Raw genomic sequence first — 288,358 nt, forward strand, 5'->3', positions numbered from 1 at the left:
TAGGTCAAGTTGTTCCCATTTTCCTCATTGTCAGGATGTCATATTAGAGCTGGCACTTGTTGGTGACCTCGCAGTATTAAGGCTGTCCCGGATGGGATTTGTTTCCTGTACAGTTGTGAAGAACTGTGCTGTTTCTATGTCTGGGATCCAGGGTTCAAGGCTGGGCGGATGGTATCTAATTACCTGAGGTCTAAGTTGATTCCACATGACATATTTTCAAGGTAGGAGATATCCCTGTATTGTAAACAACTACGAGTTCCTATCTCTAGTAGATAAGAGCTCTTTTTTTTATATGTAAGAATTCCCCCTTTTTAGTGTGCCTTTGCAGGGGGAAATGGTGCTACATTATATTGTCGGTGCATTTGGGGGTGGTCAAAGGGGAAAACAGAAACAGGTTACATACCCAAAAAAGATAAAAAAAGAAAAAAAAAGAAAAAAAATCGGGAATAAAAATGTATGTGCTTACATATGTATATGTAGGCCAGACTTTTTTTTTTTTTTTAATGAGGTAGCAAAGTATTTAAAGGACCAAAGTGATGCAAAAGACTATCTTACATTTGGGGAAAAGCAGGTAAAGAGGTGGTGTGATACAGGTCTTATGCTTATGTTGGAAGTACAGGTTTTCCCATTGTCTTTTGGGTTTTTCTTGTGGTGTGTGGATTCCCAGGCGTCTTTCCATCCCATCCCCTGATCTTCTTCAGATTGGCAAAAGATTTGTGGCAGGGAGGTCCTGGAAGAGTTCTTGCATTGAGGATACTTTTAGACCTAAGTCCGGTTTCAAGTAACAGTCCACGTTAGGGGGAGTTGGTAGGGAGAGTTCTTTCTTTTTTTAAAAGCAAATGCCTGGGTCTCTGTTTCTCATTATAGTTGTATGTGACCTTAGGTAAATCTCTTCAGATTATTATTAGTTTCCTCTCATCACTTACAATATTACTAGTAATAGTTAACATGTAAATTTAATTTCTAATTTATTTTCCAGGCATTGAGCCTATGTAACAGAGTATGAGACATGTGTAATAAGGACTTATCTGGAGCCAACATCTAGCTTTTTGTCCAACACCCACTAACTGCACACTCCCACCTGCCCTCTGTCTCTAAGCCCAGCACACTGTTTCATTTGGCCAGCCTACCTTTGCTCAGTCCCTGCAAAACCATTTGAAGTCATGGCATTCTGATTTAACTTCAGACTGATTTATAAGACTTCAGACAAATCATTGTTTCTTTTCAAAAACACTTAAAACGGTTAGAAGACAATATTAAAAAATGGGATTGTTCACTTGTTTTTTTTTTGTTTGTTTGTTTGTTTGTTTTTTTGGTTTTTGGGTCACACTGGGCGGTGCTCAGGGGTTACTCCTGGCTGTCTGCTCAGAAATAGCTCCTGGCAGGCACGGGACCATATAGGACACCAGGATTCGAACCAACCACCTTTAGTCCTGGATTGGCTGCTTGCAAGGCAAACGCCACTGTGCTATCAAACTATCATATTTTTTTTTTTTTGGTTTTTGGGTCACACCCGGCAGTGCTCAGGGGTTATTCCTGGCTCCAGGCTCAGAAATTGCTCCTGGCAGGCACGGGGGACCATATGGGACGCCGGGATTCAAACCGATGACCTCCTGCATGAAAGGCAAACACCTTACCTCCATGCTATCTCTCCGGCCCCTGTTCACTTGTTTTATATGTTGGAAATAGTGCTATTTCAGGTATGGATGGGAGGATAATTATTCTGTAAAGCATAAAAATAAGTGTTTAAAACATATGTAATAAATATGTTTAAGATTGTTTCCTATCTGAAAATGAAATATATCTTGATGCACTTATGGAGAACAGTACTGCAGGACATTTATTAGCTCCTTGAATTATAAGAGACATTTATTTGTCTTTAGTTATTTTTTGCTACGCTTCACCTTTTGTTTTTCTTTCTTCCTTCCTTCCTTTCTTTCTTCCTTCCTTCCTTCCTTCCTTCCTTCCTTCCTTTCTTTCTTTCTTTCTTTCTTTCTTTCTTTCTTTCTTTCTTTCTTTCTTTCTTTCTTTCTTTCTTTCTTTCTTTCTTTCTTTCTTTCTTTCTTTCTTTCTTTCTTTCTTTCTTTCTTTCTTTCTTTCTTTCTTTTCTTTTTTTTTTTGGTCAGTGCTCAGGGGTTACTCCTGGCTCTACGCTTAGAAATCGCCCCTGGCAGGCACGGAAGACCATATGGGATGCCGGGATTCGAACCACCGTCCTTCTGCATGGAAGGCAAACTCCTTACCTCCAGGCTATCTCTCTGGCCCCCAGCTTCACCTTTTTCAATCAGACAGGCAGCTCCTAGTTTAGAGGAGGGCAAGGGAATCAGAACTGCTCATTTTGAAAAAGCGACAAAGTGACTGGTAGTTTTTATGTCTTCTGTCTGCTGGTAGCAGAGACCAGAGAGAATTGTGATATAGAGGAGGCCAAAATGATTATTTTTTAAAATTTCATCAGAAAATAATTTTATGAGTTTATGAGAGGATTATTCTTTTGAAAGCACTCTATAATATCCCAATTGTTTCATTATCCCATTTGTCTGGGAACTAAGTGGCTACCACCTTTCAGAGGACCTAAAAATAGTCCTGGTTAATTCTCATAAATAATGCAACAGAATGGGGATGAAAAGGATCAGATGTTCCAGGAAACTTGAGTTGGCTGACAGAACAAATTGGGATGAGGACATTCTAGATTCATCTACCCAAACCAAGGGGCACAAGAAAGAGGACTGCAGTGATGCTCCCAGGGAAAAATTATAAATAGAGCCAAAAGCTCAGGTGTTGTAGTGGCCTACATACCTGACACTAAGTGAACAGTGTCAAGCACATAAGGGGTGTCATGAGGGTGAAGAGGAAACTTTAATTTCCCCCTTGCTGACTACTGCAAACAGCTCCATTTTAGCTAACTCCTTTCTGCTCCAGTAAGTTCCTGAGCTCTTTCTGAAACTTCCTCGATCTCAAGATTAAGAGATAATGAAGAAAAGCTGTACTAGGAATAGTAGAAGAAAACTAGAATCCCAAGATCTTACCTTTTACAACCATTCTATTAACAGATTTTGAGTATTAGTTTGGGAAAACGTATACAAAATAATTTGATAGAGACAAAGCTATGCATTTGCTTACATCACTCCCTGACATTCATACTTTCTTTATGGCTATATTTTAATTTTGGGAATCCATTGCAAAACTACTTTTGTTGTGTACTTACTTTAATCAATATGGAAAACCTCCCATCACTCTTTAAGGAGTTTCTCTCTCTCCCTCCCCTCATCTCCCAAATAAGCTTATTTTCTTAACTATTTGTCTCCTGACATTCTTCTGTAAGGGAAGGCAATGTTCCTAAAATGATTTGGAATTGATTTTCCACCTTACAAAGAGTAATTCCTTGGTCCAGCCTGAAGTCTAGGACTCCACTAAGAAAGAGATTATTTCTCACATCAGGCAGAACTAATAGAACCAGATATGGTTTGACAGTTGCTTTATGGGGCTATGATACATAAGGTCTGTATTGGGCAGATGCACTTATCAAGACTTAAGCTTCCTCAGTTACTTTTCTAGGAGACTAATGGGGAAGCCATAATTCTTTTTCATTTTTGGAGAGGGGTGTTTGCTTGCTGTTTTGTTTGGCTTTTTTTTCTTTGGGGTCATACTTTCTCAGAGCTTACTCGAGGCTTATTTTTGGCATGAATGGGGGACCAATTATATGCATTCTTGAGAATAAGTTCAGATTGGCTGCATGCAGGACAAGTGCCAATAAGGTACTGTGTCTCAGGTCCCATACACTCATTTTTTAAGGATGCCCTGCCTGTCCTCCCAACTTGGGATACCTTAATTCTTCCAGTGGGAATGACTTCTCCTACCCACAATATCTATATGCAGAGCATTATCTGAGATTAGAGATCATGACAAAGTAAATCAACATTTTAGAAATGTCTTTCTCCTCTTTCATGTTATCATGTCCCCATTCCTATTAATAACTGTTCTTTCTGTTGTTGTCAAACTGACAACCTGTTTGGAGAACTGCACTGAAAAGAAAAGTACCATATTGGGAAGGCTTGCCTTATTCATGTACTTTCAAGACTGCCACTTTTGCTTACTAATCAAAGTTCAGGGATGACATTCCTAGTAGGTAGAAGTGGTGTAAAATGCCCTTTTGCCTCAGAATTGGAGAGAAAGGTAATTGCTTAGACCCCCATATTGATACCCAAAATATAACGGTAATTTTGCATTGTATTTCCATAGAAATTCCTAGCCTGGCTCTATGCTCATAAATTGCTCCTGGCAGGCTCGAGGGACCATATGAGATGCTGGGATTCAAGCCACCATACTTCTGCATGCAAGGCAAACACCTCACCTCCATGCTATCTCTCCGACCCCAGCAGCAAAACTATTCTTAGTAGTAGACCCTAGGAAACCTAAAATACCATTCAGAAAAGTCCTTTATATTCTTATGATTTTTGCAGCACAATTTACAATAGCCTGAATCTGGACTCAACTCAATGTCCTATAACAGAGGAGTAGCTAAACAAACTGTGGTATATATACAGAATGGAATACTGTGCAGCCAGTAGGAAAATGAAGTCATGATATCTGCTTATACATTTATGTATATGAAGATTATATATTGTGCTGAGTGAAATGAGTCAGAGAGAGATAGACATAGAATAATTTCACTCATCTATAAATGATATAAAAATATGAGAAAAATAAAAGGTAGTATGGTAATGATATCTAGAAACAAAAGAGTTGAGGGCCAGGAGGACCAATCAATGGCAGGAAGCTTGCAACAAAAAGCGAGATTGCAGTTAGGGTAGAGAAGGGTCTTCTTTAAAATTGAGAGTTGGAAATTATCACTCTGGATACAAAAATAGGGTTGTGAAAGGGGATAAAGTAATATATGTGACACTCCTTCATTACCAATTGTGCAAACGACAGTGTCAAAAGGAGGGGGGAAGACCTATCTAATCACCTAACGGTAAGATTAAATCAGAAGACACGTCATCCTTTGGTCTGTGCAAAAACCAAGATCACTAACTACATAAGACTAACCTTGGGGCCGGGCGGTGGCGCTAAAGGTAAGGTGCCTGCCTTGCCTGTGCTAGCCTTGGACGGACCACGGTTCGATCCCCCAGTGTCCCATATGGTCCCCCAAGCCAGGAGCAACTTCTGAGGACGTAGCCAGGAGTAACCCCTGAGCGTTACCGGGTGTGGCCCAAAAACCAAAAAAAAAAAAAAAAAAAAAAAAAAAAAAGACTAACCTTGACAACCATGACTGGGCAGAATTTATCCTGGGACCAATAAGAAAGACCCTTGCCTAGGCTTCGGCCTAGGATTTGCACAATAACCAAGGTCTCTAATTTCAGAAGTCCGACTTCAACAACTGCAACAGAGCAGATCTCTGGAAACACAATGAAGGACTCTGTCCTAGGCTCATCCTAGGATCTGTGCAAAAATCTAGACCACCAATTACAGAAGACTGATTACAACAGTGATAGAACTGCTAGAACAGTAAAGAAAGGCACTTCCTAGGCTTCATCCTATGACTTGTGCAAATACCAAGATCTCTAGTTAGAGGCCTGATACTTTAAGCCACAACTGAGTGGAACGTTTCATGACACCAAAAATATTTCTTGGAGTGTGAAAAGTAGCATGTATGGAGCCTGTAGTTATTCCCATGAATGCTTCAAGGGATGAGAAACTCTGGATCTCTGGATCTTTTTTTTTTTTTTTTTTTGGTTTTAAGGCCACACCCGGCATTGCTCAGGGATTACTCCTGGCTGTCTGCTCAGAAAGAGCTCCTGGCAGGCACGGGGACCATATGGGACACCGGGATTCAAATCAACCACCTTTGGTCCTGGATTGGCTGCTTGCAAGGCAAACACCGCTGTGCTATCTCTCTGGGCCCGAAACTCTGAATCTTTTAAGGCAAGGAATTTCCCTTTCTAATTTCCCCAATATTTACTATGCCTATACAAAAAAAAAAAAAAACTTTTTTTCTTTTCTTTCTTTCCTTTTTTTTCCTTTCTTTTGGTCTTGTGGTTATTGTTTGGTTGTATTTGTTGCTATGGTGGGTTTTTGCAGTTGCTGGTTTTGGTCTTTTGTTTGATTTTTGCTTCTTTTTGTGTTTTATTTTGTTTGTTTTTTGAGTGTTTTTTGTTTTGGGGAGGTCACACCCAACAGCGCTCAGGGGTTATTATTCTTGGCTCTACACTCAGAAATAGCTCCTGGCAGGCTAGGGGGACCATATGGGATGCCAGGATTTGAACTGCTGTCCTTCTGCATGCAAGGCAAATGCCTTACCTCCAGACTATTTTGTGTTTTATCTATTTGGTGGTTGTTGTTGATTTTTATTTATTTTTCTGTGTTTTTTGGATTTTTTTTCTATTTTTGTTGTTATGATTTTCTTTCTTTTTTCCGTTTCCTCTTTTTAAATCGATATTTATAACCTCTAGACAGACTCCTCCAGGCTTTTTGTTTGTTGGTTTTGTTTTTTATATTTTTGTTTTTGTTTTCTTCTTTTTCATCTTCTTTTCTTTTTTTTTCCAAACAGAATCACATAACTTGAATCATATTGTTCTACCTCAGAAATTGAGGGGAAAATAAACAGTCATATGAACATTGAGTAGAAATAAAAAATGATCAGACTTAAACACCAAACCCAAAGTCAACGACAACAGAATTGATAGCCAATCTTCAAAAAGCTATATATAGCAGGGACCAGTTATTCCAACGGTCTGGGGGCAAAGGAGGGGTATGCTGGGGAACAGGGTTGGAGGGAGGACAACAATGGTGGTGAGAATACCCCTGATTCAATGTCATTACGTACTTTAAATTTAAATATTACTATGAAAAACTTGTAATTAACGTTGATCACAACAAAATTATTTTAAAAAAGTTAAAAATGGTTTGACATAGCATTATGAAATAAGAAAAATGAAAATTATTGCTCAATTTAATTTTATGTCTCTATTTTTCTTTCCTTGTGCTATCAATCAATGACCTTTATGTAAAGGAGAATTTTTAGAAATTAGTAAGACCTTTATTGTTTATTTATCAAAGACTTCTGAGTACATTACTCCTTGGATTTTTTTCAAATAATAGTGAATAGAGAAAGAGTAAACAGCAACGTGCAAAGTCTAAATGGCAGTTCTTCCTTTGTTACTCAAGAGTTTATTTAAATAATCTTATTAAATACTTTCCTCTAAAGATAGGTTTTATAGTGCACCCTGGTTTGTTCAAAGAAGAATAATATTATATCCTCATGGAAATTGTTAATAAACAAAAAAATAGAGAATAATTTTTTAAACTTTAAAAAAAGGGGAGGGGAGAGAGAGAGAAAATGAGAGACAGAAGTGAAATGTCTGCCCTGAAGTAGGAGGTGTGGGGGTGGGATATTCATAATGGTAATGGGAAATTTTCCCTGAAGGGAGGTGTATATTTTTGACAAAAACCCAACCATGAACAATTATGTAACCATAGTGCTTAAATAAAGTAATTATTATTTAAAATGTAAAATAAAATAAAATTGAAAACATCCATGATGTCAGTTAAAGGACTTGGAGAAAATTTGTTGCATCTATTCTAAACCTTATTTTTTCACCCTAATAGAACTGCACCTGCAACTGGTGCCTTAGGATTAAGCTGTATGTTAATAAATTAGAGAAAAGTCAGCCCCTTTTTGTTTGAAGGCACCTTAATACTATCCAACATGAAAACAGTTATTAACTAATATCCAAAAGAATGATGGGCAGTTGACTCTTCCCAGGTGAGACTAGTCTATGGACTGAAAACTCTTGGGTTTTTTTTGGAATAGAGAAAGGTAGACTCCCCCATAACAATCACCCTCCAGTACCATAAAATCTGTCATTATGCCAGCAGAGAAAAAGCCCAGCTCCACAGCTAATTCTGATGCTAAAGAATCTTTCTATGTAAAGTGGTCTGGGTTTACAATTCTAGGGCTTTCTCAGGATCAAGGTAAGCAGATTCCTCTTTCTGCCTGAAAGCACATAGTCTGAAAATATTATGCTTAATGGAGACTAAAAGCCTTTCCTCTAAAACAGGGGTCTCAAACTCAATTTACCTGGGGGCCGCAGGAGACAAAGTCTGGGTGAGGCAGGGCCGCATAAGGGATTTTGCTTACCGAATATTCGCAATAAAAAATCGCATTAGTAAGAAAAATATCGCAAAAAAAAATCACATTAAACATTTGCATACCCCAAACAGAACTGCTCAGGGTATGTGAATGTTTAATGCGATTTTTTTTCTTATTAATGCGATTTTTATTGCGATTATTCGGTAAGAGAATAATCGCGAATACTGCGATATTTGAAGGCCGGCTGCAGGCCACAAAATGTTGTACGGAGGGCCGCAAATGGCCCGCGGGCTGCGAGTTTGAGACCCCTGCTCTAAAATCTTGTAGAAGACATGGCTTCCCTCTCTCACCACTTCTACTCAACATAGTGCTGGAAGTTCTTGCCATAGCAATTGGGCAAGGGCATCCAGATAGGAAAGAAAGAATTCAAGCTCTCTCTGTTTGCAGATGACATGATACTATATTTAGAAAACCATAAAGATCCCCAGCACCCCTCTACCTCCTTCCTCCGGAACTCCAGGGCTTTTCCTGGCCACATGGCCGGGCAAGCCGGTGAGGTGGGTCCCTTGGAGGAGCTTATTGGTTTCCCTAAGCTTTCCCCATTTCCCTCCTGGCTCCAAAGGGAGGGTCTGGGGTGGGGGCTCTGACCTTCTGGCCTTCTAGGTTGGAAGGATCTCCTTCCTTCCTGGGAGCCGGGAGGTTTTGCCAGCATGAGGTTTGGCAGCCCTCCACCATGCCAAAGGCCTCTTTAACCAGGCCTAGGAGGGGGTGCGGGACATGGACCACCCCAGCACCCCTCTACCTCCTTCCTCCAGAACTCCAGGGCTTTTCCTGGCCACATGGCCGGGCAAGCCAGCGAGGTGGGTCCCTTGGAGGGAATATTTGTCTTACATTAGAAAATATCTTATAGATACTACTCAAGTGTCTACTTTAAAAACAAATTTGTTTTACATTAGAAAATATTATCTTATAGATACTACTCAAGTGTCTACTTTAAAAACAAATTTGTTTTACATTAGAAAATATCTTATAGATACTACTCAAGTGTCTACTTTAATAACAAATTTTAATAAAATATATAGATATAAGTAATCATACATATACCAATTAATATGAATGAGATATTAATTCATTATATAAAATATACAAAAATTCCTTAGCAAAGTAGGAAGCACACTTTTCTTAATATAGTAGAAGGCAACTATATGTGCCATTAGAGTGTTCCATACTCAATATCACATGTTGAGAAGTTTTTCTTCCCTTTAAGGAAGCTCTTTAATGATTTTTGCAAAACTTATTTCAAAGCTATGAATTCTCTAAGTTGTTGCCTTTTCATGAAACTCTGCATTCCTTAAAATTTAAATGATAACTTGGCTTGATAGAGTAGAGTATACTTGTTGAGATATTCATTTTATTGAGTTTTTGTACTACATCTTTCCTTTCTCTTCTGGTTTATAAAGTCTCATTTGGTAAATTTTCTATAAATCTTCTGGGCTTTCCTTTGTAAGTAATTTCCTTCTTTGATACAGTATTCTGTCTATATCTTTGGATTTTATCATTGAGTACAATGTGTCTTTGAGTTTTTCTGGTTTAATCTATTATCTTTGAAAATATTCAGGTCTCTTGAATGTTGGTGCCCATATTTCTCAGTCATGGAAAATTCTTTTGATCATTCTTATTTTTTTCTTGATTGAATTTGCTTTTCTCCTTTGGGGATTCTGATAAGTCATAGATTGTTCTTCTTGATCTCAATCCATAACTTTCTAGTATACTGTTCATTTCTTTTCAAACTATGTTCCACCTTCTGCTTTTTCCTAATGACGTCTTCCTTCTTATCATGGAGATCTTTGATATTTTGCTCAGCTGCTCATATTATGATATACAGAGCTTTAATTGGGTTTTAAAAATATTACCAACCATGATTTTTTTTTTTTGGTTTTTGGGCCACACCCGATAATGCTCAGGGGTTACTCCTGGCTATGTGCTCAGAAGTTGCTCCTGGCTTGGGGGACCATATGGGACACCGGGGGATCGAACCGCGGTCCGTCCAAGGTTAGCGCAGGCAAGGCAGGCACCTTACCTTTAGCGCCACCGCCCGGCCCCCCCCAACCATGATTTTTATTTATGTCATCTATGATTGTAGTAATTTTCTCATTTTGACATACTTGTGATTTGATCACTACTTGTGCCATCATTGCTTTAAGCTCATTGAACATATTCATTATGGTGTCACAATATCAGAAGACTTGTTTGCTGTCAGTGTGACCCAAAATCCAATAAATAAATAAATAAGGGACAAAGATGGACATTTTGTAATAATCAAGGTTTATGTAAAACAGGAAGAAATCACACCACCCCTAAACATAAACATACCCAATGATGGACCAGTAAAATATTTAATGCAATTGTTAACAAATATGAAAAAAGACATCAATATCAACACAACAGCAGTAGAAGACTTCAACACAGCCTGTCACCCCTTGAAAGGTTGCACAGGCGGAAACCCAACAAGAATATACTAACTCTGAAAAAACAAATGGAAGAAAGTAGACTAATAGATATATATAGGGCACTCGATCCCCAGATAATTTGATGCACATTCTTCTCCAGTGCACATGAGTCATTCACCAGGATAGACTACATGCTGCTGCATAAAACACACCTCCATAAAATTAAGAAGATAGAAATTGTACAGACTACCTTCTCATATTACAATGCACTGTAATTAGAAGTGAACTTCAAGGGACACAGAAGAAAAACTTTAACACCTGTAAATTAAACAGCTCACTAATGAACAAACAGTGGGTCAAAAATAAAATTAAGGGCAAGAAAGGCTTCACCTGGGCCCGGAGAGATAGCACAGTGGCGTTTGCCTTGCAAGCAGCCGATTCAGCACCAAAGGTGGTTGGTTCGAATCCCGGTGTCCCATATGGTCCCCCGGGCCTGCCAGGAGCTATTTCTGAGCAGACAGCCAGGAGTAACCCCTGAGCATCGCCAGGTGTGGCCCAAAAACCAAAAAAAAAAAAAAAAAAAAAAAAAGAATAAATAAATTAAATTAAATTAAATTAAATTAATTTTAAAAAATGAAATAAGGGGCCAGAGAGATAGCATGGAGGTAAGGTCTTTCATGCGGAAGGTCATTGGTTCGAATTCCGGTATCCCATATGGTCCCCTGAGCCTGCCAGGAGCGATTTCTGAGCATAGAGCCAGGTGACCCAAAAACCAAAAAAAAAAAAAAAAAAAAAAATCAAAAGATTCCTGGAAACAAATACAAATGAAGACACAATTTATTAGAATTTGTGGGATACAGCAAAAAGCAGCACTAAGAAGAAAACTTATAGCTTTGCAAGAGCACATCAGGAAGAAAGAATAAGCCTATATAAATAGCTAATGACACAGCTTATAAAGTAGAAAATGATCAACAAAAAGAACCAAAAATAGATAAGCAGAAGGAAATAACAAAGCTTAGAGCAGAAATCAGTGAAGTGGATATCTAAAAGAATTAATATTCAAAAGACCAGCAAAAGTAAAAGTTTGTTCTTTGAGAAAATAAACAAGAATTATAAACCACTAGGAAAACTCAAGAAGAAAGGGAGAGAGAGGAACTTAATAATTCAAATTAGAAATGAAAAGGGGGACATTTTTTATTTCTGAAAATGAAAGACTTAAAGGTTAATCACAGACTATTTTGAAAAACTCTATGCCACAAATCATATGAATATGGAAGTAATGGATAAAGTCTTGGACTCATAATCTTCCATGGTTGAATCAGGATGATCTAGCATATCACTACTGAGAAAATTAAAATGGTAATCAAAAGTCTTTGCAAAAACAAAAGCCCAGGCTCACATTGGATTCTCTAATGTACTAATGCTAAAAATCTTTCGAGAGGGGGCCGGGCGGTGGCGCTAAAGGTAAGGTGTCTGCCTTGCCTGCGCTAGCCTTGGACGGACCGCGGTTCGATCCCCCGGTGTCCCATATGGTCCCCCAAGCCAGGAGCAACTTCTGAGCACATAGCCAGGAGTAACCCCTGAGCATTACCGGGTGTGGCCCAAAAACAACAACAACAAAAAAAAATCTTTCAAGAGGAATTACTATAAATCCTTTTCAGGCTCTTTCATGAAATTGAAGAAACAGAAACACTCCCAAGTAGTTTTAATGAAGCTAACATCACCTTCATATCAAAACTAGACAGAGATGCTGCAAAAAAAAAAAAAAAGAAAGAAAACTATAGACCAATATATCTGATGAATACAGATGCAAAGATCCTTAACAAAATACTGACAATAGTATCCAATGCTCATCAAAAAAGTCATACACCATGACCAAGTAGCTTTCATTCCAGGAATGCAAGGTTGGATGGTTTAACATACATAAATCAATCAGCATAATACACAATATCAACAAAAGTGAAAATTAAAACTATATGCTCATATCAATAGATGCGGAGAAAGCATTTGATAAGGTCCAACACCCATTCATCATAAAAACTCTCAACAAAATAGGAATGGAGGGAACTTTTTCAATATAGTCAAGGTCATCTACCACACAAGCCAATAGCAAATACTATTCTCATTGGGATAAACTAAAAGCCTTTCCTCTAAAATCTGGTACAAGAAAAGGCTGCCCTCTCTCACTACTCCTATTCAACATAGTACTGGAAGTACTATAGCAATTAAGCAATTAAAAGATATCAAGGACATTCAGATAGGAAAGTAAGAACTCAAGTTTTCACTGTTTGCAGATGACATGATACTATATTTAGAAAACTCTAAAACTTCTAGAAATAATAGATTTATATACAATAATGGCAGTCTACAAAATTAACACACAAAAATCAATGGCCTTCTTATAAACAAATAATAATAAAGAAGATATGTACATTTTTAAAAAATTCCATTTACATTAATGCCACACAAATTCAAATAACTTGGAGTCAACTAAAGAGGTGAAGGACCCATACAAAGAAAACTACAAAACACTGCTTCAAGAAATAAGAGAGGACACAAGGAAATGGAGACACATACCGTGGTCATGGATTGGGTGGATTAGTATAATTAAAATGGCAATACTCCCCAAAGCATTGTATAGATTTAATGTAATTTCTCTAAGGATACCCATGACAATCTTCAAAGAAGTGGATCAAACACTCCTGAAATTCTCTTGGAATAATAGCCACCATGAATATCTAAAGCAACCCTTAAAAAAATAAAGATGGGCATCACTTTTTCTAACTTTAAATTGTACTAAAAAGCAATAGTCATAAAACAGCATGGTACTGCAATAAAGATAGACCCTCAAATCAAAGGAATAGACTTCAGTATTGAGAGAATGTTCCCTAGACATCAATCAAATCATTTTGATAAAGGTGCAATAAACGCAAAATGGAGCAGGAAATCCTCATCTTTAATAAGGACAACTGCTCAGTCACATGCAAAAATGTAATCTTGGTCCTCTATCTAACACCATGCACAAAGGTCAAATCTAAATGGATTAAGCCCTTGCTATCAGACCCACAACCTTAAAGTATTTAGAAGAATACATAGATTAAATACTCCATGACATTGAGAACAAAGTCATCTTCAAGGAGGAAATAGAACTGTATAAACCAATGGAAGCAGAAAACAGATGGGACTATATTAAACTGAGAAGCTTTTGCACCTCAAAGGAAATAGTGACTAGAATACAAAGGCAACACACAGAATGGAGAACTTTTCAACAAATTCCTATCAGATAAGGGGCTAATATCTAAAATATACAAGGTACTGACAAAACTTAACAAGAAAAAGAATCTAACCTCAATCAAAAAACATGGAGAAGATGAGCAGGAGGGATGTGGGGTGAAAGGAACTCTCCTTCACTGCTAGTGGGAATGCCATCTAGTCTAGACTTTATTAAAAACAATATGGGGATTCCTCAAAAAACTGGAAATTGAGCTCCTATATCATCTAGCTATACCACTTTTAGGGAAATACCTTGGAGCACAAAACCACAATACAAAAAATGCCTACTGCACACCTATATTCATTGTAGTGCTATTTACAATAGCCAAAATATGGAAACAACCCAGATGTCTGACAATAGATGAGTGGCTAAAGAAACTGGTACATATACACAATGGAATACCAAGCAGCCATCAGAAAAAATGAAGTCATGAAATTTTCCTATACATGGATGGACATGGAAACTATTATGCTGAGTGAAGTAAGTCAGAGAGAGAAAGATAGACACTCAATAGTTTCACTCATCTGTGGTATTTAAGAAAAATAAAACATTGTTGTAATAATACACAGATACAATAGAGATGATGGCTGGAAGGAATGGCCTATGATATGAAGCTTACCCAAAGAGTGGTGAGTTCAGTTAGAGATATAACTACACTCTTAACTATGATGGCAATGGTAGTGAGTGAGAGATATAGAATGCTCATCTTGAATATAGGTTGGGGTTGGGGAGAAGGGAGACGGGGGCATTGGTTGTGGGAATGTTGCACTGGTGAAGGGAGGTTTTCTTTTTTATAACTGAAACCCAACTATAAACATGTTTGTAATAGTTATGCTTACATAAATATATTATTTAAAAATTAAGAAATTTATTTAGAGAAATGGAGAGGAGAGGAGAGAAAGAGAGAGAGAGGAGAGGAGAGAGAGAGAGAGAGAGAGAGAGAGAGAGAGAGAGAGAGAGAGAAAATGTAAGATAATTTTTCCAAAGAAGATGAGCTCCTCCAAGGAGAAAAAGCTAAGAGTATTTCTCGGTTCGTAAGAAGGTAATTTAACCTAATGGAAAATGAGCCCATCATGCCTTTACAAAATTGGATTTTTGTTGTTATTTTTGTTGTAGCTGCTGCTTTTTGTTGTCACTTAACAATGCCCAAGGCTTACTCTTCTTAGGAATGATTCCTGTCAGTGTTTAAGGGACCATATGCAAAACCAGGGTTTAAACAAGGGACTACCACATACAAGTCAAGTACCTTAAATCTGTAATATTACTGCAATTCCAATAAAGTTAGTTTTACAGTAGTTAATTTTACAAACGTAAATTCTCTGCACAATGAAATGGTGCATTATAGAGGAAATAAGTCCAGGACTAGGGCTGAAGGGAGTCAGTGGCAGTGTGCTTGCCTTGTATGTACTTGCAGCTCACCTTGATTCAATCCATGATATCTATGGAATTCTGAGCCCTGCCAGGATTGATTTCTATGTGCAGAGCCAATAATAAATCTCTAAGCATTGCTATGTGTGGGCCCAAAACACCGCCATCAATAAAAGAGCCTTGGACTCTAGGTGGTTCTTTTATATTTGTATTATGACATTTGGATTCTCTTGAAGCTATTCTTTTTCTGTGGTACCCTTTCTTCTCTGAGTGGTAACTTGGTTTCTGTATTTAGCTGATGGTTCATTTTCTGTCTCCAAAGATTTCCCAGGGTTTTTAAATTGCAAAGATAACTTAGATCTTTAAATAACTCAAGAAGTCCTCATACTTTTGGGCTACTTCAGGGCTGGGGACTAAGCATCTTCTCCCCAAAGTTCATTACCAGGACCCCTATCTATCTGCCTTCAACATTGCATACCTAAATATTTCATCCCCTAAAATATATAAAGGTGAATATATTATGGAAGAAAGTTTGTTATCTATAGATACCTCCTGCTGGAAAAGGGTAAACTTACCTATATAAGGATGTGAAATCTCACACTTAATATTAATGGGACCTGATCAATAGTTTATTGAGTTTCCAAGTTGCCAGAGTCTGAATGAGAAATTATATAGATTATTCTATAATTTAAAAAATTCTCCTGGAGCAAAAACATAGCTTTCTCTGGACCAGAGAAACAGAGTATCTAAGGATACAGTAAAAGGCAGCCAAAGAGTAAATTTGTTGTTGTTGTTGTTGTTGTTGCATTCTGATGAGTTTTCTGTTAAAAATGTGCTTCAACTGTTTTCTATTACCTTCTGTAAAAGAGACATTTTCAGGTAAAAATTTATATTACTTAGCTTTTAGAAGCATTAAGTCTAATTTTTCTTTTAAAAGTTTTTTTTAAGTTCAAAATCAGTTTACTAGAATGAATAGTGTGATTTTATTCAATCAGAATCTTGTCAGTGTTTGAGGAATATTGAACTGCTTTTAGAAGGATGACTCCAATTAGAAATCCCACTTCAATCATTTAGGTGCTCAAGATATCTCAGTAAGTTCCACTTGGATTGTATGTGATCCAAAAACATGAATAAATAAAAAGATTCCCCTTTCCAGATTCTTATTTAAGACCTAAATATCATGCTGAATTTTATTTAGAAATATTTTTTCTTTTTGACAAGGCAAACAATGTTTGCCTAGATTACTTGTCCTAAATTAATAAATTGGTTAATTTAAAATTTTTGAATCAAATAAGGAATCTGTGATTAAAATTAAGTTTAACCTTTGGAACTATCATATGGTTTATAAACAAAAGTGAGAACCATGAGGTTTCTTGATATAATTCCATAATACTCTTTTTAGGGTATGATTTAATTTCTCCACCTTTTCTGAGGATTGGGGTGCTAGACTGTGACCTGGATGATTTTAGAAGTTAAAGAAGTTCCATTGTCATTCTGTATTGACCTGGGTAACCTAAATTTAGTGTTTTTCCCCCTCTAGAAACACTTGAGGCACTTCTATGGCTATCTTAGTATGAACAGAGATTTCCAGTGAAGATGCATAAGAACAAATAAATATCTGTACCCTGAGAATTTAGGCATTTTTGAGACATCAAACTGGTATCCCTTCCTTCCATGGATAGATTCAGCAGTGGTTCCAAAAGGAGGCCTAGGATTTCTACTAGGTTCATCAACAGCACACAAATAAGTAGTTTCCCTTGTTTAATAAATCATCGTAATTTTTCTATGGAAATCTTGTTGATCTTCTTCCAGAAAGTATTTTATTTTATTTTATTTTATTTATTTTTGGTTTGGGGGCCACACCCGTTGATGCTCAGGGGTTACTCCTGGCTATGCACTCAAAAATTGCTCCTGGCTTGGGGCACCATATGGGATGCTGGGGGAATCGAACCTTGGTCCATCCTAGGCTAGCATGCGCAACGCAGACACTTTACTGATTGCACCACCGCTGCAGCCCCCTGAGAATATTTTGGCTTAATAAATAAAATATTCTCTGGATGGAGTTTAGGACCCCATGATTTAACAAGGATGCAAGAAAAGTAGTCATTCTAGTTTCTCATGATGAGAAATTTTATTTTCTGATAGCTGAAAGTGCTGAGCAAATAGAAGAATCGATGGTGTTATCATAGCTTGATCCCATGCTAAACTTTTTACTAGGAACCCAAGAGGTAGAGATCTAAATGCAAATTTCACAAAGAAGAGACCTGGATTCAATCCATGGCACTTCATACTTTCCTGAAGCCAGTTGAGTATAGTCGAAAAATTCAAAAAAACAAACAATAAAATAAATAAAATGGTTATAATTCCTAGGGCATGTCTGGCTATCCACATCCTTTACCATACTAGGCCACTGTAATGTGAACTCTTCTCCCAATTTACTTTTTCCCTAACTTCTTTGAAATGTAAAAACCCACCTGGATTACAGGACCTTCCCTCACCTTTGTGGATTTGGTTCTGGAGAATAAAGAGGAACAGGACTTTGGGGGTCGCAGAGGCAGCACATGGCAGATGGAGCACATGGCAGAGAGGCCATGAAGGAAAAAGCAGGCTAACTCGAGTTAATCTTTTCCTCATTGATTGGTGTATTATTTCTCTGTAGCTACTCTGCTTCATCAGACCAGTTGGCCTAACGCAGGGGTTCTCAAACTTTTTAAACAGGGGGCCAGTTCACTGTCCTTCAGACTGTTGGAGGACCAGATTATAGTAAAAACAAAAATTATGAACGAATTTCTTTATATATATATATATGTAATCAAGGTGTTTAAATTATATATATATATAATTTAAACACCTTGATTACATACATGATTGTGTTTTGGTTTCAGTCATGTAAAGAACACCACCCATCACCAGTGCAACATTCCCATCACCAATGTCCCAAATCTCCCTCCTCCCCTATGAACGAATTTCTATGCACACTGCATATATCTTATTTAGAAGTGAAGAAACAAAATGGAAATAAATACAATACGTGGCCCGCGGGCCGTAGTTTGAAGACCCCTGGAGGGTTAGAAACAAGGTGCCTGGGGTGAGCTCACCTACTCGTGGATTTTTTTTTTTATTTTATAGGCCACAAGCCTTTTTATTACCATTTGAAGAAGAAAAATAAATCAGGTTTTTGTGTGAAACAAAATATGGTAGAAACAAAAGGTAAAATAAGGTAAATTTGAAAAGAAAATTAAAAGGTAAATTTAAATTTTAAATAAGGAAAAATTGAATAAGGTAAAATAAAAGCCCTCTGCAGGTTTACTACTTAAACCAGGCAGATTAAAAAGTAGCTACTTGGATCTATTTGAAACAACTTCTTTCTCTTTCTCTTTCTTTCTTCTTTCTTTCTTTCTTTCTTTCTTTCTCTTCTCTTCTTTCTTTCTTTTCTTTCTTCTTTCATTTTTCTTTCTCTTTCTTTCTTTCTTTCTTTCTTTCTTTCTTCGTTTCTTTCTTCTTTCATTTTTCTTTCTCTTTCTTTCTTTCTTTCTTTCTTTCTTTCTTCTTTCTTTCTTTCTTTCTTTCTTTCTTCTTTCTCTTCTTTCTTTCTTCTTCTCTTTTTCTTTCTCTTTCTTTCTTCTTTTTCTTTCTTTCTTTCTTTCTTTCTTTCTTTTTCTTCTTTTTCTTTCTTTCTTCTTTTCTTTCTTTTCTTTTCTTTCTTTCTTTCTTCTTTCTTTCTTTCTTCTTCTTCTTCTCTTTCTTTCTTTCTTTCTCTTTCTTTCTTTCTTTCTTCTTTCTTTCTTTCTTTCTTTCTTTTCTTCTTTCTTTCTTTCTTTCTTTCTTTCTCTCTTTCTTTCTTTCTTTCTTTGTTTCTTTGTTTCTTTGTTTCTTTTTTTCTTTGTTTCTTTGTTTCTTTCTTTCTTTCTTTCTTTCTTTCTTTCTTTCTTTCTTTCTTTCTTTCATTCTTTCTACCTTTCTTTCTTCTTTTTTTTTTTTTAATCACACCCAGCAGTACTCAGGGGTTACTCCTGGCTCTACGCTCAGAAATTGCTCCTTGCAGGGGGACCATATGGGATGCCGGGATTTGAACCAATGACCTGCATGAAAGGCCTTACCTCCTTGCTATCTCTCTGGCCCCTGTTCTTTCCTTCCTTCCTTCCTTTTTTCCTTCCCTCCTTCCCTCCTTCTTTCCTTCCTTCCTTCCTTCCTTTTTCCTTCCCTCCTTCCCTCCTTCTTTCCTTCCTTCCTTCCTTTTTTCCTTCCCTCCTTCCCTCCTTCTTTCCTTCCTTCCTTCCTTCCTTCCTTCCTTCCTTCCTTCCTTCCTTCCTTCCTTCCTTCCTTCCTTCCTTCCTTCCTTTTTGTGTTTTGTTTGTTTGTTTTTTGGGCCACAGCCAGTTACACTAAAATCAGGGGTTACTTCTGGCTCTGTGCTCAGAAGTGCTCCCAGCTTGGGGGACCATATGGGACACTGGGGGATCAACCTGTTCGTCCTAGGTTAGCTGCTTGCAAGGCAAACACCCTACTGCTGTGTTGTTGCTCTGGCCCCTAAAACAATTTCTTAAGAAGTATAATATGACAGAGGCTCTGATTAGCTCAGAAAAAAACATGAACATTGTGAGAAAAACATGAACATTGAAAACTTTCAGAAAATACAGGAGCTGTAAGATTCTGAATAAATGAGTTGTAAGATTCTGAACTTTAAAAAAGGCAATATTTTAACTTATTTTAAAGTTTATGTATGTAACAGAATAATCAAGTACTCTATTACAGTGTATTTAATAGAGTAACCAAGTGTCTGTAAATAATTATAGGTTTTTAATACAAATAATTTAAAATTATTTAAAAAGGAATATATTTTGTCACAATTTAAATAAAATTTTTCATCTTTTTTATTGTATATGCTAAACAAGGGCATATCATGCCACATAGAATTATTCAGATAAGTCCCATTATATAAATGCATCAACAAAACATAAAGAATCAATTTATTTAGGACTCCTTGGGAAGACAAAACAGTTCAATATCAGTCTAAAATGATTTAATTATGTCACCAAGATGTTTTCAAATGACTCAAACTTTAAAATATATCAGTAAATATTGGTCATGTAATTATCTTCACGGATAATTTTACTTATAAAATTTATTGTATTTTTGTTGGTCAATACAGCAGATAGGATGCTTACTTTGCACATGGCCTAATCTGATTAGATCACCAGCATCCCATATGGTCACCTGAACACTGTCAGGAGTAATTCATGAGTGCAGAGCCAGGATCAACCCCTGAGTATTAATGGGTGTAATCCAAAATAAAAAAAATAGTTGTATCAAATTGTAATGGTAGCATGCAGCAGGAAGATACCAGTCAATAGGGAAAGCTATTTTTAGTTGTTGTTTTTTTAATTTCAACTGTTCTCTTACCTTTTCTCCTCCCTCAGTTAGAAGTGGTCTGCCTTTAAATGTGAAACTATTTTTACTTTTGTCAACTAAAAACAGTTCATGAACACAGTAAAATGTCAAACACTTTTTTCTAATCTGAATTATCAGGCAGTTTTTATTGACAAGTTTTTAAGGTAACCATTATATTTCTAGTTTTTTTTAATGATCATAGAACCCTCTTCCAAATGTTGCATGTTGTGTGAGCCATAAATACCGGTATTTGTGAATCTGGGAAGTCCCAAAGTCACAGAGTTTCCTTGGGATTCCACCATAAAAATAAAATCTAGAGACAGTGAAAAACTGTCCATTCTTTAAAATTTTTGTTCTGTTCTATGCTTCTATGGGTACCAAAACCATTATTTGTAAAACACACACTGATCTTCACTACAAACTCAAGTCATAAATTAGTTGTAAAAGTTATATAGTTATGTTTTGTTATAGAGCTATCTGGGGGGAAGTTTTATTCGGATCATAAACATTCTTAATTACTGAAATTGAACTTGAAGTACAGAGTCTTATTTTGCTAATTATATTTTCAATTTATATTCTGGTGTGACTCTAGATAAGTCTGAATACCCATGTTTCCTCTCAAAATCTCTGGCTGATTAGTAAAATATAAATACAATGGGAATCAGCCCTTTTTGGTAGCATATTTCTTCCAAGGGACTAAAAATACTTTGCAGACAAAATTTTCATTTGTCTGAAAATCCAAATAATGCTATGTGGATTCTTTTATTTTAATATATTGTTTTTAGAGTAACATGAATTCATACTTGTACAAAGACCCTAGCTCTGCAAGAGAAAATACAGAGATTGGAGAGAAAAGAGCAAGAGTTAGTTGTTGATAGCATTAACTTCATGTGGTGGTAGAATACCTTCAGCATCTCTTATTTTCTGCAAACTTGGACATAGCAACGTGTTTTTTTATTTTGTGCAAGTATCTAGTCATATCTAGTAGGATTCGTAAGCCTTCCACATTTCTATGAGTTTAATGTTAGAGGGAAAGTAATTTTCCTCTAAACTGGTCATAACCCAGTTATCAATTTGACTGCTAGATTCTGACTTATTTTTTGTCCAAAACAAAGATCATCCCTGGTCTCTTTGTATCTGTTTGTTTAAAACTTGGTTTCCCCCAAAACAAAGATTGTCTTATATGTAAACCTGGGCGGGACAGGTTCAGGATAGCCTGAGCATTCGCCCTTACTCTGTTTTTACTCTCCCACCTGGGTGGTCTCTGTACTCAATAAAAACAGTTCTAGAAGTCAGCTTGCTCGATTTATGAGATAGATCATTGCTAGACTATACGTGTTTCATCCTCAGCCTGGTCTGGATTATTTCATGCGTGACTCTGCTTTAGACTTGTTTACCTGGGGGTTGGAGATACGGTGCGTAGGGTGATTTTACAGTTTGACTTACTGCACCGTTAGTAAATGGAAGAAGGGAGCAAGAAGACAAGATAGACTGATCATATGCATTGTCCCCAGCAGATGTCTACGGTACACACCTATCCAAGGATGTGACTGGTTTGAAGTTTTCTCTTATATTCACAAACTGAAGCCTGGGTAGTGATGCTACATTTTTCTAGTATAAGTTTACCAAATATCTAACTGGAAGAAGATTCGAAATAGTTGTATTGGAATAATTTTCGAGGCGATGCATATTTTGAATGCAAAAGATATCAAGACGTCTAGATCCACATCTCCCAAACCTCCTGATGTGGCCTTCCTTAAATAGTGCAGTGAGACTGAGTTAACAAACAGAAATGAATCGGCAAAACCTCCTCGCAGTTAGGGCAAGAAGACTCCCGCAAGCCAGATGGCCCTGTATTTATAGACGCAAGCAGGGGGGAAGGCAGCAGAAGCAAGCAGTCGCTTGAGAATTGGGACTCTGGGTTGGCTTGCCGGCTTGCCTGGATGGTTTCCGTAGAAACCAATTGACACTCGAAGCAAATCTGGAGGTTTCAGAACCACAACAGCGGACAGCTCCCGGGTACTGGGAGACGAGGAAGCGAGCAAAAAAAAAAAAAAAAAGAGGCGAGGGGCGGTCCCAGCGCCGGCCACGCCCACCCACCCACCGCGGTTCTGCTTGCTCATTGGCCGGCGGGCTGGCGGTGCGAGGGGGCGGAGCCCGCCGGGGCGGCTGGCGCGGGCCGGTTACCTCAGGGGAAGGGCGCGCCTGAGGGAGCCGCAGAGGCGGGAGCGGCGGCGGTGCGGTGCGGAGCGGAGCCTCCGGAACCAGCCGGGCAGCCGGCGCAGCCTCTCGCCGCGGCCCTCAGCCGACGGCGCCCGAGCGCTCAGTCGCTTCCCGGGCGGTGGGCCCGAGGCGGCCAAGACGGCAGGCCGGCCGTGCGCGGGGCCGCGGGCGCTGTGCTGCGGGCTGCCCTGGTGGGGAGCGGCGGGCCGCGGCGCGGGCCTGGGGCCCGGCGCTTGCGGCTGGGCGGCCCTGTGGGGGCCGGGCGCGGGGGCCATGGCCGAGGGCGGCGGCGCGCGGCGGAGGGCGCCGGCGCTGCTCGAGGCGGCGCTCGCTCGCTACGAAAGCCTGCACATCTCGGACGACGTGTTCGGGGAGTCGGGCCCGGACAGCGGCGGCGGGAACCCCTTCTACAGCACCTCGGCCGCGTCGCGCTCCTCGTCGGCCGCCTCCTCCGAGGACGAGCGCGAGCGCCCAGGCGAGCGCTCCTGCCCGCCCCGGCCCGAGGCCGCCCAGCCCCAGCCGCGCGCCCACGACGCCCCCGGGCTCGCCGAGGACGAAGCCCGGGCGGGCTGGAGCGCCCAGCTGTGGGACCGCCCGTCCCCGCTCTTCCAGGACACCGGAGGTAAAGCACACCCCGGCCGGCCAGCCAGTCGGGCTTGCTTGCTCGGGAGGGAGGGAGGGAGCGGCGCTGGGACCCGCACCACCCTGTGACCATGACCACCATCATCATGGTCACCCGCCTGACCTCTCCAGGGGCTCCTGGAACTGACTGGTGTTTTCCCGGGACTGTGCCTTGGGAGGGAGCAGTGCGTTTCAGGATACCAAAGAGGCTGAGGCGGTTGTCACCTACAAGGGGGAAACCCGCCTGAGAGCCTCCAGGGGCCCCGATGTCCTCGCTGAGGCTGATCTGATGTCAGATGGCAAGGACGTGGGGGCAGGCCTGCCCTCCCTTCTTGGGAGTTGCCAGCCAGCCGCCTCCTCCAGTGACATTATACCTGTGGGAGTCCACCTTCTGTTAGTACGACTTGCCTCTATGAGGCGATGATGCAAGACCAGCACACTTGGGTCTGGGGTGTCATTGCCAGCGTGCAGTGGTGGCAGGTGCCAGTGGTAGGGACAGTTAGCAGTTCTGGAGATAGGTCCTTTCAGAGGCCACTCTTTTTTTTTTCCTTCCTAGGTTCTAGTTTTGTCCAGTTAATCTGAGAAACTTTCTTTTCCATGCTATTCATGATCTCTTAATAAGAACAGAGTTTGCAGTATTGAACCAGAAGGCACTTTAATGTGTGTTTTGAATTGCTGGAATACTATCCACTGTGGCTATTTGAAGTCCTTTTTTTTTTTTTTTTTTTTTTTTTTTAATTTTCGATCCCATTGATGGAAATTGGGTTTGAAAATACCACTACTTACCCTGCAAAAACTCATTGTTTCTGACCTGAATGGTGGACCCTTTAAGCAGTTCTCTGATGTTTTTCTTTTTTGCCTTCTGTGGCAGACTCATATACCAGCACACTATTTTCATTTGTAGAAGAGCACGTAACCAATGTTAGTGAAACAGGGGTAACCATGCTATGCATGATGCAGCCTTTTCTAGGGCTCTCCCTGATAATTGTTTAAACCAGTCAGGTTCCTTAGTGGGATGACCTAGACTAATTAGTGCTTGGACATGGAATGGGATATCATGTAGTTCGTAGGGTTGATTGGCCATTCAGCAAGGAGGATGTTGTGTAAGACTATAGAATTCAGGCTACAATGTGAATTTCCTGAACTTCAAATCACCACTGTTAGGAGATCCAGATTGACTCTGCAGTGCTTTTGTATGGGCACATTTTAAAACATGTTCTTATTCAGGAATTTTCAAGTCACATGTCTTTGTATACCTATACAGATTTTCTAGAATGCCTGGGACATCTACGTATTTGTTCTTTTTTGTTTGTTTGGGGGTCACAAGGAGAAGTGCTCAGGAATTACTTCTGGTACTACTACTGGTGGTATTAGGGGGACTTATAGGCTTCCAGATATCAAACCCAGGTAGGCCATATGCAAGGCAAACACCCTAACTACTGTACATAATCTCTTTGACCTCATCTATTGGTTCTTAAGAATTGCACTTGCTCAGAGTCCTGGTTTGGAAGATTTTATGACTGATTGTCAACCAGTTTTTGATCTTGGAATATTGAGATGCATGTCCATCTGACAAGATGCAGCAAGTTTTCCAATATTTGAGGGGTAAAAGGAAATTATACTAGGTTAAGATGCAATGTATATATGTGCTTTAATTATATTGGTGTGATAAAAATAACTTGAAGCAAAATTATAAAATTATATTTCTATTTAACCTGTAAATAGGAGTTTAACCCAGCTGTTGTGGCACTTAAATAGCTGTTTGATGTGAGGTTAAAATTATGCAACTTTATATTCTTCTTCTTTGCTGTCCAATTTATATCTTACCTGAGAGTGACAGTGTTTAGACTTTATTTGATGGTATTTATACCCAATTGTTTCCTTCTTTTGTGTGGTGCCTGCTTTTCAAATCCAGACTAAATGAAAAATTTTCTTCTTTCAATTTCCTCCCCTAGAGAAAGTTAGGGTGGAGGTGGAGTTATGAGGTTGATGGCTTATTAAACACGAGTTTTGAATCCATGAACAGCTAAATGTGATATATGCGGGAGGGAGGAGAGAAATGTGGAAGAAATGAAGAAATGCGCTGCTGGTCAAAGAATGTCCATGGCATGGGAAAAGATAGATATGTTTATTAATAGCCCTGCCTGCATGTGCCCAGCATCCCTAGGAGCAGAAAGGTCCAGTCTTCCAAGTACATTCAAATAATCAGCGAGGATGTTTGCTAAACTTTCAATGCTGGTATTTTTTCTACCTCTTTTCCCCCAATTTAAACAATCTCACTGGATGAGTGGGGACACACAAGCAAGAAGATGGCATTTTGATCAGCCCTCATTGTAGAAAATTCAGAATAGAAATGGCTATTGCTGCTAGAATAAGATAACCAAAGCATTCTAATTAATAGCTTTGTTTGCCTTTTACTGTAAATACACAATCACACACTATTGTGAAATTTACTTTATTTAAGTAGGCATATAAATATGTATGTAGCTTTTTTCTTAATATTGAGCACTTGCATTGCTGGTTTGGGCCAAAATAGGGTTTACCATAGACAGATACTATATTGCTGTTTGGAAACTCACTGATAGCCAAGAACCTTTTTTCAAGAACCTATGAGTAATGAAAGTGTAGACATGGGCCCGGAGAGATAGCACAGCGGCGTTTGCCTTGCAAGCAGCCGATCCAGGACCAAAGGTGGTTGGTTCGAATCCCGGTGTCCCATATGGTCCCCCGTGCCTGCCAGGAGCTATTTCTGAGCAGATAGCCAGGAGTAACCCCTGAGCACCGCCGGGTGTGGCCCAAAAACCAAAAAAAAAAAAAAAGTGTAGACATTTTTTTATTGTACTTTCATCAGCCGTTAGAATCTCTTTTGGTCCATTGGTGGAAGTGCACATAATAGACACACTTTGGTTCTTGCTGAGAGGAAAGGGAGACATTCCTGTGTAGTACATGTTGAGACTCCTGACCCTTCTTCATGATGGCTTTTTCTTCTCAGACTCTTCTTCCTTCCTTCAGTTCTTTGTATCTAGCTTTGTATTGTGTTTAGCTTCTGTATTAGATATGGTCTGCAGAAGTATGTTCAACAATTACAGCAGGGGTATGGTAAGGAAAGGAGTGTGAGGGGAAGGGCCCTTTATTTCATCATTCTTTATCTTCTCTCTTTCTTCACACCACATACTGTGGCTCGTCTTGGAATGATTTCAACAGTTACTTGCAGTTCTGGGTGACAGGTCGTTAATTCCTGTGTAGATAGATGTAGGAATAGTCATCCTGAGAACTGTAAATATTTACTGGAATTGCAAGGTCTGAAATATTTTCTTAGCCAAATTTTAGCAAATCTCTTCATAATAGTCCCCTTTAAGCAAACTTATCTGTTCCCATGCAATTAACAACACAGCATGTGAGCCCAGTTTTGGAAAAAGCCTGAAATTCAGGCCACTCTGATTTCTTGGGGCATCTATCCTTTTAGTTTCATCTTATACTGTCTTTTTTCTCTAACTTTAAACAAAAATTATTTAAACACGATGGGTACAAGGTTGTTAATATGGTTAGTTTTTTTTAAACAATTGCAAAGTTGTTCATGATTGAGTTTTAGTCATACAATGATGTATAGTCTACAAGTCTCCAGTGTACACTTCTCACCAGTGTCCCCAGTTTCCTTCCCACTGCCTGCCTTTGGAGCAGGCATTCCCCCCCCACACACACACATGCTTTCTTTTTTCTTTTAGACACTGGTTTACAATATTCCTGCTGAAAGGGTATCATGCATATAACTTTTATCTCCTTTCAGCACTCAGTTCTTATCCACTGATCATTCCAATTATTATTGTCATTGAAGTTTCTTCTCTGCCCTAACTGAACTCCCCTTCTATTTGTGGCAAGCTTCCTACATGGACAGGTCCTTCTGGCCCTTATCTCTATTGTCTTTGGGCATTAATACCATGCTATCTTTATATATATATGATATATATTTATATTTAATATAGTATATATTTAATTATAAATATAATAAACAATATACAAATATGTATGTTTAATATATTATATTAAATTTTATATATTGAATATTCACATTATAGTTATGTGAATATATAATAAATACAATATTTATATAAATATATGTTTTTATATTTAAGATATATCTCTCATAAATGAGTGCTATTAATCTATGTCTATCCTTCTTCTGATTCATTTATCTAAGCATAATATTCCATATTTGTTGCTTAGTGAATATGCCGGGTGTGGCCCAAAAACCAAAAATAAAAAAGAAGAAGAAGAAGGAGGAGGAGGAGGAGGAATGGAAAGGACAGTTCATGATGAGATAAATTCTTTACCAGAAAAGTTTTGAAGCCAAGTGTTAGATGAGATTTATAGAGACTTTTGTCTTGGACTTTTGTCTGATAAACTCTCCAACCCACTGACTTATACAACTTGCCTACTTTCAAGAATCTAGACACCTCCAAGAAAAAATATACTAGGAATTTGCAGGGATCCAGCATAAAATGGATTTTTTCCTATTACCTAAGATTGCTTTTTATATCTTCTTTTTTCCAATTCTATTTAACTGTTTTTTTTTTGGCCACACCTGGTGACAATGCTCAGGGGTTACTTCTGGCTATGCGCTCAGAAATCGCTCCTGGCTTGGAGGACCATATGGGATGTCCTAGGTCAGCCGCTTGCAAGGCAAATGCCCTACCGCTGTACCACCGCTTGACTCCTATTTAACATTTTTAAGTGAAAACACTGTGATTTACAGTTATTCATAGTTAAGTTTTAGACATTCAATGTTCCAGCACCAATTCCATCACCAGTGTTAACCTCCTTCCACTAGTGTTCCTGTAGTTTATCCTGTAGCTCTCCTACCACCACCACCCCAGTCTGCCATCTTAACAGGCACCTTTTTAAGTTTGGTTATTAACATTTGGGTCTCATAATTCTGTGCTATTGGCTCTGTGGTTTGGTTTAGTTTTGTCCTTCCTTGTCTTTGTTAACATAGTATCTTACATTTTCCTCCATCATATTCATTCTCTCTCTCTCTCTCTCTCTCTCTCTCTCTCTCCTTCCTTAGCAATGCCGGCTTAAAATTTGTTTTCCACGTCATTTATATGGTTCACCCTTTGAGATTTTGCCACTGTGTTCTTTAGCACCTTCATTTCTATTTGTATAGTTTCTCTCATCCTCTCAAAAGTTTCTTGACCTCATCAATTGATATCCTAATTTTGCTGGCTAGTGTTTCTATAATTGAAAGTTGATTTTAGGATCACACAAACCAGGCTCACCTGTATGGACTTGCAGACTTGCCTAGGTTTCTCTTCCTACCCATGACTGCAGTTGAGCTCCTTAGTTTTCCCCATTGTTCTTTGAATTTTGTGAGTATTAATAGTGGAATTTTAGATTCCCAGTTACTTGAGAAATGATGTATTGAATTATTTCTATCAATGGCAACTAATAATATGTCTGCTTTCAAGTTATTTTCTTTATCATGTAGAATTATTTGAATATGCTGAGAAAGTTATCATCTAGCTATTTCCATGAGCTGAGTTTTTTAAAATTTTTTTCGGCCACACCTGGTGATGTTTAGGGGTTACTCCTAGCTATGCACTCAGAAATCGCTCCTGGCTTGGGGGACCATATGGGACACCGGGGGATCGAACCACTGCCCATCCTAGGCTAGCTCTGGCAAGGCAGACGCCTTACCACTTGCACTATCACTCCGGCCTCATCCATGAGTTTTGAGGCTGTATACTATCTGAGAAATAGGAGTACCTCATCTCACCTGCCAACAATAGGAGATCTATTTTGCAATGTTTTTGCATGGACATGTTAGTGTCTACACACTCTTGGGTTTAGAGAATAGATGGCTGCTAGATTTGACCAATTTTTGGTCAAGAGGTAGGATGGGGTAGCATACAAATGGGGGTCTGTGTGCCATAGTTTGCTATGTATGGCTAGAGCACATGGCTTCATTTTGGGAAGAGTTGGTTCTTCTCCCCACCGTGACACACTTGGGTTCAGAAAGAAGACATGTCAGATGTGGCCAGTTTCAGATGTGGCTGAATGGTGGGGTTAGATGACACACAAATGGGAGCTGGGGTCCACAGTTTGCTGGTTATGCCTGGTGCATACAGCTTCTATTAGGAGCGGGCTGGCCCATCCCATACCATAATGCACTTGGGTTCAGAAAACAGATGGACATTAGATCTGGCCAATGGATGTGATGGAATGATGCACAAATGGTAGTTGGGGTCCCCAATTTTTGAGTGTAACTATATCTTTTTAAGTGACATAATTTTCAAGAAATTGGTTAGGTAAGCTGGCCTGGTGTTTTTGGATAATTTTGGAATGGAGTAGATCTTTTAAAATCTCTTTTTTTAATCTCTTCTGATTCATTATTTGCCTATTGTAATGTGACAGATTTTTAGTATTGACTTTGTAGTTGGTTACATTTATGTATTGCTTTATTGTTTCTTGGAGCCTCTTAAGGGTTTTGAGTAGCAATAAACCAATAATAAAATTAGTGGACTCTTTAGAGTTTGTTAACAGGTCATCTAAAAGTAGTTATAGTTTTTGACTTCTTCCTTTCCAGTTTATATTCCTTTGATTTTTTTTATGTTGTTGCTAGGATTTCTAACTACGTTGAACAAAATTGTGTACCATAGTTTCTTTAGCCACTCATCTGCTGTTGGGAACCTGGTTGGTTCCAGATTCTGGTTGTTGTAAATAAAACTGCAATAGACATAAGTGTGCAGAGGGTGTTTTGTACTGTGTTTTTGTGTTATTAGGATATATCCCTAGTAATGGTATTGCTGGATCATAAGGGAGTTCAGTTTCCAGTTTTTTGAGGAGTATCCATATTGTTTTCCAGAAAGGCTGGACTAAATAGAATTCCTACCAGCAGTGAATGAGAGTTCCTTTCTCCCCACATCCATCCCAGCACTGGTTGTTCTTGTTTGCGATGTGTGCCAGTCTCTGTAACATGAAATGATACCTCACTGTTGTTTTGATTTTGATCTCCTTGATGATTAGTGATATGGAACATTTTTTCATTTGCCTTTTGGCTATCTATATTTCTTTTTTGAGGAAATATAATTAATTTCTTCTCCCCATTTTTGATGGAGTTAGATGCTTTTATTCTTGTTCTGTCAGTTCCTTGTATATATTAGATATTAACCCCTTATCTAATGGGTTGTGGCTGAGTAGTTTTTCCTATTCTGTGGGTGGCCTTTGTATCTTAGTCACTATTTTCTTTGAGGTGCAGCAGTTTTTCAGTTTAAAGTAGTCCCATTTATTTATCTCTGCTTCCACTTGCTTGCACAGCAGTGTTTCCTCCTTGAATATGCCTTTAGTCTCAGTAACATGAGTGTTTTTTCTATGTTTTCTTCTATATAGCTTATAGTTTTGAGTCCTTAATTTATTTGATTTTACCTTTGTGCATGGTGGTAGATAGAGGTCTGAGTTTGCTTTTTTTTGCTTGTGGCTTATTAGTTGTCCCAACACCACTTGATGAAGAGGCTTTCCCTGCTCCATTTTCTGTTCTTGGCCTTTTATCAAAGAGTAATTGATTATATATCTGGGAAACATTCTATAAATACTCAAGTCTATTCTATTAATCTAAGGGTCTGTCTTTATTCCAATACCATGCTGTTTTAATGACTATTGTTTTGTAATACAATTTATTGTTGGGGAAAGAGATGCTTTCCATATTCTTTTTCCTAAGAGTTTCTTTAGGTTTTCATGGGCATTTATTGTTCCAAATGAATTTCAGAAATGTTCGATCTGCTTCTTTGAAGAATGTCATTAGTGTCCTTAGAGGGATTGCATCAAATCTTTTCAGTGCTTTGGGGAATATTGCCATATTAATGATGTTAATCTTCCCAGTCCTTGAAAAGGATATATGTCTCCATTTCCTTGTGTTTTATTATTTGAAGCACTGTTTTGCAGTTTTCTTTGTATGGGTCTTTTACTTCTTTAGTCAAGGTGGCTCCAAGATATTTGAGTTTCTGTAGTGTTATTCTAAATGGGATGTTTTAATATCTTTTCTTTAATATAGTTTTTGTATATAAGAAGGCCATTGGTTTTTGTGTGTTAATTTTGTAGGCTGCCACTTTGCTATATGAATCTATTGTTTCTAGAAACATTTTGTAGTTTTTAGGTTTTTCTCAATATGTATCATGTCATCTGTAAACAGTGAGAGTTTGACTTTTTCCTTTTCTATCTGGATGCCCTAGATATCTTTATCTTGCTTAATTGCTATGGTAAGTACTTCCAGTACAATATGGAATAGGAATGGTGAGAGGGGGCAGCTTTGTCTTATACCAGATTTTAGAAGACAGGGCTTTAGTTTATCTTCAATGAGTATATTATTTGCCAGAGCCTTGAGGTAAGCCGTGACTATATTGAGAAAAGTTCTTTCCATTTTCATCTTGTTGTGATCTTTTATTATAAATGGGCAGTGAACTTAATCCAACAATTTCTCTTATCTATTGATATGATCATATGGTTCTGTTTTTCCTTTTGTTGATTGACTTGTGTATGTTAAAACATCCTAGCATATCTGGAATGAAACCTACTTGGTCATAGAGTATGACTTTCTGGATAAGGTGTTAGCTCCTATATAATAGAATTTTGTTAAGGATCTTCGCATGATCTTTGTTCATAAGAAATATTGGTCTGTAATTCTATTTTGTGGCATATCTCTGCTTTTGGTATCTGAGTGAAAATAGCTTTGTAAAAACTATTTGGGAGTGTTTCTGTTTTTTTTTTTTTCTCTTCAATTTCCTGGAAGAGCCTGATAGGGATTGGTAATTGGTCCTTTTGAAAGGGTTGAAAGAATTCATTAGTGAATCTACTTAGGTCTGGACTCTTATTTTTGGGAAGACTCTGTATTACCATTTTAATTTCCTTAATATTGATGGTCTATTCAGATTTGCTAGACCATCTTGGTTCAGCCTTGGGAAGTTATGAGAGTCTTAGAATTTATTAATTTCTTCCAGGTTTTCTTGTTTTGTGGAATAGAGTTTCTCAAAGTAGTCTCTGATTACCCTTTGAATTTCTGTAATAACTGTAATAATTCTCCCTTTTCATTTTGAGTTCAGTTTTTTAAATTTCTCTCCTTTACTTTGTGAGAAATTCTAATGGTTTATCAATTGTATTTAGCTTTTTTAAAGAACCAACTCTTGATTTTATTGATCTTTTGGATTTTTTTATTTCTCATTCATTGATTTCTACTCTAGACTTTATTATTTCCTCTGTTTACCTATTTTTGTTTATTTAGTTTATCAGTTTACACTTTAATAGATCTTCCATTAAGTTATTTAGGTAGGTCCATCATTCCTGATGAGTGCTTGCAAAGCTATAGATTTTCCTGTTAGTACTGCTTTTGCTGTGTACCACACATTCTGATAATTCATGCCTTCATTATAATTTGTTTCCAAGAATCTTTTCACAGGTTGTTCATTGATGAGATGTTTAATATACAGATGTTAAAGATTTTCCTTATCACTTATAATTTCAGTGCATTATGTTCTGAGAAGGTTGTTCATACAATTTCTATACTCTTGATTTTATGTGGGTATGTTTTATGGGCCAGCAAGTAATCTGTTCTCAAGATTGACCCATGTCATTGGAGAAGAATGTGTATTTAATTCTGTGAGTCAAGAACCATACACACACATACATACATACACTAAACTCAACTATTTCTCCCATTAGACCTGTATATTCCTTTTTGGTTTTAGCATGGAACACCTATAAAGGGATGACAGGGTGGTGTTGAAGTCTCCACTATTACTGTGTTGCTGTTGATATAGTCTGTCAAATTTGTCAGTAATTGTTTTTACATATTTTGCTGGTACTCATTGTGTGCATTTATATTTTGTAGTGTGCTTTCTTCCAGTTGTACATGTTTGTTGACTATTAAGAAAAGTCCATCTCATCAGGATTGTGGTTCGATCCCTGGCGTCCCATATGGTCCCCCCAAGTCAGGGGCAATTTCTGAGCACTTAGCCAGGAGTAATCCCTGAGCATCAAACGGTGTGGCCAAAAACCAAAAAAAGGGGCCAGGCGGTGGTGCTAGAGGTAAGGTGCCTGCCTTGCCTGCGCTAGCCTTGGACCCAAAAACGAAACAAACAAAAAAAAAAAAAAGAAAAAAGAAAAAGAAAGAAAAGTCCATCTCTGTCCTTTATAATTTCTTTAAGTCTAAAGTCTGTGTTATCTGATAATAGTATCACTACTACAGCCTTTTAAAGGGACTTGTTAGCTTTTTAGACCTTGACTATATTTGTTCTGACTATTCAGATGTGTTTCTTGTAGTGAGAAAAATGTTGGATAAAACTTTTTGATCCATTTTGCTACTATATGTCTCTTAACTGGTGAATTTAGTCTATTAACATTGAGAGAGATAATTGTCATGAGATGTACTGTCATTGTTTTGTAAGAGTTTGGTATGTCTATTGGTTTACCTTGTCTGAAATTAGACCTCATCTTTTTTTTAGTTTCTAAAATTAACAATTAAATTTTATTTTTCTAATAATATCTATATTTAAGCACCATGATTACAAATATGTTTGTAGTTGGGTTTCAGTCATAAAAACGAAAACCCGGGGCCGGAGAGATAGCATGGAGGTAAGGTGTTTGCCTTTCATGCAGAAGGACGGTGGTTTGAATCCCGGCATCCCATATGGTCCCCTGTGCCTGCCAGGGGTGATTTCTGAGCACAGAGCCAGGAGTAATCCCTGAGTGCTGCCGGGTATGACCCAAAAAAAACAAAAAAACAAACAAAACTGAAAACCCACTTTCACCAGTGCAAAGTTCCCACCATCAGTGTCCCCCATCCCTTTTCTCCCCACTTCCCCTACCTATATACAAGACCAGCATTCTATTTCTCTTACACATTACCATTGTCATGATAGTTATTAGTGTATTTCTCTAACTGCACTCACCACTCATTGTGGTAAGCTTCATATCATGGATTGGTCCTTCCAGCCCTCATCTCTTTTGCCTCTGCATATATTACAATAAAGTCTGCTGCCATCTTCTGACTTTTCCCCCTCAGCATAATAGATTCCATGTACATCCATGTATAGGAAAATTTTATGACTTTATCTCTCCTGACAGCTGCATAATATTCCATTGTGTATATGTACCACAGTTTCTGTAATGATTCAATTGTTGAAGGGCATCTTGGTTGTTTCCAGAGTCTGGCTATTATAAATAGCACTCAATGAACATAGATGTGAGGAAGGGATTTTTGTATTGTGATTTTGAGTTTCTAGGGTATATTCCTAAAAGTGGTATAGTTGAATACTATGGGAGCTCAATTTCCAGTTTTTTGAGGAATCTCATCAAGACAGGAATGGAAGGAACTATTCTCAATATAATTAAGGCCATCTACCATAAGCCAATGGCAAATATTATTCTCAATGGAGATAAACTAAAATCCTTTCCTCTAAAATAAGACACAAGACAAGGTGCCCTCTCTCATCACTCCTGTTCAACATAGTGCTAGAAGTTCTTGCCATAGCAATTAGGCAAGTAAAAGATATCAAGGGCATTGAGATAGGAAAGTAAGAAGTCAAGCTCTCACTCTTTGCAGATGACATGATACTATATTTAGAAAACCCTAAATATTCTACTAAATAGCTTCTAGAAACAATAGATTCATATAGCAAATGGCAGGCTACATGCAAAAATCAATGGCCTTCTTATACACCAATAATGATAGAGAAGAAATAGACATCAAAAAAATCCCATTCACATTAGTGTCCCACAAACTCAAGTATCTTGGAGTCAACTTAACTAAAGATCTGAAGGAACTATACAAAGAAAACTACAAAATTCTGCTTCAATAAATAAAAGAGGACATAAGGAAATGGAAACACATGCCCTGCTCATGGATTGGGAGGATTAACATCATTAAAATGGCAATACTTCACAAGGCACTGTATAGATTTAATGCAATCTCTTAAGAAATACCCATGAAATTCTTTAAATAAGTGGATCAGACACTTCTGAAATTCATCTGGAACAATAAATACCTGCGAATACCTAGAGTAACCCTTGGGAAAAGGAATATGGGAGGCATCATTTTCCCCAACTTTAAACTGTATTACAAAGCTATAGTCATTAAAACAGCATGGTATTGGAATAAAGACAGAACCTCAGATTAGTGGAATAGACTAGTATACAGAGAATGTTCCCCAGATATATAATTAATTAATCTTTGATAAAGGGGCAAGAAATGCAGAATGGAGCAAGGAAAGCCTCTTCAACAAGTGGTGCTGGAACAATTAGTCAGCCATTTGCAAAAAAAAAAAAATGAATTCAGATCTCCATCTAATACCCTGCACAAAGGTCAAATGCAAATGGATTAAAGACCTTGATATCAGACCCGTAGGTAAAATACTACAAGACATTGAGACTAAAGGCACCTGCAAGGATTAAGCAGCACCCTCCAAACAAGTCGAAGCAGAGGTAAACAGATGGGAATAATGGGAAAATATTAAGCTGAGAAGCTTCTGTACCTCAAAGGAAATAATGCCTAGGATACAAAATCCACCCACAGAATGGGAGAAGCTATTCACCCAATACCGATCAGATAACAGATAATACCAAAGTTATACATGGTACTGACAGAACTTTACAAGAAAAAAAACATCTAACTCCTTAAAAAACTGGGGGTAACAAATGAACAATATCTCAAAGAAGAAATATAAATTGCCAAAAGGCACATAAAAATGCTCCATATCACTAATCATCAGGGAGATGCAAATCAAAACAACAATAAGGTACCATGTCATGCCACAGACACTGGTACATATCACACACACACACACACACACACACACACACACACACACACACACACACACACACCAAGAACACTCAGTGCTAGCACGGAAATGTGGAGAAAGGACTTTTATTCACTGCTGGTGGGAATAAAGTCCCAGCCCTTAGGGATTACTTTAAATCTGTACAATACTTTGGGAGTACTGATAAGGTCTTCTTTCTGCTTATTAGCTATAACATACCTTCAGAGAGTGCACAATCTCAAGTCATAGCTTTTGGCATAGCCATATAGCCATGTTTTTGGAGGATATTTAAAAAAACCAATACCCCAAAATAAAGCTGTTTGTATGGTGGTAACATCTTTATATCATTGTCCTTAGGAATGAATTTGATAAAGATTTTTAAGTTCCTTCTATTGCTTAGATTTAATTTTCTTTAAATTTCTTTAAATTTGATGGCTGGAGAAATAGAACAGTGGGTAGAGCTCTTCCATGGCATGTAGCCAACCTAAATTCAGTCCTCAATACCCTATATAGGTACCTCAGATCTGCCTGGAATAATCCCTGAGTGTGGAACCCAAAAACCAAAACCAATTATTTTATTCCCTTATTAAAATGTCACTTATAAAGAGTTAGTCTAGCACTTGGCCAACTCCAGATTTGATTCTTTTTTTTTTTTTTTTTGGTTTTTGGTTTTTGGGCCACACCCCGCGGTGCTCAGGGGTTACTCCTGGCTGTCTGCTCAGAAATAGCTCCTGGCAGGCACGGGGGACCATATGGGACACCGGGATTCGAACCAACCACCCTTGGTCCTGGATCGGCTGCTTGCAAGGCAAACGCCGCTGTGCTGTCTCTCCGGGCCCGACCAGATTTGATTCTTAGCACCCCATATTGTTCCTGAGTTCCACCAGATTTGATCTCTGAATGCAGAGTCAGAAGTAGTCACTGAGCACAGCTGGGTGTTTCCCCAAAACTAACAAATTGCCTATAATGTTGGAAACTAAGAATTTGAAGGAGTAGAGCTAAACTTACATTTACATATTTTTATGCTTTAATACTTAAAATGTTGACACTTTTATTTTTTTCCTTGAGTGTTATAGGGGAATTTTGACTTCCGATTACATGGTTAGAGAAACAGTCTCCAATTGTCAATGTGAACTGCTGAGGTTTGCAAAATCTAATCAGTAGTAGTTTTACCTAACAAATCAGACTCCCCCACCTGTACAGGATTCCTGAGGTGAGACACTGTGGAAATTTTATCCCCAGTGGCTAGATGAATGTTTCTATGAGTATCCAAAAAATGCTTTTTCAAAAATCTGTGTGTACTTGTCTATACACCTCACTTTAGTTTAATCCTGTTTCTTTAAAAAGAACCTGGGGACTGTTTGTCCACAGTAAAAAGAAGAAAAATGATCCTTATCTGAAATTGATTCACAAAGAGCTGAAGTTTGACATTAGCCCAAATGAAACTGCTACCCCTAGGTGCATGGGGAGGAGGGCGGGCAGATATCTGGCCTCCGGTTTTCTCTTTGATTCTGGAGACCGGCTCTTGCCAGGTATGGGGTTTGGGGAGGCCCCATACCGGAGCCCTTCTCCCTGACCTGGGGAGTGCTGGGAGGCTTGGCAGGCCCCCAGCCGTCCTTGTCTTTTTCCCCTGACTCCAGGCCTTCCCTGGGTGCCAGCTCAGATGGCCAGAAGTGGGTTCAGGTGGACTCTTAGTGGTCCTCAGGCTTCCCCCCTACCTCTCCCTACACTAATGGAAATGTGCTTTGGGAGGAGGGCGGGCCGTTTTAGTACTGGTTTATGTTGGGACAGTCACTGGAATTTTTTTCTCCTTGTTTTCCTATTGATAGTATTGTATGCATATTATTTATATATCCATAACATTCATCTTGTATTGTGACCTTGATACTGCCCTACAAATCTCATTTCTAATATTTTACTGCCTCAGTCCCAACCCTTGTTTCCCCCCATCTTCCCATGTAGGTGCAGCTCATGACATGAAGCTCACCACATAGAGTGATAAGTGCAGTTAGAGAAATAACTACACTGAAAACTATCATAACAATGTGAATGAATGAGGGAAAAAGAAAGCCTGTCTCGAGTACAGATGTGGGTGGGGTGGGGAGTAGATAGATCTGGGAAATTGGTGGTGGGAATCCTGCACTGGTGAAGGGGGGTGTTCTTTACATGACTGTAATCATACAAATACAATTATATTTGTAATCACGGTGTTTAAATAAAGATAATTTATAAAAAAAAAAAAAGAAACTGCTACCCCTGTGACACTAGTGTGCTCAGCTATCTCTGCCCCCACATTCCTCAACTTTATTCATAGTAGGCAGCCTATGACTCTCAAGCCCTAGAACTGGCCTAAAGTGTGTGAAGTTTTAAGCTTACTTGCAAATATACTTAGCTCAGATTCATCAACTACCTTTTACATGAATCATTTTACCCTCCAGCAGTCCCTGAGTAGGTTCTCTTCTGGTTTAAAGGATGGAGCCATCTATAATGTGTTGGTGACTGTGATAACATTTGGGTTTTGCAATCCTGAGGCCCAGAGTTATATTCCTCCTGTATATTGTCCTCAGCATTCATCTTGGAGGATTGTGGAAGGTTTCTAGCTCAAGCTAAGTAGAGGAGAGTGGTCTGATACATGCCTTGGTTATGAAGTCACAGCACCTATTTCAGAACAGCACCTATTTCAGAAAAAGTCTTGCAAGCCCCTGAACGTAACACCTGATGAGGTTAGGAGCATGGAGAGTAAAGAACTTGTAGAGAGAAGCAGAGATGGATGTAGAGCAATATAATGAGGAACAACCAGGACTTTGTGGGGTTATTTATATGTATGAGATATCTAGCTTGATATTTTTTTTTTGGTTTTTCGGGCCACACCTGTTTGATGCTCAGGGGTTATTCCTGGCTACGTGCTCAGAAATTGCCCCTGGCTTGGGGGGACCATATAGGACACCGGGGGATCGAACCATGGTCCTTTCCTTGGCTAGCTCTTGCAAGGCAAACACCTTACCTCTAGCGCCACCTCACCGGCCCCTCTAGCTTGATTATTATGTAATTGTAGTCAGGAACAAAAACTACTGAGTGCCTTTTAGGCTCCTTGGCACATGAAGTGCTATGTGGACCCACTTTAATGGTGAACCATGACCTTTGGAACATTTACAGTAAGCTCTGAAGAACCTATTTTTAGGGAGCTTTCAAAGTAGGATTAACCAAAACATAAAAAAAAAAAAACAGAATCAAAGTTTGAAAGCGATTGCCTTCCAGGCCTCCTGTGAGTAAGTGAACGACACCACCCTAGATGCTCTTTAACTGAGCTTTGGAAGGAGAAAGAGCACCCTGGAATTTAATGACATTTGAGGCTTTCATATTGGTTCAGATGCCTGCCTATTATCAAAGCCATCTGTCTTTATAGTCTGACTTCAGTCTTTGCCAGACTTCTACTCCCTCTTAGAGGCACTAACTGCCAAACCCTCTCACCCAGAAACCCCATCTGGAACAGAGGCAGGACATAGATATTCTGTGAAAATGATAACATCACTGGGGACTTTATCCTCGGTGTTGACACAGCCCCTTAATGACGCTCAGCTCTCTGCACATCTCCTCGTTCAAGTATAGTGTATAGAGGGCCAGGAAGCACTGAGGCCAACTGGATAGAGTTCCCGAAATGAAGGCTAAAGTCTTTTCTCATTTCTTAGTTATGTCTTGCAACTATCATCAACTATTTGTAGACTTTTCTTGGGTGTTGATCTTAAGTGTTATAAATAGTAATTAACTTCTCTCTGCTCAAGCTTTTAGACAGCATGAGAGAGTAGGCAGGATGCAAAAGCGATTTCCTTTCTGTTGGAAGTAGTTATCAGTTGAACACCATGTGTTCTTAGGGTGAGAGAACAGGTGGGAAATGCTTACAGTTTAGGTGCTACTGAGAGGAAGAGAAGCTAGTAGTGACCTGGAGTTGCAGGTTGAACATTCATTGAAGAGAAGAAAGTTTTTATACTAAAGATGAAAGTGCAGGTCCAGAAAGATGAAGTTTTCAGTGCAGAATCTGATGTCATTGAACAGCTCTCTTCAGAGGCTAACCATAGTGTTCAGAATACCACTCAGAGGAGTAAGAGAAAGACTGTTTCAAGTACCCATTTTCAAGCCACTACTGGTCTACAGTGATGTTGACATTTGTCTACAGTGACAGAAAGACTATAAGGGTTTGGGGAGGGGTAGCTTCTTAACTATCTTTGATTAAGATTAAATTGTTTCTACTTAAAATATTTTTTATTTGGAGGGTGGTCTGGGCCTCATAAAAGCAAAACATGTACTCTGCCACTGAGCTATATACCCAGACCTAGCTTTTTAAAAATGTTAAAATGATTAAAAGTATGATTGAGGTTTGTGTGTGTGTGTGTGTGTGTATGCGCGTGTGTGTGTGCGCGTGTGTATGTGTGTGTGGGGCTGAAGAGGCCTATGAAACAGTAAACTTTATAATCCTCTGTATTCCTTTATTGATGTATAAAACTGAAATGCCAGTGGTGAACATGTACATCATTCACAGCCTCTTTCCTCCCAGTGATTAGGAAAGTTCTTCTCATTTGGCAAGAATCAGAAATTATCTCCCTTACACGTTTTCTAGTCTGCTGGCACCTCTGGGCTTTTATTCCAGACAAGATTTGTGCTGAGGCCTGGAGAGCAACAGCTCTTTTCTATGAAGCCCATGGAAGTTCATTATGGCACTTTAAGAGAGGAAAAAAAAAGGGAAGCTAGACTGTCATTGGGTTTGATATACAGATACTGAAACTTCACAGGCTTGGTAAGCATCAATTCTGCCATTGCCTGCAAAACAAACAAAACTCTTTTATCTCTTTTTTTTTTTATCATCATTAAATGAGAAAATTCCCAAAAGGAAGATTGTCTTTCACTCTCTGTAACACCTTCCCCCTTTCTCTGGGACAGAGTGTAAGATATGCCTGTAATTTATAGCTTCATTGCTGTATGTTGCCTCTTCAAAGATTAGTGCCAAGCATGTGGGAGATCCTTAATAGTTGTAAAGCCTATTTTATTTAATTATGGTTAGAAATAGTAAAGATGGAGTTTATTTCTCTCAGAAGAAAAGCAGTCTCCTAATTGTATTAAAAAAATTCTACAGGAGCCATCTTTGTTGATTAACAGATACCATTCTAAGTTTTCACAGCATCACACAGATAGTGGAAATTTCTAGTCCAAGGAGACTTGTCAAAGTTGTAATATAGCCCATAAGGTATTGATAAAGCCCATAAGAAAAGGAGAGGGCTATATTTGCATGGAATATTATGCTGTTCCTTGATAGAAAACCATACATGAGTTGTTACCGTAGTGTGGCATGTGTGTGTGTCTGTGTGTGTGTGTATGTGTGTGTGTGTGGTGGTATGCAACTTTCATAATCATGCTATTTGAGGATTTCTCTGTAAGGTTCCCATTATATCCATGTGAGAAAGAAGAGAGAAATTTATTTTTAACTAAAAGAGAAAATTAGGTAGACAACCTTTGAAAGAAATCCAACCATATGCAATTTCCAAATGTGTGATGGCTGTGTAAGAGAGTGACTCAGGGCTCTGCTGAGCTGCTATAATCAACCTCTCTTTGCTTTCTCCTGTTAGTTTTTTTGACATACTGCCAATTGCTCACATCTAACTCAGCTTTCTCATATACAGGCAAATTATTGGCCAAGTCCTTGACCAAGTACCCAGGTGCTGTACACTGTGACCAGTCAGTATGAAATGGAGATAGACAAACTGGCACGGATCTCCTCAACCCACACTTGATTACTCAGCTTCTTTCTGAGCTGCAGGGAAAAATAGAACTCTTTGAAGTTGGCAAGAGCAGTTTGGAAATACCCCCATTGATTTGAATACTGTGTCTGCAATCTGAGTAATCATCCAAACTTAGACATGTTGTTTGCTCTCACCCTTATTGAAGCCCACCAGCAAATACAACTGAGTAATTGAGCAGAGTAGTTTTGGGTTTTTGTTTTTTTTTTTTTTTTTTTTTTGTCTTTGGGCCCACCTGGTGGACTCAGGGTTTACTCCTGGCTCTGCATTTAGAAATCACTCCTGGCAGACTCGGGGGACCATGCATTCAGAAATTACTCCTGCCAGGCTCTGGGGACTATTTGAGATGCTGGGATAGAACCCGGGCTCATTCCAGGTCGGCAGCTTGCAAGGCAAACACCCTACAGTTGTGCTATCCCCAGCAGACTAGTTCTTAAATCTGGGTTGATTTCACTTATCACTCATGGTAAATAGAGCAAATACTAGAACTGTGGATGAGTTGATAAGAGGGGTTCAAGAGGAGCACAGTACAAGGTTTGGAGAAGCAAAGTTCAACTTTGTGTTGAGTGATGTTCATACCTGTTATAATATCATGGTCTTTTGTTTTGATTTGTTTTGTTTTGAGGTCACACCTGGTGATGCTCAGGAGTTATTCCTGGCTATGCACTTAGGAATTGCACCTGGGATACTGAGGATAAAAACTGGGTCAGCTGTGTACAAGGCAAGCACCTTATCCACTGTACAATTGCTCTGGAGCCATTTTTTGGTCATTTTTATTGGAAAGTGGAGGATCAGTGTGGCACAGACTTTGGCAGCTATAGGTATAAGCAGTAGTTTTCTCATGAGGTCAGTGGTGCAAGTAATGTTTGGTTAATCTTTTAATTTTTGGGGGGGTCAAGCTCAGTGATGCTCAGGGTTACCTCAAGCTCTTTGCTCAGGTGTCACTCCTTGTAGTGCTTGGGGGACCACAGGGGATGCCAGGCATTGAACCTGACTGGCCACATGTAAGTCAAGAGCCCTATGCACTATACTATTGCTCTGGTCCTATGTTGGTTAGTCTTAAACTATTATCTCAACTTCTTGCAGAGTATTTTTTCACTATTCAAATTACATATGAATTCTCAGTATACAGGAATTGAATTGCTATTGACCAGTTAGCAGAAAGCTAAATTTTATAGGTTAAATAAGCATCTACTAGATTTTTCTCAGTATTCTTTTTGTATTATGGTGTCAGTATGGCATTTTTTAAGACTTGAATATTTTCAATTCTTTTTTTTTTTTAAATATGGAACGCTTCATGAATTTGCGTGTCATCCTTGTGCAGGGGCCATGCTAATCTTCTCTGTATCGTTCCAATTTTAGTATATGTGCTGCCGAAGCGAGCACGAATATTTTCAATTCTTGAAGTTTCACTTCGAGTGTTAGAACTGTAATGCTCAGGGAATAAGAAGCCCAGCTTCTATAACTGCAGAGGTATTGAACACCAGAAGTTCTCAGGAGTCCCCAGGAGTCCCAGAGATAAGGGCTGTGGAGTGTGTGTGTGTGTGTGTGTGTGTGTGTGTGTGTGTGTGTGTGTGTGTGTGTGTGTGTGTGTGTGTGTGTGTTTGATTTTGGGATCACAACCGGCAGTGCTCAGTGGTTACTCCTGGCTCTATGCTTAGAAATTGCTCCTGGTGGGGCCGGGCGGTGGCGCTGGAGGTAAGGTGCCTGCCTTGCCTGCGCTAGCCTAGGACGGACCGCGGTTCGATCCCCCGGCGTCCCATATGGTCCCCCAAGAAGCCAGGAGCAACTTCTGAGCGCATAGCCAGGAGTAACCCCTGAGCGTTACCGGGTGTGGCCCAAAAACCAAAAAAAAAAAAAAAAAAAAAAAAAGAAATTGCTCCTGGCAGAAATTGCTCAGGGGACCATAAGGGATGCCAGGATTTGAATCATGATGGTATGCTTCAAGGATGGAGAAACCCTGAATCTCGCCATGGGAATTCTCTTTCTTCCCCAATGCTTACTGTGCCTATGCAAAAGAAAAAAAAAAAGTGGGGGGAACGCCAAACCCTACCACTCCAGCACAAATACTTTTTCTTGTTTTGTTTTGATTTGTTAGTTTTTTACTTTATTTTTCTTATTTTTTTCCACTTTTCTCTTTCTTTTTCACTCTTGTGGTTATTATTTAGAGATTCCACTTTTCTCTTTCTTTTTCATTCTTGTGGTTATTATTTAGAGATTTTTTTTTTTGCCGGGTCCATTTTTTTTTCTTTTATTTTTCTTTCCTTTTTTTCTCTCTCTTCCTTCTTTTTTGGTAGTTGTCACCAAATTTTTTTCTCCCCTTTTTCTTATCCTTTTTATCTCCAATGACGATGGAATAGATGCTCAATCTACAACAAGCTGTAAAGTGGAGACCAGTTGCACTAGCATACTGGGGGTAGAGAAGGGAGATGTGGGATGCATACTGGGAACAGGGGTGGAGGGAGGACAGCACTGGTGGTGGGAATGCACCTCATTCATTGTCACTATGTACCATAAATGATGCAGTGAAAGATTTGTAATGCACTTTGGTCACAATAAAAAAAAAAAAAAAAAACAAGTGGAAGCAGAGTTAAACAGATGGGACTATGTTAAGCTGAGAAGCTTCTGCACCTCAAAGGAGATAGTGCTCAGAATACCAAAGCCACCCACTGGGGGGGGGGGGAGAAATATACAAGGTACTGACAGAACTTTACAAGAAAAAAAATCATCTAATCCCATCAAAAAATGGGGAGAAGAAGTGAACAGACACTTTGTAAAAGAAATGCAAATGGCCAAAAGGCACATGAAAAGATGCTCCATATCACTAATCTGCAGGAGGTGCAAATCAAAACAACTATGAGATACCATCTCACACCACTGAAATTGGCACACATAACAAAGAAGGAAAACAAGCAGTGCTGTGGGGGGTGTGGATGGAGAGAAAGGAACTCTCTTTCACTGCTCGTGGGAATGCTGTCTAGTCCAACCTTTATGGAAAGCGATATGGAGATTCCTCCAAAAACTGGAAATTGAGCTCCCATATGATCCAATTATACCACTCCTAGGAATATAACCTAGGAACACAAAAATTCAATACAAAAATCCCTTCCTTACATCTATATTCATTGCAGCACTATTTACCATAGCAAGACACTGGAAACAACCAAGATGCCCTTCAAGAAAAAAATTTTAATAACAAAGTTATCATGCCCAGGTGTGTTAATACTACTGATGTTTCTCTTTGTTGGGAATTTTGAGGTACTTAATTTTTAATTGCATACCCAAAGGGCTAGAAGTCTTAATGTTGTAATTCTGATAATTTCACTAGAGCTGTTTTTTCATAGTAGTAGAAATAGAAGGTATGCATCATATGTAACTTGGAGTTGTGAAACCTGGAGCAGAAAGGTCTCCATTTTGTCAACCTAAAGTTAAGTTTCCATTTAAGGCTAATAAGGCTAAGTTCTATGTAAGAGCTAATCTATCCCAATAATAATGACGCAGACCCAAAACCCTATAAACCACAATATACCATCCTAAATATCTAGCCCTAAAAGGACATGATGAAACACCCTAGAAACACCCAAGACAATAGTCAATCAACTTAAAGGTCAAGACTTACTGTTTCTAGCCCTTCCTATTTCATAACCTCGATTGTGACCCTGGTTGGGGTCACCTCCTTTGGGAGGTGCCCCTGTTCAGTCAGTTTGTAGCTTTTTGATTGATGGAATAAAGCTTTTCTTTGCTTTTTTTTCAATGGTGTGGCCGCATCCTTCAACTCTGGACAATCATATCACAGCTGTGGACATTTGGACAGGACTGAACAGGCCATTCTGATGATGGCAAGTGGCCTTTTGTAATAAAGGTTCTCCAAATTCATGGGATTGATTTATTAACTCATTGCCTGGTTCCACAATCTATGTTTGAATATGGTAAGAATTTCCAGAGACTCCAGACTTTAAAGTGCTGGGGTTGTTAGAATTTGGAATTTTGGAGAGGTACATAATTGCTCATTTATACATACTTGTGAATGTATTCATAAGAATGCATACTTGCTCATTGTAGGCAAAATACTTTTGAGTACAATGAAATCTTTAATATTCTTTTGTTTTATAGAGAGAATGTTTTTTATTTCTTTGGGGAAATGCTTTTTGGGAATTGGGTGGGAAAACAGATGACAACTGGGAAAAATTAGAGCACATATTATAACCATTCAATGAGTGGGGCCTGTAATAAATATAATAATATACAAACATTATTATTGAATATGATGTTGGAACTCTTGATAAAATATTATAGCTTTGCATTGGGTTTGTGAAAATGTAAGTTTTGACTGTGAACTAGTTAGTGGTGGAGGGAGAGTTTTCAGTCATGTGTGTTTTGGAAACTTGAGCCAGCATAGTGTACGGAATAAGATAGACTTTGTATTTTATCACACCTCTAGCACATAAGTTGGGGTCCCAGGCAAATTATAATCCCTCTTATTTCTGCCTCTAGAAAATTGTTATATGTGCCCTCAATTCAATTTCATATATATGGGGAGTAGTCTTATTGTCACATTTTACAAATGAACAGTTACTGAGTGGGTAGAGGTGATTTATCACAGGTTACACAGGTGATAAAGGCAGAGTATTTGTCTCTTTCATAATACATAATTCTCTTTTTATCCCAGTTTCCTTCTCTATAACATGACTGTTCTTATGATTATAGAAGTAATGCCTTTAAATTTTTAACACAGTTATCTGTACCCAGAAGTGCTAGGTTAAATATCAGTTTCTTTTTTCACCTCCCGTTTTCTTCTAGTGCTTGACCATTGCTCTAAATAGCAGTTTCTGGAAATAGTTTTGTTGGTGCAGTGCCTGCTGTCCCAGGTGTCACGGCTTTCACTTCTCTGGGCTACATCAAGGAGCCTGGTTAAAGGGCTATTATTGAGCAACTATATTTTTAGTCATCTAAGTCAGTGATGCTCTTTGCAAAATGGCAGTGAAAATTGTTTTTATTTTTTCCCCATTGACCTTGTGTATCATATTAGAGTAACTTGCTTGCTTGCTTCACATCCCCTTTTATTTTGTTTTATTAGAGATCTCAGTCTTAGACTTCAGTTTCTGTCTACTGCACAGCACATATTTCAGGATTGGGTTGGAGATTCTTCCATAGTTCACTCTGTTCTTTTTTTTGCTGAATCACAGTATCTTCTGGCTATGGGATTTTGACTTTGAATTGAGAAACAGATGTTTGGAAATTACAGGATTTCTTCCTACAGGGACTGGAAATTGCCAGTCCTTTTAAGGAAGAATTTTGAACAATGATTTAAAGAACCAGGCCTACACATATTATGTGACTGGAAAAAATTAAATTAATCCTTACTTATTATTATTTTTACTTCCCTGCCTGATGCAAAGAAATTTTTTACAAGTTCTGACTAAGATTCCATTTAATAACATTTAACAACAATGTTAAATGTTAAACTATATATATTTTTTCAATTATTACATCCTCATTCTTACTGTTCAAAGTAATTTACAATGGGGCCAGAGAGATTGTACAGGTTGAAGCACTTGCCTTGCATACAGCTGATTTGGTTTCAGCTCTTCCATCCCTGGAACCACATATAGTCCATTTTCTCAAGACTGCTAGGACCCCAGGAAAGTCTCAAAACTAAAGTAAATGAGAGAAAAGAAAAGGAAAGAAAAAATAAATGAAAATAAAGTAATAGCATCAAAGATCTGTTCATTTTGGACCATTTGTATGGGATATAATTGTTGAAGAGGAAATCTTCATAATATCTGATATAAGTTACCAAATATTACTCCATAAAAAGTGTGAGTGCCTGTCTTTTATATTTACTTTTGTAAAAAAAAAAGGTAGTTGGATAAAGTAGACGATCCCTCTCTAGGGGGACTCTCTAGGACTAATAATGTGTTTTTGAAGGCACCTATGTTTTGAAATGACCTTATTTATAATTTAATTGCCAGAATTCATTTTCTGAGAGAGGAGTAAGTTAGCCTTTCTGAACTAAAGTACATTTTTCTCTTGACCTTGATTCAATTACTTATTAAGGAACCAGTTTGGTTTAGATTCAGAATTAGAATAAAGGACAAGACAGAATACAACATGTTCTCCAATGGTCTCTGATCCCTAGGGAAGACCTTTTAACCTCAGCTCATCTCACTGACTGCCAGTGTGTGCATGCCCAACTGCTGCTCTGCTGCAGGTCAGATGATGAAGTGGGATTGTGAGGGGAAAGAGGATCAAATTTTTAGTAGAAAGGAAGCTGACTGCTAAGCAGTTTTTCCTGCCTGTAGAAACACATAGAGTCTGGGGTCTAGATGTCCTTTTGGCATTTTTAAATCTGAGAGTAATTCTGCAGGATAATGCACTGAATGACCACAAGCATTTCTGAATCATGTACAGCAAAGTAAAGTAGAGGAAGAATTCTGCAGCACAGCAGTTAATGCTCTTAAAAAGTAATGATAGACCACCAAAACTAAGTCAGTGAGAAAGATACAGAGTGCTTGAGAACCCAGAGGAAGTAGTGATTTAAAAAAAAAAGATAAAAACATTAAGAGAATTTTATTTAAAAAAAAAAACTACTGCTACAGTAGGCTTTGTAGACATTAGAAAAAGAATGTGCTCTCATTGCTTAAGTTATATAGGGAAATTCTCACTTCACTTGGGTGCCAGGCTTAGTGGACCAGGAAAAGAAGAGAAAGTCCTTGAAGTGACATTGGGTGTTCTAAGTTTGAAGGGTAGCTGGAATTTAGAGTTGCACAAAAGGACTGCTGTGGTCACATAACAAGGAATTTGTTAATAGTGAAGGTATTGCTAATCTGGTGTGAGTGTGGTGCCCCTCCTGCATTATGCTCAGCTAATACTTTACAGCAGAGTCCATCTGCAGGCAGTGTGCTAGGGCTGCCAAGCTCTGCTCAGATTTGAGTGCAAAGCTATGGCAGGAGTTTAGTGCTCATCTCAGCACAGATGCTGAGATTGAACATACCGGAGACATGGCAACCCACTGCAAATGTGGTACATCCTCACCAGTACCAGAAGAGATTAGAACTGCATTGCTTAAATGATGCCAGTCACAGGAATAGTTGTACTTCTTCCAAGAATACCCAAAGGGGAAGCGGGTGAGATCTGCCAAGGAATGAACTCTACTAGCCCTGTGTGTACTGTGAGCACTGTGATTGAGTGTGCACAAGTAACCAGTTGAGAACACATACTGCATCTCAGAACAGGAAGTTTGGTGTTATTTTTGGTTCTAATTTTATGAAGGTTAAGTGAATTTTGCATTTGTATTCTTTATCTATAGCAGGCAAGGTATTTGATATTTCAGTGGTTCATTGTGAGGATAAGATACAGTGATAGTGTAATGTATAAATTGTGATTCTATTCAAGAAGGTGCATGATGGCTGTAAATTTACTCTAGATACCCAGCCATTTGGGATGTCACTTTTTAGAGTATGAATTTGGCCTAGTTATTGCCCTGGGACTGCAGCACAGAAAGATAGTTTTGTCCCTCTTCTTATGACACTGATTTGGTATCTGGATTAGGAAATTGCAGCAGAATTCATTTCTCTATGTAATTAAGTAAAGGAAAATGGCATGAAGGTGCTGGTTATTTCTTTCACATGGCATGTTCCCACTCAGAGCTTTGTTTTTCATCCCCCTTTATAAGGGAAGATTAATCTAATTACTTGGACAGCATTGAGCACACCCAACCATCTGGTGCTGGCCTTCTGTCTGTTCTAGGATATTAAGTGGCACTCCTGAGTGACATTTGTGTATTGTGGGTTACAATATGAATAGCATGGGAGAAGGTGGAAGGAATTTCTCAGTGACATACAATGCCTATTTTGTAAACATAAGTCTCTGAATTTGAGTCCCAATGCCACAGAGAAGGACTTGAGAATTCTACTTTTATGCCTAGTAGTTCCCAGCTAGACCACAACTTAAAAGGGGTACATTCCTGGAAAGTACTTCAACTAAAAATTGTGCAAACACCATTGCCAGGAACTATAGCCCTTGTGCACATGCATTGTGTACACCACTGTAACCTCTAGTGAGCACCACTATCAAAATATGTGTCAACACCTCAACTAAAGCAATGTGACCCTTAGTGAGCATAACAGCTAAGTTTGCAAGTACCACAAGTAGTTCTTGTGACTCCTAGTCATTGAGGCAGCAATGGCAATGAAGAAAAGGAGGAAAAATGGTAACAGAAGAAAATTATTTATATATATAGAGGCAGACCAACCCATGACCTCTGCTTTGCAAAAGGGTCCAGCCCTGAACATCAGATGAACATGAAATTGGTAATTACAATAACTCTATTGATAATAACCATATTTTCTGAGTGCAAGTTATTTCACCTTATTTCAGTTTCCTTCACTACAAATGCAGACAATAAATAGATCTTCCTGGGTAGGGTGAAAATTAAGATAAGCTAAAATCAAAAAAAAAAAGAAGAAGAAAAGAAAAAGCTGCGGTAGGGTGTTTGCCTTGCACACATGGCTGACCCAGGATAGACCGATGTTCAATCCCCTGACATCCCATATGGTCCCCCGAGCTGGGAGCAATTTCTGAATGCATAGCCAGGAGTAACCCCTGAGCGACACTGAGTGTGGCCCCAAAACCAAAAATCAAAAAAAAAAAGATGAGCTAAAATATAAGCTAATGCTTAGAACTACTAGACATGAAAGGGTTCCTTTACTATAGAATGGTCCTATTTGGCATGATTTAGTTGATTAGTTTTTGGATCTGATGGAGGGGAGTTGTATTTAATTTTATAATTGTTCTATTCAACCCTATAGCCATCACCACTGTACCCATCTCACTCCCCCAAGGACTTCAATGCCCCTTTCTTTCAGCCACACCCTCATTCCAACTCTATTTTGTGGATCAGTTCTTCTGTTATGTGCCTTTGGACCTTTGTTGCTACCTTGCTGTGTATCTTTCAGTCCCCCATATGTGAGAGATTATTCTATATTCATCTCTTTTCTGACTCACTTCACTCAGCAAGATAACTCAGCAAGATAACCTCTAGTTCAGGGGTCTCAAACTCGCGGCCCGCGGGCCACAAATGGCCCTTCATACAACATTTTGTGGCCCTGCCCTAGAGGAATCTTTTTTTGTTTTGTTTTGTTTTAGTTGTTTGGGTCACACCCCCCAATGTCCAAGGCTTACTACTGACTTTGCACTCAAGGATCACCCCGACTTTGCCTCCTCAGATTGAGTTTGAGACCCCTGCTCTAGTTCCTCAGTATCAAGGCAAATTGCTTGATTTTATTCTTCCTGAGAGTTGCATAAGTATTGCATTGTGTATATATTTTCGATTCATAATTGGGAATTTGAGTGGTTTACTTACCTTGTATGATGATAAACATTGGTATGCATATATCTTTTTAAGTTAATATTTTTGTATTTTGGGATAGATTCCAAGAAGTTAGTATTGCTGGGTCTTTTGGTAGTTTGATTCCTACTTTGAGTATGGATCTTCATTTTGTTTTCCTTAGAGGTTGAACTAGACAACTTTCCCACCAACAGTGGATGAAGGGTATATTTTTCATCATAACTCTATCAGCAATGGAAGAGAGTTTCTTTTTCATCATAACTCTACTTACCTTTTCCAGATTTTTTATATGTGCCATTCTTTATAGGCATGAGATGTTACTTTACTATTGTTCTAATTTTCATTTCCCTAATCATGGAAGACAGTTGTCCCTAAAGAGTTTTTGTAGAACAAATGAGAAACAAGTGGATGATTTAATTGAAGGTGAAGAGAGATAAGCACCATCACATAAAAATGGTATACAATCAAATGTCCCAGATCTCCTAAGTCCAAGCTATAAACTTCCTCCTGCCATTTCTTTCTATACTCTTAAAGCATATTTGGGGTGGTGCTATGTTAGTATATATAAACAAGTTACTTGATTTTAGATAATGGAGAAAATGTTGATTGCTAAAGAAAAATGGTGGTGAGTAAGACCATGGAGTATGGGAGATGGGTGAATTGACACTGCTCTTCTCTGTACTCTTCCTATTAGGAAACCCATTAACTCAGTTATTCTAATTATACTCCATATCTATGATCTCTTCGATTTACTAGTAATGACTTTTTTTTTTGTTTTATTTTTGGGCCACATCTGGCAGTACTCAGAGTTTACTCCTGGCTTTATGCTCAGAAATTACTATTGGCAGGTGGGGGTGGAGGAGGAGGGAGCATATAGAATGTTGGGGATTAAACCCGAGTTGGCCACATGCAAGACAAACATACCTGCTGTGCTATCACTCTGGCCTTTAGAAATGAATTTTTAGATCAACAGTGGTAAAAGCATTTTAATGTAAGCTTGCCTTCCAGAAAGGTTAATCTCTCAGGCTGCCTCAACAGTATAGAAGAGTGACCATTTTCTCAACCTTCTTCCACTTTTGGCACATTTTCCATCTTTGATGGTATGGTATCTGAAACACAGAAAATCATGCTAATGAAAAAAAAAACACTTGACCACTTTATTATAAGCTTTGCGAAGGAGACATTGTGATTCTTTAGTGTTATGCTAGGTTGTCTCTGCAGAGAGGTAATGGAAGGTGGATACAGAAACAGTAAAATAGCATTTCCATTATGGTGGTTTAAAATTGCAGTCAGAAACAGAAGGCACATGAACATATCCCCAAAATAATAATTCCAAAAATGGAAGTGTATTTCATATTTCTGTTAGCTGAGATGTGTTGTTTTTCTGAGCAACCAGTACTCCCTAAACTTGGATTTGAGTATAGCCAAAAAGTCTTCATTTTTTGTTAGACTCTATGAACAAAGCCTTCTTCCTTCTCAGAATTAGAACCAAGCTAACTGCATCCTGATTTGATCTTCCTGATCTTTTGGAAAGAACTTTGAGTCTAACTACCCTATCTACTTTGAGAAACATGTCTAGTGTTCATTAGACACAAGCAGTAACAAGCTGTGGTAATTTACCACAATCTAATCAGATTGGCACTTTAACATCCATCCATAGGAGGTCAGATTCAGAGAATAAGACAAACATACAAGGAGACAACAAACATACAATCACTGCCCAAGCTTTCAGGGTGCATGGGCAGCCATCAGTGAGCTCACACACAGACTCCCATATATTCAATACAATATCACTTCACTGGGACTGGAGAGATAGCCTGGAGGTAAGGCGTCTGCCTTTCAGGCAGAAGGACAGTGGTTCAAATCCCGGCATCCCATATGGTCCCCCGTGCCTGCCAGGGGTGATTTCTGAGTGTAGAGCCAGGAGTAACTCCTGAGCACTGCCGGGTGTGACCCCCAAAAAATTATAAAAAAAAAAAAAACAACACCAAAAAACGAAAAACAAAACAATATCACTTCACTACTCTGATTCCCAATAATGAATGCTACTTGGCTGTGAGCAATTGTTTAAGTTGATAGAGACAGACTTTAGTAAATTTATCAGAATTTAATACGTACATGAACAGCAGAGGCTTGAGTATTTCTTTTTTTTTTATTTTTTTTATTTTTAATTTATTTAAACACCTTAATTACATACATGATTGTGTTTGGGTTTCAGTCATGTAAAGAACACCACCCATCACCAGTGCAACATTCCCATCACCAATGTCCCAAGTCTCCCTTCGCCCCACCCAACCCCCGCCTGTACTCTAGACAGGCTCTCCATTTTCCTCATACATTCTCATTATTAGGACAGTTCAAAATGTAGTTATTTCCCTAACTAAACTCATCACTCTTTGTGGTGAGCTTCCTGAGGTGAGCTGGAACTTCCAGCTCTTTTCTCTTTTGTGTCTGAAAATTATTATTACAAGGGTGTCTTTCATTTTTCTTAAAACCCATAGATGAGTAAGACCATTCTGCGTTTTTCTCTCTCTCTCTGACTTATTTCACTCAGCATAATAGATTCCGTGTACATTCATGTATAGGAAAATTTCATGACTTCATCTCTCCTGACAGCTGCATAATATTCCATTGTGTATATGTACCACAGTTTCTTTAGCCATTCATCTGTTGAAGGGCATCTTGGTTGTTTCCAGAGTCTTGCTATGGTAAATAGTGCTGCAATGAATATAGGTGTAAGGAAGGGGTTTTTGTATTGTATTTTTGTGTTCCTAGGGTATATTCCTAGGAGTGGTATAGCTGGATCGTATGGGAGCTCGATTTCCAGTTTTTGGAGGAATCTCCATACCGCTTTCCATAAAGGTTGAACTAGACGGCATTCCCACCAGCAGTGGATAAGAGTTCCTTTCTCTCCACATCCCCGCCAGCACTGTTTATTCTCATTCTTTGTGATGTGTGCCATTCTCTGGGGTGTGAGGTGGTATCTCATCGTTGTTTTGATTTGCATCTCCCTGATGATTAGTGATGTGGAACATTTTTTCATGTGTCTTTTGGCCATGTGTATTTCTTCTTTGTCAAAGTGTCTGTTCATTTCTTCTCCCCATTTTTTGATGGGGTTAGATGTTTTTTTCTTGTAAAGTTCTGTCAGTGCCTTGTATATTTTGGAGATTAGCCCCTTATCTGATGGGTATTGGGTGAATAGTTTCTCCCACTCAGTGGGTGGCTCTTGTATCCTGGGCACTATTTCCTTTGAGGTGCAGAAGCTTCTCAGCTTAATATATTCCCATCTGTTAATCTCTGCTTTCACTTGCTTGGAGAGTGCAGTTTCCTCCTTGAAGATGCCTGTAATGTCCTGGAGTGTTTTGCCTATGTGCTCTTCTATATATCTTATGGTTTTGGGGCTGATATCGAGGTCTTTAATCCATTTGGATTTTACCTTCGTACATGATGTTAGCTGGGGGTCTAAGTTCAATTTTTTGCAAGTGGCTATCCAATTGTGCCAACACCACTTGTTGAAGAGGCTTTCCCTGCTCCATTTAGGATTTCCTGCTCCTTTATCAAAAATTAGGTGGTTGTATGTCTGGGGAACATTATCTGAGTATTCAAGCCTATTCCACTGATCTGAGGACCTATCCTTATTCCAATACCATGCTGTTTTGATAACTGTTGCTTTGTAGTACAGTTTAAAGTTGGGGAAAGTAATTCCTCCCATATTCTTTTTCCCAATGATTGCTTTAGCTATTCGAGGGTGTTTATTGTTCCAAATGAATTTCAAAAGTGTCTGATCCACTTCTTTGAAGAATGTCATGGGTATCTTTAGAGGGATAGCATTAAATCTGTATAATGCCTTGGGGAATATTGCCATTTTGATGATGTTAATCCTGCCAATCCATGAGCAGGGTATGCGTTTCCATTTCCGTGTGTCCTCTCTTATTTCTTGGAGCAGAGTTTTATAGTTTTCTTTGTATAGGTCCTTCACATATTTAGTCAAGTTGTTTCCAAGATATTTGAGTTTGTGTGGCACTATTATGAATGAGGTTGTTTTCTTAATGTCCATTTCATCCTTATTACTATTGGTGTATAGAAAGGCCATTGATTTTTGTGTGTTAATTTTGTAGCCTGCCACCTTGCTATATGAGTCTATTGTTTCTAGAAGCTTTTTGATAGAGTCTTTAGGGTTTTCTAAGTAGAGTATCATGTCATCTGCAAACAGTGAGAGCTTGACTTCTTCCTTTCCTATCTGGATTCCCTTGATATCCTTTTCTTGCCTAATCGCTATAGCAAGTACTTCCAGTGCTATGTTGAATAGGAGTGGTGAGAGAGGACAGCCTTGTCTTGTGCCAGAATTTAGAGGGAAGGCTTTCAGTTTTTCTCCATTGAGGATAATATTTGCCACTGGCTTGTGGTAGATGGCCTTCACTATATTGAGAAAGGTTCCCTCCATTCCCATCTTGCTGAGAGTTTTGATCAAGAATGGGTGTTGGACCTTATCAAATGCTTTCTCTGCATCTATTGATATGATCATGTGGTTTTTATTTTTCTTGTTATTGATGTTGTGTATTATGTTGATAGATTTACGGATGTTAAACCATCCTTGCATTCCTGGGATGAAACCTACTTGATCGTAGTGGATGATCTTTTTAACGAGGCATTGAATCCTATTTGCCAGGATTTTGTTGAGGATCTTTGCATCTGCATTCTTCAGTGATATTGGTCTGTAATTTTCTTTTTTGGTAGCATCTCTGTCTGGTTTAGGTATCAGGGTGATGTTGGCTTCATAAAAGCTATTTGGAAGTGTTTCTGTTTGTTCAATTTCATGAAAGAGTCTTGCCAAGATTGGCAGTAGTTCCTCTTGGAAAGTTTGATAGAATTCATTAGTGAATCCATCTGGACCTGGGCTTTTGTTTTTCGGCAGACATTTGATTACTGTTTTAATTTTATCAATGGTGATGGGGGTGTTTAGATATGCTACATCCTCTTCCTTCAACCGTGGAAGATTATAAGAGTCCAAGAATTTATCCATTTCTTCCAGGTTCTCATTTTTAGTGGCGTAGAGTTTTTCAAAGTAGTTTCTGATTACCCTTTGAATCTCTGTCATATCAGTAGTGATCTCTCCTTTTTCATTCCTGATACGAGTTATCAAGTTTCTCTCTCTCTCTCTCTCTCTTTCTTTGTTAGGTTTGCCAGTGGTCTATCAATCTTGTTTATTTTTTCAAAGAACCAACTTCTGCTTTCGTTGATCTTTCGGATTGTTTTTTGAGTTTCCACTTCGTTGATTTCTGCTCTCAGCTTTGTTATTTCCTTCTGTCTTCCTATTCTTGGGTCCTTTTGTTGATCATTTTCTAGTTCTATTAGCTGTGTCATTAAGCTACTCAGGTAAGCTCCTTCTTCCTTCCTGATGTGTGCTTGCAAAGCTATAAATTTTCCTCTCAGTACTGCTTTTGCTGTGTCCCATAAGTTCTGATAGTTTGTGTCTTTATTGTCATTTGTTTCCAGGAACCTTTTTATTTCCTCCTTGATTTCATCTCGGACCCACTGGTTATTGAGCGTGAGGCTGTTTAACTTCCAGGTGTTAAAGTGTTTCTTCTGAGTCCCTTTGGAGTTCACAAATAATTTCAGAGCCTTGTGGTCAGCGAAGGTAGTCTGCAAAATTTCTATCCTCTTGATCTTATGGAGGTATGTTTTATGTGCCAGCATGTAGTCTATCCTGGAGAATGTCCCATGTACATTGGAGAAGAATGTGTATCCAGGTTTCTGGGGATGGAGTGTCCTATATATATCCACTAGGCCTCTTTCTTCCATTTCTCTCCTCAGGTCTAGTATATTCTTGTTGGGTTTCAGTCTGGTTGACCTATCCAGTGTTGACAAAGCCGTGTTAAGGTCCCCCACAATTCTTGTGTTGTTATTGATATTATTTTTCAGATTTGTCAACAGTTGTATTAAATATTTTGCTGGCCCCTCATTCAGTGCATATATGTTTAGGAGAGTGAATTCTTCCTGCTCTACGTACCCCTTGATTAATATAAAATGTCCATCTTTGTCCCTTACAACCTTCCTGAGTATAAAGTTTGCATTATCTGATATTAGTATGGCCACTCCAGCTTTTTTATGGGTGTTGTTTGCTTGGATAATTTTTCTCCAGCCTTTTATTTTGAGTCTATGTTTGTTCTGACTATTCAGGTGCGTTTCTTGTAGGCAGCAGAAGGTTGGATTGAGTTTTTTGATCCATTTAGCCACTCTGTGTCTCTTAACTGGTGCATTTAGTCCATTGACGTTGAGAGAAAGAATTGTCCTGGGATTTAACGCCATCTTTATTTCAAAATTTGGTGTGTCTTTTGGGTAGTCTTGTCTTAGATTAGGTCTTTCAGTTTTTCTCTTAAGACTGGTTTTGTGTCTGTGAAGTTTCTGAGCTGTTTTTTGTCTGTGAAGCCATGTATTCTTCCGTCAAACCGGAAAGTGAGTTTTGCTGGGTATAGTATTCTGGGTGAAGCATTCATTTCATTCAGTCTTGTCACAATATCCCACCACTGCTTTCTGGCATTGAGTGTTTCTGGTGACAGGTCTGCTGTAAATCTCAGGGAAGCTTGCTTGAACGTGATTTCCCCTTTTGATCTTGCTGTTTTCAGAATTCTGTCTCTATCTGTGGGATTTGTCATTTTGACTAGGATGTGTCTTGGGGTGGTTTTTCTGGGGTCTCTTTTGGTTGGTACTCTTCGGGCATGCAGGATTTGATCACATATATTCTTTAGCTCTGGAAGTTTCTCTTTAATGATGTTCTTGACTGTTGATTCTTCCTGGAAATTTTCTTCCTGGGTCTCTGGGACTCCAATGATTCATAAGTTGTTTCTGTTGATCTTATCATAGACTTCTATTTTCATCTGTTCCCATTCTTTGACTAATTTTTCCATTGTCTGCTCATTTGCTTTAAGTTTTTTGTCCAATCTCTCCTGCTGTATGGAATTGTTATGTATCTCATCTTCCACAGCACCAAGTCTATTCTCAGCTTCTGATACCCTGTCCCAGAGCTTATCCATTTTGTCATTCACTTCGTTTACTGAGTTTTTCAGGCCTGTTAGTTGACATGTTATTTCAGTTTGGAGTTTTGTGATTTCTGTCTTCATATTTTCTTGGTTCTTATTAGTGTTCTGTTCAACTCGATCGATGGTTTCTTGGAGTCCGTTGAGCATCTTCCATATTGCTAGTCTAAAGTCCTTATCTGAGAGGTTGATTGTTGGTGGTATTATCTGGTCCTCAGAATTGTCATCTTCATTCTCTATGTCTGATGCTGGCCTGCGTTGTTTCCCCATTGTCACACTTGTATTGTGGGGTTTTCTACGTGTTGTGGTGGTATTCATTGTCTATATGATGCAGGCAGCACACTCCTCTGGCTCCTCCCTTTCTGGATGGGCTGACTTGCCTCTAAGGGAGGGGAGTCCTCCGTGGATGAAGCCTCACACTGGGTCAAATCTTAGGCCCGAGCATGCAACAGAGAAGACAGTCCGGAGAGAAATGTTTGCTTCTGTGATATAGCGCCGTTCTTAGTGTGATTTTTCCTTCTTGTTGCAATGGAGTTCTTTCCTTAGAAAGAGTGCACGGCCGCTTAGCTTCGCTACACAGCTGTGCTCCGCTGGAGCCTCTTTTTGCCCCACTCGCAAGAGTTTCACGCAAGAGGACAGTAGACAGACATAGACAGGTCACACTCACAGTTTTTCACAGTTGGGCCCCACTGGGCCGGCGTACTTTCGCGGATTTTCCCCGCCTGGTGTCACACACAGGGAGCCGGCTTTTGCAAAGCTTTGCCGGTTTTCATGCTCTGTAGTCCCTCCCTGAAAATGGCGTCTGGGCGAGCGAGGTTTCTGGAGCCTCTTTTTGCCCCACTCGCAAGAGTTTCACGCAAGAGGACAGTAGACAGACATAGACAGGTCACACTCACAGTTTTTCACAGTTGGGCCCCACTGGGCCGGTGTACTTTCGCGGATTTTCCCTGCCTGGTGTCACACACAGGGAGCCGGCTTTTGCCAGGCTTGAGTATTTCACATAGACAATCAGCAGGCACACTTAAAGTATAAAATACTGACAACTTCCTATTCTGTTTTTGCCTGTTGACCTCTACATCTATTAGACCCTAAACGGTTTTATTCATTTTTTTCCCCTGGATGAACATTTGCTTGCCCTATTCTCCTTTCTAGTCTTTTCTGAAGAGCCTGCTTGCCCTGTATTCTCTAAGATCTATCCTAGGAAATGATCCCAGCCAAATTTATCACAATAACTAGGGATAGGGCTGTTTTCCTTTCTCTTTCTTTCTTCTTTCCTTTCTTCCTTTCTTCCTTTCTTCTTCCTTCCTTCCTTCCTTCCTCTCTCTTTCTTCCTTTTTTCTTCTTTCTTTTCTTTTTTCTTCACTCTTTTCCTTCCTTGTTTCTTCCTTCCTTCTTTCTTTCCTTCTCTCTTTATTCCTCTTTCCTTCTTTTTTCTTTTTTCTCTTTCTTTTTCTTTCTTCTCTCTCTTCTTTCTCTTTTCTTTTTCTTTCTTTTTCCTTTCTCTTTTTCTTTCTGTTCTTTCCTTCCCTTCCCTTCCCTTAGGAAAGGGAAGGTTCTCTAATTATTCTCATTTTACAGGTATTATGGGGTCATATATATTTTGTGATACCTATTGAATAGATAAAAGCTGCCCGACTAAGCACCTGTGCTTTCTTTGTGCATTATTTTAGGGCCATGGCAGCATTGTGTGCACAGTCCGTGGATTGAATGAGCCAACTCCAGACACTGCTGTCTCAGCAAGGCCTTAACATCTATGGAACCCAGGTCATTGTCAGTATGCTGTTGGCATTATTATCGCTACAGCTGCTTCTTACCACATGCCTGACATCAGCATCAGCCTTTCACTTGGTTTGTCTGTTCTTTGTGCCTTACATTTTGCCCTCAATAGTCATCTCATCTCTGATTTAACAAATGCTGAGAGCACATAACTAAGTAATCAGAGTGTCAGTTGCAGAATTTTCACCCCTCTGCTGTTGAAGTTAAATCACACAATCCCTTTATTTTAAGGCATATGACTCAAAGAAATCAAAACTCATAAGCTTGCACTTATGCATTAAAGGTCCTATCCTTCAGGGATAGGGTGAGGCCATGTGAACTTGGAATTAAAAAGTGACTTTTCTTAGTGTAGAACTGACATCCACCCAGAGATTGGACAGTTTCTTTCCTCACTTATTAGAGATTTCTTTGGGTGAGGGCTAGTCTTAGAGTAGTAGACCCTTCTTTTACTAGCTGATTATAATGTTGCTAATATATATTGAATACTTTGTGGTACTGAACTAAGAACTTCACAAATACCATCACACTCCTCATTTTAAGAGCCTCTGAGTGATAAAGGAGTATTCCCTTATAGCAAGAACAGTAATAGTGAATTTTCAACCCAGCTCCTTGACCTAAGGACAATTGTGTTTTTTGAAATTCCAAAATGAACCTTGGGGTGTTACACACCTCTTTAACAGTGCATATAGATAAACTGGGTAATTTGCCTGTCATCTGGAATTTATCAGTGGTGAAGTCAGCCCAGCCCATCTATTATTATCTACTTTCTTCCTCTTTCTCTTTCTCTGCCTGGCTCTCCTCCTCCCCTCACTTCCATTTTCAAAGCACATAGTTCCAGTGCTCTCCCAGGCCATTCAGCACATGATCTTTGGGGATTAGAATTCTGAGCAACTGTAATGTGAATAGATCATTAAATGATGGTGAGGCCAGTCCCTAGAGCAGCTGTGCAGAATGCAGGGTCATTCCAGGAGAAATCAGGAGACTGGACTTTGTATTAATTTGTAAGTGATTATTTTCTGTTATCATTTGATCTGAAATTTTGAAATTATAAGTATGGAGAGCACAGGCAGAGCAGGACAGCACACTGAGTCTAGGAAGAAAGGATACTTTTTAATACTTCAAAACAGTTTCAAGTGTTGTGGGAAGCAGAGAACAGTCTCATGGGAGTGGGGTCCTTGGAACCCACTCGTTAGTGTGCCAATAAACTTAGAAAATGATTTAAATGAGGATTGTGTAGAACACTCTTGGCTCGAGTATAGTGAGGAGATTGAAAGAAATTGAGTGAAACATCTATAAAGAGCAATGAGTTTAGCACCTGCTTAATCTAAACTTCTGTATTCATTGCTGCAGAGCTCTTTCAATTATTAAAAAAAAAAGAATATAAACTGCTGACGATTTCATAGATGAGTTGGATATTTCTGAAACTTCCTGTTCATCAGATTTGAACCAGCATTGTTTTGCTTCATTTTTATAATAGGCTGTGCAATTACCCTTTTCCATTTCACAATAATGGTTCAAAACAAAGAATAAGTTGTATTCTTCATGGTTGTCCTTAGACTCAATCATGTACTGTGACAAGGCAAAGTTTGTTTTTTTTTTAAAGAAAAGTCCATGTAGGTCTGTAATTTTTCATCTCCATGCTGTCATATGAAAAGTGTTGCAGAGAGCCAGAGCGATAGTGCAGCAGTTGGGCATTTGTCTTGCACATGGCTGATCCAGGATGGATCTCGGTTTGATTCCTGGCATTCCATATGGTCCCCTAAGCCAGGAGTTATTTCTTAGTGCATAGCCAGAAGTAAATCCTGAGTGTCACTGGTTGTGGCTCAAAAACAAACAAAAAAATCAAAGAGGAAATCAAAACATTCCTGGAAACAAATGACAATGAAGATACAAATTATCAGAATTTATGGGACACAGCAAAAGTTGTACTGAGAGGAAAATTTATAGCTTTGCAAGCACACATCAGGAAAGAAAAGGCCTAGAAAATAGCTTAATGACACAACTTATAAAATTAGAAAATGATCAACAAAAGGAACCAAAAATAGGTAAGCAGAAGGAACTAACAAAGCTTAGAGCAGAAATCAATGAAGTGGAAATCCAAAAAAACAATCTGAAAAATCAATGAAAACAAAAGTTGGTTCTTTGGAAAAAATAAACAAGATTGAAAAACCACTGGCAAAACTCAAAAAGAAAAAGAGAGAGGGAAACTTGAAAAACTGGATTAGAAATGAAAATGGGAGATCACTACAGATATTGCAGAGATTCAAAGGATAATCAGACACAACTTCGAGAAACTCTATGCCACAAAACATGAGAACCTGGAAGAAATGGATAAATTATTGGACTCTTATAACCTTCCATGGTTGAATCAGGGTGATGTAGCATATCTAAACAGCCCCATCACTGTTGAGGAAATTAAAATGGTATTCAAAAGTCTTCCCCAAAACAAAAGCCCAGGCCTAGATGAATTCACTAATGAATTTTTTCAAACCTTTCAAGAAGAATTACTACCAGTTCTTTTCAGGCTCTTTCAAAATTGAAAAACCAGAAACACTTCCAAAAAAATTATAATGATGCTATCATCATCTTGATACTAAATCCAGACAGAAATGCTGCCAGAAAAGATAATTACAGACCAATATCCCTGATGAACACAGATGCAAAGATCATCAACAAAATTCTGACAAATAATATCCAATGCCTCATCAAGAAGGTCATTCACCATGACCAAGTGGGTTTCATCCCAGGAATGCAAGGATGGTTTAATATGCATGCATTCATTAATCAACATAATACATCATATCAACAAAAAGAAAAATAAATACTATATAATAGCAATAGATGCAGATAATGTATTTGGTAAGATCCAACACCCATTCTTTTTTTTAAATTAATATCTTTATTTAAGCACCTTGATTACAAATATGATTGTGGTTGGGTTTCAGTCATGTAAAGAACACCCCCCTTCACCAGTGCAACATTCCCATCACCAATGTTCCAAAACTTCCTCCTTCCTACTCCACCCACGCCTATATTCTAGACAGGTTTTCTACTTCCCTCATTCATTCATATTGTTAGGATAGTTCTCAATGTAGTTATTTCTCTAATTGTACTCATCACTCTTTGTGGTGAGCTTCATGTAGTGAGCTGGAACTTTCAGCTCTATTTTTGTCTCTGAAAATTATTGCAAGAATATCTTTTATTTTTCTTAAAACCCATAGATGAGTGAGACTATTCTGCGTCTATCTCTCTTCCTCTGACTTATTTCACTTACCATAATAGATTCCATGTACATCCATGTATAGGAAAATTTCATGACTTCATCTCTCCTGACAGCTGCATAATATTCCATTGTGTATATGTACCACAGTTTCTTTAGCCATTCATCTGTTGAAGGGCATCTTGGTTGTTTCCAGAGTCTGGCTATTGTAAATAGTGCTGCAATGAATATAGGTGTGAGAAAGGGATTTTTGTATTGTATTTTCGTGTTCCTAGGGTATATCCCTAGGAGTGGTATAGCTGGATCATATGGGAGCTCGATTTCCAGTTTTTGGAGGAATCTCCATATCACTTTCCATAAAGGATGGACTAGACGGTATTCCCACCAGCAGGGGATAATAGTTCCTTTCTCTCCACATCCCTGTCAGCACTGCTTGTTCTCATTCTTTGTGATGTAGGCCAATCTCTGTGGTGTGAGATGGTACCTAATAGTTGTTTTGATTTGCATCGCCCTGATGATTAGTGATGTGGAGCATTTTTTCATGTGCCGTTTGGCCATTTGTATTTCTTTTTTGTCAAAGTGCCTGTCCATTTTTTCTCCCCATTTTTTGATGGGATTAGATGTTTTATTCTTGTAAAGTTCTGTCAGTGCCTTGTATATTTTGGATATTAGCCCCTTATCTGATGGGTATTGGGTGAATAGTTTCTTCCACTCAGTAGGTGGCTCTTGTATCCTAGGCACTGTTTCCTTTGAAGTGCTTCTCAGAAGGAGCTTCTCAGCTTAATATAGTCCCATCTGTTTATCTCTGCTTCCACTTGTTTGAAGAGTACAGTTTCCTCCTTAAAGATGCCTTTAGTCTCAGTGTCGTGGAGTGTTTTACCTACGTGTTGTTCTGTATATTTTATGGTATCTGGTCTGGTATCAAGGTCTTTAATCCATTTGGATATTACCTTCATACATGATGTTAGCTGGGGGACTAAGTTCGCTTTTTTGCAGGTGCTAACCAGTTGTGCCAACACCACTTGTTAAAGAGGCTTTCCCTTCTCCATTTAGGATTCCTTGCTCCTTTATCAAAAATTAGGTGATTGTATGTCAGGGGAGCATTCTCTGAGTACTCAAACCTATTCCACTGATCTGAGGGTCCATCTTTATTTCAATACCATGCTGTTTTGATAACTGTTGCTTTGTAAAACATTTTAAAAGTTGGGAAAGTAATGCCTCCCATATTCCCTTTCCCAAGGATTGCTTTATTTGAGGGTGTTCATTGTTCCAAATGAATTTCAAAAGTGCCTGATCCACTTCTTTGAAGAATGTCATAGGTATCTTTAGAGGGATCACATTAAATCTGTATAATGCTTTGGCAAGTATTGCCATTTTAATGATGTTGATTGTGCCAATCCATGAGCAGGGTATGTGTTTCCATTTCTGTGTGTCTTCTCTTATTTTTTGGATCAGGGTTTTATAGGGTTTTGTTTTGTTTTGTTTTTCTTGTATAGGTCCTTCATGTCTTTGATCAAGTTGACTCCAAGATATTTGAATTTGCCAACATCCATTCTTGATAAAAAAAAAATAAAAATAAAAAACTCTCATCAATATAGGAATGATATTCCCAAATGTAAGGTAGCCCCTTAAACACCTTCTTTTCTTTAATGCTTTTTTAAAATTCATTTTTATTTACTTCTTTCAGTATAAATTCAGAGATTTACTTTTATTTATTTATATATATATATATATTTTTTTCTTTAACTTCATCTGTTTTGACTCTGCTTGAGCAGTATGAAAACATACAAGAAAGTCTTGCCTTAGATGAAAGCTCCGGTCAAAACCAGGGCACAAAGAATCTGTAGCCTGACATTCTTATTCTTATATATTGCACTAGCAATATAATATGGCACTATTCCTTTTTTGCAAAGGCATACTAAAAAGGGGATTGGGTCTTACATATAGAAACAAGTTCTTATCTACTAGAGGTAAGAACCCACACATTTTTAATACAAGGGCGCTTTCCACCCTGAACATGTGTCATGTGTACCCAACTTAGACTCCATGTGATCTGGCAGCAATCATCCATTCCTGAGACCTAGACCTCAGAAATAGAACCAACACCATTCCTCACAGCAGCACCAGGAACCAAACTCTCCCTATGAAATGCCTAATGCCTCTATATCACCAACTTAAGCCCGTTTTGAGATGACATCCTGACAAAGAGGAAATGGCAATAACTTGATCCAAGAGCAGAATGTCTGAATGGTAAGATAAAATTAGAAGACACGTTGCCCTTTGATCTATGCGAAGGCCAAGATTACCAACTACTGAAGACTGACATTGACAGCCAAGACTGGACAGTACTTACCCTGGGACCAATAAAAAGGATCAGTAAAAGAAACCCATGATCTCCAATCCCAGAGGTCTGACTGTGACAACTGCGATGGAATAGAACTTCTGGAATCATAATTTTAAAACTCTATTCCAGGCTTTGTCCTAGGATCTGTGTAAAAAACTGAGACCACCATTATAAAGTCTGATTACAATAACAGTGATGAAACAGAACTTCTAGAACCATAAAGAAAGGCTATTCCTAGGCTTTGTCCTATGACCTGTGTAAATACCAAGGTATCGAGTTAGAGAGTCCTGATTTTATGATCCACAACTGAGTGGAAAGATGCCTGGCACCATAAAAAGATCTTGGGGAGAGAAAAAGAGCATGTATGGAGCCTGTAATTATTCTCATGAGAGTATGCTTCAAGGGTGGAGAAACCCGAAATCTGCAATACTTTCTATGCCTTTGCAAAAAAGAAGGAAGAGGAGGAGGTGGAGGAAGAGGAAGAAAGAGGAGGAGGAGGACAAACCTTTTTATGTAGTTGCTGGTTGAGTGGAGTTTTTTTGTTTTTTTTCTTTCTGGTTTTTTTCATAGTTGCTGACTTTGTTCTTTTCCTTTGTTGGTTTTTTTGTGTTTTTTTTTTTTGTGTTTTTTTGTATTTTTCTTGTTACTGCTTAGTTGTTTTTTGTTTCTTATTTTGTTTTATTTTGTTACCTTTTTTGTCTTTTTTCTCTTTCCTCTGCTACAATTGATATCTATAACACCTAGAAGAACCTTCTAGTTTTTTTTTCCTTTCTTTTTTCTTTTCCTTTTTCTTTTTCTGTATCTCCAACAGAACCACATTGATCAAATCATCTTGTTCAGCCTCAGATTCAGAAGGGAAAATGAATGGTACAAGGTCCAGACACTCACATGAACATTTAGTGGAAATAAAAAATGAGCAGACTTGAACATCAAACCCAAGTCAATGATAACAGAATCTATACCTAATTCACAGCAAGCTTTATAAGTGGGGACCAGTTACACTAGTATTCTGGGGGTAAAGGAGGGAGATATGGGATGCATACTGGGAACAGGGGTGGGGTTAGGACATCACTGGTGGTGAGAATGCCCCTGACTTATTGTCACTATGTACCTTAAATATTTCTGTGAAATATTTGCAATTCACTTTGGCCACAATAAAATTTTTTTAAAAAGATAGTAATGAACGGAACTTTTCTCAGTATAGTCAAGGCCATATACCACAAGCCAATGGCAAATATTTTTTCAAATGTAGATAATCTAAAGGCCTTTCCTCTAAAGTTGGGCACAAGTCTGCCCTCTCTCATCACTCCTATTCAGAATAGTACTGGAAGTACTTGCAATAGCAATAAGGCAAGAAAAAGATATCAAGGGCATCCAGATAGAAAAGGAAGAAGTTAAGTTCTTACTGTTTGCAGATGGCATGATACTATATTTAGAAAACCCTAAAGACTACCAAAAAGCTTCTAGAAACAATAGATTCATATAGTAAAGTGGCAGGCTACAAAATTAACAGGGAAAAATCAATGGTCTTTTTATATACCAATAATGATAAAAAAAAAGTGGACATATATATAATGGAATATTATGCAGCAGTCAGAAAAGATGAAGTCATGAAATTTTCCTATACATGGATATACATGTAATCTATCATGCTGAGTGAAATAAGTCTGAGTGAGATAGACACAGAATAGTCTCACTCATCTATGGGTTTTAAGAAAAATGAAAGATATTATTTTAATAATGCCCAGAGACTATATGGATGAGGGCTGGAAGACCAGCTCTCAATATGTAGCTCACCAGAAAGAGAGGTGAGGGGCAATGGTATTGGGAATGTTGAACTGGTGAAGGGGGGGGTGTTCTTTTCTTGACCGAAATCCAACTACAATCATACTTCTAAGCATGGTGTTTAAATATTTTATATATTTAAAAATGATTTGGAGATATATTACAAGCACAGGTGGTAATTCTCAAGTTTTTGTCCTTTTTAGAGAATCCTGCTGTGTGTTGCAGTGGCTGCAATAAACCCTATTATTATCTCTCAGTTCTTTGAAAAACAATTTATGGCAATCTTGCAAATACATTTATCTGTATATGCAAAGGCATGGATAAATGAATAAAGATCTCAAGTGTCTGAGATTCTTGATGGCAGATGAGGCATTGAATTGTAGATTTAATGTGATCTTGGAAAAGTGTAGCAATAATAGACTTATTATACTGTGCTCTGTCTCTGCCAAGCTTGTTTTGTGACTTTTGAGTCAACAAGTAAATCACAATTTTCTTCTTTATGTCTTTTTGCTTATCGGCTTTGATGAAGTCCTAATGAAGATCCTCCATCAGGAAAAGAAATATTTCATGTGGATCTTGTTGATTATGCCCTGCAAACAGGCCATTTAGCTTTTCAATAGTCATCTTAGACTTTTGGGGTGTTCTGAGGAAGCTGGGGACCTAAAGAGAACCCTGTCCTGTGCTCCTCTGTCTTTCCTGAATCCTTCAAGCTCTCCTCAGAGCCCTGGGAAGCGAACCCCCCAAAAAACTGCATTCTGAAGCTACCCAGCGAGCGAGTGAGTGAGTAAGAAATGGCTGACTGTGGGGACTGCCAGGTGAAGTGCTGATTGCTTCACCTGCAGAGTCTCCGCCCTGCTGTGCTTCTTCTGAGGAAGCTGAGGACCTAAAGAGAACCCTGTCCTGTGCTCCTCTGTCTTTCCTGAATCCTTCAAGCTCTCCTCAGAGCCTTGGGAAGCGAACCCAAAAAAAACTGCATTCTGAAGCTACCCAGCGAGCAAGTGAGTAAGAAATGGCTTGACTTTACAAGCCCAGAAAGGGGAAGCTGCTGAACTCTGCTGGAACTCAGATGCCAGCACCCCTATCTGCCTGTCTTCTGTGCTGTGCACCATTTTTGGCCTGATTTCATCCTGTGTGTGGCTCATCTGCAGATGGCTCGCCTTCCCTAGAGCCTTCCCTGGAGGTGCGCATACACGCCAAGAAAGGGGAAGCCGCTGAACTCTGCTGGAACTCAGATGCCAGCATCCCTATCTGCCTGTCTTCTGTGCTGTGCTCCATCTTCGGCCTGATTTTATCCTATGTGTGGCCCATCTGCGGACGGCTTGCCTTCCCTGGAGCCTTCCCTGGAGGTGAGTTTACAAGCCCAGAAAGGGTGGAGCCAGAGGAGCACAGCCACCTGCTTCACTTCCCGACATGCACATCATTTAGCCAATGAATACAACCACAACACGTAGTGAAAAGGGAATTCAACCTTGGCGGATGTCCCACCCTTAAGGAAGTCGTCACTACCTCGGCCCCACCAATACCTCGTATTACCTTGGCAGATGTCCTGCCCCTAAGGAAGTCATCACTACCTCGGCCCCACCAATACCTCGTATTACCTTGGCGGATGTCCCGCCTCTAAGGAAGTCGTCACTACCCCTTCCCCCTATACTATATAAGGAGGAATGTAGAAAGCCATGAGGTCTTTGCCTCTGTCCTATTCTGGGCATGCATTGACCCTGACCGGTCAGAATTAATAAAGGACTTACTGGAGCATTTGCTGGGGCCTCAGCCTCTTCATTTCTCTGCGTCAGGCAGCTAGATTAAGACGTCTGGACCTTTAATTGGCGAGCCAGCTAGGAGTCCTCATCCTGCCCAGAATAGAGCTATGAACAGGCAGCCTGGTGAGTTCTGATGTGTGCATGAGTGTACTTTTCTTCGTGTCTGTCTTAGTCTAAGATTATGTTGTATCCTGTGAACAGTGGGAAGCAAACTTTGTGGTGGCTTATTGACTGAGGGTATGAGTTCCCTACTCGACATGGAAACCGAGTAGTAGCAGACTTTGTGACTGAGGGTTCGAGTCCCCTACTCGAGGAGTCTGAGTAGTAGCGAGCTAACGAGCTCTGGTGCTATAGGTCACGACCCTGGAGGCGCCCCAGGGGATCACTAAGAGCAGTGGGAAGACATTCCGGGGCTGCTGGGAGAGGCTGTCTGCCTGTGATATGTGGAGCTCAACAAGCTTGGTTGTTATTGGCATTGCCGTCTGTCTTGGATTTATTGTTGGTATTTACAGTGGAGAATTAATCTGTGAATTTTACAGTTGTGCCTCTGAATGTTTGTTTAATTCCGCTCTGACCGCCTCCTTTATCTGTCCGCCTTTGTGGCGATTCTACAAGTTTGATTCCTTCCCATTTTCTTTTTCTATGGTCGTATTTCAAATTGCACTTCTCAGACAGAAAATTTCAATACTTTTATTGGGTTGCTTGCCCTTCATATTGTCATAGGCTCTGGAATATTTTTCCTCCTAGTGATCTGCTGTATTAGCCACTGTGATAGAAAATTTCAAACTCGCTAGAATGAGGCAAAGTCAATCCACCCCACTTACTCTGTGACTCTTGTTAGTGGTCTCTCTTTTTTGTTTTTGTTTTGGGTTATACCTGGCAGTGCTTAGGGGTTACTACTGGCTCTGTGCTCAGAAATTGCTCCTAGCAGGTTCAAGGAACCAGGTAGGATGCCGAGAATCCAACTGGAGTCAGTTTGGGGTTGGCTACATGCAAGGCAAATGCCTTACCACTGCTCCATCACTCCGGCCCCCTCAGTCTCCTTTTTTATTTGTTTGTTTTGTTATTGTTTTTTCCAAAGAATCAGCTCTTGGTTTCATTGATCTGTTGGAAAAAAATTTGGGAATATAGTTAATTACTTTCTGCACAAGTTTCAATTATTTTGTTCCTCAAAACAATACTTTGAGAAATAAAACAGGCTTATGGACCTGGAAGTCACATCAGTGGTGCCCAGGTGATAAATGGAAGCCCAGGGGAATAATCCAGAGTGGCTGAACCTGCACAAGATCAACCAGGATGCAGAGGGGAGACTCAGAGACTTTTGTAATATCAGTCATATCAGTAGTGTCAGTTGGGAACAGAATCAAAGTCAAAGAGCCAGTGGAGTACAACTGCTCCTCTTTGCTGCGTGGCCACACACTCCTCCTAGACAAGGAATGCCTGCAAAACATCACACTACAACTACAACTTTGGGGAAACAAGACAGGCCCCCACCATGCTTAGAGAATGGAGATGTTAGCTCTAATGACCAAAAAAATACTATCCTCCTATTTACATTTAGATAAGGAGTTTAGAGAGAAATATGGAGGATGTTCATAGAACTCAAAGGAATCATATATTGAGCTGAACAGACCACAAAAAAGAATCAAGATGATATGAAAATAGAAATCAGAAAACTGCAAACTGAAATAGCAAGACTAAAAAATGAAATGAAAGGCAAAATGAAAACCTCACTAGAAAGCCTCCCCAACAGAGTAACAGTGGTGGAAAACAGAATCAATGAGTTGGAAGATAAGATGCAAAAACTTTATACACAGGAAAGTCAGGGAAGAGGCTCAAAAGAAATGATTAGATGATAGGAAAAGTACTCAAAAAACGTTAACAGATGAAAATAGAAGTCTTTGATAAACCCAATAGAAACAGCATAAGAATCATCGGAGTCTCAGAGACACAGTAAGAAAAAACCCATGAGGTTTCAGTAATCAAAGACATCATGGCATAGAAACTCCCAGAGATAAAGAGTGCATGCAACCAAATCCTACATGCCTGAAGAGTACCAGCCAAAAGAGATACAAAGAAAAACACTCCAAGACATATCATAATCACAAGGACAAACCCCACGAAAGGTCCAAGATCAAAAGGGAAATTACATTCAGAGAGCATCTCTAAGATTTACCACAGACTTGTCACAAGAAACCCTCAAGGACCAAGGCAGTGCCAGAATAAAGTGACAAAACTCAACAAAATGAAGCATCACCAAGAGTACTTTATCAAGCCAGACTTACATTCAGATTTGAAGGAAAGATACACAGCTTCATGGATAAGAACAGCTTAGAAACTTTATAGAATCAAAATTAGCCTTAAAGAATGAAATGAAAATTCTACTTTAAGATAAGACAGACCACAGCATACCAAGCAAACTCCTACCTAAAGATGACACTAAATCTTATGACAACCATCTTTCTCAATGTCAATGGACTAAATGCAACTGTTAAAAGACACAGAGTGACAAAAATGGGTCAAAAATCTGACAGACTTTATACTTAAAAACGTTATAAGGAACAAGGATGGATGTTTCCTAATAATTAAAGGATATGTACAACAGGAATAAATTACACTACTGAACATATATGTACCCAATGAGGAACCCGCAAAATATTTAAATCAACTACTGAGAAATTTGAAGGAAAATATCAATAACAACAAAATAATAATCGAACACTGCCTTGTCACCATTTAATAGGCCAACCAGGTTGAAACCTAACAAGAATATACTAGCAGTGAAAGAAATTCGCACAAAAATAAATAAATAAATAAATAAATAAATAAAAGATTGGGGCTGGAGAGATGCAGAACGTTGGTGGTTCGAATCCCGGCATCCCATATGGTCCTTCGAGCCTGCCAGGAGCGATTTCTCAGCATAAAACCAGGAGTAACCCCTGAGCGTTGCCTGGTGTGACCCAAAAACAAACAAAAAAAAAACAAAATGAAGAAGAAAGAAGAAGGAAGGAAGGAAGGAAGGAAGGAAGGAAGGAGAAAGAAGAAAGAAAGAAGAAAGAAAGAAAGAAAGAAAAAAGAAAGAGAAGAAAAGAAGAAGAAAGAAGAAAGAGAAGAAAAGAAGAAAAAAGAAAGAAAGAGAAGAAAGAAAGAAAGAAGAGAAGAAAGAAGAAAAGAAGAAAGAAGAAAGAAAGAAAGAAGAAAGAAGAAAGAAAGAAGAAATTGGCCTAGTAAGTATATATAGGGCTCTCCACCTTCAGAAAATTGGATATACATTCTTTTCCAATGCACATGTTTCATTCTTCAAAATAGACCACATGCTAGCACATAAAACATACCTACATAAAATAAAGATAATAGAAATTGTACAACTACCTTCTGTGATCATGATGCACTGAAATTAGAAGTGAATAACAAGCACACATAGAAAAAAATTTAACACTTGGAAATTAAACAGGTCACTACTGAACATTCAGTGGATCAGAGATGAAATCAAATAAAAAGATTACTGGAAAAAAATGAGAATGAAGACGCAAATTACCATAATCTGTGCGACACAGCAAAGATTGTACTAATAAGAAATGCTTTAGCTTGGCAGGCATCCATCAGGAAGGAACAGGAACCAGGGGCTGACGCGGTGGCTCTAGAGGTTAAGGTGTCTGCCTTGCCAGCGCTAGCCTAGGACAGACCGCGGTTCGATCCCCCGGCATCCCATATGGACCCCCAAGTCAGGAGCAACTTCTGAGCACATAGCCAGGAGTAACCCCTGAGCGTCACCAGGTGTGGCCCAAAAACAAAAACAAAACAAAACAAAACAAAAAGGAAGAAGGGACCTACATAAATAACTTAATATCACAGTTTACAAAACTGGAAAGTGAACAACAAAATAAACTAAAAATAGGGAGACAGAAGGAAATAATAAAGCTTTGAGCAGAAATCAATGAATAGACATTCAAAAACTATCCAAAAGATCAATAGAAGCAAGTTCTTAGAAAAAATAAACAAGATTGATGAACCACTAGCAGAACTCACAAAGACAAAAAGGTGAAAATTAATCAACTGAGTCAGAAATGAAAATGGGCAGGTTACTACAGATACTACAGAAATTTAAAGGGTAACCAGAGGCTACTTTGAAAAATTCTGCCACAAAACATGAGAACCTGGAAGAAATGGATAGATTCTTGGACTCTTATAACTTCCCTAGGTTGCCCACAATGATCAAGCATATCACTACAGACACATCACTATTGAGGAAATTTAAATGGTAATCAAAAGTCTTTCCAAAAACAGAAGCCCAGGCGTTGATTTATTAATGAATTCTTTCAAACCTTCCAAGAGGAACTATTGCCTCTGCTTTTTAGGATTTTCACGAAATTGAAGAAATAGAAACACTCCTAGTTTTTATGAATCTAACATCACTCTGATACCAAACCCAGACAGAATTGCCACTAAAAGAGAGGATTACAGACTAATGTCCCTGATGAACACAGATGAAAGATCCTTAACAAAATCCTAGTAAATTGGATCTAGTGTATCATCAAGAAAGTCATACACCATGACCAAGTAGGATTCATTTCAGAGATGCAAGGATAGTTTAACATACTCAAGTCAATGTTATACATCACATGAACAAAGGAAAATTTAAAACCATCTGATCATATCAATAGATGCAAAGAAAGCATTTGATAATGTCAAACACCCATTCATGATTTAAAAAAACTCTCAACATCTAAGATATACAAGGTACTGACAGAACTTAACAAGAAATATATATACATATATAAATATATATAATATATATAACACCCTATCAAAAAATGGGGACAAGAAATGAGCAGACATTTTCTCAAAGAAGAAATACAGATGGCCATAAAGGCACATGAAAAATGCTCGACCTCACTAATCATCAGGAAGATGCAAATAAAAAAAAAAAACAATGAGATACCATCTCACACCACAGAGACTGCCATATATCACAAAGAACAAGAACTATCACTGCAGGTGTGGATGTAGGGAGAAGAGAACTCTCATTCACTCATTGTCCAGGCTTTTTGGAAAACAATATGTATATTCCTTAAAATACTGGACATTGAGCTCCCATATGACCCAACAATGCCACTTTTAGGGATATACCTTAGAACCACAAAAATACAATACAGTAATGCCCTATGCCCTCCGTTGTTCATAGCAACACTATTTACAATAGCCAGAATCTGGAAACAACACAGGTGCCCAACAACAGATGAGTGGCTAAAGAAACTGTAGTACATCTATATAATGGCATACTATACAGATGTTAGAAGAAATGAAGTCATGATATTTGCTTATATATGGATGGATTTAGAGACTATTATGTTGAGGAAATAAGTCAGAGTGAGTGCAATAAGCACAGAATAGTCTCACTTATCTGTGGGTTTAGGGGAAAAAAGACAGTATAATAATAACACTCAGAGACAATAGAGATGAGAGCTGGAAGGACCAGCCCATGATAACAAGTTTATCATAAAGAGTGGTAAATGTAGAGAGAGAAATAACTACAGCTACCATGACAACAATAGAGAGAGAAATACAATGCCTGATTTGAAGGCAGGCAGAGAGAGAGAGAATGGGGGAGGTAGAAAATGGAGGGACAATGGTGGTGGGAAAGTTGCACTGTTGAAGAAGGATGTGCATTTTATGGCTGAAATCCAGTTATGAACATGTTTGTAAGCATTGTGCTTAAGTAAAAAGTATAAATATTATAAAATTATAAAATAAAGAAATTATAAAAAGAAATAAAACATGACAGAAGGAAATGAAAACAGATCCCCTCCTTGTGTATTGGAGGGTTAACATCTTTAAAATATTAATACTCCACAAAACATCTTAAAAATGTAATGCACTCCCTATAATGGCATTTTTCAAGGAAATAGATCAAACACTCCTGAAATTTGTATAGAATAATCTCCCCAAATCTAAGGCGATTTTTGAAAAAGAAGAATATGGGAGGCATCACTTTCTTTAACTTTCAACTTGACTACAAAGTGTTAGTAAGTAAAGCAGCATTGTAATGAAATCAAGAAGGCCCTCAGATTAATAGATTTGAATATTCTGATACAGACCTCAGTTATATTTGAAAAGGAGCATAAACTCTGAAGTGGGGCAAGGAAAACGTCTTCAACAAATGGTACTGGCAAAAGTAGTTAGCTACAGGTCAAGAAAGGAACACAAACATCTTACTAAACTATGCAAAAAGAATCTAATCAAATTAGATTTGATATCACACTTGAAACCTTAAGGTAGAGAAAAAAATTGAAGAATTCTCCATGACATTTAAACTAAAGGCATCTTCAAAGAGGAATTGACCTAACAAATGGAAACAAAGATAAATGAGACTGTCATTAAATTAAGAAGCTTATGCATCTCTAAGGAAATGGAATACAAATACAAAGACAGAATAAAGACTTCCCATAGAATGGGAGAAATTATTTACTTAATACCCATCTGGTAGAGGGTTAGTACCCAAGGCATTGGGAGAAATTTTTATAAGGAAACATTCAATCCAATCAAAACATGAAGAGAAGAGATTAACAGAAACCTCCTCAAAGAAGAAATACAATTGGCCAAAAGGCATAGGATAATGCTTGACATTGTTATTATGGAGTTACAAATCATAACTACAATGAGATATTACTTTACACCACAGAGACTGGAACACATCAAACAAAACAAGAGCAGCTAATGCTGGCATGGGTGCGTGGAGAAAAGGACTCTCATTTATTGCTAGTAGAAATGTAGGCTGATCCAGTCTTTTCGAAAACAATATGGACATTCCTTATAAACTAGAAATTGAGCTTCCACTCAATACTGCAATATAGCTCTTGGGAATAGATTCTGGAAGCCTCCACACATAATGCATCTACAGTTCCATGTTAATTGCAGCACTATTCACAACAGCCAGCATCTGGAAACAACCCAAGTGCCTACACCTGTAAATGAATGAAGAAACTATGGTGCATCTACACAGTGGAGTACTGTGCAGTGTTAGAAAAAACGAAGTCATTAGGAATTTTTCTTATAAATGGATTGGAAATAGAAAGTAGCACACTGAGTGTGAAGAGTCAGAGGTAAAGAGAAAGAGTCAGGCTCGGGGGCCTGAGATAGCACAGTGGCGTTTGCCTTGCAAGCAGCCAAACCAGGACCTTAGGTGGTTGGTTCAAAAGAGTCAGGCATAGAATGATTGTACTCATTTGTCAAATATTAAAAAGCAGTATGAGCATACTACCCAAAGACAATAGAAACAAGGGCCGGGAGGACTTGTCTATAAAAAGAAGCTTTCTACAAAGTGGCTTGGGTGCTTGCAGTTAAGGCAGAGAAAAGACCACTTTTAAAATGATAGTTGAAAATGATCAGTCTAGAAAAGAATTGGATGCATATAGGGATATGCATAGTGTCTTTTCAGACAATACTGCAAATGGCAGTGGAGAGAGAGAAATGGAGAAAGAGACAGGAATAGTGTCTTCCATAAAGGTAGGCTTGGGGAGGCAGGAGGGAAACTGGGGACATAAGAGGTGGGTAGTGCAAACTGTTGAAGGGATGGAAATTGGAACATTTTAAAACTGAAATTCAACCATCAACAGCTTTGTAACTAAACAAATGCAGAAAAGGCATTACCAGGTTCGTTGGTGATTCAATAAACTGTTGAATTCATATGGTGATTAAATACTGTTTATGTGATGATTCATATAGTAATTCAAAAATGATTACATTTAAAATAGTTTAATTAAAAAGAAAAATTACAACATACCAATTTACATTGAATTGAAGGATGAGAGATGTAAGAATGCTGTCTACATCTGTAATTTATATCAGGCACTCTCCTCTCCCACTGCCTTTACCTTCAGGGTTGTTGGAGTTTTGTTGTTGTTGTTGTTGTTATTGTTTGTTAATGGCTACTTTTTTTTTTACTGATAAGTAATACATTTGTTTAGAAGGAGAAATATTTACAAACAATGTACAGCGCAGTTATGATCCATTATACTAACATCTCTGGAAATCTTACTTTTTCCAACTTTATTGATTCCCTCTGGTTTGCTGCTTTCGATGTCCATGATTTTAGATTGGTTCTCTTATCTGTTCTTATTCTTTCTTAAAACAGATTGAGTGAGCCTGGAGAGATAGCACAGCGGTGTTTGCCTTGCAAGCAGCCGATCCAGGACCAAAGGTGGTTGGTTCAAATCCCGGTGTCCCATATGGTCCCCCGTGCCTGCCAGGAGCGATTTCTGAGCAGACAGCCAGGAGTAACCCCTGAGCACCGCCGGGTGTGATCCAAAAACCAAAAAAAAACCAAAAAAAAAAAAAAAAAAAACCAGATTGAGTAAGAGAGCATCTCCATAAAGTTCTGAAGATTGTGGGCTTTAGAAGGTCTAATATACAGGGTTCTAACAGAACTCAACAAGAAAAAAAAAATCAAACTACATCAAAAAATAGGGAGAAGAAATGAACAGACATTTTCTCAAAGTAGAAATATAGATGGCCAAAAGGGCACATGATAAAATGTTCTACATTACTAATCATCAGGAAGATGAAAATCAAAACAATGAGGAATCACTTCATACCACAAAGACTAGCACACATCACAAAGAACATGAATAATGTGGATGTTGAAGAAAGGAACTCTCATTCACTGCTGGTGGGAATGCCATCTAGTCCATCCTTTCTGGAAAACAATATGGATATTCCTCAAAAAACTGGAAATTGTGGGGCTGAAGCAATAGCACAGTGATAGGGCATTTGCCTTGCAGCAGCTGACCCAGGATGGACCTTGGTTCTAGCTCTGGCATCCATATAGTTCCTCAAGCCAGGAGTGATTTCTGAGTGCATAGCCAAGAGTAACACCTTAACATCACCAGTGTGGCCCAAAAACCAAAACCAAACAAACAAAAAAATGAAAAAACTGGAAATTGAGCTCCCATATGATCCAGCAATACCACTCCTAGGGATATACCCTTGGAACACAAAAATACAAAACAAAAATACCCCCTGCCAGCCTATGTTCATTACAGTGCTAATTACAATAGCCAGAATATAGCAATAACCAAGTTTCCTAACAATAGATGAGTGGCTAAAGAAAAAGTGGTACATCTACATAATGGAATACTATGCAAATAGTATTTGCATAAATAGAAAAATGAAGTCATGAAATTTGCTTATATATGAATGGTATATTATGCTGAGTGAAATGAGTCAGAGGGAGATGGATAGACAGAATAGTCTCACTTGTCTGCAGGATATAAGAAGAATTAAAGATAGTTTGCTAATAATATCCAGAGACAATAGAAGAGGACCAGCCCATAATATTGAGCTTGTCCCAAAGAGCAGTTAGAGCACTAACACACTGAAAACTACCATAGCAATAAGAGCCAGAGAGAGAAAAAAAGAGAGAGGGGGAGAGAGAGAGAAAGAGAGGGAGAAAGAGGGATGGAGAGAGAAAGAGGGAGGGAGGAAGAGAGAGAGAGAGAGAGAGAGAGAGAGAGAGAGAGAGAGAGAAAGAAAGAAAGAAAGAAAGAAAGAATTTCTGTCCCAGGGACAGGCATCAGAACGGAGTGAGGGAAGGATATGGGGGACATTGATGGTAGGGAAATTGCACTGGTGAAGGGTGGTGTACATTCTATGACTGAAACCCAAATACAAACAGCTCTGGTGCTTAAGTAAAAAAATTATTTCATTTTAAATGCTAGGTTAAAAAAAAAAGGAGGATTCTGAGACATGAGTTTTTTTTCCTGCTCTCATAAGCTCTTGTGGCTCCTGTTTGCGAAACAGAAGTTGGTGCATTGAGGCAGATAGGCCCCAAAATATAGAATATTACTGCTAGAAAAGAGACCAGAAATTTGGTCTTACAAATGACACTTGGCAGACAAACATCAGTCTCTCTTTTTCCTTAAAATGCTATTATAGTTCTTTTTTTCTACTTACAAAATAGAATGTTTAATTATTGACATTTTTTCAGAAATCATATTTAAAACAACATAAAGCAATGCAAATCATCTACAATCCTATACTTAAGGTGATCTTTTATTTTTCGGGCCACACCCATTTGATGCTGAGGGGTTACTTCTGGCTAAGCGCTCAGAAAATGCCCCTGGCTTGGGGGGACCATATGGGACGCTGGGGGATCGGTCCTTGGCTAGCGCTTGCAAGGCTTACCTCTAGCACCGCCTCGCCGGCCCCTTAAGGTGATCTTTAATAAGTCTCTACCTTTTAGTTCCTTTTGATTTCACAGGAATACATCTTACATTTTACATTGGATTATACAATTCAAACTCTGTAAAGTTGTAAATATGTTCTCATGAATTTAACTTTTATGTCTTGCCAAACGTATCAAGTTTTTTCCAGGAGGACTCAGAGCACCTCTGGGTGACCCTGGTGGTTTCCAACACAACAGGACCCAACCAGATCAATGTCCTAGAAATGATCCAAGAATCTAAACTGACATGCCATCTCTGATCATTAACTGACTCCTATTCCAAAGTGGCATTTAAAATCCAGTTTTATTGACCACTGTGGAATAGAATGTTATATTGGAAGATGGTAAAATGTTATGCATAAAACCTTATCAACAGTGTACTTAAAAAGGTGGAGAGACCCTATCATAGAATCAGGCTGATGGGTGGGAGGAAAACTGGGGAGACTGGAGAAGGAATTGGTATTGGAACATTGTCTGAAATTAAATCATGAATACCTTCATCAATCATTGTCCCTAAAAGTATCTTTAAAATCTAGTTTTGTTATTCCTGGGGAAATAAATTTATATGGGATGGTGTAGGCAGAGAAAAAATGACACACTAATTTTGGAAGCACTTTGTAATCTTTCTATAAGCATATGAACAAAACAAAATCTGTTCACATTAGCTTTGTCATCCTTTACATTTGGTGGCCTCTTTATTCTCACTACCCCCCCAGAGAGGCTTAAAATATAGAAGTTTTTGATAATCAATGAATCTTTTATTAAAATTAAGGCTCCCTCGGGAAAGGAAAAAAATACCTAGTTGGGCTTGGCTTCTGTCACCGTTTGACTTAGTTCTGTTTGTGTTGTGTGTGTGTGTGTGTGTGTGTGTGTGTGTGTGTGTGTGTGTGTGTGTGTGTGTGTGTGTGTGTGTGGTTTTTGGGTCACACCCGGCAGTGCTCAGGGGTTATTCCAGGCTCCAGGCTCAGAAATTGCTCCTGGCAGGCACGGGGACCATATAGGGCGCCGGGATTCGAACCGATGACCTCCTGCATGAAAGGCAAACGCCTTACCTCCAAGCTATCTCTCTGGCCCCCAGTTCTGTTTTCTTTTCTGTAAACTTCTTAGAAATATGACAGACATGTGACTCAGCAGTAAAGCACATGTCTCAGCATGTTGATGAGACCTGGGTTCAATTCCCAGCACTGGAAATTCACAAGCAAAAGTCAGGTATAAATTCTAGGTCTAGGAATAAATACAATAGAGAGCCTTTTAGGCAGAAAGTTCAACCTCTATTAACTCAGAAAGAATTCAAGACATTGTGCATAACATATGCTGATCACAAAGATGTTTTACACAGTAGGTAATAAGAACCAACCAAGGTAGCAAGGCATTTTATGCCTGTAATTCTTTCTCCGGTGTGTGACTACTTAACTAATAAGAAAGTTATACAATGCTGCTACTTTCTTTAAATGATAGACCTCTTCTCTTTGGTGTCTGCTGACACTCTATTTGTTTTTATCTGAATAAAATTTGCTTGTCTGTTCTCTTGAGTCCTGAGCAACTTTATACTTTGAGATTTGTTAGTATGTGAATTTTCCCCCTGGGCCCTGTATTCATGTGTTCTGTGAGTACATCTGTCTTCATTACAGATGAGGGCAAACTATATGGGATTTGAGCACTAATCAGTTTAAGTATCTAAGATGGGATTTAGACATGGTGTTTCTGAAATCAATACCTTGAGGATACAAGTATCAATCAACAATAGTTATGTCTGAGGAAGTCAAAAGTTATACATAGATATTATTGCTGCCTCTGAAGCATTAAAGGCACTGAATTCCTACTTTTATTCCAAGTGTCATTGTATCTAGAATTAAGCTCAGAAGCAGTTAACTATACTGGCTCCCATGTTTGATTTATTGACTTGGTATGACTCCTAAATGAAAGCTGCCCTTTTAGTCCTCAAGCAGATTTCATCCACAAGAATTTTTCTCTAGAATCTCATGATGAAATTGCATAATTTAAAGCTTATGGGAAAGTGATATTGCTACAATGTAGAGCAATTAAATGGCACTTGTGTTGGAAAGCATGATTGTAGTTTAAATATGTATAGGCAATTCTCTTTTTTTGTGGCATCACTGACTGCTTTTGGTATCAGGGTGATGTTAGCTTCATAAAACACTTTGGGAGTGTTTCTGTTTCTTCAATTTCCTGGAGAATCCTGAAAAAGTTTGGCAGAAGGTCCTCTTTAAAGGTTTGAAATGATTCATTATTGACTCAATCTGGGCCTGTGTCAAATAAAATTCACAAGTTTGTGAGACTACCCCACACACATATGTCTAACCCCAGGTGGACAAGTCTGAAGAAGCAGGGTAGCAGCATGGACATAATAAGCAAAGCTAGTTAGGAAAGAAACATGGAACCAGGGGCTTCTCTCCTCACCGTCTCTGCCTCTGCCAAAAGCCAAAAATGCTCTTTCTTTATTAAACCCAGTACAAAATTCGACAGGAGCAGGAAGGTCAAGAAAGGCTTCACCTGTCTAGATGGACATTTACATATCAAAGGAAGAGGTTTATGGGAAAGAGGAAAATGGGGAATACCTTTGTTTTGTGTTAATAGCTGGATGTGTCATTTTATAATTCTACCCTTTCTGTTTATAACCAGAAAGAAAAAAAAATTACAAAATTTTTGTTCTACTGTTTTCTGCCAGAGGTAGGAACCTCAGAATAGAACTTATAAAAGTGGTTGTTATTTTTTATAGGCACAGTAAAAATTGGCAGTAATAGCATCAAAGTTTAAATTGTATACATCATTCTCAAAACAATCAGCTTTGCCATATTTCTGTATTATACATCTCACTATTTTTCCATAGATTAAACATTAGAACCTTTCTGCAGGTACATTTAATTTGAAAATTCTTAAACATTTTACACCAAGCACTGTAATACAAGTCTAGAACATCTGAGTTTCTTTGAATAAACTTCTCTAAATAAAGTCACAAAAAAAATGTGCATATATATAGAGTTTGAAAATAAGTTTGCTAAAACATTCTTATAATGAGCACTGTAATAAGAGTCTACATTATCCAACTTCCTTTTCCATTGACTTCTGTGGACAAAGACATTGAACATTTTTGCAGACATAATTTTGAAAATAACTTGCTACATAATATATATAAACACTAAAGTAATTAGGAACCATCATTCACTAGGATAGCTGAGAACTATTAAAAATCTAACAGCATTATGCATTTCCCTGGAACTGCGCAAACTAAAATAAAGTTGGAGACAATATTTTCTGTTTGCAGTGGGGCATAAACACAAAAGAGTAGCTTATTAAAATCAATACAGGTAGAACACAAAGTTTAAGCAACAACATAGTGACCAATGCAAACAGGATCAATAGATTAAAGACTATTAATAGTCAATGATTAATAGATGAAAGTTGCAGGAGGTTCTGAAAGCAGTTTGGCTTCTTTGGCTGGGCTTGGATCCTCCATCTTTTCCTCCATTTTTCTGTGGTAAACTGCTGAGGTTGCTTAGGATATAAAGGCCTTCAGTTCCTGAACCAGAATGTAGGTGGGTGGAACTTGCTCATCTCCCTACTGTTGTCCCTGTTGTTGGTCCCTGCTGTTTGTCTATTTGGCTTCTACTCCATCAGTGATTTCAATAAGCTGCTGCAGGTTGGGAGGTCAAGGTCCTCGCACAAAGCACCTTTGATAGAAGAAAGGTTGTGGGCCTTGGCCTCTGGGATGCTGCTGATAGTCTTCAGCTCTCTCCCTTTCACTGCCTACTTCTGTCCTGCCTGAAGGGGTCTCTACCACGTCCAGAACAGGGGCCACATTTACTGATGATTGGTGAAGGGCACTGCACACTCAGTCCAGTTCAAGGAGGCCACCATGGTGATTAGTCACTTAGACGATCAAGGAACTATCGTTGGGTTCTTCCTGGGTCACTGTCCTGTCGCCAGTTGTAAAATAAAATAAAAATCCACAGGTTGTCCGATCACCCAGCACCCTGTTTCTAAACCCCAATGAAGATGATCTGAAGAATCAGGGTAGTTGCAAAGAAATAATAAACAAGCCAGTCAGGAAAGGATGATCATGCTGTCTGTGACCTTTTGCATCTATGCTGTCTCTCTAAGCCAAAAAGCCAGAAACTTCTTTTTTTTTTTCTTAAAACTAGAAGATTGAGAAACAAAATTACCCATCCAGAGGGATTTATACATGAAAGGAAGAGGTTTAAGGAAGAAGGAAGTTGGGGAACACCTTTGTTTTGGGCTAATAGCTAGGTGTCAACTTACTGGCCTGAGCTTTTGCTCAGGGAAGACTTTTTCATTAACATTTTAATTTTCTCAATAGTCTGTTAAGATATGACTGATCATCTTGGTTCAACTTTGCGGTATTATAAGAATACAAGAATTATTCATTTATTCCAGGTTCTCCTGCTTTGTGGCATAGATTTTCTCAAAATAGTCTCTGATTATCCTTTGAACTTATGTAGTATCTGTAGTAATCTCCCCCTTTTAATTTCTCATTTGGTTTATTAAGTTTCTACATTTCTTTGTGATGCTGCTAGTAGTTTATTAAATTTGTTTATTTTTTTCAAAGAACCAGCTCTTTTAAAGTTTTCCCTCTGTCTGTTATTCACTTCTAATTTTAGTACATTATGATCTGAGAATGCAGTTTATACAATTTTCTATCTTTATTTTATGGAGGTATATCTTCAACCAACCAAATCTTATGACATAGGATCCAATGCCTAATTAAGAAGGTCATACCACCATGATCCCAAGTAGAATTCATTCTGGAGATGCAAGAATGGTTTAACATATACAAATAATCAACATGATAACCATATTAACAAATTAACAAAATGAAAATAAAAACCACATCATGTCAGTAGAAGAAGAGTAAGTGGTTCATCTCCTTTTCGAGATGATCCTGACAGGTCAGTTTGGGGACTATTGACAGATGGATTAAAGTATTCAGCTTTACTCCTGTTGTGTGGTCTCATCCTTCAACTCCTGACCCTAACATTTGGGGACTTGCCCAGAATCAAACAGTGATGACTCAGTCTCAACAAAGCTGCCTATGTCCTGTGAACATACACCAGGATTCCCTTGAGTTGCAGGATTGAAGCAGCAGGAATCTTCTTTCTCTTCATGGTAGAGTCACAGCTTGGATAAGAAGGACCCTGCAGATCCATCTGACTCAGCTCCCAGGACCAGGACAGAAGGCAGATAGTCCTGGTGTTCCTGCTGACTTTGGCTATGATTGTGCAGTGTCTGCAGGAGGACCAAAAGAATGAACACCCTCTTACCCAGACTCTGGATGGGGTTGTGGGTCAAACTCACCCCAGGGATCCCTTCCCTAAGCTTTGACTTATGTGATTTGTTTGAGTTGTGTTCCACAGGGTCTCCTACTGAGGTGTAAGTGTTGAAAGAATTGGGTACGAACCCATGGGTTCAGGTCCTGGAATAAGGAAGTTATTCTGAGTGCATTCTCATTTAATGCTTGTTCAGAATGGAGTTCTCCAAAATGTGGGGTAGAGGGATTTTCTCTGCAGGATACAGGACTGTCAGGGAAGCCAAATGGCAGCAAAGAGGAAGCCAAAGACTAAGGCTGGAGGTCTCAAACAGAGTTTTGGGAGTGCTGTTAACCAGCGCTTTCTGGTTAAATATCAGTAAGGCCTTTAAGAGAATGTACCCAGATTAATCTCCTAGTAGGGAAGCATCAGTAAAGACAAATAAGAAGAGAGACAGCAGCTCAACACTGTCCTAAGGTGCCAGTGTAAGTACCACAGTCCTGTACCTGTCTTGGCTCAATAACTGAAGGGGAAGAGGCACTCAGGACCATAGAAGCAACTTTTTGTTTTCTCAAGGCCTCCAGGCTGGGGCTGGCCAAAGATTGCTGGTTATGCTTGGATCTTTGACCCCCATATATCATGGAAGTGGGAATAATGAGGGCTGTGGTTCATACAACAGACTCTGACCGCCCCTGGACTGAGGGGAGAATCACCTTGCAAGGAATACAAGGCACAGGCATGTGCCTCTTACCCACCCCTGGTGGGCCACCAGGGTCCCCTCCCCTTACCTAGACTTTTGCAAAGAGACTGTAGTGGTCAATATAGCTGCATGGGGAAATAATCCCCATTGGGGACCGAATGGGACATGGCTTGCATGTACCAAGGGACTAACCCCCTGTGTTTTCCACTGCTTTTGCAAACCCAGATGAGTTTTGCATCATGGTCATTCTCCTACCCTAGGTGTCATACTTAGTGGGAGAGGGTGGGTGAGAACAAGTTGAGCAGAATTATTATCCAAACTGGAAGAGGGTTGTTCCCTTTATTCCAGCTTTTGTAGCAAATGGTGTGGGAGTGACCTCCCTTGTTAAGAGAGACATGCAACTTAAACCACTTCCCAATAAGTGGATGCTGATCTGAGAAGATATTTTTCTACCAGGATATTAGAAGAAGTTGCTCTCCAGAACAGACGGGGACTGGACCTACTCTTCCTGAAGGAAGGAGGGTTGTATATGACTCTGGAGGAGCAATGTTGTTTCTATATTGTTCCTATGCTAACAAATCAGGGGTCATCTGAAAGACACTGCAGCAGGTTGAAGCTAGTTTGAAGGATTGGGAAAGGCAACAGAAAATTTCTGCCACCAGGTATGAAGAGTGGTTCAATCACTCTGAAAAATCTCCCTGATAACTGCCCTGGCTGGGCCATTGTTCATCTTTTTTGGAATGGTTTTCTTATTAGGTCCTTGTATTAATTAATTTCCTTACCCTCTATTCAGGCACACATAGTTGCAGTTAAGATGCTTATGTGAAGGTCCCAGTAGGTGCCCATAATTAGGGATGAGGATGAGGAACCTGAAGGAGAGTCAAAGATTTGACTCAGGTACAAAAAGAAAAGAGAATGTGGGATCCTGGGTTCCAAACAAGGAGGAATGCCATTTTGCAAATGTCAGATTTTTCTTAGGTTCTGAGCAGAGAAAGATGTCATTTTGTAAGGATCACATGGTGTAAGCCACATGCAAGGTTTCCTCAAACCTATTTCCATTAACACACACCAAGCTACCTGGCTAAACCAGATAGCCTATCAGGGAAAGATACAAGCGAACAGTAGAAAGGTACCCTTAGACAATAGCCAATTATTTTAAAGATCATGAAGAAGCTAAAAACTTGCTATATCCCTCCCCTATATAATCATCTTCATGACCTTGGGCAGAGTTCATCTTCTAGAGATGACCCTGACTTGTCAGATTGGGGGCTGCTGGCAGATGGATTAAAGTATTCAGCTTTTAAAAAAAAAAGAAAAAGAAAAAGAGGGGCCAGAGAGATGACACGGAGGTAAGGCATTTGCCTCACATGCAGAAGGTCGGTGGTTTGAATCCCGGTGTCCCATATGGTCCCCTGAGCTTGCCAGGAGCAATTTCTGAGTGTAGAGCCAGGAGTAACCCCTGAGCGCTGCCGGGTGTGATCCAAAAACAAAAGAAGAAAGAAGAAAGAAAGAAAGAAAGAAAGAAAGAAAGAAAGAAAGAAAGAAAGAAAGAAAGAAAGAAAGAAAGAAAGAAAGAAAGAAAGAAAGAAAGAAAGAAAGAGAAAGAAAGAAAGAAAGAAAGAAAGAAAGAAAGAAAGAAAAGAAAGAAAAGAAAGAAAGAAGGAAGGAAGGAAGGAAGGAAGGAAGGAAGGAAGGAAGGAAGGAAGGAAGGAAGGAAGGAAGGAAGGAAGGAAGAAAAGAGAGAGAGAGAGAGAGAGAGAAAGAGAAAAAAGCATTTGATAGGTCCCAACACTCATTCATTATAAAAATTCTCAACAAGATGGAATTTAAAGGAACGTTTCAATTTAGTCAAGGCCATTTACACAAGCCCCATGGGCAAATATTATACTCAATGGAAAAAAAACTGAAATATTTTCATCTAAAATCTGGGCAAAAGACAAGGGCTGCCTGCCCCCCCTTTCACCACTCCTATTCTACAGAATATGGAAGTACTTGCTATAGCACTTAGGGCAGAAAAAGGTATCAAGGGCATCCAGATAGGAAAGGAAGAAGTCAAACTCTCACACTGTTTGCAGATGACATAATACTATATTTAGAAAACTCTAAAGACACTACCAAAAAGATTCTAGAAACAATAGTTTTATATAGCAAAGTGGCAAGCTACAAAATTAACACAAAAAATAGCTTTCTTTTACACAAGTAATGGTAGAGAAGTAGACATTTAAAATATCCCATTCACAATAGTACAACAAAACCTCAATACCTTGGAGTTAACTAAAGAGGTGAATGACCTATACAAAGAAAACTGCAAAACACTGCTTCAAGAAATAAATGAAGACAGAAGGAAATGGGACATATATCCTGTTCAAGGATTGGGAGAATTAACATTAAAATGGCAATACTCCCTTGGGGCCGGAGAGATAGCATGGAGGTAAGGCATCTGCCTTGCATGTAGAAGATCAGTGGTTCAAATCCCGTCATCCCATATGGTCCCCCAAGCCTGCCAGGAGCAACCGATTTCTGAGCATAGAGCCAGGAGTAACCCCTGAGCGCTGCCGGGTGTGACTCAAAAACAAACAAACAAAACAAAAAGCAAAGAAAAAAGAAAAAAAGGCAATACTTCCAAAATCATTGTGCAGATTTAATGTAGTCTCTCTTAGGATACTAGTAACATTCTTCAAAAAAGTCGATCAAATACTTCATGAAAACCTAAAGCAACCCTTAGGAAAAAGAAGATGGGAGGTATCACTTTCCCCAACTTTAAATTATACTACAAAGCGATAGTCATGAAAACAGCATGGTATTAGAATAAAGACAGACCCACTAATCAATGGAATAAATTTGAGTATTCAGAGAATGACCCCCAGACAAAATAATTATTTGATAAAGGGACAAGAAACAAAATGGAGCAAGGAAAGCCTCTTCAATAAGTGGTGTTGTGACAACTGGTCCAGCCACATGCAAAAAAAGGCAACTTGGGCCTTTGTAACACCATCACAAAGGTCAAATCTAAATGAATTAATTGCCTTAATATTAGATCCCAAACTATAAGTTATATAGAAGAAAACATAAGCAAAATGTTTAATGACATTGAGACATTGAGATATTGAGACATCAATGACATCTTCAAGGAGGAAACACCACTGTCCAAGCTAGTGGAAGCAGAGATAAATAAATGGGACTACATTAAACTGAGAATATCCTGCACTTCAAAGCAAACAGCAACTAAGGTAAAAAGCTCTCCCATAGAATGGGAGAAACTATTCACCCGATACCCATCAGATATCTGAGATATCAAGGTACTAACAGAACTTAACAAAAAAAAAAAAAAAACTAACCCATCAAAAAAATGGAGACAATGTACAGACATTTCCTCAAAAAAGTAATGCAGATGGCCAAAGGGCACATGAAAAATATTCTATATTACTAATCAGAAGAGAAATGCAAATCAAAATAACAATCAGATATCATCTCATGCCACAGAGACTGACACACATCAAAAAGAACAAGAACAATCAGTGCTAGCATGGGATGTGGAGAGAAAGAAACTCTTTCCCTGCTGGTGGGAATGCTGTCTAGTCCAGCCTTTCTGGAAAACAACAAGGTTGTTCCTCAAAAAGCTAGAAACTGAGCTCCATTATGATCTAGCAATACCAATCCTAGCAATATACCCTAGAGACACAAAACACAATACAAAAATGCCCTCTGCTATTCTATGTTCATTGCAGTGCTAATTACAATAGTCACAGTGTAGGAACAACCCAGGTACCTGATAACAGATGAGTGGCTGTGGTGTATTTATACAATGGAATACTATGCAGCTGTTAGGAAAAGTGAAGTCATGAAATTTTCCTATTCATTGAATGGACATAGATGTTATTATGCATATTATGCTGAATGAAATGAACCAGAGGGAGAAAAATATACCAGAATGGTCTCACTTATCTAAAATATTTAAGAAAAATAAAAATAAAGGATTTTAATAATATCCAGAGACAATAGAGATGAGGGGAGAAAGGACCCGCCCATGATATCAAGCTTACTACAAAAAGTGGTGAGCACAGTTAGAAAAATAATGCACTAATAACTACCATGCTGATTGTTCTTGTTCTTTTTGATGTGTGTCAGTCTCTGTGGCATGAGATGATATCTGATTGTTATTTTGATTTGCATTTCTCTTATGATTAGTAATATAGAGCATGACAATTATAGTGAGAGAGAAATAGAATATCTTTACCGAAGACAGGAAGGGGGTGACAGAGGAGAGAAATGAGGAATACTGTTCACAGGAAAGTTACATTGAAATATGGTTATACACTCAATGACTGAAACCCAACTATGAACATTTTTGTAACCATGACTGCATAAATAACTAAAATATCAGAAATGCACAGACAAAGGCTCAAGTTTATGCTATGTAAAAGAAAATCTTGTGATCTGAGGTGGCTTCACACAGATGAAAATAAATTTGCCTATTGAAGTGAGCTGACTCTGACCTTGGGTGTGGTCTTTGAGTGTGCTGGCCCTTCCAAACTAAAAATAATGAGGTTCTATTAACACTGAAAATGCTTTCTGGCAGCTGCCATCACCATCTCATAGTGGACACATGTCCACCATCCCTATGTATTATTAGTCCAACCTGCAGTTTTTAGATGAGGAAGCTTAGACTATTCTCATTTATTTGCCTTAGTGATCAGAGAGATTGTTTAGTGGGTAAGGTACTGCCTTGAACATCGCTGACTATGTTGCACCACATATGATTACAAAGTACTGTCAGGAATGAGCACAGTCAGGAGTAAGCCAAGAACACCACAGGGTGTTAACCCCTCCCCACAAAAAACAGGACCATGACAAAGAAAAATTTAATCTGTAGAAACTTTGAATAAAGAATGTGATAGGTAACTTTCAATTTTGAAGTATTCTATAAAACTTTCATTGTATAAAGAAACAAATTACACATATTGTATAGTTATGTCCTTGTCATTGGGTTTGGCAGAGTAATAATCATGAATGTCAGAGAAATATAATATAAGCTTTATTATGGAACTTAACACTACTAACATGAAATGAAAGATGTTTACCTGCATTTTGTATTCATATTTCTTTTTCCATTTGGACCTGTGTGAAAGAGATCTAGTATAAATTGTACATTATATGATATTTCACTATTGTTTACCTGCCACGACTGAAAATTAGAATTTTGTATAATCAACAATCCACTTTTCAAAAAATTTTCAAATTTGAAAATAAATAGGAACACCCATTTTATTACATATAATAAAATATTATTCTTCTTTTCTTTTTTTTTTTTTTTTTTTTTTTGGTTTTTGGGTCACACCCGGCATTGCTCAGGGGTTACTCCTGGCTGTCTGCTCAGAAATAGCTCCTGGCAGGCACGGGGGACCATATGGGACACCGGGATTCGAACCAACCACCTTTGGTCCTGGATCGGCCGTTTGCAAGGCAAACGCCGCTGTGCTATCTCTCCGGGCCCTTAAGATATCAATTTTTTTTCTTTTTTTTTTTTTTGGTTTTTGGGCCACACCCAGCGATGCTCAGGGGTTACTCCTGGCTGTCTGCTCAGAAATAGCTCCTGGCAGGCACGGGGGACCATATGGGACACCGGGATTCGAACCAACCACCTTTGGTCCTGAATCGGCTGCTTGCACGGCAAACACCGCTGTGCTATCTCTCCGGGCCCAATAAAATATTATTCTATTATTATTAATATTATTCTATTGAAATATTGGTGAGATAAAACTCATTGGAAAGAATAAAACAAACTATGCATTTTACAAAAAAAAAAAAACAGGACCATGAAAATTGTAAAAGAGATAATGTGTTCATCTTGCACACAACAACCCCAGTTTGATACTTGGTTCTAGTCCAGGTACCATATAGAGTCAGCCCCCCAAAAAGTTTTTAATTAGTCTGTGGGTTAATGGCTACTCAGTTTTTTTTTCTTTTTTACATATCCTGATATGTTTCTTCATCCTAACCCCCTTTTTTATTTGCTTTTTATCTCATTGTGCTTTTTCTTTCCCAATGGGGTGTGTATGTGTGTCAATATACAGGAATAAGAGGGATAAAATTATAGAGATTAATTGTGCTGAGACAGCTAAGTATCATCTGTTGGTGCAGCCCCAAGGGTGACTCAGGGGAGTAGAAAGGTCATAATATCCACCAGAAACCACGCCCCTGGGCTCTATGTTCCTGACTGGTTATATTGCATGTGCCTTCCATTGCCCCAGCACATAATCAGTAAATGCTAAAACTAATTATCAAAGAGCTGACATAACATGGGGGTCCTCAGATCTGGGCTATGTGACTTCAGAAAGTGACTAACTTGCTGAATGAATTTCACTGGTGATGCTAAACCACAAGTATAGGAATTGGGTGGAATTGCTTAAGATAACTAAACAAGAGTCATTATCCTTCCATGGAAAAGGTCCTATTATAACAGGCAGCTGGCAGTACCTATATAAAGTAGTTAAAACAAGTTCCCTATCCCCTGGAGAAAAGTCCAAGAACAGGCCTCTAACCAGATTGTAGATACCAATCGTCCTTATCCATAGTCCCTAGAGAAAAACTAGTTGGTTTTCTTTGATGTTATTTCTGCCATTAGCCTTATGACTGTTATGTCAACATATACCTTTGATATTATTTCAGCAAAGCTGCTTCTCAGAATTCTGACCTGGAATGGATGTTAATTCTGTTTTTCCAATGACCACAGAAGGACAAGGTTACTGAATTCAGCTCATGATGTGACCTTTACCTTCTCGTAAATTTTCCTTGTGTGGTCTCAAAGAGCCTCTGGCTTCTCCAAAGCACTTCATCTCTGGCTTGTGGATCTGGCCTCCCACAGGCAAGGCCATCTGTTTCCTTTTATTTGCTCACCTTTTTCTAAGCTCCCAGCAGTTTTATTATAACTTTTTTAACTGCACATTATTTTTGTCTAGCCCCGTGTGCATATGTCCCTGTAACCAACTGTCTAATATCATTATGACAAGAATAAAGATCTAAATTTGCAGTCTTGGGGAAAGTGTGTCAGAATTAAGATCTCACCTCTTCAGGTAACTAGATATATACATGCATGTGTATATTCTCTCTCTCTCCCTCTCTCTCTCTCTCCCTCTCCCTCTCTCTCTCTGTCTCTCTCCTCTCTCTCTCTGTCTCTCTCTCTGTCTCTCTCTCTCTCTCTTTCTCTCTTCCCTCTCTCTTTAACTTACAGGTGACTTTTTTCTCTCTTGGAACTTTTCTTCATCTTCAGATGTCTTTTCTTCTTTCCCTTATTATTTTCTTTAAAGCTTTGGCTTTCACTTCAAGGTGAATAGCCCCGGCCAACTACACTCAAATCCTAAAGGTTTGTTTCTTTTCTTATTTTCATTTCTCTTTTCACTATCTCTCAATCAGCAACATATCTGTGCCATGCTTTCTAAGGGCCAGGCACGATTCTAGGCACTGAATGAATATATTGGAGAGAAAAAAATCCAGGCCCAAATACCTGATTTGACCTTACCTCACATCTTCCTTTTACCTTCCTTCAATGACAAATCCCAAAAACATCCTCTAAAATGATCCAGGCTTTCACTTTAGCACTTTAGCTGTCAAATCCACTGATTCATTGCCCTTCCTTCTCCTTTTTAGGGAGTGGCCCTTTCACGTCAGTAATACACATTTCTTTTTTCTTTCATTTTTTTTTCTTTTAAAGCTTAGATATTTTCTGTTTTGAAGCACAGTATTTTTTACTTTTTATTTTATTTTTAACTTTTTAATTAAAGCACCATGATTCAAAGTTACGCATAGATGAATGCTACGCTAATGATGGTTCCAGCATCATTGTCAACTTTCCTCCACCATTGTTTCCAAGTTTTCTCAAATAGCCCCCTCCCAGCCTGCCATCTGGACAGGCACTTTTTTTTTTTTTTTTTTTTTTTGGTTTTTGGGCCACACCCGGCGGTGCTCAGGGGTTACTCCTGGCTGTCTGCTCAGGAATAGCTCCTGGCAGGCTCGGGGGACCATATGGGACACCGGGATTCGAACCAACCACCTTTGGTCCTGGATTGGCTGCTTGCAAGGCAAACGCCGCTGTGCTATCTCTCCGGGCCCAGACAGGCACCTTTTTATGCTTGATTAAAGTTTAGGTCTCATAATTTCAGTGTTGTTTGAATATTTAAGTGTTTTTAAATTTTAATTTTATATAAAGCATTGTGATTTACAGCATTGTAGTTGAGTTTTTGACATATGTTATTTCAGAAGTGATCTTACGTCCAGTGTCACCTAACCTTTATTAATGTTCTCAGGTTTCCTTTTCCACACTTCCACTCACAGCATTCATCTTGTCAGGCATGTTTTCATGTTTGATTGTTAAAGTATAAGTCTCATGATTTCAGTATTGTTGACTCTGTGGTTTGGATATTTAGCTCTATCATTCTTTATTACTGCTAATGTAAATCTTCTTGACCCCTCCCCCTTACTTCACATCCTTCTTTTCTTTTCTCTTTCCTCCCTTGTTTCTTTTCTCTTCTTCCCTATACTGTGGGGCCATGGGTGATTTAGGTATCCCTGCTTTACACCATTGCACTCCTTCATCCAGTGATTCTAAAAATCATATATTAGTAATATTAGCCTGAGCAGCATAGATTTCTAAGAATTAAGTTTCAAAAAATTTTTCTGAGTTTTTATATTATTGTTAGCTCCTCCCTTACTCTTCAAAGCCTTCTTTCTCCTCAGAATTCTCTCAGTCATCCTCATGGTCAGGATTTCAATACGTACATGGAAAACATATGAATCAAAATGTAAATAGACTCAATCATCAGGTTGGGGGTTGGGGGAGTTTTACGGGGGATGCTGCAACCTGGCACAGGGAAGAATATCTCAGCCCCTTCAAAAACCAGGTCTCATTTCTTTATGTTCTCTATTCACTTTTCTCAATGCCAAGTGAGTGCCCAGCAGCTCTTATTATGAAGATTGTAAAAATTAAACCTAGTCAGTTAAATGTTGTTTGTAGTGTATGATGTGGAAAGTTCCTCTATCTGGATGGACCCTTGGAGTTTTCTATTCCTAGAGTGCTAATACTTGGCATAAATTTTTTACAACTTCAAGCCTGGAATAACTACATAAGCTCTTCACCACTAGCATGTATCCCCTGAGTTTTTAGTGACATGATCCCTTTCTCCTTTGCCTTTCTTGAAGGAAAAGCTAGGTGATCTTGGAGACTTGTATCAAGGACCTGACTAGGGTTGACAGGAAATAGGAAATATAGTGACCTTAGCTGAGGTCCTGAGGGCAGAGAAGGTATATCTGATGGAAAAGCTTTGTCATATGAAAAGGGAAATAACACAAGGAATTTACAGAATTATGTGTTAGAAGCTGTAGCAGGTATGGTTGGAGCAATAAAGAGCTGGAGCAAGAAGAGACTGAAATCATAGAGGAAAATTCTCTGGATGGCCAAGCCACACTATCATTGTGCATAAAGGAAAGTTTTGATGTGATTGGGTCTTAGACTGCATCCCAATGACTCTTCAGCTCTGCATCTCTTTCCCCATTAGATTGTGCCCAATTAAGAACATATGCTGTTCTTTTTGTATTCAAACCCATTTAAAAAATACAGTTTTATATGAAAAATATATTATGTAAGCGAAGTATAAGTTGAAGTTCCCTGAGCCTGTTTTATATTAGCCATCTAGTAAAGTCAGGAAAAGGGATTAAAAGATGCTGTCATATATGTGGCTTGATGCCAGTATTTGGGATAACTAGGATCTGTATGGTATGAGGCAAGTAAGTTATTGCCATACATCTTCCCCCTTTATCCTTACCCCAACTTTGTTAACTATTGTTATCTTCATTTTACTATCAAGGATGAATGATCCCCAAATTCACATATTTAAATCAGATGCTCTAAAATCCTGCCATTATCAATATTGTAGATCATGGTCCCTAAATGTTAAAATTAAAGATAAAATACCTAATGTGATATATTAGGGGTACAACCATTGGGCAGTGATTAGGTTCTGGGGGGTGGGAGTTCTCATGATTGGGTCATTTTCTCTATAAAACAAAAAAAAAAGAAAAGTTTTCTGGGGCTGGAGCGATAGCACAGTAGTAGGGCATTTGCTTTGCACACAACCAACCCTGGATGGACCCCAGTTCGATTCCTAGCATCCTATATGGTCCCCCGAACCTGCCAGGAGCAATTTCTGAGCGCAGAGCCAGGAGTAACTCCTGAGCGTTGCCAGATGTGACCCAAAAACAAAATTAAAAAAAAAAAGAAAGAAAAACGGTTTTCCTTCAATGGTGTGAAAGCACAACTAGAAAATGCACTTTATGAAGTAGAAGGCGGATTTTTTTCTGTTCCTGTCACCCAACCTGTGCTGTTCTAGGCTGGGACAGAATGGTTAAGGAATTTGCTCATGGCACATACCTCATGGTTATGGGACTAGAGCCCACTCCATTTTTTAATTTTGCTGAACAAAACTATTTCAGAACTATAAGATGAAGTTTTATATAACTACATTTACCCTTGAACAATGCCACAGTTTAATCACCAACTCCTAATATACACAGTGGGAAAAAATACAGGTATAACTTCTAATCGCTCCTCACTAATATCTTAATAATAGCCAACTGTTGACCAGAAAAGTCTTACAGATAACTGATGAACCAAATACAATTTTGTGAACCAATTTGCACTACAAATTTGAATATATAACATAATATTATTTCTATAATAAGCTAGAGAAAAATGGTAAAAACAAATGCATTTAAGGACTACAATCTTTATCAATACCTTAATTCATCTGTTTATAGTAAATTAGTCCATAAATTGACTGGCAGATTTAAACTGATGGTGGTCATGGACCTACTTGACTTAAAGTCTGTATTTCTATTCAAATGTTATTTAGGAGCCTCCAAATACTTGCATCAATGTCTTACTGTTTAGTCCTAGAAGGACGATGAGATAAATTATCAGTGAAAAAAGAAAAATAGATCAAAAGCAGTTGGCAGCTTCTCAAAAGTTCAGTTACTAGAGGTTCCCAAGTGTATTTGGCCTACTGCTCCCTTTTCAGAAAAACAAAAACATCAGCTCCTCCTTTCAAAATCTACTTCCTTTTCTTGGAGGAGAGTTGGGCTACACCTGGTGATGCTCATGTTACTCCTTGCTCTGAGCTCTGCAGTCACTGAGTACCATATAGGATGCCAAGGATCGAGCCCAGGTTGGCTATAAGCAAGGCAGATGTCCTACCCGCTGTGCTAGCTTTCCAGCCCTCAAAATCTATTTCCTTTAAGTAAACAATTGTACCTAAAGCTGTTATAAGTGTCTAAACATTCCAGCACCACCCCAGGGCAGGAAACATTTGTCCACTTTTGTGAAAACTTTGAATTAATGAAAAGCCAGGAGTAGAGTTAGTTCCTACAACCCCCAACTGCCTCGGTACTCATAACCTAATATGCTACTTTGTTTTGGGCCAAGGCTAGCTGTACTCAGGGCTTAACCCTGGCCCTGTGCTTAGGGATCTTTCTTGGAGGGAGTTGAGACCTTTTGGAGCACCAAGGATCAGATCCAGACCAGTTATGTACTAGGCAAGCACTCCACATTCTGTGCTATTACTTGAAATAACACAAATTAAAATGTATTTTATTTTAACTCTGTCTAGTGAAAAGTGAAATCTGTAGTTTTGTTGGGAAGCTATTACTTGATGAGTCTAGTCCAGGGCTTTCTTAGGTGCAGCAACCCTGTGGAAGGCCCTAGAACATGATGATGTGAGAACACATAAACAGGCACGGTATAGTCATGTTACCTCCTGACATGTCAGGTACTGCCAATATAGGAGGTATAATGAAGCTTTCTCTTAAGAGCATTAATTCATTCATGTTTGAGTTCAGTAACCACTTCTTCTTTAAACATTTTATAGCTCTTTCTGTGCTGTCATCTTTTCACCTCTAGACTCAGAGCTGATCCAGGTCATAAAGATAAAAAAAAATTATCGTTCTGAGCATAACAGCATGTATGACCTGGTTTCTGTTCACTAACAGAGTTAGTTTGTACATATACTTAGAATCTAGAATACCAAGCTTCAGACAGAAATGATGCTGAGAATGCTCTTGCCAGGTACAGGTTTATTTTCCAACTGATCCCTAAGATTTTTATCCCCTGGAGATGGTCAGGTACCGTCAGCCTATGGAATTTTCACAGATGTTTATTTTAATATTTTTATTTAAGCATTTATTTGTAGTTGGGTTTCAGTCATAAAATGTAGACCCTTCCATCACCAGTGTAATCTTCCCACAACCAATGTCTCATTTTTCCCTCCTCCCCCACACCCTGTCTGTCTTCAAGACAGGCAATATATTTCTCTATCTCTCTTGCTATCATTGTCATGATTGTTATTAGTGTAGTTATTTCTCTTACTGTGCTCACCACTCTTTGTGGTAAATTTCATATTATGGGATGGTCTGTCTGACCCTCATCTTTATATCTCTGGGTATTATTACAATAATGTCTTTTATTTTTCTTAAATCCCACAAATGAGTGAAAATATTCTATGTCTATCTCTCTCCCTCTGACTTATTTCATTCAGCATAATAGTCCATCCATTTGTGGGTAAATTTCATAACTTCGTTTTTCCTAACAGCTGTGGAGTATTCCATTGTGTATCTTTACCATAGTTTCTTTAGCAACTCATCTTTTGATGGGCACCTGGATTGTTTCCATATTCTGGTTATTGTAAATAGAGCTGAATGAATATAAGTTCCTGATTCTTATTTTTCTGGTGGTTTTATCACAGGCTTCTATTTTTATCTGTTCACATTCTTAGAAGATGTTTTTTATGATCATTTATTTTAAGGCTCTTTTCTAACCTCTTCTGTTGTATGAAGTTGTTATGCATCTCATCTTCCAGCTCACTGATTCTGTCTTCGCCACTGTTACTCTGTTGGATAGGCTTTTCAGTGAGGTTTCTATTTTATCTACTAAGTTTTTCAGTCCTGTTATTTCAGCTTGGAGTTTTCTGATTTCTAATTTTTATATTCTCTTGATTCTTATTTGTGGTTTGTTCAGCTCTAGCCATCCTTTCTTTGAGTTCTATGAGGATCTTCCATATTGCTTCTATAAACTCCTTATCTGAGAGGCTAAGTAGATTGTTGCACTTTTCAGATCATCAGAACTGCCATTTTCATTCTCTATCCAGGATGGAGGTGCATTGTTTCCCCATCGTCATGCTTGTAATGTGGTATTGTTTGACTAGGAGAGTTGCATGGTTATGTAGTGGAGCAGTATCGCCAAGCTCCTCTGCCTCTGTCCTTTGTGGGTGGGGTCACCTCACCTCAATTGATGTGTGTTCCATGGGTTCCATTCTTTGGGATGATTTGGGTCCAGGCGCCATGGGACAGTGTGTGTCAAGTGCCTCTGGTAGTTCCAGGGAGCAAGCTCCACCCTTCAGGGGCGAGGTTATTTCATCTCCATTGACTTGCATTCGATGGGCTCTGCTCTTTGGGGCAATGTGCATCCTGGCTCCTCTAGCAGGTCAGGATTCTAGGAGATGCTTTAATGCAGTTTGACTGCAGGTTCTTGAATTAACTGTCTAATATATCAGATTTGTTCGTGTGTAAGACAGTCTATTCTGTATATATTAGTGCCTCACTTCATGAGAAGTTTTGTAGGGCTCGGAGAGATAGCACAGCGGTGTTTGCCTTGCAAGCAGCCGATCCAGGACCAAAGGTGGTTGGTTCAAATCCCGGTGTCTCATATGGTCCCCCGTGCCTGCCAGGAGCTATTTCTGAGCAGACAGCCAGGAGTAACCCCTGAGCACCGCGGGGTGTGGCCCAAAAACAAAAAAAAAAAAAAAGAAGAAGTTTTGTAGAGAAATGTAATATCTTCTCTGTGCATCATTGTTTTACCTATATCATTTTTAATACTCAAGTTTGCAGATTTAATGTCTGTGGCATCCTTCGAATGAGTCTTTCTGTAAGGGTTACACACAGAAGCCCTTGAGCTCAAGGTGTCCAATTGCAATATAGTTTATATATTTTCCATTTTTTGCCACACATACACAAATTTACGTTTTTTGGTTTTTTGGGGGGCCACGCCCAGTAACACTCAGGGGTTACTCCTGGCTATGCACTCAGAAATTGCTCCTGGCTTGGGGGACCAATTGGGATGCAAGGTATCGAACCTAGGTTTGCCCTCTATCAGCCACATGCAAGGCAAACGCCCTATCATTTCATTATCACTCCGGCCCCCACAAATTCACTTTTGCACACACATGAACATATACATTGCAGGGTTTGCTCATTTTTATTATTAAAAAGACAGTGTTCGGTAGTATGAGGGCCATATTTAGTGACTTAATTGCACCTAGTGACCAAGAGCTGGAAGCATAGCACTCAGTGATTCTCATGGGGACATGCAATGTCAAGAATAGTGCTCAAGACTATACTTTCAGGGATCATTTCTATAATATGTGACTAGAGAAGTTTCTCTGATAGTATAGAGCACCCGAAGCCACAAGGAGGAGTCAGAGCATCCTCTCCTGAGCGTGAAGCTGGCTCTAGGTGTTGCTTCTGTGACCACCTTTTGCCATTGCTGATCTTTCTTTCCTTCCTTTGGAAGGGGTAGACTCGCAGTGGTCCTCAAACTATGGCCCGCGGGCCACATATTGTATTTGTATCTGTTTTGTTTCTTCATTGCAAAATAAGATATATGCAGTGTGCATAAGAATTCATTCATAAGTTTTGTTTTTACTATAGTCAGACCCTCCAATGGTCTGAGGGACAGTGAACTGGCCCCCTGTTTAAAAAGTTTGAGGATCCCTGGTAGAGGGATAGGATGCAGGAAAAAAAGAAAAAGAAAGAAAAAAAGAATTGTGCTCAGGTTCTCACACATGCCAGGCATATATTCTACACCTTTGAGTCATATGTCCATCTCCCAGAGCTTTACCTTTAATATATTCCTAATAAGGAAGCTCTGCAGCCAATATGTCACTGACACTGCACTGTGGCTCTTCTGTAGGCGTTTTAGTGCTTCTAGTTAGAAGCTTTGTGTGCCTTATAGTAGAAATTGCTATTGCCACTTAGAGCAGTATTTCTCAACTCAGGGCTCCATGTAGGTACCCAGGATATATGAAGGGGCCACAGGTAAAATATTGGAATAGTCAAAGAGTGGCACAGCACAGGACTAGTGAACCCACTATATGACAGGACAGAACCATAGGAAGAACGTAAAGTCAGAAGAGAGGAACATTTTTTGAGAAGTTTGAACTTGGAGAACTGACTAATCTGAAATTAATTTTAGAGTGTTACAATTTTGGAGCTTTTGTCATGTCATATTTAAATCCTCAATACTGCTTCTAAGAGTTGCACAGTGAGAGTAGGATCCAATAACCTGACTCCTGCTTCTCCCTATTTGTAAACCTTGTGATTTATTTGGGAGAGAATGTGCTAAAGATCACTTACCTCTGTACAACATGGTAAACAAGCCTTTGATGCTCTTCTGGGGCCAAGTTTCTGAATTCTATATTTAAGTTTGGAACTTAAGGTGGTAGTCAGATATGTGGATTGTTTTGCACATAGGCCCTGGGGGTGAGAAAAAAGAATATGAGATAAGTGATAATTAATTTCATTGACGATAAAGACAAGCTACAGTTGGCACTGTAACAATGAGTTGCCTTTTGTAGGATGTAACTTTCAGTACCTTGCATGATAGGAATATTTTAGTGGTGACACAGAATATTCCTGTTATATTTTATACCTATTAGATTTAGAGACTTTCATTGTTTTAAATCCTTAGATCAGAATATTATATGGTTTTATTATGTCACAAAAACTGATGATAATTTTATGTGTACCCAAATAAGAGTTTATGCAAATGCCATAGTCACTTCAAAATTAAGACTTTGATTTCTAAAAGTTGTGCTTTAGAGAATATACAAAGTGTTCCATCTGATCTTTCAGACAGAATAAAGATAAAGGATTTTCAAAATGGAATGGATCAGTGTCACAGGTGGATTGGCCAGCTGCCCCAGAACCCTCAGATTCTAGATCAGCCAAGATAGGTTATGAACTTGTGATATTTCCTACTTATTTTGTGGTGACTTACTCTCATTTGATAAAGAAACTTAGGTGCAGAGAGATTTTGTGGGTAGCAGCTGGGATGAGGTGAGGGGTTGGGCAAAATAAGATTAGGTTCAAGAGGTGTTCTAAAGTTTAGGCATGGAGGGAATTGAACAAAACAAGATCGAGAGTATGTTTAGCCATGTTTGTAGTTTAGTAGTTCTTTATGCTATGCCCTTACCTACATCCTACCTTTGTACTTCCATAACCTATCATATCTTTTTTCCTGCTTGACATCTTATTCTCCAGGACGGACAGGTGTGACTGGAGAAGTGTCCATCTCCTCTCAAGAACCAGCAGAACTGAGCCCTACTGAGCAGTATTTCAAAGCTCCTTCTATCCCAACCCTATCCAGACATTATTGCAAACGGATGTTTATGGCTGGTCTATATTTTTTTCTAAGCATTGACACAGGACTTGGCCCAGAAACAAAACTCTTTATCCAGAGCTCAGCAGATCCCCCTTTTCCTGGTTGGTCCTCATAATCCCTGCCTCTGTTCACTTTCACCATTCACCATTTCTCCATTCACTAGTCCACAAGGTTGTATTATCTGTAGTCTTGTACTGACATTAGAAGGCAAGGATGATTTAAAAAAAATACTAATATTACTGTGAATGATTTGTAATCCACTGTGGTCAGAATAAAAATTATAAAAAAAAAAAAAGAAAGAAACTCACTTCCTGGTATCTTAAAAAAATACTGACTTCTGCTGTCAACTGCTTCAATGTCAGTTGAGGTCAAAGGATGAGAGAGCAGAGACAAACAGGCTTAAGTTACTATAAAACAAACCTTGGGGCCAGAACAGTGGCACAAGCGGTAAGGTGTCTACCTTGCTAGTGCTAGCCTTGGATGGACCGCGATTCAATCCCCCAGCATCTCATATATTTCCCCCAAGCTAGGAGCAATTTCTGAACACATAGCCAGGAGTAACCCCTGAGTGTCACCAGATGTGGCCAAAAGGAAAAAAAAAAAAAACCAAAAACAATTCTAGACATATTCGTGCCAGGGATACAAGGATATTTTAACATATGCTAGTCAGTCAACATATACCATATCAATAAAAGAAAAAATTATATGATCATATCAGTAGATAAAGATAAAGCATTTAACAAGATACAGTGACCATTCATGATTAAAAAAATAAATAAAACGGGGCCGGAGAGATAGCATGGAGGTAAGGCGTTTGCCTTTCATGCAGGAGGTCATCAGTTCGAATCCCAGCGCCCCATATGTTCCCCCGTACCTGCCAGGAGCAATTTCTGAGCCTGGAGCCAGGAATAACCCCTGAGCACTGCCGGGTGTGACCCAAAAACCACAAAAAAATAAATAAATAAAAATAAATAAATAAATAAAACCTCTCAATAACATGGGAATTGAAAGGACTTGAAAATAGTCAAAGCCACTTACCAGAAGCCCACAGCAAACATAATAGTCATTGGGGAAATCTAAAAGCCTTTCCACTAAAATCTAACACAAGACAAGGTTGCCTTTTCTCACCACTTCTGTTAAATATAGTACTGGAGTTATTTGCAGTAATAGGCAAGAAAAAGTTACCAGTGGCATCCAGATAGGAAGGAAGAATTCATGCTTTCACTGTTTGCAAATATGATACTCTCTTTAGAAAACCCTAAGAACTCTACAGAAAGGTGTCCAGGAACAATAAATAGATCTTTATAGTAAAGTGACGGGTTACCATATTAACTTGCAAAAGTCCATAACTTCAAATGAAGCCACCGTGTTCAAACTGGGCCAGCTCCATAGATTCACTCTTTTCTCAAACAAGATGTAAACCAAATCATGAAAAAGTTAGGTACCAGCCACAGAGCAGAAAGTTGGCCATCTTGGAAGGAGAAGGGGGAACAAGCCCCTGCCTTGCTGAATCCATGCCTGCTACACAAATCACACTGAGTCATTATTTTGTTAATGCCCTGCTTCATAACCCCACTACACGAATCTAACCAAACCTCAGCTATGCAGGCTAATATCACCGGGGCTTTTTGGAGCAAGTGTGGGTATCCTCCCTCTGTATCTTTCTTCTTCTGGGAAGCCTGGCAGCTGAGTACACACTCCTAAAAGCCAAGATATCAGTAATAGTGCTTTGAATTTATGGACAACTTCTTTTGTTTGATGCTGTCATTCCTGTAGGAACATACTAACTAGGCAGAATGGACATCAAACAAGAGTTATTAAACCTTCTATCCCATATTAATGATTTCATTGGAAATACAGTAATTTTTACAAATGTTTTTATTTTTACTGCTCTTTTTATTTTTTTTTAAACTTTCTTCTCTTTCTCTTTTATTTTTTTTCTTTCTATTCCCTTTTTAATAATTTTACTCTTACCCAGAAACAAATGTATTATGGTCAACTATGTCAACTATATAATACATTTTCCTTAAATGAAATTTAAAAGAAGTTCATAGATTTATTATATATAAATAATGAGAGAGAAAAGACCCATTCACAATTGTACCTCAGAAAATTAAATACCTTGAAATCAACTTAAATAGGTGAAAGACCTATACAAAGAAAACTACAAATCTATCTCATGAAATAAAAGAGGTCATAAAACAATGAAAATAGACTCCCTGCTCATAGATTGGGAGAATTAACATCATTAAAATGTCAATATTCCAGGGTCTAGAGAGATAGCATGGAGGTAGGGCATTTGCCTTGCATGCAGAAGTACAGTGGTTCAAATCCCCACATCCCATATGGTCTCCTCCCCTGAGCCTACCAGGAGCGATTGCTGAGTGTAGAGCCAGGAGTAACCCCTGAGCGCTGCTGAGTGTGACTCAAAAACCAATATATATTTCCTAAAGCATTATACAGATTCAATGCAGTTCCTATAAGGATGCTCATGACGTTTTTTTCAAAGAAATAGATTAAACACTTTTGAGAACAATAAGCCTTCACAAATAGCTAAGGCAGTCCTTGGGAAAAAGAAGATGAGAATATCACTTTTCACAATTTAAACTGTACTATAAAGCAGTAAAATTAAAGCAGCTTGGTATTGGAATCCAGACAGATTCGCTCAAATCAATGAAATAGAATTGAATATTCTGAGACTTCTTCAGCTATATGATAAATTAAGTTTTGATAAAGGAGTAAAAAATGTGAAGTGGGGCAAGGAAAGCTTCAACAAAGATGCTGGGAAACCTGGCCAGCTACATGCAGGAAGCTGAACTCATACTTCATGACACCATGAAAAGAGGTAAAATCAAAATGGAGTTGAATCAAAATCAAAATCAGACTTGAAATTATTAGGTATGTAGAAGAAAACAGAAAGAACATTATGACATTGAAGGTAAAGGTATATTTAAGGATGAACCAACACTGACCAAGCAAGTAGAAGCAAAGATAAACAAGTATTTAATTTAAGAATCTTCTGCAGCTCAAAGGAAATGAGAACCAGAATATAAAGACTGCTCATGGAATGGGAAAAACTATCCACCCAATATCTATCTGATAAGGAGTTAGTAACTAAAATATATAAGACACCAGTGCAGCTTAAAAAGAAAATAAATCAAACCCCATCAAAAAATGGGAAGAAGAGAAAGATATTTCCTAAAAGAAGAAATACAGATGACCAAAATGCACAATACAGATCTTCACATTATTAATCATCAGGGAGATGTAATCCAAAACTGCAACGAAGTATCATCTTACACCATTGAGATTGACACATATTAAGAACATGACCAACCAGTACTTGTATGGATGTGAGGAGAAAGAGAATTTTATTCACTGCTGGTGGGAATGTAGACTGACCCGGCATTTTTGGAAAACAACATGAACATTCCTTAAAAAACTAGAAATTGATCTCCCATCTGACCCTGTGATATAGCTCCTAGGACTATAACCTAGTACTTCTTCCCTCCAAAAAATTCGACTGTGATGACAAGAGGCAGGAACCCTAATGTAGGACAAGGATTGAGAAGACCAGATTAATATCTGTTTGTGATTTGTGATTAGCAAACCATAAAAAGAGGGAAGCCGTGAAACTAGCCCAAGATTGTGTACACTCATGTGTATGCACAAGCATGTGTGTTTCCATATTTATTCACAAATAATTGGTCTATATAATATGCACCTGAGAGTTGACACAAAGATTTGATTTACATGTATTGTGAAATGATCACCAATCAGCTAAATGTTAAATTCAGCTAATCTCCATCACTTTTTTGTGTAAATAAAAATTTTTTCCATTTGTGATTATTTTTTGTGGAGGTAGGGGCTCACGCAGTGGTATTTGGGGCTTATTCCTGGCTCTTCACTCAGTAGTCACTCCTGTCAATGTTTTGGATGCCAAGGATAAAACCCCAGTTGGTCATATATCCTTCCTACTGTACTCTCTATCCAGTCTCCCTTTGCTTGTTTTTGCAGTGCGGGTTCTCCTCCCTCCAGTTCCTTCTATTTATTTATTTGCAAGTTTGACTTTATATTAGCACATTTCATTTGTTCTCTGTATTCAAAAGATGGAGGGTGGGGCCGGGCTGTGGCGCTAGAGGTAAGGTGCCTGCCTTGCCTGCGCTATTCTTGGACGGACCATGGTGTGATCCCCCAGTGTCCCATATGGTCCCCCAAGCCAGGAGCGACTTCTGAGCGAATAGCCAGGAGTAACCCCTGAGCGTCACCGGGTGTGGCCCAAAAACCAAAAAAAAACAAAAGATGGAGGGCATATTGTATACATATGTGCAAGGGAACAATATCCTTTTTTGCTGCTGCAAGGGGTCACTTATAAGAGCAGAGGGTATTGTTGATGATTATAATAGGTGTACACAAACTGACTCTGAGTCCAGCTGGACAAAAGGTCATCCAAAACTGTAAAGCAAGTAGATGTGGTTGATCTTGGGTTATGTCCTTAAATTTTAGAGTTTCTGTTTTTCCCTGTGCAGATTGAGATGATGCTTTACATGAAGATTTGAGGGTCATATGAGAAAGTGTCTGAAAAGCTATAAATAGGCCAATCAAACATAAGGGACTCTAAGATGATGCTTAACCTCATGGCCATATTATCAAATGGTTATATGATTCAAATGAATACAAAGGAATAAATCATTTGAAGAGCACTTCCTGCTTCTCTTGTTTCTCTCTCTCTTTCCCAACACTTCAAATACAAGGAATCACAACAGTGAAAAAAAAGCTGTTTAAGATACTTATAATCTAAAGTTAAGGTAGATAGGAGAGAATTACCTACTGCCCAGTTTCTTCATTAAGCAGTTGGCCCATCAAGACTCATGTGAATTCTCTTTGAAATGGCCTCAGAGTCAAAATTAACTCAACAATATTTATAAAAGAGATTTTTATTCTGTTTACATGCTGTACTAAATTAAACTCTACTTTTGTCCCTATGAGAGTTCCTCTAAAAAAAAAGTCATGGTTTTTCTCCATATAGTTTTCTTTTCTCCAATAGTTGAAAGGTGTGCTGAAAAATGATGTTAAAGCTGGGAGTCTATCTTCAAACAGCTTTTACTAAGCAGAGCCACCCTGCCTTCCTGATATCTTTGACCAACCAGCCAATGACACCTCTAATACCATTGGCCCCTGTGGAAAAATAGATGGTCAATGAAAATGAACATGACCGTTGTGTTGGTCTCTGGACCTTACCTTCTGTAAAATGAATGTTTATTTTATCATTAGAATTTTCTAAATTAAAAAAAAAAGAATTTTCTAAATTATTTTTCTTACTATTAGTGAATAATAACTGTAAAAGCTCTCCTATGACCTCTATAGGACTCTTGGTAATATAACTCAGCAGGCCCAAAAACACAATGCAGAAAAGATCTGCATTCCTATATTAATTGCAGCACCATTCCTAATAGCCAGAATCTGGATACAAAATGCCTAAAATCAGATGAGTGGATCAAGGAATCATAGTACATCCACACAATGGAATACTATATTGAAGTTAAGAAATGAGGTCATGAAATTTGTTTGTATGTGAATGAACATATGTGGATGGACATAGATAATATCATTCTGACTTAAATGATTAATGGAGAGGGACAGATATAGAGTTATCACACTTATTTGTGAGATATAAAAATACCACCCAAAGACAATAGAATGCTCAAATACTTGAAGTAATACTTCAAAACAATGGAAACAAGGGCTAAGAGGACCGTTTTTTTTTTTTGTTTTTTTTTTTTTTTGATAGAAAGCTTGCCACAGAGAGGCAGGGGAAATACAGTGAAGACAGAGATGTGGCTACTATGAGTATGATAGTTGGAAATGATCACTCTAGAAAAGAATTGGGTGCTGGGGCCTGAGAGGTGGTGCTAGAGGTAAGGCATCTGCCTTCCAAGCGCTAGCGTAGGACGGACTGCAGTTCCATCCCCCGGTGTCTCATATGGTCTCCCCAAGCCAGGGGTGATTTCTGAGCACATAGCCAGGAGTAACTTCTGAGCGTCAAATGGGTGCTCCCCCCCAAAAAAAAAAGAATTGGGTGCAAAAGAGGTAAAGTGATATGCACCAGACTCTTTCAGTACAGTTTTGTAGACCACAGTGCCTAACAGAATAAAAGGGGGGTGATAGAGAAGAAGAGAAAAAAATGCCTTCCAAAGAGGCAGGCTGCAGGCTTGAGGGGGCAGAAAGAAAACTAGGGACATTGGTGGCAGGAAATGTGCACTGGTAAATGAATAGATGTCAGAACAATATATGACTAAAATAATGTTCATTATTAAAAATAATAATGAACAAATTTGTAAATGTGTATCATGGTGATTCAATTAAAAACATTTTTCAAAATGAAAAGAAAAACAAGTCATGGAAGAAATGTTAGCTGAGAAATCTCTGGAGGAAGACTATGGCACAGACAGATTAAAAAGACCAAAAGAGTACTGAACAAAATTTACTCAAATAGAAAAACACCAACACACATAAAAATCAAAATACCAAGGGCCAGAGAGATAGCACAGTGGTAGGGCGTTTGCCTTGGATGCAGGAGTCCTGGCATCCCATATGGTCCCCCAAGCCTGCCAGGAGCGATATCTGAATGTAGAGCCAGGAGTAACCCCTGAACGCTGCTGTATATGACCCAAAAACAAAAAACAAACAAACAAAAAATCAAAATGCCAAACACCAAAGTGAGAGATAAACTTCCTAACACAGCAAGAGAGAAAAAAAACTTCAAATATAAGAAAAATAGCATAGTCATAATTATAACACCTCCATATGAAGCATATGAAAGGCATATGCAAATTACAGAATGAAAAAACTTTCAACCTAGAGACCATTACACTGCAAAGCTCTCATTTAGATTGGAGGGATAAAAACATTTTCATACAAAAGGGTTGGTGACCTTTGCTATATCCAAACTGATATGAATGAAGAAAGGTCACTTATATAAACCAAATAGCCACTTGTTGAAGAAACAACTCTATGTAATTAGAAGGCAGCACGGCCCTTTTAATATTCATGAATATCAATGAAATAAACTCTCCAATAAAGAAGTCCTTACGATTTTTGTTTGTTTTTGAGTCACATCTGGCAGCGCTTAGGGGTTAGTTCCGGCTCTGTGCTCCACTTTTATTCAACTTTGTATTAGAAGTCCATGTGACAGCAAATAAGCAAGAAAAATAAATCAAAAGGATCCAACTTTGAAATGAAGTCAAATGATCTCTGTTTGCAAATCACCTGATGATAAACATTGAAGATCCATCCTAAGAGAATACACACACACACACACACACACACACACACACACACACACACACACACACACACACACATCAACCATAAACAAATACAGCAAAGTGGCTAGCTATAAAGTTAACATCCTAAAACTGGTTGCATGTACATATACAAGTAATGAATCAGTTAGAAAGAGATTAAAGACTTCCATAAGTTTCCAAAAACATTAAGTACCTAGGAATCAATTTAACAAAAGGTGAGAGACCTACACCATGAAAACTTTAAAAAACTCAAGAAATATATGAAATCTTAGAAAATTGAAATATTCCATGCTCTTGGATTAGAGAAATAAATATTGTCAAAATGATCATCCTATCTACTACTACTACTGCCAAGAGTCACTCAAGTGCAGAGCCAGGAGTAACTCCTAAGCATCATGAGGTGTGGCCCAAACAACAACGATTGATCTGCCATATGACTCAGAATTTTCAATTTTGGGTATCTATCCCCAGGACAGGAAAACATTCATTCAAAAGAACAGAGATGTATGCACCACTATTCATTTCAGCACTCCCTACAATAGCTAAAGTTTGGAATCAATCTAGATGCCAATAATAGAAAAGTAGACCTGAAATATGTGGTGTATATATGCAGTGAAATACTATGCAGCTGTAAGGAGTGAAATAATGCAATTGCTACAAAATGGCTGAAACTGACAGATACATTAAATAAAGTAATCCAGAAGAAGGAGAAGTACTTGATATTACATACATGTGGTATTTAGAAAAACTATATAAGCTGATACAATGATTTAAAGGAGAGATGCCTAGATCAGCCTTGAACCCACAGGATAGAGAAAGAAAAAAATTAAGCATAGGTGGAAAGAAGAGAGAGATGAGAGGCAACAGGGTACAGGGGCATGGGGGTTTCGATAGATACATTGGTGGCTTTAAGGAATGTAGAGCTATCTATCCAAACCACAGAATAAACGTTGAAATCATGAGACCCAAACTTTACCAACCAAATTAAAAAAGGTCACTGTCAAGGGGCCAGAACAGTGGCACAATGCGGTAAGGCATCTGCCTTGCCTTCGTTAGCCTAGGACAGACCGTAGTTTAATCCTCCAACGTCTCATATGGTCCCCCAAGCCAGGAGCAATTCCTGAGCGCATAGCCAGAAGTAGGCCCTGAGTGCACCAGGTGTGGCCCAAAAACAAACAAACCAAAGAAGGTTACTGTCAAGATGCCTGACTGGGGATGGGTAGAAATGGGTGGAAATCTGGAAACATTGGTGGAAGGAAGTTAACATTTGTGATAGGATCTATGCTGGAACGTTGTATATTTAAAACTCAACTATGAGTTGACTTTAATAAATAAAATTTATTTTATGTTATTATAAATTTAATAAAATAATTTTAAAATGTTATGAGGCCTGCTGTAATTTAGAGCATATATTTTCATGAATTCAGTCAACTGTGTCCTACATGTCTCCATCCTAGCTGTTTTGATATCTGGTATCCCTAGTACCACAACAATTTTTGGCCATACCACAACATTGTGTGTGTAAGCATCTTAACAGTGTTGTAACTCCCAACAATCACCACCACTAAAAATATGCAAGCACCACTGGGACCAGTAAGTGCAAACCCTGATAAGCATGCACAGTAGAGCACTGCAACTAAAAGAATGTAAAACTCAGTGAGGACTATGTCTAAGTCTTTAAGCACAGAAGCCTGAAGTGTGTGCAGTACTGTCAAGCTATGCGTGCCATTCCTGGTTATTACAGCAGTGATGCAAGGGAGAGGAAGAAGAGGGAAAATTGAGGTTTTTTATTATGTTGATGAAATTATCAATTAAATCAAATTAAAGATACCACTGGAACCTGCTTAAAATGTGAATCACAAATCTATATAACTTATCACATAATTTACTGTGAAAAAATGAAAAATTTACTTGAAAAATGTGTCAGTAGTAAAAGGTTTCAGATTTGGGAATTTTCTCAGTGGCAGGTGACTCTCAGACCGTCAGGAGCCCAAACACTCCTCCCAGTGATTCTCAGCCAGCCAGGATGACAGTTCAGAACAGGCAGTGCCAGGTATGACCTGAGCCACTCAGCAGTGTTGGCTACTTTTTTTTTTTTTTTTTTTGGTTTTTGGGCCACACCCGGTAACGCTCAGGGGTTACTCCTGGCTATGCGCTCAGAAGTTGCCCCTGGCTTGGGGGACCATATGGGACACCGGGGGATCGAACCGCGGTCCGTCCAAGGCTAGCGCAGGCAAGGCAGGCACCTTACCTTTAGCGCCACCGCCCGGCCCCCTGTTGGCTACTTTTGAGGCCAGATATGGCAGTGCTTGGATGACTAGGGATTTATCAGGCAATACTTGTATGAGCATGTGGTGCTAAAGATTAAACAGGGTTGGAAGGCACAGAAGAGATAGACCTTATCCTCTGTACTATCACTCTTGCCTTATATAGGAATTCTTAGTGTGTAACAAGGGTGGCAAGTGATTAAATTTGAAGCAGTCCTGTCACAGATGATGCCCCATAAAAATGGCACTTAGACCTAGATGGAATTTGTCAAGTTCCAAGACAAAAACAATTTTTTTAATTTTTAATTTTTAATTATGAGAACAAAGGTAAAGTTGCAGTGGAAGGACAATCACCCATAAACAGAATTCTCAGAAGTCCCATTGCTGATATCTTTTTTTTTTTTTTTTTTTTTATTTTTGGGCCACACCCGGTGGTGCTCAGGGGTTACTCCTGGCTGTCTGCTCAGAAATAGCTCCTGGCAGGCACGAGGGACCATATGGGACACCGGGATTCGAACCAACCACCTTTGGTCCTTGATCAGCTGCTTGTAAGGCAAATGCCGCTGTGCTATCTCCCCAGGCCCTTGCTGATATCTTAACTTTAAACTTTCAGCCAAAGAACATTAAGAAAAATAAAACAGAACCCATGTACAATTACTTTGTCCCTCAAGTCCCCAGATTGTGGTACATAATATTTCTTAGCAGCACACAAAGCAATCTAAAGACATAAAACTTATGTAACTCTTTAAACAATGAAGGCAAAGTACTTTTTTACATTTCCATGCACATGCATATTAGTTTAAGTTAACCTCAAAAGTTTAAGTGGGTTGTTTTTCTTAAGGATTAAAGTCAAAGGAGCACAGTAAAAACGGTGTTAGAGTGGCATTTATTGTTTGCATAGGCCCACAAAATATAAGGGACATGGAAAGGAAAAGCCTTGGCCTAAATACAAGGAGACCCTACCCCTGAAGTTTCCTGGCAAAAGACCAATTCTAGGCTCCAGGCAAACTAGTTTGTCCAATCCAGGTCATTGTCTGTAGTGCCAATATACTTTGATTTTTCACACAGTCTCTGTTGTTGGTATCATGTTTATGTATTAAAGATCCTGGAATCTGCATATTGCATATTGCATATTGCAGTCAGGATGGTGCAGAGTGTCCTCTCGTTTCACTTCACAATTAAAGGGCAATGCAGAGAACCTTGTGCTGTAAGTAGGTTGTTGTTGTTGTTGTCAAGTCTTCTGAGTGTTAAGGGAAGTCTCTTTTGAGCAGGTCGATGTCAGAGCCATGGTAGTGTCTTCCCTGGTAGAGGATTGCTTTCCAGGTGTTGTTATAAAAAACCTTGGATGTTTCGTAGATAGCTTCCCTGGCTCAGGGGTAAATGGAGGATGCCCATTCTTCTGAGGCCTGTGCCAGGTCATTATATCAATGTTCAGGGTATAAAGTCCCATTGCATTACAAGATTTGTGTGTTCCCATCTCTATTAGATAAGAACTTATTTGTATGCATAGTATTTTCCCATTTTAATGTGCCTATGCAAACCAGGAGCAATGCCACATGGCGTTATCGGCTCATATGGGGGCCATAAGAACAAGTCCAACAATCCCCATGACATGGTTCAATCATAAGCATTAAACTGAGGGACTCTTCCACCAAAATTCCTTATTGAACAGCTCACAAAGAGAAGACAAGATAAACAGTGGGTAGAATCATAACGGTAAAAGAATATTTAGAAAGTTATAGCTGTTAAAGAAAATACACATAAAATATTCAAAAGACATAATGGTCCATTTTATGTCTTTTGAAATAGTTGGGGATTGGTAAATCAAATGCACGACTTTGATCTGTGATTAGAACTGTGTAGTGGGCCCGGAGAGATAGCACAGCGGTGTTTGCATTGCAAGCAGTCAATCCAGGACCAAAGGTGGTTGGTTCGAATCCCGGTGTCCCATATGGTCCCCCGTGCCTGCCAGGAGCTATTTCTGAGCAGACAGCCAGGAGTAACCCCTGAGCACCACCAGGTGTGGCCCAAAAACCAAAAAAAAAAAAAAAAAAAAAAAAAAAAAAAGAACTGTGTAGTACTGAATTTTAAAAGGGTAAATGTGAGGTACTGATGGTTGGGGGTGGGAGAGTTAAGGAGTAATAATGAGTTTTGTAGGGGTGAGCGAAAGGGAAGAATATGTTGGGGGCAGGAGATCGGTCTTGGTGCCTAACAAATTAAAGAACTGAGGGTAAAGAGGGTTAATTAAGGGGAAGATAATGAATCCGGATTGGGAGATGAGGGAATAGAGGGGGCTCTGTGTGAAGAAGGGGCTATATACATTGTATAGATGAATTGTCAGAGAGGACCACTGTATAGGAAGTCACGTCTACATGTACACTGATTTTAGAGACCTATTTGAATATTATCCTCCAAATCTAGGGAATTTTTTTTCCTAAAAACAGTCGAGAATTAATATTTTTGGGTGTTGTTAAAAAGTATATTTGCGCCCGCATGCTTTTGAAAATGAATAACAGTAAGAAGAGAACTCTTGAACGAGGTCCAGTCTGGGATGGGGGGGATCTCAGTCCCCTGGACTAAGTGGTCAGCCCAGGTGGCCTATGGCTAGCTGTCCTGCCCAGAGCCCCCAACATACCAGCTGAAGAGAAACAGAAGAACTGGCATGTGGAGTCTTCTGGGTGCAGCCCTGCCTCTGTAGTTTGTGGATTCATAGGGAGGAATTTCTCTCCCTCCCTTCCCCCATGTTAATCATGTCTGATTAACCAGACATGGCCCTGAAAACCCACCTGGCGTGGGGGATCTCAGTCCCCTGGACTAAGTGGTCAGCCTAGGGGGCCTATGGCTAGCTGTCCTGCCCAGAGCCCCCAACATACCAGCTGAAGAGAAACAGAAGAACTGGCATGTGGAGTCTTCCGGGTGCAGCCCTGCCTCTGACGACAAAAAAAAAAAATTTTTTTTTTTTTTTGGTTTTTGGGTCACACCCAGCGGTGCTCAGGGGTTACTCCTGGCTCTATGCTCAGAAATAGCTCCTGGCAGGCACAAGGGACCATATGGGACACTGGGATTCGAACCAACCACCTTTGGTCCTGGATCGGCTGCTTGCAAGGCAAACACCGCTGTGCTATCTCTCCGGGCCCGACAAAAACAATTTTAAAAAAACAACTTTTTAGAAAGCTTAGCTTAACACAAGAACAGGAAAACAAAAAGCTTTGGGCAAGCTTTTGTGTTAAGAATTTATTATGTCTTCTCCTCTTTCTTATGTCTCTTTTTCTTTGCATTGATATTTTTGAATGTGTATTTTTAAGAACTTGGTGCATTCAAATGAAAAGAGGCATGAGGCGGTTAGTAGGACACAGAATATTGGGAACACAGCTATTATATGTTTGGGCATAGAAAGGACAGTTTCTGGATTGGACTGTTAAGAGTTCTCCCAAAGTAGGCACTTTAGAGGGATCCAAGAATGTGGAGTGTTCCCATGCTGGATGAGGACTGTTGTGATACAGTAAGCACATGTCCCATCTTTATTTTAGGTCCTACAAGAAAGATGCCCCCCACTGCCAGTGCTATGGACTTCTTCCAGCTCTTTGTCCCTGACAACGTCCTCAAGAACATGGTGGTGCAGACAAACATGTATGCCAAGAAGTTCCAGGAACGGTTTGGGAGCGACAGCAACTGGGTGGAGGTTACACTCATGGAAATGAAAGCATTTCTGGGCTACATGATCTCCACGAGCATATCCCATTGCGAGTCAGTCCTCAGCATCTGGAGCAGTGGTTTCTACAGTAACAAGAGTCTTGCCCTTGTTATGAGCCAGGCCCGCTTTGAGAAGATCCTCAAGTACTTCCACATCGTGGCCTTCCGCTCCAGCCAGACTACACATGGCCTCTACAAGGTCCAGCCCTTTCTTGACTCTCTACAGAGCAGCTTCAACTCAGCCTTCAGGCCTTCCCAAACCCAGGTGAGGCCTGTATACAGAAAAATAGCTCCTAGAGGTTCCCTTCTATTTACTTAGCCTCTCTGAGTGACAGTAAAAGCCCATGAATCAGTAATAACCTTAGGCTTTCTCCTGATTCTTTCTGGGTTCTGCAGTCAGATCAAGGAAACTCTGCTCTTTTCCCATTCCACTAACCCATAAATTCCACATTGGAATGGAGAAAAAAAAATGTAACTGCTACACCAAACTACAGAGAAGTCAGGATTCAGTTTCTTGCTTCGAGATGCAATTCTTTTCTTTATCCCTCATACTCCCTCCTCAGTTATTGTATTTTTAAATTATATTTGGTTATAATATTAATTTTGTTGTCATATTTTCTGAAAATGTACACATCTATTGGTGATGACCAGGTGCTCAAAGCCTAGTAAAAGGAATGAGCCTGGAATGTAAATATTTTCAAGTAGGCAAGAGTTCCTCATACTTAACTCACACCCATAGCAAATGAGAGTTTCAAAAGTAAAAAGGGAAAGAAACATGGACACTGAGAGAGAGAGAGAGAAAGAGAGAGAGAGAGAGAAAGAGAGAGAGAGAAGGAGAGAGAAGGAGAGAGCTAGGTAAGGTGTTTACCCTGCACACAGTCAGCATAATTTATCCCCTGCACCACATCAGGTTCCATGAACACCGAGCAGGATTAAGCCCTGAACAAAAAGAGGGAGAATTTTGTAGTGCCCAGAGCTAACAGTTATGCCCCCTCATGCTGTTATGGCCTCCCTGTCTGGTTCTAAGACTTTCTGTTGCATTGTTGCACTTGTTCTACTCTGGCCACCACTTGTGACTATCACATTTGACTATATAGCAAGTTAGTTTCAGAATTATCCTTTGTTTTTTTGATTTTTTTTTCTAGTAATCTGTCGAGGTAAACTGAAGAGGTGGCTCTTTACTAAAAGTTTCAGTAATCCAAATTTGGGGGAATTCTTGGCTCACATGAAGTTAATTCCCTTGATTTGCTTTATATAGAAACAAAAATTTACTTCACTTTTTTGTATGCATTTGAAGACCATCAGTCTACCTACTCATGTACCTTTTCCTAAGGGCCTTCATAAACTTGATTCTCTGATGTTTATTCATCTATATTTTTGTTAACTCCATGCCTTACACTGCTGAAAACCTTTGGGTTTCAAGTGAATATACCTTTCTTTCAAAGGGCTGTTGCTACCTTAAAATGGTCTGGGATATTCTTTCATAGTTGTTTCTCTCTGCCCATGCAAATTTTCCCAGTCTTCATGCCTAGTGATAGAATATGCATTGATAGAATGTCCACTCTAATGCCTCATTCTCATGTTGACTTCCAATCCCCTGCTTGATCCCATTATTTAAGATAATTGAACACATTTTGTCTGGTCTACCAGTTGTAGGGTCTTTTGGAGACTACTCTACTTTTAATAAGTCCAGAGTGGGTGGGGGACACAAGAATACTGGGTACATGTGTTTTGTCTTTGTTTTACTTAACATTTGCTTTATTGAAAATGAACAAAACTAGGGATATGTTTTCCAGATGTAAGGGGAAAACAACAGTATTGTACTATTCCTTAGGGATAAACATTTGAAGAGCTGTTGATGAGGCTGAAGTCTCTGTGCTGAGTATTGCTAAAGAATTAAACAGCCAGTTATTTGGATGGTTAATACTTAACAGTCAATAAGATAATGCTGCTAATAATCCTTTCAGCCTGAGATTAGGTAAATCCATTGGTGATTCTGGTTAGATGTGATAGATGTCTACTGAGTCAACCCCCATACTGGTTTTTTTTAAATGAAATTTAAGTATAGCACACATTATTAATAATGTAAGTCCAGAGATATACACCATGACTATATATATATAGTCATATATATATATATATACATATATATATAATCTGGGTATACTGAGGCTGAAACACCTACTAACAAATTTTGAGATTCATGGACACGGGTGTTTAGGATATAAGGTGATAAGTAGCAGTATTCTGAATATGAGTAAATTGACTATAGTCTATGGGTAAGTTGCAGATGTATAAGGCATCATTGCCTGCCCATAACTAAATGGGCAGTTGTGAGTAAGGAAACAGTTCAGATGGCATTTGGGAAAATGAACCCTTTATTTTATTCTTATTCTTCATACTTTCTTGGCTTCCAATTGATGAGACACAAGGGTCCTAAATTAAAGATTATTTGGGGAAAGTATCCATTATGTTAGGGTTTTATTTATTTTTTCTTTGCATTTAAGTTTTTTGCTTTTGTATTTGCACACAAAAAAATATTTACTAACATTTCCTACTCATTGCCCTGTGTATTAGTTAAAACCCTAGTTGGAAACATCTGCTGTGCTCTGGAAGACAGCTGAAAAGAACTGGATCAGGGGCAGGGACAAGGTTGAGGGAAATATTTTGAACAACGGTTGTGAAAAACACCGGTTAACAACAATAGAGGACTTGATACCAAGGAGAGAGAAAAGAAGATGTTTGCCTTAGCCAGCAGGAAGAAAGAGGCTAGTTCTCTCTTCTTCACACCTCACTGCTCAGCAATCCACATGATGAAAAGTACAGTTTGGCCTCTGGATCATAGAGCAGGTTAGCAAGGGTAGAAAGTGGATCTGGGGGCAAACAAAATGCCCAATGCACTACATTTAAGTGGTAGAAATGCAGGCAAAAGGAAAGTCAAAATCCTTTAGACCACTTTTCCCACTGGATGATAATCTTTTCATGTTAAATCAGCTGTGTTGAACCAATCAGGTTATGAAATCCTTACTGGCCTATATGTCTGCTTTGTAGCATGACTAGGTCTTTTTATTATCTGGGGTTTTCTACCCACCATTGTACCCCTACTTTATGAGTGAGCAGGTGCCCTGTCATATTGGAAGCATAGCATTGTGTGTAGAAGGACTAACTTCCCATGGGATGGGAAGTAGTCTTTATATTTTCTGGCAGTGGTAATATTTTTCTTGCTTCTTGCATTGATTCTCTTCTCAGACACATCTGAGATCAGAACCGTTCTTAAAAAGTCTGATCCTTGAATGGACAAGCCAGACCCCTTATTGTTTTTTAGTTTTCTAGCTTTCCTTCTCTGTGAAAATTCCTATTTGGACTTTGGGGACAAATTCCAAAACAAGAAGGATAGAGAGTTTGGTTTTATATGGTCTTCTAATGCCAGTAACACCACTGGCAACTACAAAAGTATTTGTAGTGCCTTTCCTGCTACCTGTGGAGATCAATTTGAACAATTTTCATTTATCTCTTCACCAAGTGTTTGTATGGATTTTGCCAGAAAACCAAGGAGTCTCTTCAACATACCTTCCTTTTATACACTACACTCACTTCAAAGACCCATATATATCCCCTCTACCATGAAAACTTAGGACCTTTTTACTGCAAAAAAAATGAATCTGGGATGAGTTTATGGCTTGCAAAAATCTTTACAGGACTCTCAGAATAAAAGGGGTAACTTAATATTTATATGTATATATATATACTTGGAGTAACTCTGTTTCCTGAAAACTGGGGACAGGTTAATTAGGAATATTTTCAGGAAGGGGTTATATAGATAACTGAGAGCTTTGTCTTCCCACTGTCATATCTCAAAATGAGTTGTATACAAAGGAACTCAGAACATATAGCTTGATGACAAAAATCCTCAGCCAAAGGAGAGAGCACTGAGTTTTAATAAGCATCATTTTTCTGTGTGCTGGAGAAAGTTTTGGTTAGAAGTATTCTGGAGAGCATAGTGCTCTATGAAGCAAGATACTAAGTAATGACACATTCTGACTTCATTTTGTGATGATAAAAGAGGGGGAAAACAATGGCAGCTAATGGTTCTTGCTGGCTTTCAAGCATCTCATTAAATTTGCAGCCTATCATATATTCCATGCAAGTGGAAACAGGTAGGGTATATTTCTGGGAGTGAGAGAAAGCATATAGTTTCTACCCATGGCCTAAGAATGAGTAAGTGCTGCACATTTTGTAGCATATTTGGTCAGGGAACAGACCACCAGCAAAAACATTTCTTTATGCCACCCCCCCCCTTTCCCTCTGCTCTATTCTTTCTCCCTGAACTCCACCATCACTATAAGTCAGAAGAGTTGTACATTTTAGAGGGATTCCAAATGGGGATTGTGAAACACAGAAGTGAACAGTTACTAGCATGAGGGCTTAGAGGCCCATAGCAAGGTAGCTTCTCCTGCCATTCCTTCATGCACCCAGGAAAGGAGGCTGAACACAGAAACTGAACATTACAATGCTGTTTTGTTTTGTTTATTTAGTGAAATTAATAATATTAATGGAAGAATGGGAGAATATTTCCCAATCACTTTGGGAGTGAAGAAACTTGGGTCCTGCCCCAAATCTACTGAATTACTACAGTGAACTTTTTCAGTAACATCCTTAGAAAAGGAGTTTGTTGAAAGTTGAGCAGTACCAAGGTGAAGTAGAGACTGTTATACTTTTATGGTTAATAACTATATTAGACTTTGTGTGGTCAACTCTCCCACTACTGCCAGATAGCACTCCTAGACAGTTCATAATTGAGAAAGGTTCACTGAAACTTTTTTAGGCCACTCCTAGTGAAGTTGGTAACTGCTCTCAGCACAGTGCTCAGAGGTCTCTCTCCAAATGGAGCTTTCAACACTGTCTAGTGCCAGTTTTTAAACCTGGGAACCTTGCATGAACAGCACCATACATGGTTTCACAAACACCACCTAGAGTAATTCCTGATGCACAAAGCCAGGAGTAACCACTGAGTGTTGCCAAAAATGGCAAGACAAAACAAAACAAAAAGTTGGTATAGGTTAAATAAATTTAGAAATTTTATTAATATTCTGTGTCAAAGAGGACTGGACAGTCTGGAAGACAAGAAGCTGAATCATGTAACAAGGTTGTTGAGGGGCCAGAGAGATAGCATGGAGGTTAGGCGTTTGCCTTCCATGCAGAAGGACGGTGGTTCGAATCCTGGCATCTCATATGGTCCCCCAGTCTGCCGGGGGCGATTTCTGAGTGTAGAGCCAGGAGTAACCCCTGAGCAAAGCCGGGTGTGACCCAAAAACCAAAACAACAACAACAACAACAACAACAAGGTTGATGAGCTACTTTGGGCTTAGGTAAAAAGGTTACATACTATCTTGCAAGCACTTGTGAATACCTAAATAATTAATGTGCTTTTTTATTTCCTCTGGGCCATAAATCAGTGACCTAGATTAAGTTTTGGTTAGAAGTATGAAAATTTTCTATCAACCAGAGAAAAACAAATTTGATAGTTAAATCCATCAATCTAAAAAGGTCTTTCCTTGTGAAGATGTGGGTACCCACTGTTGTTTTGTTCAACTGAAAGCTGAAACTCCTCCTAGAAATTCTTTTATCAAGTGGTGATGACCATACCAGGAATCTAATTATAATCAGTATCACCTATTTACTAAATACTTGCTCTGTGTCATGGTCAAAGCTTTACATATACCTTTTTTTTTTTTTTTTTTTTTTTTTTGCTTTTTGGGTCACACCTTGTGATGCTCAGGGGTTACTCCTGGCTATGTGCTCAGAAATCACTCCTGGCTTGGGGAACTATATGGGACTCTGGGGGATCGAACTGAAGTCTGTCCTAGGTTAGCTTATGCGTGTGCAAGGCAAATGCCCTACCATTTGCACCACATCTCCGGCCCCTAAATATACTTTCTTCATTCTTTTTAAACATTGGTATAAGCATTCATAGTAACCTTTCATAGATGAGAAAGACTGAGATCAGAGAGATAAAGTAACTTGGCCTTGGTTACACAACTGATCAAAGGCAGAAACTAGTTCTCTAATGCCCCCAGGCTCATGCTGACTTGCCTGAAAATTTGCTTGTTTTTTTTTTTTTCCTTGCAGGTGCTACATGAACCCCTGATCGATGAGGACCCTGTGTTCATTGCCACATGCACAGAAAGAGAACTGAGAAAGAGGAAAAAGCGGAAATTTAGCCTCTGGGTTAGGCAGTGTTCTTCCACTGGCTTCATTATTCAGGTGAGTTCTGGCCTTGGGCCTACAAAAACAAAGGGAAGATAATCAAGGGGCCTCTGTTCTCTTTGTAGCCAGTGACCTTGCTTGCTCACTTCTTTCTAAACCTCTCTAAAAGTGCTTCCATTGAGATGTGAGTTTGTGGTAAGTAACTAACTGTTTTGGAGAACCTTGTTATATTCCTAGCACATTTATCTTTTTTGATGTATTTGACTTGCTAAAATTTTATTAAGGATCCTGGTGTATATATTTATCAGATATAGAGGCCTTTCTATGATTTAACTTCATGGCAGTGTATCAGCTTTCAGTATCAGGAGTATTACTTGCCTCATAGAAACAGGGAAAGCTTTTTCCTCAACTTCCTGAAAGAACCTAAAAAGAATTGGGAGTAGGTCTTTTATAAAGACTTGAAGAACTTGCAAATAAAACCATGAGGCCCAGGCTTTTATTTGATTACCATTTCAATTTTTTTAATAGTATTGATCCATATAGGTGCTCTGATTTCTCTTGGATCAGCCTTGGAAAGTTACTTTACTATAGACTGCTGAGTTTTCAATAGCAACCAATCCTTTTTTTTTTTTTTAAAGCCAGTCAAATTGAGCAGTGGAGGGGGTTATATACCAACTTTTGTGATACTAACGTTAATAAGTTCTGATAAACCATTGCCATCTGACCAGCCACAACCATTCTTTAAAAGAAAAACAAACACATGCCTTAATTTAGCATAGCACAGAAAATAGGAAGTGAACACTTGCTGTCAGAAAAAATGTGCCAGTGGTAGCCTTACTTCATGCAAAGTTACTACAAATCTTCAGCTCTTCACAGATCAGTTGATTTGAAAACAAACAAACAAACAACAAATCAATATGTGTAGATGCCAACTTGCACTGCTTAAGACTTATAGGAACAATCAAAGAAAGCTATTCTCATTGCTAGGTTACTACTAATAAGTACGAATCTTGACTATTTTTTTAATCTTTTAAGTTAAATGTGAGAATGGGTAAGGAATAAGATCTGTATTGTGCCTGTGTGGGATAAAGAGTTCCATAGACTTGGCCTCAGGAAGTATTTTTATTTTTGAGTGCCAGGTACAAAACTTGGAACTATAGACAGATGAAGCATGCACTATACCATCGAGCTAAATATCTGGTTCCAGGACATTTTTTAATATTATGGTGAAATGTATTTGATCTTTGTCATTTTAACCATTTTGATGTCAGTTCACGGTGTTGTGCAACTATCACCAATTTCAGAAACTTTAAATCATCTGAAACAATTGGAGCATAGCTCTTAGCTGGAAGACAACATATTATTGTGTAGAAAGAGGAAATTCTCAAGAGCACAGGCACCTTCCAGATAGTTTGTTGATGTTGTGTTGCTCAGAGGTAAGATCACCTGGAGTCTCAGTTTGGCTGAGTGCTCTGCACTGTCTTCCCAAATCTTATCACACTTCTAGTTACCAGATTTGCCTTTATCATAAACTCCCAGGCATAGACAGATGACTTGCCAGGACAAGAAGTATGCTTCAACACCCTTGAAGATATATCAGTATTTTTTTGCATCCCTACAGGACAGATGCTTTGATACCTAGAAACAACATAATTAGGGCACTCTTGGTGGTAATGAAGCTCTTTAAGGTTCTGGAAGACCTTTTATGCCCACATTGCTATACTATATCTCCTGACCTGGTCTTTAAGCTTTACTAGCTATGCTTGAAACTATCAGTTCATTTTGTGCCAGAGTGGCTGTGCAAGGTTTTCAGATATATAGTCAAACACTTTTTAGATAGTTATTTTTATAAATAAGATTAACATTTAAATCAGCAGAATTTTTTTTTTTTTTTTTGGTTTTTGGGTCACACCCGGCGGTGCTCAGGGCTACTCCTGGCTGTCTGCTCAGGCAGGCACGGGAGACCACATGGGACACCGGGATTCGAACCAACCACCTTTGGTCCTGGATCGATTACTTGCAAGGCAAATGCCGCTGTGCTATCTCTCCGCGCCCAAATCAGCAGACTTTGAGTAAAATAAATTACCCTCTGTAATTGTAATTGTAATTGTATTCAATCAGTTGAAGGCCTTAATTATAAAAGACTGACCTCTCACACACAAAAAAAAGAGAGAGAAGTTAGCTTGCATGGGTGTGATGGACCTTGAACACCACCTATTAACCTTGAACACTAAATTCCTTTAGGCTTATTGCAGGTTTATTGACTTATGTAAATCAATTTCTTAAATAAATTTTTCTCAGTCTACCAATAACTAGATGTGTGTGTGTGTTTGTGTGTTGATGATGGGAATGTTGCACTGGTATGAAGGGGATTATGACTGAAATCAATTACAATCATGTTTATAATCATGGTACTTAAATAAAGATATTATTTTAAAAAAAGATGTGTGTGTCTCTATATATCTCCATTTATTCTATTGGTTCTATTGCCAGAAGAGCTTCTTTAATTCACCCAGTTTACAGTTTATATAGCCTTTTGTTTCAAAGGCACACTGCTTTGACTATTCTGAATTCTGAACTCCTAGATGTCCACTACTATGGGTTCTTCACCTTTGCCTTTTTATGATCTAAGGGATTTTCTGGGTATGTGTCAGAAGAATTCAGGTATTGTACAGATCTCTGTTGTAGAAGATTTTACAAAATTGACAAGAAACTAAGAGATCTACAAATGAAAATCTATTTTTGTAGACCACACTTCATGGAATTACAGTTGTTTTGCATTATGAACATAATGAAATATAGCTCTCAGTGTAACAAAACAAATGTACTGAAAATGATCAATCCTGTATGACAGTACACTAATAGAGATGTGAGGAGAATGTTCCAGGGTTGTAGAAAAGCTGTTATGAGGCTTAAGGAAGTGTCCAGCATCACTCCTACACATATAAAATAGGGTGTGTGATGTGGTTAGGAAGAAGGTACATCAGTAGAGGTTGAGGAAATAGAGTCCATGCTACTACCTGAATCCTAGACTCTATACCACTTCAATTAAGCACAAATCATCTGTTGGTGAGTGCTTGACTGTCTTTACTTCCCATATTCCATAGGGAAATAGAAGCTCCTAGAGATTAAGTCCTTGACTCTAAGAGTTAACACTTAACACTGATAAGTGTTGGAACTAAAGTGTGAGTTCATCATCTGCTCCACTGGGCCACTTTAGGTGAGAAAGAAATGATAATAATGTAGCTCTAAACTCAGTGCATTCCAATACTGTTTGTTTCTCCAAATATGAGAGTCTAAATTCAAAGTATTTTTGTGACTCTCCTATGAACTAACCAATTGAAGAAAATCAGGAATGTTTTTATCTACAGTGAAAAATGAAGTGGTATGCACTTCTCTTACGCTATAGTAAGCATTTCAACTACTACATGATAGATCTTCAGGCTCTAATTCTTGATTTTAATTGTAACAGATTGAATAGGTTGCTAATGATTTCTTAAACTATTCTTAAAATTGTGCTCACTAGGTACAAAACACTATTATGTGAAGCTATAGCTAATGTTTTGGGTTTGGTCATACCCACTGCCATTTTCATTAAATGCTAACTTTTGGGGGGTGGGGGGTAAGTCTACAAAGAACTGATTCCAAGTCTGTGCTGTTTGCAGAAGGCATCTGAAAAGTGGAGTTAGCCAAGATTGCCTACCTAATTGTTCAAAACTTTCCTGGTGAACTGGAGAAAGTTAAATAGTGATGCTTCTAGTTTGTGGGAAAAGCCATGTAAGAGGTTGAACTTAGTCTGATTACACATCTTGGAATCCTGCTGCTATTTTTTTAATATTTTATTTAAAGCACTATGATTTATAGTTACTCATTATTGAATTTTAGGTATACAATGTTTCAGCACCAACTAATCTCACCAACAGTGTCAACCTCCAACAGTGTTTGTAGAGTCCATCACATGCCACCTTCCCCTGCCTTGGCCTGTTATCATAACATGCATGTTTTAAAGTCTAGCTGTTGAAGTTGGGTCTCATGGTTTATTCGTTGTTAATTCTGTGGCTTGGATATTTAGTTCTGTCCTTTCTTACACCACGAATGCACCTGACTGTCCTTGACCACTGTTCCCCAATATTTCGCATCTGTCTTTCTCCTCCTTAGCTTAATTTCTTTCCTTCTCACTGTTCTCTGGAATCCAGTTTAACTCTGGGCCCCCATTTAAATTATTTCTCCTCCTTAGCTTCTTTCCTTCTCACTATATTCTGAAATCCAGTTTAACTCTGGACCCCCATTTAAATTATTACATTTCTTTATGCAGTAATCATAAATACCACACATCAGTGATACAATCCTGTATTTGTCATTCTTCTGGCTTACTTCATTTAACATACCTTCCAGTTCCATCCATGTTGTAGAAAATTGCTTTATTGCATTATCCATTACAGCTATGTAGTATTCCATTTTATAGATGTACCACACCTTCATAATCTACTTATCTGTTGTTGGACATCTAGGCTGATTCCAACTCTTAGCCATTGTACTGAGTGCTACAATGAATAGCTGGGTGCATACATCCTTTTAGATTAATGTTTTTCTGTCCTGGGGATAGATACCCAAAAGAGGGATTTCTGGGTCATATGGCAGCTTAATTTTGAGTTTACTGAAAACCCTCCATACTGATTTCCAGGCAGCATTCCCATCAGCAGTGTATGAGAGTTCCTTTTTTTCCACATCCCTGCAAACAAAAATTATTTCCAGTATTTTTGATATGTGCCTATGAGGTATATTAAGGACTTTGTATCAGTACTCTGTATCTGTTCCCTCTGCCTGCTTTTTCTCATCCCTCTGGAAGGTGAGGTGTGGTTTGGAGTAGCATAAATAGGAGGCAGGTAACTAAGTAGAGGCTTTTTGCTGCAGACTTGCAAGTTCCTGGATTGGAGCAGCTGGCTTGTTGGTAAACTGCTTATGTTCAACTTTCTTGCCTCTTTTACCCTCTTACCTGTGTGGATTATTTACTGCAAACTAATATAACTGGACCAGTTCTCCTATCCTTCTTGGATAAGGGACACGGGGTTGCCCTTTCCCTTTTGGGAACTCTGGAATAAACAAACATTTTTAAATATAAATTCTTTATTTAAGCACCATGATTACAAACATTATTGTAGTTGGGTTTCAGTCATAAACAGAACAACCCCCTTCACCAGTGCAACATTCCCACCACAAATGCCCCCATTCCCTCCTCCCATCTCCTGCCTGTATTCGAGACAGGCATCTTACTACAGTTTTTTTTTTTTTTTAGTTTAATAAGCTGGGTTTTTTTTCTTTCTTAATGGATAAGTGTTTAAAAAAATACAGTAGTAATGGTGTGAGAGTGGCAATCGCCGTTGTTTTGCATAGGCCAAGAAAAATATGGGGAAAATGGGAAAAAAAAAAAAAAAGCCTTGGCCTAAATACAAGGAGACTTCAACCCTGAAGTTTTCCGGCATAAGACTGACTCTGGGCTCCAGGCATATCAGGCTTCCCAACCCCTGAGTCATTCTCAGTGGTCCTGGTGAAACTTTTTCACACATTAGCTGTTGTTGTTGTCTGGATACTCTAGTTAAAGATTCTGGTTTCTGTGCATTTCCTTCTTGAAGTCAGGCTGATGTGGAGCATTCTCTAGTTTCACCTCACCATTAGATGCAGAGAGACCTGCCCTGCAAGCAGGTTGTTGCTGTTGCTAAGTCATCTGGGTGTTAAGAGAGCACTCTTTAGGGTAAGTCAATGTCAGAGCAGCAGTAGGGTCTTCCTGGTAGAGGTTTGCTTCTGACAGTGTTATAGACAATTGAAATAACCAAACATTAATCCTATATCTGGTAAATGAATCACTTTATGTGTCACCATCACTGGTGTAAGGTGATATCTCATTGTCATCTTGATTTGGATTTTTCTAATGATAAATGATGATCAGCATTTTTCCAAGTGCCTGTTGGCCATCTGTTGGGCTTCCTTGGGGAGGTGTCTGTTCATTTCCTCTCTCCATTTTTATAGGATTTGTGAGATAGGTATTTATATAGGTATTGTGAGATATTTGAATATTGTCTTTATCAACTCTTTATCTGATGTGTAGAGTCCAAATATTTTCCCCACTCAGTCTTTTTGCTTTGGACCATGCTTTCTTTTGCCATATAGAAACTTTTTAGTTTGATGTATTCCCTTTTATCCAGAATTAATTCTATAAATATATTGGCATAATATTATTGAAGACTCCTTTGGAGTATTAATGTTTTCTTCAATGTACTTTATGAATTCAGGTTTGAATTTCAAGGTACTTGATCCAGTTATTGTTGACTTTTGTGTAAAGAGTAAGATATGGATTCAGCTTTAATTTCTAACATGTGGTTATCCAATTGTCCCAACACCATTTTTGAAACAGGTTGTCTTTATTTCATTTTATATTTTTGGAACCTTTGTCAAAAATTAGTTGACCATATACGTAGGGATTTGTTATTGAATATTCTGTTCTCACCCATTTGTCTGAAAGTCTGTTATGCTTTTCTGATCACTATGACTTTGTTGTATAACTTCAAGTTAGGTAATGAGATGCCTCCCAGTTTCTTTTCTTTTTTTTTTTTTTTTTTTTTTTTGGTTTTTGGGCCACACCCAGCGTTGCTCGGGTTACTCTTGGCTGTCTGCTCAGAAATAGCTCCTGGCAGGCACAGGGGACCATATGGGACACCGGGATTCAAACCAACCACCTTTGGTCCTGGATCGGCTGCTTGCAAGGCAAACGCCGCTGTGCTATCTCTCCGGGCCCGCCTCCCAGTTTCTTATTTTTCCGTATATTTTTGTCTTTATGGGGTCTTTTATGGTTCCACACAAACTTTATAATTTACTGTTCCAGGTCTATGCAGAATGTTCTCTGAATTTAAATAGGGTTGCATTAAATTTATAGTAGTTTAGGTAATATAGTCATTTTTATTTTTGCTCCATGAGTATATAATGTTCTTCCATTTTCTTAGTCTTCTTCAATTCTTAAGTGTTTTTGAAATTTCTGTGATATATGTCACTCATTTCTTTTGTTTAGTTGATTGCTAGGTATTTGGTTACTTGGGACACTATTTTAAATAGGATAGACTCTTTGGTCTCTTTCTCTTCTAACTCAATTATTTGTATAAAGGAATGCAAATGATTTTTTTGTTTGGGGGGGCACATCTAGAGTGCTTAGGTATTGCTCATAAATTACTCCTACTCCTGGCAGGCTTGGGGACCATATGGGATGATAGGGATCTAACCTGGGTTGGCTGCATACAAAGAAAAATTCTTACCTGTTGTGTTAATTTTGCTCTAGATTTGAGTTATTTGAGCGCTTTTTTCTTTTAATCTTGCCAATGGTTTGTCTATCTTGTTTATTCTCTCAATAGTTAGGTCAACTTCAAGGTATTTGAGTTGTGTGGCACTAATGTGAATAGGATTTTTTTAAGTATCAATTTCTTCCCAATCATTATTTTTATATAAGAAGGCTATTAATTTTGTTTGTTTGTTTTGGGCCACACGCAGTGGTGCTCGGGCAGTGACTACTGTCTGTGTGCTCAGAAATTGCTCCTGGCTTGGGGGACCATATGGGATACCTACAATCAATCCCAAGTCCATCCTGGGTCAGCCACATGCAAAGCAAATGCCCTACTACTGTTCTGTCGCTCTGGCCTCATGATTTTTTTGTGTTTATTTTGTAGCCTGCAACTTTGCTATATGATTCTATTGTTTCTAGAAGCTTTATGGTAGAGTCTTTAGGGTTGTCTAAATATAGTATCATGTCATATGCAAACAGTGAGAGCTTGACTTTTTTCTATCTGGATGTCCTTGATATCTTTTTCTTGCCTAATTGCTATAGGGGCAGCCTTATCTTCTACCATATTTTAGAGGGAAGACTTTTAGTATTTTAGTTTATCTCCATTGAGAATAATATTTGACATTGGCTTGTGGTAGATGGCCATGACTATATTATATTGAGAAAAGTTTCTTCCTTTCCCATCTTGTTGAGAGTTTTTACCATGAATGGCTGTTGGACCTTATCAAATGCTTTCTCTGTATCTATTAATATAATCAAGTCGTGTTTTTTTTCTTTTGTTTGTATGGTGTATAATATGTACATTATATGGTGTTTATGTTGATTGATTTACATCCTTGCATTCCTGTAATGAAGCCTACTGGGCCGTGGTGTATGACCTTCTATTGAGCCATTGGATCCTATTTGCCAGGATTTTGTTGATGATCTTTGATATTTGCTTATCAGGAATTTTGGTCTATAGTCTTCTTTTTTTTAACAGCATTTCTGTCTGGTTGTGGTATCAGGGTGATGATAGCTTCATATAAACTATTTGGTGTGTTTTTGTTTCTATAATTTTCTGAAATAGCCTGTAAAGGATTGGTAGTTGATCCTCTTGAAAGTTTTGAAAGAATTCATTGGTGAATCCATCTGGGCCTGGGATTTTTTTATGGGAAGATCTTTGACTACCATTTTAATTTCCTCAATAGTGATGGACCTGTTTAGATATGCTAGATCATCCTGATTCAACCAGGGAATATTATAAGAGTCCAAGAATTTATCCATTTCTTCCAGGTTCTCTTGTTTTGTGGCATAGAGTTTCTCAAAGTAGACTGATTACCCTTTGAATTTTAGTCATATCTGTAGTGATTTCCCTTTTCATTTCTAATCTGGCTTATTAAACTTCTCTCTTTTTCTATGTGAGTTTTTCTAGTGGTTTATCAATCTTGTTTATTTTTTCAAAGAACCATCTTTTGCTTTCGTTGATCTTTTGGATTGTTTTTTGGATTTCCACTTCATTGATTTTTGCTCTAAGCTTTGTTATTTCCTCTGCCTACCTATTTTTTGTTCCTTTTGTTGATCATTTCTAATTTTATAAGCTGCGTCATTAAGCTATTCAGGTAGGCTCCTTCTTCCTTCCTGATGTGTGCTTGCAAAGCTATAAATTTTCCTCTCAGTACTGTTTTTGCTGTATCCCATAGATTCTGATAATTTGTGTCTTCATTTGCATTTGTTTCCAGGAATCTTTTGCTTATCTCTTTGATTTTTATCTCTGACCCACTAATTGTTCAATAGAGCTGTTTCCAGGTGTTAAATTTTTTTCTTCTGTTTCCCTTTGTAGTTTAAATCTAATTTAAATGTATTGTGATCTAAGAAGGTAGTTGTACAATTTCTATTCACTTTATTTTATGGAGATATGCTTTATAGACCAGCATGTGTTCTTTCCTGGTAAATGACCATGTACATTGGAGAAGAATAGACATTCCAGTTTGGGGGGGGGGAGTGCCCTATACATATTTATAAACTAGTCTGATTTCTTCCATTTCTCCTTTCAGAGCTAGTATATTCTTGTTTGAGTTTCAGCATGGTTAACATATCAAGGGGTGACAAGGCAGTGTTAAGTTTTTCTGTTATTGTTTTGCTTTTGATGTCTTCTTTCAGATTTGTCAACAATTGTATTAAATATTTTGCTGGTACCTTATTGGGTGTGTATATGTTTAGGAGTGTGATTTTTTCCTGTTGTACATATCCCTTGATTATTACAAAATGTGCATCTTTGTCCTTTATAACATTTGTTCTTTATAACTTTGTCCTATATAACTTTTTTAAGTCTAACAGTTGTGTCATCTGATATTAATATGGTCACTCCAGCTTTATAAAGGAGTTGTTTACTTGGATGATTGTTCTCCACCCTTTGATTTTGAGTCTATGTTTGTTCTGAATATTCAGGTGTGTTTTTGTAGGCAGCAAAAAGTTGGATTCAGCTTTTTTTTTTATTCATTTTGCTACTCTGTCTCTTAACTAGTGCATTTGTTGTTGAGAGAGATAATTGTCATGGGATTTAGTGTCATCTTTATGTAGGACTTTGTTGTGTCTCTTGGTCTGTCTTATCTTAAAGTAGACCTTTAAGTTTTTTGTTTGTTTGGTTGGTTGGTTTTGGTTTGGGGGCCACACCCAGTGATGTTCAGGGGTTACTCCTGGCTATGCACTCAGAAATCACTCCTGGCTTGGGGGGGACCATAGGGATGCTGGGGATTGAACTGCAGTCCATCCTGGATCAGCCATTTGCAAGGCAAACGCCCTACCACTGTGCTTTTGCTTTGGCCCTGTTTTAATTTTTTTTCTTTCTTTCGGGCCACAACCGTTTGATGCTCAGGGGTTATTCCTGGATAAGCACTCAGAAATTGCCCTTGCCTTGGGGGGACCATATGGGACGCTGGGGGATTGAACCATGGTCCTTCCTTGGCTAGCGCTTGCAAGGCAGATACCTTACATCTAGCACCACCTCGCTGGCCCCTGTTTTAGTTTTTCTTTTATGGCTGGTTTGAGTCTTAAAGTTTCTGAGCTGTTGTTTATCCAGGAAGCTATGTATGCTTCCTTCAAACCTGAATGTTTGAAAAACAAACCTGACCCAAGAGACACAAACCTGAATGGCTGGGTGAAGTATTCTAGGCAAAACATTAATATCACTGAGTTTTGTCACTACACACTACCGCCTTTGGGCCTTGAGAGTTCTTTGTGACAGGTCTGCTGTAAATCTTAAGGACAGTCCTTGACTGTAAGTTCCATTTTTGATCTTGCTGCTTTCATTATTCTATCCCTATCTGTGTGATTCATCGTTGTGACTGGGCTGTATTGGGCTGCATTTCTTTTAGCTGGTACTCTTTAGGCCTGCAGATTTTTATTGCATGCACTCCTTAGCTCTGGAAGTTTCTCTGCAATGATGTCCTTGACTATTCCTGGGTATTTTCTTCCTGGGTCTCTGGAACTCCAATGATTCTTATGTTGTTTCTGTTGAGTTTATCAAAGACTTATATTTTCTTCTGTTCACATTCTTTGAAGATTTTTTTCCATTGTCTGATTGTTTGCTTTAAGGCTCTTTTTTTTTTATTCTCTTCTGTTGTATGGTGTTGTCATGCATCTCATCTTCCAGCTTACCAATTCATTCCTATCTGCTGTTATTCTGTTAGAGAGGCTTTCCAGTGAGGTTTTTCATTTTTGCCTACCAAGTTTTCAGACCTGTTATTTGTAGTTTGGAGCTTTCTTATTTCTACTTTCCTATCCTCTTGATTCTTATTTGTGGTTTGTTCAGCTTGATCCATGTTTTCTTTGAGGTTTATTAACATCTTCGATATTTCTTCTCTATACTTCTTATCTGAGAGGCAATATAAGAGGTTGAAACTTCTTTGGGTCATTAGAGCTGCCATCTTCATTCTCTATGCATGGTGTTGACCTGCATTGTTTCCCCCATTGTCACACTGGGAGTGTAGTGTTTCTACATGTTGTTCTGGGGATCATTGATTAGGAGATATGCATGTCTATGAGATGAAGCAGAGCAGCTGCATTCCTCTGCTCCACCCTTCATGGGTGAGGACAGCTCATCTCCGTTGTGCCCTCAGGAACTGTTCTGGATGGGATGGTTTATAGCCCAGCACACAGTAGAGCAGAGGATATTCAAAATGTCTCTTGTGTGTCAAAGCACATGGCAGGGACCACCTCTTCTGGATCTTAATGAGCCCTTCAGTCATTGCTTTTGTTACCAGTGTTCTTTGGGTGAAGTTGGGTCAGCACAGAGATGGACTGAACTTGATTACCTTTCTCAAGTTTTTTAACACATTTTAGAGGTGGTTTCAAGATAAATAGTAATGTGTTATATGTATTTCTAGAGATATTACTACCACAGCTTCCTTTCTTTCTATCACAATATCAATATAAACTACAGATAAATTAGTAAAATCCTTCTGGGTCCAGAGTGACAGTTCAGTGCTTAGGGCATTTGCCTTTCATGCAGCCAACCCTGTTCCATCCTTGCACCCCATATAGTCCCCTGAGCCTGATAGGAGTGACTCCTGAGAGCAGAGCCTGGAGTGAGCTTTGAGCACTGCTGGGTATGACTCCAAAACAAAATAAAAAATACAAACAACAAGGAAAAAAAACTTCCTTTCTAAGTATGTGTCTATAAGATAATAAATCATAGGAGCAAGAAAAATAATTTAGGATAAAGGGCTTGGCAACTGAAACAAACATTATTTTGTCTTAAACTTACACGTAAAAGAACATTAAAGTGAATATTGTTTCTTTCAGCATTGTATGAGTTTTTCAAGAAAGCACCAGGATGGTGATGCCTCCTTTGGGCATTATTGATGGAATGCTTAAATGTCTCTTTACAGTCTGAACACAGGTCTCTTTACATCTTTGCTAGTAATAACATTACATCAGGGCTAGGAAGAGATTCTGTTGGAGCTTATTATTCTTTTTATACAGTTATATATATTTTTCATAATAGCTAGTGAGGATCCAGAGTAATAGTGCAGTAGGTTGAGCCTTTGTTTTGCAAGTGCTCAAACCCAGGTTTAATCCCCAGCATCCCTTATGGCCCACAGTTTGCCAGAAGTAATTTCTGAGCACAGAACCAGGAGTGCTGCCAAGTGTGCCCCCTAAAACAAACAAAACAAAACAAAACAAAAATACAAAAACATATACAGGTTAATATTTTAATAAATAGAAATAATTCAAGTTAAGCCAACATAAATTAGGGGTCTGAAAAGATAAAGAAAACACCTATAAACAGAGTTTCTAAATTTAAGTATAAAAACATCAAACAGAAACAGAGAGTCCACTATGTGTGAGGAGAAACAACCTGTGCAAAATGATTTGTTACAATGAATCTTAAATGATGTTTTAATTAGAAACTGAAGCTTCTCAGCTTAATATAGTCCCATCTGTTTAACTCCACCTCCACTTGTTTGGAGAATGCTGTTTTCTCTTAAAATGCCTTTAGTCAATGTCATGGAGTGTTTTACATACGGGTTGTTCTTTATACCTTTGGTTTGTGGTCTGATATCAAGGTCTTTAATTCATTTAGATTTGACTGTGCATGGTGTTAGATGGAGGTCTTAGTTTACTTTTCTGCAAATGGCTGATTTTCAACACCACTTGTTGAAGAGGCTTTTCTTGCTCCCTTTTACATTTCTTGCCTCTTTATCAAAGATTAATTGGTTGTATATCTGGGGAAATTCTCTGAATAATCAAGTCTATTCCATTGATCTGAGGGACTGGCTTTATTCCATTACCATGCTGTTTTAATGACTATTGCTTTGTAGTACAATTTAAAGTTTGGGAAAATGATGCCTCTCATATTCCTTTTCCCAAGGGTTGTTGCTTCAGGGGTCTTCAAACTACGGCCCACGGGCCACATATTGTATTTATTCCCATTTTGTTTCTTCACTTCTAAATAAGATATATGCAGTGTGCATAGAAATTTGTTCATAATTTTTGTTTTTACTATAATCTGGCCCTCCACAGTCTGAAGGACAGTGAACTGGCCCCCTGTTTAAAAAGTTTGAGGACCCCTGCCTAGATGTTTGTGGGTGTTTATTGTTCCAAATGAATTTCAGAAGTGTTTGATCCACTTCTTTGAAGTGGGTATCTTTAGAGGGATTGCATTAAATCTGTACAATGCTTTGGGGATTATTGCCATTTTAATAATGTTAATCCTCCCCATCCATGAGCAGGGTATGTATCTACATTTCCTTGTGTCCTCTTTTATTTCTTGAAGCAGTGTTTTGTAGTTTTCTTTGTATAGGTTCTTTACCTCTTTAGTTAATTTGACTCCAAGATATTTGAGTTTTTGTGACACTAATGTGAATGGAATTGTTTTTTTAATGTCCTTTTCTTCTCTATGATTATCGGTGTATAAGAAGGTTATTGCTTTTGTGACAAAAAAGTCACAATACAAAAATGCTTTTCTCACACCTATATTAATTTTGTAGCCTGCCATTTTGCTATATGAATACATTGTTTCTAGAAACTTTTTGGTAGAGTCTTTAGAATTTTCTAAATATAGTATTATGTCATCTGCAAACAGTGTGAGCTTGACTTCTTCCTTTCCTATCTGGATGCCCTTGATACCATGTTCTTGTCTAATCGTTATCACAAAAACTTCCAGTACTATGTTGAATAGGAATGATGAGAGAAGGCAGCCTTGTCTTGTACCAGATTTTAGAGGAAAGTCTTTTAGTTTATCTTCATTGAAAATAATATTTGCCATTGGCTTATGGTAGATGCCCATGACTATATTGAGAAAAATTTCTTCTATTCCCATCTTGATGAGAATTTTTTATCAAGAATGGATGTTGGTCCTTATGGTAAGCTGAGAAGCTTCTATACCTCAAAGGAAATAGTGTCTAGGATACAAAAGCACAGAATAGGAGAAGCTATTCAACCAATACCCATCAGATAAGGGCCTAATCTCTAAGATATACAAGGTACTGACAACTTAAGAAGAAAAATATATCATCAAACCCCATCAAAAACTGAGGAGAAGAAATGAACAACAGTTTCTCAAAGAAGAAATACAAATGGCAAAAAGGCACATGAAAAAGTTCTCCACATCACTAATCATCAGGGAGATGAAAATCAAAACAACAATGAGGTACCATCTTACACCACATGATTGGTACACACTACAAAGAACAAGAACAATCAGTGCTGGCAGGAATGTGGAGAGAAAGGAACTCTCTTTTACTGCTGGTAGGAATGCATCATCTCTAGCCTTTATGGAAAACAATATGGAGATTCCCCAAAAAACTGGAAATTGAGTTCCCATATGATCTAGCTGTACCATTCCTAGGGATATACTCTAGGAACAAAAAAGTCACAATACAAAATGCTTTTCTCACAACTATATTCATTGCAGCACTATTTCCAATAGCCAGACTCTGGAAACAACCAAAATGCCCTTCAACATATGAATGGCTAAAGAAACCGTGGTGCATATACACAACGGAATATTATGCAGCTGTCAGGAGAGATGACGTCATGAAATTTTCCTATACAAGATGTATATAGAATCTATTATGCTGAGTGAAATAATTCATAGGGAGAGAGATAGAAACAGAACAGTCTCACTCATCTATGTGTTTTAAGAAAAATTAAAGACATTTTGTAATTCTGCCCAGAGACGACAGAGATGAGGGTCGAAAGGACCAGCTCACAATCTGAAGCTAACCACAAAGAGTGGTGCATGCATTTAAGGAAATAACTATACTAACAAACCAGTGCAGGACACAGCAACCAAGTTCTGGTGCAACAACAAAGCCACGCCCTGTACTGATGAGGCTTAGCCCTGACTTTCAGGATGATAAAAGATGGAAGAATAAAAGCAGAATTTAATGTGGATTGCTAAGAATGAACCATATTAGTAACTGACCAGACTTTCTAAGTACTAGCCAAAAGTTAGTAAGGAAGGGTTCTAGTGCCTAAATTCAGAAAACACCAATTTTTCTTCAATCTAATTTTTTTTTTTTTTGGTTTTTGGTTTTTGGGTCACACCTGGCAGCGCTCAGGAGTTACTCCTGGCTCCATGCTCAGAAATCGCCCCTGGCAGGCTCGGGGGACCATATGGGATGCCGGGATCCAAACCACCGTCCTTATGCATGAAAGGCAAACACCTTACCTCCATGCTATCTCTCCAGCACCATAACCTATGTTTCTAATGGATTCTTGTCCACAGATTTCCCATAACTGATTACCTTTACAGCTGAGGTACTTTCTAAAAAAAAGAGCATTATAAACTTGTGGCTTGTATAATTATTTTTCATTCTTTTTCTCTGAGCCTGTGTCTATCTTGTGATTTTAAAAGTATTTCCTATGAGTAACAAATAAATGTTTTAGTTTCCTGATTCATCCCACTATCTATATATTTTTAAGATTAATACAGACAGAAGGAAATAATAAAACTTAGAGCAGAAATTAATGAACTGGCACTCAAAAAAGCAATCCAGATCATCAATGTAAGCAAGAGTTGATTCTTTGAAAAAATAAACAAGATTGATAAACCATTAGCTTCACAAAGAAAGAAACTCTTATAACTAAATAAGAACTAAAAGGGAAAGACACTACCAATACTTACAGATATTCAAAGGGTAATCAGAGATTACTTTGAGAATCTTTATGCCACAAAATAAAAGGACCTGGAAGAATTGGATAATATTTTGGTCTCCTATAACTTCACAAGATTGAACCAAGATGATTTGTAATATCTGAACAGACAACACTGTTGAGGAAATTGAAATGCTAATCACAAAACATTCCCAAAACAAAAGCCTAGGCCAGATGGATTCACTAGTGAATTCATTCAAACTTTTAAAGAGGACATACTACCAATTCTTTTCAGGCTTTTCCAGGAAATTGAAGAAACAGAAACATTCCAAAATGTTTTTATAAAGCTAACATCACCCTGATACCAAAAGCAGACATAGACATCCCCCCCCAAAAAAGACAACTACAGACAGATATACCTGATGAGCACAGATGTAAAGATCCTCTACAAAATACTAACAAATAGAATCCAACTGCTCATCAAGGTTATATACCATAACAAAATATGATTCGTCCCAGAGATGCAAAAATGGTTTAACATGTGCAAGTAAATCAATATAACACTCCATAGTATAAAAATCATATGACCCTCTGTCTCAACAAGCTGTTATCCAGCGATACCTTCTCAGCCCACATCTCTCACCCCGTTAAGCTGCTACCACAGTCCCTGCTGACTCATCCTATGAAGCCATTTCTCTCTCTCTCTCTTTCTCTCTCTCTTTCTCTCTCTCTCTCTCTCTCTCTCTCTCTCTCTCTCTCACACACACACACACACACACACACATACACACACACACATTAACGTGAACTGGTGCATGCTACTGGATTCAGCTTCAGAAGGACCCCCAGCTCAAGGACACAACTAATCTCTTTTTGCTACAACCATCTCTCAGTCTCAATAAGACCATGGTGTGAGACGAAAATGTGCCCTGGATCTCATCTCTCCCCAAGATTATCTCAAAAGACTTAATGGTAATATCTATATTTTCTGTTTGTTTAATTCCTTAATAGTTATACCTCTTAGTATTTCTACTTCCAAATGTAAAGGTAACTTCCTCCATGCCTTTTTTTTTTTTTTTTTTTGGGCCACACCCGGTAACGCTCAGGGGTTACTCCTGGCTATGTGCTCAGAAGTTGCTCCTGGCTTGGGGGACCATATGGGACGCCGGGGGATCGAACCGCGGTCCGTCCTAGGCTAGCGCAGGCAAGGCAGGCACCTTACCTCTTGCGCCACCGCCCGGCCCACCTCCATGCCTTTTGTTTACATTTTTATTCATATATTTATTTAATTATTTTTCTTTGCCTGTTCTGGTTCTGCTTAGTATGAATTTTAGAAGAAAAGTTTTGCTTGGGATAAAAGCTCAAGTCAAAACTAGGCACAGTGATTGTATAGTCTGACATTTTTACCCCCCAAATGCACTAACAATATAATATGGCATAAACACACTGAAATGGAGAAATCTTATGTATAGAAACAAGTTCTTACCTACTAGGGATAAGAACCCATAACGTTTATAACACACCCTGAACATTTGTCATGGGAACTTGACTTAGACCTCACATGATCAGACATCAGCCATCCCACCCCAAACCCCAGATCCTAACTCTAGAACTGACACAGTTCCCTGCAACAGCACCAAGAATAAAACTCCCCTTGGGGGAGTCCCTAATATAGCTTTGGCACCAACTTGCACCAGGGCATATTCATAGGGTCTCATGATGGTGAGGAAATAGCAACAATTTGATCTAAAGGCAGGTTTTCCCACCACATCACCTAACAATGAGATGAAATCAGAAGATACTCCATTCTTTGATCTGTGCAAAAACCAAGATCTCTAAATACAGAAGACTGACAACAACAACTATGACTATACTTTGTCCTAGGACCTGGGCAAAAATCAAGATCTATAATTACAGAAGACTGACTTTGACAACCACAACTGAGCAGAATATTTCTTGACACCATAAAAAGGTCTCAGAGTTTGACAATGAACATGGCCGGAGCCTGTAGTAGATCCCATGTCAGTAGATCCCATGTCAGTATGTTTCAAGGGTGGAGAAACCCTGAATTTCTTAGGTCAAGGAAATTTCCTTTCTAATTTCCCAAATACTTAACTGTGTCTAGGCAAAAAAAAAAAAAAAAAAAAAAAAAAACCCTGCCACACTAGCCCCTCTTCCTTATTTTTGTTTTGTTTTGTTTTTTTCTTTTGCTTTCCTTCTTTTAAATTTATATTCATAGCTTCTAGACAGGGGCTCCTGTACTTTTTTTCTTTTTCTTTTTGATAGAACATAAATCATCTTGTTCTGCCTCATAAATTGAGGAGAAAAGTGGATGGTACCAGGGGCAAGCAGTCTCATGAACATTAGTGGAAATAAAAACTGACCAGACCTAAATACCCAACCCAAAGTCAATGACAATAGAATCGAGAGGCCAAAACTACAACAAGCTATACAGAAGGAACCTGTTATACCAGCAGTCCAAGGGGCTAGGGGTGGAGGTATGGGTGCACGCTGGGAACAGGAGCAGAGGGAGGTCAATACTGGTTGTGGGAATTGCCCCAATTCAGTGTCACTATGAACCTTAACCATAACTGTGAAAAACTTGTAATTCACATGGGTCTCAATAAAAAAATGTTTTTAAAAAATCATATGATCAGGGGCCGGGAAGGTGGCGCTAGAGGTAAGGTGTCTGCCTTACAAGCGCTAGCCAAGGAACGGACCGCAGTTCGATCCCCCGGCGTCCCATATGGTCCCCCCAAGCCAGGGGCGATTTCTGAGCACATAGCCAGGAGTAACCCCTGAGCGTCAAACGGGTGTGGCCCAAAAACCAAAAAAAAAAAAAAAATCATATGATCATAGCAATAAATTCAAAGAAAGCATTTGACAAGGTCCAGTGCACACTCAGGATGAAAAGTCTCAACAAGATGGGAATTGAAGGAACTTTTCTCAATATAGTCAAGACCATTTACCAGAAGCCTATCACAATTATACTCAGTGAAGAAAGACTAAAAGCCTTTCCTTTTTTTTTTTTTTTTCCTTTTTTTATTTTAATTATGACAACAAAGATGTAAAGAAGAGGACAGTGGAAGCCCAATCACCCATAAACAGAATTCTCGGTAGTCCCATCGATGATATCCCAGCCTTGAACTTTCAGCCAAAGAGCATTAAGAAAAACAAAACTGAACCCATGTACAATACAATTTCTTGTCCCTCAAATCCCCAGTTGTAGTACATACTATTTCTTAGCAGCACACAATATAATCTAAAGACATTATACTTATGTAGCTCCCTAAACATTGAGGGCAAAGTACATTTCTCTAGTTCTATGCACATGCTTACTAGTTTAAGTTAACCTCAAAAGTTTTAGTGGGTTGTTTTTCTTAAGGATTGGAGTCAAGGGAACATAGTAAAAAAATGGTATTAAAGTGGCATTTGTTTGCATAGGCCCATCAAAACATAAGGGACATGGAAAGACAAATTATGGTCTAAATACAAGAAGACCCTAACCCTGAAGTTTCCTGGCACAGGACTGACTCTAGGCTCCAGGCAAATTAGTTTGTCCAATTCAAGTCATCGTCTGTAGTGGCAATACACCTCCATTCCTCACATAGTCTCTGTTGTTGGTATCATGCTTCTGTATTAAGGATCCTGGAGTCTGCATATCCCATATTGCAGTCAGGATGGTGCATAGCATCCTCTCGTTTCACCTCACAATTAAGGGGCACTAGAGAGAACCATGTCCTGTAGAGCAGGTCATTGATGTTGTCGAGTCTTCTCAGTGTAAACGGAAGTCTCTTTTTAGGGGGTCGATGTCAGACCCTTGGTAGTGTCTTTCCTGGTAGAGGACTGCTTCCAGCTGTTGCTGAAAAAGACCCTGGATGTTTCGTAGATAGCTTGCCTGGTTCCGGCGTGAATGGAGGATGCCCATTCTTATGAGGCCTGTGCCAGGTCATTATATCAATGTTCAGGGTGTAAGGTACATTGTACTGAGATTTATTAGATAAGAACTTATCTGTATGTATGGTGTTTTCCCATTTTAATGTGTCTATGCAAACAAGGATCAATGCCATGGGGCGTTATTGGTGCATCTGGAGGCAATAGGAACAAGACCTGCATTTTCCATGACATAGTTCAATCATAAGCATCAAACTGAGGGACAGTTCCACCAACAATCCTTACTGTACAGCTTACAAAGAACAGACAAGATGAAAAGTGAATAGAAACATCAGGGTAGAAGAATATATAGAGAGTTACATCAGTTAAAGAAAATACCCATAAAATATTCAAAAGATATATGTGTTCAATGTGTGTCCTTCTAGATAGTTCTGGGATTTGTTAGATCTACTGTATGTCTTAGGTCAGAGATTAGAACTATGTGTTACTGAAGTTAAGAAGGGTAAATCTGGGGTACTAATGGTTGGAAGGAGCAAATGTCCGCGCGGTTTGCAAAATGTAGACTGGTATGAAATTACCAGTGACAGACTGAGTATATCTGAGCAGCTATCTGCCACCCACCAGATCAAACTCTACCCCCTAAGCCCCTCCCTAGGCCAGGGTCCCGGCCCGGCCTGGGAGTGGGGAAAAAAACCCAGGGTGCCCCGTCAGCTCCTCCCAGAAACCCACCTGGAGATCCGGAGGAATGGGGGAGAGAGGGGCCTGGTGACCCAGGTCCGGGCCCCCCTAACCCTAGGCCGGACTAAAAGGCCGCTGGCCCATGGGGGGCCTGCCAGCTGCCCGTCCGCGCCGGCTAAGAATCCTGCTCCGGGAAGGGAGAGAGACCCTCCCAAGCCTGAAGCTCAGGGACTGGAGCCCCTCCCTAGGCCAGGGTCCCGGCCCGGCCTGGGAGTGGGGAAAAAAAACCCCAGGGTGCCCCGTCAGCTCCTCCCAGAAACCCACCTGGAGATCCGGAGGAATGGGGGAGAGAGGGGCCTGGTGAACCAGGTCCGGGCCCCCCTAACCCTAGGCCGGACTAAAAGGCCGCTGGCCCATGGGGGGCCTGCCAGCTTCCCGTCCGTGCCGTAAAAGCCTTTCCTTTAAGATCAGGTACAAGACAAGGTTGCCCCCTCTTGCCCCTTCTATTCAATATAGTACTGAATGTACTTATTTTTTCCCATCACCAGTGTTCCCATACTCCATCATCCCCTGAATCTTCTACCCTATACTCTAATGCCCCTTGAAGGCATATTACAAAATTTAGTGGTTGCAGCTATAGTTCCTTTTTTTTTTTTTTTTTTTTTTTTGGTTTTTGGGTCACACCCGGCTATGCTCAGGGGTTACTCCTGGATCTACTCTCAGAAATCACTCCTGGCAGGCTCAGGAAACCATATGGGATGCCAGGATTTGAACCACCATCCTTCTACATATAAGGCAAACACCCTACCTCCATGCTATCTCTCTGGCCTTTATAAAAAATCCTACCCCAGTAGAAACAGGTCTTTTAAGTGTAGTTATAAAAGTTTATAGTAAGACTAAAGCAGTGTTTAAACTAGGATTCTACTATAGCCCTATTATATATTCTAATATGATATATATATTGGTTTTTGGGCAACACCCGGCGGTGCTCAGGGGTTACTCCTGGCTGTCTGCTCAGAAATAGCTCCTGGCAGGCACGGGGGACCATATGGGACACCGGGATTCGAACCTAATATTATATATTCTAATTAATGTCACTTTGTATTTGTTTGTTTGTTTTTATAAAATCTGTATTTAGGGCCGGAGAGATAGCATAGAGGTAGGGCATTTGTCTTGCAAGCAGAAGGAAGGTGTTTCAAATCCCGGCATTCCTTATGGTCCCCCGTGCCTGCCAGGAGCGATTTCTGAGCAAAGAGCCAGGAGTAACCCCTACGCACTACTGGATGTGACCCAAAAACAAAACAAAACAAAAATTTAAGCACCATGATTACAAGCATAATTGTAGTTGGGTTTCAGTCATAAACAGAATACCTCCCTTCCCCAATGCAACAGTCCTGCCACCAATGTCCCCTCTCTTCTTCCCCACCCCTGCCTGTATTCAAGACAGACATTCTACTTCTTGTCATGATAGTTGTTAGTGTAGTTATTTCCCTAACTCATACACCACTCTTTGTGGTGAGCTTCAGATTGTGAGCTGGTCCTTCCGGCCCTCATCTCCATTGTCTCTGGGCATTATTACAATAATGTCTATTATTTTTCTTAAACCCATAGATGAGTGAGACTATTCTGTGTCTATCTCTCTTCCTCTGTTTTATTTCACTCAGCATAATAGATTCCATGTACATCCATGTATAGGAAAATTTTATGACTTTATCTTTCCTGATGGCTGCATAATACTCCATTGTCTATATGTACCACAATTTCTTTAGCCATTTATCTGTTGAAAGGCATCTTGGTTGTTCCAGAGTCTGGCTATTGTAAATAGTGCTGCAATATTAATTTTCGATATTGGGGCAAGAAATCCAAACTGGAGCAAGGAAAACCTCTTCAGCAAGTGGTGTTGGCACAACTGGTTAGCCACTTGCAAAAAAGCAAACTCAGACCCCCAGCTAACACCAGGCATGAAAAAAATGGATTAAAAATCTTTTTTTTTTTTTTTTTTTTTTTTTTTGTTTTTTGGGCCACACCCAGTAACGCTCAGGGGTTACTCCTGGCTATGCGCTCAGAAGTTGCTCCTGGCTTGGGGGACCATATGGGACACCGGGGGATCGAACCGCGGTCCGTCCAAGGCTAGCGCTGGCAAGGCAGGCACCTTACCTTTAGCGCCACCGCCCGGTCCCAGGATTAAAAATCTTGATATCAGATATAAGGTATATAGAACAACACATAGGTAAAACACTCCATGACATTGAGACTAAAGGCATCTTCAAGGAGGAAACAACACTCTCCAAACAAGTGGAAGCAGAGATAAAATAGATGGGACTATATTAAGCTGAGAAGCTTCTGCACCTCAAAGGAAATAGTGCTTAGGATACAAAAACCACCCACAGAATGGAGTTAGATGTTTATTTCTGGTTAAGTTCTGTCAGTACCCATCAGATAAGGGGCTAATATCAAAAATATACAAAGTACTGACAAAACTTAACAAGAAATAAATATCTAACTGCATCAAAAAATGGGAAAAAGAATTATACAGACACTTCCTCAAAGAAGAAATAAAGTGGCCAAAGACACATGAAAAAATACTCCACATCACTAATCATCAGGGAGATGCAAATCAAAACAACGATGAGGTATCATCTCACACCACAGAGACTGGTACACATCACAGAGAACAAGAACAATCAGTGCTGGCACGGATGTGGAGAGAAAAAACTCTTACTGCTGGTGGGAATGTTGTCTAGTCCAGCCTTTATGGAAAACAATATGGAGATTCCTCTAAAAACTAGAAATTGAACTCCCATATGATCCAGCTATACCACTCTTAGTGATATACCCTAGGAACACAAAAATACAACTCAAAAATCCTTTCCTCACACCTATATTCAGAACTGAATGTACTTGCCATAGCAATCAGGAAGAAAAAGATATCAAGGACAAACAGGTAGGAAAGGAAGAAGTCAAGCTCTCACTGTTTGCAAAACTGATATGATACTATATTTAGAAAATCCTCAGGACTCTCACCAGAGGCTTCTAAAAACAGATTTGTATAGTAAATTGACAGTCTACAAACTTAACCTGCATAAATCCATGGCTTTTTTATATACAAATAATGAAAGAGACTTTGAAAAAAATCCAATTTACAGTTGTGTCTCAGAAAACCAAGTACCTTGAAGTCAACTTAAGTAAAGAGGTGAAAGACATATGCAAAGAAAACTACAAAACACTGCTTCAAAAAATAAGAGGACACAGGAAATGGAGATATATACCCTGCTCATGGATTTTAAGGATTAACATCATTAAAATGGCAATCCTTGGGGCCAGAGCGGTGGCGGAAGCAGTAAGATGTGTGCCTTGCATGCGCTAGCCTAGGATGGACCACAGTTTGATCCCCCCAGTGTCCCATATGGTCCCCCAAGCCAGGAGCGATTTCTGAGTGCATAACCCCTGAGCATCACCAGGGTGGCCCAAAAAACAAAAACAAAACAAAACAACACAAAAAAGCAATCCTTCCAAAGCATATCATGCAATCTCTATACATATTATGCAGTCCCTATAACAATACCATGATGTTTTATAAAAAATTGAAACAAACACTATTAAAATTTATTTGTAACGATAAACTTCCAATAATAGCTAAAGAAATCCTTGAGAGAAAGAAGACAGGAAGCATCTCTTTCCCCAACATTAAACTTTTTATAAAGCAGTAGTCATTAAAATAGTACGGTATTGGAATAAAGATAGACCCTCAGTAGAATAGACTTAAATATTCTGAGATTGACCCCTAGGTATACAATCAATTAATATTTTATACAGGGTAAAAATACACAAATTGGAGCAGGGAAAGCCTCTTCAATAAGTGGTGTTGGGAAAATTGGTCAACTACATGTAAAAAGTGAACTCAGGCCTCTCTTTCACACCATGCATAAAGGTCAAATTAAAATGGATCAAAGACCTTTGCATCAGACCTGAAACCATAAGGTACATAAGGAAAACATAAGCAAAACATCCATGACATTGAAACTAAAGACATCTTCAAAGATGAAACACCACTGTCTAAGTAAATGTAAGCAAAGATAAACATTAAACTGAGAAGTTTTTATACTTAAAAGGAAATAGGGATTAGGACACAAAGGCTACCAACAGAATGGGAGAGACTATTCACCCAATGCCAATCTGATAAGGGGTTAATATCTAAGATATCCAAGGCATTGATAGAACTTACCAAAAATGGGGAGAAAAAATAAACAGACATTTCCTCAGATGAGAAATACAGATGGCCAAAAGACACATGAAAATATGCTCCACATCAGCAATCATCAGGAAGATGCAAATCAAAACAACAATGAGACATCATCTCATACCATAGAGTCTGGCACACATCACAAAGAATGAGAACAACCAGTTCAGGTGTGGATGTGGGGAGAAAGACAGTCATTCACTGCTGATTGAAATATAGACTGAGCCAGCCTTTCTGGAAAACAATAAGGATATTTCTCAAAAAACTAGAAATTGAGCTTCCATATGATCCAGCAATACCCTTCCTTGGAATATAGCCTAGAAATCCAAAAACACCATACAGAAAAGTGTTTTGCATTCCTATTTTAGTCACAATATTATAATATACAAATATTGTATATTTACAATATAGAATCTGGAAACAACCCAAGTGCCCAAGAACAGATGAGTGGCTAAGAAAACTGTGGTACACCTACATAATGAAATGTGTATACATGGATGGATATGAGCATTATTATGCTAAGTTAAATGAGTTAGAAGGGATGGGTAGATATAGAATAATCTCACTCATTTGTGGGACATAAGAAAAATAAAAATAGTATGGTATTAATATCCAGAAACAATAAAGATGAGGAACAGGAGGACTGTAGAATTACATATTAATTATGAGTCCTGGATGATGGGGAATAATGAGGCCTTTTTCACAGGGCCAGGTCCATGCGTCTGCATCCCCTTCCAGCTGGCAGGTCTCAGGCTTCAGGGTAGCAGTGAGGAAATGGCCCACAAGCAGTCAGTAGAAGTCAGGAGACATGAAGCTTTATTAATAATAGGCCACATATGTGGCTTCTATACTAACCTTTTAAGCAGGCTCCATCAACTGCTCTGAATTTAATCTTGAATCTGACATTTCTCCATGCTGCCTACTTCTACTCAGCCTTTTTGCTGAATTCCCCTGACTCTTCCTCTGAAATCCCCTTTCTGCCCCTGAGGCAACCCTTTTGTTACCTTCCATAGACCCCTCCTAGAAGTGGGCTGGTCTGACCAACAGGTAATATTAGCATTTGGCCCTGGGAGGGGATGACAGAGGACCATTGTCAAAAAAAAGAATAGAGGGGCCGGAGAGATAGAATGGAAGTAAAGCGTTTACCTTGCATGCAGAAGGTCAGTGGTTCGAATCCGAGCATCCCATATGGTCCTCCCCCCCCCCCCACCCCAGGCCTGCCAGGAGCAATTTCTGAGCGTAGAGCCAGGAGTGACCCTTGAGCACTGTTGGGTATGACCCAAAAATTTAAAAAGAAAAAAAAAACTTAATAATAACAAGAAAGGAAAGTAAAATGCCTGCCCTGGAGGCAGGTGGGGGAAAGTAGGTGAGAGGGAAACTGGGAAAATTGGTGGGAAACATGTACTGGTGAAGGGTGATGTACATTCTATGACTGAAACTCAACAATGAGCAATTTTGTAACCATGGTGCTTAAATAAAGTAATTATATTTAAAAAAAACTAAAAATAGAATTTAGTCAATTGACATTCCAGGATACTATTGCCAGAAAGAGCTATTATGCCATGTTATTGTGTAGAATTGATGCTTCTTGGTGGTTGCTTGGTTTATGTATGTGGCCATTAAACAGTTTGTTAGAGCCAGTTTGCTTATTGCAAATTTTGCCAGGTTTTTTTCCTCTGAGAATTTGTTTTTTATCTATCCCTCTCATTTAAATGATAGGTTTGCTGGGTAATGGACTATAGGTTGAAAGTTTCTTTCATTCAGTAATTTGAATATGTCATTCCACTCTTTTCTTGCCTACACAGTTTGATCTGAGAGATCTGTTGTGACTAATGTTCTTTCTTTCATTTTTAACATTTTTCTTCTACCTTACTGCATTAAGAAGTCCTTATCATTTTTGGGTTGTTGTTTCGTTTTTTTTGTTTTGTTTTGTTTTTTGTTTTTTCAATTTAATTACTATATATCCTGATGATGTTGTTGTTGTTTTGTAGTCTGTTTTGTTTGGTTCTCTTTTGACTTCTTGAATTTGTGCAGCTGATTCTTTTCAGGGAGTGGGAGAATTGCCTGCAGTTGTCTCTCCCACTACTTATTCTTCCCCTTTCTGGTATTTCTGTAATTCAGAGATGATTGCTTTGTTCATTAGACACGTTTTTTTTTTGGTCTTTCATCTTTTTTTTCTTTTTTCTTTTCATCTTTCTTATCAGTGCTGGCTTACAATTTATCTTCAAGTTCATCTATATGGTTCTACCCTTGAGAGCTTCTGCTCATGCTGTGAGATTCTGCTAGTGTGTTCTTTAGTTTCATTTGTATAAATTCTTTTCTAAAAATGTTCTTCTTTGAGTTGGTTGAATTTTTTTACCTGTTTCAGAGGCCAAGAAACATCAAAAATGAAAAGATGGAGTCCTTCCTGTAGAATCTGTTATGCACAGAGCCATAACACAGCTGCATTGAAGACGTTCTATGACATTGGAGCAGTGTTAATAATTTTTAGAATTGATGTATTTCAGAAAGTGTCTTTAGGGGCCCGAGAGATAGCATGGAGTAGGGCATTTGACTTGCATGCAGAAGGATGGTGGTTTGAATCCTGATATCTCATATGGTCCCTGGTGCCTGCCAGGAGCGATTTCTTAGTGTAGAGCCAGGAGTAACCCCTGAGCACTGCCAGGTGTGACCCAAAAACCAAAAAAAAAAAAATGTGTCTTTAGAATTAGTATCATGTTCATTAGCTTTTCTTCTGTCTCAGGATCATCAGATCTTATTTTTCTAGTAACTAAATATTTTACTAAGGTGGATATGCTTATTTTATCCCTATAAGTCATCTATATTTGTTTATGCTAAAGTTTTTTCTATATTAAATCTAGAATTTTTTTAATGAAACGTTGTGACAATTTGCATGCCTTACCAGTTCTGTGCTGTGTGGAATATTCAGTATTGATCACATTTCCTTCCAAGTATCATCTGTGGTTCCCAGAAACTAAAAGGTATAGATGAACACTGTTAAAGTGTGAATTGCTGCTAACATAGTCACCCAGAACATTGCATGGGAACTATTCTCCCTAGAGTAGCATAGTAGTTGGTGCCCTAGTGATTCATTCTGCCAGTCAGGGGAGGGCAATATTCCTAAATCCTTCTCAGTTCCTACATCTATGCCTTTGATGATCAGTTTCCAAGTGTGGAAACTGATTGCTACTTCCAGCACACACTTACTAGTGGTCCTCAAATGCCAAGTGAACTCTTAATTCCTGATTCTGTCTCCGTGCTGCAAGGTGAAATGAATAAATAGTTCCTTTCTGCCTGCATGCTGGTTACTGTAAAGAAAAAGGGAAAAGATTCCACAAAGATTGCAGATGACTTTGTGAGTTAAAAAATCTGTATTCAAAAGAAAATGTACATATATTCATTCCTTATTCCCTTACTAGCAAGGTAGCCTTTAGTTTTATTTATTGTAAACTTAAGTCATTTCTGTGCTCCAGAAATGGTAATGTGTTTGCTTTTACCACAACTACCAAGCTTCACTGTTTATCCTCTCTCTATGTAACATTTCCTAATTGAAGAATTGAGCTTAATAATCTGCTTCTGACCTATAAGTGACTTGGGCCCTCTCTGAGATAAACAAGTAACGGAGAAGAGTGGCTTTCTCATCACTTATATTCTTGGCCAACTGGTAGAAACTGGTGCCCCTTGAGTCCCTGGCCTAGTTCTCTGGTGAACCCTGAACCCTGTGTATTTCTTTTAAAGATTCATGTCCATCTGAAGGAAGGTGGAGGCCTAGATGGACTGGATTCACTGAAGAACAAACCCCAGCTCCACAGCATGGTGGCTCGGAACCTCTGCCAGAATGCAACAGGCAAAAACTACATCATCTTCACTGGGCCTAGCATCACCAGCCTAACACTATTTGAGGAGTTTGAAAAGCAAGGTTAGTCAAGTGGAAAGTTGTTCTGAGAATGATGTACTTTTTCCCTGGAGATATGGTGAGAGAGAGCAAGAGGTGAAAGTGTGAATGGGCTGTGGAAGACGGGAAGACAGGCAAAGAGACCTACCATGAGAATGCAGATTCGGGGCCGGCAAGATAGCATGGAGGTAAGGCGTTTGCCTTCCATGCAGAAGGATAGTGGTTCGAATCCCGGTATCCCATGTGGTCCCCAGTGCCTGCCAAGGGCGATTTCTGAGCATAGAGCCAGGAGTAACCCCTGAGCGTGCTGGGTGTGACCCAAAAACCAAAAAAAAAAAAAAAAAAGAAAGAGAATGCAGATTCATTTCAGCCTGCAGCTTGTCTGGACCCTGCTGAGCACTGAGGGGCTATAGGAATACTAGGCTTGAGATTTCGGGAACAAAGCCAAACCTGTCTTTAGTACCCATTATTTTTTGTTTCAGGAATGCATGTAACAGTGTCAGGGGCCACCCCCTGCTCTGCCTAGAGGTCATTTCTGGAGGTGCTTGAGGAATCATGTGGTAATGGGGGTCAAACTAAGGCCTCTTGCATGCAAAGCATATGGTCAATCCATTGAGCTCTCTCTCTGGTCTAAAGGGACAATGCCAGCATTTGTTTATTGTTTTTACATGTTGGGAGTTGGACACAGGGCCTCACAAGGCAAGGCAGTGTTGTACTTCTGAGCCACATCCCCTACTCAGAGCACATGTTGATGTGTGTGTATATGTATGTGTGTGGTTCTTTGTTATAAAGACATGACCAAATAAGAAGTATTAGTGTTTCAGCCCATTTGTGGTGCTATTTTTAAAAATGACACAAACAAGATGGTTTATAAACAATATAATTTTATTTCTCACAGCTCAAAGGCCAAATCAAGCTACCAAAACTGCTGAGTTCTATTGAGGTCCTTTTAATATTTTAGACTTCTCATTATTACCATGAAGGAAGGAGCTGTGGTATTTCTTTTATTAAGGATATTAACCACATTACTAAAGACTCCTCCTCCCTGGACACTATTTTCCTCCTAGGCTGGGATTATGCAAGTAAAGTCTAGCACACAAAAAGACAATATTGAACTGCTGAGATAATTTAGTGTGGAGTTGCTGTGTAATTTGGGAAATTTGGAAGAATTTGGAAGAAAACTGGAGCAAATGCATGTAATGCAGCCTCCTTGGGGAAAATGAGGGATTCCTTTGTTGAAGCGTGGAAGAGAGCCAAGGCTGCTTCCCATTTACCTGCTCCTGTAAGCCCAAATGTGGGTGTAATGTGTTTGAAATTGGAGCCATGAGGATTCCTTAAACTACCCTGATAGCACTCATATGCCACATGGGGGCCCACTGCGTTTCTTGTACCATTTGTATACCATTGATTGGCGTCCAGTAGTAAAGTCAAGGTCAGTAATCAATGTAGGCCTGGTACAGCTCTATGTGTTTGATGTAGAAGAAAGATGCAGAAGAATTATTGAAGTTCCCAGTGCTGCTTCTCTTTGAACCTAGAATGCTGGCCCATGACCTGGGAGGAAAGGAGCGGTCCCTAGCTCAGAATTAAGATGAAGATAGTGGAGAATTTTCTGGCAGAAATAAATCAGCATGGAATTTGAGTTTTCTCAAAGAAAAGATTGCCTTTCCTGTTTTTAAAAATCAAGTATCAAACTATTTAAGCCTGTGGTCCACAAAGGACCTCTTGGGCTTTTAGCTGCAATGATTAGCACTTACCAGGTCACATAGATGGCTGCCTGCACTTCCAAGGACTTTAACTACATTGGTCAGAAGTGGTGCCCTTCCCACCAAGCAAAAATTTCTAAGCATCTGTCCTAAATATCCTCCTAGGCAGTCAAAGTTCAAAGGAATTAAAGATCTGGGGAGATGGCTCAAAGGACTTGAATGCATGGTTTGTACCACATGGTCCACATGCATCTCCCAAGCACCACCAGGAGTAACCCTGAGCACTACAGGTAATGACCCCAAAACAAAATGAAAAAGAACTGTACCACACAGTTTTCTTGTAAATTAGCCATCATCAAAGACATTTTTCTAATAATCATTTATAGCAAGAAATAGAATCATGAAAACTTGAGTGATGTTCAGATTTTCCTCTTCACGCTTACAAAAATAAAGCTACTCTTTGGTTGTTTGTGTATTAGAGATCTGGGTTGGTGGTTCAGAATTCTTACTCTCATTCACATAGTTATTCCCTGTTTTAAATTTTTACTTTAGGCCAGAGAGATAGCATGGAGGTAAGGCGTTTGCCTTTCATGCAGAAGTCGTTGGTTCAAATCCTGGCATCCCATATGGTCCCCATGCCTACCAGGAGTGATTTCTGAGTGTGGAGCCAGGAGTAACACTTGAGCACTGCCAGGGGTGACCCAAAAACAAAAAAAAAAAAACATAAAATTGTACTTTAAAAAATATGTATAAGGATGCACTAATTCCTCTATAGAGGTTCTGGCAGTCATGCATAAGTTTTCAAGCATAAGCCCTCTCTCAAGAAACAAGACTCAACTCAAATGTGACAACCAGTACACTTAAGAATGATGGAAGCTAACTGTTTATGAGAGGTTATGGTTTAGTTATTCTCCCAGCATGGATGGAAAAGCAACAATGAGTTGTATACTAAAAGAATATGCATTTTTATGGAGTTTGTGTCAGGCTTCAGTAGGCTAAGATGAGAACAGAGGACAAAACTCTTCCCAGAATCTACATCAAAAATCTCTCACATTCGTGTAGGGAGTTAGGCTGAAACTAGAGGTGACCAAGAGGTATACTTCTCTGTGGCCTCTATGACTGCCTGGTGAACTGATAGTGGGTCAATTGTGAGGATAGATGGGGAATTATGAGATCCTGGGCCTCTGCTCAAAGTCCTTCCCATTCCTATAGAATACTAAGGACATTAGATGCCATTTTAATTCCTTCTCCCTTGGAAGGATCTTCAATCCAGTCACTGCAGTTTATATCTACTGGCAGAGCACTGTTCAGCTACACACTTTTGATGATTATTTCTTCTGAAAAAATCTTCCCACAAAGATGATTCTCCTCTTCATATGCTGCTTGTGAAAACTGTGCAGACAGATGAATGTTGAACTTTGACTGCTCACATTATGGTGAGCTAATTAGGGAGACTTAGACCTATCAGAGAGACTGTGTTCACTATTCATCTTTGCCCTCCCAGCTGTGAATCCAGGGATTTTTGTATAACTGCAGTTTTTCTGTAATAGGAATACAATAACCTGATTACAAAAGTTTATAACAAGTTGAGGGGATGGTAGGTGCATGTGCTTATCATTGTGTCTATCATACAGCAAGCATTCAAGCAAAAAAGAATTGTCAGTACTTTGCTGCCTAGGTTATAGTTTAACTATGTAACCCTAAATTTGCCTTTGTCAGTACTGTGAGAGACAGCCAATCTCAAAAAAATCCCTAAACTTTACTTTCCTAGAAAGACTTATAGAGCATTAATTTTCCATCATTGCCTCAGAAGAGAGTAGCCCATCTTTTCCTTCACATGTGCAAGGTAGAATAGCACTAACATCTCTGATGTTTATCTGTTTGGGTTCCCTATTGTCCACAGGAATTTACTGCTGTGGACTGCTCAGCTCCAGGAAGAGTGACTGTACTGGCCTACCATTGTCCATGCTCACAAATTCCACCACCACGCCTGTCCGGGGCCAGCACTGGATAAAGATGAAGGGAAACATGTCTCTGATCTGCTGGTACAACAAAGGGCACTTTCGTTTCTTGACCAATGCCTACTCACCTATGCAAGAAGGTAGGCATAAACCCCTATGTGCAAGTACTGGGGGTCGGGATGAATGGTGATAGGCTTGATGGATATTTTGATGAGTACAGCAGGGCTTGAGTTTCAAATCTTCTATGTGTAAACCTGGGGTTAGGATGGTGAGTTCCTTGAAGACCTGTCACCTTTTTTTTTTTTTTTTGGTGGTTTTTGGGTCACACCCGGCAGTGCTCAGGGGAAACTCCTGGCTCCATACTCAGAAATTGCTCCTGGCAGGCACAGGGGACCATATGGGACACCGGGATTCGAACTGATGACCTTCTGCATGAAAAGCAAATGCCTTACCTCCATGCTATCTCTCTGGCCCCAAGACCTGTCACTTTTTTTTTGTTTTGTTTTGTTTTGGTTTTGGTTTTAGGCCACACCCAGCATTGATCAGGGGTTACTGCTGGCTGTTTGCTCAGAAATAGCTCCTGGCAGGCACGGGGGACCATATGGGACACCGGGATTCGAACCAATCACCTTTGGTCCTGGATCGACTGCTTGCAAGGCAAACGCAGCTGAGCTATCTCTTCGGGCCCAAGACCTGTCACTTTTAAAGCTTCATTGACTTTCCTCTCATTACGTGTCACTACTGGGGTATTAACAATGGTGGTGCAGCTTGAAGATAACTTCCCTTAGGTCTCCATATAATGTTGTATATGACTGTGTTAATTGCCTGTGTTACTCCTGGCTATGCACTCAGAAATTGCTCCTAGCTCAGGGGACTATATGGGACACTGGGGATCAAACCAAGGTCCGTCCTGGATCAGCCATGTGCAAGGAAAATGCCCTACTGCTGTGCTATCACTCTGGCCCCTATATATTATATATACTCACTTTATATATGCATACTCACTTTAATATCTTGGACTTTTTTAATCCTTCTTTCTAGGAGATAAATCAACCATTCCTATCTTTTAAGTGTCTTCCTTAGAAATTAACCATTGCTTTACAGTTTAGGGGGAGTATTTACTTGATTTTATCATAAAATTTGCTGGTGGCAGGATTCGAAAGGTATAACCAAGGAAATTGACACAAAGCTCATATATAACCATAGGAACAGAGAAATAATATTGAGGTTAAGGAAGGTGTTTGCATACTATTAGCAGTTTGACACTGTATGTCACTTAGGCATAACGAGGAATGATCTCTGAGCACAAAGCTGGTAATAGCCTCTGCACACTTCTAGATAAAGCCCCAACCTTTTCCCAAATTTTAGTACAACTAAAATTTTATTTTAGTACAACTAAAATACTATAAAAGTCCTGGGAGGAAAATTAAAAGTTCAGTGACAAACTATTTATAGCAAGCCTAATTAACAAATTCCACATTCCTTTCATATCTTTTCTCATCACTTTGTTTTTGGTTTTTTTTTTGGGTGGGGGGCTGCCTGGTGGTGCTCAGGGCTCTGCACTGATACTCCTGACATGCTTGGGGGACCATATGGGATGCCAGGGATCAAACCAGGTGGGTCCCAGGTTGGCCGCATGCAAGGCAAAAGCTGTGCTATTGCTCTGGCTCTTTCCTCATCAGTTTTAAAGGAATACCTGCCAAGGAACTCAGTGTGAGTGAGTGAGTGAGTGAGTGAGTGAGTGAGTGAGTGAGTGTGTGCGTGTTTAATTTCATCTCCTAACCCTACCCACACCACACCATAATTGGATTATATTTCTATAAAGATTACAACCAGGGGCCGAAGAGATAGCATGAAGGTAAGGCATTTGCCTCTCATGCAGGAGGTCATCGGTTCAAATCCCAGTGTCCCATATGGTCCCCCGTGCCTGCCAGGAGCAATTTCTGAGCCTGGAGCCAGGAATAACCCCTGAGCACTCCTGGGTGTGACCCAAAAACCACACACACACACACACACACACACACACACACACACACACACACACACACACAAAAGATTACAACCAACCAACTCAAATGTTTGAAGTTTTTCTACCTCACTTAATTTTAGAGATAAGAGCATGCTTCCATTCTCAACTGCTATAACAAGAGCATTTAGAGAAAATTTAGGATAGACCCAGCATGTCAAAATTGTCAAAAGCAACAACTTGAATTGGCCTCAGTACTCAGATGGGTGGGGCCTCAGTTTTCATAAGGGAATAAGATGCCAGAACTGCTTCCCACTAAGTTTCCTTGAGAGGCTGTCTCAAAAATATCTGAAATCAGTACATTGTACCACTTGATATAGGGAAAATGAAGTGAAGAAGAAAAACATTTAAGAAGATTGGAAAGAAGTAGGCAATAGGATTTAAAATGACAATTTTTAGGGAGGGGAGAGATAACTCAATGGGCTCAGTGACGACCTCTAGGAACAGAGCTGTGAGTGGTCCCCAAGAATTGTGACATGTAACAAAAATATACAGAAAAATATAGGACGTATTTTTAAATACAATTTATTTTATTTTTTGGTTTGTGGGCCACACCCAGCATGCTCAGGTGTTACTCCTGGCTCTTTGCTCAGAAATTGTTCCTGGCAGGTTCGGGAGACCAGATGGGATGCCAGATATCGAACCCAGGTAGGCAACATGGGTATCCCTGGTAGGCAACATGGGACATTTTATTTTATTTTGGTTTTTGGGCCACACCCGTTTGATGCTCAGGGGTTACTCCTGGCTATGTGCTCAGAAATCGCCCCTGGCTTGGGGGGACCATATGGGACGCCGGGGGATCGAACTGCGGTCCTTCCTTGGCTAGCGCTTGCAAGGCAGACACCTTACCTCCAGCGCCACCTACCCGGCCCCAACATGGGACATTTTAAAATTCTTTTCTCAAAGGTTGAAATGTATAGATGACAAGAGTATAAGAAAGGGTAGTGGTGGAAGAAGATGGTAAAATTAGAGTTGATTTCGATATGTATGGAACCTTGATGTTATTTAATTCAGTTTTAAAGTATTCTACTCTAAATCATAAAATCTGAAATTTTGGACCCCCTTATACATCCTGAGACACATGTACTTTACAACACTGCAGACATCTCCACCTCTAAGGGCACTAGTGCCTTTCTTAAGTGTTTTTGAACAATGCTTAAGGGATAATTTTCATGAGCACCTAGGAGCTAAGCTACATAATGGCAAAAAGAGAGCACATGAGCCCAAAGGCTGGAGCCACAGAAACAACTAAGTGACGGTGATTTGAGTTAACAGTCAAGCTAGGCAAGCAGCTGCCCCCTGCCATTTTTCAGTGTACCCTAAAACATGATCTATGAAAAAGTATTCTTCATCACTTATCACCAGGGAAGTCCGATAAAAACAACAATGGGTTGGGCCCGGAGAGATAGCACAGTGGCGTTTGCCTTGCAAGCAGCCGATCCAGGACCAAAGGTGGTTGGTTCGAATCCCGGTGTCCCATATGGTCCCCCGTGCCTGCCAGGAGCTATTTCTGAGCAGACAGCCAGGAGTAACCCCTGAGCATCGCCGGGTGGGGCCCAAAAACCAAAAAAAAAAAAAAAAAACCAAAAAAAAAAAAAACAAACAAAAAAAAAAACAATGGGGGCTGGAGTGATAGCACAGTAGGTAGGGTGTTTGCCTTACACGTGGCTGTCCCAGGTTCAATCTTTGGCATCCCTTGTGGTCCCCTAAGCCTGCTGAGAGCAATTTCTGAGTACAGAGCCAAGAGTAATCCCTAAGCATGGCCAGACGTGGCCCCCAAACCAAAATAACAATAATAATAATAATTTTTTTTAAATGAGGTAACCTCACACCAGTGAGATTGATACACCTCTAAAAGAACAGAAACAACCAATGGAGATGGGGTGAGGGGATAAGAAACCCTGATTTACTATTGGTGGAAATTTCATCTATTGTAGCCTCGATAGACACCAGTATCAAGACAAGATAATTAAGAATTGAGCTTCCTAGTGCTCGCTTCGGCAGCACATATACTAAAATTGGAACGATACAGAGAAGATTATCAAGAATTGAGCTTCCTAAAAAAAAACAAAAACAAACAAACAAAAAAAAACAAAAAAGAATTGAGCTTTCTGTGACCCAATGGTTACACTTCTTGACATATAATGTAAGAATTCAGAACATTAATTCAGAAAGATATTTTACACCTTATATTCAATGCTTTGATTTTTGGGCAACACCTATTCACATTTGCCAAGATTTGACAACAAACCAAATGCTAAAGAACAGATAAGTAGGTAAAGAAAATTGTGGTATATATGCATAATGGAACAGTACTTCAGCTATAAGATAAAATCTTGCACTCCAAGGGCTGGTAAGATAGTACTGTTAGTAAGGCACTTGCTTTCAGTGCAGCTGATCTGGGTTCAATGCGTGGCACCCCATATTGCACTCACAAGCTTACCAAGCACAGATCCTGGTTACTGCAAGTGTTGCTCAAAACCAAAGGATAAATATTCTTGTTCTTTACTACTATGTAGATGAAACTGGCAGGTAACATCTTGAGTGAAACTTTTTCAGAAGCAGAGAGACAAATACAAAATGATCACTTACATATGGAGTATAAAAAAATAGTAGTAAGGGAATAAAAGTGATGTGCACGAATAGATCTGAGAGTAGAACTACAGAACTAAGGTGATAACCGGGGATAGAAAGTGTGTAAAGGACTCTAACACTTTGGCAGAGGGTGAAATACAGGAATGTCCTAACATTGTATATCTGAAATATTTCTATTAATTATTAATCATGGCACCTAATTTTTTTAAATTTTAAGAAAACAGAGCATGTTTTTCAAAATTAAACATCAAATTCATTCTCAGGCATACAAGCCATGGGCTATGTTGTTGAACCATATCATTAGCCCAAACATAATTTTTAAGAACTGTGTAGTAGTTTGTTCATTGTGGGGAAAAATTTATAATTCCTTTATCTTGACTCCTATTGATGTCAAGTTCTTTCACAATACGAATACTTATGTGGTGAATATAAGCATACATAAATCTTTGGGTACATCTTTCACTATTTCCTCAAGTAGGAATAAATTTAACGGATTTAAATATTTTGTTTTGCTGGGGTTTTATTGTTATTTTTGGACCACATCTGGCAGTGTTCAAGGGTTACTTCTGGCTCTGCACTCAGAAATCATTCCTGGCAGTACCCCCAGCACTGTAATTCTATATGGGATGCTGGGAATTGAACTTGGGTCAGCTGCATGCAAGGCAAATGCCCTCCCCACTGTGCTATTGCTCCAGCCCCGAATTTAAACATTTTAAGCCTTCTAATTGTTGACTTTTGTCACTTAATATCCAGTCTGGTGCAGCCCCATTCTCTGATGCCACTAAGGGTCACCCTTAAGCCTGTCGCCTCTCTCCATGTTCTAAATGGCCATGTGCCTTGAATACCAGGTCTCATCAGCAGATACCTTTATTGATTTTTAACCTAATAAACTTTTTTTAACCTCAGTAGTGCTTGGCAGACCACGTGGTATCAGGATTCAAACCCAGGGCCTCACAGGACAAGTGCTGTACCATAGAGCTTCATTCCTGGTCCCTTAATGAAATGTTCCTTCACTCTCAGAAGCTTCTAGTGACAATTGGTTGCAGGTCAAGTGACAGTTCTTGATTAATTCTTCTCCATGTACCTACCTCCTCAAATCTCTGCTTCATCAGGAGAAGAAAATTAGTGTTGGGAGGAGGAAACTGAGAAGGGATATTTATATCTCCTCTTTTGTACAGGAGTCATCATCAAGAGAAAGAACTTGGAGATCCCCTGCCCTTTGGCTGTGGAGGCGTTTGCTGCTCACCTTAGCTACATCTGCAGATACGATGACAAGTACAGCAAGTGAGTGATCAGTACAAAAAAGAAAGAAAATAGGATTACCAATAGTTTCCCTAATGCTATAAGCCAGGGAGATAGTTCAAAGAGCTGAGCTGGAACCAGGCTTTGCATGCAGGAGCCCTGGATTCAATCCCCAAAACCCAGTCACCATTGGTGACCTTCTAGCATCAATCCAAAAATAATTCCCAATCACTTTGAGCATAACCTAAAAATGAATGAAAAAATAGTTCCTTCAACTTCTGAATTGATAAATCCTGTAAGATAAAACCCTGAATCCTTTTTCTGGCTCTGCTTATCAACCTTTACCTCTGGGCATCTTCCTCCTTTATTGCAACCCATGGTTTTTTTTTTTTTTTTCCCTTTTTGCCCAAGCTGGAACTCCTCTTTTCAATCTCAACATCTCTCTACTTGGCCCAATCCTGCACTCTATGTATCCCTCTAACCAAGGTGCCCACGCTTCTTCTATATTCACTTGAGCCACTGGGCATCAGCAGCCAAAAAGGCTCCCCTAAAGTAAACAAATTATGGTAATCAAGAGAAGTACACTCAGGCAGAAGTCTGGAGTTCTGGGTTAATGTGACCTGTTGGAGATGAAACCAAGTCAGTATGTACAGAACCCAGCATTTAAGACGGACCTTTTGCTTGCAGGGACAAACTCACCTGATCCTGCCTCACAGGAGCTTGTGATGTCTACCTCTCCTCCAGTAACCACCACCTACTCTTTATCTTGAGTCATTTATTATTACAAAGCCTCAATGTGAGCTTTCTCCCTTGGTTTGATTCCTACCCTGTTTAGTCCTCTTTTTAATTTTTGTTTTGTTTTTGGTCCATACTGAGTGGTGTTCAGGGTTTAACACTGGCTCTGTACTCAGCCATTAAACCTGGGTCAGCCACATATAAAGCAACCACTCGACTCACTAAACTCTCTTTGACTCAGTCCCTCTCCTTCTGCCTTCTCTTTCTCACCACATGGAGGCCTCTTCAGAGCAGGGTACTCATGAACCTTTCTCTTTTCCCCCCTATTCTCTTTAAATTTTATTCTAGTCACTATGCTTTATACTGTCAATAGTAGGATTTCATGTGTACAACATTCCAATATCTCACCCACCAGTGTATCTACTTTACTCCACCATCGTCCCCAGATCTTCCCTCAATTTCATATTTCTCCTACCCACCTCATATCTCTACCATGGTGAGCTCCACTTTATAGACTAATTCTTAAATACTGTTACTTTTGGCCATGCATAATTCCTTTTCCATACTCTTTTTATCTTACATATTAGAGAAATCCTTTAGTATCTGCCTCTGTCCTGAGACATGCTGACTTCACTCAGCATAATGTGCTCCAGTTCAATCCAAGTAGCAAGTTGCATGATTTTGTCTTTTCTTGTCTCAAAGTATTATTCTTTTGTGTATTTGTACCAGTTTCTTTATGCCACTGGTTGTTTCCAGATTTTAGCTAATGTGGATAATGCTATATCAAGTGTAAACCTTTCTTATTTCTTCTGTCTTCTTAGGTATTTCATTTCTCACAAGCCAAACAAGACCTGGCAGCAGGTATTCTGGTTTGCCATCAGCATCGCCATCAATAATGCCTATATCCTGTACAAAATGTCAGATGCCTACCATGTGACGAGGTACAGTCGGGCACAATTTGGTGAGAGACTTGTGAGAGAGCTTCTGGGCCTGGAGGACACCTCTCCAACCCACTGATGCTGTAGCCTCAGGTCCCAAGCTTCGGAGAAGACCAGGTTGGAGGGGTGAGAAGAGGAAAGCCTACCATATGACCTGACAGCCAGAGCTCTGGAGATGTCTGTTTGTGCCATAGCCTAGGGCATGCTCACAGTCTTTGCTGAGACTGGCTCAAGCATGACTGCCATGCTAGTTTCTACTCAAAGAAGAGAAAGAGGATCAGGTTCAGTGTAATGCCAGACAGTACTGTGAGCTCTCCTCAAGACACTTGCAGAGGCGCCCCATGGAGCTCAGTTTCCGGCACACAGACTTGGGAAAGCTAATACAACTGAAGGTGTCAGGGACAGCTGACACAGCATGTTCTGCTGGAAATACCTGCTTTATAATGATGTGAAGACATTTGAAACCTGGTTTGATTTTTTACCTGTTTAGAAGCAAGCAGTTACTGAGGCAGTGTGAGTGTATATAAAACCAGAGAGTTTCCAACACTTGCCTCATGTGCAGCTGAAGACAGGTGTCAGAACAGAAAAACAAATTAGGTGCCATTAACATGAAGTGATGAAATGGGCAGGTTGTCTTTCAGATTAATAAATGAGGCCTTCCTGCTCATCTCATCCCTTTAGCTGCTGGATGGGGAAGAAAGGGAGAAATGCTCACAGACTTGCAGTGCAGTGTGATGCTCTTTTATTTTTAAATATATCTTCAGGTTATTTTCTTACTGTTGCTTAAGATCTTCTGTAAAAGGAAAAAGTCCCCTTCTTTTTGGACCCCTTACCCTCCTGCTTCATCCCACTCATTGCTCCTTGCATGATTCTGTTCTGTGTTCTGTGCCCTGCCCTTGCAAGGGCCAGAAAGTGGAACTTGTTTCCAGAACAAATATGATTGTGCTCCACTCATCTGTGGAAACCTGTGGTCCTTGAGCTTTGTCACCAGTGTTAATATTGGCAGAATTACATGTTTCAAAAAATATGTAGCACTGCTGCAACAAACAACAAGAGGGCTTTATGTATGAGCCCTTGCTAATTCTCTTCCCTACATGTGCAGTACCTGGTGGTATTTTCCTGTCTCAGGCCACACACTGAAATTGCTGACTGGCATTGTTTGAACCCCACAATGAGAGTGGGCTGACATTTTAAGGGCTAGGTTTCCTGAGACATCAGGGAGCTGATCCCACTGGGCCCAACGAATTCCATGACCAGTACTTGGCAGCAAGGGCCCTGCTTATTTCCCAAAACATCTGGGGCTTTTCTGAAAGCAAGATTTAAGTTATGTGGGGACCACAGTCAGAGCAACAGTAGGTCTGGTGATCATCACGGATAAGAAACAAGTGATTTCTAGAATGAACTACCTGCTTCAACCCAATTTATGTAGCCCCCTCACTTTTACAAACGCAACATCTGTTTTACTCAGGCTTTGAGACTTTTCCCCTTGTTCACACTCAGTTAATTAAAAGTGTTGCTGGCAGCATGCTCCTGAACTCCATGTCATTTCTGATATCCTAAGTTCATGATTAGTTTCCTTGCCCTGTGGTTTTCCTTAAATGCCACGGACTATAGGCCAAATCTTAGGTTGTTTTAAAATACCTTTGCTGTTTCCTTTAATTGGAGTGAAAGCACTTTGACCACATGGAGAAATATATTTTTAATTTGTGATGCTTTTCTACAAAGTTCACTATTTCTAAGTTTAATGTGTTCCCAAAACTTGGGGAGACACTAATAAAAGCTAATGAGTTTTCTTTTCTGTCCAGATAAGTAAAAGAAACAATAAAAGTCTATTTAGATGTTGATTAATTGTGAATATTTGGACTTGTTTCAAAGGTCAGTGATAAAAAATATGGGCTGGTCTTTTGAGAAATTATTTCTTGTTGCATAATATCTTAATTAAATCACTGGGAAATTTTACAGATATTTCTGTTAATTTTTAAATAATAGAAACAAATTTTGATGCCTTGATTCTGTGAACATGGTCACACTATTGATGATATTGAAGAAAACATGTAACCTGTCTTCCAACTATTTGGTTTTCCTGTTTTCTTCTAGTGTATGTTGTATGTCACACCAAAGTCACTCAGAGAGGTGTGCTTAAGACTAATAACGTTTGCCTTTGCATCCAATTATCAAGTCTGATCATTTTTTTATTTCTACTCAATGTTCATATGACTGTTTGGTCTTGGTGCCATCCAATTTTTCCCCCTCAATTTATGAGGCAGAACATGATGATTCAAGTTATGTGGTTCTGTTTGAAGAAAAAAAATAGCAATTAAAAAAAAGGAAGAAAGAAAACAAAACAAACAAAAAGAACAAAACTGGAAGGAATCCATCAAGAGAAGAAAGGGAAAGAGAAAAAAAAACATAAAAGACAAAAAAAGGACCAGAGAGATAGCATGGAGGTAGGGCATTTGCCTTGCATGCAGGACAATGGTTCGAATCCTGGCATCCCATATGGTCTCCCAAGCCTGCCAGAGTGATTTCTGAGTGCATAGCCAGTAGTTACCCCTGAGCACTGCCGGGTGTGACCCAAAAAGAAAAAAAAAAACAGGAAAAGAAAAAAATATCAAACAAAAACAAAAAACAAAACTACAGTGACCAAAAATAAATAAATAAAACAAAACAAAAAAAAAAAGAAAAGTACTACAGCAATAAAGACAACAACCAGACAATAACCACGAGCCCAAAATAAAAAGAAAAAAAAATTGTGCTTTTTTTTTTTTTTTTTTTTTTTTTGCATAGGTACAGTAAGTATTGGAGAGATTAGAAAGGGAATTCCCTTGGCCTAAGAAATTAGGCTTTCTCCACCCTTGATGTATACTGTCATGGAAATAACTGCAGGCTCTACATGCTCCTTTTCACTCCCCTAGATCTTTTTATGGTGCCAGGAAACTTTCTGCTCAGTCGTGGATGATAAAATCATGTCTCTGTAACTAGAGATCTTGATATTTGCACATCATAAGATGAAGCCTAGGATAGGTCTTTCTCTACAGTTCTAGAAGTTCTGTTCCATCACTGTTGTTTTGATCAGTCTTCTGTAATGGGTGGCCTTGGTTTTTGCACCATTCCTAGGATCAGTGTCCCTGTGATGGTGGCCAGAAGCTCAGTGGGAGAAAAGAAAAAAAAAAAAAAGAAATGAGAAAGGAACTCTAATTCACTGCTGAAGGGAATGCTGTCTAGTCCAGCTCTTCTGGAAAACAACATGGATATTTCTCAAAAACCTGGAAATTGAGATCCCATATGATCTATACCACTCCTAGGGATATACCTTAGGAACACAAAAACACAATACAAAAATGCCCTCTGGGGCCGGAGTGGTGGTGCTAGAAGTAAGGTGTCTGCCTTGCAAGTGCTAGCCTACGACAGACCTCGACCTATACAACTCCTAGGGATATACCTTAGGAACACAAAAACACAATACAAAAATGCCCTCTGGGGCCAGAGTGGTGGTGCTAGAAGGCGTCTGCCTTGCAAGTGCTAGCCTACAACAGACCTCGGTTTGATCCCCTGTGTACCATAAGGTCCCCCAAGCCAGGAGCGATTTCTGAGCACAAAGCCAGGAGTAATCCCTGAATGTCAAGTGGGTGTGGCCCAAACAAACAACAAAAATGCCCTCTGCTCTCCTATGTTCATTGCAGCACTTTTTACAATAGCAAGAAACTGGAAACAATCCAGATGCCCAACAGATGAGTGGCTAAAGAAACTGTGGTACATATACACACAGATTACTTTGCAGCTGTCAGTAAAAATGAAGTCTGAAATTTTCCTAGAGGGAGAGATATAGACACAGAATAGTCTCACTTATCTGTGGGATTTAAGAAAAATAAAAGACATTGTGGCAATAATACCCAGAGACAATAGAGACAAGGGCTGGCAGGACCAGCCCATGACATGAAACTTACCACAAAGTCTGGTGAGGGCAGTTAGAGAAATAATCACACCAAACTATCATGACAATCATGAGTAAAAGAAATAGAATGCATCTTGAAGATATGTAGGGAATGGGCAAGGAGGGAGATAGGGAGCATTGGTGGTGGGAAGGTTGCACTGGTGAAGGGGTGTGTGCTTTTTATGACTGAAACACAACTACAAACATTTGTAACCATGGTGCTTACATATATTTTTTAATATTTTTAAAAGAGAGAAAACAGAATCCACCAAAATATAACATGGGGCTCAACTACTGCCTAAGCAAATGTGTTGACTTCATTGCCTTGGTGGTCAGAGTGCTGTCAGTTTATTGAGGTAGCATTCCCCACCCCTTGAGAAAGTGAAGATGGATTCCAGAATTCCCTAAGGTTCATTGTATCTCCCTACAAATAAGCAATGCAGAGCACTTTTAGGAGATGGCAGCCTGTAACATCTTAGGACAGTCCTTCCTAAGGGCCTGAACTTGAGCTAAGAAGGTCCAGCATCTAAGTGACTGCAAGGGGACAAGCCCACTAGGGTGAGGGGAAAAACAAGCACCCTAATTTTTCCACTCTCACAGCAGGGACAAACTCAACACTTCCCACATATAATGAAGATCTAGTGAAGATAGATGTCAGTAGTATTTATGAAAACTTCAGAAAGTGCTAACTTATACTATTTATTGGAAGGTCTTCACTTACATAGCAAACCAATTACATATAATCACAATATGGTTTTATTGGTAAAGTCCAAATTACAATAATATAAAAGTTCTTTGTTGTAAAAAAGAGATTCAAGCCATGAATGATGGGTGATATGAAAGACTGTCTCTATAGTCCTCTCACTTAGAAATTTCTCAGTAGGAATCTCCAGCAGAAAGGAAGAAACCATTCCCCTGGTCAAAAGTTCCCAGTCTCCTCACTAAAGGCAGCTTTGGACCTCAGTCCAAGAAGATGACTCAGCTTGACCTGAGTTAATACACAAAAATAAATAATCTCAGAATTGCTATCAGGAATACCTATTAAGTGGGCCTCTGTACAGGCAGATTTTAAAAAACTATTCTTGCTTTTTCTATGTTTATCAGTGTTTTCAAACCAAGTATTTGCTTTTGACTCTCTTTGTCCGGCCTTAGCATCATCTTAGTAGCCTATAATAATGTCAATATATATAACCTCTTAGTCTGTCAAGATCATTACAATATCAATAGATATATATATAAGCTCCTGGAATCCATGCCTTCAGAGGAATCATTGTTCTTTCTGTGAGCATGAATTGTAGTCTCAGGGAGTCTGGTTGCTGAAGGACCAAATTGCTAAGGTCCAGAGACACGCTGGCCACAGAAAGGCTTGAGAGTACAAAATGAAAGGCAGAATATTCTCCTGGTTCTTCTGTTTCAAGAGCCCCAAATGTTGCACGTCTCTATTTCATCCAGATGATAGTGGCTCAGATAGACACCTGGGGTTGCTCTCTGCAGACCTTATTCAGGTTTTAGCCTCTCCACAGGCAGGGTCTCTGGCATGAATTACTTAAGATTTCCTCATTTTAATGTACCTACACAAAAAGGAACAATGCCACTGGATACTATTTGGAGCATATGGGGGTAAAAATAACAAGCCAAACAATCCCTATATCCTGGTTCTAAGATGAACTCAGAACACGAGAAACTTATCTACTGAAATTTCCTACTAAAAAAAAAAAATCCAAAAAATGGATGGAAAAACTACATCTGCATAAGGAAATACACAATGAGAACTATATCTATTAAGTAAAAATACATATAAAGAAATATATGAAGGAAATATACATATCCCCTTTAAGTCTTATGAAATAGTCTAGGGGGAATAAAATCCAGAGCACAGCTTCAGCCTGCAAAATGGTCTCTTGGAGACTGAAAAATGGTTCCAGCGGTCACAGATCAGGAAATGTCTCTCAAAAAACAAATCTGGTAGCAAGCAACAGTCCACAGTGAAGGGAAGTGGGAGAAAAGGGGCCACTGAGAGCAAATCAGCAGCAGCGACAGTGGCAGCTTCTTCTCAGGTTGAAGCAAGGCAGGCTGGGGATATGTCTTTTTGCTTTGGAAGCTGGTTGGGTAGGGGGAACATTGTAGTTCCTGAGGAGTTAAAAACTGAGGGTAAAAAGGGTTAAATGGGGAGAAATAACAGATCAGTGGTGAGAGAGTTAAAAGGATTTGTAAAGAAAAGGATTTGTAAAGTTGTAATGGTAGAGAGGGTTATATATAACAGGGGAAAGGACTATATACAAGGTAGACAGACATTATGTATATTAGAGATGGACATTAGACATTGAGGTGGCTAACACAGACACTCATGCACACCATAAACAGACAATAAAGATCAATCCATAGGTTGCAGTTGAAAAACTGACTCAGATGGAATGGGTTAGAATGCTTAAAAAATATAAAGTCGGGGCCGGAGAGATAGCTTGGAGGTAGAGCGTTTGCCTTGCATGCAGAAGGACGGTGGTTCGAATCCCAGCATCCCATATGGTCCCCCAAGTCTGCCTGGAGCGATTTCTGAGCATAGAGCCAGGAGTAACCCCTGAGTGCTGCCAAAAACCAAAATAAAATAAAATAAAATAAATAAATAAATAAATAAAGCCAGCAAGTCAAATGAAAATATTTTCCATTTTCTAGGCAAATAATCATTGGTGAGGGTAAACTTTACTGAAGAAAAGCTTCCAGTGTTAAATTGTGTATAGAGCATTCTTAAAAGTCATACTTTTCAAGTCTAGAATACTAAACAATAAAGTAATGAGCACTGTAAAAGGAGTCTACACTATGATATATCATCTAACAGGTCTTGAGCATCCAGGTTCCTTTCCTAAAAGCAAACTGAAACCATAGGAATTATTATATAGTAGCAAACTAGCTTGCACTGAATATAAATTGCAATAATATACTATATGAATGAGCACTGTAGCAAGAGTCTGTGGCATGCAGGTGCCTATTCCAATATTATCTGTGGGCATAAACATTAGATCAAGTTATCAGGCATAATCAAAAATTAGATTAGGGGCCAGAGCAGTGGCGCAGAGTGGTAAGGTGTCTGCACCATTAAGCTATAGCAGCATCACATTATCTACACTACTTGTCTTTGGAAGTGACAACCAGACTACCTAAGCATTGCTGAAGAGGACCTATCCCCCCCAAAAAACATATATTAAAAAGGTAAGGTGGAAATGAGCATTAAATAAGGTCATTTAAAAAGAGCTAACATGGATTCCCTCACCCCTCTCCATATGGGGGACACTTCCTTCCCAGTGAGCACCATGACCCTTCACATATTTCTTTTTTTTTTTTTTTTTATATTTTTGTTTTGCAGGTTAAAGTTTTTTTTTTAATATAATTTTTATTTTGATCATAGTGGCTTACATATTGTTGACAATAATATTTTAGGTACATATTTACATAAAATCAGGGGGGATTCCCATCCCCAAATTGTCCTCCCTACACCCCCGTTTCTGTCTTACCTCCCATTTCCTCTTCCCTCAACCCCAGGGCGGCTAGAATATGTGGTCCCCTCTGTCTCTAACCAACTACTTAGTAGTCTTGCATCAGTTTGGTCTTGATGCCTCCCTTATTTCCCCCTCTAAGTAGGGGCAGGGGTAGCTAGTTCAAGTTGCGTGGTTTTGCCTGAAAAAGAGAAAATAAATAAACTGGGGTAAGAGTTTAATACCCCGAAAATGGGCAGAATCCTTCTAGAGGTTCTCATCATCGATTTGGGAAATGAAGGAGAAAAAGAAGTTGAAACACTCCACCAGTACCAAAAGAAGTGTCAAATATCCAGTGAGGACTCCAGCTATAACGATAAGCACCACAAAAAAACAGATAAAAAAACAAAACGAAACAAACAAAAAACAAACTCAAACAAACAAAAAAACACGCCGTGGTCTTGAAATAAGAAACATGGCGTAGCACATAACGAAAGAAAAGAAAGGAAGAGAAAGAAAAAAAAAAAAAAAAAAGAATAATTGGGGACAACAATTTCAATAATCACATCCAAACTGAGAAATCGACCAAAATAGCTAGGTAAATAAAAATAATAATAACAATAATAAATGAAGGTAAGATATATATATATATATATAACCAAGGTTTTGTGTTTTTTGTATTTTTTTTTCCCTCCTGCCCTGGCACAGTAAATATTGGGGTCATTCGAAAAGGAATTCACTTGCCCTATAAGATATGGGGTTTCTCCGTCCTTGGAGTATACTGTCATGGGATCAGCTCTAGTCTTTGCTCAGGATCATTACTCTCCAGGTTGTGTTTTTTTTTTTTTTTTTTTTTTTTTGGTATGTGGAAGGCTTCTGCTCTGTCCAGTGTGATACCGTCAGAGCTCTGTGTTTAGCAGTCTCAGTATCTGTACATATCCTGAGGTGGGACTTATGGTGAAGTCAGTCTTTGTGAATCTAGAGGTTCTGTTACCTCAGTGTCATTTTAATCCATCTTCTGTGGTTGGTGATCTTGGTCTTTGCGCTGAACCTAGGAAGGCATCTAGGATAGCGTCTTTCTTTGTTCTTCCAGAAGCCCCTTTCCGTTACAATTGTCTCTGCCGGACCTTTGGAACTGGGGATCATGTTTATTGTGCAGGTCTTAGTTCAAACCCTAGACTAGGGCTTTTATGTTGGTCCCAAGATGTATACAGTCTGGTCGTGGTTCTAGCAGCCAGTCATTTGTAAATCACGATCTTGGCTTTTGTACCTACCAAAGGGTGCCACGTCTTCTGGTTTTGTCTTGTCGTTAGCTGGTAAGGTAGGCTAAACTGTTCTAAGGTCAAGTTGTTCACATTTTCCTCATTGTCAGGATATCATGTTAGAGCTGGCCCTTGTTGTTGACCCTGCAGTATTAAGGCTGTCCCAGATGGAGTTTGTTTCTTGCAGCTGTTGTGAAGAGCTGTGCCATTTCTATGTCTGGGATCCAGGGTTCAAGGCTGGATGGATGATATCTAATCACGTGAGGTCTAAGTTGATTCCACATGACATATTTTCAAGGTAGGAGATATCCCTGTATTGTAAACAAATATGAGTTCCTATCTCTAGTAGATAAGAGCTCTTTTTTTTTTAAATATGTAAGATTTCCCCTTTATTTAGTGTGCCTTTGCAGGGGGAAGTGGTGCTCCATTATATGTCGGAGTATTTGGGGTGGACAGAGTGGGTAACAGAAATAGGTCACATACCCAAAGACGATTAAAGACCCTTCACATATTTCTTAGGTCTCAATGGCCAGATACAAGAGCTTCGGAGTTCTGGCTCTATTGGTTGGAGGACAGAGGGCCAGCTACTGCATGGACAACGTTGTACTTTTCACAAGGCTGCAGCTATATTATCACAAGAGATGTCCTCAGGAGGTGAAGCAGATTTGGGCTTTCATGTATCTCCCACCACTGTGCTAGTACCTAATTCTGAAAAAAGTTTGCAAATCTGCTCCAGTTAACAGCTCATAAAATAATCCCAACCCAGAGCAGTTACAGCCACCTTCTTGAGCTGGCCCAGCCATTCTATCTTAGCTTCTGATTTTTGGCTTTAATACATTTTGTGAATTCACAGTCCTTCAAGACAACCAGGACAGAGTTTCTATTGCACAAACTTGCTTAGTGAATCCATTTTTCATTGTTAGTGAAACCATTGTTGCAAAGAAGGAACACATAGGGCTCCTAAAGGATTCTGCACTAATGACGCTGCAAAATTATGAGAAGACCTTTTCTTATTTCTCAGGTGGTAGGAGAGTCAAATTTTCAGCAATCTCAATTAATGGAAAAAAGGATGCAAATGTGACCTCAAGAAGGTTTAAAACAGGTTTAAAACAGGTTACTGTTTTCAGCCCCACTCCTTTTTCCTACTGAATCTAAATCTGTTTAGATTTGAATCTAAACTGCTAAACCAAGATTTAGTCAATAGTACATCCTTGACATACCTGTGGTGATGTTCAAAGGTGGATACTGTTGCCACACCCCCAATCCTCCTTCATAATCTTACCTGCTAATAGACCTCCCATTTTTGGGAGGGGTCTTGGGAAGGTGAGATAAGGTTTTAACCGCAAGGGCAAAAGAGATTTGCCTGGATGCAGGTCAGAGAAGAGATGACTGAAAGAAGCTAGACACAGGGCAAGCTAACAAGACCATGCTTAAATAGGTTTAAGATTATAGGCCACACATGTTGGCCAGGGCCTGAATAAAGCTGATACTTCCTGAAGCCTGCCTGTGAGTGAGTTTTATACCCACCGCTCTCCTGAACCCAGATACCCACCAGCTGGAGGGGTTTGGAGCCACGTGGCCTGGGATGGCAGAGAAAGGTCCCTCCATCACCATCCAGCTCCATCCTAAGGGTTTAATTTATTATTTTAATCAACGGATACTTCCAAAGGCCAAGGATGAGAGTGAAGAACCTCATCTGGATTGGGGGAGAAGGTTCAAATGGTAGAGCAATGGCCTAGCAGGTACTAAGCTGAGTTCAATCCCCACAACCATAAGATTCCTTCTAGTGGGCCCGGAGAGATAGCACAGCGGCGTTTGCCTTGCAAGCAGCCAATCCAGGACCAAAGGTGGTTGGTTCGAATCCCGGTGTCCCATATGGTCTCCCGTGCCTGCCAGGAGCTATTTCTGAGCAGACAGCCAGGAGTAAGCCCTGTGCACTGTCGGGTGTGGCCAAAAAACCAAAAAAAAAAGAAAAAGAAAAAAAAGATTCCTTCTAGCACTGCTAGAAAAAATAAAAAATAAAAATAAAATAAAAAAGCCAAGCAAACCTCTGGCACACTGTGGCACGCTATAAACATAGCTCAGCTCAAGGGAACCCACCAGCCTCTGATGGAACTGGAGATCGCTAGATAACTAGAAAACAAAAACATAGATTTGAAATCCATTAAGAGGTTAGTTCTATGTTCTTTTCTCACACTGGTTTGAGTGCTGGGGTGGAACTCTAGGCAAAGACAACAGAGTAATGACCTTGGGTAGGATGAGGCTATAAGTGCCAGTTACCCTAATCAGTTGAGAAATTTTAGTTTTAATTCTCTTCCATGGGTGGCTGAGGAGACAGGGAGAACATATATGAAAGTGGCTTAATCCTGGGCACACCATAAATGACAGATTACTATTGAAAATAAAAATCAATAAAACACAGCAATAAAAGCTGAACACATTTACTCTTTGGCCCAAGGTGAATGCATTTTAAAATTGTGATTATGGTAACTGATCAAGGGAAGAAGAGCAAAACCATAATCACAGACCCCAAGCAACAACTCCAAGACCAAGAATGACAATAGCCACCAGCAGAGTATTATCTATAAAGTATCTTCTCTTTATTTAAGTTAAACAATTTTCAAGGATGGTTTCCATCTATAAAATGGACAAAGTACAAGCTCTGTACAGCAGTTCTTTTTAAAAATCAACTGGAAAAAAAATTACCAAACTATATTTTGAATTGCAAAACATACCATCATTGTAGCTTTTATGAAGACATAAGAAAAACACCACAGAGAAACAACTAACTTTATCACGCTTTGCTCAGAGGGCTCTTAGGAAAGAATCTTTACTTGTAAAAAGAGGGTGGTAGGGTGGGATAGTCCCGATGACTAGAAAATAATGCAACCACAGTAAGTCACTTTGGCACACTGTGACATGTAAACATGGCTCACCTCAAGGGAGCTCGCCCAGCCCACTTCTGCTGACCACATTTTTACCACTCAAGGCCTCTGCCACCCACAGCTCACAGACGAACAACTGTCCTTCAAGGAACTTCATGGACCTGCACCAGTGGTACAAAGGTTTTGGTGTGTTTGAGGGGTGTCAATGAGGAATTCATCAAGAACCTGATTAAAAAAAGTTGTTTTGAATCAAAGCCAAATTGATTTTTCACCAAAGGTACTCTATTTCAACAGTAGTGGTAGCTCACTGGTGAGAGGGAGGGTCAGACATGGAAACCCAGATATTTGGGTGACAGCACCAGTATAGTGACTGTGCCCCAACCCCTGAATCCAACTTCTTGGAACATGTCCTGAGACACTTCCAAGATAAGTCTTGGAAATGTAGGTAAGAGTGCAGAGCAAATTCAGCTTGAGACTCTCTAGAGCTCGGTACGTATCTGGCTGCTGGGAAGTGGGCAAGAAAGGAGAAGCCTGAGAAGTCGAAGAACATTATCATCTCCTAGGCCTCCACACCACAGCCCACTATCACATAGCAGAAACTTACGAACCTTCCGAGAAAAAACAGGCAGGAGACACAGTGGTACTTCAATGAGTGTCAACTTAAGAGAGTATCCCGGGGGATACTCCTCACCCTACAACTCCCAGTCCCCTGTGGGGCATTCAAATGGGCACTAAGGTTGCATATCCCACCATGTGGAGGCTCTGAGAGCGGGTATGTATGTGGGCAGGGGTGACAAGTGGGTACATAAAATAGGAAGGGAGGCAGTGATCAGAGTGACAGAAGAACCACCTGGAGGGATGGTCTGTCATTGTGGTGGGGATGTTGCCCAGCAGAAGATTCAACACAGATTCCTCTGCCTGTTCCCATTGTGAGTTTGAACTATACCAGGTTGATGCTGATACCTGTTCTTAACCCACAAGACCCTACTGTGTGTCTTGAGGCCTCACTCACTGCCAGAGACAGTTCTGGACCCCTCCTGCCTTCACCTCTGAGGCCTTTCCTAAGGCCCCAAGGCCCTGAAAGTAGTGCCAACAACTGCATTAGTTTCCTACCCTCACTGCTCTGTGGAATCAGATTTTTTTCTTAAAATTTATTTTTAAATAGACCCAAAGAAATAATTGTGAAATGAGTACCTCATCTGGGTTTACAGATACTAAGGGCACAAAAGATTGGATTTCAATACATAGCATTATCTTGTATGCTGAAGCCCTACAAAGAAGCCAGGGCTGAAGGCTCAGGGTACAGCCTCCAGACAAAGCTTTGGGCGATACACCAGATAGCCACAGTAGCACCTACTCACTGATAAGGCTACAGGAAACAAAGGAGGTGACTTCCTCCTACAAGGAAATGGCCCCAGTGGACACCAGTCAACCTCCTCATGGCCGTGAACTGCTCTGTGGGGAAATGAAGAGATGCAGATAACCTAGAGAAACCATAGGGAACTGACAATACAGTTATATATATGTATATATAAACATATATATACATATATATATATATATACATACATATATATATATATATATATATATATATATATATATATATACATATATATTTCTGTTTAGTGTCCCGCCACAGAAAAGTCCATGTCCAAACAGAGCAAGTACAACAGGAGGAAGAGGGCTCTGTGCTAGGAAGATGGTGGGGACAGAGGATCCAGGACAGGGGATACCACATAAACCTGCAAACAAAGTAACAAATTCGGTCTACGGAAACCATGAGTCATTTTGATGGGGCCAACGAAGGAGATTCCAAAGTGTTCTCCTCACTGTGATACAGAAACCACACTCCTTTCCTGTCTTCCACCTTAGATGTTCAGGTTCCCTCTTGACCACTGGTTCATGCCATCATCAGAGGTGTTGCTCGGCAGAAGCTGGGATGGAAGAGGGGTACCATAGGGCCCCTGAAAGAGGCCCACCTGCATCCTGGGAGATGAGGAGAGCAGATCTCTGTAGGTGCTTCTGCTGGGTCTGCCTGGGTCTGTGTCCTGCTGAAGTTCTCCGACTGCCAGAACATGATGGAATACTGAGGTATATAGTTTCATGGAAAGTTTAAGAAACATAATCAAGAACGTGATCATCCAACTCAGCCGGAGGGGACAGGAACAGGACAGCCTAGGCACTGGCCCCCTACTGCTGCAGGTTTAGTGAGAACTTCCACTGCTGAGAGAGGGCAGGGCCGCACACCTCCACGCTCAGGCCCCCCACCTTAGCAGTGCGGCTGTCCAGACACAGATTACTGCCCACGTGCCGCAACTTGGAATTGCCTTCGATCTGCTCCCATTTCTGCAACAGAAACAAGGGTATGTTAGGGTCTGAGGACAGGAAAAAAGTGCACACAGTAGGACTACTGTTGTCTCATCACAAGAAACAAACTTCTTTGGAGATTTCTGAGCCTAAAAAAATTTCCCACTGGGCTGTAGAAACTTTAGATGTCCCTGTACTTATGTCTGGTCACTGGTATGCTCCCATTCAATAGAACATCATGCTGAAATAGTTCTAGCAATATCTTCTTACTGATATGAGTTGGGGGTATGAGAGACTATCTTGAGTCATACTTGAGTATCCATGCATAACACAGACCAGTGGTACCTGCTGAGTTCTGAACATAAAGCATATGAAGGGCACGATATTCCTTCAAAAATATATACACACATGTACCCCATCACAACCATGTCAGCCACACAAACTCAACTACCAGTAACCCAACCAATTAACCATCCTCTGGGCAGAACAAAAAGCTTAAACCAAGCCTGAAGGAAACTGAAAACATTGTTATTAATATAAAGATGTGTCTGTTTTTAAAATGCAAAGTAACACATTTTTCTTCCAAAATTTCTTCATTAATGTAGCCTCTTAGTCTTACTGATTTTTTACATATGTACTCCTTTATGTAAGTATCACTGCAAATCTTTTGGCCAAAGAATTAAAATTCCTCACTTTTGTTTCCCTTTGCTTTTTGACTGTGCAGTTGTATAAGTAGCATGAATACACAGGCATGCCTAGAAACCAACTATTACAACTGGCAAGCCTGGCATATTCAAGATATAATTAGCTAAAAGCCTCTTCTCAATGAGCAGACGAATGATACCAGGAGAGGAGCTAAGCACCCTGTGGGCCAGCCTTCTCTTCTTGCAGCCAAGACCTCAGTAAGAAAGCTCCAGAAGGACCTGAGGATACTTATGACACTAGCCTGCTGATTGGTTTTTACACCAACAGTAATATTCAGTGCAATAATATAAGCACAGGGAGACTATCAGTACTTGCCCTTTAGTTTCTCCATCATTTCTGGCACTCTCTGCTGTCAGTCATTTTTCATGTTTCTCTCCAATGTCATGTGAAGTGAGTACATAGCTGCCAACATTCAAATGCCACTCCAAGTGACCAGAAAATGGCTTGAAAAAGAAGCTAGAATAAATAGAATCTAACTCTATTCCTGGAGAGAGACTGTCTGTCCTTTATCATAGTGCAAGTTATCTGTAAAACAAGAATTCATCCTCCCCTGCTCAGTCTTTAAGTTTATCCTAGGTATCTTGTAGCCACAGTTATGAAAGAACAGGGTACCTAGAGGTACCTAGAGACCTAGAGGCTGTGGAGAATTGGTGAGTTAGCCTCTCTAAAGGTTATTTGGCTTCATAACTGAACCAATATGTGACAGATACCCAGAAAAGTGAAAAGATCTGCAAGTCTTTTCCTGAAAAGATATCTGAACTAGCATGTGCCAGACACCCAGAAGAGAAAAGATCTGCAGGTCTTTTTCATCTCAGGATGGGAACTTTTAAAAGGCTTTATTCATAATGGTCCCTCAAAATTGGGATAATAAATTGGGGAAGTGGTAGAAACACCTTTTATCTTATGAAATAAAACATACTTTTAGTACAAGTAACCCTTTTAAAATTAAGGGACTGATTACAATAAGGTTTAGAGACATAATGAAAACATCATTTTATCCTTCCTTTATATGCCTGGGCTATGCTGTCTGAGAATGAACTGGATTAACTAATACCAAGATCATCTAATATCTTACTTACAAGAATTCCTGGTAGAGACCATACTTATATCACAGTCAGGAAATTGCATCAGCCATAAAGATCAGCACTTGAAAGGCCATCGCAGGCAGAGCCCAGCAGGCCACATGTTCACTACTCAACCAGGAAGAGTGGAGCAGAAGACGAGGACATACAGGGAGGGTCTGGGGGATGAAGAAGTAAATGATCCTTTGCCAGTATTTAATTGATATCTGGGATTATGCAAGAGATTTGGTGCTGGTTGGTCCTCCCTCATGACGCTGAACCACAGTATCTTTTTGTGAAATCAGTGTTAGATGAGAAGCCCATCTAGACCTGATTCCAGAAGCACTGAGCTTAGTTTTTACTGCATCCTATTTCAGAAGATGAAAAGCAAGTGTTTTATATAACACTGTCACACTGGCAATATTACAATAATCGTACCGGTCTTTTGGTGATGGCTCATACTACTAGCCATCATACCATGGTTCAAGGAATGTATCTCAGGAAGTATCTCAGAAAAGAGAAGCTTAAAAGGGAAATATATATTCTCAATTGGACACATTAAAATGCACACACACAAACACAAGTATTAGGTTTCATCCATTTAAACTTTATAATCATTTAGACTTTTTTGTGAATTTATAAGAGAAAATATTTAATGAATAAAATAAACAAAATCTTTTAAAAATACTGAATGGTTTGTGGAGAATTAAAATACAACTGAAAATGTCAATATTAATTTTTAACATTTAATAGTTGGAAATGATCACTCTGGACATGAACAGGGTACTGAAAGGAAGTAAAATGATATGCAAGATACCATATTCAGCAAATAACAGTGCCCAAAAGGAGGGAATGAGGAGAGACAAGAGTGAGCGTGAAAGAAAAAAATGAATGAGAGAGTATAAGAGAGAGAGAGAGAAAAGGAATTTATTTGCCATGTAGGTAGACTGGGCAGGGGGTACAGAAGGGAAAGGGACCTTGGTAGTGGAAAATGTGCACAGGTGAACAAATGGGTACTGGACCAGTGTATAACTGAAGCTCAATCAGGAACAATTTATGTAACTGCATATTATGATGATTCAATTTAAAAATTAAAATGATAACACTAGAACTCTCACATACCACTTCTTAGTAATTTACTCACATACCACTTCTTAGTAATTACCCCATAAAAACAAAAATATTAATTCAAAAGGATATATTCTATATTTATTCAATGAATAAACCTATATTCATATAGGTATTCATATATAACATATATGGAGAAATCGTCTTCATACGTGCCATATAAAGATTCACATAGTAAGAAGGAAATAAATGGCCAAATGAAACAGAACTAGAGAGGTGGTCCATAGGAATAAATTTACCTGTGGGGGAGTGGCTCTTGGGACATTGGTTAAAATTATAAAGTGCTCTAGTGGTTGGGGTGGTAATAAAATTATGTGTATATGAAACTATTATTAAGATATAAATCAAGGTACTTACTAAAAATGGGGGGAAAATAGGTCTTCATCACAGAGCAGAGATTTATCAGATTAAAACATGCAACAGACTCAAAACAAGGATACCCCTTCAATGATGTTCTGATGAAGCTTACTTTTCATTTTTCCTAATTTTAGGTTAGTGCCTCACTAAGTGCTAATGAAAAGCATCACAAATTTTTTTGTGTTTTTGTTTTTGTGCCACACCCGGTGACGCTCAGGGGTTACTCCTGGTTATGCGCTCAGAAATCACGGTCCATCCTAGGTTAGCACATACCAAGGCAGATGCCCTACCACTTATGTCACCGCTCCAGCCCCAAAATTTTATTTTCTTTAAGGGGGAGGATGGCTGATAGCCATCGCATACTCCTCAGGGCTTATTCCTGACAATGCTTGGGGGAACATATGTGGTGCCAAGGAGTAAACCTCAGGTTGGCCCTGTATAAAGCAAGCACCTTACCAGCAGTACAAACTCTCCAGCCTCACAAACTTGTATCTTTTAAAAAAACCTTTAAGATAGTACTTTTCTTCATTCAAACTATCATCTTTCCAAACTAAGTGGGATGATACTGACCCTGGGCTATGTGGATGGTGCGGTATGATGGGCAGACCTTGTTTACTTCCCATTGCTTCCAGTGCTCAGAGAAATTATGGACTGTAGAACAATGCTTTGGTGTGCTTCCTCCCAATTCTGGGACTAAGGCATGTGCCTCCACAGGAAAAAAAGCATCCATGTATGACGACAGTACTGGGGTTCCTACCACAACGTGCAGCTCTCAGAAAGCATGCATTAGCTCCCAATTAGCTCCCAACTAGCTCCATCACTAAGATAGTCGCTAATGTCACCAATTTAGGGGAACCCACTTTTAGATAATTCAATATTATGATTACTACCAAGAATTTCCAGATAAGAGGCTACCAGTACTGCTTACCTTACACTTCATTATGAGAAGGAAATAGCCTAATACCCTACTAGTGCTCAGATCAGAGCTTCAAGGTGGCAGAACAATGACAAAATATGGCCTTGCATTTTCTTTTTTTTTGGTTTTTGGTTTTTGGGCCACACCCGGCGATGCTCAGGGGTTACTCCTGGCTGTCTGCTCAGAAATAGCTCCTGGCAGGCACGGGTGGGGGGGGGGGGAACATATGGGACACCGGAATTTGAACCAACCACCTTTGGTCCTGGATCGGCTGCTTGCAAGGCAAACACTGCTGTGCTATCTCTCCGGGCCCAGCCCTGCATTTTCAATCCATTTAGGGATTGATTAAATAATGAATATATGGGGGCCGGGCGGTGGCGCTCGAGGTAAGGTGCCTGCCTTACCTGCGCTAGCCTAGGAGACGGACCGCGGTTCGATCCCCCGGCGTCCCATATGGTCCCCCAAGCCAGGAGCGACTTCTGAGCGCATAGCCAGGAGTAACCCCTGAGCGTTACCGGGTGTGGCCCAAAAACCAAAAAAAAAAAAAAATAATGAATATATGGGAAGTTATAATCCAGGACAGATGAGGGTTGGGCACTGGGACAGAGGACACAGGAAAGGAAGTATCCTAGAGCAGGGAGAAAAAGTGAGACAGACTAGTCTCTGTAGCATGTCTATATAACCCTCACAAGCCTCATGATTGCAGATACCCTAAATCAGAGCCACAGCACATGGGAGAGGAGAGACAGGAGTTCAGAAGAAAAAGAAAGTTGCAGATTATTCACTGTATGGCACAAGCATAAGATGTAATTAGTGGCTAGAGAACAACATACCTGTCTGCTATCATTTTCTCGGCAGCCCTGCAGCTTTATGAGCGAGCCAGGTGTTCGGTCCACAACAGTCAAGCACAAGTCCATGTGTTTTACTGACTTCTCCTTTGTCAAAGCCCATTCCTGGAATATAAAACAGAGATAAGAGGCATACTACCACAGGATTATAAAATAAAATGAGTGAAGTAAAAAGCCCCATATACAGGGGAATAAGAGAAGGAACGAACTAAGGAAAGGATCTAAAGTCACATAGCAAGTTTGCTCTGTATCAGAGCAAAATTGCCCTGGGAGAGGCAAGGCACAGAATTCATCACTTGACTAATGTGCAAAAGTCCTTTGCAAACCACAATCAATATCTTGGGCAGACAGTATTAACTATTTTGGCCCCAAATAAAAATACAGAGTAAAACTTTACTCTCATGTTTACATGTGAGCTGTAAACAAACATTGCAGCTTAAATTTAAGTTACACATGAGGTGGAAAACTCATGGTTAACTGTTCTACCCATAATAATCTAGAATGACTCTGCTTCCCCACGCAGGTAGACTGGAGAGTGCCTTTATGAATGTATGAACCTTTGTCATGAAAAGGATAAATCACATATTTCACATTGAAGCAAAATACAGTGAATATTATAGTACTCAGGAGTTCTACCACTGCTCAGAAATTATGTGAAATACTGGGAAATAGACCTATTTGCACACAACACATATAGACGCACACATACTTTTATCCATTGGCAACTTCTATGGGCTGAGTAAAATGCAAAGTGCTTTACATGAGAGCCCCATGAGAAGTAATTATCACCTGCATTTTGGAGATAAGAAAACTAAGTCATAAGAAAACTAAGTCAAGCTAAAAGAGCTTGATCATGATTGGTTTTGTTTTGGGACTACACTGGTCTGTGATCAAGGCTTACTCATAGCTCTGTGCTCAGGGGTCACTCCTGATGTTGGAGACCATATCAGGTGCCAGGGATCAAAACTGGGTCAGCACATTACTACTAGCTTCACAATCTCTTTGGCCCTTAACTGTGACCTCAAGGACTCAACTCAGCACTTAGTACAGCAGGTTCTCAGTCAACATTTGCAGAAGATGAACCAAAAGCCTCTCTTTGGGGGGGGGGGGGGTGTCACACCCGGTGGTGCTCAAAGGTTAGTCCTGGCTCTGCTCTCCGAAATCACTCCTGGCAGACACGGGGGACCATGCTGGGATTCGAACCACCAATTGTCCTGGGTCAGCTGCGTGCAAGTCAAACACCCTGCTGCTGTGCTATCTCTCCGGCCCTAAAAGCCCTCTTTTAAGGGTGTCAAAACAGCAAAGAAGTGAAAGAGGAAGAGAGCCCACAGGCCTGTCTATTTTTCAAGTAGTACTGAGCTCAGACTAAGATACAACACAATCACCTCATACACAGTTAGGAACATACACCTCAAGGAAGTCCCTACCTATTCCCCTCAAGAAAGGGCATTTGAGATTGGGTTGACAGTACAGTGGGTAGTTGCTTTGCAGTAGTGTTTGCTTTGCATGTGGCAGTCCCGTGTTTTATCCACAGCACTACATATTGTCCAATAAGCACTGTTAGGAATGTTCCCTGAGCAGAGAATTAGGAGTCAGCCCTGAGCACTGCCAATTGTGCTGCCCGCCCCCAAGCAGGGTATCCTGAGAGCAGCTCCAGAATATTGAAATATGGAGGCCATTATTACCAGTACAAAGCAAGCGACCCTAAAGACTAAAATAGATACTATTAAAACTTACACAGGGGCAACAGACTAGGAAGGCCACAGTCAGCATGCCTAACTTTTCATGAAGGAGTGTGCTGGGGTTCAGAGACTGACTTCTGGGCAGGACTTGGGGGAAAAAAATCACTGCTTTTTCATGACAAAGTGGTGGCCCATGTTCCAAAGAAATGTTTATGCTTAGTGCAGAGCACTGTTTCCCAAAGTGGATACTACCACTCTCCACTGGAACAACCCAGATGAACAGTAGCAGCTTCAGGGACAACTGGGAGAGTCCTGATTGCTTTATCCCTATGAAATGGTGGTGTTAGGACAAATAAATCCAAGCACCTCTCCTGTAGAAGAAAAAGTACCTTCAAGGTTTTCTGCAATCAAACCAGACCATGACAGGAATAATGACAGACCAAACAGACTGCAAATAGTACCAGCAGCTGTGAGCTGTGGGTGCATAGTAGGTCTGACATTTCATTTCCATTCCTTAGAGCAAGACTGATAAAGAATGTTCACAGAGGGAAGGAGTAGTATAGTATTATAGCACTCAGCTCCTTTCTGTTTCCATTCCAGGCCCAGAAAACATGCCTAGTTTTTGGTTTCCTCAACTACACCAGCCTCTGTCCTGCACAGGTTTCTCTTTTAGACCCACTTCCATACTGGCAGGTCCAGAGGTAAAAGTACACAGATCAGGTTTAATGACTTAAAATAAAGCTCCACACAGGGCCTGAAGTCAGAAACAAAGAAGAGATGTTGGGATTGCTGGTAAGGTTGGGACTTAAGTGCGGTCAGTGCTCAGGGAGAAGCTGGGCCTTTTTACTGGTAGACACCAGATGAAAATCAGACCAGGACTGTCCTCCTCCTCTTGCATCTCATTCAATTAATTTAGAACGTGCAAACAAAGTAGTCATAATAACAGCATCATCAAATGAAGAAAAAAGGCTAAGTATTTGGGAACTGTAGTCTGACTGGATAGATACTTGGGCCTCAGGTGGATCTGAACAGCTAACTTTACACAAAGGATGCCTAACTTTTTAAAAAACAAGTCTTTTTTGTGGGGGGAGGGGATTGGGCCACACTCGGTGATGCTCAGTGGTTACTCCTGGCTATGCACTCAGAAAACACTCTTGGCTTGAGGATATGAGACACCGGGGATCTGAGACAGACCCAGGTCTGTCCTGGGTCAGCCGTGTGCAAGGCAAATGCCCTACCGCTGTGCTATTGCTCCATCCCTCCCTTTTAAAGGAAATTTTCATCAACAATTAATTTGGATGCACAGAGTTAAACAGTTTCTTTTTCTTTTTCTTTCTTTTTTTTTTTTTTTGGTTGTTTTGTTTTTTGGTATACAACTAGTGGTACTCAGAGATTAGTCTTGGCTTTGTACTCATGAATCACCCCCAAGCAGGCTTGGGGGATCATATGGGTTGCAGTGGAATAAACCCAGGTTCAATGAGTGCAAAGGCAGTGTTCCAAATGCTACACTGTCTCATGACTCCATGATTTTTATTTTTCTCAGAAACTACTGGCCTTCTGAGAGTCACACATATTTTCAAGAAAGAGATCAGAGAGCATAGCATTGCCCAACCTTCCTGGTGAATGACCAAATTTAACCAAGCATCTATTGTTTTCTCTTGGGAAACCACCTTATAGAAAGCTTTCACTTTATTGGTAAAAGATATAGGCATGTATCTATAAGCAAACTCAGATCAGTGCAGACTCAGAGCTAGGAAAGAAAGTTTGGGATGATACATACTCAAACTGAAGGTAGGTGAAAAGATGATGCAAAGGAGTAAAAATTAAAGACCACCAACCTTGAAACCATGCCCAGATCAAAGATGCTGGGTGTTAATCAATATACCCTTAACCCTGTGGAAGAGCCTAGCTTGAGGCTGATGACAGGCTTTATATGTCAGTGCAAATTGTGGGGAACAGGATCCATATGACCTTGGCTGACTGCCTAGCAAGAGCCAACTGCTTTTATACAGGCATCTCCCAACAGAGAACAGTGGCATAAACACAGGACGTGTAATCTCAGAACCCTCCTATCTCCCCTGTTCCCTCTAGGTTCTCTGCAATCCCTATTTATACATACCTGATTCCCCCCAGCATTATGACATTCATAGACCCCAACAACTCCATCAGCAAAATGCCCCAAAGTGTCAAGGCAATTGGTTCCTTGCTGCAAGGCCCCAAAAGCTATGTCCTGGTGGTCAGGAACCCTGGAAAGCAAGGAGAGAATCAGGTACTTAACTCTGTGACTGCCAGCCTTTCAGCAGTCAGTTCATCTCAGGCAGCAGGAGCAAAGAAGGCTGTTACCAGACAGCAGGCCCACTCCACCTCAGACAGGCCAATGAAACAGCATTCTTTGAGTAACTGCATTTGTAACTAATATTAAGACTAAAGTCAGAAAAGAATTGTTATATCCTGTATCAGGAAAATTTTCTTAGAGAAGAAAAGTAGCTTTTAGTGTTTGAAGTCACTTAAGAAGGCAGTTAATATGGTCAGGTCCTAGAGCCCCAAACTTACCCTGCCAAATACTAATCATGTGGTCTCTCAGACAGTTATTCTCTAACCTCAATTTCCCCTCTGCTCAGTGCATGAGGCATTCCTTGGTTGCAACTAAAACCTCAAATACTACATTTCAAGCAGCCAATCCAGGGCCCGATCCACAGGAAGTTCACAGTAAATGTTAAAGATCTAGCTCTTGTCTCCTTGGCCTTGTATTTTTATTTATTTTTTTGGTTTTGGGGTCACTCATGGCAGCGCTCAGGGGTTACTGCTGGATCTACACTTAGAAATAGCTCCTGGCAGGCTTGGGGGACCATATGGGATGCCGGGATTCAAACCACTGTCCTTCTGCATGCAAGGTAAACACCTTACCTCCATGCTATCTCTCCAGCCCCAGCCTTGTATTTTTTTTCCATGGGTGTGGTACTGAATGCTTCAGATGTAAGTTTATTTATTTATTTATTTCTGGCCACACCAGCTCTGCACTAAGGAATCACTCCTGGTAGTGCTTAGGAATCATCTGGGATGCTAGGGATAGAACCTGGATTGGTTTTGTGCAAGGCAGGTATCCTACCAACTGTACTCTCTCTCTCCAGTCTCAGATGTGGATTTAGGTAGAGCACAGTCCAATGTCATCCCCAAATCACTGGTGACCTCAGTGTAAAATTGTGTGCTCAATGTCACTCCACATAGCAAGCAACAGTGTACCATTATGTGGTTAGGAACCCCTCACTGGCAGTGGTAGGGTGGGAAGGGAGAAGACCATGATCAGGGGCTTCCATGTGGTAATAATTCTATTTTCAGCTCCAGCAAAAGGTGAACAAGGAGGATATTTGGATCCTCCCTCCCCCAAGAGCAGGGCATCTTGGCTCCCAGATGTTACATTAAAAGCAAATATTTTTAAAGAGCAATGTAGGGCCCGGAGAGATAGCACAGTGGTGTTTGCCTTGCAAGCAGCCGATCCAGGACCAAAGGTGGTTGGTTCGAATCCCGGTGTCCCATATGGTCCCCCATGCCTTCCGGGAGCTATTTCTGAGCAGACAGCCAGGAGTAACCCCTGAGCACCGCTGGGTGTGACCCAAAAACTTAAAAAAAAAAAAAAAAAAAAAAAAAAGAGCAATGTAGATGAATAGCAGCAAAATAATGAGGTTAGGCATTACCTAACCTACTACAAATGTCTCTGACAAGGTCTGAAAGCATTTTAGTACAAAAGAAAAGAGTGATCTCCTTTGTGTAGTCACAGTGGTGAAGAGACAGGACTCATTTAAGATGCTTGGGAGCATTCAAAATAAAGAATGTACCACAGTAAGGCAAAATTTATCTGACAAATCCTTTTAAAAGTTCAAAAGGATCAAATCCTACAGACCTTCCAATCTTCTGGAGAGAGCAGCAGGATATCTGAAGACTTTGGATGAAACTTGATGTAAATTAAAAAATGAAATGTCAGGGGACAGAGTGGTAGCACAGCAGGTATAGTGTTTGCCTTGCACCAGGGTTAGATCTTCTGCATCCCATATGGTCCCCCAAGCCTGACAGGAGCAATTTCTTTTTTTTTTTTTTTTTTTTTTTTTTTTTTTTGTGGTTTTTGGGTCACACCCGGCAGTGCTCAGGGGTTACTCCTGGCTCCATGCTCAGAAATTGCTCCTGGCAGGCACAGGGGACCATATGGGACGCCGGGATTCGAACCGATGACCTTCTGCATGAAAGGCAAACACCTTACCTCCATGCTATCTCTCCGGCCCCGACAGGAGCAATTTCTGAGTGCAGAGCCAGGACTAATCCCAGAGTGCCGCTGAGTGGGGCCCAAAAAACAAGACAAAAAAAAAAACAAAAACGACAACAACAAATAACAGCCCTCTAGGAATAATGAGGGATTCTTTCCCTTCTCACGTGTGCCACAAACCAGCTTGGTAAGGCAGGCAAAAGTCCCAAGAAGACAAATACCGTAGGAAGAATAAGGTGGAACGTGACAAGCCTAACAGGAACATAATCTCTGTTCTTGTTAGGTTCTCATACCCAAGAGAATATGGCGATACAACAGTTTACTGGGTCCTTTAGCCTTTTCAATCTTACCAAAGGTCATCAGGTGGAAAGACATGACCAATGAGAGACTTTCTAGGGATTGTGTTGATGAAGAAAAGAAAGGTACCTTAGTAAAAGGCACAATTCAGGGAATATACTTAGGGCCCTAATGGGCAGTAGTGGGAGTGCAGGCACAGGGTCTCACTGGGAGTCCCAACTCCCCTACTCTTGGCATCTAAGCTTAATCTTCACTTTATTTCTTAAGACCTCATTGCCAGACATTGTCAGTGTTCTGTGTCCTTACAAAGAAATCTGCAGCTTCCTAAGAGCTTACCTTAGTTCTGGGTAGACATTTTCAAGGTACCATTTGAATGACTTGCAGCTGAGTTTCTTCCTAAGTTCCAATCGGCTCTGAATACTGGAGAAAAAGAACCAAGACTCTCAAAACTTTATGAAGGGTCAGGCTTTCTGACCCTGGAAGTCAGCTTGTTGAACTGAGCTGGAGAAGGTTGTTCAGCATAGATTATGTGGAATCCTGTTTTGTGACCCACCAGCCCCATTCAAATTCCCCCTAGGGCCCTTATGTATCTCCCCAGTCTTCTGTCCCCTTTATACCTCCACCCCATCCATGCACCTTCCACCAAGGGCACTCATCTACCTTGGGCAGGGACCACATCTTGATACTGGGTAGTTGTTCTCTGTTCTGGGCCTAAATGATTCCAAATAAGGCAGCTTGAGGGCACAGAAGCACTTACTTTCCATAAGGAACGTTCCTAGCAGAAGGCACCGCTGCATAATAGAAGTTTTTGTATTCGTCCATCCAGACCTCTGCTGCGCGGCGGGTATTACTAGAAACAAAACAAATAACCTTGAGCTGTGATTTGCTTTCTTCCTGTCAGCATCACTACTTTTATCTGTGGCTGTTTGCAAGAAGATTCCTGCTAGATGGGCTACAATTCTGGCAGTGATGCACAGCATTGGCTAGATGGGCAGGCTGTTGGCTCAGCACTCTGTGTGTCTTAATGGGGAGATGGCACTCAGGGTGCTACTAAACAAGAACTCAGCTTCTTGACTTTCATGAAACAAACTCAGAAAGCTCAAGTCAAAATAAAAATTGTAGCATAAGTAGACATTTAAAGAAAAAAGAACTTAGTCTGTATTATAAATAATGAAAGAGAATTCTTCTGCAGTAACACATACTGCATATCCAGAGAAGGCTGATACCAAGGAGCAGAACAAAAAAATTCTTGCCTCTACTATTGCTCTGGGAAAAAGTTAAGAACAGATGAGAGCTGTATCAAAAATTACTTTATTTCCCACAGACCTGAATTTAGTGCCATTTGGAACAAGAAACCCTATAGTAAGTAAAGAGATGCTTCCCTTCTGAGACTCCTTTTAGCCTTCTGTTTAAGTGGCAGGGCTTTTCTATAAGTCCATGATATGGACTTGGACTATAAAGTTGGAGTTGGGAAACTAGCTCCTTCAGAACCCAGAAGGATGATATTCTGTTCCTCAAAGCAAATCCATGGAGTCATGCTCCTCTTTGAAAGTTATTCCTTTTCTCTTCTGAAATGTCTTCTAACAATGGCTAGCTTTTCAAATGATCTCAATTACAATTATTAACTTGTTTGGAGCATCTATCTTTTTAATAAATAATAAAAAATATTTATAGATTTGCAGTTTTTCATAGTTGAGTTTTAGGTATACAATGTTCCAACACCACTGACTTTTCTCCACCAAAGTGTGTAGTCTTACTTCCACCCTCCAGTCTGCCTCCTTGACAGGCACAGTTTGGTTATACTTTGGAATTCACATTTACAGTATTATTTACTCTGTAGTTTAGATATACATGAACATCACAACTTTATGCAAACAATGAATTCCTGGTACCTGCTAGCCATCTTTTATTATTCTCCCAACCTTTGGTTTCTTCCTTTACTATCCTCATTTCTATAATAAAGGGTCAAGTGTAATTTAGATACTCCCCAATTTGATACCATGTATTCTTCTCCTCTTATTTTTCCATATACCACAGATAAATAAGAACATCCAGTATTTGTCCTTCTGACTTGCTTCACTTAACAACTAAATTTCAGCTAATTACAGAATTTCACCATTCTTTGTAGCTGCATACTATCCCACTATGTAATATACTTTTATATACTCCATACTTTCATTATCCATTCATTTGTTGTTGGCACCAAGCTTGATTCCACATCTTATTGTGCTTAGTGCTGCAAAAAATAGTGGTGTATATGACCTTCAGAATGAATGTTTTTGTGTTTATCACTATTCAAAATGAGATCATTTTAAAGGGTTTTGGGTACCGAGAAGACTATCAGAGTCAGAAGCCAGCTCTATTTTCACTTTGTACGGAAACTTCCATACTGTTGCCCAGGCAACATTCCCATAAACAGCGGATGAGAGCTCCTTTTCACCACAAACTCAACATATACTGTTCTCAGTTTTTCTGCTGTGTCAGTCTTATGGTGTAAGTTAATATTGTCTGATTATTGGCTTGATTTGGATTTCTCTGGTAAATGATAATAAGTACTTTTTTTGGCATCTATTGGCCATTCCTGTCTTCTTCAGAGAACTTCAGTCTGTTTATTTCCTCTCCCCACTTCTTAATAAATTTTTCTTTCTTTTTTTTTTTTTTTTGGTTTTTGGGCCACACCTGGTAACGCTCAGGGGTTACTCATGGCTATGCACTCAGAAGTTGCTCCTGGATTGGGGGACTATATGGGATGCCGGGGGATTGAACCGTGGTCCGTCCAAGGCTAGCGCAGGCAAGGCAGGCACCTTACCTCTAGCGCCACCGCCCGGCCCCATAAATTTTTCTTATTGTTGGTCTTTGTGGTTGCTTTATCTTGTTTAACAAACCTTTATCTGATGTGTCCAGTGTGAATATCTTTTTTTTCATTCAGTTGGGCATCTTCTAGTTGTAGCCAACTTTTCTTCAGTCATACAGAAACATTTTAGTTTGGTGAAGTCCCGTTTAAGTTTGTTTCTGTTACCTTTGCCAGTGGAGCCATTAAAAACAACCTTGAGGTCCAAATTTTGGAGTGGTCTGTTATATTTTCCTCAGGAGATTCTGGTCTCATCTCAGGGTCTTTGACTCACATTGAATTTACTTTTTTTCTTTTCTTTTGTTGTTGTTAAATTTTATTTTATTTAAACCACTGAGATTTACAAAGTCCTTCATAGTTGGATTTCAGACAATGATTCAGGGCCAATCCCACCAGTGTTGACTTCCCTCCACCAATGTTCCCAGAGTGCATACTATACCACCATCCTTTGCCCCCTGACCCGCCAGCTTAACAGGCCCATTATAAGTTTAGATGGTTATAATTTAGGACTCTTGATTCTAATGTTATTGACTTTGGCTTTGATATTTAGTTCTCTCCTCTTTTTTGCTTTGTTTTTGGGTCACACCGGTACTGTGTGTAAGGCAAATGCCCTACTGCTCCAGCCCCAGTTCTGTCTTCTTTTATCTTCACCAATGCTCCTGAGACCACTTGGCTGGCCCCCATTCTTTCTCCATCCCCCTTATTTTATTTTTATAGAAAAATGCAGAACTATGAGATAAAACTAAGTAATTCATGTCCCAAGGTTCTGTAAAAAAGGTGGGAGCCCCTATTTAAAGATAAAAAAGGGGTAGAAGGGTTTGGAGTGATAACACAGCGGTAAGTTGTTTGCCTTGCATACACGGCTGACTGGGTTCAATTCCTGGCATCCCATATGGTTCCCAGAGCCTGCCAGGAACGATTTCTGAGCTCATTGCCAGAAGTAACCCCTGAATGCCTCCAGGCGTGGTCCCAAAACGAAACAAAAACAAAAAGTGGCAGTTTTTTGCATAGAAAAAGTTGGGAAAAATAGAAAAAAGGACTTTGGCCTGAAAACAGGGTTTCCTTACCCATGCAGTATCCTGCATAAGACCAAGTACAGGCTCCAGGCATACTACATTGTCTAACCCCAAAGTCCTTCTTCATGGTCCCAGGAAAAGTTCTTAATTATGGTTTCAGTCAGACTTTAGTACTTAGAGATCTTAGTTTTTGCACATATCCTAAGTCATGGAGTGCCTTCTGGTTTCATCTCGCTATTACATGGAGGCAGGGAAACTTGACCTGAAAGCAAGCTGCTGCTGTCCCCAAGTCATCAGGGAGTCATATGAACCCACTTTGGAGCAACTTGGTGCCAGGGCCAAAATCGGGCCTTCGTCTATAGAAGTTCGATTCCTGGTGCTGGTGCAGAAAACTGCTGGTTCCAAAGATGGAACCAAAGGTTTGGGGGTGATGGCCAAAATCCAAATGACTGAAGACTAAGTGAACTGACTTTTAAGGTGTGTAATATAGGTCCATGTTTTTACACATGCCTACCCAGTTTCCTCAATACCATTTGTTGAAGAGGCTATCATTGCTATCATGGTTATCATACACTTTATGTACCTATCTCCTTTGTTAAAATTTAGTTGAGCATACATATGAGGATTTATCTTTGTGTGATTAATTCTAACCCTTGCTCAGAGAATTTACCCTTACTCCAGTACCATGGTGTTTGATCACTGTAACTTTATTGTAGAGTCTTAAATTATGTAATGAAATGCCAACTGATTTCTTTTTCATTTCTTCTTTTTATTTCTCTTTGGTCTACAGCCAGTGATAATACCTTCCGATGTCTTATTTTGCAATAGGTTTTTGGCTATTAAGGGAATATAATACTCATAATAGTTCCACCAAAAACTTACTTAGATTGCATTGAATCTATATAGTAATTTAAGAAGATTGGTCATTTTGACAATATAGAAGTTCCAATCTAAGAACATAGCCTATTTTCTACTCCCTAAAGTCTTCTTTCCTAAGTGTTCTACAAATTTTATGGTAAAGATGTTTCATATCTTTTGTTAATTCCTAAATACTTCTGCTGATACTTCTAATACTAAAGCTAAGGGCTTCCAATACTATATTAAATAATATTATTTAGACATGTATATAGACATGTATATCCTTCCCTGTGTCTGATCTCAGAGGAAATGCTCTGATTTTCACCACTGAGAGTGACAGTATCTGTCATAGAGTTTCATTACTTTTTATTTTTTGCTTTTTGGGTCACACTCTATGACACTCAGGGGTTACTCCTGGCTATGCTCTCAGAAATCACTCCTGGATTGGGGGACCATATGGGACACAGGGGATCAAACCAAGGTCCAACTTGGACTAGCCTTGTGCAAGGCAATCTACCACTGTGCTATCACTCTGGCCCCGAGTTTCATTACTATTTTGAAGAAGATCCTATCATCCCTATTTTGTTGAGGGTTTTTATTATAAATGAATGTTAAATCTTGTCAAGTTTTCTCTACATCTATTTCTTCCTTGTATTTATGTGGTATATTATGTTAATTGATTTGTATCTGCTAAATCACTCTTGCATCTCTTGGTCATGGTGTATGATTTAAAAAAAAAATGAATTCAAAGGGCCAGAGAGATAGCATGGTGGTAGAATGTTTTCCTTGCATGCGTAAGGACAGTGGCTCAAATCCCGGGATCCCATATGGTCCCCCGAGCCTGCCAGGAGCAATTTCTGAGTGTAGAGCCAGGAGTAACCCCTGAGTGCTGCCGGGTGTGACCCAAAAACCCAAAAAAAAAGAAAGAAAGAAATGGATTCAAGAATATTTTGCTGAAGATTTTTACATCAATGTTCACCTGAGAAATCTGAAAATATTTTTTGTATGTTGGCCTCATAAAAACTATTAGGGAGGTTCCTATTTCTTTAATATGTTATAAGAACTTGAGATCAAATAAAAATTCACTCATCTGAACCAGGACTTTTGTTCTTGGGGAAAATTCTTAAATACTATTGCAATTTCTTCACTGGTGACTAGCCTTTTTAGGTTTTCTATTTCCTTCTCCTCCAGTTTTAGGATATTACATGATTTTAAGAGTCTTTCCATATCTTACAGGCTCTCTGGCTTAACAGAATAGAGTTGTTTATAGTAATCTCTCATAATACAAATTTTGGAGAGGTGTGCTGTCATTTCACCACTTTCATCTCTGAATTATCTGGGCATTTTCTCTTTTTTCCCTTTTTAGTCTAATCAATGTTTGTCTATCTTATTCTTTCTTTTTGTTTGTTTGTTTGTTTTGGGGGGGGTTTACATGCAGCAGCGCTCAGGGGTTACTTCTGGCTCTCCATAAAAATCATGTCCATTTATCATTTGAAATTGTATAATCTTAATGCTATTATGATGTATTTTTCTCATTTATTTCTTATTTATATTTTAGTTTACATTATTAAGATACATAGGATATTTTCTACTTTGTAGAAGGTAAACTTATTATTTTATTAGTTATAATAGCTTGCATTGATTTTTCTCTATATTTATTAGTCACAAATAAAAATATTTTCTCTTTTGTAAAAAAAATTTAATATACAAATTAGAACATATCAACTTTCTGGTTGAAAGTGTCCAATATTTTCCCAATCTATTTGAAATAAAAATTCTTACTTTGGTAGACAAAAAAAAAAGTCTGGGTCTCTAGGAGTAGGGACCATGAGCGGATATAAAAAGAGGGTGTGACCTGCATTGTTTTCATAATTCCCCATATTGCCACGCTCAAAGCATATGACCTGACCTCCCAAAATAGTTTTGGACCTCTTCCCCGGTTGCTGGGGAGACATTAGGTACTAAAGGACAGTCTCCTGCCCAGTGAAATCCCTTCCTACACCTCGAGCAAAGGCCAGGTAATTTTGGGGGCAAAAGCCATTGATTTGATTTCTTGGAGTTTGCCTCTGAATAGCATTTGTTGTTAGAGTTGCAGTGGTGAGGGATGGAGGAGATAAACTTAAGTCCCGGCATTTCTACAGCAAGTAGAAATCCGATGACATCTTATCTCTCCCTAAATGGGTGTAAGACAGCCTGACAATATGCAGTGGCATTCTCAAAGGCTAAGATTTTTATCAAGAGATTTTAAATTTCCCTGTTTCCAACTTGCTTTTTTATCACCTCTGTCAATTTCCCTACAAATTCTGCATATGACTCCATAGATTCCTGAATAATAATCTTTGTATAGTTACCCTTGAACTCGGTATTTGAGTCAACTTTTTCCCAAGTCTTTAATGCAAGTTCCCTGACAAGTTTTAAAACATTCTAGGAAGTCTTGCCTGCCTTATACTTCTGTGTACTCTCCTTGTCCTATAAGAATCTCATAAGATGGGCCCGGCGAGGTGGCGCTAGAGGTAAGGTGTCTGCCTTGCAAGTGCTAGCCAAGGAAGGTCAGCGGTTCGATCCCCCGGCATCCCATATGGTCCCCACAAACCAGGGGCAATTTCTGAGCACTTAGCCAGGAGTAACCCCTGAGCATCAAATGGGTGTGGCCCGAAAAACCAAAAAAAAAAAAAAAAAAAAAAAGAATTTCATAAGATAGTGTGACTCCTACAACCCTTCTTCCAGTGATCTAAGCTATTAATTTTACTTTTAGAATTTTCCTCAAACCACATTTTCCATTATAATAATTGAAAAGCACTCAAACAGGTCTTTGCTATAACGTTAAAGTCCTGTTAGGTCCAACACTCACCATTACTCTAGGTACCAAGTTATTCAACAAAAAAGGCGAAAGAGGGGCTCGGAGAGATAGCACAGTTGTGTTTGCCTTGCAAGCTGCTGATCCAGGACCAAAGGTGGTTGGTTCGAATCCCGGTGTCCCATTTGGTCCCCCATGCCTGCCAGGAGCTATTTCTGAGCAGACAGCCAGGAGTAACCCCTGAGCACTGCCGGGTGTGGCCCAAAAACCAAAAACCAAAAACAAAAAAGGCGAAAGAGAACCATACTCTGAGCATGCTTTCTTAAATCTATTTAGGTAATCCAAATTCAAACTCTGTTTGAATTTTGATTACTTTCCTGATAGGGGGAATTTATTTCTGATACAGAATTATTACTAATTTCCCTAAGAACTATCCCTTTTGGAGGAGTAGATTCATTCCACACTCTCTAAAAGGCTGAGGTAGAAGGTGGGTGGGTAAGTGAGAATCCAACAGATCCACCTTCTGATTGACCCATTTCAAAATAATTTGATTCACTTTGAAATCAATATCCTCGAGTGAAATCTGCTAGAGGTTTTATAGTAGGGGCAGCGGTACACCAACCTCAGGGCTTTGGGCTAGAGTTCGTGTGATCGCTGGTAATGCCTATCTAATATTTGGCTTTACAGGCCTCTCAGAAATATTAATAAGTCTGCTATCTATCAGGAATCATATCTATATAACATCTTTTTGAACTGATGCTTTAACACTGTCCAAATATTATACTAGTGATGTTTAATAACAAAGTATGAGGTCTCTCTTTTTAGAATGTTTCCCACAATGTATGGGTGATTTTTAGGGACTGTCACATCAGTACAGAATGGCCCTGTCACCCTCCAAATTCTTGTGCTGCACTTTTTTTTTTTTTTTTGGTTTTTGGGCCACACCCGGTAACGCTCAGGGGTTACTCCTGGCTATGCGCTCAGAAGTCGCTCCTGGCTTGGGGGACCATATGGGACGCCGGGGGATCAAACCGCGGTCCGTCTCCTAGGCTAGCGCAGGTAAGGCAGGCACCTTACCTCCAGCGCCACCGCCCGGCCCCGTGCTGCACTTTTAATCTTTCAGCTTCCACACACTTGTTCTGCCCTTATAATCACATCCCCCAATAACAAACCTCTGGAAACGACCAGTCTGTTCTTCTACATATAGCTGTGTCTTCCCTGAATAACACCTAAGATGTGGTGTAGAAATACCTTGTTCCTTGTCACTGCAAAGCACTAGCCCCATGAAGGAAATCTGCTTCCAGAGTCATGATCAACTTCCAAGGTCTGGTGGTGATTAGCAATGTTCTTGGTCCCTTTCAGTTCTCTCAAACACTTACCGGGCAAAGACAGTGCCACTGCCACCAGGAAAGGTGTAGGGATGCTGCTTCCGGAACACGTGCCCCACTCGGCTACAGGGAATGATTTCCAAGCTGCCACCACACTGCCACACTCGAAAGGAGATTTCTGCGATGATGGAGACAGGGGTGATCAGCTGAGGTTGGTGGCTGCTAGTTTCCAGAGTGTGGAAACCTACATGTCCACTTTTTCTACCAGTCCCCCACACCCATCACTGGGTCTCCCCACAGCCCATACTACTAAAGGAGATATGAATAAAGAACAGTCTTGTTTCCAGGACATTGTACATACCCAGGACCTCTAAGCTGGCTTCATGGACCAATCACAAAAGTAAGTGAAGTGAATGTATTGTGATTGCAGAAAATTCTTTCAGACCAGAAACCATTACCAAGAGTGAGGGGTGCCTGTTCTGAATATGAAGACTTCTGGCTATCTCTGTAATATCATAAATCAGCACTGAACTCTTCACCAGTAGGTTCATGGTCATGGAAAGGCACAACTGTACCTGCACTGTCCACACTGTTACAAAAAGCAAATTGAAGGCTACTGAACACCCAAGCATCAAAAGGCACAAAAAGAACCCTCAGGAATGACCGCCCAAATAAAGAACTGGTAGTAGCCTCTGTAAAGTGTTGGACTGGGTTCTAAACACACCAAAAAAAAGTACACTAGATTTTTTCAGTAATGAAAAATATCTCGTTCCTCCAGTGGAAATAGTGCTTGTCCTTGTAGATGAGTAGGCCTCAAGCAGCCACTTCACAAAGTGTAAAGGTACTTATGGATTGAAGTATTAACCAAGGTCAATAAAGTAACTAATAGATGCCTGAAATCTGTCCGTGGACAGCCCTAGCAAAGGCTATTCTTCACAGAGACTCATATGGGAGAAACAACTTTACTTTCACAAAAGCACATATCACTTTGTGTCCTAGACTGGGAGAAGTTCAGTAAACTCCTGGGCCACATTCATATTTTGGACCCAATCAACACCTATTCTGAGAGCAGTCCAAAGCCCAGATGGTCAGTTAAATATAAAAATGAAGATTAAACAGAAAAACCAAACGCAGTATTTTTCTACAAGTCATGTATCTGATGAAAGAGTAATTTTTCCACATCCTTTTCCATAACAAAAAAAAAACCCTGAGAAATGCCTGTCATCCAGGCTGGCACTGCCCTCATGCAGTGAGTGGCTGATCTAGTCTTGTGAATAGAAGGCCAGGAATCCAGCACAGGTGAGTGCCCACATGGGCTAGCAAGCATGAGTTTTACATGAGGCTCACAACCACTCAAGCCTATGCAGTGATATCTGGCTTTCCGGTTCCGTGTTCAAGAAAGCTTTGATTAAGAACTTCTCTGTATTTAAAGCTATAAAGTTGAAATAGACATTTCCTAATTGGAAATGAGGTAGAAGAAGCTCTCCAGCTTCTTTGTGTGGGGGAGAGCTGTTAAAGATTTGTTTTACTAAACAGTGCTTTCTAAAGTGGGTAATAACTGTCCCCCAGGATACAGGAACTATCCTGAAGGTCAGAAATTACTCTGATGCAGCTAGGAAGGGGGGTAGTGTTTTATGTTTGTTGGCTTAAAAAAATAAAGATATTTCCAGGGATCCATTCACTTTTTCTGGAGAGAAGAAGGCCAAGTATCAGTACTCCTTATATGTAGCAAAGGAACTCAGGGATTTGGTGAGAGATTATTTAAAAACCAAGCATAAACTGCAGTTTATATTTAATTCTGACTTCACTTGAACCCTATAATTGAGGGGCATTACTCAGTATAACTTGGGGTCTTTTAATCTAAGTCAGCTTGTGTTTACATTGTGGCTCTGCTAATGAGTGCTGAGACTTTAGGAGAGGCCTGAATCCTCCCAGAAAGCATCAAATGATATGCCATATGGAGATGTTTCTGTCCTTTCCTACACTGAGGACTTAAGAGTTCACAGGTGTAGAGATGAATTCTGTGCCTTCTTTCTCAATGATTAAATCAGATTTACATCATTAGCAAGGAAAATTGAACACTCTAGTGGTTTTGGTAAAGCAAACTTGGAGAGTGTTGAGAGTGTACTTAGGTCTCCTCATAGCCCAACTCTACACACAGTCTGAGAAGCCTCTCAGGCTTGCTGCAAGTGTGCTCAGTCGCACGCAGTGAGAGGCTGTGGCAGTACCGAAGTTGGGGATTGTCTTGCTGACAATCCTTATGCATATCCTTATGCATATCCAACTTATGAAGAATAGAGGACTTATGAAGGGTCCTGTGGGAACCACAGAGAGGCTTCCAGACCACATCCTGGGGCAGACCATGGCACTGCAGCCCTGCCATTACAAGAGTAATATACAGCATTCAGGAGCTGAAGTGTTTCAGCTCAGAAACTCAAGGACTTGCTATTAAAGGCTTAAAAGAAAACAAAACCAAAAAAAATAAAAACCAAAACAAAAAACCCCCAAATATCCTCAACAGTGAATTTTGGGGGGAGGGGCCCACACCTGGCAGTGCTCAGGGGTTACTCCTGGCTCTGTGCTCAGAAATCACTCCTGGCAAGCTCAGGGGACCATATGGGATGCCAGGGATTGAACCCCAGTCCGTCCTGGGTCAGACGCATGCAAGGCAATCACCCTACTGCAGTGCTATCGCTCTGGTCCCCTCAACAGTGAGTATTTTTCTCATTATTAATAATAATGAAACTACTAGTATCAACTAAAATCTATATGATTTCTTTGTGCCTTAGAGGGTAAAAGTTATCTGCAAAGCTTATTGGGGAGAAAAAAGTTAGTCATTCCCAACATAGTCAGGTAGAAGTTCAGTCGTCTTTCCACCTCATATGATTTCTTCCCACCCACACACATACCCATTTCCAGTTCCCTTTCCATTCTACTTGGCTAAAAACAACTCCAAGAGCCACATTACAAAAATTCCCCATTTTTCTTTCCTGTTTTTCCCGTTTCAAATGACGTTAAAGATTTTTCACTTTATTTCAAGGGATTTAAGAAAATTTATCTATATCTAATACAAGTGGATAGCATTCTACACTTTTAGGATGACTTTTTTGTGTTCATTTTTGGTCATAATTGATCCTGGGGAAACAAACAATGCAGTCCTGGGACTGTAACTGGGATTATCCAATGCAAAGCTGGCACTCCAGCCCTTAGAGCCATCCTTCTGGTCCTGGTGGTGTCAGATGTAAATATCCAACCCAAGAAACTTTTTTGTTTGTTGTTTTTAGTTTTGGGTCACACCCAGTGGTACTCAGGGGTTACTCCTGGCTCTATGCTCAGAAGTTGATCCTGAGAGCCTCGGGGGACCATATGGAATGCCAGGATTCGAACCACCATTCTTCTGCATGCAAGGCAAATGCCCTACCTCCATGCTTTCTCTCCAGCCCCCAACCCAAGAAACTGAAGAATAATAAAAAGTAAAATGTATACTTATTTGAGACCACTTTTGCCCAAGGAATTCTCATGTCTTTTTTTCTTTCCAAGTAAACAAACAAACAAACAAAAAAAACCCATAAACACACACCCTTGCCTGATAGATTCTTCAAAACTTCAAATTTTCTCTCCTTTTCATAGTTGAGTTTTTTCAACATAGGAAATTATATTGTGTCTGATGGTGAAAGTTCATACATACCCAAGTTTTCACCTCCCCAGACATCCATCATCATGTCATATTTTCCCAGTTCTTCAAAATAGAACTTATCCATCACGAACAGCCCTCCAGCAATCATGGGAGTTCTAAAGTGGCAGAGAAGGTGACAGAGAAAAAAAAAAATTGAAGGTCAATGTTGGATCACCAGAATCAACAATTATATTAAGGTCAATCTTACAAGCTGACTTTTAAAGGTCCTAGTTCTAGGCGATCCTCTCAGCCTCCTTATTTCTCATGCTCACATACTGTCAGAGTACCTGGGTTGTACCAGGTCTTCTAAAAGGAGACAGAACCTGAGGCTTAAACATTCAATGACAAGAGTCCATAGGTAAGTACACTTTCTCTGCTTATCCTTAAGCAGATCGCCAAAAACCACTACTTGGCACACAGGAACTGCTTAGTGATGCTGCTTTCTTTTTTTACTAGCATATTCTGCGCAGTTTTCTCTGTCCTCACTACCTCATCAGCTTGGAGAAGGTTTAATAATAGGCCACTGATTTAGCTCTTCTGTTCACTGTGTGGGCTCAGGATAAGGAAGGGGATAAAAGCTAGTTCATCTACTCTGCACTGATAACAAGCTCTCCCTTATTTATCTCTGAGCCTTACCTTCCCTATTGGTTAGAGGCAGCACCCAGACTCCCAAAGTAAAGCTGATTTATGGCCTGGGAATTATAAAGCCAGTTGTCAGTGAGCACAAGACACACAGAGGTGAAGGGGATGGGAGGGGGAGCAAGACTGCTGAGAGAGCAGCAGAGGGACATGTGTGTGCCTTCTTCCATCCTTTGGTTTATAAGGTTAATTAACCTGATGACCACCACAGTTGTAGAAAATTCTCAACATAATACACCTGAATGAACACAGAATAGTGGCATGTTGGCTTACCTTGTATAAAGAAACCATGCTGGCTAGGGGTAAAAAAAAACCTTTGTGTATTTTACCTTATGATCAAATACCTTGTAGCAGATAAATCCCCTTAATTAGCAAAAGAGTTAATGGAGCTTTCAGGTAGGTCTCTGAGAAACTGAGAGCCAGAGACTGGGGCTCTCCCCTAGTCTTGAATGGTGAATTATGTGTTCCACAATCCCTAGAGAGGGAGAGGGATTCCCATGTCCCCTGTCTGGGTAGGACAAAAGATGTAGGTCTAGCAGCAACTCCGACACGGAAAATAATCCACACACAGTTGGGAAGGTATAGCAGGCCAGAAAACTAATCACAAGCTGTTCACCCAGAAGTCAGTTGCTCCACCACATGGAACCACAAGCCAAGATGTCAGCCGCCCCTCCAGGCCGCCTGAGTAGCCTTAACTGGGAAAAACAAAGCCCACCCCGCAAAGGGAGGGAAAAAAGCCAGATGACGAAGAAATGAGGAAACAACTTTCTAGCACAAAAACCAGAGGAACCAATTGAGAGGCATCAAATTAGAAGGCAATATGAGGACCAATCCAAAGGCCTCTACCAACACCCTAGCAGAGGCACTCTATATGACATCTAGTACTTACTTGATAGGGGCAACTGGATTGCCTTGCCGGGCTCTTCTCTGCTCAGGGGTCATGTAATCCCATTTGAACACCAAGTTCCAATCGAAACCTGCCGGCAACAGAAGGGAACATGTGGAGCTGACAGGAACTGTTGTGTGTATAAACTACCTTGTCCCTTGAACTTATGAGTATCTGACATCTAGATGAATGAGATTCACTGAATAATAAATGAAAATTGGGCAGAGGCAGGGGCAAAGACCCAAAGAACAAAAACGGTGGAGGGGAAATAGCAGTTAAAAGTAGCTGGTACACAGGAAATCCTTCCCCCAAAGCACTCACTCAGAACAGAAAATGTGGATCAATAATTTCTACAGAAAATTCACGAGAATAAATAAATGTGAAATGAGAAGACAATTGGGATGGCAATAACACCTTCCAGAGTCATAAGGAGACTAGAACAGAGTTAGTTGGGTAACTTAAGTCAGCCACCTGCCTTTCCCCAGGCAAGGCAACACAGTGAGGGATTCTCTATACATTTCAATGCCTCAACATCTCTAATCAGCAACTGAAACACACTGGAAACAAAAATGCAGTAAGGCAAGGTGGAGGAAAAAAAAACTTGGAGATAAAAAATGAGCCCCTCAAAGAAACAAGCATGAATGTCTGATAACCTTGGCTATTTTATGCACCCTTGGCATTCACAGACCACTCAGAACCAGGCATCTGCACCCAATTGTGGTCTTGGTCATTGGCCCCTTTTGCAACAGCTGTGAGATACCAGATTTATTCAGAAGAAGCTCTAAATGGAACACTCCAGCAGCCAGTATGTCACACCTGCTGGCACATGAGACAATATTTGCACACTATGGCTCATCAGATTGTACCTACAAGGGTCTGACAGCCCAGCTTTATTTAGTTCACCAGGCCCATCTATCTTTCAGCATTCTGCCTCTGAAGGTCCACACTAGGGGATGCTTTGTCAGCAACATCTAAGTTCTTATTCCTTAAATGTCCCAACAGTATCAGTCAGTATCCAGTCTGAACAGGGAAGACAAGAGGAAGACAAATCAGGAGTCTCTTGGGCTAGACTAGCATACTGATGGCTCCACCAGAGGCACTGATTAGGCCAAAAATGTTCCCAGGTTAGCTGTCACTACAGAGTGGAAGGTTTAGGCAAAGAAGGAGTGTTAGTGACAGTGTGTTGGGGGGGAGGGGGGGAGGGGGGGAGGGAGATGTCAGGCTATTCATAGGGGAATATATAGACAGAAAACTGATACAGGCTCACCTGAGCTAGCTTCTTGCAGAGCCTGTTCAAAGACCAACACTAGCCAAGAAGAAACCACAAGGGATATGACTAACCAGAATGTGACATTTTCCGGCCAATATACTACCTTTGTTTTTAAAGTGTTTTATTAATTTGGTTGTAAAACACAAATATTTTAGATTCAAAGAGCCTGCTAGAGGCATCACTCAATTTTTTTTTCTTTCTGAAAGATATTTTAGAAGACATTCTTTTGAATGTATCTGGATCTAGACCCGATTTAGCATACGGCCTGCCATTCTCACATTTGTTTAGAAATATGTAGCTGCTAAGGGAGAAAAAGTCTCTCAAATATCAACTCTTTCAAATCCTTAGGAGATAAGATTTTCCCCAAAGTTTATGCTTTCTCATAGCTAAGAACAGATCCTATTTAAAGCCCAGAAAGTTTGCTGTCATTTGTTAGAACACTTTCTTAACTTTTCCTAACTTAAGGGTAGACTCTCCCAGCATGGCAGACTTCTTGCTGATGCTCTGGACTCAGTCACGTTGCTGACCCAATCCCACGTCCCTTCAGAGTGACTGGCGTCCTAGTCCTCCCTCTCTCCATCCCTCCCTCCCTCCCTCCCTCCCTCCCTTTCTCTCTCTCTCTCTCTCTCTCTCTCTCTCTCTCTCTCTCTCTCTCTCTCTCTCTCTCTCTCTCCTCTCTCTCTCTTTCCTCTCTCTCTCTCTCTCTCTCTCTCTCTCTCTCTCTCTCTCTCTCTCTCTCTCTCTCTCTCTCTCTCTCTCTCTCTCTCCGTCTCCTTCAGTCTATGTGTCTCTGAAATAGTCCACCTTCTTTTAAAGAGTTGTATTAAGATGACCATCATCTTACATAACAAATGAGGTACTGAATTCCTGGAATGAATTCCCTGGTTCGGGTATAGAAAATGAGTAATAATCAATGTTGTACAAGGCAAAGGCTCTAACAGCTCTCAAGCTGCACAGCCAAACTGGCCAACAGGCTGATGTGAGTTTCACAAACTGGTGCACCTGTCAGATGAAAAACACTGTCACTTTTCTCAGGAAAAGTCAAAGGAACATGAGCACCTCCTCTGAGTGGGCTAGTATGATTTCTGCACCTCCATCAGTCTCGCAAAGCCTTTTCATGAGGACAGGGCTTCTTCTGGCATGGTCTAGGTTCAGGAACTGGATGTGAAAATTCCTTTTACATGTAATAAGAATTAACAAGTCTATTTCCATCTTATTTCTCTCAGAAGTATGGAAAGAATAAGATAACATAAATAATTCCAAGGATGTGGCGACAAAGGTAAATTGAGCACTACTGTGGAAATTTAAAGTGGTATAGGCACTCTAGATAACAATATGAAGGTTCTTTAAAAAATAAAAACATATATATATATATATATAGTTGCCATTTTATTGATATTTATCTGAAGAAACAGAACTACTCAAAAAGATACCTTGTCTTCTATATTCACTGCAGCATTATATTCAAAGCAATATATGTGAAATATATATTTCAATATATATATATTGTGTGTGTGTGTGGTTTTTCGGTCATACCCGGCAGTGCTCAGGGGTTATTCCTGGCTCCAGGCTCAGAAATTGCTCCTGGCAAGCATGGGGGACCATATGGGATGTCGGGATTCGAACCAATGATCTCCTGCATGAAAGGCAAACGCCTTACATCCATGCTATCTCTCCGGCCCCTATTTCAATATATATTTTATATATATATGAAAGCAATTTAAATGTTCAATTGGTAAATGAATGAAGAAAGCAGTGTGTGTGTGTGTGTGTGTGTGTGTGTGTGTGTGTGTGTGTGTGTGTGTCCAAGAACATTCAAGCCATCAAAGGGAACCTGGAGATAGAGAAGGCCAAGACAGACTCCTTCAACTTCATAAATCCTAAATAGTGTGGGACTTAGTACACACAACCTGTCAGATCTGAAGACTTCATTCACATCCAGAAGCTTATAAAATATAAAAATGACAACAAAATGATGTACTACGCCACATGTGTCACCACAGCAACAGAAGGTTAAAGATATAAGAGAACAACAGAAAATAGAGAACTCTTCAAAGAAAGCAATGCTATTTTTCACTCTCTATGGAATTCTACTCATTGAGCACAGAGATGTAGCACAGTATGTAGTATACACACAGACAGTGTAAAGCTATTGTTCTGCCATTCATAACACTGAGAGGCAGCAGTGTTTAAATGCTAGGTGGACAGAAAAGGCAAGAGTGGCACCTACCGCCTTTTAAGTCAGCAGATGCTCCAACATACTGAAAGTTGTCCATATTAATGACATCAATGATAGGTGATACAACCCGGGTTCTGTCCTAAAATACAAATAAAGACAAGAGAAGGGATTAGAACCGCAACAAAGTGTTCTGTCCCACAAAAAGAATGCAGTTGCATGAGATAGTTCTGGAGAAAGCCCTTTCTTCATTTCCCATCTGTCAATTTTCAAGCACTGGAAAAATGGTAATAATTATGATCACCATAAGTATTAGTGCCTTCAGGCTATTAATATTTCCAAACTTATTTCCCATGAATTACCTCGTTATGCTGTAAAAAAAGTTGTTGATTTGTTTATTTTATATTTCTCTTCTACTTTCATTAAGTTTGCTTTATTGCCCTAAGGGAGAATTTTTTAGACGAATTTTTTAGGAAGGGTAGTCCATGAAACCAGCAGAAGGAAAGATAAATGATTAAAGGACAAAGGCAATATCAAAATAAGTATTTTGAAGTTATCTGTCTGACAGACACCCTAGTTCCTGTGTAGTCACTGCTGCTCCACATAGGCTGATTCTAACAGGGAGCAATCTGGCTGAAGGCCTGAGCCTTAGGTCTTCTTAAGCTTCTCTAGCTAACTGCTCCTATCATCAGCTAGTAGAAAAACAGTAAACACTAAACTTGAAGAGACCAAAGATAGTTGGAGTACCCTGTCACTTTTAAGTTTAGAGAGCTGACTGAAAAGATACAGCAAAGAAGAAAGGAAAATCTTCTTTAGAAAGTATTGTCATAAACTCATCAAGCTTTCTCCAGCCATCTGCGTTTCAGGCTTCCAATGTGGCAAAATGACCCCCTCAGAATACTGTAGTAACATTCTGTTGTGGTTTTTGGGTCACACCCGGCAGTGCTCAGGGGTTATTCCTGGCTCCAGGCTCAGAAATTGCTCCTGGCAGGCACGGGGGACCATATGGGACACCGGGATTTGAACTGATGACCTTCTGCATGAAAGGCAAACGCCTTACCTCCATGCTATCTCTCCGGCCCCTGTAGTAACATTCTGAACACATATAATGGAAGCACTTTTCCTTCTCTATGGTGTCACAGAAAACCTCAGGTGAAGCCTGGGCCCTCCCACTGCACTCCTCACCTCAGCCACCCTCTCTAGGAGGGGCTCCAACCAGTGTTCGTTGCACTCACAATGACTATCCAGAAAAGTAAGGACCTTGGCTTGAGCTGCATCAGCCCCCCGGACACGGGAGCGCATCAGGCCTGTTGAAGTGAGTTCAAAAGTACATTAGTGGGGGAAAAAAAAAAACCCTAGCCTCTGAGGAAGAAAGCAACAAGAATTGCACGTTCATCACCTAAGGTCCTACATCAACTCTGACTTAGCCCCAGCATGCGAATTCACTTATAGCAGACTTGTGGGACAGGACCAATATAGTTCCATGTTAGCTTCTTTATTTTGAAGCTAAATGGATATCTGGGAGAATGACTTTCTGAGAAAGTCATAACTTAACATAACTGAAGTCTCCTTTATCAAGCAAATAAAACACAGGGCTTTAAGAACCATTTTCCTGGGGCCGGAGAGATAGCATGGAGGTAAGGCGCTTGCCTTTCATGCAGAAGGTTGGTGGTTAGAATCCCGGCATCCCATATGGTCCCCAGACCCTGCCAGGAGCGATTTCTGAGCGTAGAGCCAGGAGTAACCCCTGAGCGCTGCCAGGTATGAACCAAAAACCAAAAACAAACAAAAAAAAAAAGAACCATTTTCCTAACTGTTTAATTAGAATTAGTTTTCTAATTAGACGCTACCAGTGCTAATGGGGCTGACTTTAATAGTAACAATTTAATCATGTTACAAATAGTGAGACTTTAATCATATTGTCTTCAAAAGCTTACCACAAGCTAAAAAACATAATTGATTTCTAAACAAAACTATACTATGGGTCTAGATATTTGTGATCTATTAATAGATAAGTATTTTTATTACCACATAAAGTATTGTCATCAATAGTTTATTTGTCTCTAGGTGATGATATCATGCTTGACTCTGGCTCTGTATGCTGGTCTTTATCTACGTGAAAATGACACACTCTTCACAATCAGTGAGGGTGTTTAAAGGTCCTTTACACACAATAGCAAAAGGGGGCTTCTAATTGTCTGTAACTATATATACTATAAACAGTATTGTAAATCAAAATATCTAAAAGGAAAGAAAAGTGTTAAAGAGGCAGGCTGGTGGGCCTGTAGGTAGGGAAAGTGGACACTGATGAATGGACTGGTATCTTTGTAAATCACGACACCACATTAAAAAAAAAAAATTAAACCCTTGATCCCAGATCATAGGGAGGACAGAGAAGAAAAGAAATCAAGGGGGAAAGAAAGAAGATGATAAAGGGAAGTAAAGGGAGAAACAGAGGTCAGGGGCCTTGTGTACACTGGTAGGTAATATGGACAGTGGTATAGCTCTGTAGCCAAAGCACAGACTCAACAACACTGAAAACATGAAATCTGAACTACAACCACCGAACTTTGATATATGCTCAATCCAGGTGGCAGGGTGAAGGTGAGAGGCATGGGAATACTAATGATACAAGCTGATACTAGAAAGTGGAATTAGTGTTGGAATATTAATATACCTGCAACTCAATTGTCAATAACTTTAAAATTCATACTTTAAATTAAAAAAATTTAGGGGCCGGGCGGTGGCGCTGGAGGTAAGATGCCTGCCTTGCCTGCGCTAGCATAGGACGGACCGCGGTTCGATCCCCCGGCATCCCATATGGTCCCCCAAGAAGCCAGGAGCAACTTCTGAGCGCATAGCCAGGAGTAACACCTGAGCGTCACAGGATGTGGCCCAAAAACCAAAAAAAAAATAAAAAAAAATAAAAAAAAATTTAAATTCATAATATTCCAAGGCCACAAGGAAAAAAAATCATGTAAATGGTTATATAAAAGACAGAGTGTGGAGGGTGGTGGTGGTGGTTTCAGTCTGAATAGAGTGAATGTGGGAAAGGCAAAGGAAGAAAACAAGCTTGGAAAGAGGTCTTGGTTGGAAAAAGGCTAAGACTGTCAGAGTATCTACCTTTAGAAGAAGAGAATCACAAATACAGAGAGAAGAGGGGTTAGGCTTCACAAGCACAAGGTCCAAGGTTTGATCCCAGCAATGTAAGGTTATGGCCTTAGTGACTCCTAACACTGCTGAGACGAAGCAGAGCCAAATCACCAGGTCTTAGCATCAAAATGCTGGGATCAGCTGAAATTGTTTTGCCAGTAGTGTTCTTCTACTACTTGTGCTCAAAGAAAAAAGAAGCATCCTTGGGGCCGGAGAGATAGGCTGGAGGTAAGGTGTTTGCCTTTCATGCAGGAGGTCATCGGTTCAAATCCCGGCGTCCCATATGGTCCCCCGTGCCTGCCAGGAGCAATTTCTGATCCTGGAGCCAGGAATAACCCCTGAGCACTGCTGGGTGTGACCCAAAAACCACAAAAAAAAAAAAAAAAAAAAAAAGAAGCATCCATGGCAGTTCTTATCTAAATGAATCTCCTAACTTAAAGTAAATAAAAAGTTTACCTTTAGAAGCATTATTATGTCTAAGCAGTTTAAAAGCATTCTCTAATAAGGTAAACAAGTAACCTGTCATAGTTATAAAAGTCCAGCAAACAAAAGCTAATGAGGAACAAGTCTGATCCCATTTTATTTGTATCTTATGTGCTTATGATCTTTGTTGTTTAAATATTGTGCTGGATAACACTGCCTTAACAGGACCAATAGCTTTACTGCTGAGAAGACTCTCACTAAAAAAAAAAAAAAAAAGCTGCTTTCCTTGACTCCAGCTGTTCTGAACAATGTGAAGCAGAAGAAAGATATATACTGTGATTAAAAAAAATATGACCACCATTTTAGGATAAACAGTTATCCTCAAATAGCAAAAACAACTCATGGTTTTGGTTTGGAAGCCACACTTGACAATGCTCGTTACTCCTGGCTCTGTACTAAAGAATTACTCCTGACCCTGACAGAGCTTGGGATACCATATGGAATACAAGGGTTTGAACCCAAGTCAGCTGTGCAAAGCAAAATGCCTTACCTGCTATACTGGCCCCTAAACATCTCGCGTTTATAAAGCTTGGAAATGCTATTATATTGCAAGATTTCTTCTCAGAACTATAGTGGAACCTAGAATTCAGCTAACAAACTCGAAAACAGTACTGGTACACTGGAAATTAACTATACTGTACTTTTAGCTTTTTCCCCCAAGTATATCAAACTAATACTCCCCCCGCTCTGGACTCTCTTGTACCTCTTCTCCCTCTCCCTCTCCCCTTCCTTTAAGCATGTGACTATAGTTCTCATTCTCTCCCCTCTCTTCTCTCCCTTTCCCTCTTCCTCTCCCCTCCCCCTCTCTCTCTCCCCTCTCTCTTCCTCCCTTCCTCCTTCCCTCCCTCCCTCCCACCCCCCACAGCAGGCTGTCAAACCTAAATTCCAATTATTTTCTTAGATGTTTGCCTGCCTGAAGTATGGAGTCATCAAATTACACATTTCTAAATTTGTTTTCTTCTACACTCTAGTACTCAAGGGACACTGATAAGTTTTTCTATCTAAGAAAGGTAAGGTTTGAAAAACATAAATAAAAGTGTAATTTTACTCTTGCCCTGGTATACAATTTCCACTGATTCATGGGATAAACTTTGAATGTTCATACCATATTTGCTGGCAGAGGCTCTGGAAGAAGGAACAAACAGGAGCTAGTTGTTTTTTAAGATGAACTGTGTAAGTTATTGCTCAATTCTAAAGAAGTAGGAATTCAACAGTCTTGGTACTGAATTTAACAAAGTGTCTTACCTTCTCTGCGATCATTTCTAAGGACTCGTACCTTCTCGATCTTCCCCAGGAGTGCTCCATCCTCAGCTACAATAAGAACAGCAGAGAGGTATGAACTTCAAGTTTCTTAAATGGCTTTGCTTCAAGCACAGCACTTCTCAATCATTTATGGATCATCTATCATCAGAGAGGACCCTCTCCTTTCTGAGGCCCTCATTTCTATTTTTTCATGAAAATCACCATTAAGACTCACACTATAAGAAGGCTGGCATCCAAAAGAAGGGCCACATATAGGGTGAATTTGTTCTTGGTACTTACGGTCATTGCTATAGTCATCCACCAAGATGATTTCTTTGATGAGATGGGGTGGGCTTTTCTTAAGTACACTGAGAAAATGCAGAAAGAGGAAAGCAGTCAGTCTTTTAGGGGCTATCACCTGGGACAGGCAATTCTCCTATCTTAGCCCCAGTTCTTGGCTGGAAGAGATGTTAGCCTCTTCTTGTGCAGTATGGTCAGGTGGCTTGTATATTTACTCAAACAAGATCAGCCTAGTTATGCTGGGCTCACAATTTGGGTTTAAGATCATGATCAGGGAATGCTTCTTAAAAGAGCTGCAACATTAGGGTCAGAGAGATAGTAGAGTGAGTGGGTAAAGCACTTGCCTTGCACAGGGCTGATACAGATTCTATCCCTCTTCCAAGCACTTCCAGGAGTGATCCCTGAGCACAGAGCCAGGATTAAGCCCTTTATAGTTTTTAGTGCCCTTCCTGCCCCCAAAATCGATGACATGTGGGAATAAGTATGACCCCTGGCCTCACCTGACCACTGTCCTTAGCAAGGCAGACCTGGCTTCATTGTGAAATGTGATAACCACACTAGTAGCTGGGAGATCTACCCGCCACTGTTTTCGTTGACATCTGAAAGAGAAGAAGCAGCACTTTCTCAACGTGGATCCCTCTTGGCCACAGTAAGGCACTTGCAGAGCACGAGCAGCTTGACCAATTGAGACAGACAAGGGTTAGCTTGATTTCCTCAGAAGTTATAGAGCCTATTTTGAGACAAAGTGACAAATAACCAGATGAAAGACCCCAGGTAAAAGGAACTAGAGAACATTTTTTGTAACACTAGGATGCTGGTGGTGATGTGGTGGTGGTGGTGGTGGTGGTGGTGGTGGTGGTGGTGGTGGTGGTGGTGGTGGTGGTGGTGGTGGTGGTGGTGGTGGTTGTGAGCAATGAAGAAGCATGTGTTTATATACAGTGAAATTCCACTTACTCTCACTATAATATCTACAGTTGTGTTTTTCACAATTCAAAATGACTTCTGCAGTGTGATGCCTGAGAATGAAGCCTCAGGCTCCAAAACCAGGACCTGGAGAGGTGCAGGTCTGGAAGCAAAAGTCAATGCAAAAAATAATCCAGATAGTGAAAGGGAAGCAAGGAAAACCTTTCAACAAGTGGTGTTGGGAAAACTGGTCAATAAAGTGAGCACTACCTCTCTTTGCATCATGTACAAAGGTCAAACCAATATGTATAAAAGACCTTTTTTATCAACCTGAAACAGAAGGTACATAGAGGAAAGCATAGGCAGAATAGATGGCATAGATGACATTAAAGCTAAAGGCATTTTCAAGGATGAAACACTACTGGTCAAGCAAGCTGAAGCAAAGATACACAAATGGAACTACATTAAACTGAGAAGCTTCTGCACCCGAAGAAACAGTGCTAGAATACAAAGACTACCTACAGAATGGGAGAAAGTATTCACCTAGTACCCATTAGAAAAATAACTAAGATATAGAAAGGCACTGGTAGAACTTGGCAACAAAGTATTAGACCAGGGGTCTTCAAACTACGGCCCACGGGCCACATATTGTATTTATTCCCATTTTGTTTCTTCACTTCTAAATAAGATATATGCAGTGTGCATAGAAATTTGTTCATAATTTTTGTTTTTACTATCATCTGGCCCTCCAACAGTCTGAAGGACAGTGAACTGGCCCCCTGTCTAAAAAGTTTGAGGACCCCTGTATTAGACCCATGTAAAGGGGGAGAAGAAATGAACAGACATTTCCTCAAAGAAAAAATACAGATGGTCAGAAGGACTTGAATCCAATTATTCCACATCACTAATAGGGATATCCAAATTAAAATAACAATGAAATATTATTTCACACCCCAGAGAATGGCACTCATCACAAAGAATAAGAACAACAAGTGCTGATACAGATGCAGGGAGAAAGGGACTCTCATTCACTGTTGGTGGAAATGCAGAGTGGTGCAGCCTTTTTGTAAAAAAAAAAAAAATATATATATATATATATATACACATATATATATATACACATATATATGTGGATATTCCTCAAAAATCTAGAAACTGAGCTTCCATATGATCTAGCAAAACCACTCCTAAGTACATGCTCTAGGAATCAAAAAAAACACCATGCAAAAAGCCCTCTGCATTCCTATGTTCATCAAAGCATTATTTACAATAGCCAGAATATGAAAACCATCAAAATGCCCAAGAACAGATAAAGAAGCTGTGGAATAGCTACCCCATGGAATACGATGCAGCTGTTAGAAAAATAATGAAGTCATAAAATTTACTTATACACGGATGCATATCAAGAGTGTTTTGCTGGCTAAATGAGTCAGAGAGAGAGAGGGATAAACATTGGATAATCTCACTCATTTGTGAAATCTAAGAAAAATGAAAGGAAGTATGGCATAATATGCAGTGGCAATAGTGATTAAGGGCCAGGAGGACCAACCAGTTCATGGTAGAAAGCTTTCCACAAATAGTGGAGCAGTACAGTTAGGGCAGAGAAGGGACCACTATGACAAAGATAGTTGGAACCTATCACTCTAGACAAAATCTGGGTGCTGAAGGAGATAAAGTGATATGCATGGTACTCCCTCAGTAACAATAATGAAAACTATAGTATCTAAAAGGCAAAAAAGCAGAGGGAGGAGAGAGGGGAGGAATGTGTGTGTGTGTGTGTGTGAGAGAGAGGGGGGGGAGAGTAAAAGAGAGAGTTAGAGAGAGAGAGAGAGAGAGAGAGAGAGAGAGAGAGAGAGAGAGAGAGAGAGAGAGAGAGAGAGAGAGAGAGAGAGAGAGTAAAATGTCTGCCCCAGAACAGGCAGGAGGGAAGGTGGAAGGGAAAATTGGTGCATTGCACTGATAGCAGGAAACATATGCACTGGTGAAGGATGGCGTACATCGTGTGTCTGAAACTCAATCATGAACTGTTCTGTAACCAGGGTATTTAAATAAAATAAATCCAAAAATATAAGTAATGACTGCTGACAATTTCCAGATAACCTGGTCCAGGAGGATATATCTGCGGATTTCTCAGAAAGGGAGTGCAGAGCAGATTCTCCTTTGGGCATGAGCTACAGTAGCCCAACACTAGCCCATACACTCTCTGACAGAACTGGCTCACTTCTGTGATTTAACCGTATCAAACTTCTTGGCCACCAAATTTGTTTTACATCTATAAGTCCTGGACACCTCAATATTGTTTTGTAGTTTCAGCCCAATATTATCACAGGAACTTTGATGGAAAAGTTACATAGTAATCTACAATATCAGTAAGCCTATACAGTAAACACAGAAGGTTCAACTAGCACCAATCACAGTCCAGTAAATCCTTAGACACTGGCTTTAGTAGCACCATGGTAAGACATAACAATCATTTCAAATTGACTCATGTTAACTGAATTTTGATAATTCCACTGCCTATGTGTTGTAATAAACAACATAAAGTCTATTTGTTTGTGCCTGCATTGAGACAGGTTATGATGGTGGGAGGGAGACTGGGGACACTGGTATTTGAACAGTTAATGTCTTAACCAAATTTTAATAAATCATGGTGTTATAATAAAAATTAGAAAAAAGAAAGGACAAAAGAACAAAAACAGAAATAAAACAAGAAATCAAAGTGAACACTGGGCATTTAATTAATAATAAATTGTTAATAAAGTTGATTAAAAAAATAAAGAGGTTGGGAAATTATACAGTAGCTAGGGAGAATACCCAGCATGCATTTGACATGGTTTTGATTCTCAGCACAATATGGATCCCCCAAGTATGACAGGACGCAGTCCTAGAGTTTCCCCCAATCACTGCAAGGTATGTGGGGGTGCCCTGACTCCCAAACTTCCTCACTTATGTATAAAGTACCCTGACTCCCCAGCTCTCTCACATAGAAGATAGGACAAAGTGCTCTTGCAATGTATGTATATCTTTATCTGACAATGAAAAGCAAAATTTTAACATCTCCATGAATTGATTTTTCTGTTTCTCTTTTGATTATTTACTTCCCAATTCTGCCAAGACACTTGGAGAGAATGCAAATTTCCATCTTCCTTGATGTCTCCAGCTCAAACTTCATTCCTACTGGGCTTTGCCTAACTAACTAACTGCTGCGGGCTGTGAATGTCTTGATTTAGAGTGCCTGGTTCCACATGCTCTCATTTCTGAGTTCACCTGTCCCATCTCACCTCCAAACTTGGACAAGACTTTTGACTAAAATCTTTTTTTTTTTTTTTTTTTTTTTTTGTGGTTTTTGGGTCACACCCGGCAGTGCTCAGGGGTTATTCCTGGCTCCAGGCTCAGAAATTGCTCCTGGCAGGTAGAGGGGACCATATGGGGCACCGGGATTTGAACCGATGACCTCCTGCATGAAAAGCAAATGCCTTACCTCCATGCTATCTCTCCGGCCCCCTGACTAAAATCTTAAGACCTGACCATAGTATCTGAACTGTGGATGTTTAAATCATGTTGCCCTAACACAGGATGAATGACTCAAAGTGACTTGGTGAGCAAAAGGCATCAAGTTCCAACTTCTGCCCTCAAAATGTAGTTTCTTAATTTTTAAAATCTGAATCAGTAATCACCCTCTGAGTCTCAATATGAACAGTATCCCAAAGATTCTTGTCAACAAGATTAAAGGTGCCGAGTGGCCATGAGTTATAGACATCGTATCAGTTTCCTAGGTAGTGATACAGGCATCTAGAGATATTTGGTACCTTGCACTCTTGTACCAGATCCCTTAAGCATCAAAAGGACAGACTACTTTTTTCTTCTAATTTCTACTTTTTGTTTTGTTTTATGTCTATACCCAGCAGTACTCACGATCTACACCTGGCTCTGTTTAGAGATTGTTCACAGCAATGTTTTGGGAAATACGCAATGCTGGGGATCCAGGCTGGCCTTCTGAATTTTGCAAAGCATGCACATAAGCCCTTTGAGCTTCATCTACTGACCTTTCTCCCTCTTTTCAGTAGTTATGGATACTCAACTTAAGCTATGCTTTTTTCCTTCCAGCAAGGCTATGAAAACTTTACTTTTGTCCTTTCTTTATAAGTGGATTCTAAAAATCAGACATGATTAGAGAAGTCAGTAAAACGATTTATATTTATTTTTTGCCAACTCCCAGTCTCTGGTCAATTAGTAGTCTCCAGCTACTACTGTTGGGGTAGTTGAAAGACTAGAACCTGACCCAATCCAAACAATTTCTTTGACTTTCTCAAAGGTTATGTTCCATTGCGACAAGACACAGTATTTTTTTTTTTTCAAGATTTTCTACTCTACGAAAGCACAACACATGTTCAGTTATTTTGGAGTTTGGGGAGAAAAAAAGAGCAAGGCTGACTCCTAACTGCATGTTACTTACTGGTCATGTCTGGTGTCAGGGATGGCTCTGTCCATTCGCAGCTTGTCACTTTCCACTTGGTTGAATTTGTTTCGGGCATAGGGGTCCTGCCCAGAGCGGACCATTGTCCCTCCGATGTAAGCTTCCTGATTGAAATCCCGCCATCGGACTTTCCCTAGAAAGACCCAAGAGAGAAGAGGGTATGGGAAACAGGGAAAGGAGGCAAGGCTTCCTGTATATGTGATTCCATATATTGTGAAAGGAACGTGGGTTCCTTATACATAATCAAAGAAATATCTTGTTTGTTTCTCTATTTCCAAGAAGGAAAAATTGAGGTTCCATTACAAAAATTGAATGGCCTTGTTCAAGGCCAGAGTAAAATTTCTATTTGAAAGCTCATCCACTTCTTGGTATAATTGTCTTAAGAGGTCACACCCTTATCTCATCATCGCTAGTGGAAATGGAAACAATGCTCAGGGTTAGACGTCTGGTGTCTGATGTGGGAAAGCACTTCTACAATTCACCAGCCCCCAAATTATGGCAAATAAGCTCATATTCCATAAACATAAAGCTATGAGAGCCAGTTGGACTGTCGACCTAAAATACCTAAAATATTTCTAAATGTGTTTTTCAAACTATGGCATACTCACTGATGCCTTAAAGAAAACTAATCTTTTGTTTTTCCACCTTCCCACCCTCACACTCTCATGTACTTGCAGGAACCGAGAACTGTGCTCAAAAACACTAAATCCTTCCTCCTCATGAGGCTAGCTCACTCCCCTTAGATACAAATGGGAGCCTCCGCTATATTCATAACAGCGCTGCCTACTGCAGAATTAAAATGACCCGACTCTAATTTTACTGTCTAATGGTGTGAATATTCTTCATTGTGAGACACCATGATGGGGAGATGTTTGTCTAACATTCTGCTTCTACCCTACTTGCTTCTCATGAAGTAGTGGGGGTGGTAAGTAGAGGGAGGAGTTCATACTTAATCAGTATGGGTCTGCAAGAGGAGACAACAGTAACTATGGGGGTGGCATCTCTAAACTCCTGTAACTTCAATCGCTGTTGCCAACCACACTGGCACTATCAGAATAATTTTTTTGTTTATTTTTTTCTTGGGCCACACCCAGTGGCATTCAGGGGTTACTCCTGGCTCTGCGCTCAGAAATCGCTCCTGGTAGGCTGGCAGAGACCATATGGGATGCTGGGGATAGAACCCAGGTTCATCCCAGATCAGTAACGTGCAAGGCAAACGTCCTACTGCTGTGCAATCGCTCAAGCTCCCAGAACAATATTCTTTTTTTTTTTTTTTTTTTTTTTTTGGTTTTTGGGCCACACCCGGCGGTGCTCAGGGGTTACTCCTGGCTGTCTGCTCAGAAATAGCTCCTGGCAGGCACAGGGGACCATATGGGACACCGGGATTCGAACCAACTGGGAGTTGGCAAAAAATAAATATAAATCGGCTGCTTACAAGGCAAACGCCGCTGTGCTATCTCTCCGGCCCCCCCAGAATAATATTCTTGAATAAAATGTGTACAATAGAGGATTTCATGAGATGTCTACTGTCTACCACCTGTGGGACTGGAGTAGCCTGAAATTCTTGGAATATTCTTCATGCTGACTCTGTGTTATGCATCATGTATGCTCCTCTAGAGAAAAGAGCAAAACCAGGCTTATATGTTCCTGCAAACTGCATTCTAACAAATGGAGGAAGACAGACATAATAAAAAATTATAATAACAAATGTATCAATAACAGCTGAGTTGAGTGCTCTGAGAAAAGTTCTGCGAAAAAATCTAACAGAGAAAACAATTAAAAAATGGGACAGAGGAGAGATGAAAGGGAATCGTGAAGGTTTCTCTAAGAAGACAGATCTGAGTTGAGAGCTACTAAATGTGAAGAAACACAGTTCAAGAAGCCTTTTATGACAGAAAAACCTTGCTTCAACCTCCAAAGACTGTCCCAAAACAGACTTAATATAAAAGTGAAAAAAGAAAAGAGACTAAAGGATGGAAGAAAATATAACTTAATGAACAAGAGGAATATTTTCCGAATTATAAAACTACCAGAAGGTGAGGAAAAGGGGGACAGGGGAAGAATGAGTAGTGGGAGAAATAACAGCTGAGAACTTTCCTACACTACAGAAGGGGGTTGCTATGCAAATTTAAGAGTCCAAAGGAGTGAAAATCAAAAGAGACTAAACCAAAACACCAAGACATAAAGTAATCAAAATGATGAAAAACAGAGAAATAAATTTCTTAATGCAGCAAGAAAACAGATAAACCTAAAATACAAGAATCACAACAGATCCCCCATATGAAATAGTACAGGCAAAGAAAGAGTTAGAAAGACATACTTACTTTACTGAATAAAAGAAAGTTTTAACCTAGAGTCCATTACCCTGCGAAGCTCTCATTTAGATGGGAGGAAAGGATTAAAAACATTCAAAGACAAACGAACTGGTGGCATTAGTGATAACCGAATAGAACCTAAATAAACTACTGAAAAGCCATACAAAGTAAATTTGCTTGTATCTGCATGAAAGCAGGATGTCATGATCAGCAGAGATTGGGGACACTGATAATGATAAGGTCATGAAAATCAATCACTCAATCTCTCATAACTTACTTCTCTAAATGAAAAATATTAACTTCACTATTTGTGAAGTAGGGAAGATGATGAATCCTGGCTCTGCACTCAGAAATCACACCTGACAGGCTTGGGGACCATATGGGATGTCGGAAATCAAACCCAGGTCTGTCCTGGGTCTGTCCTGGGTCAGCTAGGCAAATACAAGGCGAATGTGCTATCTCTTTAGTCCCTAGCCTCATATTTCTGTATCTTACAAATTGTAAAAATATAATAATAATAATAATAAGTGCATGAAACCCAGGGGCCAAGGGATCTCAGGAGCACTGAGTAAAAAAATAAAAGTGAGGGCCCGGAGAGATAGCACAGCAGCAGCGTTTGCCTTGCAAGCAACCGATTCAGGACCAAAGGTGGTTGATTCGAATCCCGGTGTCCCATATGGTCCCCCGTGCCTGCCAGGAGCTATTTCTGAGCAGACAGCCAGGAGTAACCCCTGAGCAATGCCGGGTGTGGCCCAAAAAACAAACAAAAAAAATAAAATAAAATAAAATAAAAGTGAGATCTAAATAACCAAGCCATAGTTAACAACAATAGAATCAAGAGATCTAAACTATAACAAGCTAAACACAAAATGGACCTGCTACTCTAGTAGTCCAGGAGGCTAAGGGTCCACTCTTGGATGGGATGCATGCTGGGAACTATGGTGGAGGGAGGTCAATAATGGTTGTGGAAATGGCCCTAGTTCACTGTCACTATATGTTTGAAATACAACTGTGAAAAACTTGTAATTCACAATGGTCTCAATAAAATTAAAAAAGCAAACAAACATATAAAGCCTTTAGCAAGTTACAAATAAACAGACCTTTCTGAATCTAACAGTAGGCAATCATAAGTGCATGGCACCATTATTTACAACAGCCACAACAAAGAATCAGTCTAAACATCTACTGAGAGATAATTAAAGAAATGCAATGTATTTACATTCAGTGGTATAGTAATCCACAGTAGTATATAATACTATATTTTTTTCTCCCATTTCCCAAATCGAAATACTACTTTGCCATTAAAAAAGATAAAACCCGGGACCAGCACGGTGGCGCTAGAGGTAAGGTGTCTGCCTTGCCAGCACTAGCCTACGACGGACCGCGGTTTGATCCCCCATTGTCCCATATGGTCCCCCAAGCCAGGAGTGACTTCTGAGCGCATAGCCAGGAGTAACCCCTGAGCATCACAGGATGTGGCCCAAACCAAAAAAAAAAAAAAAAAAAGATAAAACCCTAGAGACTGAAGAGCTAGCATAGCAGATAGGGCACTTGCTTTGCATATGCCAACAAGAGTTCAATCTCTGTATAGTCTGCCAAGATCTACCAGGAGTGAACTCTAAGAGCAGAGCCAGCAATAAGCCCTGTGAATTGCCAGGTGTGGTCCAAACTTTTCCCATCCCTGAACCAAAAACAAAAACAAAAGGGTAAAATCCTGTATTTCTGGGCCAGATGGATAAATCTCATGATAATTATGGTAAATAAAATGAGGGGGGAGGGGCGCAGAGAGAGAGCATGGAGGTAAGGCGTTTGCCTTTCATGCAGGACAGTGATTCGAATCCTGGCATCCCATATGGTCCCCCGTGCCTGCCAGGAGTGATTTCTGAGCGTGGAGCCAGGAGTGACCCCTGAGCACTGCCGGGTGTGATCCAAAAACCAAAAACCAAAAAAAAAAAAAAAAAAAAAGAGGAACCGAAGGGAAAGTACCAGACTCTATATCATGTGAATTATGAATTATTAAAGAAAATTAACTATGAATGAATGAATGAATGAATGAATGAAAACAACTCAAAACTTTGACATAATTATATTGGCTACCAGAAGGAAAAGGAAAGAAGGTCAGAGGAATGAGAAAAATGATCATTTTAAGAGATGAGTTGTCAATAGAAGTCTGGTGGTAGGAATGGTGAGAATTACACACTTATAAAGTGATATGAAGCTAAAATCCTGAAATTACATATTAAAAAACAGTAAATCAATAAATAGTTATTAAAAGTGTAAAAAATAATTACTTTAAAAATATTAGTTTTCTGGTCAATAGGCTCTTCTTTTCAATTCAGTTGTTTCTGTAACTTTTTCTTTGGGTATGTTATGCCAAAGTTGGTTCATTGCTTATAATAAATGTTCTACTCTGGAGAGATATGAATAATGTAGGAAACCTTATGTATGAATGAAGGCATATGGGACATCTCTCTTTGTGCTCCATTTTGCAGACCCAAAAAGCACTAAGAATACTCTGAAAAACTTATTGAAAATAGTCTACATGTGCAATATAAGTGCCCTCCTGCTCATTGTACTATCACTTCAGCCCCCATCTTCTATTTTTTAAATCCTTTTTTCCCTCCCATAAATTCTGGCTGCCTCCCTTTAAAAATATGTATTTAGGGGCCAGAGATATAGCATGGAGGTAAAGCATTTGCCTTGCATGCAGAAGGACAGTGGTTTGAATCCCAGCATCCCATATGGTCCCCCAAGCCTACCAGAAGTGATTTCTGAGCATAGAGCCAGGAGTAACCCCTGAGCGCTGCCGGATATGACCCCAAAACAAAACAAAACAAAATAAAAAAAGTATTTATGGGGCCGGCGAGGTGGCGCTAGAGGTAAGGTGTCTGCCTTGCAAGCGCTAGCCAAGGAAAGGTCCGCGGTTTGATTCCCCGGCGTCCCATATGGTCCCCCCAAGCAAGGGGCAATTTCTGAGTGCTTAGCCAGGAGTAACCCCTAAATATCAAATGGGTGTGGCCCAAAAAAAAAAGTATTTACAGAAAAAAACCAACCAACCAACCAAAATCTACTTCAGCTGGAATTCAGAGCAATCCAGATGCATTTTATAAGATCATATAAGATATGATTTTTCAAAGTCATATCACTTGGGCACTTGAAAAAAAGTCCTTTTTTAGATCAGAGTGGTGGTAATTTATATTACCAACCTACTAAAGAAGGCAGCAAAGCATTGCTCTTGGACAGTGTCACCAACTACCATAATATAAGCAATATACTCCAAATACCATTCATATCCAGCTCATTCAGTGTGCAAGATGACTTCCAGACCATTAGCTTCTGGCTGTCATAGTACCTGGAGGGAGAGTCTCCATGCTTTGTTGTTTTTCATCCCCATTGCTGTGAAGGTCTTTCTTTTTAATTGGGTCAATTTCATTCCAGTCCTCCTAAGGGAAACAAAGACACCACGTGAACTGATTGGTTTTCAAGTATTCCTCCATTTGTAGGTTCAAATCATTTAGTCTTATAATGGCAGTGGCCTCAGGACACAAGAAAATTCTTATGATAACTAAACTTCCACCCTAGAACTCCTCAAGGGTTAAGAATGCAAGTGTGGCACATTGCCCTTTCCCAAGAAAGGATGTGTCTCTTTATTTTACATATCTTTTGCATACCTACTGAAAAAAAATATTCTGTAAATTTCTAGGTCTTTCAGGATCTGTATGACTAAAGAAGATAAATCAGGAAAGTGAATTAAATAAAGTAATTCAATAGTGGTTAAATTAAAGCCATTAAAATCAGAATAGCTCTCTAGACGGTCCAAGACTGGGTTCTCCCTAAAGGCCCCTTTCGGCTTTCTTAGAGGTTATTAAATTATTTAATTCTACCGAATAACAGTGGAGAAAGGGAAAAGAACAGCTAAGTTTTTCTAAAGGCTTTCTCTAATAGAATTGCAATAAAACAGAGCTGCAAATTAAGGGCTTAATGTTAAAGTAGGATAAGATGTAAGGTCTGGCAGAATTCATGATTTTCATCTGCATAAATAATTTACCCTAACCTAAACATTTAATCAAACTAAGAAACAACTCCATGATCACAGAGCTATCTATACTGTTTTAACACCTGGAATCTTCTGTGAATAAAATAAGAAAGGTGTGTATATATGCATGCATGTATATGTATAAAACCATGTGTGTATGTATGTATGTATGTATGTATGTATGTATGTATGTATGTATGTAAAACTCAAATCAGAAATATCTCACAGCTAGTTATTATTCCATGCAAACTTCTATCCCTGGTCATTTTCTAAAACAAATGATATTAGGGTGACTGGTTTTCCTTGACACAGTCTTATCTAGATCTGAACAGATCTGTCTATTTAGTACTTCTCCATGCCCATCTGGGCTGCCTATTGTACAAAGGCTGACCAGTGGAGGTACATTGGCTCTCTTAAAAAATAATAAAATAGGGGGCCGGAGAGATAGCATGGAAGTAAGGCGTTTGCCTTTCATGCAGGAGGTCATCGGTTCGAATCCCGGCGCTCCATATAGTCTCCTGTGCCTGCCAGGAGCAATCTCTGAGCCTGGAATAACCCCTGAGCACTGCCGGGTGTGACCCAAAAACCACAAAAATAAAATAAAATAATAATAATAATAATAATAATAATAATAATAAAATAAAAATTAAAAGGCAAGACCCTGCAAGAAGGGAATGTTCAGGGACTGGCCCAAGTGACAGGTGTTTCCCCAAATAAAACTTGTTCTGCTAATAATCTGCAGTTCTATTTCAAATGCAAAATAATTACTTACTCAAATTCCCTCCCATTTTTCTTTGATTGCTTTTACAGTGATATATATAGCCAGATTGATCATATCATAGTAATTACAAAGATGAAAGATGGAAGTACCAATTGAGAAAAGGATGGTACCACTGAAAACACAGGGCTAAAGAGAAGCTCCATCCTGTGCTGGGTGATCCCAGTGAGCCCAATTTGCCCTAAATAAGGCCTTTGTCAAGTGCCCAAATAATATGTATACATATATATATATATATGATCTTATAAAATGCATCTGGATTGCTCTAAATTCTAGCTGAAGTAGTTTTCTGATTGGTTTGCTTTGGGGTTTGTTTGTTTTTTGTTTTGTTTTGGTTTTGGCTGTAAATAAATTTTTAAAGACATTTTATTTGCTCTGAAGATGATTTGGTTAAATATATTTTATTCAATTTACTACTGGCAATGATTCCACGATAATCTTTGCAAACTCTAGGAAAGAATATAACATACTAGATGCTTTTATGATATAGGCAAATGTGTGAAGATGAAATCCCAAAAGTGAAAAAATCACTATAGTTCTACTATAAATTTGGAAGGGGACACATTTGGCTGTGCTATGAGCTTATTCCTGGCTTAAAGCTCTGGAATCACACCTACTGAAGCACAGGGGATAAGGAGTGCAGGGATCAAACCCAGGTGAAACATATATGTAAGTCAAGTGCCTTACTCACTATCTCCATCCCCAACACTCTATAGACTTTTAATTGAACACAATTTATCTTTATTTGGTATCTTCCTCAAAGCATTTTGTATCAATTAATTTTTACAGGCATTTGATCTACCATTATCAGCTAAGGATCAAACCATTCAACCTTCTAATTGCATAAATCAAAAGTAACACTGATGATGATGTAGTCTTATCATCTACACAGCTAACTTTCTGTAGTGTTCACTAAACAAATACTCACAGGTCAATTCCTAAACATTTTATCAGAATATGAATGTTTCTCCCTGACTAAGATTGAGTTGTCTTTATGTTATATTCCTCAAAAGTATGCCAACAAAAAAAAGGCTGAGATGAAGACAAACTGCCTGTTTTGAGCAGGGTATAGTCCTACTCAGGTGAAATAAAAACCTAATGCCTTTTATTTATGCACATGATGACACCAGTCATTGAACACAGGTTCTCATCTCACAATGGAGGTTAATTTCAAGAGACGTTAAACATTTGTCTAGGTTGCCCAGTGGCCTTTCGTAAATCGGAAAGTAGATGGCAGACAAAACTAAAGTTACAAGAGTCAGAGGATTACTACAATGTCATAAAAATACATTTCTAGGTAGCCATTAACAAAGGACTATTTTGTTCTGGGCTACAAAGACAAATAATGCAGATTACCATGCTAACTATATTTCCTAAAGTGAAATTCTAAAGAGGAAGAGAAAGAAAAAAAAAAACAAAGAGGAAGTGGGAAAAAAGAGAAAAAAGCAAAAAGAGAGGGGAAGAGGAAGAGAATTTTAAAAAAGGAGTCATCATTTCAATTACTGTAGGACACTCAGAGCATTTGCTAGATGCCAAGTCTCACTCTACACAACACATGAACATGAACCCTTACAGTTCCATTATATACTTACCCACTTGAGGGGTGAGGGGACGGAGGCATTATAAACTAAAATTACAAAGTAGGGCTGGAGTGACATAACAGCTGGTAGAGTTTGTGTGCCTTGTACACAGCTGACTCAATTCTATATGCTCCCTCAAGCAATGCCAGGAGTGATACCTGAGCACAGAGCCAGAAGTAAGCCTTGGACACCACTGGGTATGACCCAAAAACAACCAAAATATTTAACAATAAATAAACAATAAAAAAATTAAGTCTAGAGGATTATTTAGGCTTGATTTGATAACCCCACAGAATTTAGTTTTAAACAGATTGTGTCAATCTTTCTATTCTACAATAAATTAACAATTACCTACACCCCAAACCCTCAATTAAATAGTCTACATTAAAGTGAAACACATTAACTGTTAATATGCTAATGTTAATATGTTAATATGCTATAAATTCTTGGTGATTCCTGAGTACAAGCACCACCCTTCGCAACTGCTCATTTTATATTCTCTTCTTTTCACCTAACACACAGCATGTACAGGACATTAAGAAATTAAGTCCCCAGAAAGATGAAGACCAGGAATTTTCCCTCGCTGTGTCCACACCTGGCACAGCAGGCACATGTCAATGATAGCACAGTACCAATGCCCATGGGAAGAGAAAGGAGCAGAACTACCAGTAGCAGCACTAGGATGGCTCCTACAAGACTATGAACATGAAGAAACATTTGAAGAGATCTGAGGAAAGTAAGGAGAAATGATGAGGGGTAAAAAGTGTGAAAATTCTGAAAAGCAGGAACCAAATAAAACTTTGGAAATTAGAAGATAAAAAGGGGCAAAACATTCTAAGACTTAAGACGTGTTCTAAATTCCAATATGTCTAATTAGACATACTAGTACATCTAATATTAGACATATTCTAATATTTCCATATATACTTAATATCCAAAATTCATATATACTTATATATAGAATTATTTATATATGTAGAAATAATTCTAGATATATTTATATCTAAAATAAACTAGAGAGGAAAAGAGAGAAGGAGGAGGTCATGTAGCTGTAGCTTGGAAAGATGGTGAAGTGGCATGAATCAAGGCCCAGGAGAAATAACACAGTCATTTCTGTGCGTACACACACACACACACACACACACACACACACAAACAGAAAGAGCTGCTGGTCATAACTATGTCATTGACATTTTTATCTCCCTTATTAAACACACACACACAAACACACCAGAAAGAGCTGCAGGTTACAACTATGTCATTGACATTTTTATCTCCCTAATTAAACAGTACTTGAGCCCAATAGTCTACATATTAAATAGCCTATATATTAAGATAAATAAGGTCTATTAAAATACATAAGTTGCTAGTTGTTATTATTAGACATCTGCATTTGATTGGTTCTTATAGTCTAAAAGCTCTGCTGATTGTTTTTAGGAAGGAACATAAAATACAAAGTCTACCACTTGACTCACAAATGGAATAATCAGGCCACAAGTGAAATCAGATGAATATAGACATCACACAGTGAAGTCTATTTATCTCTCATAATTGGAGAGTAACAACAGCCCAAATTTTATTTCCAAGGAGATAAAGATGATTTTTTAAAAAAATAAAATGACGTTATTTCAGAAACAGGAAATACAACTGTTTAGCTTACTGAATGTTGATAAAACTCAAGTATAAATGCAGGTCTAGTTATAAAAGAATATTTCCAATAAGCTTTGCCTGCATTTCAAAATAAATACTTGCATGTTTTGGGCCCAATCAAAATTTCAACAATTATGAAGGAAGGAATCAGAGATAAGGAGGTGGAAATGTCACTGTAAGGACAACAGATGAGGTACTACTGGCTAGAAATCAGTCCTTTTTAAGTACCAATCAATTCTCATCATCTTGTTAGGGTACTATTTATTCTATTCTACTCTTTCATTTACCATTTGAGAAGAGAGATTGAAAAGAGCTAAGAGAATAACTGTGTTGTCAATTGCTGCCCTCCAAAACAATAAACATTTATTATTTTCACAGATGCTAAGGGTCAAGAATCTGGAAGGTTCTGGCGCATTATGTTCCATGAGGATGCAGTTGTCAGGATGTCAGTCAAAGTTGCCACATCTGAAGGTTTACTTGAGGTTAAAGGTGCTTCCAAGATTGTTCACTCACATGTCTACTGACTAGAGGTCATGACACCACACACCTCAACATCGTAGCTGTCCTCCTTCACATCCTCTCATTAATGATTCAAGAGAGGAAAAAAAGAGAGACCAAAAATGATCCAACTCGTTTTATGACCTCATCTAGGAAATCATACATTGTCAAACTACTAAAGTCTAATGACTTATATAACATTATACTAGGGGAAATAAGTCACTATATCTGGCCCATACTCAAAGAAGAATAGATCCCATATTTTATTTATTTATTTATTTATTTATTTTGGTTTTGGAGCCACACCTGACTGTTCTCAATGCTCACTTTGCTCAGGAATCACTCCTGGTGGGTTCAGGGCACTATATGAAGTGCCAGAGATTAAAACTGGATGAGCCATATAATAGGCAAATATTAGTACCCACTGTCCTAACTCTCTAGCCCCTAATTTCCTAATTTTTAAATAATGGCTAACAAAAAAGTTGGTGATCATAATCTAAAGTCAATCCATTTATTGGTGCCATGAAAATTAACGTAGTAGAGCAGAAGCCAGAATATTCCAAAAGAAGATAGAACACTGCTTTCCCACTTTTTTATATGAGGAGGCTGAGGACAGAATTCAAGGGTTAATCACATAAGGAGCAAGACTGTGAAAAAAAGTATTATTTCATCTTTCAATGGTCAACTGCTTAATACCACCAATGTTAATATGTCTGAATTATGAAATCACTAAAATAATCATGCTTACATGAAGAAATCTAACATACTGCTAAATTAGTGAATTACTTCATAAAGTTTAAATGGCTAACATTTTCAATAGAGATCAAAATATCACTAGTAGAAAACATAGTTTTCTGAGCGATAGCACTGGGCATATGCTACACACAGTGGACCCGGGTTCGATCCCTGGCATTTCATATGGTCCCAGAATTTGCCAAGAGTGATTTCTCAGGAGTAACCCCTGAGACCAGGTGTAGCCCAAAAACAAAAACAAAATCTCTTCTTATTTTGTTATTGGCAAACTCCTTTAACTGAATAAACCATACATTCAGAGGTAGATTATGTTACCAAGAAAATGATCTGAACCACTACCTGATTCCTTTTTCTTCAATTGTCTGACTTTTCACTGCTACTTTATGAATATTGAAGCAGTCTCCAGCATCACCATAAAATCTTATACGGCAATATTCATATGAGGAGGAGGAGACCCTTAGGTGCCAGCTAAGATCATGTCTTATCACCATACCACTAAGACACTGAAATCTAACTAAATAATATACATGAAAGCAGACTTTTAAGAACATGCTTAAGTGTAAACATAATCAGCTTCCTGATAAACATCATAAACATCACATACTATAAAGTGACCCACAGAGAAACTACAAGAATTATTTATTGTTCCTATTTCCTAGGAGGTGTTCCACAAAAGTAGTGTAGGGGAATAATCCCTAGGTCTTCTTATGAAAGGATGAAGAAACTGCCCAATATATAACTTCTGAAAAGTGTTAAAACACTGACAAAGATCATTTTAATCCAGTGGGTAAAGGTCTTTAACAAAGAATGCTCATGGGCCAAAGAGTACAAATAGTACAGCGGGTACTGTTTTGTACACAAATTAGGCTCAATCCCCAGCACCATATATTATAGTACCCTGAGCACTGAGCCAGGAACAAGCCCTGAGCATCAATATAACCCCAAAACAAAAATAATGCCCTAATGCCCAGGAAAATCTCCCTTAGCTAAGCTAGTGTCAGTCATTGAGCACATCTCTTTAGTATGAGAATTTTGCATTCTGCAAACACTAATATCTAGACATTATAAAAATTCTAGTTTTTAATAGTTCTCCTAAAAGCATTAACTTAAATTTAGAGGAAGATTGTTATTCATCATCCTAATCATTAGAACATAATAAAGATATAATAATTCTTAGAGATGAGGATTATTTTGGCCCACTCAATGGACTTACACTGGGACACCACTAAGACATTCTTCTCATTCTCAGTGCCCCTCTCCCTACCTGTTTTATCATTGAGGGAGAATTGATTAATATTTTAAAAAATGGGGAAAGTTCAGGGTAAGCATTGAGTCATTTTTAGAAAAGCTTTACTCAAGAATAACAAGATATGACAACTTTATGAAAAAGTACTTGGATACAACAGAAAGTGAAGAAGAAAATTAAACAGAAAGGGTCACTTACTCAAACTTGGTACATCAAACTCAATACTGCCAACATGAGAGAAAATATTTCTATTTTGGGTTCAAAATCATAGACTGCTTCATATATAATCTCTCAAATTAAAAGGATTTATTCTGTCACTGTATCATTATTCTACTGGGGACTCTCAGAGCAGGTACTGCTTAGTACTTAGAAGTTGTACCCATTACTCATATGGAAGCCATGCATTACAGTGACATAGTAATCAATCCTCTTATTTAATTTTGTTAACAAGCAAAGCATTTACTGTACCATCTTGCATTTTTCCCCCCACAATTGGGCAATCAAATAACTAAATCTAGTAAAAATGTTCACTTAAATACTTTGATTCCCATGCAAATGAACTTGCATTCACTGCAAAAGAAATGTCTATGAGTGACCTAGTCTGCTACACTCTAGGAAATCAATCAATAAAGGTTTAGGAACACTTCCGAACAAGAAAATCAGTCCTAGTCTATCTCCTTCACTCAGGGCAATTCTTGATGCCTTTCAGTTTTCCAATATGTATCTTCTATCCTATTCCCTGATGATGCATCCAATGGTATCCACTGAACTGTAAGCATTACTGTATTAAACACTATCATAAAGAATATTAAGGAACATAAAACTTGTTTTCTTTCAACCTGAGATTCAGTTTTTGTTTTTGTTTTTGTTTCTGTTTGATTTTTGGGCCACACCCGGCAGTGCTCAGGGGTTACTCCTGCTGTCTGCTCAGAAATAGCTCCTGGCAGGCACGGGGGACCATATGGGACACCGGGATTTGAACCAACCACCTTTGGTCCTGGATCAGCTGCTTGCAAGGCAAACGCCGCTGTGCTATCTCTCCGGCCCCAAGATTCAGTTTTTTTTAACCTCCCTTTCAGATACAATAACATTCCTTAGTTCCACCCTATAGTTAGCTCATTCATTAAAGATGTTAAGTATCATTTTATTCAAATAAGTTATATTTTTATTCTTTTTAATTATTTAAAAATGTTTTAATGGTAAGAATGCAATATTTATAGAAAATATAGAGCTCATGAGATAGGTTTCCAAACTCTTTGCCTATTTACACCTATTAATAAATTAGTATGACACATGTGTAAAAAATTCCAATATCATTGTTATTAACTAAAGTCCCTATTTGATTATGATTTCTTATAATTTCCTCTAATGTTCCTTTCCCTGTTATAAAATTACATTTTGAAACAAAATCACATTTACTCATCACGTTCTTTTTGATTCCTCTTGGCTGTGAAATTTTCTCCAATTTGGTGGTGGTTTTTGTTTTGTTTTGTTTTTGTTTTTGGGATATTGAGGAAAATATGTCCAGAAAACACCCAACACTGTGCTCAAGATTCACTTCTGACAGGGAGTGGGAACCATATGCACTGCTGCAGAGATCCTTGCCAGCTAGCTGATCTTGCCAGTTTTGCAGTTTGGGGAGAGGACTTCTGCAACAAATCTATCGTTTAAAGTTGCCTAGTGTTTTCCTCATGAAGAAGCTATGGTCATTAATTCGAGAAGGAACTCAACACTGGTTGCTTTTGTTCTTTTTTATATCTACTACTCTGCTATCATGGGTGAGAAGTCACCTATGAGAGGAGGTGACATCTCATTTTGATTTGAATTTCCCTGATAAAAGACTCAGCACTTTTTCATATACCTATTGTCATCTGTATGTCTTCTTTGAGGAAATCCCTGTTCATCTCTTCTGCCCATTTTTGGATGGGCTGATTTTTTTCCTTGTTAAGTTTTACAAGTGCTTTATAGTCAGTGCTAAATAACCCTTTTCCAGATGAATGGAGGGCAAATATTTTCTCCCAGTCTATGGAGTATCTTTTTATTTTGGTTATTTTGGTTATTGTCTCTGCAAAAGCTTCTTAGTTTGCTATGGTTGCATTCTTTAACTTTGCTTAACCAGGAGGCCGGAGTGGTAGGGTATTTGCTTTGCATGTGCTAACCTACAATAGTGGTTCGATCCCCCAGCATCCCATGTGGTTTCCCCAAGCCAGGGGCGATTTCTGAGTAACCCCTGAGCGTCACCAGAATGCTTAACCAATAGGATTGAATCCTTGATTCAATATCATGGAGGATTCTGCCTAGACTTTCCTCAATGTAACTTATGGATTCAGGTCTGATATTAAGATCTTTAATTCATATTGACTTTTATGCATGATTTGAGGTAGGGGTCTGAGTTTATTATTATACATCTGATAAACCAGTTATCCCAACACCATTTGTTGAATTGGTTCCTTGCTCCACTTTATACTCTGCTCCACTGCACTGTCAAATATTAGTTTTCACATGTCTAGGATCTGTCTCTGAACCACTGGTCTGTGAGTCTATTATTATTACAATAAAACACTGCATTGGTATGGCATTTTGTTGTATTTGTTGTTGTTGTTGTTGTTATTTTTAGGCCACATCCAGTGGCGCTCAGGGGTTATTGGCTCTGCACTCAGAAATCACACCTGGCAAACTTAAGGGACAATATAGAATGCCAGGGATCAAACTCTGGTTGGCCACACAGCAGGCAAATGGCCTACCTGCTGTGCTATCCTTCCAGTCTCCCCTCCCCCACTGCTATGGCTTTATGGAACAACTTAAAGCTAGGGAAAGAAAAGCCTCCCATCTTTTTTTTTCCTAGAGCTGTTTTTACCTATTCAGGGGTTGGAAGTTCATTATAATGCCATGTAAATTTCAACAGCACTTTGTCTTTAAAGAATGTCATGGAAGGTCAAAAAAAATTCCCTTTAAATCTCCTGGCTAAAAATGCAAAGGCCTTTGTGAAATGTGGTGGACAGATTCTTCTCCCATTTGGTCAGGCCCAGTAGCTTCCATATTCTACCTCTTCCACCATATAAAGAGGCCCAGCTCCCTGAAGCACAGGGCTGCATATGTGGCTCCAGACAGCTCCTCTAAATTGCACACTACTCAGAGCACAGCTGGAGCACAGTAAACACAATGAAAAAGATGCAAAGAATTCCACCAAACTCAATAAATGAAAACAAGAACACAGAAGGATCTTAACTATCATTGCTTGGCAGTTGGCTGGGTATATAAAACTATAAAACTCCACCAAAGTAAGCCTTGGGGAGGCAGATGTGGAGCGGAAACTGGTGAACTGATTCTTCTCCTGGCTGAATTTGCTATTGGATTTAAACAGAATTAGACTGCATTTTCCGGGGCATTTTTTATCCTTTTGCTTGTTCATCGTACCTGGCCCTCTATCTGACCTTACTTACCCAAACCCAGTTCTCTTTCCCTCTCTCTCCTATCAGCCGAGAAGTTTATCATAAGGCCCTGGCCTTTCTGCCTTCCCTGTTTATTAAAACAGACTTAAAGCATCTTATCAGTCTTGCCTGCCCAGCCCCAGACCAAAGGCCCAGATATGACACTTAAGAGACAGAGGAGCAGAAGAATGTATTAGAAATTAGAAAATTGAATCCAACCTTCTTCTGCCTCTAAGAAACACACTTGAATAGTAAGGGAAAACATAAACTCAACGTCAAAAGTTAGGGAAAAAAACTACAAAAAGGTGGTTATACTGGTATCAGAGAACATTCAGGATTCAAAAGTTATAGGAGATGGAGAGGGTTATCTTAATTATCAAGGGATTTATACACCAAGAAAAACTCACACTCCTCAACAATAATTGTACCTAATAAAAAATGTACAGAATCTTTAAAACAATTGTAATAGAGTTGAAAAAAGACAATAACTTCAACATCACTTTATGACCATTTGACAGATCAACTAGACTTAAAACTCAGCAAAAAAAAAAAAAAAAAAAAATACAGGATTTGAAAGAATTAGAAAAGGGTCTTGGGGCCGGAGAGATGGCATGAGGTAAGGCACTTGCCTTTTATGCAGAAGGCCATTGCTTCGAATCCTGGCATCCCATATAGTCCCCCGAGCCTGCCAGGAGTGATTTCTGTGCATGGAGCCAGGAGTGACTCCTGAGCACTGCCGGGTGTGACCCAAAAACCAAAAAAGAAAAAAAAAAAAAAGAAAAAGAAAAAGGTCTCAATATGTTTGTATATGTGTATGTGTACATCATACATATATGTATACATACTATGTATACACGTGTATGTTTTACATTTAAAAAAGCCAAATACGGGCCCGGAGAGATAGTACAGCAGCGTTTGCCTTGCAAGCAGCCAATCCAAGACCAAAGGTGGTTGGTTCGAATCCCGGTGTCCCATATGGTGCCCCCGTGCCTGCCAGGAGCTATTTCTGAGCAGACAGCGAGGAGAAACCCCTGAGCAACGCCGGGTGTGGCCCAAAAAACAAAACAAAACAAAAAAAAAGCCAAATACACATTCTCCTACAAAGTATATGGGATATTCTCAAAGAAAGACCATATGCTGGGCCACAAAACATACCTCCACAAAGTCAAGAGTACAGAAATTTTTTCAACTATTTACTAAAATAACTAAAAAGTTCACCTCAAACAGAAATGAATACAATCTCAAACAGAGCTCACTACCAGTGGTCAGGGAAAAAAATCACAATATTTCTGATACAAAGGACATGAACCATAGAAAAAAGCAGTATTAATTGAGAAAATTTCATATTTATGCAAACATTCATCAGAGAGAGAGCTAAAGCAGTTTGCTCTTTTCTCTTGCAATGCTTTTCAGTTATGGGAATTCCTAATACAATTGCCACGTGCAGGTATAGTTTGTTCGGGAAAAAAATTAACATAGGTCACAGTCATTTGCTGTAGTTCCTTTGTTCTGAGACCACAAGGGTTAGCTCCTGCCACAAGACTTTTGCAGTGCAGAGGAACGCAGGCTTGTCTTAGTGGAATTCAATATGTACATGGAGGCAATGGGCATTTGTATGTAGTTCTGAATTCGAGGATACCAAGAGATGGACAAACCAATTAATATCACCCAGCAATTTCTGAAAGTCATTGAGTGTTTTAAAATTTTTCTGATAGATTGAAATTTTTTGAGGCTGTACTATCGTGCGTTCAAGAATATAACCCAAGTATTCATAAGGTGACATTATCTGGATTTTTTTCTGTTGCTACCTGTAATCCAGCTGCTGGCAAATCTGTCATAACATCCTCACATAAGCTTTAAAGTTCCCTCTCATTTGAACAAGCTAATAAAATACCATCCATACAGACCCTGTAGAAGCTTCTAAGGGAGTGGTACTGCCAAATCCTCCAATCCTGAGGTGACTGGAGAAGCTTGGCAACTGTGCTATTCTTTCACCTTTTTAAAAGTCCATATTTTAGACACTGTTATTACAATTATCAGTTCTCCCTCATGTCTGGATCTATAATCCCCAAGTGAACAGTAGTGCCCTTTATTGTTAGGCTCCTCCTACCCAACAGAAAACCAATTGTGCCTGGTGGTATTGGTCCCTTCGTGCCTAAGTGTAATTTGTATGGGTATTGTGCTGGAGTCAGGGTTATATCAATCAGGTAAGGAATGTCTAGGGCTGCACTTCCAGTGGTAGGCTGTAGAGTTTACGGACTGTAGAACTGCATGACTTGTTGCCCCCAGATTTTGTGGGACTTGGGGTAGGCCCCCTACCCAGTTTCCCAGCTTTTGCTAAAAATTAGTAGGGCAATCACTTGCCCAGTGATTACTTCCATTGCATCATGGGTGGCGGTTTCCAGAGGATAGAAATAGGGAGTGCCCTGTATTCACTCCTGTAGTGACCAAAACTTGCCACAATTAAAACATTGACCCCAGATTTGGGAGGTCTGGAGCTGTTCTTTGTTGACATAGATCAGCAATCCCTGGCCCAGTGATTACCTCTACCACATTTAAGGCAAGGTCCAGGTGGTGGCTTTGAAAATGCACAGTTGGGTGGGGCTCTAAATTCTCCTAGTTTGTTTCTGGACTGAATAAGACGCAAGGGCATTTATTCATGGCTGGTGGGAAATGGAACCAACAGTTCCAGCATGTCTTGAGGTATACCATTACCTCTCCTGTCTCCCTTATTGATCTTAGAATGACAGACCTCTTTAGCATTTTCAAATGCAAGTTGCTTTACTAATGATCCTGGACTTCTTCACCCTTAATTTGTCTCTGTACTGCCTCAGACAGCTTGCCATCTGGAAATTGGGCAAATGGTTCAGATACTCCCTGGAAGACCTTGGTAAAGCTACCTTTAAACTCAGAGTTCACATCTATTTTCTCCCATGCAGATAGGGAAATATTCTTAATATAATTTAGGATTATGCAGAGTATGGTGTTTTGTTGTTGTTGTTGTTGTTTGGTTTTAGGGCCACATCCCATGATACTCAGGGGTTACCCCTGGCTATGCGCTCAGAAATCACTCCTGGCTTGGGGGATCATATGGGATGCCGGGAAGAACCAAGGTCCGACTTGGATCAGCTTTGTGCAAGACAAGTACCCTACCGCTATCGTTCTGGCCCTGGCTTGTTTTTTGTTTTGTTTTGATTTTTGTTATTCTCCATCTCCTAATGGCATATCAAGGATGATTTTGATTCTGGATAGTATCCGGTCTGATTTTCCCAAGTTGAATGATTTAGCTTTCGCCTCATCACTTAGCCACATTCACCACTGCAGTACTGGGATGGGTTCAGGCAAACTTTGGCTATGATCTGAAAGCCCTGGGGTGTCCAAAGTGGGTTTATGCTCCAGCCTGACAAATACTCAGAGAAATATGGGGATGTTGGCCCAAATGCTGCACAGGCTTTTTTAAAATTACTCAGGGAATTTATTTTTAATTCTTGGTAGATAAGTGTTAGCCTCTCGTTTTGACTTTACCAGGGCTAGATTACTTAGTTCCAATTCTGACTCTGAGCAGTACTCAAAGGCTCATCATCTGCTGTATGGTGGATTACTCATGTCTGAGATATGCAGTTGTTACTTATGGTAACTATTATGGTAATTATTTATGGTAATTATTGTGTCTGGACTTCCCTTATTCATGGATTGGGTCCTAGTCTCTACCAGGAACATTCCTCTCCCTTGTTCTGGTGCCAATTCAGCAGAATTTTCCACCTGATTCAATTCTAGAGGTACAGGAGTAGGCATTTTTGGGTAGTAGGCTTTTCTGGGTTTTAGAATAGGTCTTGTAAAAACTGGTGGAGTGCATTCAAGAGGGGCTGAAGGAGTGCTGCTTCTCTGTGAATCAGTTTTCATTTTGTTATATTTATTCAACATAAACTAGAGATAAATATTCCAACTTATCATTACTATTATTATTGAACAGATCATTATTTCCTTCAGATCTATATCACTAAAAATCCAGGAGATCAAAAATTATTTAATCCAGATTGGGATCAGGGCCTTAATGTAAGATGGAAACCATGTCTGAACACACTAGAAAATCATGTATAGCCAGACAAACATACTTGCTAAGATTACAAATTATTCAGCAGCAATAGTCCTTACTGTCCAGGCACAACCTGATTAGAACCGCCGGAGATGGGCTCATCCTGCTGGAGTCCAGGGGTCCTTGCAAGCAAGACTCAGTCTTATCATTAGAGAAGTCCAGGGGCCTATGACAAACCCCTAAGCCAGGAAAGAGATACTTTAAATTTTAAAATAACTCAACAGAAGAAAAAGAAAGAGGTTGAAATTAAGTAGGGAGTGAGCCTAGCAAGGAGAGGACAGAGAGCCAACACATTGTACACCATGACCACCCATCCACATCTAAATCCCAAACCCATGCCACACCATATGCTATGCCTCAGCAGCACCAGGATTTCTTCAGACCAAGAACCTACCTGACTTCAATGCTAATAATGCTGGGGCAGGGGCCAGAGCAGTGGCACAAGCAATAGGGCATTTGCCTTGCATGTGCTAACCTAGGACTGACCATGGTTCAATCCCCCGGCATCCCATATGATCCCCCAAGCCAGGAGCCATTTCTGAGCACATAGCCAGAAGTAACCCCTAAGCATCACCAGGTGTGGCCCAAAACAAACACAAACAAAACAAAACACAAAAAGGGTTAAAAAAAAAATAATGCTGGGCAGGTAGCTTCCCTAGGGCTCAAGAGTTTATCTTTTCCTAGAACCAAACTGTTTTTTTTTTTTTTCATTTTTATTGTGATCAAAGTGAATTACAATTATTTCACAGAAAATTTTAAGGCACATAGTGACAATGAGTGAGGGGCATTCCCACCACCAGTGTTGCCCTCCCTCTACCCGTTCCCAGCATGCATCACATATCTCCTTCCTTTGTCCCCCAGAATTCTAGTGTAACTGTTCCCCACTTGTACAACTTGTAAATTGGGTATTGATTCTGTTGTCATTGACTATGGGTTTTGTGTTCAAGTGTGATCATTTTTTATTTCCACTAAATGTAGAATCAAACTGTTATATTACACAGTTGCCAGCAGATGCCGCTATATCACACCACATTGGCTGAACTGATTCTTTCCCAAGGGGACTAAGATCCAAGGAACTATTGGGACCCCATCTCTGGGACTACCTGAGAACTAGATAAGGAGGGAACGAGGTGGAGATCCTCCATGGTCATCAATCAGAGCTATAAGTCGTGCAAAGAGTATCTTCAATTTGGAGAAAAAGCAAGACTAGAAAAAAAATAAATGAAATGTGTAATCATGTCTTCTCTTACCCATTCCACTCATCTCCTAATCACAAATTCCTGGAAAGACAACGGAGGTGCAGCTGACTGAAGTGGGAATGGGAGACACTATAACTAAATAGTTGCTCCACACTTAGCTGGGGCTGTTGCTGCCAGTGCTGTTCTGACTCCTCCTGACTGGCCAGGAAGGTAGATGCAGCATCCTGCCCAATCTGGAGTTCTCCTGACAGCAAATTACCTCATTTCCTCAAAATGTGATGAGTATAATCTAGCTTGCAATTCATTCCTCTTTGGGGACAACTATAATCAAACATGTCTGGATGGCAGGTAAGAATAATAAGCAGGAATATCAGGAAGGAGAAAATGCTTTTAAACACTAGGAGAGAATGGGGATGTTAAAGCCCAGTAACTAGATATTTAGCCACAGTCAAAGCCAGGGAAGTTGAAGGTAAGGAAAGAGGCATTATAAATATATCTGATAACTCATGTCTTTTGTTTGTTTGTTTGTTTTTGGGTCACACCCAGCAGTGCTCAGGGATTACTCCTGGCTCAACAAGGGCCTGTTCCAGAGTGGGTAGACAGTACTGATCACAGCCCTTCCTCCTCCTTATCTTCTTTTATGAAATTTCAGAAAAGGATACCCTTAGAATTAATATGAGAATCTGACCCATCAGATCTCAAGTCAAAAGCTTAAATAAAATGCTTCAGTTTAGGGGCTGAAGAGATAGCATGGAGATAGGGTGTTTGCCTTGCATGTAGAAGTAAAGTGATTTGAATCCCAGCATCCCATATGGTCCCCAGAGTCTGTCGGGGGCAATTTCTGAGCGTAGAGCCAGGAGTGGCCCCTGAACGATGCTGGGTGTGGTGCAAAAACAAAACAAAACAAAAACAAACAAACAAAATAGTTTAAAGGCTTTCTTCAGACCAAACAAAATGCAAAGTAGGGAGTCAAATGAAACTAAAATAGTGGCTGAAACTCTCTGGTTGGCTCCTTTCTTGCAATCTTTCTTTTTAAAAAAATATTGTTATTCAGGCACCTTATTTACAAAGCTGTTTACAATAGGATTTCAGGCATGCAATGTTCCCACCAACAATCCTATCACCCATGACTCTATCTATTTAATCTATATAATAATTTAGATAAGATGGTTGTTGATGCTTCCAATCCATGAACACAAAATATTTTCCATTTCCTAAGGTCCTTTTATTACTTCTTCAGGTTGATCCTCCAGGTTAAAAGCAATTTCACCTGTATGGATAAGTTGATTTCTGACAGATATCTGACATTCTGGCACATTATTTTGCATGAAGTCTTTTTTTTTTTCTCTTCTAATTCACTACTTGCATATCAAAATGCAACAAATTTTTGCATATTGATTTTGTTTGCTGCTTTGGTATTTTTTATTGTTTCTACAACTGGTTTATTGTTTCTAAAAGTTTTAGTAGAATCCTGAAGGTTCTCTATGTATATTATCCTGTCATTTGCAAATAATAATTTGCTTTCTTTTCCCAATTAGATCCCTTTATTTTTATTGCCTAACTATTAAAACTGAATAATAACAGACAATATTCCTATATTCTGCATGTAGGGTAATTAAAAAAAAACTGCCATGCTTTTGCAAACTGTTTACAACCACTTTTCATTTCCACCACAGGAGTACATGTGTTCCAATTACCTGGGAGTTACCTGTTTGTCTTTTGTCATTCTAATAGTTGTACAGTAATATAAGGAAGTTTTCTTTTCTTTTTTTTTTTTTTTTCTTATCTTCTTTTTGTTAGAATGAAAGCAAAAAGATTTAATGGAACTGAACTGGGAAAAAAATGTGAGGAATGAGGAATTCCCCAACTCTATCCCTGCTGGCTTAGTGATGCAATGTTGACCCTCTGCGAGTGCTCCGGGACACTGAGCACTTCATTCTGTCCCCAGGACTCAGGCAGGAGATGGGAAGAGGGGATTTCACACCCCAACTCAAAAGATAGGTCCCGGGCACCTTCAGTGGCCTAAGCAGGAGCCTTCAAGTATTCCAAGGACACAGACATATCAGGACCTCCTTGTTTCTACCACCAGCCAAGCTTCTGTGATCTCCTTGCAGGTGATTTTGTTGAGTGGAATTTGCTCCAGCTCCCCATGGTGAAGGCCCAGTAGTGCCAGCTCTGGGTCGGCCCTCAAAAATTGTTTCATTTCATTATGGTACAATGGATGTCCTCGGTGACAAAAAGACCTTGCTTGACCTTCTTCAGGCCATTCAGCGGTCATCCCCCAAGCTAAGGCCAGACCATGCAGATAATTCCAGTCAGGTGGGAAAGTAGTGGATCACACACTTTTCAATTATAGTCATTTCAACTTTAAGTTCTAGTATTTTCTCTGTTTGTAAAAGAGGAATATGAGGTAGCACTGATATCGGGTCTATGAACTTACAAAGGACTATAAACTTATTAGCCTTTTTTCTTTTTTTCTTGTTTTTTTGTTTCTGTTTTTGTTTTTTTGGGCCCGTTTAGGGGTTACTCCTGGCTATGAGCTCAGAAATTGCTCCTGGCTTGGGGAAACCATATGGGACGCCAGGGGATCGAACCGTCGTCCTTCCTTGGCTAATGCTTGCAAGGCAGACACCTTACCTCTAGCGCCACCTCACTGGCCCCTAAACTTATTAGCCTTAATTAAGATCTCTCCAAGGTGACCTTATTTATGTGGACTTTCCACATTCTTTCAAGTCTTGGGTGACACTTTATAGCCTGTGTGATGGATTGTTTCTGAAAATCATAGCATAATGCAGTCCAATGTCATCTTGTATTCTATTGCAGGTGATCAAATCCCTAAATATTTCTTTTGTCTCTAATTAAAGATATACTTTAAAAATAACTCATGTATTGTATATCCAAAAAATGGAGGAGGGGAGTTTCCTCATCTTGTAGTGAGTACTTGAAATGAATCAGAATATATCTAAGGTATTTCAAAGTCAAGAAAGAAGGTGTGCTATAAAAACCAGGTCACTGGGCCAGCGCAATAGCACAGCAGGTAGGCTATTTGCCTTACACATGGCCAACTTGGGTTCAATCCCTGGCATCCCATATGGTCCCCTGAGCCTGCCAAGAATAACTTCTGAGTACAGAGCCAGAAATAACCCCTCAGTGCTAACTATGGCTCCCAAAACCAAAAAAAAGAACAAAAAAAGCCCAAACAGTCATCACTCCTAGGGATATACCCTAGGAACACACACACACACACACACACATACACACACACACACACACACACACATACGCGCGCGCGCCCCGAACGAACACACACATGCGCGCACGCGCCCCGAATACTGCACTCCTGTGTTCATTACAGCAGAATCTGGAAAGCAACCCAGATGAGTGGCTAATAAAACTTTAGTATATCTACACAATGGAAAACTATACAGCTGTTTGGGAAAACTAAGTCATGAAATTTTCTTATACATGGATGGACATGGAGATTATTATGCTGAGTGAAATGAGGAAGAGACAGAGGGACAAACAGAATAATGTCACTCATCTATGGAATATCAGGAAAATAAAAAACTGTGGATGTGATATCCAGAGACAATAGAGATGAGGATTAGGAGGATGAGTCCATGATAGGAAGTTTGCCAATAAAGAGCAGTGTGCAATTATAGTATAGAAGGATCTACTATGAAAGGACATGCATGGCACCACTTCATTACAGTAGTGCATGCCATAATGGAAAGAGAGAAACAGAGAGAGAGAGAGAGAGAGAGAGAGAGAGAGAGAGAGAGAGGGAGGGAGGGAGGGAGGGAGGGAGAGAGAGAGAGAGAGAGAATGAGAGAAGTAAAATGCCTAACCCAGAGGGGAGGGTGCGTGGAGGGAGGGAAGAAGACATCAGAGAGGGTGAGAGGGAAATTGTTGACACTGGTGGTAGGAAATGCTCACTGGTGAAGAATGCTATTCATTATATGACTGTAACTCAATCATGAACAACTTTATCTGTGTGGGTGGGGGACGAATACCCTTATAAAACATGATGTTTAAGTTTTAAAATATAGGACCACCAACAGGTCACTAGGGTGACACCAGTTCACACTGTGTTAGAAAGCCAGAAGAGCATGCAGAAAAATCAGTTAAAACTGCATAGCACAGCAGTAACTGATAATTAAAAAATTATGGCAAAATTGGGGCCAGAGAGATAGCATGGAAGTAAGGCATTTGCCTTGCATGCAGAAGGTCAATAGTTCGAATTTCGGCATCCCATATGGTCCCCAAAGCCTGCCAGGAGCGATTTCTAAGCATAAAGACAGGAGTAGCCCCTGAGCACTGCCGGGTGTGACCAAAAAAAAAAAAGGAAGAAAAAATGGACAAAGAGCCAAAATTTGGCATGCAAAACCACTAGACATCAGTAGAGCACAATGCCTTCTGTGGTCTGCTCCACACACATGGGGGAGACAATGACATTCTCAGGTATCTACCAATCTTTGGAAATGCTTCTGTAAAAAAGTGAGTGGAGGGCAACCATGACTGCACACCTAGGGAGCTCCTCTATTTCAAAATCAAAGTCCTAACCCATTCTCACTCACAAGGTCCGAGAGAGCTGTTAAGCACTAGCTACTAAGACTGCAAGGGGCCTTGGACAAGCATGACAAAGGTAAAACCTTTTTATCAATTTTGAGGGAGCAGGGATGAAACACAGGATCTCATGTGTTCTCAAGACACGTGTTCTGCAAAGTGAACAATATCCCTGATCTCCAAATGATAAAATCTTTTATAACCTCAATTTTACAACCTAAGAAACACTGAATAAATGAATTTGCATCCTCTGTGGGAAAGCTGAATAGATGTTATCAAAAAAAAGTCTCTCTTGATAAATAATATGCCACAGGGCCAGAGAGGTAATACAGGGTGGTAAGTAAGGTGCTTGCCTTTAATATGGTAAGAGGGTTCAATCCCCAGCACATAGCCAGGAATGAGCCCCTAGCCCCAATGTCCTACATTATAAAGAATGTAGCCAGTCTGACTAGGAACTCCTATCTTGATTCCAATCACAGATATGTATATATATGTATGTATGCATGTATGTACATGCAAATAGTAGCAAGATAATTTCTGACAGGACACAGAAATATTTTAAGTATACAAAAATACATTCCCATTACACAACAGGGATTATTTCTTGGCAATATAGCTGAATGAATAGACAGGGATTGTGCAAGTTCTTTTCGACAAGTTTTGAGTCTCCCAAGAAACTAATCTGAGAAAAACTCAAATAATAAGTGAAAAAAGCAATTTCCTTGTCTTTATTATGAGAGAAACTCAGGCAAACAGATCCACACAATAAGTGTGCATAAAGTTATCAATGGGATGGGGGTAACAGTAGTATTATTTATGTATGAGTTGTACCAACTCTAGGAAGTACAAAGAGTGAATAATAGGACCACAGCCCCCAAGCCCCCATGGCTTCCTGCCTCCAATTGGTAGGCCAGAGGCCAGAACAAAGGCTGTAATCCATCTCACAAAAACGGGGAGGAGCCCTGGCAAGACCAGCTAGCTCACTAAGGCTGACAAAAGAGACTTTCACAACGGAGATATTTAGTTTAGATATATGAAAAGAAGATGGGTGAGAGCTGTGAGTTATTTTGTGACTGAATGACTGGTGAATTTAAAAGAAGTCATCAGCTAAAACTGGATGTTCTCTGAATTTTCTGAAAGGATTATGTAAATTAACATCAATTAATGCCACTAATGTTTTTCCTCTATATATAAAGTTAACAGCTTTTTACTACTCCCTAAACACACTAAATTACCAAGTGTTAAAAAAATAAAAGCAAAAATCTTAAGGCCATTATAGAATAAGCTTGCTCATAAATTATTCTCCAGAACACCAGTTAAATCAAAGATACTCATATAAAGAGGAAAAACAAAACTGATGATTTATGACAATCAAGTCCCAGGTATAGAACTAGATATTTGCTTTCATTTTTCACTTAAATTTATCTGATTTCTAGTCAAATTGCCAGGTATTAAGATTTTACACACAGAGGTGGAGAAAAAAAAAATGTTCAGGTAAAGGAAGAGTAAATTTTACCAAAACTAAAGCCAAAGAGGAGCAAGAGAACCAGTAGCAAGGAAAACTGTAAAGTCTGGGGCAACAGGTGAAGATGGGAAAATAAGTGTCATCTCAGAACACCATGATCCAGGGCTAATGTGATTAAGGAAAAACGAGGGTGAGTAAATAAGAGAAAAACCCTGCCTCATAAAGATGAAGAGATTTAAGAGACATTCATAGAGTGATATACAAAACCTGAACCTATTCTAAAGCCAGATGCCTAGGAGTATCTCCTTTTATTCCCTTCTTCTCTAGACTTTATGACCTATTTCATCACCAAAACCCCCATTAAGAAATAAACTAGAGGGGCTGGCGAGGTGGCGCTAGAAGCAAGGTGTCTGCCTTGCAAGCGCTAGCCAAGGAAAGGACCACGGTTCGATCCCCCGGCATCCCATATGGTCCTCCCAAGCCAGGGGCAATTTCTGAGCATGTAGCCAGAAGTAACCCCTGAGCATCAAATGGGTGTGGCCCAAAAAACCAAAAAAAAAAAAAAAAAAAAGAAATAAACTAGAAACAAAGACTTGGTACATAATGTATATACAAATAATAGAAACATAAATTTCGTTTCTTTTCTTTTTCTTTAATTTTTTTTATAGAAACATATATTTCTATGGAGATGAAACTCATCCACATACAGGTTATCAGTCTCATAAAAATCTACTTATTTTTCCTATATGTGATGTCTTTTTTGCTAATTATTCTTTTAAATGTTGATGCCTGTTTGTTTCTGGTTTTTAGGACATACCCAGGATCAGCGCCAACTTCTGGCTCCATGCTCATGAGACTATAGGGCGTGCAGAGACTGAAACAGGATCGACCTCACATAAGACTAACGTCCTAACCATTGTACTATCATCACAGTCCCTAAATATTGATGATTTATTCTCCTAAATGAATTGTATTATTAACTTTGGGAGTTGGCAAGTTAACAATCTGCTTTGGAAAAGTCAGTTTCAAGGTCCTACCATAGTATCAGACAACAATTCAATCTGTAAGGGGAAACCACTGGTCTAGTTTTCCCAAGGGCTTTTTCTTGGTTCATTTATAGTTATTGATATAAGACATCAATAAAAATGCAGGGACTTTCTTTAGTCCCCTAGCCAAAAGCTCTGGACAAGTAGGGAAGGTGTTCCTACTTAATGTAATCAGCTCAGGGAATCTAAGCAGAGCAGAGAAAAATAGAAAGTCTGCTCTCAGGCTCTTGGGCTCTCAGATCAGGGAAAATACAGGCCCTGCACTGCCTCTGTGGCATCCCGAATCCTGAAGGCAGTTTCCATTTCTGGCCAAATCATCATCCTTAGTTTCCTAGAGGTATTAGATGAATGACAAGATCCTTGCTTTTGTTATCACCCTTGCCTGAATAAATGTGAGTTACTGTTTTGGGGGACAAATAGCAGCATGAGAGATGCAGCAGTGTAGTTCTTCAGGGATACTTCTCCATGCTCCTCATTCTAAAAAGACACTCCAGAGGCCTTCAAGATGCAGGAAATAGATAGAGAAAGAAAAAAGACACAAAAGGCCATGGTAATTATCACCTGCTCTGTATTCATTAGGCTAACTAAATTCAATTTATTCTAGGATGCCACATAAAGTCCTAAACCTATTTCTCAAGAGAGAGAATATTAAATTCAGGAAGCAAACTCAGGTAGTGTACTTTTAAATAACAAAAAGCTGAATGCAGGTCACACAAAAGTATAAAACACCTCCAATATTACTAAATGTAAAATACCTCCAATATTACTAAATGCAGCCTAGTCCTCAGAGTTGTGGACAGTGGTCATGTTTGGGGAGATGCTTTGAGATCACAAGATCAGATCTAAGAGAAGACTTAAGATTCCTTTGTGCTCAGCGGACAGCAAGCTTATGTCCAGAACAAGCAGCAAAGTTCTCATTGGGAAGGCCAATCCCTAGAAGGGAAGAGAGTTGTTCTCTGCCACCTGCCATTTTAAAAGGATAAAGAGAGTAAGGATGACCCTCTAGATGTCTGTGTATAAGGGAGATGTGAAACATGGGAGGAGGCTTTGTAGTAAGTTTCAGGAAGTCATAAAACAAAGAACTGGTTATAAAGACAAGTTATAATCTAAAAAGAAACTATCCTGCATCAAAGATCATAACCCTCCAGGGGGAAAATTAAGACTGAGAAAATGAACTAATAAAACTGAGAGAATGAAGAGTTCAAAATAATTTTCCAACACCCTAGCAAAGGCTCTTATTTAAAGAGTCCTAGCCAAAGCAGCTTGGAAAGAGCCCAAAAGAACTTCCCAAAGCAACTTACAGCACTCCATTTGGCGTTGTCTGCATCTCTTTGGATGCACAATCTCTTTACTACAATTTTCTTTTCTCCTTCACCTCCCCCATTTATTCTCCCAACACTATCCACCACCCACATAATCTCTCTTGAACTTGTATTCCCACTAATAAGTTTTTTATTTGGGGGGGGTGGTTTTTGGGTCACACCAGGCAGCACTCAGGTTACTACTGGCTCTCCACTAAGAAATTGCTCCTGGCCAGCGGGCCACAGATCTCCTGGACTGAACACTTGGTCCAGGAGACTGAGACCCCCCCACCCTACGCCAGGCGGGTCTTCATGGCCGGCCCTGCCAACTCGGGCCCTGGGGGGCGGGCGGAGGAGGGAAACTCCTCCCCTTCAATTTTCAAACTGGAGAAGGAGCTCGCAGTTGGACCCAGCAGAGCGCACATGCCAGGAAAGCCGTCCCTCTTTTTCTCTGGTATGTTAGGGTCGCTGGTCGGACAGCGGGCCACAGATCTCCTCGACTGAACACTTGGTCCAGGAGACTGGGACCCCACCACGCCAGGCGGGTCTCCATGGCCGGCCCTGGCAACTCGGGCCCTGGGGGGTGGGTGGAGGAGGGAAACTCCTCCCCTATGTATATTGGACCCCCTGTTTTGTTTGCTAGTAATACTATTTTTCAAAGCCGCGCTATACTTTTTAATCATTATCCTAAAACGTTCCTGACCCTAGACTGTTCCTAGGAATAGAATCAGGATGCCCAAGATTCTGATAAAACACTCAAATTGACCTTTATTGTCTAGTCTTTTATGTATTGCCTCTCCCTCACCCCTTTGTCTCTCCTACCTCCTCATACCCAAACCCTGAACCATTATCTTCCCCTTATTCAACCCCCCTTATCCGCAGATCCTAATTGGGTAGACACCAAGACTGACCTTCTGCCCCAACACCACCATCCAGCTCCTCATTGAATGAGACCCTCTCGGTCCCCAGCTCATGCCTACACAAACAACTACAACCAACACGCCTGTTGACCCATGTTTGGTGGCCCCTCATGCCCCCATCAAACTATGGACTGTTGCATGATACCGGAATCAGCTTCAGCATAACCCCTAGTTCAAGGACAATATAGGGTTCCGTAATGCCGCAAAACATGTCTCAAACTCAACTATCACCTGTTGTCTTCAAATACCCTTGTTTTCTTTCTTTTTTTTTTTAAAACATAAAAGGGTCACATGTATCTTTGTATATCTCAGATGTATTCCCTTAACATCTATAACTCTTTTCAAATATCCTCATTTGTGACAATTTTGCCCACTAGATTATTTGATTGTTTGATTCTCCCCCTGTGAGATCTGTTTTATAAGCAATACTGGTAGAAGAGTAACTCTGTATAGATTTCACGTTTATACCAAGTTATGGGAAATGTTGGACTTTATTCGTTGGCCCCCAGATGCACCAACAATATCTTGTAGCATTGCTTCTCTTTTGCATAGGCACATTAAAATGGGAAAATAATACATATGCAAACAAGTTCTTATCTAATAGAGATGGGAACACAAATTTGGTAATGTAATTAGGCCTTTTACCCTGAACATTGGCATAATGATTTGGCTCAGGCCTCAGAAGAATGGGCATCACCCATACACACCTGAACTATGGAAACAACCACAATTGTCTTTAACATTCCCAGGATCCAAGCCTCTACCAGAGAAGACCTACCACTGCTTTGGCATTGACTTACTCCAAAGAGTACTCCCAACACCCAGGCGACTCAGCAACAGTCTGCAGGCAGGGCAGATCGCTCTGCATTTAATGATATGAGGATGCTCCACATTAGCCTGACATCAACGAAAGAAATGCACAGAATCCAGAGCCTTTAAATATATGTCTGATACCAACTATAGCTAAAGTGTCAAAAAGTTTCACCGGGACCTTGAGAATGACTGGAGTTGGATAGACTGGTATGCCTGGAACCCAGAGTCTGTCTTATGCCAATAAACTTCTGGGGTGAGGCCTTTTTGTAATCAGGTCAAGGATTTTTTTTTCCATTTTCTCCATTTGTCTGGACCTATGCAAACATTGGCGATTGCCACTATCACACCTTTACTATATTTTTTTACTCTTATCCTTTAAGGAAAAAAAATACAACTTACTGAACTTAAAAACAAATTACTGTAGTAGAATGCCTGTCTCGAATACAGGCAGGGGAAGGGAAGGGGGGAGGGGGTAATGTTGCACTGGTGAAGGGGGGTGTTCTGGTTATGACTGTAACCCAAATATGATCATGTTACTTAAATAAAAAATATATTTAATAAAAAAAAAAGAAATTGCTCCTGGCAGGCTCAGGGGACCATCTGGGATGCCAGGATTCGAACCACCGTCCTTCTGCATGCAAGGCAAATGTCCTACCTCCATGCTATCTCTCCGGGCCATCCAATAATAAGTCCTGTTTCACTGTCTGTCTTTCCCTGAAAAACCTTTTCAGAGATTTAAGACAAGGACCTGGTGCCTAAATGGACATTGGAATTAAGCTGTTTCTTACTTGTAAAGTTCATAACATTTTCTCGGTTTGAAAGCCACAGTGTCCGACAAATCCAGGTGGCAGGGATAAACTCCCATGATATATAGGTCAGATGGGTCTTAAGTATAGCTTAGTGGCTGCCTTGCTGAAGCTAGAAGGGCATTCATATAGATACTGCAGGAACTCCTACAGCCAGGAGTACTGTGGCTACACTCTCTACCAACAGGTAGACACTTCCTTCAGTGGATGGCTATACACTGCAACAACTCTAGAGGTGCCCTATACAGAAATACAAGTAGTTTCAAGTCTTAAGATAAAACATAAACAACTCTGAACTGATCATGAATGGGGAACGCTTTTATAATTACCATATTTAAACACGTGATTACAAAATTGTTCACGAGAAAGATTTATGCAAAGAGATGATCTCCTTTCATAATAAAATAGACATTCCTCCTCAGCTCTCAAATTGTATTGGAGATAAGTAATTTTTATGGAAAGCTTGCTGATAAAAACAATTCTTTTTTTAAAACATCTTTATTTAAGCACTGTGATTACAAATATGACTGTTTGTTTTTGGGGTTTTTTTTTTGGGGGGGGGGGTCACACCCGGCAGCACTCAGGGGTTACTCCTGGCTCTATGCTCAGAAATGAATATGACTGTTTGTAATGTTACAAACATGACTGATTTCAGTCACAAAAAGAACACCCCTCTTCACCAGTGCAACATTCCCACCACCAATGCCCCTGTATTCGAGACAGGCATTCATTCTACTTCTCTCACTCATTAACAGGGACAAAAACAATTCTTAAGAAGAAGGTGTGAAAAAAAAAATTAGAAGGTGTATATCTTCTGAAACCAACTTTCAGAAATGGGGGTTTTATTTTAATAAAGGATTTTTGTCTTACTCAGACAGGTGTGTTGGGGAACAAACAGAAAACCCTGATACATAAATGACTGCCTTTTATTTTAAGTCTGTAGGGTTCCTTTGGTATGAGAGATTAGTAAGTGGTTCCAAAAAACCAGAAGCATAGAGAAAAAGGCAGTTCTCTGGTCACTAAAGAGCCAATGCACTCCCACGCTAAAGCCTAAGGAAGAAAGAGCAATCTCAAGGGTGCCTGCCGTAGATGCTTCTCATACCTATGCAGCCACTGTCTTCCTGGGGGTTGTTACTCTACATTAAGGTATGATTAGGTAAACAAGATGAGAAGTTTTCTAAGGATTCAGCTGGGAGTGGGAAGCATATAGATGTAAAAAGCCCCACATGTTAGTATTAATTTCTCTGGATCATCAGAGATACCTACTTCAGTCATGCAGAGACCTGCCCAAAAGATCCATATACTCCCTACATAAAATCTAACAGGAAGACCATTTGTGCAGTTTATATTTCTAGATCACTCTGAGTAAAGAGTGTACTATCCCTGCACACAGAATTATTCAAATGTTTATAGTTGAGATATGAAACTATGAAATCGAAAACCCATTTCTAAAAGTCAACCCAGGTTGTGGCACAAAATAAGGGGTGGGAAGGACTTCACTAAGTCAGATGTTTTTTATAACCTTAAATACAGGGATCCATGCCCTGTTCTGCTCCACAAACCCAAGTCCTGAAACTCAGCCATGACAATGCTTAAAGAGAAAAAACGAGTAAACTAGAAACCTCCCATGCCCTGTAATACCAGAATCAAGAATCTCCTCAGAAATAAAGAATCAGGAGCTTGAGATATAGCACAGTGGTAGGGCGTCTGCCTTGCACGTGGCCAACCAGGGATGTACCCAGTTTGATTCCCAGCAACCCATATGGTCCCACAAACCTGCCAGGAGTAATTTTTGAGCACAGAGCCAGGAGTAACCCCTGAGCACCGCCAGGCATGTAACAAAATGAAAAGAGGGAGGGAAAGGAAAGAAAGGGAGGGAGGGAAAGGAGAGAAAGGAAGGGAGGGGAAGAAAGGGGAAGGGGAAAGGAGGGGAAGGAAGGAAGGAAGGAAGGAAGGAAGGAAGGAAGGAAGGAAGGAAGGAAGGAAGGAAGGAAGGAAGGAAGGAAGGAAGGAAGGAAGGAAGGGAGGGAGGGAGGGAGGGAGGGAGGGAGGGAGGGAGGGAGGGAGGGAGGGAGAGGGAAGGAAGGAAGGGGAAATGAGGAAGAGGGGAAGGAAGGAAGGAAGGAAGGAAGGAAGGAAGGAAGGAAGGAAGGAAGGAAGGAAGGAAGGAAGGAAGGAAGGAAGGAAGGGAGGGAAGGAGGGAGGGAGGGAGGGAGGGAGGGAGGGAGGGAGGGAGGGAGGGAGGGAGGGAGGGAGGGAGGGAGGGAAAGGAAGACCCCTTCTGGGAAATTTTGACAGAATCAGTACTCTTGAAACTGGTGATCAGAAGTACCAAGCCCTAAATCCTGGTGGCCATGCAGGTTCATCCTGAAGAGACAAAATCTAAACTACTAAACAACCATAGCCACTAAAAGAGCAGTAGCAGCAAGCTTTGACAACCAGGTAATCAAAACAGAAAAGGATTGAGAGCCCTAGAGTTTATTTCAAGGAACTGTGTTGCATCTTCCTTGAGGAATGTTCTAGAAGGCATATGGTCCTCTCTGCAGCAGGGAGAGATGGAAGAAAAGGAATAAGCCTATGTCTACAAGAACTTTTGTATCCTGAGAGCTCCAGATTTAGAAGATTTCCTGTTACAGACAGAACTGAAAGGTCCACTGTTTTGCCTCTATTCTCCCATACAGATGGAAAGGAGCTGCTCATGACTACAGGGCCCCTGAGTAAATGTGTTAGGAGTAGAGGGAAGATTCACTTTCACTACTGCCATCCTTCATCTCTCAGCTATACTTTAGGACTTAAAGTAAAAGAAAAAGAAAAAAAAAAAAAAACCGTACCCTGTGGTGGGATGTAGTAAAAAAGAAAATAAAAAAATCAGAGCCGAGCGATAGAGCAGCAGTAGGGTGTTTGCCATGCACGTGGCTGATCCAGGACAGACCTCAGTCCAATCCCCAGTGTCCCATATGTTCCCCCAAGCCAGGAGCGATTATTAAGTGCATAGCCAGGATCGTGCAACCCTGATCGTCATCAGATGTGACCCAAAAACCAAACCCTGCCCCAAAAATCAACAAAATGGACACTTCACCAATAATATTTTACCCAGTTACTCTCATTTAGATTTGAAAAATGATACACAAATTCACGGAGAAAAAAAATACAACAGCTCGGAAGAAACTATTACCCATCAGATAAGGGGCTAATCTCCAAAATATACAAGGCACTGACAGAAATTTACAAGAAAAAACATCTAATCCCATCAAAAAATGGGGAGAAGAAATGGACAGACACTTTGACAAAGAAGAAATACAAATGGCCAAAAGACACATGAAAAAATGCTCCACATCACTAATCATCAGGGAGATGCAAATCAAAACAACTATGAGGTACCACCTCACACCACAGAGATTGGCACACATCACAAAGAATGAGAACAAGCAGTGTTGGCGGGGTTGTGGAGAGAAAGGAACTCTTATCCACTGCTGGTGGGAATGCCGTCTAGTTCAACCTTTATGGAAAGCGATATGGAGATTCCTCCAAAAACTGGAAATCGAGCTCCCATATGATCCAGCTATACCACTCCTAGGAATATACTCCAGGAATACAAAAATACAATACAAAAACCCCTTCCTTACACCTATATTCATTGCAACACTATTTACCATAGCAAGACTCTGGAAACAACCAAGATGCCCTTCAACAGACGAATGGCTAAAGAAACTGTGGTACATATACACAATGGAATATTATGCAGCTGTCAGGAGAGATGAAGTCATGAAATTTTCCTATACATGGATGTACACGGAATCTATTATGCTGAGTGAAATAAGTCAGAGAGAGAGAGAAAAACGCAGAATGGTCTCACTCATCTATGGGTTTTAAGAAAAATGAAAGACATTCTTGCAATAATAATTTTCAGACACAAAAGAGAAAAGAGCTGGAAGTTCCAGCTCACCTCAGGAAGCTCACCACAAAGAGTGATGAGTTCTGTGGTACATATACACAATGGAATATTATGCAGCTGTCAGGAGATGAAGTCATGAAATTTTCCTATACATGGATGTACACGGAATCTATTATGCTGAGTGAAATAAGTCAGAGAGAGAGAGAAAAACGCAGAATGGTCTCACTCATCTATGGGTTTTAAGAAAAATGAAAGACATTCTTGCAATAATAATTTTCAGACACAAAAGAGAAAAGAGCTGGAAGTTACAGCTCACCTCAGGAAGCTCACCACAAAGAGTGATGAGTTCACTTAGAGAAATAACTACATTTTGAACTGTCCTAATAATGAGAATGTATGAGGGAAATGGAAAACCTGTCTAGAGTACAGGCGGGGGTCGGGTGGGGAGGAGGGAGATTTGGGACATTGGTGATGGGAACGTTGTACTGGTGATGGGTGGTGTTCTTTACATGACTGAAACCCAAACACAATCATGTAATCAAGGTGTCTAAATAAAATATATATATATATATATATATATATATATATAAAAAATACAACAGCTCAAGAACTTCATAGACTCAAAAACAACTTTGCAACAAAAAGAAAATAACCATTAAGATGAGATGATCACAGAAACACATTAAATTGCTACATAAATATGGCACAAACTCCATGGCAATAACCTCTTTCAATGTCAATATGAATTAAATGCATGAATTAAAAGACAGAGTGGAAGGATGGATTAGAAAACTGAATGAACATCCTGGTTCCTGCAAGAGAGAGCCACAAGAGGAAATACAGATTCAAAGCCAAATGTTGGAAGACAATTCTTCAAGCAAACAACTCCCTTAAAAAGACCAGATGGCCACCCTGGCATCAAATGGCACAAATTTCAGGCTGAAAAAGGATTGTAAGAAACACTGAAAGTCATTGTTTAATGATCAAGGGATATGTGCATAAGGAAGACTCACATTCATAAACATATGCAGTTAATGGAGGACAAGCAGAGACTTCGAGAAAGACACTGATGAAAAGATAATAAAGTTGGAGACTTCAACAATTCTAGGTCACCTCTGAAGAGATCAATCTAACTGAATCTTGAGAATACTTGAAGAAATGGAAGAGAGGGGTATATTAGCTATAGCTCAGGGTTTTCATCCTAATATAGCCAAATCCACATTCTTCTCCAATGCACATGGGAAAATCTCTAAAATACACCCCATATTGGGACACAAAACATACCTCCACCATGATAGTCAAAAGAACAGAATCAGGGGCTGGAGAGAGAGCATGCATGCAGAAGGATGGTGGTGTGAATCCTGGCCTCCCATATGGTCACCCAAGCCTACCAGGAGTGATTTCTGAGTGTTACCAGGAGTAACCCCTGAGTGCTGCAGTGTGACCCAAAAACCAAAAACAAAAGAACAGAACTACACTAACTATGCTCTCAGATGATACACTGAAAATGGAAGCTAATTACAAACAGAGAAATAATCCAAACATCTGGAAATCAAAAGTAATCACTAGAGACTACTCTAAGAATCTTTATGCCACAAAACAAGAAAACCTGGGGGAAAAAATGGATAAATTCTTGGACTTCTATAACCTCCTAATGTTAATCTGAAATATCAGAATAGACCTAACTATTGAGGAAACTGAAATGGTAAGAAAGTCTTCCCAAAAACAAAAGCCAAATGGAATCACTAGTGAGCTGCATCCATCATCCAGATGGAATCACTAGTGAATTCTTCCAAACCTTTAAAGAAGACCTACTGCCAATCTTTTTCAGGCTCTTCATGAAATTGAAGAAACAGAAACACTCCCACATAGTTTCTATTAAGCTAACGTCACCCTCATACCAAAATCAGACAGAGACACCACAAAAAAAAAAAACAAACCACAGGCCAATATCCTTGATGAACACAGATGCAAAGATTCTCAACCAAATACTAGCAAAAAGAATCCAATAGCTCATCAAGGTTATAAAACACCATGAACAAGTATGATTCATTCCAGAGATTCAAGGTTACTTTAACATATGCAAGTCAAACAATATAATACACCATATCAGTAAGGAAAAATAAAAATTATATGATCATACTAATAAATGCAAAGAAAGCATTTGACAAGAGCCAGCACCTGTTTATGACTTAAAAAACTCTTAATTAGATGTAAATTGAAAGAAGTTTTCTCAATACAGTAAAGGCCATTTACCACAAGACCATAGCAAATATTATTATCAATAGGAAAAAACTAAAAGCTTTTCATCCACATCTGGCACAAGACAAGGTTGCCCCTCTCATCACTTCTATTCAATACAGTATTGGATGTACTTGCCATAGCAATTGGGCAAGAAAAAGATGAAGGACATCCACATAGGAAAAAAAGTCAAGCTCCTGCTGTTTGCATATGACATGATAATGTATTTATAAAATCCAAAGGACTTTACCAAGAAGTTCTTAGAAACAATAGATTTGTATAGTAAAGTGGCAGGCTACAAAATTAATCTGCAAAAAATCCATGAATTTAGGGGCCGGAGAGATAGCATGGAGGTAAGGCGTTTGCCTTTCATGCAGGAGGTCATCGGTTTGAATCCCGGTGTCCCATATGAACCCCCGTGCCTGCCAGGAGCAATTTCTGAGCCTAGAGCCAGGAATAACCCCTGAGCACTGCCAGGTGTGACCCAAAAACCACACACACACACACACACACACACACACACAAAAAAAAAATCCATGAATTTTCTATAAACAAATAATAAAAGAGACATTAAAAAAATAATCCAAAAAAAATAATCCAAAAAAAAATCTGGGGCTGAAGTGATAGCATGGATGTAAGGTGTTTGCCTTGCATGCAGAAGGATGGTGGTTCAAATCCCTGCAATCCCATATGGTCCCCTGAGCCTGCCAGGAGCAATTTCTGAGCAGAGAATCAGGAGTAATCCTTGAGCACTGCCGGGTGTGACCCAAAAACCAAAAAAAAAAAAAAAAATCCCACTTACAGTGGCGGCGCTAGAGGTATGGTGTCTGCCTTGCCAGCACTAGCCTAGGACGGACTGCGGTTTGATCCCCCGGTGTCCCATATGGTCCCCCAAGCCAGGAGCGACTTCTGAGTGCATAGCCAGGAGTAACCCCTGAGCACTACCGGGTGTGGCCCAAAAACCAAAAAAAAAAAAAAAGAAAGAAAGAAAATCAGGTCCATCAGAATCAACTTAAAGATTTCAATGACTTATACAAAGAAAACTACAAAACACTGCTTTGAGAAATAAAAGAGGACACAAGGAAATGGAGACATATGCCCTGCTCATGAATTAGGGAGATTAATATCAAAATGGCAATACTCCCCAAAGCATTGTACAGATTTAATGCAATCCCTCGGATACATATGACATTTTTTCAAAGAAGTGGATCAAACACTCCTGAAATTCACTAGAAACAATAAACACCCACAAAGAACTAAAGCAACCTTTAGGAAAAAGAAGATGGGAGGCATCACTTTTCCCACCTTTATTTACAATAGCCAGAACCTGGAAACAACCCAAGTGCCAGAGAACAGATAAGTGAATAAAGGAACGGCTATATCTAGACAATGAAAATATTATGTAGCTATTAGGAAAAATGAAGCCTCTTAGGGATATACCCTAGGAACACAAAAATCCCTTCCTCACGCCTATATTCATTGCAACACTATTTACAATAGCCAGACTTTTCTTGTGGAAATAACCAAGATGCCCCTCAACAGATGAATGGCTAAAAAAACTATAGTACACATACATGATGGAATATTACGCAGTCATCAGGAGAGATGAAGTCATGAAGTACATGGAATCTATTATATTGAGTGAAATAAGTCAGAGGAAGAGAGATAGACACAGAATAGTCTCACTCATGTATGGGTTTTAAAGAAACAAATTAAAGACATTACTGTAATAAGATCCAGAGAAATAGAATTAAGGGCTGGAAGGACCAGAAGGACCGGCTCACAATTTGAAGCTCACCACAAAGAGTGGTGAATGCTGTTAGGGAAATAACTACACTAACTAGCATGACAATGTTAAAGAATAAGAGAAGTAAAGTGTCTGTCACAAATACAGGCAGAGTGGGGGAGGGAGGCACTGGTGGTGGGAATGTTGCACTGGGGAAGGGGGGTATTCTGTTTATGACTGAAACCCAACTACAAACATGTTTGTAACCATGGTGCTTAAATAAAGATTTATAATAAAAAGAAAGAAAAATGAAGCCAAGAATTTGCTTATATATAAATGGATATGGATATTATTTTGCTAAGTAAAATGAGTCAGAGGGAGATGAATAGACATAGAATTCAGACAGATATAGCCATAGACATCCCACACTCATTTGTATAATAATAATATCCAGAGACCATAGAGATGAGGACCAAGAAGACTAGTTCCTGATAGAAAGCTTACCACAAAGAATACAGAGTGCAATTAGGGCAAAGAAGGGTCCACTACAACAATGATAGTGTAAAGAGATCACTCTGGGTGCTGAAAGAAGATAAAAGTGATATGCATAGTATCATTTATTAAGAATTGGGGCCCAGAGAGATAGCACAGCGGCATTTGCCTTGCAAGCAGCCAATCCAGGACCAAAGGTGGTTGGTTCGAATCCTGGTGTCCCATATGGTCCCCTGTGCCTGCCAGGAGCTATTTCTGAGCAGACAACTAGGAGTAACCCCTGAGCACCGCTGGGTGTGACCCAAAAACAAAAACAAACAAAAGAATTGTGCAAAGGGGGGGGGGGAACACACGACGCAAAAACAAAAACAAAAACAAACAAAAGAATTGTGCAAACCACGGGGGAAGGGGGGGAGGGAGAATGGAAGGGGGAGAGAGAGGGGGGGGGAGAGAGGGAGAGGGAGGGAGAGAGGGAGAGAGAGAGAGAGAGAGAGAGAGAGAGAGAGAGAGAGAGAGAATGCCTGACCCAGAGGCAGACAGGGAAAGAGGGTAGGAGAAAAACTGGGGACATTGGTGCAAGGAAATGTGCTCTAGAGAAGGGTAATATACAATGTATGACTGAAACTCAATCATGAACAATTTTGTAACCTGAGGCCCAGACCTCCATCTGAGGAGGGAATGCTATTTAAGAATCTCTGAGGTGGGTGGGGAGCTGAAGTTTGTCCAAGTTGGGAAAACTGAAAAATGCATTAAACTGCTGCCACTGACATGTCTAAGGCTTCCAGCAGCCAGTCTCAGAACAGTAAACCAAGAGGAAGGACAATATCTTATCTAGCTGGCCTCTCGTCACACCTCCTGGTAGGGCCCTATATCAAGGCTATAGCAAAGTGGGTGTGTTCTGCAGATTACAGGTTTGAGCAGCACTGAGCAAAGTCTAGAAAGATTTGAAATTAAGACAATAGTCTTAATACAGCATTTCTTAAGTAGGGGCCAACCCCAAATATTACAACTGGGCCAAAGGTGAAAATCAAGTATATGAGGTGGGATTGGGCACAGCATGAGACTGTAAGACAGTTCGTAGTACAGAGGCATCCTGGGGGAAGACAACACTGGAAAGAAACAAGATCATAAAAGGACTATAGTCTGAGAAAGCTTGAAAAACAATGGTTTAATAAACTGCACCATGAATTTACCTCACTCCCCTAGTGAGTGGTTATTGATTCTTTATGTAGAAATATCCCTAAAATGGTGAAGAACCATTCATCAAGTATCCAGAGACTTTGGGAAATAAACCCACAGAAAACACAGCTCAACCAGCCATGCTGTAGTTTCCTGAAAACAGGCTCTCCATAGTTATTCTCACACAGGCATGACTCTCATCACTCACTAATACACCTAGATTTATTTATATTTAGTCAACCTAAATTTACAGCTCAGACTCATGTAAACTCCAATACAGAACTGACAACTTCCTAGGTGAAGTGTGACACTGGCTTCTAAAACACAAAATACAGAATGAGAGACGAGGGAGAAAGTTCAGGGGTAAGGTCATGCCTTATTTGTGCAAGGAGCAAAGTGCAATTCCTGGTACTACATACACCCCTGAATATACTTGGTGTGACCCTATGCTCCCCACCAAGCAGAACTGCACTGCAAACCCAAGAACAATACCAATAATAGTCTGGCCTGAGAGTAACAATGGGACTCCTGAGCAGTTTTGAAGGTCTCCCCAAAACATGCAAAGTGATACTATATACCAGTGTGTCTAATATTTTTTTTTATTGCAAATGTGAACTTGTTTCCTTCCTGTGGTCCCCTATACAACTGATTGGTACCCTCTCCTCTAGCCATGGCTCCCCAGTTACATGATTTTACCTATTTTCCTCTTGGAATAATCTGGGAGTGCCGAGGGTGTCACATTCAGCCCCCAGTTGAGAAATTCTGTTCGAAGCCTTAATGATTTTGTCTCTCCCAGCTGTCTGAAACAGCTCAGTAACTTTCTTATTTAATGTTAAATTTATCAGATCTTTTGAAGAGAATAATTATATATGCCTCACCTACTTCTGTTACACACACATAAACCATGTGCAGTTTCTCCAGGCAGACGTACATTTATACCTATAGCATTTCTAAATTCCAACTAGTTCATCTTCCAAGAAGGGTCATCCAGGTAAGGTCCAGGAACTTCAGAAGAATGGAAGCTTCCAACAGAAGCTTGGGAGCTCTCCGCACTACCTCAACATGCACAACCTGCTCCTTCTATGAGACCACACCTACAGGGAGAGGAAGTATTCTGCCTGAGGGAAAGCTCTGTCCTCTCACTCGAAGGAAATAGGAGGCTGTGCAAGGAGAGCAGCTGGGACCTGCACAACACATTTCCCACTTCCCAACAATGCAGGTCACACTGGAAGAGGCAGCTCTATTTTCCATCAGAAAGAGAGTGGCTGGGGGCCGGGCGGTAGCGCTGGAGGTAAGGTGCCTGCCTTGCCTGCGCTAGCCTAGGACGGACCGCGGTTCGATCCCCCGGCGTCCCATATGGTCCCCCAAGCCAGAAGCGACTTCTGAGCGCATAGCCAGGAGTAACCCCTGAGCATCACCGGGTGTGGCCCAAAAACCAAAAAAAAAAAAGAAAGAGAGTGGCTAATAATATATATCAGTGTTCTCTAACCATGAAAAAGTTCCCAATATTTCCGGCCCACTGAAGTGCCAATCATATGGAGCTCCATTCTCAGTACAGGGACAGCAAAATGTACTTGAATTTACGTCCACAGAATCAGAGACTCACAAAGAGTCAAACTTCTCTTCTCAAACAACAAAGCCCAGATTAAATACTGGGCTTTGTTGTTAAATTAATACAGCAGGTAGGGCACTTGCTTTGCATGTGGCCAACCCTGGTCAATCCCAGCATCCCATAAGATAGCCAAACCGACCAGGAATAATCCCTAAATGCAGAGAGGAGCACTATTGGGTGTGGCCCAAAAACAAAAACAAAAAATTACTTGATGCATTCCCCACATTCATTTTACCTAGTGCCTGTGAGAAAAGTTACTTTAACCTCTCATTATTTATATGTTACTCACTAATTCTATGGTAAACAACAGGTTTCTTTTTTTTTTTTTTTTTGGTTTTTGGGCCACACCCTGTGACGCTCAGGGGTTACTCCTGGCTATGTGCTCAGAAGTTGCTCCTGGCTTCTTGGGGGACCATATGGGACGCCGGGGGATCGAACCGCAGTCCGTCCTAGGCTAGCGCAGGCAAGGCAGGCACCTTACCTCCAGCGCCACCGCCCGGCCCCAACAACAGGTTTCTTAAGAGCTCTCAGAAGCTCTAAGAAAGGAAATCATTCAGTAATCCAACAGACACTCCATTATACAGCTGACAATCCTCAACTCTAGGATTTTTGTTTTGTTTGGGGAATACACCTGTCTGTGCTCAGGGCTCTCTCCTGGCACTAAACTTAGGGATCACTCATGGAGGGGTTCATAGGACCATAAGGAATGCTGGAGACTGGATCCAAATCAGCTGCTTGCATGGCAAGCACCCTACCTGCTGGAATATCATTCTGGCCCCACAATATTCAACTCTGAAAAAAATCAAGTTTTCCAAAAGAAAAGGCCAAATTTATTCTCAATGCCCATCGAATGGCCTAAGCATGTATTCAAGAAATCATGGGGCCCGGAGAGATAGCACAGCGGTGTTTGCCTTGCAAGCAGCCGACCCAGGTGGTTGGTTCAAATTCCGGTGTCCCATATGGTGCCTGCCAGGAGCTATTTCTGAGCAGACAGCCAGGAGTAACCCCTGAGCACCGCCAGGTGTGACCCAAAAACCAAAACCAAAAAAAAAAAAAAAATCATGATGTTTAGAGAAAATTTCAATAAAGGCTTCCTCACTAACTGTTCCCAAGTCTGGCTGAATGAGAATCACATGAGTAGCATTTTCCATAACATACTTTGGCCTAAAGGCAGACATTTGATTTAAATCATCTGAGCCCAAAGCAGTTTTAAAATCTCCCCAGGTGTGGTAAACATGCAGACAGAGTGAAAAAAAAACTATGAACTACAGTTGTAGAGTGGGAGGTGGAACAAAAGCAAAAAAAGGAACTGTAAGGAAAATCTATTAGGATATAAAGAAGGAAAAGAAAGCCAACAGAGAAAAAAAAGAAAGAAAGCCAACAGAGAATGAGAGCAGAGTCTGCATTACTTGACATTTCATTCTAAAACAGTAATTTCAGTGCAACCAACAGACAAATTCTTCTACCCTATTTAGAGTTCACTACATACATAAGAGGCTCACTAATTCGGATTGTTTTTTAATATCTATAAACTTAGTATGCCCTAACATTCCATGCATAAGCACAAGTACATGTTTTTAATATTTGTAAACAGAACACACACATACACACAATCAAGCACATCTCATTTAGCCCCTGAAGTATGATCTGTTTGACCTCTATGGCCCTGTTATAATCTCCACCTACAGAGGAGATGACAGAGACTCAGAAAACTACCTGTGTCCAAGAACACACAGTATAAGTAGTGCTGAGACTGTAACCCAGGCCACGCTCTAAGGCACACACTCTGAGTGTTCCCAAAAGCACAAAAAGTATAGCAGACAAAACAGGTGGGTAGAAAGTACCATGCCCCAAACAGGTTTTACTGAAATTGTTCAGATCCAGTACAGGAGATTCAGAATAAGACCGAATTGTTATTTCAGTAAAAGTTATGTCCATGTAAAGATGAAACAAAAGACGAGGAAAACAGTGAAGTGGGAAATAAATCTCCTTAACAAAACTATTTTCACTGTACAGCTGTTTTCCTCCTCAGTTAATAAGAACACTCTTTTCCCAAAAAAAATGTGAGACAAGAAAATTCTACCACTAGACTTACTTCTTACCCTGTTCCCCTCCTATTTCTTTGACTTTCCCCAACTCTGCCAGTCACCAGCTAATGGGATTGCAATATTACTAGAAATTGCTCTGGAGTTCTGAAAGGCTGAACTAATCATTTCCTTGCAACCTCAAGTCAGGTCAGAAGGACAGCTATGCTCCTATGTGCCATAACCCAATCTCATTAAAGACTGACTCTAGTGACTCCAGATACCATCCCCGGGGGTCTCATTTTATTCTGTCCCTTCAAAAACAATAAATAGCAAAGTACATAATTTTCCTTTTTTTTTTCTTCAGCATCTAGGAATAGCAGGTTCTAGGACAAAATCCCCTATTAGAATTAAATCCTTACTAGAACAAAATAGTCTATACTCCACAAGGACAGAACCTATCTCTTGACACATGAACACACATACCTGAATATCTCCCTTAATTTGAAAATTAGCTTAATCCCTTTACAAATAGCATGCAATGATCCAACAGATGCTTTTGAAGATGTGTCAAATTACCATAGGGCGGGGCCAGAGAGAGAGCATGGAGGTAAGGCGTTTGCCTAGCGTGCAGAAGGTCAATGGTTCAAATCCCAACATTCCATATGGTCCCCTGAGCCTGCCAGAAGCTATTTCTTAGCATAGAGCCAGGTGTAACCCCTGAGCGCCGGGTGTGACCCAAAAACAAACAAACAAAAAAATTACCGTAGGGCACAGACAGGGGCTGAATCAAGTGTGTGCCCACCCTGAAGGGCTCCCTGCATTGCCTAGAGGTACCCAAACACTTCACAAACACTTCACTCCATCCTGTCAATTTCTCGCGCTGACTTCAAATCAGTACTGTAAGAGCATAGTTTCATTTTAATGTGGTCGTTTATACACAGAATATTAAAATAACCAAAGGTAACTGCAAAATCTGAAGAATTAAATGAACATAAGAAGTCCAATTTCTTCCCCCCACCCCTCCTTCCCTTCACTCCCCACCCCCTCTGTTCCTCTCCCTCCCTCCTTCCCTCTCCCACTCTTCCTTCCTTCCTTCCGTTCTTTCCCATCCCTCCCTCCCTTTCTTCCCTCCTTCCTCCCTCCCTTTCCCTAAAAAGACAGGAAAAAATAATAATAAATGAAAATAAATAAAAGAAGTCCAATTTGAGTCTAGCAGTGTAACACTTAAACAGGAAGACTGCCCAAGCAACTACTTTACCCCAAATATAGCTGAGGCCCATTTGGCTATAAAGGCAATTCAGCATTTCTGGACAAAAAAAAAAAAAAATCTCCTCTAAGTCATATTCACAGTGCTCTTGGGGAAAAACCAAATGAGTACCCAGAAATGATGGTGATTCCCATCCCTGAATACCTCCATAGCTTATTACAGACTAGATAGAGACATGCTTTGAACAAGCGCAAAAGTCCCGCAGGATGATGGGCTACTCTCTAAGAATGCAAAGCATAAAACCAGGGTCCCCTGGGCACAATGGGAATGAACTTTCTCCATGCCTGTTCAGTCACCTTCTAGTTTAGATCCTTCTAGTCATCAGCTCTTCCTCAAGTGTCAACTCCTTGGTACTTTCTGATGACTGCCTGAACCCCTGGGAGTTCCACAATTAAAACTACTTTGGGGGCCGGGCAGTGGCGCAAGAGGTAAGATGCCTGCCTTGCCTGCGCTAGCCTTGGACGGACTGCGGTTCGATCCCCCGGTGTCCCATATGGTCCCCCAAGCCAGGAGCGACTTCTGAGCGCATAGCCAGGAGTAACCCCTGAGCGTTACCGGGTGTGGCCCAAAAACCAAAAAAAAAAAAACTACTTTGCAGTCCCTACCCCTTGGCCAATTTATCCCTGGCCCATCATGTCACAGCTGCTAATTAATCTCTGTGAGAGGAACCAGGGCAGGAAGTGGGTACCTTGACCTCAAGAGGGTCACAATCAACAAAATTACACCCAGGTGCTCAGCAGGTTGGGATTTTGGGGTGGATGAACAAGCAGAATCCTGGAGAAACAGACCTCGACCTTCACCTTGTAACCAAACCATGAGGAGCTGGTAGAGAAGAGTTTAGGCCTGGGTTAGAGCGATAGTACAGAGGTAAGGCATTTGGCTGGCATGCAGCCAATTCAGGACAGACCCAGGTTGGATCCCTGGCATCCCATATAGTACCCTGAGCCTGCCAGGAGCTACTTCTGAGCAGTGAGCCAGTAGTAACCCCACCAGGTGACCTAGTCCCAAGGAAAGTATTTAACAGATTCCCACAGCGATCAACAAATCTGTGATAAGTGTAGAGATTGGTCTCTTTCACTCCTAAGATATCATGTGAAAATACAGTGAACTATTAGGACTCCAAGAAACCAAATACCCAAGTGCTGACTATCTCCTCCTATATATACTGTCTGGACACTTAACAACCAATATAACTTGCTTTTGGAAAGTAAAGACCCAGGAATAAAATAGGGATTCTAAATTTTGAACTGTTTCCACATGGGCGAATGTGAGAGGTCTGCAGACAACCTTTAAAAAGCTAAATATGCAAATGTGAATAAAGGAGCCAGTTAAGTAACTATCTGTTCTCCAGGCAAAGAAAATAGACTAAAGAGAATCCAGAAGCATGTTAATGAGACAAAGCAAAACATAGTCTAGTCTTATGGGAAATATATGAAAATATATGAGAAAAGAGACATTGCACAAGAGAGCTACAGTCTCTAATAATCCAATCAAACTATCACGGAAAAAAAGCATCTTTTTCCTTTGCACAGTATTAACATCATGTATCTATTTTGAAAATACTTAAATTATGATGCCTTCTAACTTTTTTGTGATGTTAAATTATTGTAAATTAACATTTGTTAATTTGTTTTCTATAATGTTAAGAAAAAGCAATTATTAGTACCACTCACTACCAATTTCCTCAGAAAAGTTTTGAAAAACTGTAAAACCACCACACTTTGGCAGATATTTTCCAAGAATTTCTTGCTAAAAAATAAAAATTGTATTATTGGCCATAAGTATTTCCCATTACATCTAGTTTGTTCTCTGTGTCCCTGGGAACAGATCTTTGCACTTTAATTAATTTTAATTATGGTGACTTAAAAAAAAATGTGGCCCAACTGTAAAACTTCACAATCACTGACAGCCTCACCTAAAAAAAAAATAGGAAGAAAAAAAAAAAAAAGGAAATAGGGGCCATTCTCAGTCCTTAGCAGAGATAGAAATAGACAGAGAAAAAAAGAGTCAACAGCAGAGGGAGAGGTACAGAACACAGAATGGAAAGTTCTCATCCCAAGGGAATTCAGTGCCTGATTCATCCTTGGGGGATGAATCACAACATGATGTCACCATCAACCTATGCATCTGATCCAAGCCAGGGCCCTTTTCAGAGAAAGCTCCACTCCAAGTCTACCGCAGGACCATTCATGGGTAAGGAATATAAGCATGTGTGCCCAGGATAAAAAAAAGTAAACCCCTCACTAAGTGCCATTCTCATTTCCAGCACTCCACCCATTTCCTTCAATGCCACCTCCCTTTTACAGACAAGGAGATAATGGCTAATATGGAATGGATTTGTCGCATTGTCTCCATTATTAATTTGTCTCTGATCTACAGTTTCAATAACTAGTCAGAAAATGAACTAAAGAAACTAAAAGTGTTTCGTTTAAAAAAAAAACTAATTAAAACCTCATAGAAAAGCTTTTAGATAGCACGCTTTGTTCCGATAATAGCAGCTCAAGATACTAAAAACTCCAATTGCCGATTTATAGTTTAAATATTAATTATGCTAGCTAAAAAATAACACAGCCTGGTATTCCTAGTATAATTATCAAAGACATGTTACAAGAGAATTAAGGGTAAAATTGGTACATTCCCCGACCCCAAAGTATGCACATGCTGAAGGAGAGGGCTATAATTTTCTGCCCCTTCTGCCAGAACAGCAGGACATCCTTCTCCTGAGAGCTCATACCCACAGCCAGAGGAATCTGCCCAGCACAAACATTCTCTGTGGTCCCAACTCTCTCACTAAAGGTCCTTACTAGACATCCTTTCTATTCATTGCAAGGCCCACAGAGGTGGAAGTGCTTTTTCTCAGAAAGGTAAATCTGTCTGCTCAAACACAGTCAAGCAAGACTAGCTCTAGATGGCAAAGGCCCCATGCCAACCACAACCACATAAGTCAGCTTCACCAAGCTCAAGGCACACATTAACATCAGTTGGTATATATGTGCCAATTCCCATTCTGATTTACTCTTCATAGCACAGCCTGCTTAGACAGGTGAATAACACTCACCCCCAGCAGCACTTTGGTGGCCAAACAGACAAAAACCTTTGCTTAAAAACCTCTCTGTTGGGGCCGGGCGGTGGCGCTGGAGGTAAGGTGCCTGCCTTGCCTGCGCTAGCCTAGGACGGACCGCGGTTCGATCCCCCCGGCGTCCCATATGGTCCCCCAAGAAGCCAGGAGCAACTTCTGAGCGCATAGCCAGGAGTAACCCCTGAGCGTCACAGGGTGTGGCCCAAAAACCAAAAAAAAAAAAAAAAAAACCTCTCTGTTCGGGTGTCAGCAGGGGGATTTCTGAGCACTATCTTTTTGGGTGATTGTCCTTCCACTGTAACTTTACCTTGTCTTCTTTCTTTGCATCATTGTTCACATAATTAAAAAAAAAAAAAAAAACCTCTCTGTTACATGTGGGCCCTAGATCATGACCCGGAAACAAACTGGCCCACCACAGAAACCTAAAATAAAATTTCACAATACAGAGCACAGCTTTGAGCTTTGCTTTAAGACGAAAAGAGAAAGTGGGCAAGATATTTGTCAAGAACACAGCCAAGCCTGTTTTAATACCCTGTACCCCAAGTACAACTAGGGGTGATCTCTGAACAGAGTCAGGAGGAATTCCTGAACACTGGCAGGTGTGGCCCAAAAACAAACAAAAAATAAAATAAAATAAACAGAACAATGATATCAGTCTCTATGGAAACCCAAGTGCTTTCCAACACGGGAGCGAAAGCTAAACTTTCTAAATCGAAATCTATACTCATTAGATCTTCATTCGTTTTTTTAGGAGAAATGATTTTAATTGAAATGTTACACTAATACTGGATAAATAACTATCTTCTATTTGACAGGGAAAGGTAGAACATACGACATTATTGCAGATAAATGTGTGTGAGTATACATATACAATCTTATGAAAATAAAGCATTTGCATATTTTACAATTTTATTCTGGGCATTTAAATTTTTAATAATGAAATGCATCAAACATACATTAAGTAATGAACTAGCCCCATAGAGTCAACAGGCAAACCTTACCATATTTGCTTGAGATTTTATCTAGATTTTTGTTTTGTTTTGCTTTGTTTTGGGCCATATCCGGCTGTGCTTAGGGGTTACTTACTCCTGACTGCTCAAAAATCACTCCTGGCAGGCTCGGGGACCATATGGGATCCGGGAATTGAAACCAGGTCCCTACCACTATGCTATCACTCCAGCCCCCTTTATCTAGATATTTTAAAGACTTATCTTTTATCTTGTTCCTCCTCTCCTTTTTTTTCTTGTGATAATCACTATTGTCAAGGTAGCTATGTTGTCTCTCCATGTTGGTTTTGTCTCTGCTTTACATGCATATGTGCATTAATGATTTGTATTTTTATGTTTTTAAATTTTAAATTTATATATGGAAACACATCTGGAACTATATTTTATAGACCTTTTGAAATTTACATTTTAATATAATTATTTAACTGAATCACCATTCATGACTCAGTTTCCTTCATACAATTTCCAACATCCTTCCCTTCACTAGTCCACACTTCACACCATCAATGTCCCATTTTCCTTCCCCCTTCCCTTCTCCCCCTCCCCTCCGCCTGTCACTATGGCAGACATTCTTCTCTCTCTCTCTCTCTCTCTCTCTCTCTCTCTCTCTCTCTCTCTCTCTCTCTCTCTCTCTCTCAACCACTTTAGTTTGCAATATTTTTACTGAAGGGGTATCATACATATCACTTTACCTCTTTCAGCATCCATTTCTAGATCTACATTCTTGAACCTATTTTTATACCTATATGTATCTGTATATATGTATATACATCCACAGTTACATATATCTGTAGATTGGCAATCTATAATTGGCTATCATCCACAGATTGGCATTTATAACCAAGGTAGGAGAGACTAGTGGTTTTTAATCTTTCTACACCTTTGGACCAGCACTAGCCAATGAAACAGTGGTTGAAGACCTCTCTACTAGATTAGCAAAAATAACTGTTCTAAGGTGAGTACAATCAACACACCACTATGTTCTCTTTCTAGTTTAGTGAGGAAAAGCTTCAAACTAAAAAACATGCCTTATTTGCCCAAATATTCCTGCCAAAACATATACCAAGTCAGATTTACCCCCCAAGGATAGGGAACAAATTAAGTTGCTCCTCTTCTTTTAAAACAGGAAATTTAATGCATAGCTCCACAGGTACATATTAAGAAATTCTCATAATTTTTGTATGCACACTGCTATGCAGCCATATCAATTACCAAAGGACAGGGGCCAAGCTTTCACAGGAACATTCCATATAAAGCTTAGTCAGCTACCCACTGATGATGTCAGCAGTGTGAATAATGCCCATTTCATGATGCCTGATCTCAGTCAGGTTTGGTATTTTGGCCACCCAAGACACCAGACTATCCTCCTCTCAGCTCAATGCTTGCTTGCCCACATCAGCAGTTTGCAGTAATGAAGGCTTCAAGAATGATCACCAGCCCCAGTAATCAGCACCTTCCTATCCTGCAGCTGGTGCTCTACTTCTGAGGAAGTGAGAACCCTACTATTCGGTAACTTGTTCGTGATTTCAACTTTCAGACCAGAAGAGCCACAGTTGATTTCCTCTAACGTGGTATTTTAGGTGGGTAGGGGAACACTGAAAGTCTAACTCCAACTTTGCTACTGCATGACCACTGGTGCAAGTTAATAGTAAGTGTGTGGTCCTCAGGAAATGATGAGTTAATGCAAGAAACCAGCTGCTGCTATTTTTCCAGGCATGCTGAAAGATAAATGAGTAATGGTTCTAAAGTATACAAGACTAAAATAACTTTGAAGTATTAGAAATTATATTTGACAGACAATATGAGATATCATATATTTGTCAAATATGTCATTTACAAACTGATGTAAAAAAATGAGATTTTAAACATTATTACCCTTTTGGGGAAACAAAAAAGGAATACTATAGGTTGGTTAAGGGGCTCCCATCCTAATTTCCCAAATTATCCTGTTCCTAATGGATAATTTATGACAGTCAGAAAAACTGCCTAGGAGGGTGAAAAAAACTGGCATAAGGACTCAACACAGACAAGTTTTCTACCCTCAAGGTATCATCAAATGAGAAGGATACATTGAATAATGAAACATTTCCAGCCAAAGAGGATGGAAGGGTGCCACACAGCAATCTAGATAAGAGTCTCATAAACTACCTGTGCAGACACTACCACACAAAGTTTCACCAGATTATAGAAGACACAGTCCACAATCTAAGAATATGTTCCTATTGATAGGAACAATTCAGCACCTTAGACAGGACATCTTAAATTTTTTTCCATACACACAAAGGGTCACTTAGTGACTGAGAAGCACAACACACACACACACACACACACACACACACACACACACACACACACACACAAATGTTTCAAGCACTGAGGTGGGATGGGGGGGTGGGAGAAAATGTTTCAGGCACTGCCAGAAAGACCTCAGATTCATTACATGGTTGATTTTTATTTTATTCTTAGTATTTCGTGTTCAGAAGCCTTCCAGCATTGCAAAAAATTTTTCAACTCACCACTTTTAATTATTTGACCTCTCATGGGGTCACATCCAACAGCTTAAGAAGTAAAATATTCATTTGAAAGACATAGATTTACCTACATTCATTGCAGTCCTTAGTACAACAGCTAGGTTATGAAAGCAACCCAAGTGCCCAACAACAAAAGAGTGGATAATGAAGCTGTGGTATACAATGGAATACTGATGATGAAATCATTCAGTATGCTGCAACATGGATGGAACTGGAGAGTCTTATTTTTGTTTTTGTTTTTTTGGTTTTGGGACCAGACCCAGTGGTGTTCAGGAGCTACTCCTGGGTTCTGCACTCAGGAGGCTCGGGGGATCCTATGGGATGCTGGGGATCGAACCCAGGTCTGTCCTGGATCTGTTGCATGCACGGCAAATAACCTACCACTGTGCTATCCCTCTGGCTGGAACTACAGAATCTTATGTTAAGCAATGCCAATCTGGTCAAACACTGATGTTCTCACTATAATCTGTGGTACATAAAACAACAGGTATAAAGAATAGTAGGTAGCAAAAATAGATAAAACAATGGCTCTACTATAATAACAAAAATGCCCAAGAAAAAGAGAATGGAGGGGAAAAGAATGGAAGGAGAGAAGGTCTGGATCTAATACAGGACAAGCGTCAAGGGACTTAAGTTCCTCTGTGGTATGAAGGCAAAGTGCATGTGTGTACATGTGTACACATGTGTATACACACATACACACACACACACACACAATCCAATACTACCAGAAGCAACAGACCTAGATTACAACAAACTTTTTTTTTGCTTTTTTTGGTTTTTGGGCCACACCCAGTAACGCTCAGGGGTTACTCCTGGCTATACGCTCAGAAGTCGCGCCTGGCTTGGGGGACCATATGGGACGCTGGGGGGGATCGAACCACAGTCTGTCCTAGCCTAGCGCTGACAAGGCAGACACCTTACCTCTAGCGCCACCGTCCGGCCCCTACAACAAACTTAATTTAAAACAAACAACTCCCTAAGGAGTCATACCGCTGGGGAGTGAAAGAAAACATGAGGCCCACTGATGAAGGGATGGGGTAGCAGTTGATGAAATTGCAAGTGAGAAGATTGTATAACTGAAAACCTGTTGTACAGTATATATATATATATATATATATGTACATATCTGTCTAAAAATAATATTTTTATAAAAAAAATGTCTGCAAGAAGCTGCATGTCTTTCCCCTCAGTTGTGCATCAAGTACTCTCGGGAGGGTACAGGGAGCAGGTGACAGCCAGTTCCAGCATGACTGCCCCTGTATCCACCAGACACTTTTTTTTTCTATTTCTCCCAAACCTCAAATAGGATGAATCACATTACTAAACAGGAGTAGCTGAACTCCTTCTCCAAAGAGGAGCCATCACAATGTATGCCCTCTCTGCAGGAGATACTGGTCCTGCTGCTTACACCACAGTGAAGTGTATCCAGGCACCTGGCAGTGCCCTGGCCACTCATTTGGTCACACCACTGGCTGATTAGGAGGCCTGATAAGGGCCAGGACAAATAAACAAATAATAAAATAATTATTATATTAAATATATTGTATTATTTAATAAAGGTATATTGATAATTATATTTAAAATATACTAAATAATAAAAAGAGCAACCTTAAGAATTAGATTTCCCAAAGGAAACCCTCTAGGCCCTAAGACAAGAGTGGGAAAACAGTGAATAAAAGTTAACAAATGAATGACTCACCAAGAATATTTTACCCAGTCAGATTCTCATTCAGATTTGAAGGAATGATAAACAACTTCACAGATAAACAGCTCAGGAATTTCATAGACTCCAAACTAAATTTAAAAGGACTGAAAGGGCTACTTTAAGACAAGACAAGCTCCCAGATACTAAACCTTCCTCTTAAATATGTCATCTTTCGGGCCCGGAGAGATGGCATAGTGGCGTTTGCCTTGCAAGCAGCCGATCCAGGACCAAAGGTGGTTGGTTCGAATCCCGGTGTCCCATATGGTCCCCCGTGCCTGCCAGGAGCTATTTCTGAGCAGACAGCCAGGAGGAACCCCTGAGCACCGCCGGGTGTGGCCCAAAAACCAAAAAAAAAAAAAAAAAAAAAAAAATGTCATCTTTCTAGAGCAGTGTCCTTTCAGGGGAAAAAAAATGAATTTATATCTTGCCTCTGCAACAGAGATGAAGAAAACTAAAAAAAAAGTCTGAACTAGAAGGCCTTACAAAGTAATTCCTCCTCCCATACAGTATGTAAATATTTCAGTTGCTTAAACCAAAAACATGCTGGAAGCATGGCACCTAACCCAATAAAGCATGCAATGACCCTTCATAATGCTTCTATGAAAAGCAGCTGGATGCCCTCATTTGTGATCCAAGAGGATCTGCAATTTCCTACAGCTCCATGTATATAAGGCCACCTTCTTATTAAGGGCAAAGAAGCCATTTATCCATTTTATTTTCCACAAATACAGTGCCTCAAAGTGACCCACACTAGTGAAAACAACCTCTGCATAGCCAGGTTCCAGAGAAGTATTCAGCCACTGGTTTCTAGCCCATGGGAATCAAAGGTCCTATTCCCTCTCATCACCCCCAAAACCCACAGCAATCTCAGAGAGATTTCACAGTGAAAATCCTGTGCTGGAGCAGGAGTGCAGGAACCAGCAAGTAGATCTCATTTGATGATAATGTATGTGGAAAGCACGCCATAAATGTGCCAAGAAATCTAACTGTGCTTGACAATGCATGCTTACCCAATCTAGCATGGCACTTCACAGAGATCAGCTCAGAAATACAGCAGCAAGATTGTTCCACTAAGTCAATCAGCACATTTATCTGCATTCACCCAATGCAGATCCAGGGGAAAAGGAGGGATATGGGAAAAAGCACACCATTTTTATTGGGATAAAGATACTTATCGGGCCGGAGAGATAGCACAGGGCATTTGCCTTGCAAGCAGACAATCCAGGACCAAAGGTGGTTGGTTCAAATCCCGGTGTCCCATATGGTTTGGCCCCCCCCCCCCCCCCCACCGTGCCTGCCAGGAGCTATTTCTGAGCAGACAGCCAGGAGTAACCCCTGAGCAATGCCGGGTGTGGCCCAAAAACAAACCAAAAAAAAAAAAAGATACTTATCACCCAAGACACTGGTAGGAGAACAAAGACCTAAAATTACAGGGGAATGTAGGCAGCTCCATCACTAGTAGCCAAAGGCCACAACCTTCAGGAAAGTGAACAGTCTCATTCAATTAATAACAGAAATCTGGGGTCTAAAGAGCACCAAAAATACTGGACATAGCAGCTAAAACCAAGTACTGCATAGAAAGCAAATTGGGCCAGACTGTGGGGCTTATCTTCAGATCTCAGCTTAAGCCTGCTCAAATCTTGTACTTAGGTGACCCCCTATTGACCTTACATTCTACCTTAACCCCCAATTCCTATCATACACTTTATTTATTTATTTATTTATCATGCCACTTTATTTGTCCTCTGGATTGCACAGTATATAATTTATTTGCCTATACTCATTTCATCTAGCTCCCAGTCAATACCATAGTTCCAAGAGAGCAGAGATTTTTTTCTCTTACTTTCTGTCTCTATTATGTTCACTGTCATATTCCCAAAAACCCAAGTAATGCTTAGTTTGTATGTAATATATGTACTCGAGAAAAAATATGAACAAAAGGGACATATGCCTGTTTTCATTTCTGCTCTTGCCATCCAAGTGGGCAGTTTAAAAGAGAAAGAAAACATATGACACCTCTCAGAGCAATTGGTGAAAATGACAAGCTGATTGGTAAACACTACAGTAAAGGAACACTATGTGCATATATGCTCCAAATGCCTTCCTCCAACAGGACATGTAGGAGGGGGCACCGCCAACACCTGGAAAGGGAAACACCAGTATTGGAGAGAGCCACAACCTACTTGTGGGCTGGCAAACACCCTCAAGTCCTAAGCTGTAAACAAACCCCACTAGCAGATAGTTCTCTCTCTCCCCGGTCAAAACTACATTTGCCATCCACTAGTTCTACAATCGTAAGAAAATTTCTGTACCTCAGTCTTCAGTGAGCTATGGAAAATAAAAGCAGTTATAAGAACTAAATGAAGAGCATAAGGTCTATGTCTCATACACATAGTGGGTGCTTTAAAACATATCACTGAAGCTTAAACTTCTTTTAGCAGGGGTCCACCAATCCTAAGCCTAAATAAATCAAAGTCAACATCATGTTCAAAATTAATAGTGTTGTTCAGAGTAAATCTGGCTCAGAGGCCACCTAGTATGCCTAAAGAAACTGTGGGTTGTAATGCAGCTATGAGGCAGGCACTACTGGCATCTAATGGGTAGAGGTTGGAAGGGTCAGCAAACAACCTAGATGCACATAGCAGTACCACATAACAGATTACCATTACCTGCTCAGTATGTCAATCATGTTGTGGTGAGAAACTCTGATCCACTATCACCCAAGTCCTCTTACCCTGGCCAAAACGAGTTCTGATCTGTGGTCTAGAAATTCAGTAACCCTGTTCCAAGCTGTCCTGGCCATTACTACTCCCCAAAGAGTCACCAGGCGGAAATCAACTAGCTTTGGCAGGACCAATGGAGCAGAGCAGCTGTCTGGCAGACAGGGAGAGGGCAGAAGTGGCAAGATCAGTTCAACAGGGCAGAGGCGAGCACAAGTGACTAGCCTACTTCAATTCCCCCAATATTCATCCCTTAGATACCTCTTCATGACAGTCAATGAAACAAAATGGGGTAGAGGCATGTAACCCCCAAAACCCAGGAAGGAGAATTTACATAACTGTTTTTGTTTTTTTTGCAAATCCAGCCTTGATGAATCACTATCACCGGAAATCCTTATAAAATCCTTATAAAATGGCAGGCTTCTCAGACACTGAACAGGACAAAAACGCAAAAATGTCCAGTTTTTCACTCAGTGCTGCTGGAGAAGGACAGAGAAAGGAATAGGCACAGATCCTCCAGGGTGGTAGAATCCTCACACCAATTAACTCAGCAAAGTGCTATACTGAGAATATGTGTCCATGGAAGAGATCATATCAACTCATTCAATGTGATTCACAATGAGGAGAGTGCCTGAGCAGGACCAGCCTATGTCATCCAGGGAAGTTTGCTAATTGAAGTGCCAAGAGATGTTCTGAAAAACCTCACCTAAGCAGCCTGGAGGCAAGTCAACCCCGGAGCAATACAGAATCAAAAGCTGCTTCAATGAAAATTATGATTGCTCAAGTCATGAAAATGAAACCAGGCCATCATTTCCTTCAAATCAAGCAGTTACAGTAACTTTACGAAACAGGCATGTTGTATCAAGGTCTAAGAGGTCTTCTGAAAAACTAGTTTCAAGTCCTCAATTTCATCATAAAGAAAAGCTCCCCTTAGAAGAGTAGAAAGCTATGGACCCTTAGGAAGAGCCTGAAGAGTGAAAACATTTATTTAACAACCAGATAAGAGGTAACTTACTACTTAATCTAAGTAGCAGAGTGGTATTTCCTTCTGCACATCCACCAGCCAGTATGTTGCGAACTTCCACATAAAGCAGAGTTCATGAAGAGAAAAGAGAATGAATAAAAGAGTGGGCTCAGTCTAGCATTTATCTCACTCCAGGAATTCTACTGGGTCAAGTAAGAAAACTACAGACTTTTCCCAGGAACATCTGATAGCCAAAAGCTCATAATCAATTCATCTGTGTGTTTGGGGTTCTGTCCCCAGGCACTCTCATCACCACTCACTCTCTCCAAAGCAACTCTGCCTTTGGATTTGCAAAGTCAGGCAATGTCAGCTATGAAATTAACATCCTCCCAAACTGAACTCCTCTACCGGAAAGCTTACAATCATGAATAAGAAGCCATGCATGTACATATGCTTATAAGATCAACGTGGATACATGTATATGACGTATACACATGTATACAATGTGTATGATAATATATTTCTCCCTACCCTATTTTTCTGATCCCTCTCTCAAATACCTCTCCCTCTGATCCAAACAGAAGAGCCTTGACTCCCTAGCAGTTAGAATGGGAGAATTCCAGAGGGCCAGAAGTCTTCCATAGTGTCCTGAGTGTTGCCCCAACCCCAAAGTTTTACAGATCTCAGGCAGACTGACCCCCTCCATGCTGGGTGTATACAGCAGTTTATTTTTCAGTTCTGCTGAAAGGTAAGAGAAGTTGTTCATACACTATTTACCAGCCATAATTTGTTTTCATTATCTTTCAGCACTCTGAGGCAGCTATAACATACCTCCAGTACAGGAAAACTATTTTCTTTAGAGAGGTTTACTATTACAGTGACATTTGCCAAATTCTCTGACTATACAGCATTTTCACCTTCATCACTACCCTCCCACTAAAGCTTCAAACTCTTTATTTTGAACTGAATTTCTCCACGCTACAAACTGATTATGGATGGCAGTATTGTTTTCACTTAAAATCACCGACACCAGATGCTCACAGATCCTTTGACACTCAGTAATGTGCATGGCAGCTTCATGCTTATCCTCAACCATGCACACTAGAGTAATGATCGCTATCACCCTCCAGTCAGGAGTAATAAAGCTACAAATGAAAAGCAGTGGAACCTACAGGTTGGGTGGGAAGGAGAGGGCCAGTCTTTGGAAACTCCTAGTTAGGGAGGCGTGAACAAAGCATCACAGTAAAGCATGTATCTTCTGCCCCATTTTTTTGCTAGCTGTCCCCTAACTAGAATCCTACCCTGTCACTAAAGCTCATGACTTTATAGTGTCCAGAACACTTGCCCAAAAGGTCCCAGGAGTGCATTAAAAAAAAAGTGCAAATGGGCCAAGTGAACCAAACAAATCAATCTTGGAGAAATGGAGTGAAAATAAATGTTTCTAAATCAATTTTCCAAAGGTCAAAAAACTACTTAAGGGGCCAGAGAGATAGCACAGCGGTGTTTGCCTTGCAAGCAGCAGATCCAGGACCTCAGGTGGTTGGTTCAAATCCCGGTGTCCCATATGGTCCCCAGTGCCTGCCAGGAGCTATTTCTGAGCAGATAGCCAGAAGTAACCCCTGAGCACCGCTGGATGTGGCCCAGAAAACCAAAAAAATAAATAAATAAATAAATAAATAAATAAATAAATAAATAAATAAATAAAACTACTTAAGATTTCCAGTTCCAGGGGCCAGAGAGATAGCACAGTTGTAGGACATTTGCCTTGCAGGTGGCCAAATGCAGGAGATGGTGGTTCGATTCCCGGCATCCCATATGGTCCCCTGAGCCTGCCAGGGGCAATTTCTAAGTGCAGAGCAAGGAGTAACTCCTGAACACCTCCAGTTCCTAGGGCATACTTCTTTTTATTGAAGAAAGGGGATTTGCACCATCCCCAGTGGTACTCAGGGGGCCATATTTGGTGCTGGCATTTGAACCTGGTCAGCCATATATAAGGTGAGAATCTTAACCCCTGTACTCTCTCCAGCTCCAGGGGACATTTTCTTTTTTGTTGTTGTTTTTGTTTTTGTTTTTGGGCTACACCCAGTGGGCTCAGGGTTACTCTTGGCTTTACACTCAGGAATCACTCCTGGAGGCTCAGGAGACCATATGGGATGCCGGGGATCAAACCGAGTAGGCTGGCAAGGCAAACGCCCTACCACTGTACTACTCGGGCCCCACCAACAGACATTTTCAAGGAGCTATTTAGTATGCTTTTCTACTTCCACCCCCAATCCATACCATTTTTAGTTTCTGTTAATAATATTTATCTCAATCATTAAATAGCTATTCTCATTTTTTTTTTTTTGGTTTTTGGGCCACACCCGTTGACGCTCAGGGGTTACTCCTGGCTATGCGCTCAGAAGTTGCTCCTGGCTTGGGGGACCATATGGGACACCGGGGGGATCGAACCGCGGTCCGTCCAAGGCTAGCGCAGGCAAGGCAGGCACCTTACCTCTTGCGCCACCGCCCGGCCCCGCTATTCTCATTTTTTATATGAGAAAATTAAAGGTCAGAGACGTTCAGTTACATTCATAAGCAACACTGGGCATAAAAAGATGAGTTAGTCTCGGCACCAACATACAGAATCAGTCTATTCCCTGTATGATACCATCAACTAGCCATATCAAAAAATATTGGCTGGTCTAGTATTTTAAGCGTATCCCCCAAAAATGTTCCCTACACATACACCCTAAACAGTCAACAGAGTCCCCTCACCACACCTTTCTCCTATTTGACAAATTCTTACCCCAAGTACTCCACTTTGGATCCCCCCAAAAAGACTACCTGCAGTACCTTTGATCTCATGGAGGCCCTTGGCACTGTCTGGCAGTAATACTCCTGCTCCCCCGCCCACGGAAATGAGGAGCACATACCTACCGTATTTTCCGGAGTATAAGACGACCCCCTAATTTTACAGTTAAAACATAGGTTTAGGCCTATATTCGCTGTATCAGACAGAATGTTCCTGTGCTGCAACTGTATCTACCACAGTGAGCCAATCACACAAGCAAAGGTCCAAAGGTTATACTGTAATAGACTTCCTCTCTGACTCTGGCCAATCTGAGCAGGCTTTTTACAGTGTAAATTCGGGTCCAGAACATTGTCTAATTTGCATGCATAAAAAGCCTGCTTGGATTGGCTGAGTTAGAGAGGCGGTCCCTAGCAGCCTCACAGTGATTGGTGCAGGAGATCGAGTTGGAAAATTCGTTTTGTGGCAATATTCAGACAATATTCGTTTAGTGGTGTATTGAAACATTTTTTCAGGATATACTCGGCGTATAAGACGACCCCCGATTTTGTCGGTTGACTTTGTTTTGTTTCAAAAGTCATCTTATACGCCGGAAAATACGGTAAGATTTCAAGTCTGAAACCTTCCTTCTCTCTCAGTACAGATCTTTCTCCAAACCCTGGAAATCCCTTCCTACTCATCCAAAACAGCCACTATTTACCTAGAGGCAGGTTCATTTCCTAAAACCCTTTCTAGCTTCTCTGACTCCATCTACTGCCAACACACCAAGCCCAGGGGAAACTGAACATGATTAAAATTTTAAAGCATTTAAGATGCTCAAACGAATGGTGTCCTTGAAGTGCAAATCACCAATTTAGGAGAAAGCATAGCCCCATAGGAGAGAGGTGGGACCTACACAATTATAAGTGAAATTAATTTTAAACAATATTGGGTATATACTGAACACAAAGAAACCTTTCCACAAAGGAAGTTCCCAGTTGCCGCTACAATGATTGCTGGGTTGGTTTTTAGGCTCTGCTTCTGTTTAGTTTATTGAAATCTACAATCTGAAGAGAGTTGGCTTTTTGGGTTCTGCCAAAATGGGATGGAAAGTTCTGACATGAGTTACTTAACAGAGTAGAGCACACAGGGAAGGGTTAAGGCCAAGGTTCTGAAGCAGCAGAAATACTAGTCAAGGCTCCTGTCAGGCCAATTCTCCAAAGTCTAATACAAGGCCAGAATGCATGAAAAAATGTCAGGGCACAGAGAGATTGGCTAAATATGGAGTCCGAGTCTATTGACTTGAATAAGAGAAGAGCTGTAAATCCACTTACACCCCAAAGAAAATTTAAAATTCTAGTTCTACTTATACCTTTATATGATAGGTAAATAACATATTATCTATGTTATGCTAATACTTTATAAGCCTCAGAAAAGTTCTTTTTCTTTTACCATGAGGCATCTTCCTACTAACTCAATCTACAAAGTCTACTCGAGGAAAGAAGTCTTTATAATTTTATATATTGTAGATGGGGGATATTGTTCTGTTCAACCTTTCCAGAAACTACAATAAAGCTTCCAATTTTTCTCTCAGGTCCACCACCACCTCAGATAGTAATAAATCTTCTACTGCACTTTTCAAATACTATTGCATATACACACCATCCTCTACTGACAAATTGTTAATGCATTCTAGGAGCTAAGATTTTACAGCTCAATGACCAAAACAAATGAATCCCAAAACACCAATCCATATTTAATAGTTCAATGCCCCTACTTTTATTTACATGCCTCTATAACTTCCTATTGCAACCAGGTCATGATGTGTTTGGGATGATTATTACTAAGAACCAAACTTCAAAAGCTGACATAGACTCTTCAAAAATCATTCATCAGCTTAAACTACCAGGAAGATATCAGCCTGCCTGAAGCTAAGGTCACAACAATGCTATTGCTAATCACATGTACTAATTAAAATGACACACCAACATTGGAGAAATGCCAAGAGTAACTTATCTGTCTGGTTTTCTTTTGCATAAAAGACACAAAGCTTTGCCAGACTTATATGAATCCAAGGCCCTATTTACTGATAAGCAAAGCCTTAAAAATAAATCGAGTTTCACAGATATCGTTTCAAAAAGCTCACAGCTTCTACTAGGTGGGAATAAAGACGGTCAAGTACATATATACAGTTCCCTGCATTTAAAAAAGGGAGGGGAGGTTCTCTGTGTGTTCAAAACCAAGCTGTATCAATTCTGCGCAAGGACCGTCTTCACTTCTTATGCTTGATAAATAAAGCCCACCGATGAATTTTACTGGGAAAAGAATAAAAAGACACCAACCTCCACCTAATACCTCTATCTATGGGAAGGAAGGGAAGGAAGGAACGGAAGGAAAGGAAGGAAGGAAGGACAGGAAGGAAGAAAGGAAGGAAGGAAGGAAGAAGGGAAGGGAGGGGAAGGAGGGAGGAGGGAGGAAGGAAGGAGGGAAGAAGGAAGGAAGGAAGGAAGGAAGGAAGGAAGGAAGGAAGGAAGGAAGGAAAGGAAGGAAGAAGGAAGGAAGGAGGAGAAGGAGGAAGGAGGGAAGGAAGGAAGGAAGGAAGGAAGGAAGGAAGGGAAGGAAGGAAGGGCAGGGAAAGGAATGGAAGGGAGAAGGAAGGAAGGAAGGAAAGGAAGGAAAGGAAGGAAGAAGGGAAGAAGGGAAGAGGGAGGAGGGAGTGGAGGAAGAAGGAGGGAAGGAAGGAAGGAAGGAAGGAAGGAGGAAGGAAGGAAGGAAGGAAGGAAGGAAGGAAGGAAGGAAGGAAGGAAGGAAGGAAGGAAGGAGGGAGGGAGGGAGGGATGGAAGGAGGGGAAGGAAAGGAGGGAAGGAAAGGTAGGGAAAGAAGGAGGGAAGGAAGGAGGGAAGGAAGGAGGGAAGGAAGGAGAGGAAGGAGGGAGGGAAAGGAAGGACGGAAGGAAGGACCTGAAGGTTCTAAGATGCTGAATTTAGCACTGACATTTAATGGTCAGTCTTTAGGGGCCAAGCTCTGTTCCTCGACAGTTTAGTCCATCTCCGTCCTGCTTGTTAACAGAATATCATTTCCCTGGGTTCGGTTCAACCCTGTAATCCACCACCATTAACTCAGAATATCCTGCGTCTGCGGTGACACTAAACGTCACAAGAAGGGGGTGGTAACAGGAATTTGGAGGAGGGGGTAAGGCTGCTTTCAAAGCCTACTAACAACCAAACCATGAACACAAGCCAGCCAGTATCCTGCATAGCCGCCCCCCCCAGCGAGTGCAGGATTGCAGGGCTGGGCAGGGGGGTCTCTGGGCATTCAATTACTCAAGATCAGGACAGGCAGAGCAGAGTGGCTGACAGGATCCCAATGTCACCTGGCCTTGGAAGGTCACAGAGCACATCTTATCCTTAAGAACCAGGAAGGAGAGCTGGGGAAAAGAGCCCAGGCTGAGAGGAGCGGGGCAGAAGGCAGGCCGACAGAAAGGCTAACTAGGTTAACACTACCAGACACGGCCACCCTCTCTTCAAGCCCCCCAAGGAGTCAATTCGATTGAAGGCGATGGCAGAAAGAAAAGAGGCAGAGAACCGCATTGGGTCCCCTCCCACCGAGAGCTGCCTGGAGGGAGGGAAGAAGGAGGAGAAAGGGGACGAGGTCCAGCTGCGGCTCGTACCGAGAAGACTGAAAAGAAACTTGGACTCTCTCTCTCTCTCCTTCTCCTCGAGGCCGTGGCGTCTCTCCTTTGCTCCCCGGCTCCTTTCGGGGTGCCTTTTTCGGCCTGATCTAAGCTTCCACTTCCAACCAAGCAGCCAACTAAGATGAAAGCCGAATTCTGGAAAGTCTTGGGAGGCTGGGGAGAGGAACCCGGTTGGAAAAGGTTGGCGAGGGTCCCTAATTGACCTTTGGGGGGGGGGGGGGGAGAGAGACAGAGCTGGCAGAAGAGGGGCGAGTGCACCTTCCCCTGGGGTTCTTGCTAGAAGGGGCCGAGGCGAGGCCAGGGTGAGGACGCAGAAGCCAGCCAGCCCATCAAGGGTGGGCCCGGAGCATCCAGGGGAGCATCGGGGAGAGAGACAGAAAGTGGGCACTTCGGGTACAGCTGGGCCTCTTGCAAAAGGCAGGGAGTAGCCCCCCATTCCCCACTCCCACTCACTCACCTTCCTGCCCGTGCCGCCGCCCCCCCCGCGGCGAGCGCGGAGCCGCCCCCCCCGAGTCATGTAGTAGGCGATGCCAGCCACCCACAAAAAGGCGAAGCAGGCAGAAGCCGCGAGCGCCGCCGCATTCCTCCCGACTCGGCCGCGCCGCGGCAACGCAGCCGCCGCTCCGGGGGGAAGCTAGCAGCGCGCCGGGGGCCGGGGGAAGGAGCGGAGCGCGGCGGAAGGAGGGGGAAGGGCGGCGGGGCCCAGGCCCGGGCGCACCCGATCGCGGCCGAGCTCCGCCCCAGGCCGGGGAAGCGCAGCGCGGCTCGGCGCGCGGCTCCAGCAGGAAGCGGCGGCTCGGCAGGCGGGCGCGCGGGGTCAGGGAGCAAAGGGCGACCAATCGGCGGCGATCTGCGGGCCCGACGCGCCCTGGAGGAGGAGACACTACTGAGTCCTCCATCGGCTGCAGCACGCCGAGCTCCGCCGGGACGGCCCCCGGAGCCGCCTCCTCCCCAGTCTTCGCGCCGCTCGCTGCGGCCCCGCCAACCGGTCCTGAGTGACAGGTGGCTGCCCGCCCCGCCCGCCGACCCGCGCGCGCACCCCGCTGCAGGATTACTCGCCGTCACTATTCCCGGAGCTTCCGCGCTGAGATGATTTAGCCCTCTTCAATCCTTAGGGCTTGGGGGACCAAAAAATTAAAATCAAATAAAAATCCGAGGTCTTTGGGACCGCCCCAGACACCAAAGCCGACTTGTTCTAACCGGCTGAACGACCTGAATTTTGAGGACTGGGCCTCCCTCACTGCAGTTTTCTTACTAAATCTTGCAGCAAAAAACACCCCCTGAGTCTCCAAGGAGCCGATTTTTATTCCTTTAAGCAAAGGTTGATGACCTAGAGGTAGAAATTAAGATATGGCTAATTTAAGGTTAAATTAAACGTTTACCTACCAAGGATACTTTTTGGGGTTTTGTATTAAGTCAACAGAAAATAAGGGGTAAGGAAGGAGAGATAGATAGATAGATAGATAGATAGATAGATAGATAGATAGATAGATAGATAGATAGATAGATAGATAGATAGATAGATAGATAGATTTAAGTCATTTCATTTTCATTGGTTCCTTCTTAAGAGTTTCTAGCTTAAACATCTTTAAAAGTGCCTAGACAAACATGCCTTGTAATCGAATCTGTGTAACCTTGACAATGCCCCTTGTAAAATGCAGTTTCTAGCTACACCCAGTCTCTAGATTGCCTGAACCTTTATCTGCATTACTCTAAACACTCTGACCTGTGCCCCCTACAGCCCACCTATGGGAATGTGTGCTACCTAAAGCCTTCTCGGAATTCAATCAGGTCCATTCCAGCGACGGCAATGGACACTAATGCTTCAATAGTGCGCCTGCAACATTTTCAAGTTTAACTTAAAAATACACAGCTTTATGCATATAGAAATTATAATAAACGCCCCTCTCAAGACTACAGTGCCATGGAAGTAGAGATCAACCATAAATGAAGGGAAAAACCTTGAACAATTGGAAGCTGAGCAAGAGTAATAAGAGTAAATAATAAATGAATCAGAGTAATCAAGGAAGAAATAAAGATTGTTTGAAAATGAGAATTAAAAAATAAATAAGTGGGCCCGGAGAGACAGCACAGCGGCGTTTGCCTTGCAAGCAGCCGATCCAGGACCAAAGGTGATTGGTTTGAATCCCGGTGTCCCATATGGTCCCCCCGTGCCTGCCAGGAGCTATTTCTGAGCAGACAGCCAGGAGTAACCCCTGAGCACCGCTGGGTGTGGCCCAAAAACCAAAAAAAAAAGAAAGAAGGAAGGAAGGAAGGAAAGAAGGAAGGAAGGAAGGAAGGAAGGAAGGAAGGAAGGAGGGAGGGAGGGAGGGAGGGAGGGAGGGAGGGAGGGAGGGAGGGAGGGAGGGAGGGAGGGAGGAAGGAAGGAAGGAAGGAAGGAAGGAAGGAAGGAAGGAAGGAAGGAAGGAAGGAAGGAAGGAAGGAAGGAAGGAAGGAAGGAAGAAAAAGCTATCAGAATTTACGGGATACAGCAAAAATCATACTGGGGAAATTTATACAATACAGGTTTACATTAGTTTTTTGAGTTTTTTGGGTTTTATTTTTGGTTTTAGTTTTTGGTTTTTGGGTCACACCCGGCAGAGCTCAAGGGTTCCTCCTGGCTCTAGGCTCAGAAATCGCTCCTGGCAGGTTCGGGGGATGCCAGGATTCAAAACACTGTCCTTCTGCGTGCAAGGCAAACACTCTACCTCCATGCTGTCTCTCCGGCCTCTACATTAGTATTTTTTAAGAAAAAAATTATTTTTCAGAAAAATTATTTTTTAACTCTCCTCCCTCAAGACCAGTTTTTTACCAAGTGGGATATTTTTATTTATATTGAAACCTCTGGGATTTACAAAGTTCTTCATAGTTGGGTTTCAAACATACAATGTATCAGGGCCAATAACCACCAGTGTTAACTTCCCTCCACCAATGATCCCAGAGGGTGTCCCATACCACCCTTCCCTGCACACCAACCTGCCCATAAAAAGTATAAGAGGCCCATTTTAAGTTTAGTTGTTAAAGTTAGGGTCTCTTGATTCCACTGTTGTTGACTTTGGCTTGGATATTTAGTTCTGTCCTTTTTTTTATCTCACCAATGCACCTGAGACCACTTGATCCCTAGTCTTCGTTTTTTCTTGTCTTTCTCCTCCTTTACTCAGTTCCTTTCATTCTTCTCATTATACTCTCAGGTCAAGGGTGTTTGAGACATCTCCCATTTAAACAATTACATTCCTTGGGACCAGAGAGATAGCAGAACAGTATGCCTTGTATGCAGCTAATTCAGGAAAAATGGTGGTTCAAATCCTGGCATCCCATATGGTCCCCTATGCCTGCCAGGAGTGATTTCTGAGAGCAGAACCAGGAGTAACCCTTGAGCACTGCTGGTTGTGACCCAAAAACAAACAAACATAAAACTACAATTCTTCATGCAATTATTCTAAATACAACATATACCATAATTTTAGCTCTTTAAGATGCACCTGACTATAGACACACATAGTTTTTAGAAAACAAGACACGTCAGGAGACGGTAGCTGGGAACAACCAGCATGCGAGGCCAAAGTATATTTACAGTATACCAGTCCACAGATGGTTAAACATATTTACCTAACTCTTTATCTTTTTTCTTTTTTGTTTTTGTTTTTGGGCCACACCCAGCAGCGCTCAGGGGTTATTCCTGGCTCTATGCTCAGAAATCACTCCTGGCAGGCTCGGGGGACCGTATGGGATGCCGGGATTCAAACCACCATCCTTCTGCATGCAAGGCAAACACCCTACCTCCATGCTATCTCTCCAGCCTCAACTCTTTTACTTACATCAAAAAATAAAAACATTTTTAAATACTGTTTCATTAACATAAAAGAAATAAAAGTCCCCTGCACTCAAGCTTCAGCTCCAGGTAGCATATGCTCCATAAGACGCACAGACATTTTCCCCTCATCCTTTTTTGTGGGGGAAGTGTGTGGTTTTTTTTTTTTTGTTTTTGTTTTTTTTTGTGGTTTTTGGATCACACCCGGCAGTGCTCAGGGGTTATTCCTGGCTCCATGCTCAGAAATTGCTCCTGGCAGGCACGGGGGACCATATGGGACACCGGGATTCTAATCGATGACCTTCTGCATGAAAGGCAAACGCCTTACCTCCATGCTATCTCTCCGGGCCCTGGAAGTGTGTTTTATAGTACAAAAAATACAGTAAGTGATATTCTGTATTTATTCTTCTGGTTTACTTCATTTAACATAAAATATTCCAGTTCCAACCTTTTTTACTTTTATTAAAATCATTGTAAGGGCCAGAGAGATAGGATGGCAGTAGGGCATTTGCCTTGCATGCAGAAGGACTGTGGTTCAAATCCCGGCATCCCATATGGTCCCCCAAGCCTGCCAGGAGCAATTTCTGAGTGTAGAACTAGGCACCCCTGAGTGCTGCCGGGTGTGACCCAAAAACAAAAATAAATAAAATCACCTTGGGGCCGGAGAGATAGCATGGAGGTAAGGCGTTTGCCTTTCGTGCAGGAGGTAATCTGTTCAAATCCCGGCGTCCCCTATGGTCCCCGTACCTGCCAGGAGAAATTTCTGAGCCTGAAGCCAGGAATAACCCCTGAGCACAGCCGGGTGTGACCCAAAAAACACACACACAACAAATAATAATAATAAAAAAAAAAATAAAATCACCGTAATGTACAAAGTCCTTCATACTTGAATTTCAGATATATAGTGAATCAGGGCTATTCCCATCGCCACTGTCGACCTTTTTCCTCCATTGATTCCAGAGTGCATCTTATACCACCACACTTTGCCCCCAGGCCTGCCAACATAAGAGGGCCACTTAAATTTAGATAGTTAAAGTTGAGATCTCTTGATTTTTTTTTTTTTTTTTTTTGGTTTTTTGGGTCACACCCGGCAGTGCTCAGGGATTATTTCTGGCTCCAGGCTCAGAAATTGCTCCTGGCAGGCACAGGGGACCATATGGGGTGCCGGGATTCGAACTGATGACCTCCTGCATGAAAGGCAAACGCCTTACCTCCATGCTATCTCTCCGGCCCCCCAGAGGTCTCTTGATTCTATTGTTGTTGACTTTAGCTTGGATATTTAGTTCTGTCTTTTATTTTAATTCCAACAACACACCTGAGACCACTTGCCTCATGGCCCCCATACTTTCCTCTTAATTGTATAGAAATATGAGGTAAAATAAAGTAATCCATGTTCCAAGGTCCTGTAAAAAAAGTCAGGAGCCCCTGTTTAAAAGATTAAAAAAAAAAAGAAGAAGGGCGAAGCAGTGACGCTAGAGGTAAGGCGTCTGCCTTGCAAGCTGGACCGCTGTTTGATCCTCAGGCGTCCCTTATGATCCCACCAAGCCAGGAACAATTTCTGAGCACATAGCCAGGAATAACCCCTGAACATCAATGGGTGTGGCCCAAAACAAACAAAAAAACAAAGATAAAAAGATAAAAGAAGAAAACAACAAAAGGGGTATGGCAAGGTTTAGTTTGGTTTTGTTTTTGCATAGGCACAACAAAAGTTGGGGAAAATAGAGTCCGGAGAGATAGCACAGCAGCGTTTGCCTTGCAAGCAGCCGACCCAGCACCTAAGGTGATTGGTTCGTCCCATATGGTCCCCTGTGCCTGCCAGGAGCTATTTCTGACCAGATAGCCAGGAGCACCGCCGGGGTGTGCCGCCCCCCCCCCCCAAAAAAAAAACAAAACAACAACAAAAAAAGTTGGGGAAAATAGAAAGGAAAAACCTTTGATCTAAAAACAGAAAAAAAAAGAGAGAAAAAAATTAAAAAAATAAAAACAGGGAGACCCTACCGATGAAGCATCTTTCCAGCTACAGGTTCCAGGCATGCTAAGTCTGTCTAACTCCAAGGTCTTAAGTTCTTCAAAATCACAGTTGTAGCAGTCAGGTTTCTGTAATTAGGAGCACAGCTTCAGCCTGTGACATGGTCTTGTGGAGGCTGAAAATGGCTCCAGTAGTCACGAATCAGGAAATGTCCTCGAACTGGGGGTCTCTCAAAAACCAAATCCAGTAGTAAGCAACAGTCCACAGTGAAGGGAGGAGGGGAAAAAGGGGCCTCCAAGCCTCCAAGAGCAAATTTGCATCAGCCATGGTGGCAGCTTATTCTCAGGCTGAGCAAGGTTGGCTGGGAATCAACTCTTTGGGAGTTGGTTGGGTGGGGAGAACATTCGAGTTTTTGACTGAGGGTACAAAGGGTTAAATAGAAATAACAGATCAGGGTTGAGAGAGTGAAAGAATAGAAATAGAAAAGGATTTTTAAAGTGGTAAGAAGAGGGAGGGAAGGAAGGGTTACATATAACGGAAGGAAGGACTGTATTTAACATAGACATTTATGTACATTACAGACATTAGACAAAGAGGTAGACAACAAATGCACTTTCACACACATATATACAATGAAGATATATCCATAGGTTGCCATTGAAAAACTGACCCAGGTGGTATAGGTCAGAACACTTAAAAATAGGGGTCGGAGTAATGGTGGTAGGGTATTTGCCTTGCACGTGGCTGACCCAGGACCTACTGCGGTTCCCTCCCCTGGTGTCCATAAGGTCCCAGAGCCAGGAGCAATTTCTGAACTCATAGCCAGGAGTAACCTCTGAGCGTCACTGGCTGTGGCCTAAAATCCCTCCCCCCCCCCAAAAAAAAACCAAAAAAACAAAAAAAACAAAGATATATCATACCAGCAAATCAGATGGAAAGGTTTCCCATTTTCAAGGCAAATCATCTTTGGTGAGGGTAAATTTTACTGAAGAAAAACTTCTTGAGTTAGATTGTGCATAGAGCATTCTTATAAATAACATAATTCTTGGAGCCAGAGAGATAGCATAGCAGCGTTTGTCTTGCAAGCAGCCGACCCAGGACCTAAGGTGGTTGGTTTGAATTCTGGCATCCCATATGGTCCCCTGTGCCTGCCAGGAGCTATTTCTGACCAGATAGCCAGGAGTAACTCCTGAAACTGGTGTGGTCCAAAAAACAAAAAAATAAAATAAAATAAATAATAATAACATAATTCTCAAGGCAGGAGTGGTAGCCCAATGATAGGGCATTTGCCTTACATGCAGCTGACCCGGGATGGACCCAGGTTTAATTCCTGACATTCCATATGGTTCCCTGAGCTAGGAGTGACTTCTGAGCACAGAGCTAGAAGTAACCTCTGAGCACCACCAGGTGTGACCCAAAAAACAAAATACATGTCATAATTCTTAAGTCTAGAATACTAAGCAATATGGTAATGAGCACTGTAAAAGGAGTCTACACCATGAAGTATTATTTAATGGGTCTTGAGCATCAAGTTCCTTTCCTGGAAGCAAACTAAAATCATGAACATTATAATATAGTAGTAAACTAGCTTGAATTGAAAATAAATTGCAATAACATAGTCAATGAATGAGCACTGTAGCAAGAGTCCATGGCACACAGTTGCCTATTCTAATGTTATCTAAGGACATAGACATTAAATCATATTATCAGGCATAATCAAATGCAAAATTAATAGATTAGAATTATTGTCAAGACATTATCTTAATGAGCACTTTGAGTCTTATATAGATAGCACTGCAATGTAAAACTAGGGTGACCAGCCTATATTGCCAAAACCACTGTGAACAAAAATATTAAAGAGTTATTATAGACATTAAAATTAAGACATAGACCAGACAACTTAGCAACATCAATAACCTGCTTGCAGGTCAGGGATCTCTGCATCTAACGCTGAGGTGAAACTAGAGAACGCTCCACATCACCCTGACTTTGATGAAGAAAATGCACTCTAACCAGAAGCTTTAACTACAGGAACTTAACACCAACAACTAAAGTGTGCAAAAATTTAACCGGAACCACAAAGGTTGGACAACCTAGTATGCCTGGAGCCCAGAGTCGGTTTTATGCCACAAAACTTCAGAGGTAAGGTCTCCTTGTATTTAGGCCAAAGCTTCTTTTTTTTTTTTTTTTTTTGGTTTTTGGGCCACACCCGTTTGACGCTCAGGGGTTACTCCTGGCTATGTGCTCAGAAATCGCCCCTGGCTTGGGGGGACCATATGGGACACCGGGGGATTGAACTGCGGTCCGTTCCTTGGCTAGCGCTTGTAAGGCAGACACCTTACCTCTAGTGCCACCTTCCCGGCCCCAGCTTTTTTTTTTTTTTCCATTTTCTCCATATTTTGCTGGGCCTATGCAAACAACAACAATTGCCATTCTCACACCGTTATTATTGTATTTTTTTTAATTCTTATCCCTTACAAAGAAAAAAAAAAAAGAAGAGGTTATTAAACTTAAAAAAAAAAAGTAACTGTAGTAAAATGCCTGTCTCAAACACAGGCAGGGGATGGGAAGGAGGGAGGGGGCATTGGTGGTGGGAATGTTGCACTGGTGAAGGGGGGTGTTCTGTTAATGACTGATATCCAACTACAATTGTGTTTGTAATCATGATGCTTAATGAAAGAGTTTATATTAAAAAAAGAATAAGACATAGAAATTCTTTTTTTTTTCTTTTTCTTTTTTGG

General features: G+C 40.0%; 2 protein-coding genes, 1 non-coding gene and 1 pseudogene across 3 annotated transcripts; 2 read left to right on the plus strand and 2 right to left on the minus strand.

Annotated features, from left to right (window-relative positions):
* The first annotated feature begins 23,068 nt into the window (after positions 1-23,068).
* PGBD5 (piggyBac transposable element derived 5) lies at positions 23,069-163,101 on the plus strand. The gene is made up of 7 exons (XM_049776492.1): positions 23,069-23,417; positions 115,074-115,501; positions 121,366-121,500; positions 149,901-150,081; positions 153,664-153,861; positions 159,521-159,626; positions 161,141-163,101. The coding sequence occupies exons 1-7, from the start codon at positions 23,069-23,071 to the stop codon at positions 161,334-161,336; spliced, it is 1,593 nt and encodes a 530-aa protein (XP_049632449.1). The 3' UTR covers positions 161,337-163,101.
* On the minus strand, positions 43,291-43,397 carry LOC126015029 (U6 spliceosomal RNA). The gene has a single exon (XR_007497936.1). It is a non-coding gene; the product is annotated as a U6 spliceosomal RNA (small nuclear RNA).
* On the plus strand, positions 99,918-100,118 carry LOC126014960 (uncharacterized; annotated as a pseudogene).
* An 11,278-nt stretch (positions 163,102-174,379) lies between the features above and the next one.
* On the minus strand, positions 174,380-280,515 carry GALNT2 (polypeptide N-acetylgalactosaminyltransferase 2). The gene is given in 17 exon segments (XM_049776487.1): positions 174,380-175,157; positions 180,119-180,238; positions 183,935-184,061; positions 186,707-186,790; positions 187,128-187,220; positions 195,272-195,398; positions 198,909-199,012; positions 200,425-200,512; positions 203,922-204,009; positions 205,053-205,174; positions 208,749-208,814; positions 209,046-209,113; positions 209,546-209,644; positions 214,405-214,558; positions 220,093-220,183; positions 280,295-280,395; positions 280,398-280,515. Coding segments are annotated over 17 exon segments (1,710 nt in total). The 5' UTR covers positions 280,420-280,515; the 3' UTR covers positions 174,380-175,001.
* Between the last annotated feature and the right edge of the window lie 7,843 nt (positions 280,516-288,358).

This window comes from Suncus etruscus, chromosome 7 (genome assembly GCF_024139225.1).
Source record: "Suncus etruscus isolate mSunEtr1 chromosome 7, mSunEtr1.pri.cur, whole genome shotgun sequence".
NCBI lineage: Eukaryota > Metazoa > Chordata > Mammalia > Eulipotyphla > Soricidae > Suncus > Suncus etruscus.

Coding starts and splice junctions, on each gene's coding strand:
- PGBD5 (XM_049776492.1), top strand. CDS start 23,069: ATGGCCGAGGGCGGCGGCGCGCGGCGGAGGGCGCCGGCGCTGCTCGAG. Junction 23,418..115,073: donor GCTCTTCCAGGACACCGGAG/GTAAAGCACACC, acceptor TCTTTATTTTAG/GTCCTACAAGAAAGATGCCC. Junction 150,082..153,663: donor TGAGGAGTTTGAAAAGCAAG/GTTAGTCAAGTG, acceptor TATTGTCCACAG/GAATTTACTGCTGTGGACTG.